Source organism: Coturnix japonica, chromosome 1, assembly GCF_054131305.1.
Source record: "Coturnix japonica strain WE chromosome 1, WE-NBRP24, whole genome shotgun sequence".
NCBI classification, from domain to species: Eukaryota; Metazoa; Chordata; class Aves; order Galliformes; family Phasianidae; genus Coturnix; species Coturnix japonica.
Window position 1 is genome coordinate 100767059 of NC_140663.1, and position 287148 is coordinate 101054206.

A 287148-nucleotide genomic window follows, 5' to 3' on the forward strand; every position below is an offset into this window, starting at 1 on the left:
TAAACTGGTTATTCACTGTAATCTCTTAGATGAACTGCTTTCTAGAGGGGAATGAGAACTGATTTGTAGGCTCTGCTTTGCTTGTGGCAACTTCTTTCGTGTATAGATGCATAAATTCACCCATATTCTGAAAAATCGTGGTGCTTGATATTCAGCTGCTGTTGAGTCATCCCCTTGCTTACGTTTGATTGCGCATGCAAGATCCACTGCTTAATCCTCTACATATACATACATTGCTTAGAGCACAAAGGGAGGTTTCAGCTACTCCTCCTGGATAAGCATAAAGACTGTTAGGAGGCTGGAAGACTCCTTTCAGAATATTAAGAAGATTGCAGTAATCCTGCATAGAAAGGGTTTCTCCATTTGCCTGGAGAAACAGAATGTGTTTGTTCCCCTGTAAGAAACACTGTCAGCAGCTGCAGGGGAAAGCAGAGCTCTGCATCTGCAGACTCCCTGCCTTCCTACTGAGGGCTTCAGCACTGCTACCCTCACCATAGTTCCCCTGCTCACGTGTTCAAGCAGTCTGGTGTCAGCTGTGCTCTGCTATTTCAGACATCCCCAGGCATAGGGATATCCCTTGCTTTGCCCACACGGTCAAATAGCTGCCATACAAAACCCACGGTCAGGCTTTAATAAATGCATGAGGATTACTTTACTTCTTGGGGGAGGAACTTGCTCCAGTGTGAATGTCAGAGGCGCTCAGGCTGTTTTTAGAACAAACAGCTGTAAACACCAGAGCACTTCCTGGCACCTTCTGTGGAGAGTATATCACTATCAGGAAGGGAACTATACAGTCAGGGCAGACTCTAAAAGGGTAGAAACAATCCAGAAATGTCAGTGCACAGCTGCCTCCTGAGAAGCCCTGTCTGTTCCAGCAATACAGTGCAACCAATGTTATTCAAGTTGTGCCCCAAAGGAATATACTCTAGTGCTGGGGAAGGGAGAAAAAGCAGAAAAAAAGAACAGCATCTGCCTTCCAACAATTGCCCATAAAGCTGGAAAAAGGCAGAAGACACCTTCCTCTTTTTTTAATTTAAATAAGTTGTCACCTTATGCTTTGAAGTCTTGGGTTGCTTACTTGGGGAAAGATGATGCTTTCATGTCAAGAATGTTTATTTTGTTCCACTTAGGAAAAGCAGCTCAAATTCTAACGCAGTTCTGTAAGCCTTTGAGAGGAAAAAAAAAATCTGATGGTCTATGGTCTGTGACAAGTATTGCCTTAAGCTCTTCAGAGTTCATGAAAGCAGACTTTACTTGACAATCTTGCTCCTCAAGTCTCCTACCTCATATTGGCACAGCAAATGGAAGCTGGAACCTCTCTTTATCCTCGTTTTCGCCTTAGGGTAACACAGACACCAGTCAGCGACCTGGTTTGAGCACAGAGGGAACAGGGTCTGATATGTTGTTGTTGAGAGTACAGGTGGGAATGGGACAAGGAGGAGAAGCAGGAGAGAAAATAGAGGGGGAAAAAAAAGATGGTAGTTTAAGAGTGATTGCTGGAAACAGAGACTACATAGTTGATGACAGAGAAAGGAATGGAGTGGCCCTTCATTTACCACTAGATAACATGAGGAAATATAATGTAATATTTCTGAGAAATGATATTTCAATTCAGACTCAATTTAAAGCTGTCCACTAAGAAGAACAAGAGACATCAGGTATGATTTCTCCTTGTGACATGATCTTTGACTGTGCCCGCGTTGGTCAGTAATGACAAATGGCCAGAAGAAGATGAAGCTCCCAGGCATTTTATCAAGTCCTATCTCAGCAGAGTCCTGATGTATTGCAGCACTTGCCAGCCAAAACATCTTTTACTCTTTGACAGCACTCTGAAGGGATCCTGTGTGTGTGTCAATAACATACAATTGCATTCACCTCAAAATCTGTTGGCAAGCCGTGTGGCCTGAGAGTGCAGCAAGCTGGTGGGCCATTGCAGAGCCGTTTGTGTGGCTGTGGATGGTGTTGGTGGCTTCACAGCATCTTCTGGGTGCCTGAGGAGCTGTGGGACAGGTGGGACATGCTATGTTCGAATTGTTCACTACAAGAAACACGTTGAGGCTCTGGATTGTGTCCAGAGAAGGAGAATGAAGCTGTGAGGGATCTGGAGTGCCTGAGGGAACTGGGATTGTTCAGTCAGGAGAAGAGGAGGCTCAAGGGAGACATTATCACTCTGTACAATCACCTGAAAGGAGGCTGTGACAAGGTAGGGGTTGGCCTCTTCTCCCAGATAACAGATCGGATAAAAGGGAATGGCTTCAAGTTTTGCCAGGGGAGGTTCAGGTTGGACATTAGGAACCATTTCTCCTCAGGAGTGGTGAGACAGTGTCACAGGCTGCCCAGAGAGGTGGTGGAGTCGCTGCCCCTAGAGGTGTTCAAGAGCAGCGTGGATGTGGCACCAAGACACATGGGCAGTGGGCATGGTGGGGGTGGGCTGGCGGTTGGACTGGGTGATCACGGCCGAGGCGTGTCACAACGCCGCAGGAGGAGGAGGAGGCGGCCGGCTGACACTGGGCGGGCAGCCGGAGCTGACAGCCGCGCACAGCGGACCACCGCCGGCGCCGCCATCTCGGCCCTTAGGCGGCCGCACCTACCAGCTGACAGCCGCGCTCCCCGCCTCCTTCCCCCGCGGAAGGTGACAGGAGGGGCGGGCGAACGCGTGACGCCCGCGCCCCGCCTCCCGCTGCCGCTTCTGCTGCTCCCGGCGCCGCCGCCGCGTCGGCCCAGCGCGGGCTGGCGGCGGAGCTGTAAGCATGGAGCCGGAGCGAGAGTGCCGGGTGCTGTCCATCCAGAGCCACGTCGTGCGAGGCTACGTGGGCAACAAGGCGGCCACCTTTCCCCTGCAGGTGGGTGAGCGCTGCGCGGGGCGGGAGGCTGCGGGGCGGCCTCGTCCTGCCCAGGGCGGTGGGTAAGGTCAGGGGACGGTCGAGCTCCTCGCTGCGGGTGCCGCTGGTGGGCGGCTGCGGGAGCACATGTGGGGTCTCGCGTTGAGACCTGTGCTGGCCGGGGGGTGAGCCCCGCAGTGGCCGAGTTTGGCTGAGCTTCGCCCCTCCGTGGCCATTCACTAAATGGCTTGTGTGGGTTCAGGTGAATTTTGTCCTTTATGATGGTCATATGCCCGGCTTCTTGCTAAGGTCTGGTGGCAGTTAGTGTGCTCTGGGGTGAGCTTTGGTACGTGGCTTGTGAAATGCCTTCGTGATACAATCTGACTGCTTACCATAAAGAGACCCTTGCACTGATGGGGTTGCACGAAGCTTGCTGTTGAAAAATCTCATTGCTATAATACAGTCTTGTGACACGGGTTATCTGTGCTTAGTAAACGGTGCTGTAATCTCACTTGACTAGGCACCAGCGATGGTCTGTGCTGATATATGATGTGTTTGAGACCAGGCCTGCAACAAGCCATGCATCATAGAGTCACAGAATGGTTTTGGTTGGAAAGGAGCTCAAAGCCCACCTGCCCCAAACCCAGCCATGGGCAGGGCTGCCCCCCACCAGCTCAGGCTGCCCAGGGCCCCATCCAACCTGGCCTTGAACCTCCAGGGATGGGGCACCACAGCTTCTATGGGCAGCTGTGCCAGCGCCTCACTGCCCTCTGGGGAAGAATTTCCCTCTGACGTCTAACTTCTAGTTTAAAGTAATTCCTGTCTACCCATGTAAAAAGTTGATTTCCCTCTGGTTTGTAATCTCCCTTCAAGGACTGGAAGCTCACAATGAGGTCTCCAGTGAGCCCTTTCTTCTCCAAGGCTGAATAAGCCCACTTTTCTCCGCCTGTCTTTATAGAAGAGGTGCTCCAGACCTTGGATTATCTTCATAGCCTCATCTGAACTCATTCCTTCTTGTGCTGGGGGCCCCAGGCCTGGATGCAGTACTCCGGGTGGAGTCTCACAAGATCAGAGCAGAGTGGGACAATAGCCCCCCTTGTCTACCAGCCAGCCCTCTACAGCCCCTTAGCAGCAGCAGCCAGCTATGATAAACATGTCTTCTGAAAATTAATACATGCTCGGGTTGATGTACACGGGAAATCAACATATAGTAGGGAAATCTTTGTATGTGGAGACTCATGCTTGCAACCCTTATTCCAGAAATCATGAGGCTTTTCAACTGTTGTCTTCTTTTCAGTTTTGGCTTAGAGGATCTCCTTACTGCTCTGTTACTCAGACTTATTCTGGCGTATGAGCCTCTGTATGACTTAAGTCATATAAGTTGGTCCTTGAAAGTGTCTTTAGCTCCTGGACTATGGCACAATTAGTTACGATGGTAGTTAAAAAGTGACTTAGAGCTGGTTCTGCATGGGAGATTGTCAGAATTACGCTGTGTGTTGTTCCTTGGTGTGTAGCACTAAAGTTGCTGGGGTGGAGGAAAAAACAACTCTCCTCTCTTTTCCTTTGGTCTTCTGAGAAAAATTAGGTTTTCTTCTGAGCTTATCAGGAAGCTATCAGTTTGCCAGTAAAGTGTATGCAGATATATATATATATACATGTGCATGCATGTGGATGCATGCTGTCTGCTGGGCTGAAATCATGACAAGGACAATTCAGGAATTTGCATTTGGACAGCAGCATCCAAGAAGAAACCCAGCCTTGGATTTGCCTGCTGTTTGCAGTGTGTTGCAGAAACTTTCTGTCTGAAGGAGAGCTACAAAGATGGGGAAGGGTCTGGAGGACAAGATGTACCAGGAGTGGCTGAGGCCCCTTGGTTTACTCAGTCCAGAGCAGAGGAGCTGAGCTGAGGCCTCATGGTGGCTGCAGCTCCTCATAGGGACAGTGATGGAGCCCAAAGGAACGGCATGGAGCTGTGTCAGGGGAAGGGCAACTGGGGGTCAGGGAAAGGGGCTGCACCACAGGGCAATGGGCATGGAACAGGCTGTCCAGAGTTGTGGGAATGGCCCCTAGTGCCAGAGTTCAAGGAGTGTCTGGACAGTGCTCTCAGACATTGAGCTGTGTGGAGTCTGGAGTTGCGCTCCATGATCCCTGTAGTTCTCTTACAACTCAGAGTATTCTATAACTTCCCAGAGAGGTGAATTGTCCTCAGCTATGATTTGAATTATTGTATCAAAAGATTCGGGAGCTTTTGCTTGCATGATTTTATTTACCTTTGAAATTTGTGAAGGTGATTCTGTGTTGCTCTTAAAGTAGTCCTAAGTTACCTGAGTGGCTTTAGTATCAGGAAAAGCTTTAGGTTTTCCAGTATTTAGGAGGTGAAAAGTGGTAAAATGAGTGTTAGGGAGTTGCTATTGTTAGTGACGTAACTTGTTTTAATCCAAGAATATGTCTCCTACTTAATTTGTCATAATTTTTCTGATAGGAAATAAAAATATACATATTCACCACAAGACACAACATTCTGTGTTATTTTACTGTAGGTATTTTCTTCCCCAGACTGATCTCTTGTTTGATAATCTCAAATATAATTTGACTCCCCTTTCCTACTTGACCTTCCAGGTAGGAAGGAATGTGGGTAAATATGACAATAAGCAGAGGCTGTGGTGCTGGCAAGCAGAGAGTGAGAGGCCTCCTCAAACCACAGAGTAAATACACAAGTATGAATGTGTTTCTGTTCTGCAGATGTACCTCATCATGGTCACCAGGAACATCTCTGTCAGTAGGTAGATATGAGATTTATATGGGACACCCATCAGAAAATCAGCTCTTGTGAATGAGTATTTCAGGCTGTATGTTCGGTCTTTTGGGCTCCTGTAAGTTTCCAAAGAAGTTTGAAAGGACAAGGAAAACACAAGAGAAGATCTCAGCTGATTTGATGTGGGCAGTGGGCATTCACATTTGGTCCATTGGGCTCAATAATACTGTCTGCAAGCCAGAGCCTGTGGATTTTTGTTGATGTGTAAGTAGCAATCACAGCCAAATCTCATAGTTTGTTTTCTTACTGTGTGTTTGATAATGCAAATGGAACATGATGACGATCTTTTTTGTTTGTTTGCTTGCTTTTGATCTGCCCTAATGCTCACAGAATTTGACATAATGTTGTCTCTGTTATGATTTGGTTCTTGACTTCCTTTTCCATATCTGTTTACATTGGAGATGGAACTAAAAGCATGGAGAAATACCACGCTTTGTTTGGGTCTGGCATCTGAAATTGTTTTCCCTGCCCTGTATGACGCCACCATAACAGCTCCTCTAGTACAGAATGAGAGCCTTTGGAAATTTGGTCAGTGGTTTTGTTGTTTCTTTTTGTTCTATTTATGAAGAATGGAAATAGCTGCCTCTTAAGGTTTTAATAAAGACAGGTGATTCTCATGCTTCTTGGACCAGTCCTCAGTGATTCTCTTCCACAGATAGTAGGCCTGTGGTTTTAGTTCCTTCTTTATCATAAGAAGAAATGGTAAAACAACTCTGGCCAGCATAGCCAGTGATTTCTGTGGTGTTTAAGGATAGTCTCCAACTGTGTTGTTCGGACACAGATAGAATTTGCTTGCATGTGCTGAGATCAAAACCATTGTAAATGTGTTTCTAATGATTATCTGATGCCATGGCAAAGAAAAGTTTCAGGCTTTTTTATAATCTTTTGTTTTGAATGATGTAGTCAAATGTACCAAGTATTGTACAGGGAAAGAGTAGGAATAGGAGTATCTCTTATTTAAGATGCCTGCTCATTCTGCTTTTCAAAACCTACTTCTATAGCATCAATTATATGAGTCAGAAGAAGGATGAATCAATCAAAGGCCTTTACAGAATAACAATAGGAAATGTATTTACTGGCCAACCCTTGTTTTTGTTAGAGATCAGAGGCTGAGAAAATCAACTCTTAAAAGAACATTTTCTGTTTATAGTGTCCAAAGATTGTCCTGAATTGTGCATCTGAAGCAAGAACTGGGGCTTTACATTCATGTTATGGCCCTTCACTACAAGAAAGACATGGAGGCCCTGAAGTGTGCTGGGAGAAGGGCAGTGAAGCTCTGAAGGATCAGGAGCACAAGTCTGATGGGGTGCAGCTGCGGGAACTGGGATTATTGACTCCAGAGAAATGGGAGACCTTGTTGCTCTCTCTAATCACCCAGAAAGAGGTGGGCATGGTGTGACAGGCTGATCCTAGAGGTCTTTTTCAGTGTTAGTGATTCTGTGTTACTAATACAATAGAACGATACAGCCTAGAGAAACAAACGGCATACAAAGTTACTCATGATTCTCTAAAATCATCCAGGACTCTGAGCTCCAGTTCTCTTAATATCTGTACCAATTAAAAATAGAGCAGGAGAAACTATTTTGTGACAACAACCTCTTACACGATTCATTTAAAAAACAACTTTCTTCACCTTATGTCAACCTATGTAAATTTGAGCATATTAGCTGGTTTGGGCTTTCATTACTGGCAGTAGAAATCCTTCCACAGTTGATTGAACCTCACTCTGGCACTTCTTGCGTTGGCTTCAGTTAGCATTGGAGCACTTGCTGAAAAATGGTAGAACCTGCCCCGTGGCACAATGAAAGCTGGAGGTGAAACATATATATATGTTTCTAAAATAGTGTTTCCATGTATTTTACAGCAACCTTCCTTCCCAACCCCAGCTGGTTCTTCCATCTGTGCTATTTCTCTGTCCGTGTCAATTCTTCAAGGAAGGTTGTTTTGTGAGGCCATGTGGCTAACTGCTCTGGAAAGCCATCCAGGTTATAAATAATCTTTTTTTCCCCCTTCTTTGTCAAGTTACTTATCTCATGAGTCATTTTTCTGACCCAGTTCATGGCACAGCCCCACAGACAGTTCTTTTTGGCGTAACTGTGGCTCAGGGAGAGAACAAGCCCCAGGCTCCTGCACCTGGTATCGAGTCCAAAGGAAACATTCCTCAAAGCACCCTGTGATCTAAGACATCTGCTTGTTCTGGAGGAACTGGTGAGGATGTTTAACTGTTCTTACAGAAGCTTTGTACTTTCCCCATAGTGGTCTGGCTGTGATGTTTACAAATGTGATGCCTCTTTTGGAAGTTGACCTGTTCTGTTCTTACAGGCATTTGTTATCTTGCAGTTTAACATCTGAAGCGCTGGTAGGAGAGTAGGATCCATTCAGTCTACCTAAGAAGGCCAAGTGTAGCGTACGTGCTGGATAAAACAAATCTCTTCTTTGCAGTATAGCTCCACCTTGGAAGTACATAATGTACTTGTCAGGCATTGTTAATGGAGTGGCAGCTAAAGAACTAGATATCCAAAGTATAAGCAGTAGGATTAAAAATAAAACAAAAATCGGGGGGAAATAATATGTTGTTACTTTTTCTGCCCTTCTCTATGATCTGATTCACTAAAATAAAGCTGAAATTAAGTGCATGCCTCAGTACTGTTGCTGTCCTGTGTGTCTGCCTCTCCTAATTAGTTTTTATAAACTTATTTGTGTAGCACACTGTGCATGATTCCAGTTGGCAAGAGTTTGCAGTAACAAGTATGATGTTTTAATCAAACTGTGTCCGGGTGTAGCACCTGTGTAGAAGGAAGTAGCACGAAAAGGATGAAACTGAAATGTGCAGAGATCCTGCAGGTTTTAGTATTCTTCAGAAGCATGGATCCGTAGAATCACAGAATGATTAGGTTTGGAAAAGACCTTGAAGATCACCTTCTGCTAGACCAGGTTCCCTAAATCCCCATCCAACCTGGCCTTGAAGACCTCCAGGTGTGGGGCATCCAAAGCTTCACTGGGCAACCTCACCACCGTCACTGTGAATTTCTACCTAATACCTAATCTAAATCTACTCTAAGTTTAAAACTATTTCTTCTTGTGTTGTGACTTACGGATGAGCTGCACCTTCTGCATCTGAAGTCAGTATCAAGGTTAACTGTTACTTAGTAAGCAGAGAGAGGCTCAGGATGTGGTCAGGTATTGAAAATACCTCCTCGTTCTTCATTCATATGTTTGTTCTTTACTGGAAAGAATGAAGGGGGGAGACAGACTGATATTTCATTGTCTTTCATTACATTAGCCCTTATAAATCACTGTCTTGCTGATCCATCACTTGACCCCATTGGATGGGGAGTGTGACCTGCTGCACATAGAAAGGTTAATTGAACATCTACGCTACGAAACTTTTGACTCTGAGCTGGGCTGATCCCAAGCTAAATCGGTGTAATGCACGGAGTAATATTGATGGGCTATCCAAACACCATTTCTTGTATCTGTTACAGCCTTTCCTGTGTCTCTGATGCCTGCCTTCATGAAATAACTTTTTCTCAAAGTCATCTGCTGTACATTTTTTTAATAAATTGTCTGTTATTTAATGATCTTTTTCTAACTCTAGAATCTAAAGTGGCCTGTTTGGTACCTGACTGCATTAATGAATCATCAGCAATTACCTCCAGCACCTCTGTTTCTAAGCCATTTATGTGCTTTTGTATTTTTCTCATGGCAAAATACCTCTAGCATCTTAATGATTTTCTTTGCAGTGCCTTGTCAAATGCTATACTAAAATACAGCTCTGTTATACCTACAGAGTTCTTGTTATCTACATGGTAAGCTCAAAGAGAGAAAAGAAGATTGGGTTAGTCAACAGTAATTTTAGTTCAGTTTATCAGCCCACGCCAGCCATTGTGCCTGCTTCACTAGTTGCCTTTTCTTTTCCCCAGGTTCCTTTTCCCAAACTGAACTTGTGTTCTGATTTTCTCTATCTGGTACAATGTATGGTTTATGATCCTGTAGCAAATGTAAGGAGAGCAATTAAATGAAAGAGCTGGTGCGCAGCCAGCGAGAGATGCAAGCCACAACTGGAAAAACCTTCTTCTTTCTCCAGCTCTGAGTTAATGACTTTAAGTTAAACTCAATTTTAATATATCTGAAAAAAGAAATGGGTATGATATGGCCCTGTACTGACATTGCAGTACACAGATGGATGATGTATAGTGCAGTGTGGTTGAGTCTGAACATTTGCAGGCTGCTCTTTGGTGGCACGGAAGGGACCAGGGCCTTGTTCCAAGCTATATTCTTAGTGTGGGAGGACAAGGGTCTTGGCTTATCACATCTGAGTGTGATAAGACACATCAAGTGATGCTGTCTTAAGCAGACAGGTTTGTAAAGTGATGGTGCCATTTTCTATTCACTGTTGGCAGATAATATTGTCTCATATGAGTGGGATGAGTATTATGCTCATCCCCTAGTGCCTTAAGGAGGGAAATGTTCAGTGTTTGGAGCAGCATTTATTTTTCGCAACTTCTGTCACTGAAATCTGTAGTACTGCTGTGTTTAAGATAGCATGATGATAGATCGAGTCCTCCATATGTCTTCCACGTCTCTAGAAGGCAGCACAGTGGTTAGAATGGGTTTGGAAATATAAAATGATTTAGAGATTAGTTTGTGATGATCTTGTTTTGCTTTACAACTCGCCTGTCTGGATGAGAGGCCCAGCTAGCTGAGAAACCCTCCAATAGTACGAGCAGTTTGTTTGGACCAGGAGGAAGAGCGCATACATAAAAATGTCTGAACACACCGTACTCTTTTAGAACTGGTTTAAAACCACATCTCAGCTTCTGTCATGGTTCCTTGCTTTTCAGCCTCTCCGCAAGAATGTTTTATCTGCAGAGCCAATCACTCTAAGTTGAGGCAATGGATTTTTGTGAAGTATGGTGGGTCAGACTGCTTACTAATGTGCAATAAAGTTGCCTCTCCATCACTTCTAAGTGAAGGCAGTGTGATCTGACGGGGTTTCATGACTTGATAAATCATTCCTAGGCATCCCAGTCTTTTAGTCATCAGGTTGGAAAGCAGCTAAAATTAATGACTGTTTCTGATAATGGACCTGCATGTAGAATTAGATGAACTTAAATGTCCCTTCCAACCCAAACCATTTTATAGAATCACCAAGGTTGGAAATGACCTACAAGATCATCCAGTCCAACTGTTCACCAATAGCTCCCACTATGATTCTGTGATCTTGCCCACTACAGGAAGATAAATTAGTAGCATGATCCATTATTAGAATTTCCTCAATTCACCAACTACCCTTTCTAGATGGGTTTGATTCAGTTGTCTAGTCTGTGTTAAACTTCTTAACTGTTCTCAATATTTCTACTAGGGTCTAACTCCATTGCCGTTCATTGGCACAACTGATAGGGTATTTGCTTTGGTCGTTCATCATGTAAATGTTCATTGAAACAGTCACCCTGTTTTTACATGAGGTTCACTTATAAACTGAGTATCTTGTGAAGCAGAAGTGTTGAAGTACAAGGGAATTAAGTATTATATAATAATGCTGCATTTAATATGAGGAGAACTGGATGCATTCAAGTCAAATCCTCCTTTCAAAAATGGAGTCTGAGAGGTTCTCTTTGAGAATCTTGTTGACGTAATCTAGTTAGCAGAATCCATAGAATCACAGAACCATAGAATTCTCCTAATTAGCATAATCTTCTGCTTTCTTCTTAGCCAGTGCCACTTTCTTGTTTTACTGCATTCCCCTGGGAAGTAAACTCATCTTTTAGAGATGTGAGCAAACAGTCTGCATAGTGAGAATTTCACCTGTGGTGCATTTCAAGCTCTGATCTGAATGTGAAACTCTTAATTGTGTGTAAAAGAAATGAGATAATTTACATACCCATTTGTGTGAACGTGAGCTTCATTTGCAGCCCTGATGTAGATATTTTTCTCTAGATTTGTGGTCTATGGGATCACCTAGATTAATTGGTTTTGCTATGTTTTAGTACGATAAAGCTTATTTGTTCCAAAATCAAGAGCTTTGAGGCAACTGGAGACAGTGGATGGAGGTTTCTGTTTTGCTTCGTGAAATACGGGTGACAACCTGTGAACATTTGTCAAGAAGAATCATGTCTACATAATCTTATATAATCTTTTTTTTCCTTCCTTTTCACTACTTTTCTTTCTTATAAGCCTATTGCTTATTCTGGATTTTTCCTTTCAAACGAACTGCAGTACTGCTTTGTGGTTTTAGTTTCAAACCCTAGAATGAGATGCCTCTATTGGCCATGGAGGGCAATATGTACAGATGATATTGCAGAGTAGAAAGATATTTTTAATTGAATTTCAACCTAGCAGAACTAGGTCATTATTCTCTAAAATTGCCTAAATTAAGTACTAATTAAAGCATTCAAGTTTAATTGGTCAGTTGCTCATTCAACAACAAAGGACACAGTGTCTTTACTGACAAAGCCAGCATGGTTAGTAGTATAAACATACAGTGCCACTGGTTTTTAGCCTTATAGCCAAAGTGGTACAATGGGAAAGGCTTTTTGTGTGTTGGTCAGTGCTCGTCCTCTTGGGTCTTGTAGTCCTCCATTTCTCAGAGTAAATAAAATTATTAAATGAGAATTTAAATTAGTCTTTACTCTGTGGCAAAGCTAATTTTGGAAGCTAACAGTTTTCTGTCTCAAGCGGTAGTAACCGCGGTAGTAAGGTAGGGATGGAAAGAGGAAGTGATCGCTGCTGGAGGGCCTGCAAGAAACCAGATTGTCTGGAAAAAAAGGGATAAAGATACGTGTCTCTGGCAACTGCAGCCTGGACACTTGGGAAGTATCTGCTGTCATCTGTGTTAGGACCATGAAGGTAATCGGAGGGCTGGAGAACCTCTCCTACAAAGACAGGTTGAGTGAACTGGGCTTGTCCAGTCTGGGGAGTTGGGAACTCTGGGGAGGCCTCATTGCAGCCTTCCATTAGTTGAAAGGAGCTTATAAGAGGGAGGTCGACTTTTTACATGGACAGATAGTGATAAGACAAGGGGGAATAGCTTTAGTCTAAAAAAGGGAAGATTCCGATTACATGTCAGGGAAAATTTTCACTGAGAGGGTGGTGAGATGCTTACACAGGCTGCCCAGAGAAGCTGTGGTGCCCCATCTCTGGAGGCACTCAAGGCCAGGTTAGATGGGGCCTGAGCTGGTGGGGGGCAGCCATGCCCACAGCAGGGATTGGATATAGATGATCTTTGAAGTTCCTCCACTCTAAGCCATTCTGTGGTTCTGTGATTTCTAAAACCTGCGGCAGGACCATCACCTCAGTCCCTTATAACAGGGGAAAATGGGAAGCAACAGCATGTGTGGACTACTTACAAGCTAGTACAGAGAAGGAATAAATTAAATATTTTTGTGCATTTCTTAGTAAGTTCATTCATTGCCCTAATTGAATGGTGTCTGAAGTTGTTACTTCGGATGTAGCCTAAATGAACATGGAGGGATTTCCTTCAGTTTATGTATACTGAGGTGAGAAGAACATATGTGTGAATACACACACACACACACACACAGAGAGAGAGAGAGAGAGAGAGAGAGAGACAGAAGAGTGACAGTTTTAAGGCCCAAAAGTTGGGTTGGTTTGCAAATGTAGGATTGATGTGCAAAAAAATAAATCAGGAAGCAGTGGAAACATGATGTGTCACTGGGTATGAGCTGTAACCGTCAGTATCTCAGTAAAGACATTTGTAACTGGTGGAAGTGGCCAAGTGGCACACGAGGCTTCTGCTGTATTTGTCAAGCCAAGCATAGAGACAACTGCACTCTTCGCTGAACCATGATAAATCATTACCAGCTTGAGTTTGTTCTCTGCTGATTGAACACTGACTGAATGCTGACAGAACTACTGTGTGGATCTGCCTTTAAAGTTATTTGCCATCCAACCTGTGGATTAGTGAATTGTGGGCTGGAGGGGACCTTAAAGATCGTCTAGTTTCAGTTCCCCCATAAATCTTAGTAAGTCTGTTGTAAAGTGCAGATGTTAAGTAGTTGGAGATGTGTGATGTAAGTATTGCATGGGAATGGATTAATTTGCAGTTATTGCTAAGATGATGGAAGGCAATTAGAACTTATTAGGCCTGTTCTTTACAGGGAGAATTGAAAATGGGATGACGTTTGTAGAGGCAGTTCCCTCATTCATGTCTTTGAAGAGCATGTGCACATACCAGGGTTAAGGTCCTAACAGTATTGACATGTTCTCATACTGTTTATTTCTCTATACTTAAAAATAAATCCTCTAAGAGGAAACAAGGAACTGGAGCAGAGAAGAAGCAGAGAAGAGTTTATACTTAATCAGGCCTAAGCAACCAACCCACTGCTCTGCCTATCGTTTATGGAAGATTACTTAGTTGTTTAGTTAAGAATGAACAGAAACCTTGATTAAATGTTGGAATAGGGCACTTACTGTGTGAAGACCTGTGTATGCTCTGAGCTGTAGTGTGCCAGAAACGCAGTGCCTGCAGGCAAAATGAACTCTTCATGGCAGCACGTACCTCTATCTCTATATAATGGTGAAGGGTTTGAAAGAAAAGGTTGTTACTTAATGGCTTTACATGAGGAAGAAAATACAAGCACTGAGGAAATCTCCTCTCTGGTACAATCCACCCAGAGATTTTTAATGCATGTGAAGGAGTTGCCTTTGTGATGAAAAAGGGAGAAATGTGCTGCGGAGTGAAAAAAAAACGTGACTGGCAAAAAGCCTCCTCGATTCACTCCCCCTCCTCAGCAAATTGCCTGAAAATGGATCGTAAACAGCACTGCATCATTACTATTATCTCCTGGTATGACTCACCGAGCTGTATATAGCAGCTCTTCTTTTGAGGAGAATTCTTACTCAGAGCAAGTAGGCTGTGCAAGCAAATACGGAATGTCAGACTGTTATGTCACTGCTGCATTAGAATGTCTCTGGCTACAGATAACAGTGTCTAAAAATGGCTTCATAAGGAGTAGTCCCTATCTCCATTAAACAGGTACTGTCAGGTTTATAATCCTCATTAGTTTTCTCCTGATTTGGTACTCTTCTTTTTCATGATTTTTGTCTCTTTTTGAGCAACATTTGTTAATTGCACTAGCAATTACTTCAGAATTTGACTTGCTGGTAATGCAAGGTGGCAGATGGGATTGGTACGTGCCTTATTTTTAGCTTGTCTTTTTGAAAGCTTGTTCCCATTGATTGCCTAATTGTTCCCCAAATTAATTATCCAAGATTTCTTTCTATTCTCCTAGCACTAGCCTGTAAAGAGAATGTTTGTAAAATCCAAGTGTGTCTCATCATGTAGATCTGTTGATTCTTCAGTCCTCTTTTTAGAAAGATTGGCTTTCTGAAATATAAACAGCATCCTCCCTCTGTATTTTGCATTCCATTAGCACCTTGAAATTCAGACTGCTTTTCTTAGCAAGGAAGACTAGCCAAGGCTTTCCTCAGAGCTACTACAACTGCTGCTGATTGGGGAAACTTCTCTGTCCTTATCCCTAGATGAACTCTTGCCTGAGGATTCAGAGCTCTGTTTTGCTGATGTTGGTGCCAGTGTCAGTCTTTTTCCATAACCTCTTGTGTACCAGATTAATGCATTGTTTATTTATGTTTTATGTATGTTGACTCAGCTTTGACTTTGAGACAGCACTAAAAGATTTTTAAGTATGTACTAGGAAACAAGAATGCTGCCCTGTATTTCGTGGTATTGGTAACACTGACAAAGCTGTATGAGTAAAACAAATACTCCTGTTTTTTTGCAGGTTCTGGGATTTGAAGTTGACACAGTGAACTCTGTCCAGTTTTCAAACCACACAGGTAAAAAATTTATGTGCATCTTAAGACACTGCCCCTCAGGGATTGAGCTGTACTCAAATGTGTCTCTCAGCTCAGTGAGTAACTGTGGAAAGGAGTTCTGTTTTATTGTTTCACTCCTGTTTTCAGGATGCTGGACATAATTGTAATTTTTGAGTCTATCAAAAATCCATGGATTTGGGATTGGTGCATGACATGACATGGGGATATTCTGTCCTGCTACTTCAGAATGTGAGTTACTTTTATCAGGCAGTAATCTACTGAGACTGAAATAACTAGAGTATGGCCATCCACACAAGCAGTCCTGTGAATGAGGAAGTCTTCACTGCTGTTTTCTGTATGGTATGGCCCTATGACACTCATAATCACATTACCAACCCCAAATGTGTGAGCTAGACGTTTCTTCTGTGTGTATGCTCACTTAGAAGGCAAGCAGTTATCCTGAAATTGCATTCTGGAGGGAGAATAGAATCATAGAATCATAGAATTACTCAGGTTGGAAAACACCTTGAAGATCAAGTCCAACCGCAGCCTAACCAGTACCCTAACTCTAAAAACACTCCACTAAATCATATGCCTGAGCACCACATCCAAACGGCTCTTAAACACAACCAGGGATGGCGATTCAACCACCTCCCTGGGGAGCCTATTCCAGTACCTAACTACCCTTTCTGTAAAGAAGTTCTTCCTAATATCCAACCTAGACTTGCCCTGGTGCAACTTGAGGCCATTTCCCCTCGTCCTGTCACTTGTCTCTAGTGAGAAGAGACCTGCCCCACTCTCACTGTAAGCCCCATTCAGGTACTGGAAGAGGGCGATAAAGTCTTCCCTCAGCCTCCTTTTCCCCAGACTAAACAGCCCCAGCTCCCTCAGCCTCTCCTCGTAGGGCTGTTTCTCCAAGCTCTTCATGAGCCTCATTGCCCTTCTCTGGACGTGCTCAAGTACCTCCATGTCTTTCCTGTGCTGAGGCACCCAAAATAGAATAGGAGGGAATGAGAATGTTAATACATTTAGGTATATTTTTATTTGGGTTCAAAGCCTCAATATGAACAAAATATCGTATATTCAGATCATACTTTCAGTCTTCCTAACATTCTCATTGCTAGAGGATGCTATTTTTGGAAACATTTTTAGTAATACCTTTCACCCTTAAAAATGCTCCAAGTTGTTGTTTGTGACTCAGTAGAGTTACATCTCCTATAATGGTTGTGGCAAGTTGTTTGAGACATATACTCTGGGAAACATCAAGGGACTAATCTTGACTTCAGTGTTTCAGAAAAGAACAAAAATGGTTTCTGACAGGAGGAAAAAAAAAAGAGAGAGAGGGAGAAAAATACTTAAATAGTTTATTAGTGTTTCAGAGGTACATCTTTGTTAATCACCTGCTTAATTTGTTGAACAGAGAGCAAAACAGCATGTTCAGCTTCAGGCAGCTTTTAGAAGTCTATGAGATGTTCCTATCATTTGAAAGCTTTAGTGGCAGCAGAGAAAAAGCATAAAAGAAGTAATAATTAAACGAGGACTGTAGGATCTTGCTTGGCTCGGGCAAAAAGCTGTTATGCTGCTTGTAACCTTTGGTACAGTACAAAGGTGTGCTTATGTTTTAACAGAGGTTTTGATGTGACTTTAATGTATTTAGTTTGGAAATTAGTGATTTTTTGTTTCCTCGTTTTAGTTTTAATACCTGGGTAAAATGTTACAGTCTTCCAGAAATTAAGTGATTTATTGCATCTCAAATAATGATGAAATGCTCAGAATGGATCAGTGTTTGTCTCATCACTTCTGGGTTTCCAGTGTTAAGAATATATCAGTTTTACATGGTGTTAAAAGAGTTTTAAAGAGCTTTTATTAGACCATAAACTGAATGTATCTGAAGGCAGGCAAATTACATTACCTATAGAACGATCAGATTCTTGAAACAGATTGTTTCTGAGATCACAGTTCTTTAAAATATTTGGAACTCATCACAGAATCACAGGGGTTGGGAGGGGCCTCATGAGATTGAGTCCAACCCCCTGCTAAAGCAGGTACCCTGCTATAGGTCACACAGGTAGGCATACAGACAGATCCTACATAGAAGGAGACCCCACAGCCTCTCTGCACAGTCTGTTCCAGTATTCTCTCTTATTGTAGTCGGGAATCACATTATCCATTTTTGTTTTTCCTTTAGTCTTGATTTTCTGTGTTTAAAGACTCTCCAAAACTGGTGTGCAATCTCCTGACTTTGGCAAACAGCTGTTGGAAAGAAAATCAGAGTATGGTGGATCCTTCAGCACTACTGAAGGGTAAATAAAAGGTGGTTGCATCTTGGTGTGTTGGTCATTTGGCTGAAAAAGAAAGGAGTGGAGAAGAAAGGAAGGGTACACATTCCCTTTTAAGATGGGTCTAGTTTTCTGATACTAGCTCTTCTACTGGAACCTTTCTAACCTTCCTGAAATTGAAGGATAGATTCTAAACCTAGTTTTGCAAAGCCAAGAGGCATAGAACTTCCTCTCCAAGAGAGAATATGGAGCAGTGTACTCATCTGGAGACTTCTGCAGTTCATTTGTGCATGACAGCACACGAGTTAATGTACGTGAGGTCTGTGATACTGCTGGGATTAGTGAACATGAAGTGCAGTATTGGGCTGTGGCTTGTGTCTGGAGCAGTGCCACAGTACACAGGGATCATGTGCTGGGTGAACTGGGAAGGAAACTGTTGATTTTCCTATGAGAACAGTATCTGACTAGAAACCTTGCTGCAGTCAAGATTAAACTTCTGCTTCAAAGGCTAGCTGTGAACACAAAAAGAATGTGACAAGCTGGCCTGGGTACAGGTAGCAATGTGATGTGGCAGTTTAACACAGTGAATTTTCTTCCACACCTCCATCTTTAAACTTAATCTTGTCAGTAAAAGACAAAACCCAGGGAGAATTCATGACTAACAGACCTTCTTTAGTGAACCACTATTCTTTTAATAAATGATTAAGATACCACAGACCTATTTCTGCTGACTCTTGCTCAGAGAATTCAGCTTTCTTTAGACTCTGATAATTCTGAGATTTGGAAAACGTGTTTTAAGTCAGCCCCCCTGGAGAACAGTGTCACGTTGCTCTGTGAGGCAATGTTACGCTATGATTAGAGTGACTCACCCTTGAATGCCATCATGCTTCGTGTGGAAGTAAAAGAATCTGTCATGCAACCTACAATGATTTGGGGCTTTTAGTTCCTTATTACTTTATCGTGTGCAAAAGCATCTACTTGTCTAAGGTGCAAAATTAAAGATCTATGTCACAGGTTAACCGAGAATCTACCTGGGTCCGTGACAGGGGGGGCGAGTCCAGCCCCAAAGTGGGCCCCACAGGGGCCCTAGCCCAAAAGGAAAAGGGAAAAGTTAATTAGGGAAAGAAAACAGTGGCAACGATCTAAGGAGGCACACTTATTTACTAAATACTATATCGAAATACAGAATAACACAATATAATACAATATAATTGAAATTAGGCTAACAAATCAAGCAAAATAGGAGAGAGAATGAGTCCTAAAACCGAGAGGCCTACTGTAACTCTAGGCAAAACGGTTGGAAGGCTCCCACATGCTCTCCTGAACGCCAGGACTCGGAAGACATCAGTCCAGCCTGGGAGTGAGATTATATAGTGTCCTGGTCCCGTGACTTATCTCTGACCATAATGTTCTCTGGGAAATGTAGTCTTCTTCTGTGAGCTGCACATTCGGTAAAATTATTCATGCTTTATATGATGTTATGATATGGAATACTGATAGCAAAATTACAAAATTATAAAACCATGACAATCTAGTCTTGTCTTATTCTGCCTTTGAAGCTGTCCCAGAACAAATAGTCTGGCTTTGGTGTTGCATGTTTTTTTTCCTTTCTAAAACCAAGTGCTTTTGACTTCTACTTAGTGGGTGTGTGTGGGCAGCTGGGTTGACTGGTAGTTCTGATACATGAGTAATTATAATTATTTCTTGTCGATGCAATTCTTCACAGTCTGCCACCCATATAAAGTCATTCACAACTACAGAGTGTGGGACAAAAAGAAATAATCCCCACTTGTGCCTAACAGTGGCAATATTTTACTCCCACACTGAGCAGCTGTAAATAATCATCCAGTTCTTTCCAGTGGAGAATTTAGAACTGCATTTCTGATTGAAGCATTCCTTATAGCTGAAGATTAAGTAATGCTTTTAGGTCAGATTGTCTGCAGTGTTTGTGTATGAGTTTTTTTGCACAGCTGAGCCCAGACTGCTCAGAGATCCCCTCTAAGTCATCTTCTCCCCAGGCTGAACAGACCAAGGTCACTCAGCTTTCCCTCATACAGGAGGTGATCTAGGCCCTTTATCATCTTTATAGCCCTCCACTGGACTTCTAGATGTCTGTCTTTTTTGAACTTGGGAGCCCAGAACTGGACACTCGGAACATTATTCCAGGGAGCAAACAGAGGAAGCTCAAACCATGGAAGAGAATATTTCTCATTGAAAACAAAGTTAACTTACATGCCTTGCTATGCTTAAATGGTGACTTTTTTGTTTTTTATTCTTTTTCTTTTCATTCTTGGAAGTAATTGAGAAGCTTATAAATGCATTCCAAGGGAAAGAAAAATGTGCCAGCAGAAGAAAGTTAGAAAGAAAAATACATAAATTCTTTTTGGGTGTTTTGGTGAATGAGGAATTTCCCAGGAGACTAGTGAACAGGTTCATCATTTTAGAGAGATGAGAGGCAAGAAGCATCATATCTCACATGGTTTTTATTCCCTTGACTACTTAGAATATATACATATAACATTTAACTGCAATAAAAGGCTATAATACAGATAAGGTGTAGGGCTTGCAGATGTTTTATAGTTTATGTTCAACTATGTGTTTAAAATTTTTTTATTAATCCAGGAGACAAATGCAGTCAGCATGAGCTGAATGCAGCTTTGGGAAGCAGGGTCGTGACTAGCAGCATTCCTCTGCACTCATAGGCAATGAGTGGAATTATTGTATGGTTTTGTAACTGAAAGAAGAAAAATCTTTCTTCTTTTTTGGAAGGCACAGGCCAAATTCTGAAACTAACATCCAAGATGTGGGATACATTTATTAATGTTTTGCACTGTGCCTAGCCACCATTGGAATTTCCAAATGGGACTGAGTCTTTTTTTTTTCCCAAGTACAGGCTTGGAACTCATCAAGTTTTCTTGGCTGTGATTTTTGTACAGTGTGTGCAGATAGCCAGATTCTGTGCGACTGAGCTTTTGTATTGCTAAGTGCCACTCTGATATGATTGCAGAGGGAGAGGCTTTAGTAAGTGGCAGTAAAAAGAGGAGTTAATTATTTTTCTCTTCCTGTTTCCCAGCATCCATATTTAATGGTATAGGTATGGGAGTAACATTTCTAGGATGCTGATTTTCCTTTAGGTCTTGCTGCAAGGCACGCAGTACAACTCTGCATCTACTGCTCCATTGATTGCTTGGCAAGTATTCATGTCCAGCCAAGAAATACAGTAATTCCTCTTTACTGTCCTTAATTCTGGTGGTTTTCCATAAAGCCTTTACATGTTCAGGCTTGCTGCTGTCATTCCTTGCTATTTGCAGCTGCATGCTGTATTTTTGACCTGCTGATATCTACCTGGATTCTTACCAGAGCTTACCCATGCTCTTCCAGTTTCGCTACAGTTCCCTTCATCTTCCTGGGACCCCAAGGTCCTTTTTAAACAACAGTAACTGCCTTTTTCTTCTGTCTCTACAGAAGGAGCTTTTTGGCTGTAGAGTATGAAAAAGGCAGGGTCATGGGATTATGCACTTAATTTCACGTTATGTGAAGATAGCCTGGGGAAAGGGCTCAAGGAGGTTTCTGTGTCACCATCAGCATTGATTTTATTTCTTCTCACTCAAACATAGTTCAGCTCCCAGTGAAATCCTAGTTCTGTGCAGATCCAGAGAAGGCATTGCCTATTTTCTTCTAAGGAGCTGTGGCTTCCCTGAGTTCGTTCCTGGAGGAGGGCATTCTCTTTACACGCCTGGTGAATTACTGTGTTTGGAGGAATGAGCTGAGCTTCTCTGGTGAAGTCTGGACACAGTGGAATACAAATGTCTGCATTGCATTCCTGTCCAAACTGGCTTTGGAGTACCAATACGAATATAGTCTGGGGGAAAAAGGAGAGGGTAGGTTATTTCTCTCTAAAACTGTGATGTGGTAGAACAAGCAGTTGTATAAACGCTGAGTAAGCCTAGTGCTTGAGACAGCTGTAGCCAAGGTTCCTCTTGTACTTGGAGCTAGAGCACCGCCCAGGTGTGAGATGTTGCCACTTTCAATATCTGTTTGCTGGTGTGGAACAACTGTCCTAACATGTGGGAACCTCCTTCCTAGTTCATTTCTTTGCAAAGACTTTTAAAAACCATTTGCTAAGGAGAAAATCCTAGTGCTGGTGCAATCAGTCCCTTTGCCAGCTGGCACAGTGTCATGGTTTAGGGACCAGGCTTTCTTGAGATGAGGAGAACAAAATGATCCATCTGCTCACCCTGCTGTGGGTGTTTTTGCATTTATAAGAGGGAAAACTGAAAAATGTGTTTATCCTAGTCTCTGGGCACACCTTTTGGCAATTACTTTAATAACACAGTTTAGAGTGATAGTCAAAGCCAAGAGTTTTCATCACAGAATTTTCCAAATCCAAGAGCAGGAATTAAGACAAAATACCTTTGTCTCTTCACAGGGGTGGTGTGAAATAAGATACCAGTGTAACATTTCAGTTTTCGTAATCTCACTTAATAAAAACACAAGCTTTTTAACAAACCCTGAGCTTAATGAATATTGGATGCGTTCTCTTTTTCACTTCATGCCCAAAAATGCTTGTTTATAATTCCTAGGGATCATTCAAGGATATGGATGTTATTTGTCTGGTTTTTGGTGTCTTCCTAATACTCTTTTGCCTCCTCCAGCAACTTCAACATTAGAATTGTCCTGTTTTTGGAATGGACATGTTTAAAGAATGTTCCATGACATAATTCTGCTGTGGTCACTGTATTCAGTGTATGTAGGTGCCAATGAAAGCTACACAAGTGTGAAAGTGCTGCATACCTGCAAAGAGGTATTCAGATTGACCTACAAGCCTGTTTTCTTCTGGGAGGAATCTGGGCTCTGCATAATGCAGAGTTCATGGCTTAATTAAAGGTCATCCTGCTGCCTTTAGGTGTTTTTTTTATACTAACATGTAATAACAAAAATAAAATCCACTGATAGCCTCCCCATAACAAGGTCTAAAACCTGTCTATCCCTCTCACAACAGGAAAGGAATAGTTGTACAGGCTCCATGGGAAAACATAGGTGAGCTTGTGTGTACTCTACTCATTTTATTGATGAACAGGCAATCTAAATTTTCACAGTAGTGTTACTAGCTCCTCTGGGAAACAGTGGTGTTTGAGAACGGAACAATGCTGCTGACAGCAGTATTCATTCAGTAGCAGTGCATTAGAGAAAGATAGGCCTTCTGCTGCTGATATCTGGTACTGTCCCTTCAAGTGTTTGAACTCTGTGATCCTGATTAAGAAATCTTGCTTTTGTAAAATTATCTGGCTTTTCTTTTGCAGGTTATGCCCACTGGAAGGGTCAGGTGTTAAATTCTGATGAACTTCATGAACTGTATGAAGGACTTAAACTGAACAAAGTCAACCAGTATGATTATGTACTCACAGGTAAAAATAACTAGTTTTTTCTGGAGTTCATGTGAAATGTAATTGAACACAGAGATAATATCAGGTGTAGCAATTGAACGAACAGATCAGTGTAATGGGAAAAGATTTTTCACCAGAAGTGTAATGACAGAAAGATTGACATGATAGAAAGGTACTATAAGGAAAGAAGTTTGCTTACCCATAACAGAAGATTCCAGGTTCATAAGCAAAAGCTCTACCAAGGAGCAATCTCCAAAAAGAAATACTTCCCTGGTGGCAGTTAGCCCTTAAAAAGGGTCTAGGAGAGATGCAGCCAGACTCCACCCCTTCGGGTCACATAGCTGACTTGCCTTCACCTGTGCTCCCAGGGCTGACCTGGTCCTTTCCCTTGGTGCTCAATCAGTGGTTCAGGCTGTGACTCAACAGTTCCTGTACTTAAGACATATAGCTACTTATTCCTAACCAAGAAATCACACATTTCTCCTCAGACTCCTCCTGCAATTTCAGTTGTATATTGTAGTCATAGCTGCTTATGCTATTTAGTTTGAAGCAGTCTTTTCCAGTCTGAAGGCTGTTGTTGAAAATGGGTTAATTGATCCTCTTGTATAGTTTACAAATTTGTACTGTCCAGTTGTGTACAGACTTAGTCCCTCACAAAATATTAACTACAAAAAAGAAAAAAAAAAAGAGGAGTGTCAGAATATTATTTTAAGTTGATTCTGAAGACACTTTCTACTAAATTCTCATTAGTAGCTCTCTTCTGTACAATAACATAACCTTTATATGTGGTTATCTGTCCATGTTTTATCAACCTGATTTTCAAAAAGTTGTGCTTTCGGTACAGATTTTGTATTCTAGTCTGTCATATTTCTTGATATTTTGTTCTTGTAGGTCCTTTCATTTTCTCCAAGTAGATGCAGCTCTGCGGCATGTAATTTTATGCACCACTATGTGGAAAGTGTTCATAAATATTGCAAAGAGAACTTTGTGTGTAATGCTTTATAAAAAAAGACATTATAAGAGTGTTTTTAATTACAAACTGCTTCTCATCCAATTCCTGTTTCTTTAGAGTACTGACGGGGTTTCACCTCAGTGGGAGGTATGCATCTGGTTTAGATTACAGTATCATTTTTTATTGAAGTGAGAAGCCACTTTTTAAAGGTAAATAGAATTAAATTGCCTGATTTAATTAACTTCACAGCTTCCTCATGTAGGAAGGTGCTTTCTTTGTACACAAAGAAAACTGCAGACTTTAACTGAATGGATTTAACCCCTGAGCTTCCATTCTGGATTGAAGTATATGGTATATCTGAAAAGCTACTTTTCCTTCCATTTCAGTAAATCTTTCCAAATTAAAGGAGACTAAATAGAAAATAGATTGAGTTATAATTAATAAATCAATTTCAGCATAAATGGGTTCATTAAGATTGAAAAATAAAAGAACATCCTTTCTATCATGGAATCATAGACTTGCTCAGATTAGAAAAGACCTTTGAGGTTATCAAGTCCAACCACAACCTAACCAAACTACCCTAACTCATAAAAACACTCTGCTAAACCATGTCCCTGAGCACCACACCCAAACGGATTTTACACACATTCAGGGATGGTGGTTCAACCACCTCCCTGGGGAGCCTATTCCAGAGCTTAGCAACCCTGTCTGTAAAGAAGTATTTCCTGATATCCAGCCTAAATTTACACTGGCACAACTTGAGTCAATTTCCCCTCATCCTATCACCAGTGAGAAGAGACCAATGCCGCTCTTGCTGTAAGCGCCTTTCAGACATTGGAAGAGAGCAATGAGGTCTCTGCTCAGCCTCCTTTTCCCCAGAATAAACAGCTCCAGTTCCTTCAGTCTCTCCTCGTAGGGCATGTTCTCCAAGCCCATCACAAGCCTTGTTGCCCTTCTTTGTGGACTTGCTCCAATGCTTTTATCCTTGAAAGAAGATACACAGAGGACATTTCCCAGAAGAGCCAATTGTATTGCAGGAGTTTTCAGGAAATGTTAGTAGGCAACAAACAGTGTTTGAGTATTCTCTTTGCTGAGGTGTTCCTTTTTTATTTTACTTTCCACTCCAGAAAGCTGCCCCAGCTCCTTTTTTTTTATGTCTTCTAGTGGCAAAAATGGATGCAATAGATCAGAAATCTTTGCTTAACAATAGAAGACATTTTGAAGAAAACCTATTAAAATGCCTTTAAAAATATGACTTGTGGGTATAGGTGCATCGATAGATGGTCTGTCGTTTATAGAAACTTGTTTAAAAGTCTTGTTTGGTGTATTTCAGTACAGACAATGAGAAGTTGGTGAAAATGACACTCCCTATGATCTTAATCTGTTTTAGTGTTGAGTTGATTTGTAGCTGAACATAAAAATCTGGCTTTCTTCATCCAGGGTCAAAAGATTTTTCTCTTCAGAGACAGTAATTCACTGTATTGCACAGTCATAACTTGCTACATCTGACCTGGAAATGATTTATCAAACACTTAAGTTAATTTGTCAGCAGATAGTATTAGACTGTAACTGCATGTCTGATTACTGTAGATATCATAGATGAAATGGAAATGATTCTCTTCAGTCTCGTTCTATAAAATGACACTTCATTAGCTTTTGTGATTGTCACTTACTTGTGGATCTTCATCTATTTGTTTCATTTGCAGGAAAGCATTCAAGGTGCCAGATAAACACAGATTCTCTGTAGTGCTTTTGAAATGCCTCTATGACCAGTGTTAGCTTTGTTTCTTATTATGCTGGTCTACCATGAGAGCCCACTTCAAAATAAAATCTTTCCTTGTCTTTATTTTTTTTTCTGATTATTGTTAATATGGACAAAGCGTTTTCCCCCAAAATCATGGAGGTTTCTTCTGTTTCTCCTCAGTATGTAAAAATTTGAACAATTTTACAACTTAAAAAAAAAATCTCTAAAAATACATTTTAGTGGAATCAGCATTTCCAAGCTGAATATTTTGAAGACACTACCTTGCTAGAATAATGTTATTACATGAACTAAAGTAAGTGAAAATGAAATTACCAATTAATGTATGTTATAAATAAAAGGAATATTTAAAATAAGCACAATCAGCAAATATATAAGTGAAGAAAACAGGTATTATAAATCAATAACTATACGAATGCAGTAGTGCTACCATTGTGATTAGGGCCTTGAGATGTAATAAAATCATTTTACAACTTATTTCAATGCTAAGCCTAAAATTAGGAATTTTACTGGTATATTGGCTGTTGCTCTGAAGTGGTCAAGATTCTTCATTCTCCATTGCATTGATATGATAGAGGAAAAACACCCCATACTGTTTCTAACCAGGATATGAGAAAAGCATATGGAACTTAACCTAAACACTTACCTAAACTTTGTTTAGGTGCCATGTACCAAATAGTGCTGGCTCAGACTGGTGTTTTAAAGAGAAGGACGAGAGGACATTTTTTTTCCTTTAGTCCAAACCTTTTTGTACATACATGTCCAAGCATTTTGAAGTTGTATGAGCACTAAATGTATAACGCATGTAGCAAATGAATTTCAGAAGTTGTATTTCTACATGAGTAGAGATTATGTTGACTTGTCTTCCACATGTTATTTCTAAATAAAATATTTTAAAATGCCTTTTTTTTTTTTTTTTTTTGTGAGTTGACCCAAAGAATCAGAAGTGTTTACAAAAAGAAATAATAAAATAAAATAAAAGACCTTCCTGAAAATCTACTTAAAAGGTATCTTTGTTTGTTTGTTTCTTCCCCAAGGATATACAAGAGACACATCATTTCTTGCAATGGTGGTGGATATCGTCCAAGAGTTGAAGCAACAGAATTCTAACCTAGTATACGGTAAGGATGTGAGTTATAATTCTTTCTGCTTCTTTGATGGGAAACCTGCCCATCATTTCCATATTTTAGGATGAAAATGTCATTCTGATGCTACTCAATATTTTGGTCACCTTGTGCTGTGATCTGGCTGGGAGCAGCTCAGACTCCAATGAAATTTCATTTCAGCATTGCTGAAAGTTGATTTAATCTTTGTGATATTATACCTTTCAGTGTGTTTCATGTGTTATGAAACCTCCAAAGAAAAGTATGTGTTAAGGAGTAATTGTATGAAAGGGATTTTTGTGAAATCCCAGCTGGCTGTTGCTGTTTGTATGCATAAGCATAGGCTGGGAGCATGAATGCCTGAAGCCCCTTCTTGATTTTCAGGTCAGTCAAAAGTAGGATAGACTCTCCGACACTGCCCTGATGTGGTTTCTTGCTGCATCTCACAGGTATATTAATGTGCCTTATAAGCTTAATAATTTAGCTTAAGCTCTGAGGCATGTTTAATTCTGGTCCCCTCTGTTAAGATCACCCGGGAATGCTTGAAGAGCAACAGACCTGTGAGAAAAGATTCCCTGAGTGTTTCCAGACTTATGAACTCAATCAGCATGGGCTTGAATTGAGCAGAGAATTCACAATAACAGAGCAAAGTCAGTGAGGATTTACTGGGGTAAAGAACTGGGTATGACCACTGAACCATCTTCAGGATCAACAAACCATGTCGTCAGGAATTTGCAATGATTAACAGGGTTTGCAGGGCACCATGCTGCATAGTCTGATGGCAGATGTAGAATTAACCAAGTACAGTTCTTGTTCTGAAGGCGTAGTGAAGAAATCTCCATGAACTTGATTTTCAGTTTTTTAGCTTGAAATATATCGCTATTGTGAAAGCTAAAAGCTGTACTGGAGTATGAACAGAAAGAAGCATAGAACGCTGAGGCAGTGGTCAGGTAGAGAGAATGCAGTGGAACTTCTAAGATCCCTTATATTTAATAGTGATATCATATTGTAAGGAAAACACTTTCAAAGTGTAAACAAATGACACTTGTTATTTGTAGAAACTTCCTTAGCTACTAATTGGACGTTGATTTGATACACTGCAATTTGATACATTGCAAATTTTTTTTATCTTGCTGAAAGCTTTCTTAATGTAATTAATACTTTTTTTTCAAGTACAAGGCTGGGCTGTTTCCATTCTTCCTTGGAACCAAGGCACTTAAAATACACTGTTAACGTTGCTGAAGATTCAGGACACATGCCAAACACGCGCTAGTGTTATTACATTAAATTTGAGTTTATGTCCTCTGGCCTGGATTTTCTTTTTATTTCTTTTTAATGCACATAATTTTAATGCATACAATACAGTGCTTTTTTGTGTATGTTGGGCAAGTATGTTTTTGCAATTAAGTAAAAATAGGGCCCCATTTCTAAAACTATATTTATTCTCTGTTACAGTATGTGATCCAGTGATGGGAGACAAATGGAATGGAGAAGGCTCCATGGTTAGTACTTACCTGTTTTCTCTGGATAGCAAGTATTTGCTGTGTAAATATATATGCATAGAAGTTTATTAGTTTTTAAACCAAAGACTCAGGCGTTTTCCTCAAGTGTGGCTCTGAATCCCAGCATCAATTACATTTGTACTACTACTGTATTTGCTTGAGTTTAGTATCAGGGAAGAATAATGGCTGCATAGCCCTGGGACTTATTCTTAATTCTGTGCTGAGAGAACAGGTAGACTACGTACCCTGTCCAAAGGAAAATATCCCCCTGATTCCCCTTCACTTCTCTCTGGAGTTCTCTCATCTTCTGTCAAGACAGCAGTTCTGGCTGGTAGTCTTGCTCACGTTCTGCGATTATATGAATTGGCATACCACCTGCACCTAAATGAAGATGACTTATTTCATGTGAGCTGCAACAGCTGTTAGGCATTGGGCTGTTACAGTGACAGAGACGGAAAGGTTTGTGTGCCAGCAGCAGACCCACCGTGTTGCAACAAAGAAATGTTTCATTTTTAGTCAACACTAGCAGATAGTAAAAGTGGAGTGTGGAAAAAGATCAGCAGTGATTATATTTTCTATTTTCTTCTGCCTTAGCTGGTCACACACTATGATTTTCTTTTTGTCCTTGTGCTTTTTTTTTACAATTTACTGCTCCTGAAAAATCACATGAAGTAGCACTTAGTAATAAATTTGCCATTGATTTTGTGGTCTCATTCTTTCATTTTATATCTATTGCAATATTTATTGTCCTAGACTTTTTCTAACAAGGCAGAAATATAGTAGCTGTAGATCTGCATTAGATGTAGAGTGACTTTGAAAAGCTCTTGGAAGAAGTCGTAAGCATGGAGTTATCCATATCTCTTGGGTAGAAGACAAGGTAGATGGAAGAAGATGAGAAAATTTAGCACACAACCCACCAACTCATTCCTGATGTAAAAGGCAGTGAAATGATTATTTAAGAGGTCTTCATTTGGATGTGACCTAGTCTTGCATTCCTGTCTAAAAGCTGAGTCCAGTAACATCATTACTTCATCAAGACAACATGAGTGAGCTCAGTCTCAAGATGATGTGTGTTCTGATATCACCTAGTGGTCAATAACATAATGAGGTTTTATCTGTCGCTAATGCAGCTGAAATGGGAGGCTAACTCTTGGGTGCATCTATATGTATACCCTGCCCTACGTAGCTGATGTGCCTAATAGAGAAAATAAATTACTAGTGCAACGACACATCATCAGTAGGGTAAAACTAACCTGTCTCACGACAGGGAAAATGGGGTGCTAATGAAGAATAGCTACTAGGAAACAAAGAACTTTAATGTAGATTTTGTTAAATAGAGCTACAACAGGATGCAGAAAGGTGAGCTGAGGCCTGCAACTTAGCTCCTAGCTGAACTCCATTGTGTGCCAAAAGAGCTGATATTTCTCAACATTCTTCCAAGTCTGAAGGGCTTACAGTCTTTTAGGCTCCTGCTTCATCTTCGTGTATGTCACCAGCTACAGAACCAGCCTGCCTTTGCTAATGGGCTGCATATAGCTAAAGAAGATGGGATAGAGGTAGAACAGGAATGCAGAAGGGAGAGTACTGGCCCTCATTACTTGAAGTCACCAAAGTGTGTGAGTGGTTTGCTAGCTATGTGTGCAACACAAGTATTTGTAATTTACGATAAGTAATTTACAGTAAATTAAATTGCACTGATCAATTTATAAATTGGATTCCCATTCATGTATGTACAATGTACAGCACACCCTAGAAATGTTGCACTGAAATGAGGGGGCAGAATAACACAATAACGTGAATGTTGCTTGTTCCCCAAGCCCTGCAGTGCAGTACAACCAGTGTATTGCAGTGATGCAGCAAAGAACCTCCATTCCTTTGATACAACAGCAAAGTAGTTTATTTTAGAGATATGGACAAGGAAAAGGGTTTCCCATTTTTCTTCCTTATACTGCTTTGTCATCTTGGTAAGAGGGAACTCCAAAACTCTTCATCTCGACATGGCTTCCTTTTAATGAAGTTTAGGTGTGCTTAATGATGGTTTCAATCACCTCCCACTGTCACCAGCTGCAGGGTGCACAGCGACTTTAATTCCTGCTACCTAACAGTACATTGGAAGCTTTAAGATTACTAAGTGTCAGCATGAATGGTAGTTCAGTGTAGGAGCATGTCACTCCCATATCTGAAATAGCTGATGACATTTGATGCTATGTTTTCTCCCACAGTACGTGCCTAAGGATCTCCTTCCAGTCTATAGGGACAAAGTTGTACCCGTTGCTGATATAATTACTCCTAACCAGTTTGAGGCTGAGTAAGTACTCCATTTCTTTTTATAGTCAAGAAAACCCAGAGATAAACTCTTTCATTTGTCTCGGTATAGTACTGTTTGCATGTATATGATGGGTTTTGACTTTTAGCTGTTGCTTTAAAGTAGTGCTCTTCTGCAAACATACTGTCCTATATTGAAAGCAGGAAGAAAAAGGGGGATTTATTTGAGGGACACCGTTATTTTATTTTCTCCAGTCTCTCATTTTACGACTGCTTCCAGAGACCTATATATCTAGAACAGGTTGAAAATATACCTCTCTTTACTCTATTGTTCTACCCATTCCTGCAAAAACTTGTATGTCATAATATAAAAACTGAAATAATTTGACTAAAACTTACTAATTTTGATTTAGAAATTCCACCATGGCAACATCTGACAAGAAGTAAGAATTTTGCCTTGTGCCCTCTCTGTCTACATAGTCATAACTCTTTGGTCAAGAGATAATCCATTATGATGCTGCCCCCCTAAAGGGAGGGAGCAGCTATGTGGGTGATGGAGAGAGAAGGCTTGTGAAATAATGTTAGGGTATGGAGTTTGGGTTAGAAGTGGTATAGTCATGCTGCAGAAGCGCTGTGTGTCTGTGTGTGTAACTTCTAAAGACTGCAGTCTGGTACGTCAGACTGTGTGGTGAACAAATTGTTTAAGCCTGTATTCTGTCGTCCAAGCTTTCATCTTTTCAAAGAGTAAACAAAGCTGTTATTGCCTGGGAGATGTGGGCTCCTTCAAGATTTCTGTTTTGTGTGCTCTTTCAAGATTTCTGTTTCATTCTCAGGTTACTCACTGGGAGGAAGATTTACACAGAAAAAGATGCTTTGGAAGTAAGTAGATAAAAGATAGGATGTGCAAGTTCTTATTCTTTAGTTCTACCTGCAATGTTTATCATTTGTTGTTAACCCTGAAATCACTTTAGCTTCTCTTTCTCCCTCAATCATTAAAGCCTTGTACTGTCAGTGTGCAAAATACATTCTGTTCTCATGCCAGACTTAAGAAGAAACTTCCTGAAAGAACTACAGACGAAGACAGTGCAGTGTCAATGAGATGGTCACTGTGAGTTTCTGCAGTGTAGGAAGGGAAGCATCAGCACACATGCATATCCATACTGCTGACAATGTGGTTCCTTGTCATTGGCTGAAGTGAAAACCCCGAGGGATTCTGATCATTAGAAACCTGCCTGAGTCGCTCCCTCTACTGTCTGCGTGCTAGTCGTGCAGCAGCAATGCTGAGTACAGCTATTTCTCATTCTCCCAGTGACACAGTTTGCAAGGGAGAGAAAATGGATTGGAAGTGATGACCCTCAGGTAACTCCTGATTAAAGGTGGGCAGATCTGGAGTGCTGGCAGCTGCCGTCTTCATCCTACATTGACGCAAATATACTGCACTGCTGCAGATATGCTGCACTGAGGTGTAAGGATTTACCCTTTTACACAAGTTGAATGACTTTTAAAAAGCTGCCGGGTATGGTGATGAAGGACAAAATAGGAATGTAGTTTTACGTTGGGTCTTTTTGTTTGTTCGTTTAAGTCTCTGAGCCTTTTATTTTGTTGAAAAGTCAAGTGCTTTCACAATGGACTGATGTTATTTATTCCAGTTTGATTTTGAACTTCAAAGGAACACAAAATCTTTAAACAAACAGCAGCTACAGAGGCACCCTGCAGAGTAGCTGGGCTCTGTCAGCCCTAATGTTTATTGTTTCTTTCCTCCTGCAACGTCATACAGCATCGGTTTATTGCCATCTCTTCACAGCAAAAAGCAGTTCCAAAGATCTGAGTTCTTTTAATTTTTCCTTTCTACACTAGTTTTATATTACTGCGCTGTTGTGGGTGAGGGTGCTGAACACTACCAGCTGCTGTTACTCATTTCTTCTATTCTCATCCTCCCAAGTGAAACCATAGTTTCAACAATTCTATTGGCTGAGCACCTGTTGGTTTTTGGTTTACATGTTACAGAAGCAAATGTTAGTTTCATGTGCTAAAGAATTACAAGTTGTCTGCTGGTCTTTCCAACTCATGAATGCTAGTTCTTCTTTAAGATGGGTTTTAAAAATCTCCTCTGAAGATGGAGTTAGACATAAGAATGGAAACATGTTTTAAAAGTTGCTTGCAGGTTATTACATGTCTTTCTCATTGAGCTGCATATACTCATCTCTCCTTCATGATGAAATTTGTCCTCTTTGAAGGTGGTAGGAATTCTGCCATCTATTCCCAAGGTGACATGCTTCCATTGATTTCTTCAGCACGACCAGTGGTGACAATGGAGTTTTTTTTAAACAAAAAATTAAATGTAGTCTAATTTTAATGTAGAGGAGGCTGAGTGCCACAACCAGAAATAGATTAGATGCTTATTATAAATCGTGGATGAGAAGAGAAATCAAGTTTAATGTTATTCACAAGCTGATCATGTCAGCATATGCTGGTGAACTTGCTGCTTCTTTTAAACCCAACTGATGTCTGTGCAAAGAGTTGTGACAGCTGAAGAAAGTTGGAGGCTTATTAAACAAGCGATAGAGAGTTTTCAAAAAGCACATCTAAATCCTTATCATTCAACTGTTCATGAGTCATAGGTAGCCTGGGAGGATTTTTAGTTAAACGCTTCTGGGAGAACTAATATTTTATGTATTTTATGCTGAACTCATTACTTAAAGTTGTTCGTTCTTCTGAAATCAAAATCAGTCTTGTAAAAACCAGCTGTGATGTCAGAAGTAGAGCGTTAATGATTTTAAGTGAGGAATACTTTGAAAGGAAATACATATAGAAAGGTACATAATTTACTGGTGAACATTTTGGATTTGTAACATAATGGGAAAGGAAGATGGGGATAGGCACAGCTGTGCCTCCAACTCAGTTCTTTAAGTTGTTGTTTTTGCTAACTCCTAAAGATGTGACGAAACAGTACTTCCCAGCCTGGATTTCTTACCTTTGTATCATGATACTGGCTCAGATTCATGTCTCTCTGTACTTGTCCTCTTCTTTTTTGAAAGTCTGTTTTGAAAACATGATGCAGAGAAAAGTTTTGATAATAGCTGAAACAGAATGTTGTTTTCAAAGGAGCATCCAAAGATAACAGAGAGATACTTGGATATTTGAACAAATGTGTGCGTTAAATATGAATGATTCCCCTATTTCAAATTAATCCTACTAATTCAAGTGAATTATTTGAGTGAAAACCATTCATTCTGTATGAAAGATTGCAAAATAAGGTGCTTGGATGATGCAAGGTTTAATGAATACACATTGCAGTCACTGATTCCTGCCTTTTTGCACATGGGAAGGTAATGGATATGCTCCATTCCATGGGACCAGAGACCGTGGTGATAACCAGCTCAGATCTACAGGCACCGCTAGGAAACGACTACCTGATTGCTCTGGGAAGCTACAGGAAAAGTAAGTTACAAACTGCTTCATTAGTACATTTGCTCTCTGTGTTGTTGTTTTTTTTAAACTAGTTCTATGCTTTTGTATTCTATCTGATTTCATCAGATCCACTTGTAGTTTAAGGAGATAATTCCATAAGTGAACACCTCCTTCTGTACAGTAATAGCAGGGAGCAGTAAGAATGGGCAGAAGGTAAATGAGTGGGTGTTCTATGTGAGGGTGATCGATGCTATTGAAACCCATTATAGTGGTTCTGACTAGCAGTAATGTTATGAAAGAGGACTTTTGGATGGCTTAGTGGTGTTAATGAAAAGTGTAACTATTTGGTTGCAAAACATCCTTCTGCTTCTTCTTTCTGTCCTCTCTGTACCATCCCAAAGATTCACTGTATATTTGGACTGTTGCAGGATGTTTCTACATGAGGACAGAGTTACTGAGGTGGTAGATAATTGTTTGTCTGTGTGGTCTCAGTCTAGATGCCGTATTCTGGACTGAGAAACAAACAAAAAAATGCACTGCCATTTCATCTAGACTCCACTAAGAACCTCTTGATGTTTGTTAGTGCTTAGTACATGCCAATCTTGAGTAAGTCATGTAATTCCAGTGGCAATAACAGTATGGTGCATGGATCAGAAATTTTCTGCTGATGTCTATAGCTGTTCCTACTCTAGAGGTTGTCTAGATTCGGGTTGGGTATGGTTCACCTAGGATTCAGCAGGTTCCGTTGCTCAGCATCTGAGCAAACTGCTGCTGCAGCCTAAATGAAACATTTTAGGCTCCCATTTCTTCATGAAAGTGATAGTGCTAGTTCCCTTTGCCCACTGAAGTGAAGTACATAACTTGTAAATGCTTTCCTACTCAGCAGAGTTTTGGGACTGAACTCAGAGAACTGATACAAAGTTTTCAGTACTCCATGGCATCTTTACATTCCGAACAATGGAAGAATTCAAATCTGATGATCATTTTTAAATTATAGAAAATGCTGTTGTATTAATTGTTTAGTTCTGTTATTTAACTGTGTCTCTGTTGCAGCTAATGCAGATGGTACCAAGATAACACAGAGAATTCGAGTGGAATCCCCTAAAGTGGATGCTGTCTTTGTTGGAACAGGAGACTTGTTTGCTGCTATGCTTTTGGCATGGACACATAAACATCCAAACAATTTGAAGGTATGGGAGAGGGTTTTCACCTGTCTGCAAGTTCAGACTTCGTTTCTGTTTTATTTAGTTTTAATCTACTATATTATTTAAGGACTCTCATCTGATTAGAATTTTTTTTTTCTCGCTTCTGAGCAAAGAAAGCAGAACGTCCCTTTTCCTACAAGATTTTAGCTTGTAAAACTTTGCATGGTCAAATTCAGTATTTTGTAATTTTGTCAGCTAAGGTGCTCTGTCTCTAGAGGTTCCACGTACACTTATAAATACACTTTATCCTCACTTCATAGTGAGCATTGAAAACCGTTCATCGTTTCTTTCTCTTCTGTCTGTAGAGTCATTGATACAGATGTATGGTTTCTAATACTTGTCTGGCTAGAGCTAAGAGAATCTAAAAAACTTATTTTTCCAAACTACCTCGTTGTCACCCTGTTTGTGTCTTGCCAGTTGTATTTGCCTAAGTAGTAGTATTACTAATATTAAACTGAGCTGCTGAAGTTTTACTACAAACTAAATATGTTTATGGTAATGTGCAGGTGGCATGTGAAAAGACTGTGTCAGCCATGCAACATGTTCTGCAGAGGACCATTAAGAGTGCAAAAGGTAATTCAATCAAACCTTGTTCTGCCCTCTCTTTGTCTGGATTTGCATCTGAGGAAACATTTAGGGAGCTTTCTGGGTTTCCTGATGCAGAAAGACAGCTTTCAGTGCAGAAGCTCCCAGAGAATTTGGAGAATTTATAGACTGAGAGTGAGGTAGTCTTGTCAGTGTATGTTCTTTATTGTGTGCTCCAGCCCTATTTTTGACAACACCAGACTGAAGGTGTCACTGTTCAGCTTATACTGGGACTACAGTATGCTGACGGTGCTTGTCTGCTTTGCAAAGCAGTAGTGGAAGAACTTGAGGAAATACTGAGTTTGACATGCAGAGGAAATTCTGCTTTAAATATGGCCCACTCATTTTACCTTTTAGTGCATGCTCTTGGTATTTAGAAGGGCTTGTCAACCAGTAAAAACCAGTCTGTTTGCCATATTGGCCATGTGAAGAAAATTATTTTTTCAGCTTCTTTTACCTTTGAGTTCCCACGTCTATGAACATTTAAGGAAATCCAGATGGTAACAGTGGGGTTCCCAAAGCATGTCTTTGTGGCATTTCTAATTGACAGCAGAGATGTGCTCTTTTCTGGAGAGAGCTGCTGCAGAGCTGAGGTACTGAAAATACAGTTCTGATCTGCATCTCTTACTTCAGAAGCCTTTAGCAAAGGTAGTAAGAGGAGTGGGAGGAGAGAGAAAAAATAGAATGGGGTATCAGGCATTGTAACTTGTTTGCTTTTAAACTGCTGTTTTTATTGATCTTCTGATGTCATCTTTTTAGCACAAGCTGGAGAAGGAAACAAACCAAACTCAGCCAATCTGGAATTGAGAATGGTCCAAAGCAAAAAGGACATAGAAAACCCAGAGATCATAGTGAAAGCTACTGTGTTATAAAGGCTGTATGTCTCCAATAACGCACAATGTATTGATGTCCTCATTTCTTTCCTGTAAATTGTAATATTTGCCTTAGATCTGTGACAGAAACCTGACTTTCATGAAATAGTGCCCAGCATAGGCAGATATCCACTCTCAAACATATGTGCTGGCCTTGCTCGGTTTTAAAAACAAAACAGAGTCAGTATGCATTAAAGCATATTACCAGGTATCAAAATGGCTGTCAAATTCACTTTGTGTGTGTAATTTCCCAGGGCAAGAGAGTACAATGTTCCTGCCTTGCCAAAGACTTCAGATGTGAATTTGCTAATGGAATGCTTGACTGACTGGAGAATATATTTCAAGATGGCATCTAGTGCCAATGGAGCTTGCTACAAGCTCCCTTTTCCTGGAGAGATATGTTTACCTCTTCTGGTATTCATTATCTCAGCTGCTACGAAACTAAGCAGGGTTAAAACTACACACAAAGCTCTGGATGTGTGTAGAGGTTCTTTGAAGATGTTTGGCATTTAAGTACTCTGAAGTGACCTTGAGGTGTCTGTCATTAATGTTACTGAGAACTGGTCCCCTTTCCTGTCTTATGAACTGCTGCACATTTTGAGTTTTTTTGCAGGTACTGGCTGCTAATTTCTAATGTCCACAGGTGCCCGGGTGCCCTCATGTTTTTCTTCCAAAACTCTGCTCCAGAAACACATTCATTAATAAGAGAATATATTAATTTAGTAGCACTGACTACAAGTTTGTAGATTTACCTCTGAGGCCAGGCTTGACACTTTCTTTGTTTTTTTTTTTAACCAAGGACAAATGTTATTTAAGAACAAAAGAGAAAGCAGCTCTTATTCTGAAGCCTGACGGCAATCGTTCTTTCTTCATCGATGTATTTACACTGTGTAGAGCACTTCCACTTAGCAATAGTGAGCGCTGTTGGCAGCTTATCAATGAAGCAATGTGGTAACAGTAATACACGTGGCTTAGGAAACTGCATACGTTTACCAAATTCAGGACAACATACCAAATTTGTTCATATTATAATTCTCTGCAACTTACTCTGAGTAGAGATCACAGCAACGTGTTATTATTTATCTCTCAAACATTTTTTAATTTCAAAATTCAACTTCATTAGCCTTCAGAATGGAATTTTTACTCATTTCAGTGTCCTGTATATCACAGCCACATATTATGCCAGTAGGGAGATTGGCTGACAGGTACTGAGCACTCACAGTTCCTGTTGATTTCTGTATGGGACTGAAGTTCTTGCTTCTCCCAAGGGGAGAGCAAGTGTGTTTTTAGATCCAAATTCAGTTGATGTTTTTTCCTTGGATGTCATAGGCAGATAAAAATTTCACCTCTGCTTGAAGCAGATTTCTTCATGAAGTAAATTTGCATTAGAGGAAGGGGCAGCTCTGGGCTTTTCTTGATGATATGAATATGCCTGGGAAAATCACTGTTGGATGTCTGCCAGATACTATTCCTGCCCATTCATCACACCTGCTAAATTGAGTGTCACATAAAGTGGGAGTCCCCAGCTGAGCTGGTCAGGTGATTGCTATTGCCACTGCAGACTTCATTTATCCCACCATTTTGTGGATTTTCTGCCATTGTAAAAGTTGATTGGTTTCACTTAGTAGAAGAGTAATTTATTCTTAAAGTTACTTTTAACTGAAGATATATATATATATATTATTTTTGGTAGAGTAAGATTTCATAATTAACGTACTTCTGAAATCCCTCATTTTCAGTATCTCTAAACCAAATGGAATTTAAGAGATGAACACACTTTGCAGTATATGTAAGAGGCAAAATCCAGGTTTTTACTCTCCACAACTATTACTTCTGTTTTCTCTCATACGTTTGACATTAGAAATTAAAAAAGAAAAGCGATGAGAATTTTAAGAAAAAAAAGAAACACACAGAAGTGAACTATAAAATGTGATTCTGCTGTCGCGGTTTTTAGTAACCACTGCCATGAAATAACCTTTTAGCAATAATAGTTTTGGTGATGTGAGCTGTCACTAAAATTAGCAGTCAGTAACAGAGATGAATTCGTGGCAGATGTCAACCATGAACTGTCTTACCACTGTACTGAAACAAGTTTCCCAGTGAGGTTGTGGAGTCACCGGCCTCCACAACCTCTCTGAACATCCGATAGATATTCAAGTATTGAGATTCTGAAGCTCTTCACATCAGGGGATCAGCGGTAGAGAAAAGCTCCAAATTGACCTCTTTTTTTTTCTTTCTTTTTTTAAAGCAGTGTTAACTATGAGCTGACAAAATTTGCTGTCAAAGAAACCTTACCTGTTCTAAGTCTGTGCTACAGAAAAGCCCTTTAAGAAAGGATGAGACAGCACCATTGTTTTTGGCACTGAAAAAGTAGGCTTTCAGAGGGGAATTGAGAGTAAGGCAGATCTTTATTTCACTGAATTAAGCTTAGAATTTAGGAAGTACAAAAGTTCCTTACAAAGAGGGTTTTATCTGTTAACCACAATCAACCTTGATCTCACCATAAAAGAGATAGTGAGGTGTTTGCTGGAGCAGTTTATACCCTTCAGATGTGATCTCTCCCTATTGCTCCAAAGAAAGGAGAGTCGCTGCAGTAATCCACACCTTTCTTGAAATCTGTGGCATAGCTGTACAGGGGATGGACACAGTAAGGGTAGCTTCATGGGGAAAGAAATAAAAAGGAGGTCGTGTTACTAATGAGCTCAATTTGCAGCAGTTTGTATTTTGTCCTAGGTGGGCTCTGTAACAGTCGGCTGCTTGCTGCTTCTGCTTGAGTCCTTGGAAGCTGCTCATGTAGTATCTCTGTCAAACTCCCAATGCCCTGATCTAAATTAGTTCAGGCTTATATATTCTGGGAATAATTGTGCTTAACGTCTCTTGCCTGGAACAAACATCAGCAATCATCTGTAAATATATTCTGTAGCTGATATTTTGAAGTCACAGTGAGCAAACAGGTATTTTTGAATGTCAGGGTATACATATGTAATACTTAGATGCATTTCTATTGATTCAGAGTTATAGAGCACTTTTTCATGATGTCTGCAGACAAAAGTTCAAAGTCTCAGTGCATTCATGTCCATTATTCCTGCCCCTCCTCCCATGGATAATATCTATATTAAAACAACAACACTTACACCACATACTTCTTGAAAGTATCTCAGTATTACACAGCTGCCCACTACTTGTGGACTTGGAGAAAACTCATCCGAGTTGTCTGATGCACATAAGGTTGCCTAGGTAAAGGAAAATGGTTAACCTAAACCAGGTTAGATCAGGTATCTAATGACTACAGAAGCAAAAGCACTTTAGCTCAGAAAGTGGAGTCTGTAACTAATGAGAAGGCTTTCATGACTGCCCTAACAGCACAAAAGGTTGCTGTAGCCCACTAGTCCATGGCCCCTGCTCATCCTTGAGGCTGGTTGGAGAATGCCAGCTTCACTGCCGTACATACTCCCCAGTGGAGGGCACGTGAATATGTAAAGTTAGCTGTGAGGTATGCATCTAATACTGAGGGGCAGTCCCATGAGGACATCGTGGGAATGGTGAGCAATTTGTGTTTGAGTTCAGTTGACTTCCCTACCATTCTTCACTTACTTGGATGTGATTTGTGTTGGGTCCTTTTTTCTGGGGTGATTTGTTCAATGTATGTGCTCAGCCATTTTGATTACTGCACTCATTTATGGAGCCATTGTGCAGGAAAGACCAAAACTTGTTTACAGATATTCTTCTCATTTCCAGGCCTGGATATAGTTACTGCATACTTAAAGTTCCCTTTTACCTCTTTGAGAGACACATGCATAAAGACATTGTGCTAGAATCCATACTGTTCGCACTCAGTATAAACATCTAAGGAATCTACAGTATGAAATTGTTAACTTTTAATGTTTGTTTGCTAATTTATATTGGAAAATCTCTGATCAATGTGTTATACAAAATAATCGGAGGACCAAGGTTTCCAGCTACTCATACTGCCTTTTTGAGTATCTTACTGTATCTTGATTGGATGGTATTCTTTCGTTGTCTGAGATTGTTCTGGTGATTGTATTGATATATTTTATTTTAAACTATGTGGCAAGGAAGATTGTAATAAAAGCATCTACATTTAATATACTGTACACACAAATTGTTAGATCCTATTTTTGAATATGTTAATCATTTCAGAATTAAACAAATCAAGAACAGTTTGATAGTCTTGCTGAATAAGTGGATGTATTTAAAGGTTTAATTGGATATATCCTGGTATAGAGAATGCATAGTTAATGAAAGAAGGTACCTTTGTGCTTCGCAGTCATCTTGTTGTAAATAAGATGAAATAAGTCTCTAGAGTAGAATAACATCCTTGTCTTCTTAGATTTTCTCCTGAGAAGTTTTCATGGGAAGACAACTGCTGACACCTACAGCACTGCCCTTGTATGCCTTGTACTTGCATGTGCAGGACCCTCCCCCTCTTCCCCCCCATGATGTGCTCCTTATCTCTGCAAAGAAGGTGAGAAAAGAGGTTTGAAGTAAGGATCACAATTCATGTTCAGGTCTGTTTCTTGTGCAGCACTTAGCTGAACACCCCTTCACACACAGTAATTTTTATCTTACTGCAGAGCATACAAGACTCTACAGTTGGAAACAACTGTTTGTGCATGTCAGAACAAGTGCTTCTGTCAGCACTCTACATTGTGTATGCTGTACCAGTTTGCAGGGGGAGAGCAGGTATCCAATTTAAGGAGAGCACTGGCTATTGGAGAAGATTCTTATGCTGACTGGAGAAGTTAGGCTTATATCACAGACAGTCACTTCTCCTGACTAACTGTTTTTGACCACTAGAAGTTGAGACAGACTTTGGTCACTGAAAATCCAAAGTATTTTTCCATATACTGAAAAAAACAATCCATTCTTTTATGTCACAATCCATCCTTGATTAGGCATTCAACCATTAGAGTCCCAAGAGAAATTAGTTGGAGAATAGCTGTCCTTTTTGAAAGATGTGCTTTTGATGATTGAAAGCCTGCTGCTGAGCAGTTTGGTAGCCTGCTGGCATTCTAAACATATCAATTGAATATGTGTAAACCATGGGAAGTAAGCTTTTTGACATGTTCCATCACAAGCCTGAAAACAGCTCTGCTCTTTTAAGTAAGTGGGTAGAATGGAATTTATGTCTGTATTCAGGAGAAGACTGAAGGTAAATCTACAAAGTTTGATCAGAAACTTGGAGTGATCCCTAAACTGCCAAGAAGGGCACTGAGTACAGGATGCTGGGTAGCTGCTGTGTCCATACACATCTTTTTAGGAGAGCCCAAGCCAGTTTTCTCATTTTCCAGGAAGGAAAAGGACGTGGCTTAGTTTTCAGCAGCCTAGGAATGCTCCTGTAGGCTTTACTGAGGCCAGTACCAGGTAACAGTCCCAAAACCACCAGCCAACTGCATGGTGCTTGCTGCTCCAGCAGCAGCAGTTCTCAAGGCAAATGGGATGCTCCCAAGTATGTCCCTAAATTAGCATTCCCTAGTTAGTGCCTCGATGGTGCAAATAAGTCATAAATATACCTTTTGCAGTGTAGTGAATAAGGCAGCACATTATTAAGGCAGAGAATACCAGCAATATGAGAAGGCTGAGCCATATGTTACCACTGAAATCATGTGTATTCCTTACCTATTGCCCTTGCGGTTGCATTGCTATTTAGAAAATTCAGTGTGTAGATGAGTAATACATGTATTGTGTGTGTCTGTATGCGTGTGTGTATGTTGAGGCTTTATTTGCAGTGTGGTGGGGGTGGGAAACAATATTTGGGGGCTGGCTGTGCAGGCCTTCAGGATGTACGTAGAAAGTCTTAAAGAATTATATTTTTATAGATTGTGATGAAGCTGTGGGTCCCAGCCACACCTAGGCTTTTCATCTTGAAAAGTAAGATGGGATGGAAATAGTGTCAGGTGGCTGTAATAAAGTAGGGACAGTACAACCCCACCAGCCCTGGACAAACTGAAATAACTTAAATAAAAGATGCCTTTTTAAGTAATATTTTTTTAGTGCTGAATTGTTAAAGAAATATTTATGAGCAAACTTTCTATGTACTTCAAGTCTGTGTGGTGCTTTGTACTGACTAGGTGGACCTGTTCTGTGTTTACACATCTCAATGATTGCCTCGGAGATGTATGTAGTAACTCAATGAATTTTATGCCAGAGAAACAGCAACCGTCTGTGTCGTAGCAAATGATTTAATTTCTAATGAAATTGTAGGCTTTTGTAGTGTTTGTGTGTTTTCTGGATGTCAGTTATGAGTTGTATTCTTTCTGCAGTAAGGCTTGTACGCTTGATTGTAGAGAGAGGCAGTAGGGTGGTAGACACCATTGTATAAAAAAAGAAAACCCTAAATATTGCTACCTTATCCATGACAAAATCAGGTAAGTGGTGACATAAGCCTAGATTTTGCAGAGGAATAAAATACCAAATACATCTGGGGCAGAGTAAAGATGGGTGAGGGATTTGTTTATTTAATGTGATAGGATGGGGTGGATCTCATTGGTCCTTAGTAGCACCATGTAGGCAAAAAAGCCTAGAGACTGGATCGGCACTCGCTGGCCAAACTAACTTCATTGTTTGCACTGAGTGAGTGCGACAGAGAGATGAGTGGGCTAAGTGGGAGAAAACGTTTTTTTTTTCCTCCAGTCTGTCAGTTGTGGCACTGTGAAAAATTTAAAAGAGAGTGATCTGAATTTAAATTCAATACATACATTGGCTTTCAGAAGAGTTGGGTTACCAGCACAATCCCATTCAGTCACAATGCAAGCTGTTGGCATGTTTGAAAACAAGAACATGATGATGATTATTACTTTTTTTAATCTCACCATAGTCTTTTATCTTTTCCTGTGGCAGGGAGAAGGGCTTAAGCCTTCGATCTTGTTTTCTTTTATGTTTTTGTCATTTGGGATTTTATAGGAAATCTGAAAGGGTGTGTGGCATAAATCAGTCTGCAGGGCAAGGCCCTGTGCTGCATGCTGTGCTCCTACCACAATAGCGGGTGATCTGGAGCATTATTCATTATGTCTCTTTTTGAGAAACAAAGCAGTCTCCTTGCTGTATTCCTCAATAAATCGCTCTTGTGATAAAGTAGGAGAAAAGAATTTTTCCGTCATGATTTTCCAAGTTCTGGATGTTTTAGAAGTGCCACTTCTGCTTTGCTTTATTAATTTGTATTAGCAAAAAACATATCACTTAGGTGAGTAATGTATTGCTGGGAAGGGGAATGTGCTGTGATTTCCTCCTGTGGGGAGACACAGGGGGGCGGCCCTGAGTTGAGTGAGTGATGAGGGCACTGTGAGGTTGTCCCTTCCTAAATGCAGTACCAAAACTTTGAGTTAGCACAGCTCTACTGGCTTTGAAGTCAAAGCATATGATAAGCAGCATGCTGCTATCCTAGCTCTGGTGTATGGCGGCAGGATGCTTATTCTTTCCCTCCTAAGAACCTTGTTTTGCCATGAGGTTTCCGTAGTCTTCCTCTGCAGTTCATGTAGAGAAAGAGACACTTCAGGTGGGTTGTTTGGATGATTTAGGCAAGTTTCTTATGCTCTGGAAAAGTACAGAATTATCAACTGCTGTAGTAGATTTCTTTATCCAGCTCAACTACACCATAAAAACGCATCCTAATCTTCTTTGTCCATCACTTGTGCTGACCCTGGTCCTTACTTGACCCTGTAGTGAGTGCAGTGGGGGAACTAAACCGGCAGGGAACTCATCCGTCTAAAAACCCTGAAGTTTCCAGCCCTTTTAGCTCCCTAAACATTCTCAACCAAGGAATGGATGAGTGTGCTGCTACAAGGAAGGGGCTGGGAAGATGTGGCTGGACAAGAGATTGGGAAATTGGGATTGCTGCTTTTCCTGGCAGTGAGAGGCTGGACAAGCAGAGTCTAAATACAGAGCTGCACTGGTAGTGGTAATGAAAATAATCCTGGTCAGCTAAGCACCTGAAAGAAGAGCTGGGTATGTAGGAATCCAAGTTCTATCTAGCTGCAAATCCAGCAAAAATATTACAGTACTAACAAGAGTTATTGTGACTGTTTGTGCAGTTGATATGATGCTTGTGCTTAGCAAAGTAGAAAACAACATATAATAAGGTAGTTATCTACCTAGGAAATGTAGAAGTAATGTCCAGGTGGAGGACATTTAAAGTCTGCTTTCACAGCACTTGCGTGATGTTAGGTTTGGTCACGTCTGGCTCTTTTCCATCCCTTCCCCTCTAAGTAAGAAGTCAAATCAATAAGTAAGACAAGTTACCCGGGAATATGTAGCATTGCTGTTTACTTTTGCTTTCAGGTTTTTAAATCTTATAATGCCAGAGGTCTCTGGTTCATAAGGAGTTTTCAGAAGATGCCTTCCCAAGCGATGCAATACAGCCCATCACAGGTGACTGAGAGCACAGCATGGTGCTTGCCATGTGCCTGTAGTTAATGGCACTGGGATACACAGGCACTTCTATTCAGTGCCCTGCATTGAGCAAAGCACATGTATTCCTGTGCTGACAGCCACTGAATACATGCCTTGGTAGGGAAGGAAGCTGTAAGGTTTGTTGCTGGAGATGTAGAGACATAGGGAAGTCCTGGAAAGTTGAGTCTCTTATGTTTATTCTATAATTCATTGCTAGTGATTGGGATTATTAGTGTCACGTAGCCCTTTCAGTCTTGTTTTCTTACCAGAAGATTGGGTGTGATGTCGTCTATGCCACTTAAACCAGCTTTTAGCTGGCTGAATGGGAAATAAGAATCAAGATTGTTAAAAGTGGGGGAGAAGGATAGCTGTGAATTTCTGTTGTGTCTAACTCAGAAACCATGAAATGTTGGCCAACTAAGTGTCATATCTTCAAGAAGCATCTGGAAGAGGGCAATATTTAGGGTTTTTGCCCAAAGCACATCTAGTCCTGCGCTACTGTTTAGTGAAAAATGCCCAGTGCAGACACCACCAGAGCCTCATCTCGTAGAGTAATGCTGTAATAAAGAATGTGGTTTTCTTGTGGAAGTCTTAACCTCTTCTTTTGAAAATAATTAAATACTTTCATGGTGTACAAGTGAAATGTAATTTTTTTTTTTCAATAAAATAAATTTCCTTTCCTAAATGTTTTCTTCTTTTTCCTTGGTGATGTTTCTCTTTCTCCATTTAACTGGGAGCACCCAGCTTTACAGGAGTTCCTTTCATGGGCGGCAACCTTTTCATATTTATCGTGTCCTTTGCAATTTGCCTAATAGAAGCATAAATGAGGGGCTTTGTAGGAGTGATGTCTTCCACAGGAGATGAGGGATGTCTTGGGCCGTGTCCATGGCTGTGAAGTCCCACCATCCCACCGCCGTCCTGCCTTTGGAAGCACCATAACTGCAGGGAAGTCAGGAAGGATGACAACGGTCCCTTCACCAGCACCAGATGTCTGGCCTGTCATGACGGGTAGGCCATGAGGGCAGCATGTACTAAGCTTGAGTGTGGTGAGGCTGAGCTGGCCCCATGGCTGGCTTATGAACTTTCTGCTGATCCAGCAAGGCAGGCCGAGGGCAGCAACAACTAAAGCTGGCAACATTAAGAGTTGTGATTAATGTTTAAACTGCATTTGGCTAAATTGCTGCTGCAGAAGAACTGTTGACCTTGTCATGAGAGCAAACACAGCACAATAATCCACAGCCTACTTTTGGAGGTCACAAACATTGTTCTCTAGGGTTGAGTAATTCTGGAGACCTGGGCTGATTGGGAGTGGAAAATGACTTATGAGGAGCAGCTGGGGGAGCTACAGTGGTGGGGAGGCCTCATTACCTTTACAACCACCTGAGTAGGGGCTGCAGCCAGGGGAGTTAGCTTGTTTCCTTAGGTAGTGGTGATAGGACAAGTGGTAATGGCTTGAAGTTGTAACAGGAGAGGTTTACGCTGGATATCAGGAAGAAATTTTGTATAGATTGGATGGTCAAGTCTTGGAGTGGTTTGTTGAAGAAAGTGAAGAAGAGTCCATCCCTGGAGGTTTGGCTGTGGGCTCAGCCCTCAGCAGAAAGGTTCTCTGCAGAAGTCCTGGCGTTCCATAGAAGCACTGACAGTGAGACCCTCCCTGCTCTGCTTCATACAGGCAAGTCAACGAGGGTACTGGGAATGGAAAAGAAAATGGAAAATAAAAATCACAGCAGTAATAAACAGATAAAAAACACAACTGAAAGAGAAGCTAATTAAAAACCTTAACATAATTTTTTTTAAAATCCTGAGTTTTGTTTGCATGTGTTCCAAAGGAAATGACTTTTATTGTGGTGTATCCAATGGAATAATTTGAAAGCACTATGGGTGACTGGTTTGAGTTCTCCTGCCCTGTCATGGCATTGCTGCTTTCACACGAGGGCTGAAAACTTATTGGTCTGAGCAGAGCTGATGGTGTGGTCAGGCTCAGCACTTGGTGGCAGTGCTGCTGTTCTGGATGAATATCCCTCCCAGAGTTTCATAAAATCAGTGTGCATGAGCTGAAGCTGATGATATGTTCCCTGAGAAGTTAATGGTTCTTCTCTGCTGGGAAGTTAAGCACTTGTGAGCTTATATGATCTGAGCTATCTACACAGCATCCCAGATGCAATGAGAGGACTTTTGGCATCTCCATGTTCCTTCCCAAACAGAGGCAGGTATTTTAGTGCAGGGAAGGCAGCATTTTTGTGATCTTCCATGGTCACTGCCATCTCTATCCCATATTTTTGCCCCCTTAAACAGGCAATAGCATTTCCATGTTGTAAAGAGCCACAGGGATTTGCAAGCATGTGGCAGTCAACAGGATGAATATGGAGTTGTCAGGGTATGGTTGGGGTGCTGTCCTCCACGTCATTTGTTTTGGAGACCATGAGCGAGTGGTTGCCTACCTGCTGCAGGCCTTAGTTATCTATGAGATGGATAAACATCTAGAAATACCTACAAAATTCATGTGTAAAGCATGTGTTTAGTTGCCTGAAACTTCACTCTCTATGGGATACCCTGATGCTCATGTGGGATCCACCATGACAGTTTAGGAGCACAAACCTGTGTTTAGCATTTCATGAGCCTCATCCTGAGGTGCTGGCTTTGGAATAACCACATGACCCCATATGCTCTACCTAATGCACAAGATATAGCACCACTGATAAAGGAGACAGAGCTTGACTTTTAGTGTGTCCTTCCACCCTTTTTGCCCCTCAAAGTGCTGTTTTAATCAGGTGCCACACTGTGTGGGCTTACAAAGGGCTGAGGCAAGACTGAGAGAGAAGAGCTGTAAATTGATTTCAGGTTGGATATTAGGAAACATTTCCTCTCGGAATGGTGATGCAGTGGCACAGGCTGCCCAGGGAGGTGGTGGAGTCACTGTCCCTGAAGGTGTTCAAGAGCAGCGTGGATGTGGCACTGAGGGACGTGGTTTCTGGAGACCACGCTGGACTGGTGTGCTGCTTCAGAGCCTTGTTTGTGGAAACTTTTGAAGATGTGCAACTGGTTGAGGTGCAGTTTCACCCTGAGCTTAGGCCTGCAGCTCTCACCTCACTGACCTCTCATAGTGTGCAGTGAGGTGGACCCTGAGCCAAGTACAGGACAGGGGCAGGTTAAACAATAACTTGGGAAATGGAAATGGAGGACTGCATTTTAATGGAACTGCAGGGTTTGAGGCCTCACCTCAAGTACTGTATTAGTTTTGGGCCTCTCACTATGAAGACATCAAGACAGTGATGCATGTCCAGAGAACATTTTAACAGTGGTGGTATCCTATCTACAGTCTTTCCTGGGTCAGGCTTTTTGCTTATCTGCTGACACCCCCTCCAGGTAAATTGTCTTTTGGTTTGCAAATATTGGTGGGTGCCTGTGTGGCTCCATGCTGCTCGGTACAGGTCAAAAGCTGTAGCATCACTAAATTAGAATTGCAAAATTAGTCTTGTATTCTTTTTTATGTAGCTTAGAGTCAAATCTCACCCCACTTTGGACAACCAGCTGGTGCTGGCCATACAGCCCCAGCGTGCAGTTACAGCATACTTGGTGATGGTTGCAATAACCTTGTTTTGCAGTAGGGAAGAGTGTGTTTAGAGCAATGACTTTAGAAAGCAGTAGGAGGTGGGAGACACCATGCCAGGTTCTGTTGCTTGCTTCAGTGATCGCTGTTATCTACTGCTATTTTTTTTCCCAAATGTGACATTGAGTTAAAAAAAAAAACAACAGAGAGAAACACTGGAATTTTCTGATTTATTAACAGCTTGTTAAAGTGGTAAATCAGTAATTGATGCTTTTAAATGTTAATCTTGTGTTTTCTGTTTAATGACTGTTAGCTGGGTTTCTCGAAGGCCTCATTAGCCAAGCATCTGGTACATAGATGCAGTTCTGAAGGTCTTAAATATCAAGTCCTGCAATCTCAAGTCATGGCTGGGAATGCGTTAACATATCCAGATAATTAGTGCAAGGCAAGTAAATTCCTGCTGTTCTGCAGAACTGGAAGAACTGATTGGTTACCTGAGTAAAGGACTGCAGGATAGAGGTACCTCTTTTGAGGCAAGGGGACTCACACATTACTGTTTTCTCATTCTTCGGTACGACGTTCTGCTGACCATTTATGCAGGCTATTAGACTCCCCCACTGTAACCCAGGGGTTATCTCAGCACATACAATTATCTGCCTCCTTCAGATGTGTCAGAATCTGCTTTTAATTACACTTTTCTCAGATCTCAGACATACATGGTGCTTAAGGAGCTTTTCTGGAGCCTGTACCAACTCATCACACGCCGCCCACATGGTAAAGGTGGGACTGCATTGGCCAGACTGAGGAGCGTAAAATCAGTCTTAGTCCCTGCTCTTTGAATGTCTCCTATGCAGCTCATTAGCTGCTTCTGTTGCCTCACTCTTTTTTGTCAATAGAAGGGGCTGCTGGGCAATCCAAGCCCCTGGGAGGCACCCAGCACCCAAAATGGCACTCCTGCCCCGAACCATCAGGTCTGTGGGACCCTGCACAGAGGCAGACTGTGGGCTGTTTGTGTGCCATCTACATGCTCACATTCACAGTGCTCTCTGCCAGCTCTTCCTTGGCAGTTGAGCAGCTGATTACCTCCTGCCATTCGTTATCTAATCAGACCTGACGTCCCTCTTGCCCTTTTCTTCGATGTATAATTTGGGGGGGATAGCAACAGATCACTTGCACATCCCAAGGACTATATGACCCAAAGTTAATTAAGAGAACTTTCTACTCTAGCCCCATTATAGCAGTTTTCAGACAGGTTTTAACAATCTGCACGCACTAATGATCATTTCACTGATGATCTCATTTACTACAGGATCTTCCTTCAGAACACCACTATGGACAGACAAGAACAGCTTTTAATCAGGGTGGTTCATTTAGCAACAGCAATCAGTTGGGCAGTTAGCATGGCCACCACTCTCCCTGATGCTTGTGCTCATTAGCAGGGATGTACAGAGCAGAGCAGTGCCCTTTTTTTCTTCAAAGTATTGTTACAGATCGAATTCAGTCAGAAAGGTGTTCAACACTATTCTTCAGAGTTTACCATACAGAATTGTTTTGGGTCAGCATTGTAAACGCACTAAAGATAAATACTTGGGAATCATAGAATCACAGTGGTTGGAAGGAGCCTATCAAGGAGATATCAAGTCCAACCCCCTGCCAAAGCAAGTTCCCTACAATAGGTCACACAGGTAGGCATCCAGGTGGGTCCTGAATATCTCCAAGGAAGGAGACTTTACAACCTCTTGGACAGCCTGTTCCAGTGCTCTGTCAACCTTACTGTAAAGAAATTCTACATTAAAGAAACAATACAGAAACTGGACTTGTTGAGATGAGGATCTGGGCTGCCGTTAATTGACTGTAGGTTCGTAGAATCATTAAGGCTGGAAAAGACCTACCTCTGAGGTCATTAAGTCCAACCATCAGCCCATCTCCACCATGCCCACAGCCCACATCCCTCAGTGCCACATCCACACAATTCTTAAACACCTCCAGGGACAGTGACTGTACCACCTCCCTGGGCAGCCTGTTCCAGTAATGGCTAGCATTAAAAAAAAAAAAAAAACCAAAAAAAACTAAAACACCATTTTATTGGTTTATTTTATCAAACCAAAAATTGTCCCTGCAGGTGATATTTCAACCTGCTTTGAACTTTCATGGTGAGAGCACAGGCTGAGTGTGCCTCAAGGAGGAAAAAGGGAATCCAGATGTCACTAGAAATGTTCACGTGTTATAAGGAATTAACTGGACCTAAATACTCAATGGAGCTGCCATACAGTCTGTTTAAACTGAAGCTTTACTCAGTTGAGACTTTTTTTTTTTTACCCCAGGCACTATGAAATGAGAAGATTAAAGTAAAAGCTTCTGTTGCTGAGCTGTATATAAAACAAAAAGCACTTTCCTAATGAGCCTCACATCACATCAACTACTTCGGAAGATTCATGTAGGCCTTCTGTTCTCCTTGTGGCAGCCCTTGATTGCCTTCTTCTGTCTCCACAGAAGCAGCGGATGTGGTGAATGAGGGAGCTCAGCCCGCTCATTCCTGCACTGCGTGGTGACCGGCCAGTGCAGCCCATCTCTCTGGTTAATCCAAAAACAGTGTTCTTTTTATATCCTTTCCTTCCATGGTCCTGTGAGAGGCCTGCCAAACACGAGCATTTTGACCAGCTGCCAGAAGCCACACGGCACTGCCAAGCTGCTCACAATGAGCTCCACAGACCCCACTCTCCAGTGATATCTTGGTCAGTGCTATGAAAACCTGAAAGCGTTTGCAACAGGGCAGTCTGGTTAGCTTAGAAACTGCTTTTTCTGTGACCTCCAGTGCTATTTTAGTAATGTTTTTTCTACTCAATGCACTCAAAAGTTTTTTCTCTCTGAATGCCTGGCCTGCACATTGATGCTCAGAGCGATCTGTGACAAGGCAGAATGCTGCAGAGGGCTGCTAACTTACAGGCATGCCCAAACCTCTGCCCATGGACCGCATTTGAGAGCAGGATTCAAGGTGGCCGAAAAAGATAATCAGTTTTTTGGTATTTTTGCGATTCTATTTTCAGTGGTGAATTTTTAAATGGAATGTATCGAGTTGCAATCAGACATTCAACTCAAAGAAATATGTGATTGTATCTCTTTACCAGACTTCCATAAGCCCTCTCTTGCCAAAGAGGAATGTCCCTCACTTCACAGTCACACCTTATACACATCACCTCTTTTTGGCAGTACATACATTGTGAACAACCGTTTTCAAGGATAAAGCACATTAACTATGTTATATACTTTATGGAGACTGCTCCAAAAGCAATGCTTCCAGTGTTCTGGAGCGTCTTTGGCATTGGCTGGCAAAAATACAGAGCTAACAGTAGTGACTATAATGAAAAACAGCATTTTGTAGCTGAGAATTTGCTCTATCAAGTAGTGTTATTTTTGTCATCATATCTGTTGTAGATTCCATGGAGATAAATAGGTGGCATTACTTTCAAAGCAGTCTACATGTATATATGTCCCAAGAAGATTCTTCACTTAGTGCAGTCCAGACAAACCAAGAGGTTGTACACCCATGGCTTTCACTAGGAAATGAGATCTGATTCACTCTTATCCTTCTCAGGTTTTTATCTTCTAGTTCCGTGAAAATGTCAGACACAAAAGAGGAGCTTTTCAGCTTGCTAAAGGCTGAGACGATTTTATTTTCCATCTGTAAATGTTATATTTGTCCTGTTATAATCCAGTTTGGGAATCTGCCATTGGACTCAGCGAGGCCAGAATTCTGGTCTATATTTAAATATTGTTGAAATATTTCAACATACAAAGTGATTTCTCTTTAGCAGGGGAGCTAATTAAATGAAATAAGTCAATGCAATAAAACAATATCTACCATACGAAACGGAGTTCCCTGCAACCTGAAGAGCTTTATGACATACTGATTGCTAACTACGCCCTTGCTCCTTTAGGCTGGTTGAGATCTGCAAAAATTGGATTATTCTCTATAACATTGTGTCAGTTTTAAAGTCCCTTCTGTAACTTCTTCCTGTGTTTCCTAGAAGACCACAGTGATGCCTGTGTGCAGCTCTCAGGGTGCTTCCTGATTCTTGCTGTATTATTCTTAATAGCTACATTCATTTCAATGCACTTCTTTTCTGTATGTGCACATTTCTATGAAATGAAGCTTGTAAATCAAAACGTTCTACAGAAATCATTATTTTCATAAGGAAGCAAATGTTCTCAATACATAACAGAGAATTGGTCAGAATGCTTACTGGAAAATGCTGTCTAGATAAAGTTAACATTGAACGAGTCACCTTTTATCAAGTCAGGCATAGCCATTATTCAAGTACTGCTGAAATAATGCAAAGCATGTGACAGTTCTATGCAATCTGCAAAGTAATAATGAAAAATAGGCACTACCTTTCTCTGAACTGAAGGGTGTGAACCGATCAAATCAAGTGTGCATATCTGGGGAAGACCACTGATGTTGATCTAAAGGCTACTCAGAAACTGCTCTCTAGACATATTGAGGATGTCATTCCCTAGTGTTCTTCCAACTCCTTCCCTCAGAATTAACATCAGTGGAGTGGCTGCAGGTAGGGATGCTTGGGTAAATTAAAAAGGCAGGAATAAACAGGAGGGTTACATAATGGTTTTAGAGTTGCTGCTTTTGAACATGAAATGCTGAACTGAAGGAAACAATTACTTGGTCTCAAAGGTTCCCCTGCTGTGCTTCTTGGTGGGCAGAAATCAGCTGGTGTAAGGTCATTCTCATCAGTGTGCTACTCAGGCAGTGGAGAAACAACTGCTAAGCTTAAAATAGCCACAGGTTATTTTCTACACATCCTTTCCCCAGCTTGGACCCACATTGGTTTTCTACAAATGAATGAATTATTCCTTCTGTTCTAAGCCGGCATGCCACGGCTGTGTGCAGGGAGCTGGATAATGCACCCCTTTCATTCACAGCACCTCTGATTAACGGGCCTTGGCTGCCTCTCTGAATATGCTTCCTTGCTCAATATTTTCTTGTAATAAGCATATGCCACCTGTACGTTTCCTGTGATTCCATAACTACTGAGCTCCGTGCTGTGCAGTCTCACCTCAAGTCCTGGGTGCACCAATATAAGAAGAGTGTAAAGCTATTAGAGAGCGTCCAAAGGAGGGCTACAAAAATGTTAGAGGAGGACAAGACTTCTCTTTAAATTATAGGCTACCAAGTACAACATTTGTAAACAGAGAGGAAAACTTGTGGGTATTTTTTTCTCTCCTCGTAGTGCATAGTGATTGCTTATAGTATCCTCCTTCCAGGCTTCCTCTCTTTAATCAGCTTTTGTGGGCATTTAAGCCATGCACATAGTCTAGTATACTTAAGAAGTATGCTTCTGAAGAGTAGACTTCTCTGTATTTCCCCATGCTCTCTCAGGAGATGGTCATTGATAACCTCTGAATCACTGCTTCTTTTTTACTTCTGTTCTGTCATCCTGCCTAGTGTGTATGGGAAATTGGTAATCACAGCCTGAACCTCTGATTAATCAGCTGAGGCAAGTGTCGGGTCAGCTGTGGGAGCACAGGTGAGGGTAATTCAGCTGTGTTCCCAGAAGGGGTGGAGCCCAACTCCGCCTCCTTTAGACCTCATTTAAGGGCTGACCACCACTCAAAGCAGCTTCTCTTTGAGATTGCTCGTTAGTGGAGGTTGCCTCAGCATTTTCCAGCAGACTGAAGGCCTCTATTGGGTGAGCCTTTCCTTTAATAACCTTTTGGATACTTATCATAATCTCTCTTGTACCATATTTGTGTTATTGTCATTATACATCACTGTATGCTGGTCTGACTCCAGAAAGTTATGGATGGTATTGTGATATGCAGTAGCTTTTCTTTGCTGCTTGTTCTGGGTTTTGTTTTTGTTACAATGTGTTCATAACTGATGAAATATGTGGGAAAAGGAAAGAAATCTAATTGGTTAGGGAGAACCAAGGTGTAAGGGAAAGAGCGAAAAACAGAGGCTGGAGTCTTGGTTACCCTTGGTTTGTAGGACAACTGTTAACGTCCTTTGACAAAAAGCACTTTTCTGAAGGAGAAAACTGTGTGAGTATGTGGGAGTATCTACTTGAAAAGAATGTTACAGTACTCATTGCATTTTATGCACCTTTTGTTTTTTGGGTTTTTTTGGGAGCTATGGGATATAAGAGAAGGTGGTTGGTGATAATCAGGAAGCCCCTGCAGAGTGTATTGTGTGTGCTGGTATGGTTGTTTTCAATATCTGCACAGCATGATTTTAATAGCTAAAAACAATGTTATGATCATGTCATGCAAGCCAGATGGTCAAAAGTCAGCCTGTAGTCAGATTTGATCAACCACTATGGGAGGTAATTGATGGCCACTGAAATAATGTCTAGAAGGCTTCTGGGGTTCAGTTTGATGCATGTGGCCAGCCTGTGGGACTTCTTTGCGAGAGGCTGGAGAAATAAGTGACATTCAAGATGTGGAGAAGAGGCAGCAGGGGAGCACTACATGGACACTGACCGGATGGTCAGGCTGCCTGGATGAAAGATGATTGGCCATGAAAGATTCCCAGTGCAGACAACGAACTTGCACTCATTGGAAAGTCAAAGAATTTCATGGTGTAATCCCTCAGTGATGGAACTCCATTTAAAGCTTCCTATCAGCTGTAACATGTTACTATGTATTTCCTGTGCTCAAGTAAGAAGTATTTTCTTGGCTCCTTGTCCTGACATCCCCTCCCTTCCCCTCACTTACTTGGTTTTGTTTCAGTAGATGGACTTATTTCTCATGGTTTTCCTCTGTAACAAAGGGTGAACACAAAAGCTAAAGCTGCTAGTTTCAGAGTCATTTAACTGGAGAAAAAAATTACTTGTTCCCCGTAACTCTTAAGGAAGCTTGAAGAGAATATTTACCTCAGTGAACTGAATGAATGAGGCATTAAATGAAGTATGTTGAGTTGATGAAAAAATGGCTTCTTGTCTTTTTATTATTATTATTTTTAATTGTAAAATGTACACAAAAATCACACATTAGCAGTGATGTCTGGGGAAATGAGCCTGTGAAACCTGAGGTGAGTACTGTTATTATGATTATTATTTAATAATATGGATGTGTAAGAACCCTGTTCTAAAAATATGAGAAAATGTTTGGCATAAGGAAATGCATAGAAATAAAAGGGGATGAGGGGAATATGTGAGGAAAATGCTATTTCTCTGATCTATAAAATGCAGGAGTAGAAGCTTAGCTGGGACAGCTCAGGTTCCTTCCGTTGAATCCTTTAGAGACTTGTACCTTTGCAAGAGTTATGAAGCTGGATTCAAATGCAAAAGGTGTTGAAGGGAAAAGTTATAGTAATTGTCATCACAACAAGAATAAAATTCTGGCTGTTGTATTTAGCTCACTATTCCATTTATCTGTAGTATGTGCTACACTTACATGAATTAACACCAATCTAGAAACCAAAGTCTGGAAAATCAAACTCAACTCCAGGCCCATATGTAGTCTTGTTAGCCATTAGAGGAGTGAAAGTAAGAGACAAGGAAACAACAGGGCATCTCAGGAAAAGCAGAAGAGGAAATAACTGCCAACTTATTTATTTACTTTTGTTCTTCCTTTGGAGTTGTCATAAGAACGTATCTGTAGGGATAATTGGAATACAGACACAACTGGTAACTTCTCTTGAATTAAAATCTGAAGAGAAGTGATAACTGGCAGACTCCAAACGGGCTGTACTTATGAATGGCCAAGCTATCCTGTCGATAAGAAGGTACAAAAAGATATTTTAGAAAAGGAAGTTACATACTTTCCTAACACTAAAAGACTCCTCATCTCTGGAGCAAGCATTGCTTCTCCTGGGCAATAAGAAATCTCTGACTGTATTCCTTCTGTGCTGATGGAAAGTCTATTCTGTGTCTTCCTACCTCAAACCATGACTATCTAAACTGATGGCAAAACATCTACGGGAATGCTGTGCAAGAAGCCCTCCAGGGAAGTGTTTTCATTTCCCTCATCATGGATTGGGTTGGATGAAAAGAACTCAGATCAATTACACTATTTATTCCTCCTCAGCCTGATCCCATTGTTTAAAAGACAGTAGCTTCACAGGCTGTGGAGCTAATTCACATGTCTGAGTTTGAAGGAGGAACTGCTTCATTACTCCATCTCATTCCTACATATATGTCCATCAAGTGTGCCTGGACTGTAGAGCATGCATGCACTTCAGCTGGCTACAGTGCACCACACCAAGGCTTGCAGCTGGCTGCCTTAGTTTCTCTGGTGCTGAAAAACCTCAGCAGTGTTTGTGGTCTAACCACTCCCAGCACTCACTGAATTTCTCAGGGCTTTTTGCATCCTGTGCTGCATATGGTAAAGGTCAGTTAGCAAGCTGGGTAATTTAGTGTGTATTATGTAGGTCACTCCAAAAGTAGTGCCATCTATTTCCGTGAAAAGTACAACAGATACAAAGAGCACAATAACATTATTTGATAGAGCAAATTGTTAGCTACAAAACAGTATTTGATAACGCAGTCACCACCACTGGCTGCTCATCATCTGTGGGCCATTCCAAGGATTCGCTGTGGGCATTTTCAAAGCTATCCTGCTTTATTTGCTTCCTGACAGGACTGATTTTTGCACAACTCTGTCCTGTTAATTAATAGACAATAGCCCCAAATGGTGACAGGTCATGCTGCAAGAGCCAAACACTGGCAGAGGACTCCCTGGCTTTGCTTTGAGATGTCAGTGAGCAAACATCCTGTACCTCTTTCAATTTACTTGAAGATCTTTCCTGACCATATATAGAGCTGAGCTACACCCCATTGGTGAGAATTAACAAAAGCAACAAGAAAAACATTAGGGCTGAAGCTGATTAATTTTCTGAGGCGGACAGCAAAGAGCAGTTATGAACAAAAACTCCTGAACCTTTATCATCAAGGCCAGGATCAGAAGATACATAAGGGCTTTTCTGTAAACCTCAAAGTCCTAAAGTTAAGTGGATTAAGGTCAAAAATTAAAATGGGAGGGCTTTTATGCGATGATATTGATGTAATGATCTTGGAACTTTCCAAGCAGCATTGTGGAAAATAAGCAGAGCCATGGGGCAGCACAGCTCTCAGCTTCAGCTGTGGAAGGAATTGCAGGTGGTGTTATGTTGTTCCATGCTGGAAAGAGCTTGGAGCCAGACCAGGTTAATCAGTCATCGTGGCACGCCATAGAATCGTAAAATCATTTCAGTTGGAAGGTAACCTTAAAGGCCACCTTGTCCATCTCATTTGCAATGAACAGGGACACCTACAGCTACATCAGGTTGCTCAGAGCCCCCTCCAGCCAGGCCTTGAATGCCTCTAGGGATGGGTCTTCTCTTCTGCCTTCTCTCTGGGTAACCTCTGCCAGTGCTTCACTAAAGCAGAGTCTCTGCCATCTGAGTCTGTGCCTAAAGGAGAAGAACAACAAACAATGTGACTCGGCTGCTGGCCTTGGCTGAGGAGTGGGAAGAAGAATTAGAAAGCACAAAAGGGCAGAAAACAAAGGGAACCTGAGGCCTCAGTGATGTCCTTCAGCCTGGTGAATGTTATGAGAAAATATGACCAGAGATTATATTTGTAGATGCTGTAAATAACTTTCTGCAGCACTAAAGCAGAAAGCACAGCTGAGAAAAAGCAGCTCCTGATGTCATCCTGGGCTATGAACGGGGGATCGCTGCAGACATAAATATCACCAGGGCCTTTCAGCACAGAAGGCTGAGGGCACCCAGATGCAGCAGGTCCATGGGAAGAAAAAATCCTGCAAAGATCTCCATGTAGAGCTTTGAAAAACGGGCCAAAAAGCACAAATGAGGAAATGCTTTTAAAAATAAACTTTGAATACCTCATTTTTGTTTGAATTTGAAGGAACCTAAATTTCTTTAGGTAAAAAATATGTTGAAATTCAGAGTAGAAAAATATTATGTGTTGAAAAAAGGATTTCAAAGTTGTCACAGATAAGCAGGAAAGGTAAGTAGAGGACAAAAGAGTTGTTTCAGAATAGACAGGAATGTCCAAATGAGAAAATGATTAGAAATTAGAAAACAATACAGGTTCTGGTAAAAGTATAAGAAAGCAATAGGCAATAAGACATTTATTGGGAGCAGCACACCAAAGGCGTGGAGCTAATAATGAGAACGTTTTCAAACTTGTCAGGAACAGGAGGTCTCTGGCAGGAGCTGATAAATGATCAAAATGTAAGAGGAAGACGGGGTGATGGAAAGCCAAATGTATTGCTCCCTGGTGTTTGCTCCAGCACTGGGGCTCAGCAAAATTGCCATCCTGGAAACTTTAATTGGGGAAAGGTCTCAAACTGAGGTGACATTAAAAGCCTTTTTAAAACAAACCTATGAAACAGTTCGTAACAGATCAACAGGACCAGATGGTACTTGTGCAGGAGCTCCTGAGAAGCTCTGATATGAAACTACCAAACTATTAACTGTGATGAAGAACTTAGTGCTTGGATTGGCTCTGCTTAAATTAGCCTTAAGGTCACAGGGACTGGGGCATGTGATGCCCACTTCTAAACAGCTCCCTAAGAGGACCGAGGGAACTGCGGACTCACACATAGAATTTTCATCTGAGGGGCATGTGTGAAGCATTATACAAAAGAGAATTAGTAGTCATTCTGAAAAACACAAAATAAAGGAGAGGACTTGATGCCACTTGGGAACCACAATTCAGAAGCCTACTTTTTTTTCAGTGTGCATGTAGATAAAGCTAATCCAGTAGACACTGCGTACTTGGAGTCCTCAAAGCTTTAGATGGAGTTTCTGAGTTGTCGCAAAGGTGAAGGTTTGTTTTATGGATTAAAGACTGATTTAAAGACAAAAAGTGTCAGTTTTTACAACCAGGCAAGGTCACCACTCCAGGTTATAAATGGATGCGTTACTTTGGGTAATCAAAGTCACAGCCAGTTGTGAAGAGTTGAAGGAAGATTTTATGGTACTGATTGGCTTGAGAATTAAGTAGTGGATGACATTCCATGTGACCATATGCAGAGCAAGACACTTTAGCACATGGGACTTCATGTGCACGCTGGCAGATCCTGAAGAACTAGCTGTGAGGAAGACCACCTTCTTGTTCAAGGCAACTCCTCCTAAACCCACAGCAGCTGTCAACAAATGTGAAGGGGTTCTTCAAAACCAGCAGGAAATAAACAAGGCTGTGCTTTGTTAGTAGGATGTTTTGCTATGCTGTGAATCTATGATGCGCTGTCTGCTGGGTAGGTTTGTGTTGCTCTGCTTGTGTCATCGTTGGAAAGATAGAAAAGAAACCAGAATATAGAAGAAGATAGAAAAGATGGTCAGAAAAGAGAACATTAACTTTAAAGTGGTAGGGGTAGCTAAGTCTGGCAGAGGCACGTGGAGAGATAAGATATGACAGGGGTATGTGACCTCAAGCACACTATGGAGGAAGCAAACAAGAAGCCCACTTGTTCCTATATTACAAGGACTAAGAGGCAGCTGCTGGATCAGCTGGATGCAGTCTCCTACTGCCAGTCCTTCAGAGTCATGAATTCATTAGTTAGCATTTTGCTCCCACCAGGTACCAGCAGCAAAACATGGTCCAACGGCATTCCTGCCAGATGGACTTCTCCCACTCAGTCCTGATGTGATCACAAGAAAATGCATTTTTTTTTTCTTTTCCTGTGGCACAGTACAGTGTCTGATGGCATTTGTGGTCATTAGATACTATTTTCCATGCTAATTAAATTGATGTGTTGCTTTTTTTCATGCGGTTTTATTGCCTCTCGGTACCATTTTATCTGTGCTGCTTCAGAGTCCTGAAGTCAGGGGAAGATTTCCAGAGGTGAAAAGGAAGGTTAGAAGAGGCCGAGACACTGCCCAGTTCAGCTCTTCTAGCAAGGCTGATCTTAGACATGTAACATGCCTGTGTCAATAAAGAGGAATAAAGAGCAGTCAGAAACAGCTGCGTTCCCAAGCCTCACTGCAGCATATCATTTAAATAATGTTTGATTCTTATTCTTGAATGTTGATGCTGCATCTCATGAAGAGTCCTGTGAATCCAGGTGTACCCAGGGTGACCAGGTTTTAAAAAAAAATCACTGTATGTGATGCAAGAATTACAGTTGCTTGGAAAACAAACTATTGGGATGATGCTCTCATGTGTAGGTATGTTACCACTTTCAAGATGAGTGTAAGGGAAAAATCTGCATTGTGCAACAGGACATAAAGTACAGAAGCAAAAAAATAATGCTGTGTGTGAAGCCAAATCACCCTAAGTACAAATGAAAGCATTAGAATAACTTTGCATGGCTTCGGTATGGAGGACCCTATGGAAAGGACACTGTAGCAAGGGTCAGCCTCTCCTTCCAGGTAACAAAGACTGAATGTAAGAGAATGGCCTCAAGTTGCACCAGAGGAGGTTCAGGTCAGATATTAGGGAACACTTCTTAGAAAAAGTGGTGATGCAGTGGCACAGGCTGCCCAGGGAGGTGGTGCAGTCACCGTCCCTGGAAGTGTTCAAGAGCTGTGTGGATGTGGCACTGAGGGACATGGGCAGTGGGCATGGCGTGATGGGCTGTTGGTTGGAGCTGATGGTCTTAGCAGTCTTTTCCAATCTCTGTGATTCTATGATCGCTATGCCCACATAATGCAGTTTCTCTAACGTTTCCTGGGTTAATCCTAAAGAGAACACACTGGTTATTACAGTAGAATCCAGGTATATGAGAAAGTGTATATCCACCTCTTCATTTCCACTTGGTCACTGAGCAAATTAAATGTGTTGATACCCTGAAGCTTTGATTTGGTAAAAAATAAGAAAACTGCAGTACAGTGGTTTAAGAAATTTACTTTGGGTCAAGCAATCAGGGGATTAAAAAGAAAGGCAGGTAAACAGTATTTTAAGGGGCCAATCTTTGTAAAGCTGGCAGTTGTGCTGCACTTTAAAACTTAATTGCAGTATTTGTGCCTTTGTTTTTATGACAGTGAGGGGTTTGGATGCAAGTGTGCAGGCTAAGGCCATAAGAGGAGATAAGAGAGTGGGGTAGACACTAAGAATAATCAGCACACCAATGGCAAGGCTGATGTCTCAAGACAAAGAAAATTCAAGAAGAAAGTAAGAATTGTCACAAATCAAAATGAAATGGATTTCAAAAAGGGTATTAATAGAAGTAGTATTAAAAAAAATAACAGCAAAAACAATATTAAAAACCATCAGCCATCAGGAAAATGAAGCAGTGGGGTTGTCATGTAGTGAGGGTAGAGTGGAAATAAATAGTCAGTTTGTCACCAAAATGAAATGAATATTTTAGTTTTGTTTTCAGCAGAAGCATGGTGAGGAATACAATTAGGGGAAAAGCAGAGTAGGAATGAGAAAACTATTGTTTTTCAGGTGATCACAAGTTAGAAGTTGCTCGGCATGGTTTAGGATGTGTTGGGAAAGCATCAGGTGGAAAACTGTGACTTTGGAGCTGCATAGGAGCTGCCAGGGCTGTTCTCTAGCTGGGAGGAGGCAATGGATTGGGCTGAGAGGGAACTGGAATGTTGTCCTGATTCTTAGAAGTCTGCCCTAAGAATCCTACAGGTCAGAGCCAAACAAAGCTTGGCTGGTGCACAGTCAAGAAAGAGAGAGAAGCCATATTCTACAGCTGGCAAAAAACAAGGTGGTATTGAGGAAGGCCAGGTCTGTGCTCACAGGTGATTCCCACACTTAGACACCTGAGCCTCATTAATATCTTATAAATAGGGTTCAGCTCTTGGGCTTAAAGTGAGGGTTGGCAGAATTTTCATTACTGAATATTTTAGAGCTGGCTTTTCTCCTATGTAAGTGATTCTAAAAAGTTAGAGGGGATTTCTTCTGAGAACCACAAGTTTTGAGGGCAGTATGCTTCAGAAATCCTTTATGGAAGTCTTAACATCTTGCTGAAAGGTAACACCATTGCTCCATTTGACTTCTTTTCAACAGTTTTGAAACAGCTCTGGAGAGTCATTTAGCTGTCAGAAGAGCTAGATGCTAAAGGAGCCATCATCAGCCTGTAAAACTACTTCAGATGTGGAGTTCAAGTGTTGTCAAATGTGATCACAGGTTTATTTTCCTTTTCCAGAAAGGAATGAAGGAGTCATTAGTTTTGCCCACCTGGCTAATAGGGCAGCAGAACAGCTGGGCCTGCTGAGTCTGGAGATTCCTTCCTGATGTCTCTCCTGCTCAGTGTTACACAACTCAGCAGAATATTGAGGTATGTGTTAATGGCTTTGTTTTGTTGGTGGTTGTTTCGGTTGTGGTTTGGTTGGTTGTTGTAATAGGCAGCAATGCCTTGTGTATTTTCTCTCTCTTTTATTGTTTGTTCTTGTCTAAATGTCAAAACTACTTATCCCCATCCCTATCCTTCATAGGCTTTAGTGAAATTCTGATAGATTTAAAAGCAGATAAAATTGTATTTAAAGGAGAGAATGCTCTCAAAGATACTATCATTCTCTCTTAATGTATCTTACTCCTATCCCCTCTGCAGAGGACATAATTGCACATGCAGTAATAATTTTTGTATAGTAAGACAAGACTAAAGTATCAGTTGCATTGATCACAGATACACCCCTCCCTGCTTATTTAAGCAAAAGTTTCCTGTGACACTGGTGATACAGATATCAGCCTTGTGCTCATTATCTTCTGAGAAGTGTGGGAAGCTTACAGTGGTTCTTCCCAAACAGCATTCTTGTAATCTCAATGTCTGAACTGTGAAATGGCTGGATAGTGTAAATCAGTAGTTCCAGGCAGCTGATACACAGGCAGTGCTAACAGCAACCCAGCTGTAGAAAACATTCTGTCCGGACCTCTGCTATGTGAAGTCCAAATGTTACTTGGCACATGTAGCAAAACAAAAGACTTGTAGGCTCTCTAATACTGGGCAAGGTGTGTTTTCTACATCATGTCTCCAATATTTGGAATAAGCAAGTTCTTTTTGTGTGGGTTAGCCAACACAAGTGCAAGAAGCAGTATATTCACCCTATTATTCCAGATATGTGCGTGCTGGAAAGATGGTTCTCTCTCTTGTGGCTTAGAAATCTGGTCTTCTGAAAACTATTGAAGTGTAAATTTGTTGTTTGACTCTCTGAGCTGCAGGGTTAATATGGGTTTATGAGAACTCAGTAACTCTACCGTACAGTGGAACTATTCCATAATTTATACAGGTTGAGATAAAAACACATAGAACTGCCTTCAGTTTGCGGAGGCGTTAGTTTTAATGCCTTGGCCAAGCTGTGTCTGTACCCTTACTTAACGATACATATCAGCGTTTCCTACTGATGTGCTATCATACACGCAAATATTTAAGATGAAATGTGACAGTTGCATTTCCTCTCTGAAAGGTTTATCATTGTTTATCATAGAAATATTCCATTTAAGTGAGTAGAGACAACAACTGGCAAGTGTAGCAGAAATGCTAAGTCACAGCCTGAAGCAGTGACTGAGCACCTGGTGGGAAGGCAGGGCCAACCTGGGGAGCTCAGGAGCTTGCAACGCATCTGAGTGACTGGAAGGGATGCAGCCAGGCTGCATCCCTTTTCCAACCTCACTTAGGGGTTGGCAGTGGAAGGCAGGGCACCTCTTAATGGAGATCCCTGCATAGATGAGGTCTTCTAAAGGTGAGAAGCTCTTTTCTTTCATTTCTGTGACTGCTGCATTTGGGTGAGCTCACACTTGCTGTAGACAAAGACTTTGCCACCCTGCTACTACTGTGCTACTCTTCATCTCGTTATAGTGTTACACAAGTAATGACATAAACCATTCTTGTGGGCTACTTTGAATCGTAAGTTTGCATTTAGACAGCCTTTTTGTTAAACAGAATATTCACATTACTGTGAGTTCCTGCTGTTTGCAAACCAAATTTTGCATGTATTATTTGTGCCTTCTTACTAGTAGGTACAGTGAGGCATTGTTGGCTTTAGCTGTGTGTAGTCCTAGAACAAGCTTGTGAAAAGGCTGTGATCAGATGGGGAGGCTCTTTCCCTGTTCCTACTGTTTTTATTTACAAGAAGTTGTGGCACAGATATCAAGCTGAAAACCTTCAGTGGGCATGAAAATAAGAATTCAAAGGAAATACTTTCTGCCTAGATGTTTTCTCAGATCCTTGCTATTGTACTCCTCTGGGCAGCAAGGAAAACCCTTAGCTTAGGTTTAGTTAAGTGTTTCCAAAGGGGACCTCAGACTGTATGAGGTCTGAGGTTGGTCATAGAGGTCTTGGAGATCATAGAATTACTAAGGTTGGAAAAAATCACTAAGATCATTTAGTCCTGCCATCAACACATCGCAAGTGGACAGGAAGGAGTAAGAAAATAGAACAAGGCGATTTGTCTTGGATCACTCTAGGGTATGAGTGGAGAGGGGAAGAGCAGTGAGAAACTTGGGGAGCTGTGGTCACCCTTGGGCACAGCAATGGGGATCTGAGGAGTGAGATATCCCACTGTTTCTCAGCCAGCATGACATCTGCTAAGTGCCTTCGTGCTGCTCCACCTATACCATGCATCTGCTTTATCTGCTTTGCAGTAAAAGCCCTCTGACAAGTTGCGTTAATAGACTGAGATGCCCAACAAGATGGTCTTTGTTCTCTACTCAGCCCCAAGAGAGCATCACAACTTTCTGAAGAATAGGGAAGAAACACTAAATTCAAGATAACTCTGCACCTACTAAGTGGAGGAAAATGACTGATAACCCAAGAAATAGGGTTAGCATTGTATGTATAACTATGATGTTTGAGGTTATGTTAAGTGTCAGGGAGGGTGAAGGCAAAACAGAGTAGGCATTGAATACAAGGAAAAAGACTCTGTAAGAAGTCCTTGTTTTGAAAAGCAATTAAAAGTAGGTTTCATGGGGATCTGACAGGTCAAATCCTGTTGCTTCAGTCATCTTGATGGAAATCTGGCTTTTGCAGATCTATTTTCTGCTCTTGACTAGTTGAAGGCAGAAATTGGAAATGCTTAGGAGGAAAGGATCATCTATCTCATTGCTGTGACAGTTACTAGGTACAGAGGTCTGTAGCTGAAATTAGGGAGAAGAGTCAGGAACATGGAAAACAGCCCACTCCTTTCAGTAAAGCTGCAGAAGAAACTGGGAGGAAAGACCCTGAAGATGAGAGAACCTTGGAAAGCTGCCAGCTTTTAAACCTTTTTCACTCTTAAAATCTTTCTATCTGTTCAGATACCCTCAGATAAAAACATATGTGACAGTACTAAAAATTAACTTGTGTGACCATTTAGGTGAACATACAATGAGTGAAGGGGACACCTAGTCGATAGACTGTTTCTATTCAGCATCAGAAATAGGAAGCCTTGCAACTATTTGCTTTTATGTTTTCAGGTGCAGAAAATCAGTGCAGGAGGGCTTGAAGGGAGATCATAAGGATATTTAGGGTGTTTTGTTTTTAACACTGAAGACAATAGATTTTACCTACCAACAATCATTCTCCATTCCAGCCATTCACAGTGTGATGCATATGTGTAACAAAGCGAGTAAGAGATGCAGCCCAGAAGTACCTCTGTGTTGGTGACAGCAGATTGGTTGTGAGCAATTAGAGGCCAACAGTTATGGTAGATGTGAGGGCCTTTCAATACCTGAAGGGAATTCATTGCAGCCTTTCAATACCTGAAGGGAACTTACTCCCAGGAGGGGAGTAAACTCTTCGAAAGGGCTGACAATAGCAGGACTAGGGGAAATGGTTTTAAGTTAAAAGAGGGAAGATTTAGGTTGGATGTTAGGAGGAAGTTCTTCACTAGGAGAGTGGTTAGGCCCTGGAACAGGCTGCCCAGGGAGGTTGTGGATGCCCCGTCCTTGGAGGTGTTCAAGACCAGGTTGGACGGGGCCCTGGGCAACCTGATCTAGTAAAGGTGTATGTTTGGTGGCCCTGCCAGGCAGGGGGGTTGGAACTACATGATCCTTGAGGTCCCTTCCAACCCGGGTCATTCTGTGATTCTGTGGGACTGGAGAAGTAAGAGGGAAAGCATGAACCACAGGGAATATGCAGAAGGAAGCAGCGGATACTGTGTGTAGAGAAAGAGTACAGCTGTAGGCTGACAGTCAATAGAAAATAAGGCTTCCTCAGCACTGCTTCTCATACAGCACTGTTTATTTTCCTTAATGTCAGCTCAGGGATCTGTAGCTTGTACCTCATTAAATGTTATGACTCAGGGGCCCAGCAAAATTGAGGTGGTTGATATCTAACATTGCAGGTTTTCATCTCTGTGGGCAGAAGCATCCTTCTAGCACTTGTACGGTAGTGTGTGCTTGCAGTAGGAGAGCAGGTTTTGGAGATAGAGGGAAATGCAGTAATACATACATTTCTTGGCATACCTGGTATGATAGGAAAAAAAAGAGACTCATCTTCAGGGGGCTTTCCAGGACATCTTGCCTATAAATCTACCACTAACATCTAACACAGAAAAGAAGGGTGAAGAGACTCTAGACTTTTATTTGAGTAAACATGCCTAAATTCCTGTTTGCATACGTTTTAGTGATATAAGCTACATGCTGTCCGGCAAAATACTCTTGCTCAGTGGAAGGCCAAGACAAGTGTGGGTTCTTCAATTCCCTGTGCTTGTGCAAGCTTTCTGGATTAATCTGTCTGACTTTTGGTTTGTCTTGACTCTCACCAGACTTTAAAACATCCTGCTTACTGACTTATGGCCTCGTCTGTGTTTCCCCTTGTAGTTTTGGATCGACTATGCGCTCCTGGTTTGATTGTCTCCTTCCAGCTTGGAAAGACCTGAAAATCATAGCAGCTAACTATTCTGTCAAAGGTACATGTCTTAGGTGAGTGAGTGTTAGATCTTACAAGAGGACTGCAAACAGGGTGGGGAGGAGCAAGTGATATGCTAATTGGACGCAGAGATAAACACTGGGGTATACAAATCATGTATACATGCAAGCATGCATACATGAATCAGACCAAAGCATGCCTAGATTATTATCCTGTCCCTAGCTTTGGGCAATAGGAGATAATTAGGAAAAGAGTGTAAGAAATGAGATATTCAGATATTTTCAATATATGGAGCAGGCACATTCCTTGCAAGGAATGCGAGTGTTGCTGTGGGTTTTTGCCTGGTGTTCACTGAAACAGATTTCTGCTGTTAATAATAAACAACTTGTAGAAAACAGTTATTAGCAGTACAAGTTAATACTTTGCCTTTGGAGAGGAGTAAACTGGGAACTGGTGCCAAGATTTCAACAATTTTTTCTGCAGTCAGTTGTGTCATATAGAAATATTACAGATGCAGTGCTTGCGCAGACTAGCTGGACTCAGCTATTGATAAATATTTACATTTCTTATTGCTACTGTTGTGTTTTTATGGCACCTTACTTGATCTTGAAAGCCTTTCAGCAATCCCTACCACAGCTGAGACTTGTGACCTTCAAGGGTAAGGCCAAAAGCCAAGCAAATATTTTCTTGTTTCTATACAATGTGGACTGTGTTGAAAGAGCATCTCTGGAAAAGAGGTTACACCAACAATATTGCATCATCAAATTACTTACACTGTGCTCTTCCACATGCCTTTCTTTTGTTTCTTTATTACTCAGCCCACAGATGACCAAAGAAATCCCAAACCTAATTCCCACTAGAACAGACAGAACATGGGATCCAGCATCAACCCCACCGTGCAAACACAGATGCAGGTTGCTAAGCTAACATTGTCTGTAAAACTCTGAAAGCAGAGTCTCAACCTCCTAAAGTCAGTTATGACTGACTGTTGTGAGATCAGGGTCCCAGATGGGAGATTTATCCTGATTATAAGCTCTCCACAGTCACTAGCAATGGATAGTACAATGCATGCTTTGTGTCCACTTACATATTTTAGAACTGCTTTACCTAGGAGGAATCAAAGAAGGATTTGGATTGGAAGGGGCCTCAAAGCTCACCCTCCCCACCCCCTGCCATGGGCAGGGCTGCCCCCCACCAGCTCAGGCTGCCCAGGGCCCCATCCAACCTGGCCTTGAGCGCCTCCAGGGATGGGGCACCACAGCTTCTATGGGCAGATGTGCCAGCGCCTCACTGCCCTCTCAGTGAAAAATTTCCCTGACCTCTGATCTAAATCTCCCCTCCTTTAGTTTAAAGCCACTCCTCCTCATCCTATTGCTATTTGCCCATGTGAAAAACCCCTTCTGCTTATAAATTTCCTTTAAGCATTGGAAGGCTGCACAAGGAATTTAATGGGAAAATACTGTGCAACTACAGCAAAAAGAAAGAAAAACTGCTGTGTGTGAAGACAGTGAAATTTTTCAGATGAAGTTTTTCCTCTCTTGTGTTTGTATTTAAGAAGCAAAGCAAGAAGAATCTCTGAAAAGCTATTAATTATATTCAGTTTTAGTGCTGAATCTTCCACACAAAACTATTGGGTTGCAGACAGTGCAAGCCATGTTATTCTCACAGGAAATTGTTGCAGTAATCCCTCTGTAGCTACCTAGCTCTCCTAGTTAAACCTTCTGCAAGACTGCATGAGCAGCCTTGTTCCAGGAGTATTAACAGCAGTGTGTGACTCTGCAATCTAACAACTTCCATGAATATTATGAAATTACTGTTTACATTGCAGTAATTCCCAGTTAATTCAGTCAAGAGCAGAGCCACTATAGTGCTGTTTTATTGTAGATTGAAGCTCGATTTATGCCCTAGGGAGCATGATTTCTAAAGAGAAAAAGAGAGTCCCTGCTGGTATACAGAAGGAAGTTTAATTGACTCCTGCCTGAGTGTGCTGCATTGCCCCAGCTGGGGATACAGCCCAAAGGAGCTGTGACAGAAGGGGGATGAAGCAGAGTGCTTGTGCTGATGGTGTGCACCAGCCACTTTCATGTCTCCTTCTCTATGTCATGGCTATGGCACATCACCTCTTCTGCCCATTCCTTCGTGCTTACTTCTAATATCTCCCCAGCTGCCACACAGATGTTCATTGGTTAACCTGTCCTTCTCATATGCACATACATATGCTGAGTTCACAAGGCCATGCTTCCCTACTGAAACCTCCTGCAAAGAGGCTGTTCCCTCTAAGGATGCCTTTCTCTCTATCCCCCCTACACCAGAGCTCCTTCAGCTCCCTCACATCTGTGTATAGCTGTGAATCATATTTTAATTGCACTCTGAATGAAAAGTGAACACCATGATAGATGGCATTGCTCAGCGGTATCTCACCCTGGGAGTTACAGCTTTCCTAATTGAGGAAAAGAATAAAGGAAATAAAAGAGGAGTTTGACTTTACATCTTTGTTTTCCCAAATGAAGTTCAAATGACAGGTTAAAGCTCCAGGGCTCAACACACATGGCTGCTTAAGAGTAACTGCAGTGCTTGATTTTGATTTATGAGAGTTTTGCAGATGGAACTGGTAGACATGTCTTACTCCCTCATCTGTCCTTGTATGCTGATGTGTAATGCTGTAAGCTGGATAGATTGTTATATTCCTAGGAGTGGAATGTATCCCAAAATACACCGTGTTGTGCTGGGGTAGAAAATGAGCATCAGCTTGATCCAAAAGTAGAAAAGTTCCTTTTCAGAGTTTGACTGCTATCATGTTTTTGTCTGATGTTTTATTTTTAAGTGCAGACTTTTAATCTTGCTACCATCTCTGCACCCTACCAAAACGCTAGCTATGTTTTTAGTATTGCTGCTTATCTGTTGTGACTCACAAGAGCTTTTCCACAAGTACTGTACGTAACCGAAGCTAAACATAATTTTCTGTAGAGGGACAAAAACTCCATTTGATAGGAAGTGTTTCTTATTGAGCTTTGCTTTGTTTTTAAATTTAGGAGTTGCAGTCATAGAAACAGCTGCTTCTTTCATGTGAGACTTACCCAGGAGCAAATCAATGCATTTAATTTGATTTAATTTAATTTTTTGAAACTCATTGCATAGTCAATAATGCCTCAAGACTGGAAGCAGATCCCTAAATCTGTAAATCTCAAATTCAGATGTGAAATCCCTTTCCCCACCTAAAATAAAATTGCACTTAATCAAATCCATATTAAGAAGGTTATGCTAGTTAGTTATAAGAGAACAGACTGAACTCTGGTACTGTCCCAAGAAGCTGCAAAAATAAGGTTTATAAGTACCCCAAAGACTACACTGTATGTCTTTATAGCCCTACAAGGGAGCCTACTCTTAAATGTGGGAATCTAAGTATGCTATTTCACATATGCTGGTGATGGTCATGTCCAAACCTCTGGGCTCTTGACCCTGTAGTGAAACACTCCTACATGCTTTGAAAGGGGAGGAAGATTAAGGGCACAAAGCTTCTCCTTGTTGATTCTGCCCTGATTTTTTGGAAATGATGGTGCATCCCTGATGTGCTCATGCTTTGCATGATGAGGTGGTCCATTGCACTGTGTATCATCTGTGTTACAGTCTACAGGAGGTAGAGATGTGGGCATTTATACTGGGACTCAGTTAAGCCACTGGTTGGTCTCTGCTGAAATGTGTTTTCCTTTTTCTAGAACATCTGTTATTTAGCTTTCAGGCCTTCCCTTCACACTTGCACAGTTTCATCAGCTCTCCTAGTATTCGCATTATGGTCTGTTTAGTCTAGACCCCATTAGTCTTATCTGAGAAAAAACTGCATATCTAGAGGAAAAAAAAATTCATCTCTTCAGTACTTCATGGCACATACATATGTAAAGAAGCCTGACAGCAAATGGTGTGTATTTTGGGAGTGAAAGCAAAAGGCGATGTAACAATAACAGTTATCTATTGGTTATGGATGCGAATTATGAAGCAATTCTTTATCAGTGTTAATTATCATCACATTTATGTCCAAAGATTTGAGGGGTGTGACAATTAATTTGTACTGCAGAGCTTCTCCTTTGTCTTTTGAATGATCTCAGTATCTTTTTGTTCATATATGCCTTTAAAGAGCACTGCGTGTAATAAGATGTGTGAGAAAGTAGACCATCACTTATTTCTCACGCATCTGTGATTTCAGAAGGAGCTTTATTTACTAAGGATGCTTCACTGAGAAGCTGCAAATATTTTGACAAGCAGCTCCCACTGAAATTTACCCCTTTAGCCTGTGATAGACCCTGCTAAGCACCCTTAATGAATGGGTTTGCATAGAAGAAGGATTTGCAGACTATAAATCACATATTTATATATGGAGTTATTATATAACATGCGCACCTCTACAACACAATCCACCTTTCCCAAATTCTTGTTAGACCCGTGTCTTCTATGGGAAAATCCTCACAAAAACAAAAACCCACGACTTTCTTGTAGCTGTTTTCAATTTTAGGATTGAGAGAAGTAGGAAATCCATCAAAACCATTGGTACAGATTTCTAATGGGTTGCCGGAAAGGGGAAATCTAATGTTAGTATAGCTCGGTAATGGTTACCTAGAGTTGCATTTTGGATTTTGCATGTTATTTTTAGTTTGATTTTATAGATTCAGCAAGTCAGATGGACTTTCTTTTTCTTTTGGTAGATGGAAGAGCCCTCAGTCATCAGGTTTTGGTTCCCACATATGTATCTACAGTGTGTGATCTGATTATCACACTCTCCTTGTTAAGCTAAACAATCTGAGCTGCCTGAGAAATCCCAAATCTAATTTATTACCCCATTATCAAGAACTGTTGTGTAGGAAACTGATGGTCTTGTCGTGTCTTTGGTGTATTGATTAAATTTGTCTACAAGCTTGATTTTGTGCTGAACCATTGCAATTATTCCGTGGTCTCCCTTCTTGTCACAGGCAGGATGTTGGTTTCCTTTGTCTTAGAGTGAACTTCCCAGTATGTATTTCCTTTCTTTCTTGGGTAGCTGGGCTGCCATTTTGAGAGCATGCTTGTCTGTTTTGTGGCTTCTGTTGAGCAGTCAACCACAGCTTTATCCCACACAGCTCTCTGCTCGTCTTTGATCAAGTGTCTCATAGGATATTATTTGTTTCTTAATAACAACTGGCTGTGCAGAATTCCCCAGTTGGTCTTCCCACAGCTTGTGGGCTCTTCTCACACTCTCCCACTCGAGATGCTGCTTGGTCTCCCCAGCTGCCAACAACTCATCCCTGCCTTCCCCTCTGTGAGATGTGTTACTTTCTGCCTTGAATCTCAGAAGACAAAAGCATTAAGAGGATTTTTTTCCCTTCTGTCTGATATGGGCTTTATCTTAATGTTAACTTCTGAATGAGTTCAGGCAAATGACAAACAAAACTGCCATGTGCCATTTGCCATAAATCTTCATACATATTTTTTGGTGCATTACAGAATACAATCGTCACATTAAAACCCTCAGAAAGACAGTAGTTATGATTTTTAGAGAAAATGTTTGAGGAAATCATATGAAACTTCTCTTCTGTTTCTTGCTGGAGTTGTGGTGAAGGATTCCTTGAACTCCTTCCAGCATTGTCTGCACTGTGACATGACCATATGAATGGTGGAGATTACAGCTTCATTGCTCAGCCTAGGCAAAGGATTATGTCCTTATCAGAGACATGATTACATCAGGTTCACTTAATTGTTTCTTGATTTAGAGAAAATGACATGAGCACAACCATCTATTCCTCTTTCCAACAAGGCATTTACACTGAATTAATCTCTCTTAAGACCAATTTAATTGTTTCTGGCTTTCTATTGTACATTTTCTGTGTTGCTGTGTTTCTTTGTATTTTTTTGTTTTGTTGGTTTTTTTTTTTTTTTGGCTGAGAGAATCTACCCTTGAATTCTTAACTTCATAACTTCAGACTATTCTGAATGGCAGGATTTGTGAAACAACAGCTATAAAATTTAATGCTGCTAAGGGAATAGTTTTGAATAAGTGTATATTGGGGCCATAAGTGTATATTACCTGCAGGCAGTGAGCCTAGAAAATCTTGAATTAAAGACTGCAGATATTTTCTCTTATCTCAGTGACATTTCAAAGTGCAGCTAAATCAAAACTCCTGTTCTATGCCAACCTATTCTATATGAGAAGAATCTCCTTATGCAGGTGTAAGACCTGATAGTCCAGCATTGCTGCAGAACTCTGCTGAGTTGTTAGCAAACCCAAATGGCCCAAACCCACTTTACTTCCTGATTACAGTCAATGCAAAGGTTTCTATTATTTTTCTCTAGCTTTTACTCAGGCTTGCAAGGAGCAAGACTGGGTAAAAACCTCTGTGCAGCTAGTCTCTGGGAAGTCAAAAAAGCTTACTCTGCTCCATATTCCTCCCCAGCTCTTTGAAGATGCCTGTATCCCCCACCTCCTATACAGAAGGGCTGTCTTCATGGACTGGTGACAGGGCCAAGGCTGTGGAACACTGCTTGGGGAGACAAGTGTGATGCCAACAACTAGTGACACAGTAGTGTAGAGTGAGTTCACTCCATTTCACATCCTTGAATGAGCTTAACTGTTATCTAGTGAGTTTGCTTCACTAGGGAGACTAGGGAGGATGTACTTAAAAGACAATCAGATGTCACAGGAGGCATGTCTTGGGCACAGGTCCTTCTGCACTTAGAGCCAAACAATCAATGCCCTCTAAGAACTAGGAAGATCATCCCAAGTTTCGATGTAGGTTAATCAACATGGAGACATCCACTGTTTTAATGATAGCTATTGCAGCAGAACCCAGGAGTCCTTGGTAGTTAAACCTGTGGAAAAAAATATAGAAGGCGAGGAGCAGATTTCTTTTTAAATTCTCCAAAGAGTAACAGAAAACATTCTCTTTGTTAAGTATATCTTAAATTTCAAGCAAGGCAAATAAACCATGCCAGTAACAGACTACCCTGGGATCTTTTTGCCTTCTTGATTCTCCCTCCTGGCAGAATTTGAGCTGATTTAATGCCTTTTAATGAGCTACCTCCCAGCTGGAAATCGCAACTTTTACTGTTTTTCCCAAACATCCATGTTCAGACCACTTTATCAAACACGCTAATCAACATCATTTGCTCTGTAAGCTGCTTAGTGGAATATATTGTAAGGAAGTAACATCTTGTTCAATGAAAAAACTAAAAGAAAGAAAAAAGAAACTATCTTTCAGAGACTCTGTCTGCCTTCCCAGTACTTTCACCTGGTAGTGCTAAGACTGGAAAGCTGGTTTGCATGCACATGACATGACTGCAAGCTACTATGTGACATCAAGACAATGAATTTTGTTTCAGGATCCAAACCAGAAGGATTTTCTCCTTGTTTGTGTTTTATTACCATTTCAGTATAAGTTGGGAAAAGCTGAAGGCATTACAACCACAGACCTCTCAGATGTCCTTCCTGAGTGGCAGGAACAGTGGCACATTGCTCAGTTTTCAGCCATCATTTGAAATTCCTCAGCTGGGTTGAAAACACTGCTGGTTGTAGTTGATGGCTCCTTATGACTAGTTTCTTCTTTGCTTTGTTGCACCTACTTTCCTTTCTATTTAGAAAAGCAACTGGGAAGCCAACAGCCAGGCAAAGTGTACCTCTGCAGATATTTATGTGCATCTGTGTTGTGTCTTATCTTTAGTATTTCAAGGATTGGAAATTGTAGCACCCAACAGCCATTTCAGTTGTGATTTAAGGCGTAGGTGATATTTGCTCTTTTATGTCATCAGTCTTTCTTGGCCTTCGTTGTTCATCTCTTTTCATTGGAAAAGTTCACAATCATTGCATTTAAATAGGGTGCTTTGCAATTCTATGTAGTTTTATGCTACTTCATTCTTCTTTTTCACAAACCAAACCTATATATATGCTTACTAAAATAATTACCTAATTTAATATATGTTTATTCCAATGCTTAATTTTTGCATCCATGTATTGAGTGATATAATGTCAGTAATGAAAATAAAGAAAATTAATTTGATACTAATGTGTGCTGAGCATGACCGATGAAGAATGGGACTCATTTTTAAATGTGAGAAGTCAATATTTCATGTCAGAGATTTATTTGCAGTAGTACATTCACTGGTCTGCATTTAAATTATTAAACAGAGGAAAGACTACTTGCCTCTAAGAAGGTTTTCTCAGATGTTCTAATTGCTTGGGTAATTGGACTTCTTTATATTTTATGACTTTGACAAGATTTGATTCAGTCACTGAGGAAGAAAATCTTTCATCACTTCCTTCCAGCACTGAACTGCTTCTGATTTTAACATCTTGACACATATTTCCCTTCTGTGATGAAATTCTTTGAAGATGGCAACATAACAACAGCTAAACCAGAGCATACTGCTTTGTTTACTCTTTAAGGGTCACATAGTTAAATATGGAACCATCAGCTGTTGGTACAGCTAGTTTTACAGATGCATTTAGGAGATGCATTTTAGGGAAACACCTATGTTTATGACAATCTTCTCTTGGTAGTAGTTTATCAGTAATTAATATTTTCTCTGGTGAAATCCCCCTGTCAGTGACAAATGTATTTTTCTCCTCCAAATTCAGTAGGGCACACGCTATACCATGGCCTTTGCAAAGATCTTTGGGTTAGTTTGGACTGGCATCTGGCACAGCTCTGTGCATTTCAGTCTTTTTGTGAAAGTGTCCATTAGTTTTTTTTGTCCCACCTTGGAAAACTGAGTGTTGCTCTAGCTCATGATAAGACTGTTCATGTTGCCTGTGTGCCCTTCGATGATCCACAACTGACTGGGCCTAGTGCAGCTGGGATCATCTCCAATTTCATACCTACAAGCGACCGCCCAAGGCATGTTGAGCACTGCTGGATGTTTCATGGTAACAAAAGACTGGAGTTAATTCCTATCTCCTGACTTTCTTTGCACTCACGTTTTGCACAGGGGAGATCGTGATATATGAATATCATAAGTCACATTTCATGTGACAACTTGATGAATCCTGATTTACAGAGAGGGCTACACATAAAAAAACAACCTGTCTGCTCTTAGACCTTGCACCTTGTGGGTAAACTATGGAAGAGCAGTCTCCTACACACTGCCTTTATTGTTCTCTCCTGGAAATGTCAAGTGTTATATTGAATATACAACTTCACTATTGGAGTCTTAACGAACAGACATCTTCCAAAAAGATTTTCAAATATGTAGGCATCCTTTTGATGAGAATCATAGAATCATTAAGGTTAGAAAAGACAACTGTAATTGTCTAGTCCAACCATAGTTTCACTCTGTTACATCAAGATATTTCCTGGGATAGATACTGCAGGCCTATCATTTCTGCCTATCCCTTTTTCTTCATTATGGTTCACATGGTGCTATGAGTAAACTCAACTTTTGGCTGTAATGCTGCTCTACTGAACACCTCTATATGTTGCTTTTGATTTAATTGGTTTTAACTCAGAAGCTTTCACCATATAATTACCACTAGCTTGTCTGTAGTAAGCAAACTGGAAGCAGTTTCTTGAGATGTATTGTTTTTCTTTTCTCATGAAATATATTACCCAAACTCATTCTGGTTTACAATGGGAAATGCTTCTGCTACCAATACTTTACTAACTCATGTAGAGCTATAAATCTTATTACAGTCAATCATAGCTCTTGCACTTGGATTAATTACACTATTTCCAACCAGAAGATGTTTGCATGTAAGAGGCTTTCAAATGTAAACTCAAGATTATAAATCTCACACTTATTTTGCAATATTGATCTCTTTATTCTTGGAGTAGACATAGAAACAAGCACAATGTTTATAGACTTTTCCAGCTTTAACCTCACTAGTGAAATTTGTGAAGAACCTACTGTCTCTTTTCTTTGCAGCAGATTTTCTTATTTGGACATTCGATTACTGTTCGTTACACTTAGCAGTTCAGAGTTTCTAAACTTGTATGAATTACCAATGCCTTTCATGCTCACTTGTGAGGGTATGAGCCGATTGCCTCCTTTCTCTCATCTACATAACTCAAGAAATGTGGCAGTTACATCGACATCTGCAATAAAAAGTGGTATGTGCTTCAAACTGTGAACAGTTTACCAGCAGTATATAAACTAGGTCATTGGTAAAAGATGCACAGACCAAACAGATACTGGGATTTTCAATTTTCATATTTATTTCTTGGGGGAAACTGCTTATGTGGAAAGCTTAACATCTATGGAAGGACTACAAAACTATACCCGTCTCACTGAAATGTTGCCACAGCCATGCACAATAATTCCACCTGGGTTCGAGGGCTTATGTTAGCCTGCTGCATCAGCTGGTGGCAGAAGTAGGAATTGGTTTTTCTCCTGAGTATATTGTTGTAGCACCAGCCTGATTCTACTAGTGTCACTAAAGCCATACCTGAGAAACTAAGGAGTGAAGTTCATAGACCAGGAGTTGTATATGATGTCAGTGGATAATATTGGACAATCTCTCTGGTTTTCTTCATACATTGATAAATCAATAGTGATTTATTTTATGATGTGTTCAGCAATGTCACTCAAACTTTGACATTTTGAACAATATTTATTGAGTTTCAGGCTGGCAAAGCCATAGTTTACTGAAGAAAAGCAGTTTGATATGCATCAAAGCCTACAATACAGTACAAGCGTATTCCCTTCTGTGTAACAGCACTCTACTGCTATATGCACATCATGCTTCCCAAGCTATGAGATAATAATTTCTTCCACATGGGGAGTTGGGGGAGGGGGCAGGAACAATTTATCATCTGTTTCAGGAATCTGGCACATTACAGTCTTATCTTTTCATGTTTTACATGTTTATACATAGTAGGGCAGCCTGCCAGTAGCTCAGGCCAATACCAGCAGCAATGGCTTAACTTTGAGTGGGTAGGTTTTTGCTGGAGCAGTGCACAGAGTAGGTATGGTAGTATGTCAACACTGAATTCGAAGTAGTGGTGCACTTCCTGTAGGGCTGATGGCCATTAGGAACGCAGTAAAACTGAACTGTAAGCTACTGCCTTTCAAGTTAGAAAGCAAGGTACTGCAGTTGACAGAAAAACTCTTCTGTCGCAATACAGAAGCTGGAGAATCCAATTTACATTCACATTTTGGCTTCCATCCACTATTCTGGAGAGGCAAAGGAAAATCATTTGAATAAACTTCCAAAATTGCTTTCAAGACTAAAATAATGCCAAATCTGCTTCCTTTGTCTATGGCAAATACCAGAAATTTCTGAATTAAGAATCACCTGTAAATTCAGCTCTCTTTCCTTGTCCTGGGGTGTTAAGTAGTTTTCATTAGCTCATCCTACTTCTTTGTACAGATGTTTTCTCTAGATGGACTGGGTCCTTTTTTCCCCCCTCCATTGTGGTCTGAGACTATGTCAAAATGTGGCTGACAGAAAAGACTACCAAAACTCATTCTTAAATATAAATGCCTCTTTCCCTGCAAGTGAGGAAGAAACAGGTTCACAAGAGGAAACCCAACAAAGAGATAGGCAAAGAGGAACCCAGGACTTCCTCCAGACTACTACATAGCCCGTGAACTAGAGAAATGAGCAAGTGATCTCCATGTTACCTTTTAGATCTGCACTTCTGCGGCCACACAACACGTAAGGTATTCCTCCTATTTTAGATCACATGGAAGAATATGTATTTTCATTACAAGTCAAGAGTGGTTTAGCTCAGAGTGCCTTGTAAGACGAACAAAGCTAAAACTCACCTCGGGGTATCTGAAAATAAAGAATGGAATCTGAGGAAAAAGTGTGGGGATTTGTAGTTAAGAAAAACCTGTATTGTGTGTTTGTACTGCGTGAGATTTTGTTGTTTGCTTAGCAGCATGGTCCATTTCTCAGCATCAGGTTGGGTATTGTTTTTAATGAAAGACTTCTGTGCAGGAGTAGAATGAATTTTCCAGTGGGAAAGAAACAAAACTGATTTTCCTTAATTATGCCCAATAAAACATTACAATGTTTTTCCTCTTTGTATTTGAACTTGATAACCTTTCTGATAGCTACATGTGTATGAAATATATGTATCTACATTTCAGAGAAAACCCAAACCACATTGCACTTGCACTCAATGTGATTTCAAGACCATCTCTCATGGTGGTCAAGCACGTACGTAAAATGCATGACTGCAATTTAAGCCACCTTCCAAGCCAGTTGACTCACACTGGCACAGAAGTTTTCTGCTTATATTTTGCTCGGCTGCTTGAGGTTTTATCACTACACATGCAGAGCTGAAAATCAGTGTACGTCACGTCTGGCTGAAATGATTTGGCATTCATAAAACAGGCATTCTGGTGTCCCAGCTCAAAAACAAAACAGTCTATCCGACTTTCTTAGTCCAGTCCTAATGCAGACCAACATCGGAACTGAGAGAAGAGGGAGAAATAACACACTGTAACTGAGATACCTGGATAGAAACTAGTTGTACAAACTCAAGGGCTTTTGAAAAGCAGCCCCCTTAAAGTATGTGCCCTAGGATACACAAAATCAGGTCCCTTCTGTAACAGTTGATACATATGTACTTCTAGCTTGCAACTTTCTTCATTAGTTACATTTCTTCTAACCTGATGGATGTATTTGTAGTTAAACCACAGGAATTGTTTTCTTAATGCTTCTGTAATTAAAAACTGCCCATCTGAAAGCTGATTTCACTTTCCCAACAGAAAAAAGAGTTGTCTTATGCACTGTGAAATTTCAGTTGTAGCAGTAATTACTTTTCAGGTAATTGTCAGAAAATTTCTGTTCTGAACGTTTGTCAGAATCATCAGCGCCAACAAAACTGAGAACACAACAAAGCAGAGGATACTGTAGAAATTATTATAAAGGCAATGTCGAACATTTGGTAAGCTCAGAGGATATTCAGGTTGTGGTGAAGACAATTACCTCTTCTAGCTTTCATTCATATTGCGTATATCACATGCACATTTATGTGTTGTACCTGCACTTTTTGTTGTTCTTCTGTTGGTAGAGCTCTCTTTTGCCAAGACCTCAAATTTATTAGGAAGTGGCACTTGGATTTAGGATAGGATGTGGGGGCAGTAGCAAGTAACAGTGTTGTTGCTCAGTTGTGCATTCACCTACGTAAGAAATGCTGTGTACCTGCATTTGTTGGAGTGTCCCTGGATTTTCAAGTATAGATGAGAATGAATTCAGTATCCAGTTTGAGTCTCTTTGACCTTTCGGCAGCTGATGCATCATGGCTCACATGGTATCTACTGTAGAGAACTACAAATGGTTGCCTGGTGTCTGCTCACTCCAGGAATTAATCAGCATGTCATTGCAGTTGATGGGAAGTAATGAGCAGCTGTCTTCAGAATGAGGTGTTGAACATGACTCAGGCACGGCACAGTATTGAGAACTAGCATGGAAATGTCCACTAGTCATTTCTAAAGGTCTGAGAAAGCAGCATGAAGCATCCGGGGTGTGATGGGTACAAAAAGGACACATCTCAAAGGCAAAGAGAACTAAACTGCCAGTAGCATTGAAGAGAATCAGAATCATTAAGAAGTGAAAAGGCTATGATATGAGTACTATGGTTAGGCTTGATGATTTTGAGTTCTTTTCCAACTTGAGTAATTCTATGATTCCATGACTACTAAGAGCATCTAGTACATGGTTGTCCAAACTTTTGGCTTGTATTGTGTGAAGGGGAATTGTCTATGGCTGCTCTGAATGTAACACCTGTTTCTGCAGGAAATACAACAGATACAATGAGCACAGTAACACAGGCTGTATTGTGAATTGTGCTGGGCCACAGGTTGGACATGACTGATATAGTCCAAACACCAGCACACCCCCACCCTGCCCACTGCCCCTGTCTCTCAATGCCACATCCACATGGCTCTGGCTTCTATCCCCAGAGTTGTAATTTTCTTTCTCCTGTTTCTCCGTATCTCTCAGGCTAATCTACCTCCTTCTTTCAGATTTTAGTTCTGATAATTTGATTGTTCCGTACACAATGCTTAGGCAGACTTCAGCAGACGTTGCATTGCATTACGTTACATTACAAGCAGGTAAGCACTGTACAGGAGGACTGCTACTATGTAACAGAAGGAGGGTATTTGTTCTATTCTGTAGTTAAAATCTGAATGGACAAGAAACAGGTTAGTCAAGCTGAACAGACTTCCTGTTAGCAATACAATCTGGAAACGATTCTGACTGGAGGAATTGTGTCCCACTCTGTTTTTACAATAGACTGTGGTGAGCTGCTTCTATCAGGTCATTTCCTCGCATGGTCATTTCTTGTTTGGAAACAAGGCTTGTGAGGTATAGTAAAGCTCCTTTAGGGACAAATGCAAGCTGCATAATGTGCAACACCCCCATTATTTTTTGCCTTGTGCCAAACCAGAAGCACAAAACAAGCTGTTTGCTGGTGACATGAAGGCAAATTGAGGTTCAGCACTGGGACCCTCAGAGGAATGGTAAGCACAGGGGTCTGAAATCACCTGCAGTTGTTCTTTAGGAAGCTGCCAGGGCTGCTTGAGTTCATGCCAACCTGCTCTAAAGATACAGCAGGACAGGAGAGCAGCCAAAGGTGTTGTGATTGGACAAGCCGGTGTGGGCTGAGCAGCATTACACAGGGCTGGCAGAGAGAGGCTGAACTGGGGGAGGCTTCGAGAGGGGAGGATGGAAAGAACCACACACACCTGACCTCGAGCAGAGCCTCTGCCTCGTACGGGAATTCACACACGCCTGGAGTGAATCCTGCAACAGTAAAACAGCCAATAAAGGATTTAATAGCACCTTAAGTAAACACAGAACGTCACTATTTGGACAAGCTCAGCGAGCGGTATCTAAAGTAGGTCGAGTTAGCGTGGTCTGAATGCCACGGACCACAAGGGAAAGAGAGAAGTATTCAGAGCCTCAGTAGCCGATAAAAACGCTGTTTTTCCCCCCGAGGTCTCTCCATAACCGCAGAGAGGAGCAGCTGCTTTATTCCCATGACCCCGACTGCACTCTGACTGCTGCTCTCCAGCATCGCTGCCTAATGCAAAACCTGCATCGTGGATCCACACAGGGTGAGCTGATTTTCAGAGGCGATGACCACACACGATTTCGATGACAAGGCTTCGGGAGCCGTAAGCTCTCCCCACCTTCAGAAGTAAAAATACACAAAGAGGGGTAACTTCAGATCCTGGTATTCTAGTCTGGAAAGCTTCATAGGCTTATCCCAGGCACTCAAGAGAGGTGCATCCTTTAGCTCTTCTCCGTCCATCTCCAGCCCCGTACCCTCACTTCTTCCCAGCATTACGCAGCGGTTTCCTGCGCTGAGGAGCACCTCCTTTATCGATCCCTCCCGCTGCCTCCTTCTCTCTCCCATCAGCTCCATCGGCCTCCACGGGGTGGGAGCAGCGGCTCCCTCTTGCGGCCGAGTCCGGGGGGCTCTGGCTGCGTGGGGAGGAGGGGGGGGGCTGGGTCTCCGGCTCCAGGGCTCAGCGTGGGGAGCTGCCGCACCGCCAGCCCCTCGCTCTGCCCCGACCTTCCTCCTCCTCTCCCCGCCGCCCGGCTCTCCTGCCCCCAGCGGCCCGGGAGGAACTGAACCATCTCCGCACAGGAAGTAGCGGCTGCGGGGAGCAGCGGCGGCGACAGCTGGGGTTGCCGCACTCCATGAGAGAGGCTGCCGGAGCCGCCGCCGCCGCCTCCCGCCCCGCTCGCCCCTTCCCCGCCTCCCGAGGGCCGCGGCGCGCACAGGCAACCCGCCGCCACCGTGGGGACAGCAGCAGGAGGAGGCGGGCGAGGCCGGGCTTGGAGGCTGAGCCGGGAGAGAGCGGCTCTTCCCGAGGAGGCGGCGGGGACCGCAGGTTGGTGCCGCTCGGCGAGCAGGGAGAGGGGAGGGATGGCCGTGCCCGCTCCGCCGGACGCCCCTCTCGCCAGGCCCCGGCTCTGCGGCAGCGCTTTGTGCGGCGGGGCTGGGGGGGGGGGGGGGGGACGAGCGGGGCCCGGGGAGGATCGTGGTGCCCGGTGCTGGAGATGGGGGGAAGGGTGGTGGTAAACGAGAGGCCGGTTGTAAGGAATAATAAGGCTGAGAATCGGAGAGAAGCGTGCTGCCGGGGAGCTGGGCTGCACCTGGGTGTACCGCATGTGTAAAATGGAGAAGAGCAAAGCCTATCGATCTGGGAGCATATGGGGTGTTGTTGTGCCTGGATGATGCCGATGGGTCTGACGAGCTGCTAACCTAACGTGCAGGCGTCTAAAGCAAGGCGTGCATTGATTATCTATGACCTTATAGCTTTTAATACGCTGCGTTCGGAGGAAACTTTAGCATTGAGATAGTGCTGCCTGCTCTGTGCCTCACCTGTGTGTTTTCTGCTGCTCCATCCGCTTGGCATCTTTCTCTCCCCTCCTCACTGAGGCAGAGTCAAGGGGCAGAGTTTGCAGTCGTCTCGGTGCTCCTTCAAAGCAGCAATCATTCCCGCTGCCCACACCATTCGTCATGTTATCGAACTCATTAATTTCAAGCCCAATATAAACTTGATGGCCTTTGCCCGCTCTAAGGGAAGTAGGCAGGGGTCCAAGATCATGAGCTGGCCATAGCTGGATTGCCTGTAGGTACAAGCCTGTTTGGGAGTGAAGTGGAGAGCGTTCTGCTGGTCCTGGCAGCGTTCCCTGTGCAGTGGCACTCTTGACTTAGGTCTTTGTTTGAACTGTGGGTCACTGGGAGAAGTTCGGCAGAATCATATTGAGCCATTGATGTGTATTTGTAAAGTCTGATTCCATCGGCAGTCAAAGCCATGAAGTCTTTGTTGATTTTCTTTTGGGGCTGCAGCTGTTTTCCAGGTGATGGAGCATAATGGAGGTGTAGTCTGCCCTGAACTTGCTTTGCTGCTGTTCACAAAGCTCCTTGCAATATGAACAGTTTGAGGCCCCTGGCTCTGAAACATCAATATTTTGGTCTTTCCTTCCCATAAGAACCTTGACTTCTGGTTGCCTTCTTTGTGCTCTGATCCTCTTCCCCTTTGTTTCTGTTATTACTGAACCTTCAGAATAAAAATTACATGCATTAAATTCGGTCTTTTTGTAAAGGCAGCCTTGAGGACTCTAAGAAAGTTTTATCATCTCCATTTGTCTTTATTTCCTATCTCCACCTCTCCACCCCTTTACACCTGCTTAAACAGTGTGTGTAGAGCAGTGGATTTCCCAGTGTAGCTTGGATTCAGCCAGTAATGGGAGCACACCTTGAATCTCAGAATATCCTGAGCTGGAGGAGACCCACAAGAATCATTAAGTCAGACTCTGGGCTCCACACAGGACCACCTAAAATCAAACTGTGTTTGAGAGCGCTGTCCAAACATGCCCTGAACTCCAGCTCTGAGGGCTATGCCCACCGCCCTGTGGTGCAGCCCCTTTCCCTGACCCCCAGCTGCCCCTCCCCTGGCACAGCTCCATGCCGTTCCCTCGGGCCCTGTCGCTGTCACACAGAGCAGAGCTCAGCGCTGCCCCTCCGCTCCCTGTGAGGAGCTGCAGCCGCCATCAGGCCTCCATCAGCTCCTCTGCTCTGCGCTGGGCACACCGAGGGGCCTCAGCCATTCCTCACACACCTTGCCCTCAGATCCTTCTCATCTATGTAACACTAATAGTTTTTTGACCTTTTTGTACTGTGGCACCCAAACCTGCACCCAGTGCTGAAGGTGAGGCCACACCAATGCAGCATGGGGTGGGACAATCATTTCCTCTAATACTATTACAATGGCAACAACGCTTAACTACAGCTTGGCACTGTGGTGCAGTAGTGCCTTGCAGGCAGCTCAGGCATGACCTCACTCAAGGGTGCACATGTTGTGCCTCATACATGCTGAAATCAGAGCCTGCTTTCTTAGGAGCTGAGCAGAAATAACAGTGCTGTTTCTTCTTCCTAGTGCAGTTCCTTCCAAATCCAAGGAAGATGCATTAACAAATGGCGTAGAAGTCTGCCTGAGATGATAGGGAGCTCAACTAGCATAAAGTGTGCCTTCTTTTTCCAGGGAATGTTTTCTGCCTGGCATTAATATTATGAAATGAAGCTATTGCACAGTCCCATGCAACAATAGTTTTCTTCTTTCTTTTCTACCTCTGTTTGCAGATGGACGCATTGTTTTCAAATCCCGAGTGATGTTTTGCATACTTACAAAACTCTTAATGAATAATTGGACGCAAAGCTTATTTTTTATGGGGAAATGGGATGAATAAAGCATTGCTGTTAACGGAAATGAGTTCAAGTAGGTTAAATCTATGATAGCTGTAAGTTACCATGGGCAATGTAAATTACCTTCCAGAAAGGCAAAAACCCCAACAGAGGCTGTGTTCTTTCGCCTCTGGCTTAGAAGAACATAATTCTTGTTAGGAATGGCCAAGGTACTGACAAACATAATTGGCATTCATTATGGTGAGGAATGTCTTGTTCTTTCAGTGCTCTTAAGTGGTAATGTTGATTATTGGTGGGTGTATGTTAGTCCATTTATAGTCAGTGCTCGAACAAAGAGCAGGTAATTGGTACAAGAGATGACAAAAAGCAAAGGGAACCAAATATGTCATTATATCTCAGGCTGTACCACTGCCTTGTGGTGCCGAACCTCTAGTAAGGCTCTTCTGTGTACACTTGTGTTAAGCCTAATATCAGGAAACTTGCTTGTGGTTAGTTTCTGATAAGTAATCAATACCATCTTTTTGAAGTAAGACTAAAAGGGAGGGAAAGTGGAGGCATTAGAAGGTGTTATCTAAATTTCTTGTTTAACTGTGAACAAAAGAAACATGCTCCAAGGCCTCTGCAGTGTACTTGATGAAGATATCCTTAAAAGTGTTAGTTAAGATCAATTTGCCATCTAGTACGTGATCATATCAGGATTCTAGAAGTGAGTCAGCACCCAGGCTAGGGACTGAGTAGTGCAAGGATGCAGGCAGGCAGCAATAGATAAAATCTGGATGAGCTAAGAAGGGGGTTGATACGCCAGCAAGGTAATCTCTGCTTCCTGCTCTGGTGTATTAATTGCAAAAGTTGAAATTAGAAATGGTTAAAAAGGTTACAAACTCTTGCTTATGCATTTTTTATTTTTTTTTTTTATTCTCCTGCAATGAGAGCCTGTAAAATGTTCTTCTTCTCAGTCTAGATATGCTGAAGAGTTTCTAAGATGTGATAGTGATGCAAAGCTGGGCATTGCAGCTGCTATACTGAAGTCATAGCAGAAGTGAAAGAAATACCTGTCTTGTTTGTGAAGATCAATCTACAAGCACTATGTTTCGATCCAGTCATTTACATCAGCGCCTTCTGCTTCTGTATCTTTATCTGTAGCTGTCCAAACTTGTTCAGGGCAGGTAGCATGATTGTGTGGTTCAGTAGATGGGACAGGAGGCAGGACTTTTGGGTTCTTGTCTGTGTTCCAGTGAGTATTCAGTATGGTAAGAAGGAACTGAAAGCCACAGTGACTTCTTTTGTATTCCAGGCCTGTAAAGCCATGTGAAAACAACAGTTTCAGTAGGAGAGGGCAGTGACCAGCAGTGCTGGGATACCTTAGTATGCAACCAGGGAAGTGCTGGGTGACATTTATGATGCAGTTTTCCTTCCTTCTTCTTCACAAGGTAGCGAAACTGTGTACAGCTCAAACCACATAAGGATGGGCAAAAGAGATGACTGTTCTGACCCTTCTGTTTCATACCTGTGTTTTATGAGGAAGTTGGTATAATCCCTGAGCTTTCCCTAAAGATGTTGGTCTTTACCTGAAATAAACCTTGGGGAAGACGGAACAGATGTTGTATCTTGTTGTGTTGCTCTGGGTACAATATTACCATTCTGCTTTTTGTGTGTGTGTGCCTGTAGGTGTTGGTTCCTGAATGGACAGCTGGGATGACATAGTTACAGATAAGAAAAAACATTGTTGCATCCTGGATGGGGAATGGAAGCTGGAGTAGAGGCGGGCCCCAAGCGGTGTTATTTGTCTTGTAGTAGTATCAATAATGTGCTGTTTGCTTTCCAAACAAAAGATGTGGTCTGTGTCCCAAAGAGCTTAAAGATCCTTTGAAACTTTTTCTAATGGAAAGGTTAGTTCTCTTGGCCAGCCTCTGTCTCAGTACAGCCTTGTTGTCTGGTTGTGGCTGTTGCTTTAGTGTGAGTCTGCCTGGAAAAATGCTTGTCCTTGAAGCAGGCATTGAGCTATGTTTTACAAGAATGAAGGGACATACGGGTTTCCTGTACCTTAGGAATGAAATGGTAAATGCTTTACAAAGGGAAGAGGTGAATCAGAGTGTGTATTAGAACACAGTGAATCCAGCGCCTCCTATGTATTTGGGCATCATATTAATCACAATTGATGTCTACTTAGAATATATTAATGAGCAAAACAGAGTGTATTTCTGACTAAAACATGGTAAGTAAATGAGCTTCTGTGAGACTTGGGTTTTGTTGTTGTTTGTTTAGTGGAGAAAATAATCTATTGGTGCTGAGTCTGTCACAGATGCACTCTTGTGCAAAACTCGTGTGCAATCTTTCCAAATTCTGTGCCACACAAAACAACAGCCACTATTTCTTCTTCAAAGCTCTTCAGAACTGTTAAATAATCCTTGTGACAACCCCGAGAAGTGGGTATTGTAGTAATTTTTTTATGGATGGTGGAACAATTAACCGGCATTGTCTCCATCTGTACTGTGACAGTGGGATATTCAAAGGGCCCAGAGCTTGGCCTGCTGCTGAATCTTGCCATTGTGTACAATCTCACTGTAGTGCTACTGATGAAAGCTTGTTACAGATGCAGGAGCTGTTGATATGCAGGGTCAGCTGGATCATAACTTCCCATTTGGGATGTAGCAGTGTTGAGCCAGGTCAGACCAGCACCTTTGATGTTCTTTGCAGCCTGACTTTGGTTGCTGAGATCTCTCTTCTCTTCCACCATCACTGCCTGTTGCCCTTCCAGGAGTTGTAAATGCCACAGCAGATGGTTTGGGGGGAGGCACTCACTGTAATTACTGCTGCATGATTTGACTAAGCTTGACTCCACACAAAAAACACTTCCCCTCCCCCCCGCCCCCCCAGACATTCCAAGTTGTTGGTACTTGAAATGCAGATTTGGTCTTTTCAGTGGAGCACGATAGTTGAAATACGTGTTCTATCTGCTGATTCAAAAATGTTCTGTCTTCCCTTTTAACATCACTCATATGGTGGTTTAGTGTTATCAATTTTCAGCCTTCTCTTGATGGCTCAGGTTTCAGGTTCCTGGTAGTGTTGTAAGCTAGGCTGCTTATGGACTCAATTGTTGATCATGATTGACACCCCATTAGATAATGCAGCTGAAATTGGTTTATTTTATAAGGATAAATTTTTAAACCTACTAGCTTGACTGATAGCATTCCAGAAGATTGCAGTGGTAGCATCCTTCCTTCTCCCTGCTGTCCAGAGGTCATAGAATCATTAAGGTTGGAAAAGACCGCTAAGATCACCTATTCCAACCGTTGTCACATCACCACCATGTCCACTGTCCGTGGCCCTCAGTACCACATCTTTGTATGGCTGTGCAGTTGAACCATATATCTTTAATGCTTGATGCAAGCCTTTTTGGTTCCCGGTTGCAGCTCTGATGGATCCAGTGCCGTGCTGCATGTGGTGTACTTTTCCAGTGTATTCTCTCTTAAGAACTGAGATCGCTTAAGCTGAAATGTAATGTACCTTGAGTAATTCAATTTGCTTTTTGCTTTCTTGAGTTCAGTCGTCTTTGACGGTGGAACCTAAACAGGCTAGCTTAGCTCTCCAGTTGCATTTTCCCCAGTGTCTATGTGTGATGGTTCAAGACTTATTACTCCCAAATGCTGCTGGATTCCTTCCAAGCGTTCCTATCCAAATACTCACCAGAAGCCAACCAATGAACTCCCCCTCTGTGCACACCCAGAGTGTACTGAGCTTGTATTTTTAAAAAACCACGCAGCAGTGTATCTTAAAGCATTTCTCCAACTTCTCACAGCTGTAGCTGTGAGGTGAGGACCATGACTTCACTCATGTGAAATGTTTTGGAGCGTAGTCTAAGAATGAAGATGTCAGCTAACCATGTACATTTTCATGTTAACTGTATATGTGATAGCACAAGCAAGCTGCCCTGGATGAAGCTGTGCCTATATAGTAGCCCTCTTGACAGTGCTTTTCTGTTTTTAATCTGTAAACTTGTGATGGTAGCTGATCAATAAGAAAGCAAACTTTACTGGTTGAAGAGTTTGTTAGTCCAGCTGCGTATTACAGGGTTTTTAGGGCATACTCCAGTGTACTGCTGGAGTGGTATGTTGGTTTCTCAGTAGCAATGTCACACTGGCCGAGGAGAACTGACCTTGGTGGTGCTGATAGTAAAGTATTTCTTTTGTAGCAACTTGGATAGCAGGCTTTGTAGGTTTTATGTACTTAATGAACTGACATTTACTGCATCATTGTTATATCTCACACTGAAAACCAGATAAATAGTGCTCACCATCATAGAAATAACAGGACCTGCTGTATGTAACCTGTTATGAGCCTTAACTCTTTAAATTTACGTGTTCATACTTTTCCCTACAGCAAAAGTAGTATAATCCTTTGCTTTCTTTTCCTCTTATAGTATCCTTTATTTTTTTTCTTTCTTCATTTTAATTAATTAATTAATTAAAATATAAATCCTAAACCTTAGCACTTTCTGTAGGTTCTGTGATCCTGGTTTCTTCAAGTTCCCGTGTTCTCAGCACCCATATGGCAGGTTGATGTTTGAAGGCTGAACCTTTGCTTTTCTTCAAAGGCATAATAAGTGGGAAGGCAGTGCTTTATGTTCATCTGCACTGGTCCTCCAGACACAATGTAAAGGCTGTCTTGATAAGTCCCAAAAGATGCCATGAATTACCAGGAAGGGTTATCTATGGATTACTTGGCTTGCTATGCCAAGGAAAGGAAAATGTGGTTTTGCTCAAATGAAGTTGTCAAAAGCTTTACAGCTCCTGGTGCTGCATTTGGAATTAGCACTGGATGCTCCTTGAACAACTGCTGCAAACAAAGGAGCATCCATCAAGATGTGATTAGGTTTATAATGTCAGAGTGAAGACATCTTTATTCAGTGAAGAAACATACAAAGAGAATGTGAGTTTAGGATTAGTTTAATACTCATTTCCTGGATTGATTTATTTTGATTAATAACTATTTTTTGATTGAATATTTAAGCAAGCTGAAAACAGGCTTGAATATTACTGTCTGTCTTAGAATTGTGCTGATACTTCTGTTATCATCATTACTTTTTATATGTCTTTATTGAAATGATGGTGCCTTCATCCTTTGAGAAAAAGAGGATCTAATATTTTTGGTGAGAAGAATCTCCTGTATGGTTACTCTGGTACAAGGAGGTGTGTGAGGCAGGTGGGTTAGGTAAAGATATGGCCGTCTTTTGAAGGGCTGAGTTCAGGCCAAAAAGCTCCAAGAGTGATCTAAAGCATATTGTTCAGTTTGTAAGCTCCACTTACAACCATAGAAATTCAGTAATAAATGTGATCCTAGCAGTGTTTTGTAGATGCTTTGGTTTCACTGAGTGACCTAAAATAAGTGAATTAAGCTTTATTTCACAGCCCCATCCCCCCCTTTTCAGCAGGATGTTCCTTTTCTTGTTGGTTAGTATTACCTTTCCTGAGACCTGGCTACACAAGGAGGGAACAGAGCCATATGCTTGTGCATTCAGGTTTCTACCTGATCTGGCATGTGGAGCAGTGGAATAATAGAGCACTCCTGGGAGCTTTTTGTCACTGTGCGGGTAGATCTGGCTGTTCTACTCCTGGTGTGGTTGGCTCCTCCCCAGTGCTCTGGGAATATCAAAACTGAAAAGATGCTGGCAGCATCTTTTCCAGTGAGACTGCAATTTAGTTGGTCAGGGGTGGAGCCCATTTGCTGGGGCTGGTAATCCTTCTGTCTGAGTAAGAACAACCGCAACAGTTTCACTTTTTGGTGATATCACTGCCTGCATTACTTTGTGCCTCTGTGCCTACGCTGGAGTCTCTATGCTGTTCATTAATTCTGCTAGGCTGGCAAAACATCTAAGAGAAAATAGAGCCTCAAGCTTGCCTTTATTTTTACCAGTATCTGGCTTGATAATAACCAAAAATGTAGTGCTTCCACTTAGCAGTTCACCAACTTGAATGTGAGTCAGTCTTGTATGGTTGCAAAACAACCCACTAAGCCTCCTACCTCAAAAGAAAGAAACCAGACATAGTAGGGTGCATGCACACTGTTGTGCTGTGATTCTTCATGGCACGAGCAATAGCGTGGACTGCAGCTGTAGGCATTACCTCTAAAGAAACCCTTTTTTGCTGAGGGCAAAGCTGTAAGTGAAACAGAAGAAGTCACAGGCAAGTCTAGAAAACATCACCAAAGGGAAGATTTGCAGAATAATGGGCTTACTATGTAGACAGCACTTGAAAGTCTACTGCAGAGGAGGAGGGATTAGTTTGCTCTCCTTGCCTGCTGTAGAGAGGACAAGAAGTTACAGGTTTAAGATGCAGAAGGGAGAACTGGAAAGCTTTGGACAAAGCTTTCTATTGCCAAATGGGAGTTATGAAATCTCTGATGCTGGAGAGAACTCAGAAAGAGCAGATCTTGGCAGATAACTCTGGAAAGTGTTGGGGCTTGGGGCTCTTGCTCTGGGGGCTAGAGTGCTGTGTCTTTGGTAGGAAGGGCCCCAGTTTTAGATATAGACAAGGAGAAGCCAAAGAACGTAAGTTCTGGTAGCTTTTCCATGCCCCTAATGTTGTTGTGAAAAAATGGGTTGGAGGATGTTGAGAGCAAGAAATCGGTGTTCTTAATGAAGTGAAAGGTAATGGCAAAGCTTATCTGTGAAGGACTGGGGACAGATGGATGAGGTGACCTCTTGAAATCCTCTTCAGCTGTGCACATTGCCCTTTAATTTTGATTGAGACTCATGTTCCAAGCCACCTCTGCTCTGGAATCCTCACATGCTGTAAATTCCAGCACAGGGAAGCAATCTGTGCATCAGACTGAATGACTCTGGGAAGGGAATCAGTGTTTTCACTCTTCTGGCAAGGGGTCCTTTCACATAGTGGCTACTTCATGCCTTTCTTTATAAGTGTATGGAAACAATTCACTTGCAGTCCATGTGTCCTGGGCAGAGGAGAACGTGTTGACCTCATGGATCAGCCTCAAGACTGGAGCTCAAATTCAGTTACTGCAAAGAATTTTGTGTTCATTTCCTTTGTTTTGCCATTTCTCATCCCTTCAGTTCTCAGTAAATTTCTGTGGCACCAGATTAATTCCCAACAACCAGCCAGAGTAGCTTAGAGTTGCCCTGGCCAGAAGCTGTAACTACCAGCAATGTGTGGAGGGCACTAAAGAGAAGCTGGAAGGCTGAGTAACCCTCATTCACAAGCTAGCCTGCTTGTGCCCTCAGAATTTCAATGCAAGCACCGATTCTTGTTCTGCTCGCCTTTTTGGCATTACAGCCACTGCACAGAGCTGGTAGGTGCTGGAGTAGTTGTGCAAAATGGTAAGCGATGAATTAAAATCTGAGTCAAGTTTCTGGCTCCCTGTGCTGACGAGTGTTAGAGATGAAGTATCAGAAAATTATGGGCTGTGATGGTCTGTCACTCCGTGTGAACAGAAAAGAAATATTAACCAGCTTCCTGAAATGCTTTCTTTTACATTTGGTATGCCCAAATTGTTTGGCAGGATATATGGTCTTTTCTTGTTGGTAAAACACATGTGATCTAGGATGCTCCATGCAAGGAACTTCTTGTTCTTCGTGTTCTTTTCCCAGCAATGGCCAGTGCCTAACCTTGGCATCACTGAACTGTCATCAGCTGCATTTGAGGAACTCACTGAAAGTGTGGATATCTCTGATGTAAATGAGAGACAGCTTGCTTCCTTAGGACTGTGAGAAATTTCAGTCTTCCCGTCACTGACTGCAGAGCAAGTGCCTAGGTAGGAGAGAGAAGAGATAAATTAAGCCTCTATTGGGTGACTCAATAGCTTTTGTGCGAGTTCGTAACATGCTGCTTTTTAAAATGCCATATGTTCTTATGAGAGGGGAGCCCCACTGGGTTCCTGCCTTAATTCCAGAGTGCACTTAAAATGTGATTCTGGAAGCACTGTGGGTAGTACATAGTGTCTGGTATGTGGAACCTGTGTCTTGGAAAACCATGTTTGTTTGGTTTTTTTTACAGATAACATAATAATTGAAATTCACAAATACAATGTAATTCACTGAAATTATACCTGAGAGAAAAGATGTAAATAACAGAAAGCTGGTGCTTGGTCTGGCAGAGCGGTGAGTCCTCACGAGCTTTGTGCTTCTATACATGAAAGTAATTGTTTCACAAATTAAAAGCCTGCTGCACTGATATAGATCCTGTCTACAGCTGTGTCTGTCCTAGGGCAGCTTTGTTTAACAGGTCCTAACAGTATCAGACACACACCATTGGCTGTATTTCCTCCCCCTGCAGCTGAATTCTTGCAAGAAACCTTATCAAGGAGAAGGCAGATCTGCTGAGACAGGTGGATTACTGGATATCCACCTTATCCTGATTGCTCGATGTAATTTTCTCTTGCTCACCTCTTCCTCCTCTTCCTTGTTTCATTCCACTTACTGTGGGTTTCATCAGAGCTCTTTCTTAATCATTTAGTTCAGTTGCCAAATTGCAGTAATGAACAGGTAAGTTTAATGCTGTGCTGCATGGCAGATGAAGTCATTGTGCTAGCAGTGCTTAATCTTGGTCTGTGCATTTGATTTTTGTACTTGTGGTGTAATTGGATCAGATTTTTTTAATTCTACCTGTAATTGGTTTGTACTGACAATAGGAGAGGAAGGAGGAGCATGGAGGGAATGAGCAAGACTGAAATACTCCCACGTTTTCTTGCATTTGTGTCTGTATGTGTGTTGGCTGATGATGAGCGATGCTGTCAGGAGGCTTATCGCCCAGAAGTCTGCTCTGTCAGGTTTTCTGTGGCAGACAGGACTTGAGCTTCGTGGCTGAAGAGTAAATGAAGGCCCTCTCAGCTCCATGTGGTACTGGTAACCCTGGGGGCTTCTCTAGGCCTGACAGTACTTTGTGTTGTTACTATTTCAGCTGTGAACTAAGTCATCAGGGTTTGGGGAAGGGTCTTGCTGAAGAAGAGGAGATTATGAAGGAGATGCTGAAAGGGGAAGGCTGTACAGGGTCATTTGCTTTCCCTTTTGCTTTCTTGGACTGCTTCGCTCTAGATTCCTGAAGCAGATCTCTCATGGCCTCTCTTTACATCTTCTCTTATCTCCTTGGTGGAAGTGAGCTTAGATCTTGAATCCATTTATCACATACCCATCCTCATCCCTGGAGGCGCTCAAGGCCAGGTTGGATGGGGCCCTGGGCAACCCGAGCTGGTGGGAGGCAGCCCTGCCCGCGGCAGGGAGTTGGAACTAAGTGGGCTTTAAGGTCCCTTCCAAAACCAAACCATTCTGTGATTCCATGATTTCCTCTTTTCTCTGCAGTATGCTCATTGCATTGTCTCTGCTTCTTCCTCCCTTCCATACCCAGCTGAGAAGCTTCCCAGCTCCCAGAGGATGGGAAGAAGCCTCCCAGTAGAGCTCTTCTTTAGAGGGCTTCTACAAGTGCCTGAGGGCTACTTCCCCTTTTCTGAGGGGGGGGGGGGGGGGGGGGGGGGGTGGCAGTATCATTGCTTTTTCTAGAGAGTCCTAGTTTGCTTCAGTTCTGGATGCAATTCTAAATTATGAAGAGATCCTATCTTAAGACTTGTTCAGATGTTAACTGTTCTCACAGTTCCTGTGATGGAAGTGATAGCTTCTGCACTCACTGAGGGAGCTGCGTAAGCTTGCTAAAGACACTGGTTATGTTGGCCAGTTCTCCGCTGCAGCTTTTTTGGTTATATGATGGAAGGTTATTTTAGCAACGAGAATGTAAATTGGGTCAAAAATCAAACTTCAGCAGAGGCTGATTAGTTGTGCATAGGTATGTTTTGGTTGCTGGGCATTGCTCACAATAGAATTTGGAAGAATCGTTCAATTTCATTTCTCCTAGTGGTCTTTCCTGTCTGCAAACTGTGGCTTTCCTGATATGATTTCACTTCAGACTGCTGAACACTGGTTTCTGTTCTGTACTAAATGTACATTTGTCTGTCACAAACGTTTTGGCGAAAATAATAAAACCCAAAGAGGAACAAATGTATTTCCTTTTGCCTTTGTGCTTTTTTTCCCCCCTAGAGATTAACTGTGGTTATGTTTTGTTATGACCTCTGCCTTTCCTAATCTGAGTTTGAAATTCACACTTCTGCCAGTGAGCAGAGCAAATTTAATAAAACACTCAGATAAGATGAGGAGAAGATGTTGGAGTCTTAAGCCATGCTTCTGTCATGTTTGTGGTGTCACGGTGCTTCCCATCTGTAATCACAATGGCCTTGGAATGTCTGAGTAGAAAATGCCTTAGGAAGGTGTTCAGATCAGGTAATTAATGCTTTTAATACCTAGAAAACGTGCTTTTGAGTTTGCGATGTATGCTCTTACATATTGGAGCCTTATCTTGTTCTAAACTAAAAGAGAAACTGCTCTGATATCTCACAAAGTGATAATGGGAAATAATGCACTTGAACCATTGGACTGCACAGGAGTAGAATTACAGCACATCTCTTTGCATGTTGTGAAAACAAAGTCCTTCTGTGCTGCTGTCCTCTGCCTTCTGCACAGCTCAGTCTGTAGTGTGCGGTCTTTCCCTCATGATCACTATTCTCAAAGTTTCAGACCTACACCGTGCAAAGCTTTTCAAATATTTGCTTTGAGGAAGCAACTCTCATTTCTGTGTACTGAAATCATGTGGCCTTGCACTAAAGGGACATGCTGAAAGGAAGTAGTGAAATGGGCTGGGCTGGGACTAATCACAGAATCATAGAATGGTCTGGGCTGGAAGAGGTCTCAAGGATCATGTGGTTCTTCTGGGTTGCCACCCATCAGCTCAGTCTGCCCATGGCCCAAACCAACCTGGTCTGAAATACCTTCAGGGACGGGGTATCCACAGCTTCTCTGATCAATCCAGTTCTCACCTGTCCTGGTGGGTTGAATCAGGTGTCTGAGCATCTGATGTCATTTTAGGCACTTGATATTTCAGAAAGGAGGTTGTGGCGAGGTGGGGATCAGCCTCTTTTTCTGTGTAATTTGTGATAGGACTAAAGGGAATGGACTCAGGTTGTACTATGGGAGTTTCAGATTGGATAATAAGAATTCCTTCTCACAAAGAGTGGTCAGGCACTGGAACAGGTTGCCCAGGGAGGTGGCTGAGTTACCATCCCTGCATCCACAGAGGTGGTCAGTAAATGTTTAGATGTTGTATTAAGGGACATGATTTAGTGGAGAAATGGTGGTGGTAGGTGGATGGGTGGACTGGGTGATCTTTGAGGCCTTTTCCAGCCTTGGTGATTGTACAATTCTTTTGGCGTGAAATCACCACTCTCCATGAGTGCAGGTTTTCCAGCTGTCTGTTGTCACATTAGCTCATCCCTCAAAGATGTCATAGGTATACCTTGGAGATGTTTAAAAATGGCATTGTTGCCTATGTTTAAAAACAGAACTCTCCTGTAAGTGTTAGTAAAAATCTCAAAGCTGCAGCTTTTTATCTGCCTGGCAACCTGGAAGAGTTCATCATCAATAGGTCTTTCCTCAGACTTCAGTTTTATTCATCTCCCTGCCTCAGCATTTGTGTTTAAAGCCTGAACTGGAAGAGCCAATGTGCAAATCTGACCATGGGGCAGCGTGTGGATTCTGTTACTTTAAGTTACTTGACACTCACAGAAATGTAATCTAATTGTTATAAGATTACTTACTGAAGGTTGAATAGATGGATTGAAAAGTTGAATCCATGGATTCAACACTGGAAAAATCCAGATGTCTGAGAGCTTAAACAATGCGGTTTCTATGGTGGATGGGTTTATGGGATTGTGAGTGCTGCAAACTTCAATATTTTTATTGTTGACAGGATCAAGATTTTTACTATATATTAAATAGTTTCCAGAAAGCTGTGCAGAGTCTGATTGTTTGCTTTCTTCCCTATTCCTGGCTGGCAGTATCATAGCTGTCTTAATGAAATAGCCTTTGTCCTAACAGAGGCGTGCAGTCAGACGAATTGAACAAGGTAGGGAATGGATTGTGGTGGTGGGCTTTGTTCACTGTTTCAAGTTTTGTGTCCAAACTGCTGCCACCTTTTTTTGCAATTGTCATAATCACCATCCTAGTCTGAAATACCATTTATGAGTGAAGGAGCTATTATGGCCAGAACATCTTATAATAGGAAGTGCAACCCCCATCTTGAGCTGTGGAAGGATTGGTGTTGATATTAAGAGAAAGCACAGCCTCTGAACAGTGGTCTTATCAATGATGCAGACTCAGGGTAAGACTTGTGGAGTCTCTGAATGTTGCTGATCTTGGTGTCTAAATGTCTATCAGAAATTTAGGTGATGCATTTTGTCACTAAGCACTCAGTTCTAAAGAAGAAAAAGCAACCAAGCAACCTCCCCCTAACTTAAAACCTCATCCAACAACAAAACCAAACAACATGAGTGTATGCAGGTGCTCATAATGTGTCTACACAGATTTAGTTGTTCAGTATTTTGAGTAAGCATTTCATGTTTTTAATACGTTTCCAGGAGGAAAGAATGCATTCAGTGCAAGGAGAAAAGGCACATATCTGTGTTGTTGTTGTTTTTAACAAGCACATATTCCTTTTCTTTCTCTCTCTTCTTTTTAAATGATATTTAATATACCTTATTGTACTGCTGAGAAGCAAGTATTCTTTCCTTTGGGGTGCTTGAGGTGTTGCTTATAGTTGGTATGTCTGACTTCAGAATGATATGTTAACTGTGTGCTTCTCTTTACTGTTCCTTTATCTAAAAATCACCCAGCACTCTTATATGGCTCAAAATGTGTCCCATTCACTAGTGTGTATGAGGGTTGCTCCAAAAGTAGTGCCTCCTATTTTATTATAATGGCCCACAGTGTCAGAGGTGGTTGTTAGTGGTGAGGCAGTAGAGGTTGAATCTTCTCACCAATATTCTGCATGCAGGCTCTTGTTTATTGCTGACAAAAATGCATAGCCAATGGTGGGAACTGTATTGACAAATAGTGTTTTGTAGCTGAGAATTTGCTCTTTCTGACAGTGCTGTTGGGCATTTTGTATCTGTTGTAGTTTCCGTGGAAATAAATAGGAAGCATCACTTTTGGAACAACTTACATACATTGTAAAGCCATGTCATTCATACAACAGCATATTACGTTATAATGAAATGGATAAAGACTACTGTAATTTTGTGCTCTGTAAATAGTTCAGCATGCGTCTGAGGACTGTAATCAAATGCTGCTTTGTGGTATAACAAACTGCTGGCTGTGGCTGAGTGTGTTTGCACAGGGTGAGCAGAACTTGGGCCAGAGGCAGCAGGGGAGCCTGGGGCACTTTGGTAGAGGCTGAATGGATGGACAAGGTAATACTGCATTAACAGCCAAGCGTGGCGCTTGGAGGAACATGCTGCTAAGAACTCGGCTATTTCTTGTGGCTGCCAGATGAAATGTGCTCAGAGATAAATCTGCTCAGGTTGACTTTTGCCCACCAGTAAAACTTGTTGAAGGTTATGACAATATTTCTCAAAATCATCTGTCAGTCTGTATGTGGAACACCGGCGATGACCTAGGAGATGCGGAGGGTGTTCTGTGTTTGCTTTGCTTGTGCACTTTCCCCCAGTTACGTAACTTTTCCAAAAGGCATTTATATTTCAAGCAAGGTGAGATTGCAGCCGGATCTTTGAAGGATGTTGTGTGTTGAATACTGATGTGAGTGGTGTTATATAAGCAAGCATTGGTAAATAATTGCTGTTCTGCTCCGGATATGATTAGAACCAATGCAGGCTGGGTCCAGCTGTTTTAGCTATGTCTTCCTAATCGCTTGGCTTAACAGCTGTGTGTGCAGTTGGACACATCTGGCAGTAGCAAACATGCAAGCATCTCAGCAGCTGCTTCTTGAGGCCTCATCTGGAATACTGTGTCCAGTTCTGGGCTCCCCAGTACAAAAAAGACAGGGATCTCTTGGAAACAGTCCAGCAGAGGTCCACTAAGATGGTGAAGGGCCTAGAGCATCTCCCCTATGAGGAGAGACTAAGTGAACTGTGTCTGTTTAGCCTTGAGAAAAGAAGGCTGAGAGGGGACTTGATCCAGGTTTATAAATACCTGAGGTGTGGGAGCCATAGTGGTGAGTCTGGTCTCTTTTCAGTAGTGTGTGGGGACAGGACTAGGGGTAATGGGATGAAAGTACAGCATAGGAAGTTCCGCACGAATGTGCACAAGAACTTCTTTACAGTGAGGGTGACGGAGCACTGGAACAGGCTGCCCAGGGAGGTGGTGGAGTCTCCTTCTCTGGAGATATTCAAGACCCGCCTGGACACCTACCTGTGTGATGTGGTGTAGGGAACCTGATTTGGCAGGGGGGTTGGACTTGATGATCTCTAGAGGTCCCTTCCAACCCCTACAGTTCTGTGATTCTGTGATTCTTGTAGTGATGAAGAGCATAGCTTTATCTGGGGTGTCTCCTGCTGATTTGTACAACCATTTGAGTTGGAAGGAACCCTTCAAGTCCATCTGGTCCAACTCCCCTGCAGTGAATGGGGACATCTACAGTTACACCAGGTTGCTCAAAGCCCTGCCTGACCTTGAGAGTCTCCAGGGACAGAGCATCCATCACTTCTCTGGGCAACCTGTGCCACTGCCCCAGCATCCCTTATTGTAACAAACTTCTTCCTTTTGTCCGATCTAAATCTCCCTTCATTTTCCCTTGTCCTGTCATAACAGACCCTGCTAAAGAGTCTGTCCCTTTCATTCTCATAGCCCTCTTTTAGATATTGAAAGCCAAACTTGGAGTCAGCAGTCCATTTGGGCCAGGGTAAGTTGGGGCCACATGAGTTCAAGCATACGTAAGACCCCGAGGCTGCTCCTGGGGTACACATATGACCACATCACCTGGTGGCTGTGACCCTGTCTTTAAGGTGAGCTCCAGGTCACTGGCATCTTAGAGGAGTGAATTTCAGTGTCTGCAGCTTATTGGGCACTATGCAGTGCTTCATGTGGATGTCACTAAAGGCCTGCTGCTATCTGCTAAGCAGATCTTCAGTTACGTATGGTAAAAAACAACAACAACAAAAAAAAACCCCAAAACTTCTTAGTTTGTTAAAAGGGGATTATGACTTGTTATTTAAAGGCTTGGGGGCAAGGAAAAGATGGAAACTCACAGAAAGCAGAAGGCAAATAGCTTAATGACTCAAACTATCTTCTGCAAGTCCACTTGTACATCTGTCTGGGAGCTTAATCCATTTACTGCTGAATGTGCTGTACTTACAGTGCTTTATCAGTTTGAAATTTTATTTTCCACGTGCCAGTAAGTATTTAATCTTTAATTATTTATACTAGTTCATCATTTTATGGGTCCTGCACTTCTGAAACAAAGATCTTTTAATCTCACAAAGATGTAGGAGTTGTCTTCATCTGTGGATTTTTGTTTCCTGCAAGGATAACAGGGAGACATTTCTACATATCATGGGAAGTGAAAATTATGTGAGTGCTATGGATGTAGATAAGTGTGAAGCATCTTGCCCAGAGAAGCTGTGGTGCCCCATCCCTGGAGGTGCTCAAGGCCAGGTTGGATGGGGCCCTGGGCAGCCTGAGCTGGTGGGGGGCTGTCCTGCCCACAGCTGGGGTTGGGGTGGGTGGGCTTTGAGGTCCCTTCCAACCTAAGTTATTTTGTGATCTTCTCACTCCTCTTAATGAAAAAAGGTAAAAATAAAAAAATCAGTTTCTTAGTAGGATATGCAGTGACTCTACTGTTCCATTTTAGCTGCTTGTGGCATTGGTGATTTGAGAATGAGAAAAAATTTCACCCTGTACTTAGACTGACAACACTGGCAATTAGTTGTAAAAACAGTCTGCTGACATGTAGATGCCAGGACTGCTTTTTAATGGGCATGAGATGGCCTTTAAATCTGTCAAGTTTTATTAAAAGTAAAACAACAACAAAAAGCCTTATTCCTCAAGATCCCACTGTTCGCTTTCCTTATCTTATTCTTTCTGTTTAAAAATTTCATACGGTGAAAGATTTTATTTTCCAAATGACATATTTGGGCAGTTATTACCTTCACAGTGAGACGCTGTTGTCTTTTTTGCTTTGGTTTTATTTATTTCTTTTGAAATAAAAGCATGCTGTGAAATTAATCTGAAAAGCAACAGGTAGATTAAAAGGACTGTTCCTTTTAACAAGAATAATGGGGCTCCAAGAAGCAGAGTGACTGGAAGCAGGGGAAAACACACACATGAGAAGGAATACATTTTATTTTCTATGAATATGAGATTTTAACACTTAAAAGTGTGTGGGGTGTGAGTAAACTGCCTCAGTGTTCAGTAAGGACTGTACCCCGCTGATGACCCCACTCAGTTTCACTGAGTAATTCTATTGTCATTTGAGTATATCTCTATGTTAAGAGCATTTTTGTCTCTCTTCCTGATAATCTCTACTGTGAATGCTGCTTGGCGCAGCTCAGAGCAGTGCAGGTCACTGAGCTGATCCAGGGTAGTATTGCACCAGCTGCAGAGAGACTGTTTGGGACTGAAGGAGGAAAAGGTTGGGGGGGGGTATGAGGGTGGAGGCAAAGAGGCTGTCAGATGTTTGTTTCTTTTTTTGTCTTGGAATGAAGAAGCTGAGTGCGTGAAACATGAATGTAGGTGAAAGCACAAGGAGAGCTGCAGGAAAAAAAACTCCTGTTTTTGATTTCCTAAGACTTTTGTGTGTCATATTTATCCTCAGATGTTGAGCTTTAGCCTATGACTTTTTGTATACGTGGAATGATGGCGTGCGTGTATTCTGCCTTTGTTGTTGTTAATGGTAGTGCTCAGCTGCAGAAAGTGTAAGCTTTTACCTTATATTTACACACTGAGAGCTTCCTGTTACGTGTGTTTTTCTGCTCGTGGATTTTAGAGCAAAGACAGGTGTAAGCTGGGATCTGCTGAAATAACTGATCTCTCTCACTGACCAGCAAAGGCAACAGCAGCTCACTCTGCTGCAGTAAACCAACCTCCTTGCTGTGTTCATTGATGGAACTATAACCGAGACAAAACAACTTGTTCTAAAGCTTCTGTGGCTAATAAATTGATCAGTACTTTTAGATTTGCTTCATACAGTTTACTTCCTTAGCTTCTCCTGACTACAATGTTCAGGTCTTTGTGCCAATATGCAGAGAATCCAATTTGATGTGGTTGTATCACATCACCCCAGAGCTGTTGCTGAAGGGAAGCCATGAGAGACATTTCACACTGGTAGTCTTGTGCTTCCTGTGCTTTCATACATTGATACCTCACATCCTGGTGTCTCCTTTCTTTTTTGCATACATCACCATGCCTGCACACATCCAATTCCCCCTCAGAACTGAAATCCAGGTAGAGTTTCACTGTTGTACCTTGTCACGTAGCTCGGAGCAGTGGAGTAAACAATGGCTGTATTGATAGAGGCAGCATGTGGAGGAATATAGCGGCTTTAAAAGAGCACCTGTTTATACATTTCATTTGTAGATGAGGTCACTGGCTGTAAGGATTCTTGGCATCTGCAAGAATTATGCAGTGTAAACGTGGCTTGGGGGCATGTTGAGCATTTATCTGCCTTACTGTTATGAGGCATCGTGCATCACCTGGTGGTAAATGTGCCATAGGGTGAGCTGGACCTGGGATCTCTGGTGCTAAGAACTGCACAATTGAAAAAAATCACCCTTGAATAAATATTCTGAAACAAAGGAAAAAACCCAAAACTTCCTCCTCTATCTCTAGCCCCGTTCTCCTGTACAGAGTTGGTTTCTCTTGTCCGGTTTATTTCCCACATGTTCAGTGAGAAGAAAGAAAATGATTATGTACACTGTGCTTTCTCTTGGACTGCCCAGGGAGGTGGTGGAGTCACCGACCCTAAGGGTGTTCAAGGAGCAATTGGATGTTGTGTTGAGGGACATGGTTTAGTGGGAGCTATTGGTAATAGGTGAACGGTTGGGCTGGATGATCTTTTAGGTCTTTTCCAACCTTGGTGATTCTATGATTCTATGAAAATACTACATTCTTTTTAGGCTGTTTTTCCTCATTCTAGTTCATTATGGTTTTAAACTGAAACAGGGGAGGTTTAGGTTAGATATTAGGAAGAACTTTTTCACACAGAATATGGCAATGCACTGGTACAGGTTGCCCAAGGAGGCTGTGGATGCCCCATCCCTGGAGGCATTCAAGGCCAGGCTGGATGTGGCTCTGGGCAGCCTGGTCTTGTGGTTGGCGACCCTGCACATAGCAGGGGGGTTGAAACTGGATGATCATCGTGGTCCTTTTCAACCCAGGCAAATCTGTGATTATCAACATACTTTCTTTGTTTCTCTCTACCTCTACTTTCTTTCCCTGCCCCCACCTCTTTCACCCACCTCTTTGGGTCTTGATTAAGTGCCCAAAGCCAGAGGAGGCTGAAAGAATTGTCTCCAGTCTAATCCCACATTTCATAACTCTGTACTTGAACTACAACTTGCCTCCAAGAGAAGTGTCCAGACACAGTTTAGAAATGATTAGCCATGAATACTAACCTGGCCCTTGTAGGTTGGCCCAGGGGTTGGTTGTCTTTGCTGATGTACCTGACATTTGACCAGAATTTTTGCTTTCATCCAGAAGCCAGTGGATTTCTTTTTCCTTCCTCTCCTTGAAACAGGAGTTCTTGTTGGGTTTTCAGCTAAACGTTTATTCTTTGATGGCTGATATTGTGTGCATAGCTCCTCCGTGCACGCTCTTCAACCTGTGAGCATTATCCCTGAGCTCCTGCAGGCAGACCTGTGTATGGCAAGGCAGTTGCATGACTGTCCCCTCTCCTGTTTATATGAGCTTCTCTTTACAGCCAGGCCATTTCCTTTTCCCTTTCCTCCTCATGTTTCCTGACCATCATCTTGCATCTTCTTCAGCTTTTGTTTGCCCTCATTTCTTCTTCCACCTCTCTTACAAATTTTCCTTTTACTGCTCCTCTTCTCTGCTTGAGGACTGTCCTGACTTCTGCTGATGTGGTTATTTTTGCCCCAGGACTTAATCTTTGTACTCCTTCTGGGTGGTGAGATGGACCAGTTTGAAAACCATTGAGTAAATTCTGAGACGCTATTAATACGGTTCTCCATTTACAGCTTCCTTTCAAGGAAGTAAAGCCAAGTCGTGAGGCTCACTTGCCTAGGGAATTAAGTATGTACATAGAGTTCTTTCTTTGTTTTTAGTGCCTTGATATTTAGAATAAGATAGCTGCCTTTTTGCTCTTCCAGATGCCTCTCAAAACAAGGCATTCTGGGGGAAGAGTGATCCTTTTGGTCACCTGGAAGGAAGATGGTGGAAAAAATCAGCAGTGTCTATTCACAGGACTTGGTATTCATAAAAAAACTTGATAGACAGTCTGAATTCATTAGATTTATTCAGACTACAACTATATAGCTCCACTTGTTTTAAGTCTTAGAATTTACGGGGCTTGAAATAAATCTTGGAAGCTATTGATCTTTCAATGCACAAAGGCAGCGCTGAAAGATGTGTGAGGAAATGGGAGTATTTTTCTGCCCTTCTCTTTGACAGTGTGCCTGAGTGTGTTCTGGGGAAAACTGCCGCTTGTCTTTGGGAGGTCGTTCACATATTCAAATGACAGTGGACAGAAACAGAAAACTCTTTCAGAGCAGGTGTCCAGAAACGCAATAAAAGGTATCTGCTTGCATGTTATTGTACCTGTCATCACAGAAATCTAGTGAGCCAGTCTCTGGTTGCTGGTAGGAGAGAGAAGTTACAGTGAACAATAAATAAGGGGCCTGCTGGCAGTGTCTGAGGCATCGTCTTTCATGCAGACTGGAAGCTCTCTTCGGCTATGTGGAAAAAAGAAGAAATAACTAAAACTGTAGTATGCCCTGATGGGACACATGTGAAGCATTAAGAAAAATTAAAAGGTTAAGCTACGTGCAGTTCATACGTGAACAAGCAGCCCGGCTTCTCAGCTCATCTGAATGGAGAAAAAATGTGACTGTTGCTTTTGTATGCCCTTATCTTCAACAGCCTCTCCTGGAGGTCTATTTGGATATGGAAATGAGTGTGGCCTGATAGGAAGAGATAAGCATGAAGGGCAAAGCTGGCTGCTGGTGTGAGCACAGCCCCCATGCTGCTGTCCATCTTAGCAGCTCTGGTGCTGGGTCCAGGGGAGCTCTATGTGGGAACATATGGATGCAATATTTCCTCTCTGTCTTTCTTGCTCTGTAGCCATCGCTGCCCAGGAGATTGCTGTGTCTTGCTGCTCCTGTTCCACATCTTCCAGTACTGTGCCTGCTCCTGGTGTGAAGAGCCATATGGTGGTATGCTGAGGGGCAGCAGTGGCTCTCAGTGGGTCTTGGGTTTACTGATGGAGTTTTGAGCTATCCCTCTCCCAGCCTAGCCTATTAGTCTGTTAAGTGGAGAACTGGCAACTTAAACTTTTTGGGAATCTTCTAACTAGAAGAGGCTGGTGATGTCCCTAAACTCAGTCTATCAGCTACATCAATGAGAAAATAATTTGTTTTGTAGAAGGATGTTTTTTCCTATAGTTACGGGTAGTTATGAGTAATGGCTTGCTTGTCATTCCCTTAACTTTGATGCTTCATAAGCAGTGTTTAAAGTGAATTAATGGTAGCCTTGGAGTCCATAGGAATGTTGTCTCACAATAAGGCTTGACTGTGCAGTTTTTGACTGCTGCTTTTCAGGTATTGGAGCTTGGCTTTGAAAAGGAGAAGAAAGGAAAAGGGCCTATGCCTCAATTAGCGGAAGAGGTGTGCAACACCTAAAGTTACTTCTACAAGTTGCAGCAAATCTATTGGGCTGTGTATGGTCCTACCTGGAGATTTGATCTCTTGTTTTAGTGTGGTTTAAGGTTTTTGTAAAATAACTTAATAAAAACCACAAAGTTTATTTTCGCATATAATCTCACTAAAGGTTACAATGTGAAGCTAACAGTGCTGACTTCAGGCCAATTGACCACAAGTTGCTACAAAATATGGTCCTCAAACCAGTGAAGGTTTGATGAAATAGAGCTGTCGATGTGTTATAAGCTCATTGCTTTTTGTTGTGCACAGCTGATACTACTATCCTGGAGAGAATTTCATCAACATTGATTTTGCTTGATCTTTGCTGTGTTTTCTGTCGCACTGCTACTTGAATATACGGTACCAAAAGCCTTGGGTTTTGCTGTTCCAGCATTTGGATTTGGAAAGAAAATGGCTGTGACTGGATATCCTAAAGAAATGTATTTGCTTTTTACAGGCTGTGGGATATGCTTCACTGGGAATGATGATTTTCACCAAGAATACTGCACCAAAGTGTTTTTTATACAGTGTTCTGCTTCTGCATCAAATTCAGCAGCTGTTTCTTAATATTGCTGTCTTCTGCAGCACTGTCCTCTGCCAATTCTCTCTTCTCTCCCTAAGGAGGATGTACATTGGAGAGCTGATTCATCAGCCCAGTGATTAGCTGTGCTCATATTAGTTCTCTCTCCAGACTTCAGAATATTGTCCAAACATAAACAGGAGTGTGTGGCACAAAGTCTTTAAGTCTACAGCAAAGGATTTTCCCTCATCATATTTGAAGGTCTGTCTCATATCTCTTTAGAGATGGAGCCACTTCCATCCTCTCTTATAGGCATCTTACCAGGTCTACCCAGTCCTGAATTTACATTTTGATTCCCTTTTCATCCCATCACACAGTTTGGCTATTCCCTGTTGGCTGGGAACCCCTAAAAGAGGAGTGAACTGCCTAATTTATTTTTCCTTCTGTTCTGTAGCTGTTTCTCTCGTCTTTGGAGCATCAGCACCAAGTTCAGAGAGCATCTAGTACAAGGATTGGGAAAGTATAGAAATACAACAAATAATTACTGTAAAATAGCATTGCCTCAAGTAGCAGTGGCAACATTGCTTGACAGGGTATGTGATAAAACAGAGTTGTGCCCTTGCATTAAACTCTATAACTTCAGAATCAGTACAAAGTCCACCCAAGAACAAAAAGGCTTCTACAGAAGTTTGCCCTTGAGCCCACGGGTTCAGATCCCAAGAGGCTGATTTGTACTAGTTCAGTGTTTGATAACACTGGGGTTTTTGAATGTTGTGTTTGGAAGAAGAAGGGGAAAATATACCCTTGTGAAATGTTCAGACTCAGGGTATTGCTCAAACTGGAAGTCAAAGGACTATGTCGTTTGCTTTTCTGTCCTTATCAGTTGCTTAAATATACATGCCAGCCTCTGTCTTTTCTAGTAGTTACAGTGATTGTAACTATAAAAACAAAAGCATGTACTGTAGGAAAGAGAGGGCTAAAATGGCACCTTTCTACCAGGCATCTGAAACAAAAGCGTATTAAGACAAACAAGTACTGCAGTACAGCACATAGTACTCATAATGCTTTTAAGGAGAAAATAAGTCTCTTCCCAGAAGTGTGGTGCTGGATGTTGGCCTGGAGCTTGGAGCTGGTCTCTGTGGATTCTTGTGCATAGAAGAGGGAAGCACATTACTAGGAGTCATGGCTGGTTGTGCTTGCCCTGACCAAATGTACAGTTTAGCAGGAGCAGGTCATTGGATCAGGCTTCAGCTTTACGTTTACTTACTGTTCTTTAAACTCAAGCTAGCTTTCTAGTCACATTGCCCTCTCTGTGCACGTGTTGCAGAGGTGTCTGAAGGAAAACTGTCTCACTAACCTTTACTCTTTGGACTGTTCCTCCAGGAAATGTCCGATGGTTCTTCCCTGTTTCACAGGGACAGATGCCAGCATATAATTGCCCTGTCACTAATTGGTGTCTGTGCAGGCCTCTTGTGGGAACAAAATTAATTTATCTTCCCTCTTACTTGAGTGACCCATTTAACCTGTTGCCTGAATCTCTTCCAGAGTCTTGAGATTGGTATTTTTCACCATCACCTGCTCCACGAGCGCATCCAAATGACCAAAATCTCTCCCTCTTGGACATCTTACTCAGGGATCAAGTCAGAAGTAACAGCTTTGTTGAAAGTTTTGCTGCTGCTTTGTCTCTGGTCCTAGTGGACAAGCTTGGGCATGGAGTGAGTTTTTTGTATGAAGATTCAAGACATGCCACCAAACATAATACATCTCTGCTGTCACCAGGTGAAATTTTTAGCAACCCGGGCCTTGCACAAGAAAGTGACTGGCATCTGTAAAATAGCAGTACCTTCAGTTCTTACTACCAGTGATGAGCCGATGTGAGGTGGGTGGGTTGGGTGTGAGTGCAGGTTTCCAAAGCTGTCTTCCAAGCTTCTTACATTAATATAGTACATTGTGCATCAGGCTTTAGATCAAGCTGCCAGGGCCCAATCCAACCTGGCCTTGAACACTTTCAGCAATGGGGCATCCACAGCTTCTCTGGGCAGCTTGTGCCAGGACCTCACTGCCCTTGCTTTGAAAAGCTGCCTCCAGACATCTAATCTAAATCTCTCTTTTAGTTTTAAACCATTCCCCCTTGTTCCAAAGAAACTGAAACAGCTCAAATTATGATCAGGTAGATATAGCTGTGATCAAAAGTGTTGCTGCATGTAGTGCCTTTACCATATTATCACTATTTACCTTACTATGCTAGGAAGGTAGAGGGATATGTCAGGTTCTTTGTGGGGAAGCCCTAGAAGTGCTGTATTAGCAGAACATGCTGTGTGCAGATGTTCTTGGTCACAGGACTTTTGTACAGAGCAAGGACTGGAGGATTTAGCAGTTTAGCAGCTTGCTATGCTATGAGCAATAACAATCTTCTGCCCTTGTGGAACTGCTTTTAAAAGCATGACAGCCTTTCCAGTCAGACTGATGACTTGATGATGTTTGTTTGGCTCTCAGCAGACCCAAGCTGTGTAAGTCTGCTTTAACTGGTGTGTATGCATCCCTCTTTCCTAGCAGTAGTCATAGAAAGGCAATACACTTAACCTGGGGTGGAATCAGAGGTAATAATGTTGGAGGTTGCTGGCGCTGGCCATGGAGCAGAAAGAACAAAGGGAAGTGTCTATTCTGTGCATGTTCCCCCACAGGAGTTACCTGCAGAGTCTGGGAATGGGAAGCATGGAGTTATGCCAGAGACTGATGTTTCTTTCAGAATGTCCTATGTGATGACCCCAGCTCCAGTGTGTGCATATCCCATTGTTGGGAGCAGGGTTGATGATGTGCTTAGTGATCTGTTTATCTGTCTGCCATGTTACCCCTGCCTTTAAGAAGGCAGTCTTCATCTCTGTGACACCAATTGCCAGTCCTCTTGTACTCACAAGTCAGCAGCCCTGCTCCTTGCTTAGTTAGCCCCCCCCATGGGGCCTTGGTTTGGAGTGATGTTCAGGGTGGAACTTCTGATTTAGTTTCATCCAAAGGAAGTCTAGTATGTGCATAGATCAGGCTGCCCTGGGCACCATCCAACCTGGCCTTGAATACCACCAGGAATGGGGCATTCACAGCTTTTTTGGGCAACCTGTGCCAGCACCTCACCACTCTCCCTGTGGAAAAACTGCCTGTGCTGGAGGTCATGTTGCAGTCTTCATTCCTCTGAAAGAAGCTATTTTTGTAGCTCATGCGTTGGATATGAATCTTTGGATTGCATCACTGCTGTCCTGGTAGTGATCCCCTCTGTAGATTGGAGGTGTCCTTGCTAGTCAGTATTCATGGCTCTGGTTAATGAATCAGTCATACCTTTAGGATGTCTTTAGGGGTCTGCTCAGAGAAGCACACTGGAGGGCTCTAATACTGAGAAGGGTGCATGAGTGACTGTAATTACAAATGGATTATACCTAGATACCTGTTGACCTTTCAGTGCTCGGGTTATCTGTGGTCAGTTTGACACCAGAACATTAACAAAAGCAGCAAAACTAATTTGGATAACAAATAATATAGCAGAAGGGAACACTGACAGAGGTAATATAAATAAATAAACCACCATCAATGTAAACCCCTTCTCATTTGGAATGCATTTTCCTGGACAAACTTTTCTTGCTGTGCTTATTCATGACTTCAGTCCATTTTGAAAGAAAGGATTATCCAGTTCACAAAAGGTGGATAAATTATCTAAGAAAGAATTTTCATGTGAGCTTAAGTGCTTCTAATCCCAGAAATAAGAATAAATTTATTATTCAGTTCATTTTCCCACAGCTGTACTTGTCTTAAGCAAGTGAGTAATCAGTAATAACCTGCCACAGTCCAAACTTACTCATGTTATATGTGTGTGCCCTGAGCTACTGCCAGTTTAGTTTCATGCTGTGGAGTCCCTTGCTGTGTATTGCTATATTCTGGGATGAGAGAACTCTCTATATGTAGGTAATGCCTGCTGGAAAAACACTTGGAGAGTACGGCTGAGTGATGTGATACTCCTGTCTTACAGGTAGGGAATATCTGAAAGGAAGATTGAGTCCTCTGAGTTCAGAGTAGAGGGAAATTTCCAGTTTATAGATAGGGGTAGGTATACAATCAGTTTCTTTCCTCCACTACTCTCAAGTTTTCCTGTTACAATATGTTAAAAGCTCTGCCATAACTCAAATGTCTACCATAACCGTGGGTGGATAACTGATATATTTCTAGAGCAGGAAACTGAAATACTGCAAGTTTCAAAACACAATTGATTTTCCCATTTTTCACAATATAAGATCCTGTCTTAATTTATTTTCTTTCTCTTTAAGTGAAAATGTACTACAGTTGGGTGTAGCTTCTATAACTCGGTCTGCTTTTCCTGTCTATCAGAAGTATCTCTTCCCACACAAATAAACCATGCCTTTGATGATCAGGGGCATGAGGGTACTGGAGCAAAAGCATTGGAGGTGATGGGACAGGAGTCTTTGAGCCAAGAAGGTGACAGCTATAAGGATACAGAATAAGGAAGAGAGAAGTAATCTTTTATTGCCTGAATATTGCTCGAGATGCTGCTGTTGCTGCCGATTTGAGGCTGAGGTGGTGGTTTGTCTTTGCTTTTAACAGTTAACCCAGAAAGTTTCTTGAGGTTATCATAGAACTACCCAGGTTGGAAAAGACCTTGAAGATCATCAAGTCCAACCACAGCCTAACCAGTACCCTAACCCTAACAACCCTCCACTAAATCATATCCGTAAGTACCACATCCAAACAGCTCTTAAACACAAGAGTTAAGAGTTATGTTTCACAGGGACTGGCAATTTAGGCCTTTATAAATACTACAGGCTCCCATTTTTAAACCATAAATCTAAGGGGTTACATCGAAATAGAATGGCAAAAAGATTATGCTTGTGTATGTTACGTGCACTCCTAACCCTGAGATTAAGGGGTAGTGTGACAAGCATGTTGCAGTGTTCATCAAGCTCAGGTTTGTAAAGCAGCCTTGCCAGTAGACTCTATTTTCTGGTAATGCTTCATCAGAAATCATGCTTCTTTTTTTTTTTTTTTTTTTTTTTTTTTTACCAGAGAGACATAAAGGAATAAATATAGAACAACTCAGGTGCTAAAAATATCCACATGCATTGACGTCTACATTTTTTTTTCTTTTCCCTTTACAAGAGACCTTTTGGATATTTAGCAAGATGCTTGATACCAGAATCATTTTGGCTGCAGTGATTTTGAGGGAGAAACAAGTCAGCTGACCTTAGGAAATAGCTTATCTTGGTTTGATTTGAGGATGCAGTGTGGGAATAGAGCAAATGCTGAGCAAGAGACTTGAGGTGGGTAATGGCATGAGAAGTTGGTTGAATTACTGCAGATGTAGAAGGTGGGCATTTGCAATCTCAGAGACTGGGAGAATGCACAGCTCTTGTGTTTCTGGAAAAAAAGACAATCAGCGCCTCCTTCATACTCCAAGGTCTATAAAAGGTCTCACTGCAAAGAGGGTCCCTTGATAGGAAGGCTGCTTGCACTGAATGGCTTCAGTTACAGTTTGGAATAGAGTAATTCTGGCCTCTTTTTTAGTGTGAGATGAGGGGATGAATAATCATCCAAAAGATCTCTAATCTTAGAAACTGAGATATTCAGAGCAGGAGAGTGACACACTTGAGATGGATTTTGAAGTAATTCTCAATTTGCAGATGATCTTCCATACGCTGGATTCCTTGCACATAGCTAGCCATTACATTCTGAATAGCCTTTTGAGATCTGTGTTGTGAGCACAAGCTGGTGTATCACTTAATACATTAGTTTTAATCTCAGATTAGTTTGAGATTAGAGTATGGCTTCCATGGCCTACCAGATAGGACACATTTTTTTGTGTACAAAAAGTGCATACCTTTCAGTATGTGGAAATGCTGAGACTTAGCCAAAGCAGGTGTGTGCTGCTCTCAATCTGCTGCTGCCAAGAAGGGCTGTGCACTGGGTGATGTGCAGGGAGGAGGGCAGTGGGCCTTTCTGGCAGCTCGCAGGTGCACAGCAGCTGCTGGCTTACATCAGGTGGAGCTGGAGGGGGGCCCAGGAGGTGTTACCTTCCTTGTTCTCATTCCTGACAGATGTAAGCCCAACCTGCCTGTGAATGCTTCTCACAATTGCTCCCCACCCACATCCTTATTCACGGTGTGACTGAACACTACCATCTTTCCTGTATGAAAATGCCTGTTACTTATTTATTTTTAAAATGTCTCTCTGGGTTCACTTCAATTCTCTTTAAAGCCAGCCTGCTACAGCCATGAGGAGCAGGTCACCCCGTTACAGCCTGCTGAGCATTCCAAGGCTGTGGCTGCATCCTGGCCATCAGTATCCCTTCTCTACTATGGGGCTGTCACCTCATCGCTGCTGCTGCAGCCGCTTCTCCTCTCCAACTGAGCAGCAGGTCAAGTGTGGATCTACGTAGGTGTAAAAATAGCTGGCACCTGCTCCAGTCACTCTCTTGGCTGGGTTGAGCTGTGGCCCTGCTACCTTTGCTGCCAGATTTTGGGCTGGCGAGAGCAGAGAGGGATCTGGGCAGGCTTCCTCCACCTGCTGCAGGTGGGCCAGCCGCAGCCCCTGGGAGGGCTCTCGAGTACAGGTGTATTTAGCTTTGCCTGTATGTACTACTGAATGAGATGTGACAGCATCGTGGTGAGTTCCGTCACTGCCTGTTCAAATCTTATCTGTGGAAGTTCAGAAGTTTAAAGCTTTCTTTAAAAGCCTTTTAAAGAGAGTAAGTATCCAATTAGGCCTGCAAATGCTTTATAATAGATTTTATTTCTAAAATGCTGTTTGCATTCATTAAAATTCTTAACTAGACTGCTGTTCTACATCCTTTTAATTTCACTTGTGTTTGAATCGTGAATAGTGAATAAACAGCAGTACAGGTAGTTTTGCCTACTCAGGAGGAGTGGAACAACAGCTAAGGATGATCCATCAGCTGCCACTCAGGACTGTGCCTGTCTCCTGCTAGCAGGTTGCTCGTGCTGATACTATGGGTGCTTTTCAAATACTTCGAAGCTTGAAGGGTCTGCAGAGTGTGGAGGCAGAAGGTCATGTGGGAAGCAGTAAGGCGGATGAGGAATGGTATTTAGGAGTATTTATAGCCAAGCCAGCTTGACTCATGACCCTAGTTGCAGTCCTTTGTAAAATGGGACTTAGTGTGGAGACAGAAGAGGCATCTGTAGGGCTGAGCTCAGGGAGATGTTTTGTGCCTCTAAGGGGCCTGGAAGGATCTGTGTCTGGTCTCTGAATTGCTTAGCCTGGCTGTGACTCATTTTCCTGCTTCACAGATGGGGAAAATAGACTTCCATGCACTGCAGAGGGATAGTGGGACTTTGTGTGTTGGCAGTGGGGAGAGGGATCTTCAAGGGACATGCAGCTTTGTGTGGGACTAACTGGCATCCCATATGGCCTGTTGGTCCCCAGAGCCCACTGACCCATCTCTTGCAAAGAGGGCAGCTCTAGCTTCCCAGTGGAAGGCATCCCAGTATGGATGTGGGTCTGGGATGGAAGCTAGCAGTGAAACAGAAGTTTTTCAGCTAAGCACTGCAGTATCACATAGACATCTGATTTAACTTGCTGAGGACTTGCCCTGTTTCTGTTGCTAGGAAGTCTCAGGTATTGGAAGTCTTATAGCCTCTTTAATCGAGAATAATTCAACCTCTTCAGCTTAGACCTTAATTATCTAGCAAATCTTGCTGCTTTGATGTCAGCCATCACTTGCTTCTCCAGATATTATCAGCTGTTGGTGCTGCAGAAGGGATCGTGTGCATATCCTTCAATCCCAGCAGTTCACAGGAAACTCCACCAGAATTTTCCAGCTACCCTAAAAGAAGCCAAACACCCAAACATAAAGAAGGCATTACAAGAATGCACATCTGTCAGAGGTTTTAAAGTAAGGCACTGAGTTGTCAACTGGGGCAACTAAGGTTCAGATGTATGTTCCCATTCAGAAGCAGTAATCCCCAGCAGAATGGTAAAACATACAAGAGAGGGCAGTCATGTTTTATCTGCCATATTTGGATCTGCTGGAGGATGTTTAACTATCAGAGCTCTGTCTCCACAGGAAGATACAGACAAGATTAGATATAACTGCTGCCCAATTTTGCTCAGAATGAACATAGAAACTGAATGAGCCAGGAGGACACAGATAAAGATACCTGCTTTGTTCTTGTTTATCTGTTCCCCATCTTACAAAGTACCTTAAAGCTGTAAGGTTTGGTTGCAAGTTGTACTGGTGTCAATGGTTTAAGGACTGGTTTGGCCCAGTAACGTGATGAGCAGGGTGGGGGGGACCCATGGACCCATGCTCTGGGAAAGGGAAAAGGGAAGATGGGCCTAAAAACAAAACAGCAGCAACGATCTGAGGAGAAACAAACTAACTTACTAAATAAAACATCAGAATGCAAAATACAACATAACACAACGTAATTAAAATTGAAGCTAACAAATCCAAAAGAAATGAGAGAGAGCGTACAAAAACCAAAGGCCTTACTCTAATGCTGAGGTGAGATGTCTAGCCAGGCCGAGCGGAAGGGAAAAGAGGAAACATCTCATGATATAGGAACAATTTTATCCTTCCCTCTGAACAGCAAATGGAAACAGAGTAACACAAAGTCCTCTGGGTATGTAGTATGTAGTTCTTCTATTTTGAGAACTGGGTACCCAGTGGATGCATTTAACTCTGTGTCTTGTATACCTTGAATGTTGGAGTGCTGAGAATATTTTCAAAGCCTGAGATACCAAAGTAGCTGATGGAGACATGGTTTGGGGAGTTATCATATTGCATTCAATGCAAGGCATGATGCAGGAGAAACTGTATAAGCATTTAAGTGCGCGCACATGTATATTTAATTGAAAGAGGTTCTTTTTGAAATGGAGAAATATATATATCAAATGTAACTTTTTTTGTGTTCAGTATACTGTATAAATGTTTTTGATGAATCTTGGCAGACGTACAAGCAGTAATTTGATATATTTCCAGTTCATGGTTACGCTTAAATAAATAAGTGGGAGAAGATAAGGATCCTAAATGGAAAGATTCTCTTTTCATTTCTCTTAGCTTTTTTCTTACTTGGGGTCTCAAGTATTCATGCAGTCCAGTGCAGCAGAGTGTCAGACCAAACTTGTTTTCAAATCCCGCTCTCTTGCATAACACTGCCTAGTCTCAATATTGAACCAGATATTTTTCTCCTACCGATTGCAGTGTCTCCTTATGGGAACTTTGACCTCAGTATTATCAGTTCTAGTAAAATGTCTGCATGAGAGGAGCTGTACACAGAGAAAAGGTAGATATCCCTCTGAAATGCCATGAAGGCAGTGCTCAACAATTACTCCGAAAGCAGAACATTTACTTGTTCCAAGGAGCAGCTTTGTTCGAGCAACGCAATTTGTTGAACTGTAGCATGCTTTGTTGCATTGGTTCTGCTGGCTGATAGCTGTATTTGGGGATGCTGGGAAGCAGGATTTGAATATTTTTATGCAGTCCTTTATTATGCACACTTTATGTTACTGTGCTTGGCATGTGAAGGCTTTAATGTAAATTATTTTGCTAAATTTACTATTTTAAATCAGAAGATATTTGTTTGCCTCCTTGGCTTGCAAGGAAGATGAGTTGAGCTATTTACAGTCTCCCCAGTAAATGAGCTTTATTTATTTATCTTCTGTAAGCCACATTCTGTACCACTTACCCCACCAGCACTGTGAGCCAGCTGCTTTTGGTGTTTGTTTCATAGACCCTTCAATGAATGTTTAGATAAAGTAGCCCCAAAATAGCATGAACTGTAAAGAGCAAATGTTGTATCATAGTGCCCTTCTGACAAATATCACGAGGAACTCCTTAAGCCCATGGGTTTTTTGCTCTGAAAGCTTCATCAAGAGCATTGCTATTCTGGTTTGGTTCCTTCTGAAACTTACTTCTGGTCAGCTGATTCCTTTCTGTTCTTTTATCAGTAGCCTTTTTGGCTCAGACAGCTTATTCCCATTCCTGATGTTTATCTTTATTGTCTTACAGGGGCAAATGCATCCACTCTGAACCATTTTGTTCAGGTTGTGCATGCAGGTCACCGTGCATACTCCCAGTGTGGAAGCCCTCTGATAGACTCTCTTATTTCTAGACCTTCCTTTTTGAACACAGGTGGTCTGTCTTGTGCACTATTCCAAATGGCATTTTATCAGGGCTTCCTATGTATTTACTTCCTGTCTCTGTTGGAAATGGTTCTCTGGATATATCCCAGGATTGCAAGTGCATTTTGCTCACCTGCATCTAAGTAGTGACTTGCAGCCTTTTTGTGTTAGGCTCATCTAGCGCATCCAGGCCTATCTGCTCCTGGCACTCACCAGCTTCCAGCATCTGGCAGGGCTTGCTTGTTTTACATGTGGAGCTGTGCATGTATACTAGCAACTTTCTATCTTGCTTGTGTGGCTCCAACCTTTAAGATTGCAGTACCTGTTGTATGACAACTCAATTCATATTTCTGTTGAATTTGCTTTCCAACTTTGTCATCATCTGCTGTTATTTTTTACGTAAGCCATCATTTGGTGAAAATGAACCAGCAAACTGATATTGCTTTTTGTTTAATGTGTTTGTTAGTGACTCACAGAAAGTCTGCAGTTTTTTATCTCCACACTGTTCTGTCACCGTCTCTCTTGGGCTGGATCCTTACTGGTGTCACAGCTCCAAGTGACAGGTCTCCAACTTGTTTACTTCATGCAACGCCACATAGAAAAATATTACTTAATGTTTTCTGGAAGTCCAGATAGCTGAGAATCAATCACAGAATGGTTTGGGTTGGAAGGGAGCTCAAAGCCCACCCACCCCAACCCCTGCCATGGGCAGGGCTGTCCACCCCACCAGCTCAGGCTGCCCAGGGCCCCATCTAACCTGGCCTTCAGCGCCTGCAGGGATGGGGCACCACAGCTTCTATGGGCAGCTGTGCCAGCGCCTTACTGGCCTCTGAGGAAAGAATTTCTGCCTAACATCTAACCTAAATTTACTTTACTTAACTTTATTTTCAGTAATCTCCCTTCAATACATCCATCATGTCCTGGTGTCTTTCTAGATTCATGTTTTGTCAGTCTTTATGAAAACCTTGTGTGCAATTGATGCCACATTCATGTGGCCCTTTCTATTCAGAAAGCCAAATTACATCCTAACAGTAGTGATTTTAAAATCTTGAAATGAATCTGAAGTTTCAATATTTGGAGAGAATGTGATTTTTCTTGATTTGAAAATAGTCAAATTTGAACACTGAGCAGTTGTGTTTTGTTGGACGGCTTTCAAGAGAGTGCTGTAGAAAGTGATGTAATCCTTTAAAATGCTTGCTTGGTCATCTGTTTGCCTTGCCTCTAACAGAAGTGGTGGAAGATGCCACCCTTTGCTCCAAAAAGCCAGCAAACATGTTTTGACATAAAATTGGCCTTGGGAAGTATGCCAGCCCAGCTGGACTGGCAGTGATGCCATTAACTGTGCACAAACCTAAATATGAGGCAGAGCATTACCAGCTTGCTGAATGGCTGACTAACAGTTGTTGGTGTGATTCGATGTCAGCAGTGTGGTTGCACAAAGTTCTCTGAAGTAGGTCAGAGTTAAGCAGTTTTCGAATGGTGTAGGGTGCAGGGTAAATATTCACATTGGATATTAGGAAATATTTATTCTCAGAAAGAAGGGTATGGCATTGGAACTGAATGCCCAGAGAGGTGATGGAGTCAGGATCCCTTTAGATGTTCAAGCACTGAGGAACACGGTTAGTGGGCATGGTGGGGATGGACTGGTCACTGGATCTAATGATTAGAGAGAAGTCTTTTCCAACTTTAATGATTTTACATTCACAGTATGAGCCTATATGCCTGGTTGTCATTTCCACTTCTCTCATACGGCTGTCGCAGAATTCTGCGGGTGTCCAAACAACGGAGTACTGGTTACTTCCAGTATCAGATGTCTGCTGGGCATCCTCTTAGACACATTCATTTTCATTCAGGCCCTACATCCTGATTAAAATATTGCCTGATTTTTGGGTGGTCCTATATGGAGCTGGGAGTTGGACTCGATGATTGCTATGGGTCCCTTCCAACTCAGGATAGACTATGATTCAACATCTTTAAACTCTGGTAGAAACAGTGGTGGGTTTGGGAAATGTTTTGTGATTACCTGAATTGCAGGATAGGTGTCTAGATGGCTTTATTGTTATCACTTATTTTTGAGAAGAGCTGGTTTGCGATCTGTTAAATCTGGTTTTATTGAGGGATGTTCTTGGTTTGCAGTTTTGATCCGTAGATTTCTACATGAACGTTGCATATAGTTTGCAGGGCTTGTGAAATCAGACAGTACACTTTAAACAAGCCACCTCTGGGTAAAGTGCATCTCTAATTACTAAGACTAAATTATGTGGAAAGTGAGCTTGCGTCTGAAGTAAATCTTCAGTTCCGTAAATCTAAAATTAAATAATGATTAACTTAATTGCTTCAAGATCATTAAAAAAACCCCACTCTTAATAAAATATAGGGATTAAGTGTGTGTTTTGAGAATAGATAATTGCTTCTGCTTCATTTTCAAATAACTTCTCTGAAGATGGGATTTTTTGTAGGTAGAAGAAGTGCCCTTTGTTATGCTTATTAGTAAAGCTAGTAAAAATAGGTTAGTTCTTCAGTATGCAAACCCCTTCTCATTTCTGAATAGAAGCTGCGATTTCACTACTAAATATAAATTGAACGCATTTGCTTTTAACTTCATAGTTATGTGCCAGCCAGACCTTCTGCAAGTAAAGGTAGTTGTTGCATGTGGAGCAGAGTGCAACATTAGTACATGGGAAGAGGGACAAAGTCGCCTTTTGGTTTTGTTTTCTCTTTTTCTTTGCCTAAAGAAAAACGAAAGACAGTTAACTTTAATAGGGAAAGTTTGAGCTAACGAATGGGTGAGCGGGGTTAGCAGCTCTCTGTTATTTGCATCATGTTTTGCTTTTAAACAAAATATTTTTACCCTCATTCATTGAAGAATATCTTTTTTGCTTATAGGCAAATGAGAAAGCAAATCTCTTGAAACATAAGCAGTGGTACTTTCCTGGAGGGAGGAGATGGGAATTCTCCTGTTGCTCTGAGTGTTGCCAGGTGCCAGAAGTGGTCCACAGTGGTGGTGGTAAGAAAGAAATCTTCCCCACGTTTCTGTATTTGTGTTTTGTCTGTAGCAATTAGATGCTTTTAGGGAAAAAAGGGGGAGTGAACATCCTGTTTTTCTCATAGATCCCTATGGATTGCCAGGAGAGGCATCAAACATCTCCCACTCTTTGAATTTAGTTTAGGGAAACCTGTGCTTCAGCTTGGTGTGTGCTGTAGAGTTGACTCGTGTGCTTTCATGCGTGATGTTCCTGCTGGTATTAATGGCAGCAAAGACTCAATAACAGATAAACCCTTATGGGGGCTACTCCTTAAATGCTAAATAATTTCCTCCCTCCTGAACTGTACTTGGAACTGTGGCCTTAATATGCTTTGAAGTGCTTCTTACAGAGTTCCTAGAAGTCTCTTGACAGCTGAGTCTGAAGTTCATCTTAGATTGGGCTGCCTTTAAGCCAAGCAGCCTTTAAATTTTGTCTGGTAACCAGATACGAAAATGGTTTTTTTCTGGTCTCTCAACCATAGAAGGTGGCAGCAAAAGTAAAAAGCTGACGGGATCCCATTGACACAGCAATAGGATGGAGAATTCCAGGGCAAGATTTTAAAAATGGAGTGGCTAGCATCAGCTGTTGACATTTTAATGATGATCTCTGTGATACTCTGCCCCCTTTATGGCTTTTTTAATATAGGAAAGTAATTTAACTCTGGTGATTTTGCAAACACACAGTGTTGCTTTGGTATTTTATAACCTTTCAAGGTCTGATATAGGACAGGTCATCTCCTACAAAACTTCCATTTCTGTGAGAGTCGCTTCAAAGCTCAGTCTCACAAAGCAATGCATACTGTATCAGCCACAGCCTGTATTCACTCCATGCAACGGTATACCCCGTTTAAAGTTGCTTTTTTATCCTGCTTTAAAGAGAGCAGTTGTCCCAGATCATATTGGATCACTCCTGCAAGCCCCACATATTCTTGGATTAAAATTTTGCACAAACCCTCACAATTAGCCATTTTACCTGAATCTGGTTAATGCTGACCATCTGCAGCTTTAGTGGGTGAGGGTCACTGATGAAACAGCCTTGCTATGCTGTGATGGTGACCAGCTGCTTTCAAAGCTGATTCTGCAGAGACTTTTTTCTTGGGCTTGTTGCTGTGTAAAAGCGATGTCACAGAAACGCACCAAAGCCTGTTTTATGTGTTTGCTGCTTTGTAACTTATTTTTCAGTTTTTATGGCTTCAATTTTTGCCTTTCCCCCCCCCCCCCTCTTTTTGTGTAAGGCTTGAAAAGGCCATCAATGTTGAGTGTTAATGAGAAGCTAAGATGTGTTGGGGGGACAGGGTTGTATGAACTGTGCATAGCTGGTGAATTTTTAAGCTCTGTTTCTGTTTGGAGAAGAGAGAATCTGGGCTTCTCTTACCCAGCCCTGCAGACTGCAAAGCCTGGCGTCTGTGCCTTCCATAGTGCGTGCCTGACTCTTTTATCTCAGGTCAATAGAGCATGGAAGGTTCTACTGAAAATGAAATGTCCCAAGTGAGGTGGATGGCCATGCTGGAAGCTGCACAGGTTGAATAATCCCCTGAATAATTCCTTCAGCCTTCGCCTTCTTGATTGTTCAGATAAACCCTGAGTGAGTCGATAGATATTAATATGGATTAGAGAAATTTCTCTGAGAGCTTTTCAGTGTCCCAGTGGACGCTTCTGACGCAGAACAAATCTCCATTTCATGAACAAGAGCACAACTGGTACCAACGGGCACACAGCTGATGAAGTGAGGGAATGAAGTGCAGGGAGACTGAATTATTGCAGCGCTTCTTCTAATGGCTGCCCTTTCTTCCTGGGGCTTCTGCATAAGCAGAGGCCTTGTAGGTATCACCTGCTGGTTTTATCCTTATCATCCTCTGGGATATATTTTCCTCAGTAATGACAGTCCCAATTAGAAGAGTTTCCTTTAGTTCAAGCAAGGAAAGATGGAGAATACATTGGAAACTGTTTACATTCTCTGTTTTCATATTTATTTTATCAGCATTAAGAGGCAGCTTCAAAGCCTGTAAATCAGAGGCCTCTACTCTGGCAGGCTCTGAAAAGCTGCTACCAGGGACATGTTCCCTACTGTTAGTCTGGTGTAGGATGATATTTAAGCCAAGAGTCTATTTTGCACAACATGAAAAGTAATGTTCTTTCCCATCTGTTTTTAATAGATAGCACACTGAGCTGGGACACTGTAAAAATAAGGAAGGAATAGTTTTCCTTGGTAGTTCAGAAACACTTTGAGTAGGTTGGGCTGATTTTTCAGTGTTGGATTTTTTTTTGTTTGTTTATTGTATGAGTTATTGAATGCAGCATTCTTATGCCAAGTGAGAAGTGTTGTTCTGAGCTATTTCAGTATGGAGAGAATATTGTTATCACATCTTTCACTTGAGTATGTCTCCTCTAACTATTGAGCCTGCATATAGGAGAGAGGCAACAGAAGGTCAACTCTCTTCATTTTTATTTGAAAGAAACAAGTGTACCAGCTGTATTTTGTGAAGCACTTGGTCCTCTTGATATTTGAAAATAGTGGGACTACACCACACTGTTTTGTTCCATTGGAGGCAGAGTGAAAGGAACAGCACTGTCAGAAGGTTTTGGCTACTTTGGGAACAGGACCCTACACTGGTCAGTCCTACTAGAGTTGTCAAGAACCCATTTGAGCACAAGAAAATTCAGGGGAAATCAAAGATCCATAGGTTGCCTTTGGTAATTGCTGCTCCTAGGAGCAGGTGTCTAAATGCAACTTGAGTCCTAATTAAGGTTCTTAAAATTTTGGTTTATATGCTCTTTAGCCCATAGACTCTCTTGCAAAAGGCTTATTTAGTGCTAAGTTTACTTTAATGCCCAATTCATTTAAAATACACGCAGCATGGACCTGGATTATATACAGGCAACTTCCTTTGTTCAGCCATCCTCTGACTACTGAATGCCTCGTCAGGCTATTTATTTTGAGAGAGAAAAATAATCCAAACTAAAAATGCTTTGTAGGAAGTTATAAAGGCACGTATTTTTTTAGTAATTGCTCTGATAATATAAACGTTGCATTGGGAGCAATTGTTTTCATGTGTTCAGTAAGTTGTGAAGGCCACACATTTAGAACTTCTTGGTAGTATTTTCTAAAGCAGCAGAGAGTACAGGTGGGAATGTGAATGCAGTTGCAGCAGGCATTATTACTTTCCATGTAAGCAAGGCCAAATTTGTCTCAAGGCTCTGCACCTTCGTTGTCTCCTTAAGAGAGTCTCTGTTTCTGCCATGATTTTAGTGTTCATGTTCATTTGGACCAGTAGCCTGATGCACAAGTGTGGTTTGGCGCAAGACTGAGAGGCTGAAGTTTGTGCAACTATATATATCTGTGATGGAAAATGGCTGGTAAATCATAGAATCACAGGGATTGGAAGGGACCTCTGGAGATCACAGAATCCAACCTCTGGCTAAAGCAGGCTCTCTGCAGTAGGTTGAGCAGGAAGGCATCCAGGTGGGTCTGGAATATGTCCAGGGTAGGAGATTCTACTACCTCTCTGGGCAGCCTGTTCCTGTGTTCTATGATTCTGACAGCAAGGAATTTCTTTTGTATGTTTGTATGGAAATGGAACTTCTCGTGTTCCAGTTTTGGCCATTGCCCCATGTCTGAAAAGAGCCTGGCCCCATCCGTATGACTCCCACGCTTGAGGTATTCAGAAACGCTGACAAGATCCCTTTGCAGTCTTATGTTCCCCAGGCTGGATGGTCCCAAATCTCTCAGCCTTTTCTCATACAAGAGATACTCTGGGTGCTTCATTAACTTTGTGACCGTCCACTGTGCTGTAAATGATGCCTTTTGTGGCTGGGCTGCTTTAGCAATCATTCCAACATGGTGGAAAACCAGTGTGTGTGTAGAACAGCAGCTCAGGCTGCTCATCTGCACTGCTGGGCCTGACTGGCAGTGGTTTAGCAAGTCATTTCTTGATGACTCTCAAAGAAGATACTCCTTCCCCTTCCTCAGCTTCTGCCATACTTGGTAAGGAATCATCTAGATGCTTTAGATCTGTATCTGAAGAAGGCAGCAAAAGGGCTCATACAGAGAATCATTTTATCCTGCATTTCCTTTTCTTTTGTATAGCAGGTATAGCAATGCTGCTTAGTCTTGTGATGTGTATGCCTCAGAGGAGTCTGTATTTTTAATATCTGTGAGCCGGCGTAGTGCTGGGATTACAGCTTAGCTTAAGATAATTCTTGTTTTTACAGATCAGGAATGAGTGGTTGCTGTAAAATTTATTCTGTCATTAGAAAGTCCAGAAGAACTGTGTTAAAAAGTAGGCATTCCTTTATTCATGATACCTACCAGGTGACTTGACAAATCAAGAGTGCACTCTCAGATTCTACATACACATAGTTAAGACAGGTATGTGATATATTTCCTGGAAATGGCTTACATATTCATTCTTCTCCAAGAACTCATTAATATATGCTAATATCCTTTGAACATGTGCAATACAGGCCTTCAGTTGTCAGAAGATTGCCAACTTCATCCCTTTTATTTCATCTTCAGCTTAATCACAGCGACCTTTGGCTGATCTTCAGCTGTTTTTCCCCAACCTGAAAAATTCCCATTGCTTGTTATTCCATGATTAGCAACTTTTTATCTTGGTATTCTACGGCTTAAAACAATGTATATGAAATCCAAGAAAAAGTCCTTGCACCTGGTGGATACAGAGAAGCTCCCAGTATATAGTATATAGATAAAAGCAGTCTGTTGTGGCTTCAGTGAGGCAGACTGGAAAACAAAACCATCCACATACCAAGCAAAGCTAAAGCTGAACTGGAATATTTTAGAACTAATTCACATCAATTCCTTTTGCTAAGCTAAAAGCAAAGGGTAAGTTTAGTATATATATCAGGAAAAACTTCTTTATAGAAAGGGTTGTTAAGCACTGGAATAGGCTCTCCAGGGAAGTGGTTGAGTCACCGTCTCTGGATGTGTTTAAAAACAGTTTGGATGTGGTGCTCAGGGACATGATTTAGCAAAGGGCTATGTTTAGCTGTTGGTTAGGCTGTGGCTGGACTTGATGATCCTTAAGGTCTTTTCCAACCCGAGCAATTAATATATTGGTCCTTAAACTAATACACATTGATCCCAAATACTCAGACAGCCTATATCAATACAAGCAAACAACAGGACATGCTGACCCTAAGTATAAATTGAGTATGCCTCTAGGAGTGCCTGGAGCAGGGACTCCTGAGAAATCAGTCAAACCATGCATCTAAATAAGCTTCCAGTTGCCTGAAAGTAATGGTGAATGTGGTTACAGAAAAAATACTTTTCTTATTAATCCAGAGAAGTTTCAATTATTACAAATATTTCCAAAATTTGACTTCTTATAGTGGAGGTAATAGGAATATAAATAGAATGAAACAAAATAACTATCTCACATTTAATGGGCTTGAAAGTGAACAGTGTAGTCTGTGGACTTAAGAAGCAATTATACATTACTGAGTAAATAGCATGAAGGTTCTTGTAATATATCTTGATTGGAGAAATATTGATTCTTTTAGATTAGTTTGGTAATTAGAGCAGTTTGTTTATTTAAAATGAATCTAGCTTGGTTTGCTAGACTCATTGTCTGTAAATGTGTTCTATATGAACACAAAACATTGAACTGCAGGCAGTTTTTAATGTCCTTGAATATCTGATTTTTTTGCATATAATTGCAGGTGAGCTAAGGATTATTCTAGCAAATAAAAATGAATCATAAGTGCATAAATGCTGCTTCTCAAACTGTTATGTTTTCTGGCTGAGGAGCTTTAGAAAAGCAGTGCCAAGCTAGAACGATGGCATTCCAAAATCAAACATGGCATGCAGGCTCTTTTAAATGTAAGGCTTTGGTACAGTAAACACCTCTGTTTACTAATTAGCTTCTGTTCTTTTGAATGTTGGAGAGAAACTTTTGGCTTGGCAGCCAATCTATTCTGAAATGCTGCAAGCTCCAAGAGAAACGGGTGCCTACTTTTATACTGCTAATTTCACCTGACACTTCTTTTGAGCTTTGTAACTCTGCCAGGTAACAGAAAACAATGCCTGCTCCAATGATGCTGTATATCTCTAACAGGAGTTGTGGTGATGGTGTGGTTGTAATGTAGGAATTTCCATGCATGTGATTGCCCACCTTACTTGGGTTAGGCTAGTGAGAAACCTCACACAGTGAAATGAGAGTCAGTGCTGTAGCACCTACAGGGCTGAGAAGGAACTCACAGCCATCATTAAACATTGTTTTGTAAAGATCCAGTCTGAGCTATTGTGCATGACATGATGATAACAAGAGCAGAGAGCATCTGTGAAAACTTTGGTGCTTTTACTGTCACTTGTGGAGTAGACCTTGAGCATAGTAGCCCTCTGGAACAACAGAAGCATGCATTTCTAGTGGGCTACTCATTTCAAGTATCCTAGTCTTTGGTAGAAAGATAATTAAGTTACCTCCCTCTCCAACACTGTATTAAAAGACCACTGTTGGGAGAAGGATAAGCAGAGAAAACTAAATCATGAAAACACTAACAGGTTCTTGATTTCAGATCTTTGCTGGTGTTCAAAACCTGTGTGTGTTACCGTGGAAGGAGACAGAAGAATTTAAGACATGGGGAGATCTATAAACATTCCTTTCCAGGTCTTTCTCTCACATAGGTTTTAAAACAGATCAGCTATTATGTAGAACAGCTTCTATTGGGTGTCCCAGCTGAATAGCCAACAACAGTCCAACCTTTTAATAGCATACAAGCCTTCCACTTCCAAGTTAATGTTTTGAATGAGCAGAATACTGTATTTATAAAGTATGCTGGTTCTAATTCGGAAAGATTTCACCATGTGAAATGTTTATTTATTAGAGTATTATTATTTCATGTTTATGGAGTTCAAATTCACAATCAAAATGAGGTGTCCAAGTGTTTTGTTTGTTTGTTTCTTCTTTTGGTGGGTGGGTTGTTCTTTGGTTGTGGTTTTGGTTTGCTTTCCTTTTCTTTGTTTGATTTCATTTACACCAAGAAGGTTGTGTGCTGTGTGGCTGCTGACAGTATTGGTATTCAAACCAGAATGGGCTGGTGTGATCTTCTCTGAGAACACAGAACAAAAAACTTTGCCCAGCATGTATTTGCTTTTGCTATCAGTCTGCTTGATAGTGTGCTCTATCTTTTTTGAAAGATATCTGTCTTATATGACATGTATATATGTATATGCAAAAAGAGAACTGACCAGAGGGATAACTATGAATTCAGGCTGATAACAACATTGTTAAATATTTGTCAATAAAATCACCTGACAGAGGCCCAGCTGTTGTGTTGGGTTGGAATATACTCCTGATGACAGCTGAGGTGGCAGGAAAGAGAACAAAAGTTGGATCCTGTACAAGGAAGAGGGGAGTGATTTGACTTATCTATTATACAACTTTTCTTGCATTCTTCCCTTTGGGTTGTAAATGGCATCTGTACAAAGTAACACTGCACTGAACAAACTCCTCCATGGAATCAGTACAATTCTGTGCGCCAACTCAGCTTGCATGGGCTGACAGAGAAGCTGTTTGGGTTCTCAGCCTGTTGTTATTCCATGCCACATTTTTCACCTATTATTATTTCACCTATTATTCCTTCAAGGCTCTAAACAACAGAGTTTTACGTGAAGCCCTGTGAGTGACAGTTGCTCAGCAGAACACCTACAGTTTCTGTGTTTGGTATTTTTATTCCTTGTCTCTCTTGCTACTGAGATCTTCCAAAGCCAAATACCTCAGAACAACAGCTTCCATTTTCCCTCCTTCCCCTACATACCCCACACCTCCTTCCCATGTTGAACCCCTTAGAAGTTGTGAGGAAGTATTACTGTGGCTACAATCATAAAATAAATCACATTGCTCCTGTCTTGCAGAAAACAGTGTTCCCTACCTAAAATTTAGAGCAAATGAGAATTTCTTGAAAAACAAACTTACAGTTTCTTCTCAGTTAGTTTGCATTACATCAAAGAAAAGCTTTGAACTTGAGTAGGGGCACATACAGTGTTTGCTGATAGTAATAGTAAGTCTCGTGCGGGTTGGATACTTTAGCCACAGTCAGAAGCTTCTCCTTGTTCAGCGAAAGAATATTCGCATGTTGACAGCTATCTCCTGGTTGACTCTGATTCTTTTGCTTGAGGGTTGATTTATGTGTAATTTACCATCCAGAAAACAAAGTGTATCCTCCTTCTTACAGTATTTAAATATTGGATGGTGGTAGATGGGACTATTTTTGTTTGTCCTTGGTTTTGACAGGTAAGAAAACTGTAAGAAAAAAGCATTTTCCAGTTTCACACAAGTTTCTGTAGAAGAAGACTCAGATTTATAAATGCCTGCCTCTATGCCTGTGTTCCTCCTCCTACTTCCATAGAATCATAGAACTACCCAGGTTGGAAAAGACCTTGAAGATCATCAAGTCCAACCGCAGCCTAACCATAGTACCCTAACTTTGTTTACTTACTCTTATATTTAAAGCCACCAGCTTTTGTGGCTGGAAGTGGACTTCTGGATGGGCCTCTAGGTTTTACAGTTTTCCCTGTAGTTGCACAAATGCTTTTGAATTTCTTCTGTACTTTATCTGAATGCAAAGAATGAATTCCCACCCGCTTTGCAAACTCAACCACTTGGAGCAGAGGGGAGCATTTTGTGTAGTCTTAAAGATGAGTAGACGCTGTTGAGGTTTTTCTTAATCATCAGAGACTAAGATTGGCAACATTGTTTAATTATATAACATTGATCATTTCACACAGTTCAAGAGGCTTATTACTCAGAAATCATTTTGTACTAATAGTGCTTCTGTTAGATAACTCCTTTCTGTTTGTTATGTAAGGTTGGTATTATAGAATCCCTTTTTGAATACAAGCACTATAATTTTAGAATTGTTTTTATAATAGAAATAACAAGTAAGATTTGTTCCAGATATAGACAATTATTCAAATTCCTAATTATTTTATTAAATGAAGCCACTAGATAATTGCTACTTCGGTTTTGTTGTTTCATTTACAAAATTGTAAGGCTGTCCTTTGCTCAGTCATATTCCATTATATGTATTTTCTGCAGTGGATATTGTGGCCTGGAAAAGTATTGGTCAGCAGTCCTGGAAACTGGTGATTCAGCTTCACCTTCGGCAACATTGCTAGCACCAGCTTGCAGATTGTGAATGTCTGAAAATCTCCTGCCATCTCTGAACTATGTGTGTTTGTCTCCGAGGTTTTTGTTTCGATACATAACTTTGTATGTGACCAGTCTCCAAATGAGACTGGGGAATACAACCCATAGAAATCCCTTTGTGTCCCACAAGAGCTTATTATTCCCAAGCAGTTAGTTTGGGTGCAAACTGCCTCTTCAACTGACAGAGTAGATAGCAATGAGACTTTGTGCCTGTGTTATCATGTCAGAAACAGGGCTGAGTTACAGGTGAGATTGAAAAAGTGTTTGAAATAGCCTTGGAGTTTGCTCAAGATACAACAGGATAGGAGGACCTATTGAACTGGCACTGAGAGGGCACTTGAAATTTTCCTTAAAGTCATGAATACTGGATTGCTTCTGTCCTGACTGAGAAGCTGGTTTCACGCACAACTTGATAAACTGAACCCTTCTCAGTGTACTTTTTACAATGTGGCATGCTTATCTTGTGCATGCTTTTAAACTGGGAGGTGGCTTCTTATACTCTTTGCTTTTTTTTTTATCCAGCTCTGCTGAACTTCCTACCCGGTGAAATCTCCTATTGGTTGGTGATTTTCAAATCCAATCCTTCATTTCCTTTTTGGCCGTGTTTCTAAATAGTTGCAAGCATTGTGAGTTCCTTTGATTGTATTATTTCCTGTTTCTTTTTGCTTAAGTGCTTCTGCCCTCTCCTCCTATTTCACTAAAACCTCTGTGGCCACGTGTGCAGGGCAACCAGGGATCCATAAGAGCCAGAAGCATCCTACAGCTTACTGCAGCATTAGTGCCGGAGTTGGGTCAGAAAGCAGAAGTGCTGGATGCACAACAACCTCTTCACTTTTAATTCAGTGTTTAAGGATTGTGTTTGGATTTCATTTCTTTATGTTCTTCCTGGTGGTCTAACCCTTCCCTCATGGGAATCAGTTACACCAGTTGAAACAACCATCACAGCACTGAGGACATTGGTGTAGTTGTAGGCGCGTAGTTCCCATGCTCTCCCACCATCCCATCACTGTGTGGCTGCTGCCTCTGGTCTCCATTGTGACTGTTGAGACCACGGCTCAAAATGGCCTAAATGGCTCACAGCATGTGACTACAGACTTCTTGCCTCTCATCTCTGGCCTCCTCTAGTGCCTTCCTCTAAACAAAGCTGCTGGAGCAAGTGTGTAGTGGCTCAAGCCTCCTCAGAGCCCTGAATAAGAAGAGAGAAAATGTCATCTGTAGAATGGTTAAGCTCTCCTCCAAGAGCTGCAGGGTAAGGGTAAAGAAAGTGCAGTCTACCAAATTCCCCTCTGCAAAAAAAACCACCCAGCTGGCTGCAAAGCCCCTTTATTTGTGTTAAGACCTCCCTTCTTTGCAGCGCTGGGGCAAATAGTCCTTCAACCCTGGAAAGCCTATACTTGGGTGCAGACCAAACCATTTCTCTGCAGCCCTGGTCTCACAAACCTTGTGTTGACTCCTTGCGTGGGAAAGAGACAGGCTGAGGTGGGATGAGAGCCTCCTCATGCTTACTGTCTAGAGTGTCTAGAGTTTGTCTTTTCTCAGCTCTTAAAAAAACCTAGCCCAACACAAAATGTGTCAAACAGCAGTGCTGGGCATACGTACCTCACCACATGAGCGAATCCAGTTGATCGTAGCCTGGTAATTTGCTGTAAGAAGATTATTGGATTAGAACAAAAGCCTGGTTTGTGAGCAACACCACCTGACAGTAATATTTATTGAGAAGTATTACCTATTTCAAATAGGAGTCCACTTATGCCCCCATCATGTGCTCATTCTTGGAGGTAAGAGGGGCTCATTTAATGCTGTGTTTTAGGAAGCCAAGTGAAGAAGAGGACGCCCAGATTTTTTTCCTGTTGCTGAGCCAGCAGTTTTAGCAGCTGCAGTGCTTCCAGATTTACCTCGATGTGCTTTTGTCATCATAATCCCTCCTCCATGTCAAGACTGATTTGCTTTTCCAGCAAGGACTCGCATCTCCCATTTTTGCCCCTGCATTTTTTTCTACTCCTTTTTTTGTTTTATTAATCAATAACAGATTGGGAAGATGTTGGTAGGCCAGTCGGGTGCATGCTTGCTAGCGGGAGTCTGTGCCACACTCATTGCGCTGGCTTTAGCCTATTACTTGTACTGGTAAGTTGAATTTTTGTGCTGTGTCTATGGTGATAGCTTCTTTAAAATGCTTCCTTGAGTGAGCTGAAAGGTGGTGGTCCTTTTGAAATGCTCTTGTAGGCTGATCCACTTTAATAACTTGTTGCTAGTTGTAGATAGCATCCCTCATTCTTTGCCCACCTGTGACAATGCCCATTAAGGTGCAGTGGGACTCAGTTTTGTTCATTGTGAGAGCTTTAAAATTTCTATAATTTTCATGCTCTTGGTTCATGTAGTTGTGTCTCTTGGTATGGAACTTGGAAATCAGGCTGTTACAGGCTCATAGGCAGGGTGTGTGTTTCTTCCACATTATTTGTGCCACCCATGTCTGCAGCACCTCAAAAGAAATCTCAGGCAGGTGGGTTGCTGCAAGCTGAGGGCAAGCAGCCCTACCTGAGGCAGGACAGGTGGGGCGTGGGGATGGAGGCTGAGTTTCCTGGCTTTTCCTGCACATTAAAGCCCTCAGCAAGGTGTCTGTTCAGGCTTTGGGAAAGGAAGAAAAGTAACACAGAGCTGCCCTAGATTTCTGGGCTGGCTTCGTTTCTGGATGTTTCTACATATGCCTAAGACTTCCAGCCAAAAGAAATCTTGGAAGTTTGTCGAGCTATGTCTGGAGTAAATAACAACTTTTTGAATCCTGAGTGCAATCTGTTGACTAGTTTTAGTGGAAAAATTACATGCCACTTCAGCTGTAAAATAAAGCCTGCTGGAGTTGTAATTAATATGGCTACAATTGGAAGGCTTTCTGAGGGATGTGAATTTGCAGAAGACGGTTCTCCAGAGCATTGTGTGGGTTCTTTTGTTTGTTTGTTTCATTAAGCAACGAAGAGACAAATACATTAAAATCTGTGGGGGTGATCTTCTTGTCTTTGTTTTTGCCAAGTATTTCCTCCAGGCAGTTACGCCTGTGCTGTTTACAAGCCTACAGTCCTCAGTGTGTGTACGCACGCACTTCTAATATTGATGAGTTTATTTATATTTCAGCTTTACAGTGAATTTCTGCAGCTATGTAAGCTTGCAGCCGTACAGCATAGCAGCACAAATTAAGACGAGCATGGTTACTGGCCTCTTCAGTCTTCAAAATCTTCAAGAAAACAGGTCCTACATAAGTGCCATTACAGTTCTAATGTTAAAAAATAGTGAATGAAAAGAATAACAGTGTTAACAGCCATAGTTTTTTGGGTTTGCTTTTGGTTTGTTTTTTTAACCCAAGAATGTTTCTATCGTAGGTGTGTATGTGAAAAATTGTAGTTTTTATTAATTCTCCATGTCTTGAATTAATACCGGAGTGTATTGTATCAGTTATGCTTTTGTAGCAATAGAAGCATAAAACCGTGTGCACGGCATACACACTAGCATAGCATATGTGTCTGTCATGTAATATTTTTTTTCCTCTTTTGTTAATTCACAAATTCTTGACTCGAATCCAGGTCAGATCTGGTTTGCAGGACAGATTACAATTTTGTACAGAGTGGGAATTAACTGGTATTAGATCAGATCCTCTTCCTCAACAACCTTAAGGTTCAAGAGAAATTAATGACATCATCTGTTTGTTTGGGAAAAGGTTTGATGAGAGCTGCTTTCTTGTTAGTTATGGACGAGACCTTAACAAGAATACTTCAGCGCTTCCTTGGCTTTCTTGGATTTAGTTTGTTTAGCTCTTTATTTCGTTGCTGCTTCATTTAGTGTTTCTTACCATTAACTGACTTGGGTAAACATTTTTTATTTCTAATTTTTAACACATATGCTCTGTAGAAAATACCTAGAAAGACTTTTTGTTTGTTTGTTGTTTACTATGGCTGCCGCAATTCTCTTACAATGTCCTCAGGCAGAGCTGGAGTGATTAGGATCAGAGATCACCAGTTCAGCGGGGAATCGACTTTGCATATTGAGAGATTAACCTGGTTTTTCTGTAATTCCATCTGTGATCTCTTGCTTCTCCCAGATTGGAACACCCTTATTAGCTTCCTGGATAGGAGCCATTTTGTTCACCTTCTGGGCTGAATGTAGTTCAGACTCTCAAGGAATTCATCTGAGGATGCAGAGGGGATCTGTTTTTTTATCTGTATCTGGCTCCCTTGCTCTGATACTGGTGTGAACACCTCACAAAATATATTGCAGCAATCCAAGTTGTATGACTTGCTGTCCAAAATTAAATTTTGCAGTTATTGTAAGTACACAAGGCATCAGCTTATCATCTTTGCTCAGTCATTACTTCCTCAGGAAATGTATTATGTTTCTGGTCCTGCCTTGTAACTTCAGTAGTGTCAAAACACCTGGACTTATTTTGCTGCTTAATGTTTTGATTTCCTTAATGCATTTTTTTTTTTTTTTCTGAGTAAAGAGCAAAATAATTCAGATCACAACGTTTTGGTTAATGTTGGGTTCTGCATTTCAATAGCTGTTATTTTTTTTAAGAAAAGTTGAAAGAGATGAGGCCTGTACTATAATTGCATGTACAAGGGCTGCTCCAAAAGCAGTGCCTGCTATTTTATGATTTTGGCCCACAGCATCAGAGGCAGATGGTGGTGGTGTGCTAGTATCCCATTTCATTTTGTTGCCATGTGACTGATGGCAGCAGAGGGGCAGTCTGACACCATGGGATCTGACATGGAAGTGTGTATGAGGCAAAGGTGTGTCACTGAATTCCTCCTTGTGGAAAAAATGGCACCAACTGACATTCATTGATGCTTGCTGAATGTTGATGGAGACCAAACAGTGGATGTGAGTGCAGTGAGGTGTTGGGTGGTGCGTCTTAGTAGTGGCATCAGTGACATGAAAGACTAGTTGTGTTTGTTACCACTGTGCACAGCTGTCACACCATGAAATGAAGAGCATCTCGATCAGCAGATTATGACCACAGAGCGGTGTATGGAGGTGAATGTCAGTTTCATTGTGTTGGAAATGATGGTAGCAATGCTAGAATATTGTCAAGTGTGCTCCACGTGTGTCCCATGAATGCTCATGCAGGAACAGAAATGACACCATATCTAAGTTTATCAGGACCTATAGAACCTATTTGAGTCTGAAGATGACATTTCCTAGATCACATCATTAGCAGTAGCGAGGTGTAGTGCCACTGCTATGAGCTAGAGCTAAAATGGTAGTCCATGGAGTGGCAACATGTGAATTCCCCATTGAAGGAAATGTCCAAGACAGCCTTCAGTGTGTAAAGTGATTTGCGCTGTCTTTTGGGTGCAGAAAGGCGTGATCCTTCTGTATTTCCGGGAACCCAGACAAACCATGAACTTTGACTGCTACATGGCAACACTGGCTGAGATGAAGGCTGGAACTACTGCAGTCAGCCAGAGAAGGGGACAAGCTTATTCTTGCAGCATGATAACATCAGACCTCACACCAGATTGAAGCCCATGGAGCACATTGCCAGTCTTGGCTGGACTGTCCTGCCACACCCACACCCTAGTCTAGATTTTGCATCTTCTGCCTTCCATCTGTTCAGGCCAATAAAAGATGGACTGCATAGGCAACCTTTTCCTAGCAAGGACACTGCCATAGCCACTGTGAAACTGTGGGTCACCTTTGCTTGTGCAGATTTTTACAAGTGTGGCATGAGGGCTCTTGTTCATTGCTGGTGAAAATGCATTGCCAGTGGTGATGGCCATGTTGAATAACAGTGTTGTGAAGCTGAGAATTTGCTCTTTCAAATAGTATTATTGTGTACTTTGTATCTGTCGTCGTTTCCTTGGAAATAAATAGGAGGCATTACTTTTGGAGGAACCTACACATATTTGAGGTGTTTTAATGAGCTATCTAATTTCATTGGCCACTTGTTTTATTTGCTTTATTGATCAGAGTTGTGGTTTGCTCTCTTGGTCTCAGGTATTTGAAACAGTAGGTCAGCATGTGATCTCTCATACTGTCTTCAGTTTCACTCAGGTTTTATTAGTATTTGCCATTATTGTATGTTTGGATTGAATCAGAACACGCTGGTGTTTTAGGAGGAATAACCTGGAGATTTCTACTTTTACTTGTTAGAGCAATGATTTACACACCATGAGGAGAGGCAGTTCCTGTGTCAGTGCAGAGCCTGGTGCAACCGGACCTCAGGATGGTAAACACTGGGAATTACTGCAATGTAAATGTTACACTAATCGAATATGAACTCAAAGTTCTGCTTCTGTCAAGTTGGTATTTGATTTGTGTTTTTCTGAAGAGAATAACTCAGTGGAGGACTGTATAGTGACTGCCTATTAAAATATTTTTTTAAAGAAATGTTGACTTCTAGGGGAATTAGATAGCCAAAATGGAATAGACAGATTTACTGTTTGTGCACTGGTTGGCAGGCTGTTAGGGGAACAGCACAGCAGAAAAAGCCCTGCTTCTCTTCTAAGCCCTGATCTTTCCTGCCTGGTTGAAAAGGAGGAAGTGCCATTTTCAGGGTGGTGAACTTTTAGGATGGAGATTTTAATAACAGAAGTCTCATCTCTACAAAGTATATTATTCACATATGTAAACATTAGTCTACCTCATCTGCTCTTATAAGGACTTAAAATTGGATTGGTTCCATGGACATTGAGAACTTCAGCGCTTAGGCCTGCACTGCACTACCAATAGATTCTTGTGAAGGTAGTGACATTGCTGAGAACTTGGCATTTTTCTCAAAACAGAATAGTGGGGAGAAGAATTAAGGTTTGCCTGGCAAGTTCTCTGTCATACTTCTAGCATAAAGTGATGAGAAATAATTGAATAGTTTAGTCGGAAGGGACTGGGAAGCAGTAGCCTAGCCCTTACCTCTTCCCTTCCATAGGAAGTTGCAGAGAGGAATGAGGGCATCTCTTGGTCACTTCTCCAGTCTAGACAACCGAAATGTTTTCAGCCATTTTCAGCCTCTCCTCCCAGGACATGCCTTCTATCATTAAAAGAGGCAGAGGAAGAATGCATCTAAGCATGGTATGGAAACTCACTTTTCTGGGTGCATCTGTAGACTATCATGTCACACAAAGCGCAACATTACATATTTCTATAACTTCTGTTATTTGTGGATAAGGTGCTCATGATCTATATGCTGCTGTGCTTTAAATATCACCACATTTGTATAAAAACACTGTATGTTCTGCTGCTATAATTAGGCAGCTTAAACTATACTGAGAAGATAGGTGTCCTCCATTGACTCGGTAATTGTCTATGAGATGAGTACCTGGAGATTAAACTGCTGGTGTCTTCCTGACACACACATAGCACCAAGGCACTCTATTTTAAGAATGTAGACTATTCAAATAAATCATGAGTTTACAGAGAAGTTTAAGCTTTTTGTGGGATTTGGGTCAGTGATGAGACTCAGTACTTTGGGTTGACAGTTGGACTCGATCATCTGGAGGATCCTTGGCAACCTAGGTGATTTTATGATTCTATGACAATTAGTGTAGATTTCAGGGGGTTGTTTCTGGTTGCTGTTCATGGATCTGCAAACATGGAAATCTCGAATATCTAAAATCTCACAATCCAGAGAATTTTGCGATTCCTCCCATGTGCACTGAAAAGTTCATCCAGTCTAACATAACTTTGCTGTGCATTTAAATTTAATGACTTGAGGGGGCTGAACTTGGCAGATTTTCAGCCAGCTTTGCTGTGGAAGTAACCCAGCCTAACAGTGTAAGTTTTAATACATTTACCTCTGTCCATCTTTTTTGAAGCCAGTGGGAGCTCTCCAGACATGCTTGGCTGGAAAGTGGAAGCAGAGCAAGACATCTCCAGAATATGGATTCCTATGGGTGACCAGGGACATGAGGAAGGTGCTAAGAGTCTTGCCCTAGAGAAATGTTGTCGCATAAATTTGTATGTTCTTTGGTATCCATGTATCTATACATATACGAGATTGTAAAAGTGACAGTCAACATTAAAATACAAATTTGTAGGGAACTATGCTTTTGGAACTACTTGTTAAACTCCTTTGGCAAGTTGCTTTCTAAAGATTAATGGCCAGTTACTTTAGCTCTTTTCTGCAGTGATAGCAATCATTATGCCTGAACAAAATGATGACCCTGACATATTTGTTGGAGCTAAGGAAAAATATGAGATATTAAAGGCTGGAGGAAAGAGTTCAAAAGCAGTTGACTACAGTGCACAGCCTGTTCTTAATCTTGAACACAAACCAAGTTGACCTCAGGGACTTTACTGGTCACGCCCATTGCATTGGCTGCTCTGCAACAGATCTCTATTATGGAGAGGCTGGATCTGTTTCCATTTCACTTGGGATATGCAGCAGTACAGGTCCACAGCCATGTGGTCCCCAGCAGTAGATTTGGGTGCCCTTTGCAAACAAAGCACGTCAAATTGTGACATGTGACTTAATGCTGAAGTTTGGAAGATACAGTGAGAGAGATCCATCTTCTTAATGCTACTGAAGAGATTGAGAGTAACGAAAGAAATGCGGTAGATGATAATTAACTTACATCTGCCTCAGGAAAGAAAATGGATGAGCATGCTTTAAATCAAATGTTAGATTTCAGAGCTGGTAGAGTTAAAAATGAATCTGTGGCTGATTGGGTATGCGTGTACTGAAACTGTGAAATGATTAGTTTTAAAGGAGGGGTGAAATACTTCTAAGAGTAGCCATGGCAACATAAAGCTCACTGCAGGCTGTGAAAACCACCTGGGAAGTGATGAAAACTCAGGCAGCTTGGACTTAATTATTATTGCTCCAAGTGTGTTGCCGGCCTTCCTGTAGAATGCACTGGATGACATTTCAAGGAGGGATGGAATCTAAGAATGGTTTTATGTGATCAAATACGAGGTCTTAGCATCCTTTTTTATTTATTTATTTTGAGTACTCCCATGTGGAGCCAGGAGTTGGACTCTGTGGTTCTTATGGGTTGCTTCCAACTCAGGGTGTAATCTATGCTCTATGATGTGTAGTGCTGAAGCACTGTTTGCATATTGTTAAAGCTGTTAGTAGTAGTTCGAATCAGTGTTGTCAGTCACGCCTGAAAAATGAGAAGGGAATCATAGCAAGGAATGCACTTGTCTGTTTGAATCTTTCAGATACATTTCTGGGAAAGCAAAGGGCTGTCAGTGGTGGGAAGTTTTTGATCCCCTGCTTTTGTGTTTGGCTCTTGAAGTTAAACACTAGTAAGATATCACTGGGGAACATGTGACCTGGCAAAGCTCGGACCCCTGATATAGCAGTACATGTGTTAGGGATAGCCTGCATGCACTCAGTGTGGTGGAGCAGTTTGTTGCTCTCTGTTCTGCTACTGCCCGGGTGTGCAGTCAGACAGAGGGTGATCAGGCAAGAGAAGCTGTGTTAGTGGTTGTACATTGTACCATTAAATCCCAAGATGACTCAGTACTAAGACCAATAACTGTTTCCAAAATTTTGTGAACTGATACGCTTTCTTATCAGCATCCAAAAGTGAGCAATAGGCAGATATTTTGGAGGCTTCTTCTCAGGAGAGATATGCTCAAAATGTAAAACAAACATCTGAAACTTGGCGTTCTTAAAACTGAAGAATACCTGGAAGCAACACATGGGTTTTTGTTGCTGGCAGTCTTTTTGTCTGGAAAGGAAAGAACCAAGTTTTGGGTGGGTGTCCACAGTTTGGCCTAATCTATATGAAGACCTGCTCTCATCCTGCGTTAGGAATCCATCAGGGAAAAGATGCTGTCAGCAGCTGGAGTCTTTCTCCTTCTCCCACTCATCCCATGGTCTGTTGTACGCGTTCATCTATAGCTGTTCTAGGATAATTTCCCCTGTGTCACTGTCATGTGTGTATTCTGCTCATCTTCATACAGTCCAGTTAATGTATAAAGCTAGAAAATGAAAATAATTCTGGAGCTGTGTGGCAGAGATCATCAGGTGCTCACAGGAGCTGTCACACAGGGCAAGACTGAGGAGGCTGATTAGCTGTATATATGGGAGTAAGAAAGAAGACAAAAATGCTGTCGGTGTACATATCAAGAATGTATTAACACAGGGGAAAGGAAGATTCTTTACAGAGAGAACTAAATAGAAATGGCAGTATGAAAAGAAATGTCAGAGAAAAAAAAAGAATATGTTGTTCTCAAAATATAATAACCCATGTTCAAAAAATTTCTAGCTGGAAAAACAGCTAAGAAAATGACTTGTAGTGACAGAAAATTGATGGGAACTTCAGTTCTTGGGAACTTTAAAAATAAGACTCACAAAGCATTAAGGTACTATTTTGTATCTTGCGTGCAGGAATAGCAGCAAATGTGCTTCACTAAATTGACTGTGTTTCTGCTTAGTACACGTATTGCTATGACGAGGGGAGAATTAAAAACAAAACCTTTGTTTTTCTCGGGAGGCCAGTATTAGAAGCTGCACTCCTGAAAATAAAAGTTTTCATGGTGAGAAGATGAGAAAAGAGAGATATTTTAGGTTTGCTACTCTCTTGATGTGTCTGAGGAATTTTTGGATTGACCAATGATTGCTTTGCTGGTCTATGGGGAGTAAGTGTAGCAGGAAGAAGCTGATGCATGGACAGAGCTGAAGAGAGTTGCCACAGTGTGAAGAGTGTAACTGAGTGGATGCGGCTTCCTTCCTGTTCCTGCAGATAGGAAATGAGTAGAGAGAGACTTTTTCCCCGCTGCCAATTATTAAGTAACTCCTGCCTGATTAAATCAAAGTGTTGTGGTTGGTGACATTAATGATGCCTCTGTGACATGACAGTAACAATCAGACTGATGTCAGAATGCCAGATTGTCATTTTACTCCACAGATTCGGCAAATAGGGAGAAAAAAAATAAAGTGATGAGGATTCCTTCTGACATGTAAATAACCAAATGTAGTGAGAGGAGGGAAATAAAGTGCTGAATATATTGGCTTGGCGGTGAAAACTGATGAACAGAAGAAATGTTCATATTGCAAATGCACTAAGGGGAGTATGGTCTGATGGATGGGGGTTCTGCTCCTCTGTCCTGCTCTGTGCCTTTATTCCTCTTCAGTCTTCCCCGTTCTCAGCTCTAGGCTTCTCTGCATTTCAAGGCTGCTCTTTTCCCATCCTTAATAACCTGAGCTGCACTTGTGACAGAAGGCTCAAGAATTAATGCTTGGGCATCTTCCCTGCCTTGGTTCTGGAGGAATCCAGGGAAGCTGTGGTTTTGTTCTCTCAGTTTGCAGTTCTCAGACCGAACTGAATGCTGACCTCAGCAATAGCACGCATCAGGTTTTCTGTTTTGCAGTTGCATGGCTCACACTGGAAAACATCCGCTCATGTTGGGAGTGATTCCAGAGGGCAGCTGGGAGCCATGTATTTTTGACGTGGAGGAGTCAATGTGCAGATGTAAAAACAGGCTATTTATCCAAATGCTGCATTTTTATACAGTATTTCACTTGTCGTTCCATAAATCCTTGGTCTGTGAGGGGTCCTAACTTACTGGCATTATAGTTCTTTTGTTTCGTTTTGTTTTGTTTTTAATTCTATGGGGGGAAAAAAGGGATCTCAACCAACTAGCAGATCATTGGTGTTCCAGCTGCATGCTGGAGGTTCAACAATTATGTGGAAAATCCACTCTGGACTGTATTTTTTATAGTAAGAAAAAGAATAGCCGCGGCTAGAACTTATTCACTTGAAGAGCAGAAATCTATTGAAACAACAAAAATGAAGACTTAGGTACCATGGAAAGTCTCTCCTCATTTAAAACTGAGACCTCATTTTCTTCCAACTGGTTTTTATCCAGATTGTGGGAGGCTCTTTGTGTTTTCAACTCCCAGTTGGCTTTTTGACTTTGAATGAATGAGTCAAAATGGAGAAAATAGTCTCTCTACACCTGCTAGCTCTATCAAAACCAGAAGTAATTAAGGCAAAAAGTCGTCTTATTTTTTCACAAAAGGAATTGAAAGTGTTTGCGTTTGAGGGCAAAATGGAGGTATCAGCATTTTTTCTTTCCATAGGAAAGTGTGAAAATAATAGAGCTGCTGAAAGCAGAACATGATTTCCTGGTGCTTAAATCTTGACTTGACCTCCAGTTACATTGGGCAAAAGTCCTGAGCTCTTCAAAATAATAGAAATGCTGGTTTTCAGCTGTATTGAGAAGAGCTTACAGAGGCAACTTGCAGCCTGAGTTATTTCTGCGGTTGATTAGATGTTTGTAATATGTATACATGGTAAGTTTTTGTCTCAGTCCTCTTTCATCATTTTCAGTAACTGGAGTGTGCTTAATTATTTTAGAAATCAGGCTAAAAGCCCTGGTTTTATTTCTGTCTCATAATATGTTGTATGTATGTGGTGCAGCTTTTGCCCACCTTCTCATGAAGCAAAGCTGGAGTCTCAGGGAGGATGGAGATGACAAAGGTACAAGTGTTGTGCTTCGGCACCATTGCTGCTGGTCAGCCCAACAGTGCTCCTCAGTATCTGAGACATTTATGGCACAATAGCAGTGAGTGAAGAGAACAAAAATCCATTACATATGTGTTTCCTTTAACGTTTGTGAAGTGTTAAACAAGGATCAGTTCCAAGCCACTTAGGAGCTGGAAAGAGCTGCTACTTTTTGTCAGTCCTATTGGAACAGAGTATATGTAAGATGAATTCTAACTTTCATATCGCTTTGTTTGATCATCCGTGACTTGACTGTGCAGGAAAAATTCAAATGGAATCAATTACTTTTGTGGAGAGGGAAGAGATTTGATATTCTGGCCACATTGCCTGGAAAAAAGAAAGATTCCTGCTTCTGTCAAAATACGAGTTTTATCACGGATACTCTGTAGCATTCACATAGACATATAAACTGCACTGTGACAGAAGAAATCATGTGCTGACTTAATAAGAACATTTGTTATGGCCAGTGTTGCCTTGCAACACTACTTGTTAATTGTCGAGTCTGTACTCTCCTGAGTTCCCACTCTGTCCCTGATTACAATGCTAATTACATATGGACCATTTCCTTCCAAATACAAACATAACTCCAGGGCTGAGATGAAATTCTATGAGGCCTACAATTGCTCTCCTGGAAGTTGCTGAAACAACCTCTGCATGTTAAATGTATGTCACAGCCAAGTGATTTTTAAAACCCTGCTCCTCACACACCTTGCCCTCAGACCCTTCCCCATCTCTGTAGCTCTCCTTTGGACGCTCTCTAGTAGCTTGATGGCCTTTTTGCACCAGGGTACTTCAAACTGCACCCAGTGTTTGAGATGATGCCACAGCAGTGCCTGAGGAAGAGGTTCTAAGCGGCTGTTAGAGCAGGTTTAAATGGATAGTTGTTGTCCCATGTCATCCAAGTCCCACTTTGACCAGCTGACACCCGGAAACCTTGAAGCCCCATTGCTGTGGCTCTATGCACAAACTAGGAAGCTACAGCTTCGTCGGGTTCACCTGGCAGAAGCAGGAAATGTGGGCAATGCAAGCAAGTGGGCAATCCAAGGTGCCTGTGGGGACATGCTCTACATCTACAGCATCCTACAGCTGTAGGTTAGCATAAAGTAAAGGATTTCCTATGGTGTAACTGGGAGAAGGTCAGAAGCATGCAGATACAGTGGGTATTAGAGGCCTGCTGGCTTGTTTTTCATGGCAAGCATTCAGAACTGCTGGAATGTTTTGTGTTGTTGGTGGCAGTTTTGCTTATCATGAGAGCAGTGGTTCGATGTGCGAGCTGCTGCTGTGCTATGCAGTAAGCTCCATCTAGCTGTTGGCTCTCACAAGTATCTGCTGCCTGGTGTAGAGAGAGTAAAGAGATGAGAAGTGTTTCAGAAGATGCCACAGAAGCCCCTTCTGGGATCTCACTGAGGAGTGAACTTGGCTGGGAGGAGGAGGTGAGTGTTCAGCTCCAAGACTGAGGGAGAAAGCTTGGCAGGTATTGCATCATGGTGCTGCAATTTTAACCATCTACAGTGTTATCTTTAACACCCCTGTGTTGCATGTCATGTGCTGAACTTGAAGCTGGGCAGAGCACCTTGCTGCTGCATTGGGAATGAAACTGCAGAGAGCCGTTAGCAGGATGGAAAATATTTGGCTGTCTGTCAGGGACCTGAAATGGAACTGTGAGACCTGCTGGAGTGTATTAAGTTGTCCAAGAGCTTCTCCCTGCCTGCTTTTACTCCCAGAGCCAATGCAAGCTGGAAACTTGACGGCATTGTTCAGCATTTGAGGTTGATGTACCAGCTGAATACCAGATGGGCAGGCAGTGCCTGTAGTGCTGGGCACTATGTTTGGATAGCATAAATCCGCTGTGGCACGCAGCAGGACTCTTTCACAGACCCAGGAAGCTGCTGGGACGTGCAACAAAAAGGAGAAGAAGAAAGAGAAAAGCATAAGAGAAGAAAGAGAAAAGCAGGGAACAAGCAAGAATTAGCACCTCACATCTCCCTTATTGGGAACAGGAATTGCTGGGCTTTTGCTGAAGTGGCAAACAAGAGGAGTAGTTGCCCACAAACAGGGAGGCCTACAACTTGCTAAGAGGAGTAAGTCTGGCAGAAGGTGTTTTGCAGCCATTTCTGACAGAGTCATGCACGACTGCCTGTCCAGAGCCATGTGGAATATAGAACACTGCTTATAGTTCCTATTTATGTCTTACAGTGCACAGAATGCCGACAGTGCTCTAGCTCAGGCATTTCAGCATCAAATGTCATGCTGTGTGCTGGTGTTTTGACCTGCTTCTTTACCATATATATATTTTTTTCTTTTCAATTGCAGCATTGCTTTTCTTCTTCTCCCTGTGTAAGAGCCAGAAACATCCCTTCCTGCTGTGCCCTGCCATGCCAAAGGCTGCTGAGAACACGAGCCCCCCTTGCCTTGGGCTGATTTTTACATCTCTGTAGCAGAGCCTGCCTGCTCATTTCTTCTAGAGAGGCACTATTTGAGAGACTGACTTCTTAGTGCTGCAAAAAAGACGGACCTCATGTAGCCCACACTAATAGTTGTCAGCAAGGAGGGGAGATGTGGGACTTCTGGCACCCTTTAATGGGGAAGCTGGTGCCTTAAAGCAGTTTCGCTTCGTGCTGCTGCAGTAAGGCTTACTCAAATAAAATTCCTTTTTGATTCAGGCAACTGGAATTGAACAGCTTTTATTATGTATCCCTAACTGTTAATTTTTCCCCTTCCATTAAAGATAGAACTAGGAGGAGTGTCTGTATGGTTTTCAAAATCAGACTGGTTGTAGGAGACAGTTATGGCTTTGGCTTTTTTGGTGTGTTTTATTTTTCTCCTGATAGCCAGCATGTCACAGAAAGAACTGGAGCTCAAATGCTTGCAGTCCAGTCAATCTCTGTAATTAATGATATTCAAGTTTAGGGTACGGTTTAAGGCTGAGTCTTACAAGAGCTCTTGCAAGTATCTCTAAATAAGAATATACTCACAAAAAACACGTGCATCAGTGAGAAATAAAGCAAACTTGCAGAATTTGCAATGTAGAGTATCTAATCTAAATTTAGTATTCAATTAAGGCTTTTATAATAGTATAGTTTTAGGGAAGAATGTGAACACTGTGGCACTGAGGGACTGGAGGGAATGGTCTCAAGTTGTGCTAGCAGAGATTCAGGTTGGACATTAGGAAATACTTGTCTGAAAGGGTGGTCAGGCAGTGGGATAGGAGGTGGTGGAGTCACCGACCTTGGAGGTGTTCAAGGAACGTTTGGACGTTGTGTTGGGGGACATGGGTCACATGGCTTAGTGAGAGCTATTGGTGGTGGGTAGATGGTTGGACTGGGTGATCCTGTGGGTCTTTTCCGACCTCAGTGATTCTATGATTCTGTGGTTAGTGGACATGGTGGTGATAGGTCAGTGGCTGGACTAGATGATCTTACTTTTCCAGTCTTAATGGTTCTATAATTCTGTGAACAAAACTTTCAGAACTGTTCGTACAGAAGTCAAAGCACCAAACTGCAGACTGAAAGGGGACAAATGGTGTTGCGCATACAGCACTAACACTTACAAGCTGTTCTGAATGATACGTTGTAGCTGAAACCATCCTAAGCTGGCTACACCTTAAGACTGTTGGTCTTCCTGAAATAAAAGTAAGGTTGTTACATGCACAGCCAGCCTTTGAGTTGGTGGGGAACAAGAATCCTGTAGTATCTCATAATTGCTGTAAATCTATGTTATAGAAATAATGATGTTATATTTTCCATGTTATGGAAATAATAACGGTTCAGTGATATTCAACCCAAATAGTGAAGTTGCCTGGGCTTATTTCACCCACTGAACATAAAACAGCATTTTCCATTTTCATGTCAGAAATTGCTTGTAAAAATACCCACTTTCTTTGTAGGTAGAGATGCCTGCAAGGAGAGGTTCCTCAAGCAGTTCTTCCTTGTGGTGGCTGTCCTTCAGTTGGTGAATTTCTAAGCAAGCCAGGATTCATTTCAGTTATCTGATCCATTTGTTTAAATAGAGACTGGGCTAACTGAGTGCACATTAGTAGAAATTACATTTGGGCATACTTGCTCTCTTTATTTTTTTGTATGTGAAGAGTACAATAAAAGGAAGTGGTTGAAATTAAATTTGGAAAATAGCCATTTTAATCCTGCTCATCTTTTCAGCTGCAACAAGTTAGAAGAATACAATTGTACCTCTAGTAGAGGCAGAGACGGCACTCTCTGCAGCTAGGGAGGAGGTCGAATCATGTCAGCTCCACTTCATTTAGGGCAGTCAAAGCAGGGCAGTCTGCCCCTCCATTGCAGTGATAAGTACTATCAAGAGCTGTTTTATCCCCTCCTGGTTCCATCAAGTCATTGGAATGTTTTTCTTTGCTTTGCTCACATGTTCTGCGCTCTTCTATCTCATAAACACAAGTTAAACAACTGGTAATCTTGGTGGGTTTTTTATTTATTTGTTTTTCCTGAGCAACTTGATGGGAAGCTTCTCCACTTTCAAAAGCAGGCTCTCCTAAAGCCTTACCAGTAAATTCAGTCTAGCAGTAACATTGGAATGGTGGAGAATGTCAGGAGCAGGGACTGGTGTTTCTGCTTCTCACATGGCTTGCTTTCTGTTTCATATGTTTACAGTCAGTTGCCGTGATTGTCATTGTTCTGACTGACCATCCCACTAGGTGCTACATTTTACTTTGTGTTCTTCTGCTGTGCCTAATTTCTCCAGGTAATTTGTTCAGTCTGTGTACCTATTAAGTGATGATGAATGTCAGAGCAATGTGCACAGCTTATTATTACTATTATTTTAACCTCGAAGTACCATCATCTCATTAGGTTGATGAGTCAAGCAAAAATGTTCCTATTTGGGGGAAATAGACTCATCAAAAGTCTTTGAAGATACTGAGCCAAACCTACGGACAATAGTGGAAGTTTCTATGATTTAATGGGCTGGAGAAACAGACCAGCGTAGCAAAGGTATTTATCACCAGATGATGGTGATGATCTTTCTCTCCTGACCTTTTCTAGAAACTGGCTGTGCTGCTGTCAGGATTGAAAATAATTCAAGGAATACATTCTAATGATGGTAACTCCGCATTTCTTCCCCCTTATTTGAGATCGTGTTTTTAATTCCAACAACTAGGAAACAAATTTTCCTCTTTGTGACTTGAATTTGGCTTCACGTCCTCTTCCATACGCCTTAATTTTGGAAATTCATGACATGTGGGATTTTTTTTTAATGAACTCTGAATCAGACTTGCATTTGGCTGAGGAATGTACAGAGAAATTAGGTCTCTATTGTATTAGAAAGTAAGATGATTTTTCCTGTCATGCTCAGGTTTAAAAGGCTTGGTCTGTAGTAGACAGTCTGTAATGCTGTGTGGGATGTGATTGAGCAGTTGACTATTGTTTTACAGCATATCTGGAGAATCCTTGGTACAGACTGTTCAAATGGATACCAGAACTCTTCTTTACACCTTATTTCCTTTCATATGCATTTATCTGACTCATTGCTGTTGATCTAAGCTGTGTTTTCTAACTACTTATATAGTTCTTGTTGCCAGTGGTTCTTTTACACCTGTGCTTCTGAAATAAATGAGTCCTGGGGGCACATTGCTTTCCCTCACAACCCAGCCTGGACTGTTGGATAGATGATTAGTGCTCTTGGGCTTTCTAATACCGTAAAGAGAGATGAGGGCAAAGATGCTTACAGTACTCATTTGCTTAGGTGGTTTTAAAAGCAAAGTGTGTCGGTTCATTAGAGGAAACACCAGTACAAGAAAGACAGAGAGCTGTTGGAGGGGGTCTTGAGATCATCTACAAAATGATCTGAGGGCTGGAGCACCTCCGCTATGAAGACAGGCTGAGGGAGTTGGGCTTGTTCAGCCTGGAGAAGAGAAGGCTGCAGAGTGACCTCCTTGCAGCCTTTCAGTACCTAAAGGGAGCCTGTAAACAGGAGGGGAGTAAACTCTTTACAAGAGTAGATAATGGCAGGACAAAGGGAAATGGTTTTAAGTTGAAAGAGGGAAGATTTAGGTTGAATCCTGTGATTCTGTGAAACTGGAAGGCTGAAAGAGTACTGAGAGACATTTTCATTAGCTCCAGGTGCTGCTCTTCATGCCTGTCCCACTCACACTCCCCGAGCAGCTCACGGAACAAGCAGTTCTCACTTTGAAAATATGGGTTGTGACATTTCCTTTATGTGTTTCTGATAAGAGAGTTTATAGAGCTATGAAAAACGGTGGGGAAACTCTTGATGAGACATGACCACCAAAAGAAAGAGCTTTTTTGTACTGCTTTTGACTTACAGCATTAGTGGCCTTTTTTCATAGGACTGCCAAGTTTGTACAGACAGCAAGGAGTCACACAAAGCTCAGTCTGAAAAGTACAGTGTTTTAAAATACAAAAGCAAGTAGTGGAATTCAGTCTCATAAGGGTTTTGCTTAATTTTTCAACTAGGAAAAATGTGTGGTAGGCAAAATACTAGAAATCAGGGTTGGGGCAACATGTTCAGAGCAAAAGCTGTCAGTAATCAGCTCCATAAGTGGAGATAAATGTGGTACAGTGGAGCAGAAACAACTGGAAAACAGAAACAGGGCATGCTCAGAAAACCTGGAGACAAAAGGCTGACGATGTCAGGACTGCTGCAGCAGATTTGGTTGTTGTTAAGCACATGAATTCTCACGGGGCTGGAATATTAGAACCAGAGGACCAGTTTCTAACTGTGCTCTTAGTCATGCGTGCATTATGAACGTCAGAGGATTGTATGTATGTGGCAGCAGCAATGAATTAAAACCAGGAGTTAGAACTGGAAATACTGTGTGCGTAGAATGATTAGTGGCTTCATTTTATTATGGAGTTCACAAATAAATATATATTTCACAAACTGCCTCACTGTTTGTGCTGCATCTGTTTTGTTTTTAAGTTGATTTCCTAATGAAATGAAAGAGATGCAATATTGCTCCCTGCCATTCTACTTTTTATTGGCTCTTGAGCTTGTTAGCATGTTTGAGCCACATTTAGCAGAGATCTAGGTGTCTTAAAGCAGGTTAATCATTATGGCTGTGATGAATGCAGAAAGATGGCTAACGGAGAAAGATGGTGTAACTGAGAGGCACATGGTATCTTTTAGATACAGGAAAATCTGTGTGAATGTGGAGCCTCAGTTCTTGCCCTTCAGCTGAGAATGATGTAAATGTGGGTGGGAGCTCAGAAGGGTGTGAAGTATTTCAGAACTTTCTTGTTGGAGAAGATTAATGTTATGGGGAGTCGTCTCTGATAGTGAGTTGACCCTGTGAGGTAAGGCGCTTAATGGCAGTGGAAGTTTTACGTTAGTGCTGCCCTGTGGCATGAATTGAGAAGTAGGACCTTTCTCGGCTGTGAAAGAGTTACCTGTGGTTCTCAGTGTGGCTATACAGTAAGAAATAGAGGTTTTGTGGTTATGGGTCGGTGTCGTGGAGATACAAATTGCTTTGGGAAAGGAAGGGGGGGAAAAAGAGAGATTTTACTAGCATGTCATTGAACATGCTTATGTGTTCAAAAGAAATGAACCATACTGAGACTTGCTGTCTAAGCTGAAGCAGATGTTCAGTTCCTAAGCACTTCCCTTAGCTGGTCTTCATATATGTAAGTGAGATGTAGAAGTTCTGCTTTTCCTCATTCCATCCAAATTTCTCTGTCTTCTTCCCAGCCTGTCTCTGTGATTCAGTAAAGCATCTGCTGACCATCCTATGCCTGTTGGTCTGTCCTGAATTGCATGGCTGTCCTACATGGGCAGGAAGGCAGGAAAATAAAGAATTCCTGTGTTAAGGGGAACTTAATAAATACCTTAAAAAATCAAGAGAAATTAAGTGAGGGACTGGCAGAAGGGATGCCAGGCGTTCTTTGGTTGCAGTTCTCTCTACCCTTCTCATGATCCACAAAGAGATTATGCCAGAGTGCAGAGTAGGGCACTGGAGCAAGGGTGATAGATGCTATTTCCACACACGACAAAGCTGGAGAGGCAACATGCCACGTTGTCTCCAGCTTTCCATTGGGTAACATGACACGTTCTTTGGTGTCTAATATGGAAATGTCCTTAGTTTAAAGGACAAATACCAGAGTGCTCCAGAGACTTCTCAAAGCAAAGAAACTATAGAAGTGCTGCCAAAACATTTTATTTGAGGATAATACTTGGAATTTCATTTTAATTCATGCTTTTTGTGTGTGCTTTATTAATAATCCTTGTCTGCAAAGGGCTAAACTGTGACTTGGGAGGTAGTAAGCACTAGTCTGATACTTGTGAAGGATACAGTGATCAGGGAAGCTGCTTGCATGTGTCTGTATAGAAGGCAAGTCACAGCCTGAGAGATAATTCCTGGGAATCAGAGGAGGCTTAGTATGGATGTTAGGAAGAATGTCTTCACACAGAGGTCATCAACCATTGGAGCAGGAGGAATCCCCATCCCTGGAGGTATTTAAGAGATGAGTGGACCTGGCACTAAGGGACTTGGTTTAGGGATGAAACTTGGTAGGTCAGATTGCTGGTTGAACCTGGTGATCTTGAAGGTCTTTTCCAACCCAGATGATTCTATGAGAAGCACATGTCAGCTGAAAAAATAAGCGAACCCATTGCTGTTTTAGGGCACTGAACAATGAGTACCATGGTGGTACTCCTGAATGGAATGGTATCTGTCAACAGTGGTGCAGGGTTTAGACTTCTAGGAGATAACTACACCCTGCAGCTCTTCAGTGAGGGAGGGGCGATGAAGGAGAGGCATTGCTTGCTTCTTTTTAAACATGATTTTCTGCTTCTGAACAGCTGTTCCTGAAAGAATTTATTATTGGAAGAAATATTTCTTTCATTCTTATGGGAAAACACTGGGAAAATGTAGATTACTCATCAGAAGCTTCAATGTCAGCTTATTCAACTCACTCTGCATTCTGTGGTAGGCACAATAGTGCCTTTCCCCTCTGTGATGTACCCCTGAAGTGACTAGATTACTAATGATGTCGATAGATTTTAATTGTGAAAATGCTGAACACTTTGTGGCTTGAAAGGCAGTAAACAAAGGTGTAGAAGAGACAGTAAGAGAAGAAGCTTTGCCAAGTAAAACTGCTGTTGAGTTCTGTAAGTAGCACCGTAACGTAAGCAGGTGGCATTTGGTTCCTCGCAGCTAAAAGGTGGGTTGCTTTCAAGCATTGGAAGCTTCAGCATCACCTTGACATCTTGTCAAATGTACTTGTTACCATCTGCTGGTAGCTCTGGTCATTTGCAACACTTGCAGAGAGAAAACATAAATACTTACAGCAAACTTTGGCAGAAATTTAGGAGTGTGCTTTTATTTTTCAGGTGAGACGCTGAATCTGTGGTTTGATAACCTGGTTGGCTTCATTGGAGGTCTAGTACACAACCAGTCAGAAAGACCAGTGTGAGATAACACAGTTCTGGAATAAACTCAGTCAGGTTTCTTGTTTAAAACATTCTGTTGAGCTACATTTGTACTGGTTGGATTAGACTTGTCTAAGCTCCTATGACTTTATTCTGGTTCACACATAACCCAGCTTCCTGCACCAGAGATAAACATGGCCCATGCCCAGGTTAAGTGTTCTGGCTATTTCAGAAGTGATCATGTTCTGTGCCAAAACCTTTCCCAGATCAAGTTTGTACTGCTACATAGCCTAAGGATTTTTTTATTATTTCACTTTTTTTCCCTACTAATTGGTTGATTTGATCATGGATCTGTGGCTTGACAAAGTGAGAAGTTATTAAACTTGCTCCAGTGTGGTTTTTGAATGTGAAAATGCCTAATTTCCATGCCTTAGTTTGCCAGGCTGATGCTCTTTCTATCATGATATCTGCTTCAGGGTGAAGAACTTGCTCTGCAGATGGATTGCTGTACTGTTGTAGTCATAGCAAAAATATAGCAAAGCCTGTGAAACCCCTGGCTGTCTGTGCTTGTTCAGAACTGTGCACCAACCTTTGAGGGAAGGCTAGGATGGCATCAGTTCCTTAACACAGTCTTGGAGGATCAGCGTGCTGTTTCTTGGTGCAGGGAAGATGAGGCTCCTCTTGCAAGTCGGGGACAGCAAACCAAGAAGGCACAGCAATTGCATCCCAGCTTGTTTACTAGTGAGGGCTTGACTGGTTCACTGTGAGTGCATGGGTCTGTGTTCCTCCTAGTGCTGTCTGACTGTATGATCTTTCTCTGAAGAGAGAAGTGTGAGGTTCATCTTCAGATCTTCTTGGTGGTCTGTAAATTGCAAATAAATGTTCCTTTCTGTTTTTGGAAGTGAGTTGTACCATCAGTGATTTACTGTATGAAAACCTGAATGAGGCAGACTGGGAAAGCAAAGAGTTTATGAGATTGGATTCCAGTTGCTGAAGTTGCATGAACTGTTTCAGCACTCCTATTTTGCCCTTTCTCAGGACTTGTGAATCAGAAATCAATTAGATGCTTTTCTTTCTCTTGCAGGACAGTTATTCTGAGTGACGGCCCTTGCACACGCTTCTGAGTGGTTATCATGGGCTTCATTGCCTTTCTGAAGACCCAGTTCATTGTTCACCTCCTCATTGGGTTCGTCTTTGTTGTGAGTGGACTGATCATTAACTTCATTCAACTATGCACACTAGTCCTCTGGCCCATAAACAAGCAGTTTTATCGCCGAGTAAACTGTCGTCTTGCCTATTCACTTTGGAGCCGTGAGTATGCTTGAAGGAGGCACGAGGTCTGGGGGTGGGGAGGGGAGTGTTTTTTGTTTCTTTTTGTTAACTGAAGAAAAAAATACCTACCTATATGCACACACTCACAAGAGAGCTGCTATATTGGAAGTAGACTCTTTGAGAGTAGTTCAGAGCCACTGTATTTTCTGAAATGTTGGGCAAATGTACAGAAGTCAAGTCACTGAGACATACTGTCCCTCTGTTTTATAAAAGGAGTAGGAAGTAAAGCTCCTTACCACCCCATACCCTACCTTGCTGGGTAGGAAACTGCTGATCAGTAACATCTTCACCCTGCTTTGGAGCCTCTGCTAAGCAGTGTGAGTAAGTGGAATTCACAGAGACTGCTTCAGGTGTTTAGTATAGGCACCATGCTGACCTCTTGTTCAGGAGCTCAAATTGGCTGTGTAGTCTGCAAAGACAGATGTCATCTAGAATAAATGCCTTTATAGCTGGACTGTGTGACAGCTTCAGAATTCTCTCACACCCCACAGTATGTGTCAATGACACTTGTGTCTCTTGTGAACAGTTTTCTTCCTCTGCCTCTGGGAGAGCTTTACACAGTGAGTTCAGCTGCTTTACTTTCCTCTTTCAAGACTCTGCAAAACTTCCCCCCTTCAGATGGTTTCATTTGCCATCATACGGTTTAACAGGAAATTAGATTTCTGAAGTGAACATTCTGAAGGCTCCTTAGTTCAAATGTCACCTCCTATTTCAGTAGTGAATCATCTAATTTATTTCTGTTCTCCATCTCCTCCCAATCTGTGCGACCACTCACCTTAGTGCTCAGCATCCAGCTCCTGCTTTGGGTAAATGAATCACCTGAACAAGTACTCAAATTGCCACTGATCAGTCCACTGACAGGCACCCACATTGCTTAAGTCATCAGTGTGAAGTACTACCAACAAAAACTATCCAAAATATCAAGTTTGGATGTGTTTTAGGATGATTGTCCTTATCCTGTGTTTTTTGTCCCACCTACTCAGAATATTGTCTTAGAGGCACACGAGAAAGGAAATTATTGTCCAAAATGATTTGGAGAAGATAGATAAATGCATTGCATCTAAGATAACCGCTCACGTATAGCCTGTTGTAAATTAAATGAGTGAGAAATTAAGCTGTGAAAATGAATGTAAATATTACATGGGATTGTACAGTGCTGATGGCCTGTAGTGGAAGAGCCAGAGAAATAGGCACTGTGGTTGTGATTTATAATGTAAACATAGACGTGGTGCAGAGATGGGGGGCAGCAAGAGTCAGCTGACCTAAAGCATTGCTTTCCCACATCTGTATGTAATTGTATGCTGGGGTGGATTGCCAGCGTTCAGAGCTGCTGTTCGCAATCAGGGATGGCTCAGAAATGCATTCATTTATGGTACAGTTCAGATAACTCCTTCATTAACGAGGTGGCATTCCCTCCTCCCTGTCCTTCCTGCCAGCACCTTCCTGGAATAACTTGGTGCTGGAGATTTCTGTCAGACTCTGGGCTGAAAGTAAACACGTCACTGCATATTTAATTCATGAAGGGTAGTCTGTATCCCAAGTTTTCCCATGTCAGCTCTCTTCTGATGACTTATGCTCTTGGATAGCAGTGTGTTTAGTTTAGTCCAATGCCAAAGCCAGACTCAAATTTTAGTACTTTAAGCTGCCTCTTGTTTATTTTTTTATTTATCAAATGGTTTGTGAGGTCATAAACCCACTTGCTTTGGTGTTTTGGATTCCACACCGCAGGAAGGATTTTTGTTGTAATAAAATATTAGTTCTCAGTGGCAGCTACATGGAGTATCCCAAACATTGCAAGTTGTACATTCTCTTGGTTTAGAAATACAGGCCTGCTGTAGCACTGACAGGATCAGTACACACAAAATAGCTGTAACCCACACACCAAAAGAAAAAGGAAATGAACCCACTCCTTGTTATAATTGCTTCATTTATCAGTACACTTGTAAAGGACAATCTGTTTCCTCATATGAATTCTCTGGCTCATCAACCCTCCTCTTTCAGTATGAAATCTGGCAAATCTAAGCAAAGCTTCCTCCACTATTTTGGAATCCATAGTACAAGGAACACTTCTGCAGACTCTGCAGACTTTTTACTTGATGTTGAGAAAGAAATGGACCCATTTTATTTCTGTTAAGAAGATGTAGTGAATGTAGCAGTTACTAGAGCTGTTCACAAGGAAATATCGCTTGGAGCATTACACTACATTTGGTACCACTACTCCAGTCTCCCAAACACCAACATGAAAGAACATAGTTCTAAGCTGACGACATTCTGCTTGCATGTAGCAGGCAGGGAAATGATTTTAAACTGGCAGAGGATAGATTTAGAATACATATTAGGAAGAAATTCTTTACTATAAGGGTGGTGAGACACTGGAACAGGTTGCCCAGTGTGGCTGTATATTTCCCCTCCCTGGAAGCACTCAAGGCCAGGCTGGATGGGGCTTTGAGTAACCTGGTCTAGAGGGAGATGTCCTTGCCTATAGCAAGGGGTTGGAACTGGGTGATCTTAAATATCCCTTCCAATCCAAACCATTCTATGATTCTTACACTGAGCCAGAATAATCAGAACAAGAAAGAAAAGCGATAACATCTTTCCCAAAGGAGACAAAGCTGTAAAAAAATGATGAAAAACTCTAGTTTTTATGAAGTTTTCTTTTCTCTGCTGCAATTCCAATCAGCCAGGGTCGAACTTTCTCAGTGAACAAATTGCATACATTTGTCAGGCCTCCAAATGAGGGAGTCTTGAAAATTATACTGGAGAACAGCCTGGCAGATAAGCTACAGGAGCTATGTGTCTTCAGCAGATTAGGGTGGTTTTCCCTTACTATTCACCCAAGTACTGCGTTTGCTTTCTCTGTGATGTGATGCAAAATTGGATTTACTCCTATTTGGCAGCAAAGACAGAACAGTGTGAATTGTGATCCCACTGACCAGAAGCCTTCATGCAGAAAGGCACTGCTCCATTTTGCAGAACCAAGGCTTCCTGGCAGAAGATTGAAATGTGGTGTGGCAGAATCTGATGCAGAGAACTGAAAGGACTCCTCCTAGTTTCGACCTTGCATATTTCTAATGGTAGCATCAGAAGAGCTGGAGTTTTTAACTGCCATAGTTGCGCAAACAAAGTTTGATTGCATCTATAACTTATTGGAATGAGAAAATACCAATAACTACAGTTTGCATGAAAGCAAATCTTCCTGCTGGGAAAATGAACTATTCTCATACTTTTTATAGTTGTCCCATGATGCCAGCAATGCTTTCCATCTGCCTTGTTGTACTGAAAAGAGATTAATAGTCAAACCATAGTAACTACGCTAAATGTGTGCTGAATTTAAATGGAATAGAATCATAGAATCACTCAGGTTGGAAAAAACCTTAAAGATCATTGAGTCCAACAACAACCTAACCATAGTACCCTAACTAACAACCCTCCACTAAATCATGTCCCTGAGCACCACATCCAAATGGTTTTTAAACACATCCAGGAAGGTCTTTTAAGATGAAAAGGAAGGAAGCTGAATATAAGAAGAGTGGATAATGAAGGAAATGTACAGAGTGGAGGAAGAGATACACTGGAATACTGACAGTTGGGAGAAGATGGAGGGGAAAGGGCTTGATCATTCTTTTGCTGTACACAAAATCAGCAGTTTACCATTCCTGGCTTTGTGCAAGCATTTTGATAAACTAGCTTGAATCTCTGTTGCTTCTGACTCTGTCGGTGACCATAATATTGAATGTTAAGAATCCTGTGTTCTAATATTAAAAATCTCTTGCAGAAGATCTATGTACCATATCCCTTTAAAAGCTCTTCATAGGTCTGTTTATCTCCATAAACTTTGTTTCATATTGAGTAAAAGCATTAGGCTGCATCTATGCATAATTTGTGTTCCACCTGGGAGAATGTGTACTCATTTAGTGGAGCAATCAGCAGCTCAGCTGTCTGTTTTCAGGTATAAAGTTTCTGATATTTTTTCTAGTGATCAGAAAATTTCACACTCGTACTACAATGTCTAAACTTGCCACTGTTAAAAAGATGTTAAAGTATCTATATTGCATATATCCAGTTCTCTAAATACTGCTTAAGGATAGTGTTTTAATTAGGTCTATAGACTTGCAATCTCTCATTTAATCTCGTCTGGGTTGAACTGAGAAGATGACAAGTCTTGTCAGGAGTCAGAAAAGACCAGGCACCGCATGGGGCTGCTGTTGAAACACTGAATGTTTTCTGTAAGCAAGCATCAGCCTTAACTCATCTCTCTCTTCTTCATGTTCCTCAGAGTTAGTAATGCTGCTGGAATGGTGGTCGGGCACAGAGTGCACCTTGTTCTCCGACGAGGCTACAGTGAATACCTTTGGGAAAGAGCATGTCATCATCATCTTGAATCACAACTTTGAAATTGACTTCTTGTGTGGCTGGACTATGACGGAGCGCTTTGGAGTGCTGGGGGTATGTGCCATAAGCTTTCTCTTCATCTGGAGGACTAAGAGGTCTGTCTTAAACCCATGCAGATTCTCAGATAAAACCCCATCAGCTTTTATCACCTTTTTATAACCTTAATGCTTTCGCTTCACACACATCAGCCAATGACATTTTTGGCTTGTTGTTTTTGTCTTTCTCCAAGAGTTCCAAAGTTCTTGCTAAGAAAGAGCTATTGTATGTGCCCCTAATTGGCTGGACGTGGTACTTCCTTGAGATTGTTTTCTGCAAAAGGAAATGGGAAGAAGACAGAGATACAGTAATTGAGGGATTAAAACGTTTGGCTGACTATCCTGAATACATGTGGGTAAGTGTCAGTTTCCTCCTCTGGTACTGACTGCTGGAAGTGAAACAGTGAAATTGTGCTCTTGCAGTGCAATACCTTATATATCAGGAGAAGGTTTGCTCCCTACTTTATTTACATGCTATCATGGCAAACATGCTCTGTTTCAGGGCATCTTTTGGTATGTGCATGTAAAGTGTTGCTCTGTTTGCCTGTTCTTAATGATAGGCATTTGGAAAGCACTTCAGAAGCTTGCGTAGATGATTTACGGGCTTGAAGATAATTTATAAAATCAAACTTGTGCAATGCTTAGGATAATTTCATTTATACTTTCTCATCCTTTTAATTAACAGCCAGTATTTGACAGGTAAATCTGCATAACATTAGGTTACATTTTCTGTGGTAGGATAAAAGAACACAAACAAAGTCTCTTCTGGAAAAGGGGATGCGTGTGGGTGGATGGGTGCACACACCATAGGTTTTAATAGGAAGTTCATGCGTTGGTATGTCCTTTGGTCTATAAAATCATGCTCCCTTAAAGTCTATATGAGAACTCACATAACTGCAAAAGCAATTGTAAACTTACTGTATTTCCTTCTTATTTTGACATTATTTGGAGCCAAGGGTAAACGCGTACATTTCATTATGTGCAATGTTGTTAGACTTTGCTATGGAATAGTCAACCTATTAAATTTCTTTTATCTTTGAATGAAAATATTGAAGTAAATGTAGTGTTTTGATTTTCTAGCAGTACATTAAAAGTGTGGTTATTTGGCTCATAAAACATTTTAAGAGGTTTTATACACAGTTTAACTGAATTTTGATGCCATTCAACACAGCTTGTTAAAATGAATGTTGAAATAGTAGTGCTTACCTTGTTCATAGTGAGTGCATCGTTCAGGATTTTCTATCATTACAAAACTACAAGATTCAGAAAAAGAGGATTCTGGCCAATGTATTTTCAAGCACTGAATAACTAGAATACATCAGTATGAACAAGATTGAATACATCCTTCTGATTACTGTTTAAAAATAAAAGAAGGAAAAACATACCCTTTAAAAATCATCAAGTCTGTATGATAGTTGCAAATCCATATATTGTAATGATTCTGTATTGAGATCCAAGTACTGGTCTCTGGAGAAAACAACTTAAAAAATATAAATGCAAAATATAGATAGCATTGATTACTTAAATCAAGACTTCCTGCGTGGTAATTTAAATCATGATTAAAATTGACTTGAACAAATCAATTCCCTATTTATTTATTTATTTATTTGCATTCCAAGTGTTGTAATTAGCACTGTCTGTACAGCCTTCCTTCATTAGGTCTTTTTCACAGTGCAGTCTGTGCCTTGCTCATGTACTTGGTTCAAAAGGGTCGCTTCTCCATTGAGTTACAAGAAGATGAGAGTTTGGTATAGGGGAAAGAGAACTTGAATTCAAGACCCGAAGCTCAGTGTGCAGTATTAGCCTCTATACCTTCAGCTGTCCTCAGCACCTGCCTGTGGTTGATCTTGTTTTCATAATGGGTCCTCAAGGGCCCAATAAAGGTGGCAGGACCAGCTCCAATGCTGTCACACACTCAGGCACTTCCAACTACTTTGTGCATGGCTTTGTAGTTTTAACACTCGTTTAACTTACCTTTTATGATGGACATTATTTGCGTATACTACAGAGGAAGAGTGGAGCAGCTGCAGCTCTAACAAACTGCAGGTATATAGTGACTCATTCAACAAGTCTTTCTTTTGAACTGTGGTGTTACAGCATTACATGGAACTGCTGTGAGAAAGAGTAGTAGCAACTTTTGCTTTCCCCCTGTGCCTGTTGTACCTGTGGTGCAAAGATTTGTGTGTTTCAGTTTTGCACCATTTCAAAGGTAAAATCGAAGTGTGATGGGAATTATGTCCACCTTTCAGAATGACCAGGGCTAAAAAGATCTTCACCCCAAGGTGCTCAGACGGGCTTTGTTTGTTGGTTCTTGGCTTGGCTTTGCTCTATTTCTGGTTTCTCTCTTAAGTAGAGCAGTCGTAACGTAGAGGCTGGAAAAGGACAGATAGATAGTTTTGTGCTGCCTGAAGTCAGTATGGGAGGATCTTACAGTCAGATTAATGCTTTACATGATGAACAAGGTAAAGGTTTTAGGAAAACACATCAATTTTATGAACACAACTGGTACGAGTAATAAAAAATAATAATTGGAAAAGCTTTCAGACAAACAAACAGGTCTGTCCTCAGATGAGTAGTTTTGCTCATACAGTACAAATTGTAAATGAGCAAGGTAATGATTAATATGCTTTTTCTTGAAGTGTTTATGTACACACGCACAGATATATGCTTATGTTACAAAAAATGCTGGTGTTCTGCTTGGTTTCTTGTGATCACAAGACATCCTTGTTCTCACCTTTTGTCTTGATATACTAGTTTCTCCTGTATTGTGAAGGAACTCGTTTTACAGAGACAAAGCATCGTATCAGTATGGAGGTAGCTGAATCCAAGGGGCTGCCCAAACTGAAGTACCACCTGTTGCCCAGAACCAAAGGTTTCACCACTGCTGTCCAGTGTCTCAGGGGAACAGGTACTGGCAAGCTGTTTTTTCTTCATGTTAACTGTAATGCGTAGCACAGCGTATTCCATTCATTGTGTTAAATACAGTTAGCGAGTTGGCAGTAATAAACATTCACTGTGTCAATTATTCTTTTTAATATTTATTTATTTATTTATTTATTTATTTAATGGCCTGGGTTGATAAGGACCACAATGATCATCCAGTTTCAACCCGCCTGCTATCTATGTACAGGGTATACCAGACCAGGCTGCCCAGGGCCACATCCAGCCTAGCCTTGAATGCCTCCAGGGATGAGGCATCCACAACCTCCTTAGGCAACCTGTTTCAGTGTGACATCACTCTCTGTGTGAAAAATTTCCTCCTAATATCTAAGCCAAACCTCCCCGTCTCAGTTTAAAACCATTCACCCTTGTCCTGTCATTATCCACCCTTGTAAACAGCCGTTCCCCTTCCTGTTTAAATGTTCCCTTCTAGTACTGGAAGGTCACAATGAGGTCTCCCCAGAGCCTTCTCTTTTCCAAGCTAAACAAGCCCAGTTCCCTCAACCTTTCCTCACAGGAGAGGTGCTCCAGCCCTCTGATCATCTTAGTGACCCTCCTCTGGACCTGCTCCAAGAGCTCCACATTATTTCTGTACTGGGGGGCCCAGTATTAAAAAAACAGTCTTCTTATGTATGCCATTGTTGCTTAGTTCACCAAGTCAGGTTGTGTTTTGGTAGCACATGTGAAACATAGTTTATAACATCAGGTGGCTGAAATAGATAAATACAACATGTAAGCACAAAGTGGTGAAGGACTCTGCCATATGGCATCATTAATGCAGGGGCCCTGGTGCTGTTTAATGCAAGGGCGCTGGTAACGTGTTTGCTAGAATCGCTGATGTAACAGCTATTTCTTTCTTCTTTACAACAGTTTCAGCAGTATATGATGTAACACTAAATTTCAGAGGAAACAAGAACCCATCTTTATTAGGAATTCTCTATGGAAAGAAATATGAAGCAGATATGTGTGTAAGGTGAGTATCTCATGATGGAGGTGATCTTAAGATGCGTGCTTTGTGTATTTCCAAAGTGTATGCAGATGTTGGAGGGAAATGTCCTTTGCTGCAGTTCTCTTTTCTCTGTAAGCCACTCCTGCTTCTGTTTGCTTTCATATTTGAGAATTGTGCCCTGATTTTTGCCCAGCAAGTCACAGCACATTGGATGGGCTTTTTAAGGCTGGATATGACAGCACTGTCAGTACAGCTGGGATTTCCCCAAGGCTTTTGCAGTGAGGGTGCATACATACCGCCTTCGTTTTTCTGCTGGGAGCAGAAAGGCAACTAATTCCTCTGTTCCCTTTCCAGTCTACTGTAAGTGTGCACATAGTATGAATAGCCTGTCCAAAGCTAGTAGTTTCTTATAGTAAGTGGTGTAAAGCTCCTTACTGTGCCAGTTTCTCTCCTTCTGTCACATGGTTTGACTAGCAGATTAGAAGTTAAATAATGCTGAATTTCAAACATCGTATGAATTGAGGTTATACATTCCTCACATTCTTCATTACTTTTTTGCCTGAAAGATTGACTGTTAACACCTAACACCACAGCATATACTTCACACATGCACACATACATGTCCTTTCTCTTTCTTGCTTTCTTCTGTCTCCTTCTTCTTTCAAGGCCTCCTTGTGATCATAGAAGCTACCAACACTTTCCTGTTGTTTTTCTTCCTTTCCCTTTTATGTCTGCAGCAGACATGGCTTAGATAGAGAAAGGAAGCATGTAAATTCTTGTTCTTCACATATACATATGCAGATACCTGTGCAAAGGTAAGGAGCTTAGTTCTGTAGGTGATCCAGTCTTTGTCCTGATGGACTTCAGAGCTAAACAGGTAAATGTTATTGCTGTGAGTACCCTCTAGTGGCAGCATCAACACAGCAACAATTGTAGCAAAGAGCTTTCAGCAAATGACTTTTCACCGAGCTTTTATTGAGCGTTACTTATATTAATTGAGCATCTCCTCCTGTTAGAGCTATTAAAAGGAAATCTTCAAACCCTAGTTTTCAGTTTGTTTATGGGATACGGAAATTATCAGAAATGTGTTAGCGTATCTTCCCTCTGTTACTGCAGGCTCAAAGGCTTTACATCGAGCTGTGGAAACACATTCCCCTGGTTGAACAGCAGCAAATAAATTTTATGTGCTATCACTGAGTCTGGAGCTCTCCCAGAAATAACACTTGTGTTCTTACTGCCCTGCTGTAAGATGTTTTCTTATAAAATCCAAGTTTTTAGGTGGCAAATCAGCAGTAATTTAGGTCTCAAATCATCTGCACTAAAGAAAGAACTGTGCCATCAGTTACACTGTTACATCTAGGCTGTCTTTTATTGAATGGGAGATCTTCTCTAATAGAGGTCTGAAGTCAAACACCTGTATTTTCTCTTAATTCTTTTGTTGTTGTTGTTTATTCCTTCATTGCTCTACTAAACCAGGAGATTTCCTCTGGAAGATATCCCTCAAGATGAAAAGGAAGCTGCAAACTGGCTTCATAAGCTTTACCAAGAAAAGGTAAATAGCTTTCCTTTCTTTTCTTTTGCTTTCAGAATTTTCAGGGGTAGAATATTAAAGAACTGAGAAATTCTACCAGACAGAGAGAAGAGATGGAAATATGTTTAATTTGGTAGCTATTCCTCAGAATATTGAATGGAGCAGTGTAGGTGTGCTGTTAATAGAGCCCTTTAGCCACCCCTCTGCAGCCACTGAGTAGGTCTCAAATTGTTGGGAAGCACAATGGGCTTCATAGATGCTGAGTTGCAGAAGACTAATAGCAGTCAACCATCCTTTTACGTTCTTCAGCTCTTGGGTCTCTGTCACACATTTCTAAAAGCTCCATATTCCCTGTGGATGCTCTTATGAACTCAAGAAGAGTGGTAACTGTGCCACAGGCAGCCAGTCCAGGCTCTCAGAAACACTTTGCTTTTATATTTCTTCCACACTTTTATTCTCTGTCTCCTTGCAATACCTCTGAAGTGGTGTGTGGCACTGTACAGATAGTCCCTGGGATCTCTTTCCAGGGACAGACGTCACAAATGGCTGGAGTGCCATCAGAGGGCTCAAAGCTTTTTCTCATTTCTTATCTTTTTTCCCCATTAGATAGTTTATTTCATGACCACAGATCGAACAGGAGATAGGAAAGAACTGTAATCTACATTGCCCAGCCCTAATTGGTGGGTTGTTGAACCTGATACATATATTTTGATTGTGGTATTACTCCTCTCTCGGGGGCTGTGGGGAATGGGAAGCACAGAAATAATAACTGTCTTTGCTTTTCTTCCACTGTGTTAGCCTACACTGCAGCATTTCCAAGCTTACACTTAGCCTGTAGGTCTGTAGGAAGGCAGCAAATTCTAAGGGTCTGGAATACTCTTAGGTATGAGAATTCCTGCTGAAATTGCCTGGTTTGGGGAGAACTTCATGAGGTATTTTACAGGGCCTTTCTTTCTCTGTGTCTTCGTTAAACAACCAGTAGCAGGGCAAAGAGATGCAGCACAGAGCATCCATTCTGCTTGGCTCCGTTCTTCGGACAGAATGCTCTGCTTTGCTTGCAAATTGAGGGCTTGGTGTTCCTTGCTGATGTTTGCTGTTCCTCCATTAAACTTGAGAGATGTGAGAGATGTTGTCAGGGGAGGTATAATTTATATATGTGGGTATTTCATATATTGATCTTATGCTTGTAGCAGTATGTTGTAACTGGAATCCTTAAAATGCTCTTCCTGTACAATAGATAAGGCCTCAAAAGGCTGTGCTATTGGCAAAGAACAGCTTGAACATCTCAGCCCTTCATAAGAGAAGCTAAAAGGAAAACAGCTTAAGCAGGGGAAAAAGTAAGAAATAGCCTAACTTGAACCATCCTTGGTAGTGACTTGGATGTCTTAGAAAGCATTCTTACAAACCCAGAGAAGAATAACTCTTGCATTTATGTTTAGTACAGTGCAGTCTTTGCTGGTCAGTTTGTGATCTTTTTCGCTGTATACACAGCATTGCTGGGCTGTGATTTGCTCAAATCACTCTGACCTTTCTGGAATTAAAAACAGGAAGAAAAAGCATCCAGCTAAGAGGCCAGTACTGTTTGAACCGTTGTCTCATACTGCCCTAAACTTCTATCAGATTAAGAGAGCAGATGAAGTTATTTGGTGATGGAAAGGCCAATGCCGTTTCACTTTCTGATCATGACCAACATAGCCTTCAAAGGGCTTATGTAGTAGTAGCTCTGGCAGTCAACTGAAATGCCCAAACAGCAAAAATGCCGCAACAGCAGATGGAAATGGATGCCATGTACACTCTTGACAAGTATGTACTGCAGAGGATGTCCTTGATGTTGTCCAAGACTTGTCTTGGATTGCTTAATGTAAACATATGGTTATGTTTTCAACCACCTTCTCTTTCTTGCAGGATGCTCTGCAAGAAATGTACAACCAAGAAGGCACGTTTCCTGGCCAGCAGTTCAAACCACCTAGGAGACCATGGACTCTCCTAAACTTCCTCTTCTGGGCCACAGTTCTTCTCTCCCCTCTCTTCACATTTGGCTTTGGAGTTTTTGCAAGTGGATCACCTCTCCTTATCCTTGCGTTCCTGGGATTTGTCGGAGCAGGTAATAAAAGCAGAGAAGGTGCTAAGCCCAGTGACGTGTAATAGGAGCCATTAGTTCTGTGCATTATGATTATGAATGGGACTCACAGAAGAGCAAATTATGTAGTCTTTTATCTTGTATAGTATTTTTATTATTTGAAAATCATGAATCCAGGCAGACTTGCCTTCATATCTTAAGCACTATCTATAACAATCGATAGCAAGGGAGTCTTATACTCCATGCTTGAAGGAGAAAATAGTCAGACTGCACATATTGTTTATCATTTTGGAGGAAAAAAAGGAAAACTCAGACAAAAACAGGTGGTCTACATGCAACTTCATACAGTGCACAGTTGAAAAGCAGCGTTTTGTAGTATCTACTGACTTTAGGCTTGGAATAACTCATGTTTGTATGTTTGTTCTGCTTCTGTGCTTAATGTAATCTCCAGAATCCTTGAGCTGGCTTTAATATACATCCCATTTCTCTGTTATGTTTTAAAGCTTCCTTTGGAGTTCGTAGACTGATAGGAGTAACTGAAATAGAAAAAGGCTCCAGCTATGGCAACCAAGAATTCAAGAAAAAGGAATAACTGACAGCTGCAGTTGGGCACGTATAACCAGACTATGGTATCCGATTAACTTCAGTTAAAAAAAAAAAACAACAAAAAACACCACAAAAACAATAAACATTTAGAAACTATCTTTTTCTTAATAACTGATGACTAATATTAATGAATAAAACTTGAGCCAAGAATGAAGAATCTGGAGGAATCACCTGAAGAGAATGCATCGACTTTCTGCCTGTTTAAGGATTACTGTAGTCAAACTGTGGGAGAAAATCAGGGTGGGGGGAGGAAGAACCTAAATTTTCTTGCTTTGTTGGGGTTTTGGGGGTAGGGGGAGAAAAAGATGTCATTGAATATGGGCTGTGTGCATCTTCAGATGACTGAATACACTGGTTTCTGTCAAGAGCACTACATTCACTTTTACAAGAGGAGCTGCAGAACGTTTCCTCTTGCTAAAGCCAACAGCATTTGTTGATTTTCAACTTTTTTAATTAACGATCCAGGAAAAAAAAACAATCATCCTTGAGTTAATTGACATGTTCACCGGGTTAGTCATTTTGGAAAGGTTGTGTTGTCATGGCTACAGATTAAATCCTATTTGTACGTTACACTGATACTTCTTATTTTTCAGGCAACTTCTTAAAACTTCTGTAATGTTAGAGAATTGGTAGCGGAGTTTGGAAGTGTTGCATTACTGATCGGTACATACCATAGAACAGATCCACTGGTATTTAACTGGTATAGATTTCCCATCATAGCTCCTGCCAACTGCTCAAGGCTGTTTAATCACCAGATATTACTTCAGTCTTGAGTGTGATTTGCCCTGTTTCACAACGTACACACATGTAATTTTGAACTTGCTCGAGTTCGGTTTGTTTTCTGAATTTGGACGATGGGATTTGGAGTTGTGCAAAGAAGAAAACTTGTCCAGTTGTCCTGATGTTTTCTCCCTCTGTTTCTGTTGATGTATGTCATCACTTAAGTCCAGTTCAATCAATGTCTCTTAGTAAAAAGGGAGATAACAGCAGAAATGAGCACCATAGTTTTCATAGTGCTGTCCTTTACAAGAATTCTCAAAGGAAAAGTCTGTAGCAGTCAGATTGCAAATACTGGCATCTCTTGAACTTCTAATGGGAGTTGATACAGATGAAAGCGAGATCCTACTCATGTGTAGAGCATGCTGCACTTTCTACTTGGTTGTGCTATAGATATTAATGTGAAGAATATTACAAGGTGACTTGTTGCTGTTAAGCATTAGAATGACTATGGGGTCTCTTCAGGGATATTCAATGCCTTTAGTTTTGCTCATTGACCTTTAGATTTTTCCACAGAAAATAGAGATCAGAATCATGGCTGTTCCTGTCTTCTCCCCTTCTCCCTTCCCCCCCTAAATGCACAGTCTAAGATTACTGCAGTTTATTGCTGTCTGCAAAACTACAGAACAATTTACAGATAGATGGGAGTTACCTATACATGTAAATCTGATGGCCAAAATGTGCATTTAGCTACAGTGGGAAATGGGTTGCAGATCCATAGCTGAGGGCAGAAGCTGACCCTTGAGGTCTGTCAGTTTAACCCAGCTGCCACTAGAATATTTATCTCACTTCTGTAAACAGAGGATCTTATCAGAGCACTGATAGTTATTTTTCATCTTTGCCCTAGTAACAAAGATAAAAGAGTAATAATTTACCTTCTTTTCATATTTGTTCTGTTGGATTGTAGCCTTTTCTCCTACATGTTTCTCTGTTTTCAAAAACTACAAGAGAAATTTTGTAACTTGGAAGAATATTTTACTGTAGGTCATCAATCACTGTTGTCGTGCACTTGATTTTTACGAGTGATTTTTCCAACAAAAGGATTTGAAGGATGACCTGTGTTGTCTGTCTCTGCTTAGACTTATCCTCACTGAATCAATGTACCCGCAGCCTCAGCATTAGTACATTATCTTCCAACCCCAAAAAATCTTCCCTAAGATAAAGGATAAGCAACTGTTGTTAGTGAAATTTGGAATACTCTTTAGGAATTGAGAACAGATCCTAGCCATGACTCTGTTCTCCTTACTGAATGCTTTTGTACTTAAAGATGGTTAGGATTGCAAATGCTGATAAAGATAACACTCTGATTTTTCACTTTTTTAAGCAGAAGACTAAAACCAGCGGGCTTTTCTTTCTTTTCTTTCCCCTTCCCTTTTCTTTTCCCATAAGTAATTCATTAATGGATATTTTGGGTATAATTCTTGTTTCTTAGAGAGGTGTTACAAATGCTGTATACTTGCTTCCTGAAGATGATAGTGAGTGTAAGTAGACTGTACTGGCAAAGCGAGGCTTGCAAAGCAGGCTGATCACTGTTTTATACTTACATTTTAAGCAGTATATTAATGGGGCATGACAAGATTTTCACAAAATAAATCCCTTCTTAATGTTGAGAAGAGGGGAAGTGTTTAAAGGAGAAAGGAATTAATAGCCTTTCTCTTTATGGGATACTCTTCTCCTCTCAGTGCATGCAACTTCCTACTAGGAATCATGGGACTAATGCATGTACATCAAGGGGAGAATAACCCATATTTCTTATTTCCTTTTAACTTATTGGTCATGCTTTCTTTTTGAAAATATGGTACATGCATCATCATTTAATTAATTTGCTCTTCTAAGGAAACATATCAGTAACCATTTGGAAAACTGAAATATACAGCAGTGCACAAAACAGTACAAAACCAACACAAAGCTCTTCATTTTGAATTTTGCCTCTTAAAATAGGGGTTTTTATATACACGCACGCACACATACGCAGTATGTATAAATTAAAATAACTTGAAATAGCTAAAGTTAATGTCACTGACAAAGATTAGCAAGTGGCTTGGGTTGGAAAAGTGAGCGTAGATTTTATATCTTACACAATTTTCTTCTGGTTTAATAGAACGTAGCTTGTATATTTGACTACCAAGCCCTCTAAGAGCAATAATAAACAAAAATATATCATGTTTTTTGTCTTTTGCTTTCCAACATGCTGTATAAGTTTAATAAACATAAAGCTATAGGAGCATTTTCTCTCTCCACCTTTCAAAACATTCATTTATTGTTTGATTAGATTAGATACCATGTCTTTCAGTATGGACTTGCAAGCTGACTCATGGAGTTCAGCATTGCCTCTGAAGATGACTGAAATGGGCCATGGCAGCACTGAGCGTTGTAACGAAGAACAACAATATCGCTCTCAAAGTGGGATTTGCAGTTCCAAGATGGCATCATGTTGACCTATGTCTGAGAAGCTGGGGGGAGAGCTCTGAGAATGCTGGCGTGGTAACGTCTTTCAGTGAGGAAGGCACAAACAGCTGATGCTGAAGAAGGACCGGTTGTGATATGTTCGGATAACTGGTATCCAGACATCTTGGCTCTACAGGGATTACAGTTCTCTGTTGCTCATTGTGGGCTGAATGTGCTCTTGCAATTGACTTAGTGTTACTGAGCAAAATATTTGTCTCTGGTACGAACAGCACTGGCAACGTTCCTTTGTTCTGCTTTAACATATCTTGAAGGGCTCTATACTTAATTGCTGACCAATGAATATGACACTACCTTGTCCTAATTGCCTAGTATTCACAGAAAAAAAAAAAAAAGTGAATGTGTCTGCTCACTTCCATGTGATACCTACCACTTGTCACCACCTACTGATGTCTGCATATTTGCTTGTCTGTATTTTCCACAGATGATTCCTTTACAACCTGGCTGCAACTTGGAGAGTTTTCCAGTTTGAACAGTCCTACTGTAATCACCTCGCATAGCTGGGTCTTTGTCTTCCTGCATTTTGTCACTGGTTGATGTGCCCAGTAGGTCTGAAAGTTGTGTTTAAGTCTACTGAAAATGCAACTTTGCTGGTTCTGAGCAAAACATTGTTAGGGACTGTAAATCCTTCCCAGGCCTGCCTCATGTAGGCACTCATTAGCTCTACAGATCTCTATTGGCATTGATGAAACCAGTAAAAGGGAAGCTGGCACAAGCTCTTCAATAATAGTTGGAGTAACAAGCAAATGGGGATCAATGTACAGCTGACAATTGCTAAAGGAAATACTTGTTCTTAGGACTACCCCCAGAATCTGTATTTGCTTTGTGTGCATTTTGATTACAGAAATGTAAGGATGGAAGCTTTTTGAAATGCTGGGTTCACACTGTAGAGAGTGTTTCAGATTGAAGATGGTCAACAGCTCTGTTTTGGAATCCTGGAGAAGTATATTAGGTGACCGTAAGGCCAACATTGGACAGACTTTGCCCTACTGCGTTTCATTGGGATGCCACAGATGCAAGTGAAAAATCCATTTCCAGTTTCTTTGAACATTGGATGCATGGGAATAGTTCATATCATCTCCTGGATGTCCACACACTTACGTCACTCGGTATGAAGTTTGTTGTGTACAGCAGTCCCAGCTGCACAATCCTGGCTTAAGTCTGTGAAGCGAAGTCCATCCTCTTCATGGTAATGCTGGATTTGAACTTTAACACAGTTTATCACAGCTGCTCATTTCCCTATTTCTGAACATTTTGATCCGTGATGGGCTGCTCCAGAGCTGTCAGTTCTGAATGAGTGTGATGCAGGGATTGGAAGCAGCTAACAGTAGTGCTGAGCTGCAGTATGCACAGCTGAACAGAGGGGCATGCACAGATGCAGCTAAATTCCTGCCCCCAAGAAATAGAAAGGTTGCCAGGAGTTCTGTAAGGCAGAGATAAGCACATATGTGGGCAGCAAATTCTGATCCATAACATGAAAGTGAAACCTCTCTGTGACAACTTACACGGTAACCCTCACTTATTCCCACATGACTGAAGTCAGAACTGGTCTTCGCAAGACCATCTCCTCATTACAGATGGCAACTTTTGTTTTGTCATGCTTCCCCCCATTTATTCTGAAGGCTAGTTTATCTGTTCGTCTCAGATAATCTCTGCACCAAGATACTTGCTGATGTTTTTAACTGCTATGATTTTGAGGGAAAACTCTGGAAGCTTGTTTTACCAGTTCTGCCTCAAATTGCTAGCCACCAGAAAATGACATGGAAATAATTGGAGTCGCCATCCCTGGCAGTGTGCAAGAGTCATCTGGATGAGGAGCTACGAGAGATGGTTTAGTGGTTTGTGGTAGCAATGGTAATGGGAGAATGGTTGGACTACATGATCTTGTAGATCCTTTCCAACCTTGTAATTCTATGATTCTGTGATTCTATGATTCTACTTCACACTTTGGGGTTGGGAAGACATTGGGTTGGCATCCATAAGCCTAATGTGTCACGTTTCCTTTTACCCTTGGCCTCTCTAGGTTTTCAGAGAACTACCTGGATTTCTTTAAATGTACCCCCATGGCTAGAAGCTACTCTGCAGTTTTTGACACTCAGAAGAAGGTTCATTTGTTTGTTTTCAGTTTTGAGAGTACCTGATTGTAGCTGATTATCTATTTCTTCAATGCTTTACAAACTCCATTAGCAAGAGAAGCATTCTATCTTTTTTAAAGAGGAAATGTATTTTAAAAATAGAAGCTTTAACAGAAACTGGAACGTAATGATAGTTTTCAAATCTAAATTGAAAGTATTCTTTAGTATGGGAGCTGCTAGAACCGATTTTCAGTCTTACACGAGGTTTTGGGTCGTATTTTTGTTCTTAACCAAGGTATAAAACATATTTAGATTCATCACCATCTAATTTGGGAAGGGCGGCAGAGTGGGCAGCACAAGCTAATGAGGAATGCAAATTCTCCCCAAGGCATCGGATAGACCTCCTTTATTATGTGCATTTGCATCTGTGCACAGAGCCAAGCTGTACCCGTTTGCATTATTTTGCTTCAGCTTTGTCAGAAATATACGCTGTGACAATGGAATGCTGCTTGCCTGAAAGCCAGCAAGCTGTGTAAATTGGCATGTTACTCTTCTAAAGATCACCAGCAAGTACTCAAGCTTTAAGGAAAATCTCTTAGAGGGAACTAACCCTCCTTAACCTTGATTGATTGTTACAAACTCATAACTGGGAGGGAAGCGTAAGTACTGGACGATCATTATCAAAATCTAATGAGTAATAAAACTGTCTACAGGGTCCACATTTACTGTGCATGTGTATATATTTTTGTACATTTCTACAGTTATTTCCTACACTTGATTTTTCTTTTTTTTTTCTTTTTTTTTTTTTTTTTTGGTGTTTGGAAGCATCAGAATCTGCTTAAAAAACAACCAACCAACCCTCACTCTGTCACCTGCTGTAGTTTGGAAAAAGAGCTGTGCCCAAAAAAATACACAGACTTACAGTGCTATGCAAATTCCATTTTGTAAGTTGTCTCTGAAATCTTGTTTAAGGGGGTTCATTTTACTGTTTTTACTGAGCTTTCAGGATTAAAAAAAAACAACCAAACAAGGATTGATGCAAAAGATTCATCTTGTAAAATAAAGTAGCTTTGGCTGTGTGAAAGTAATGTATAGTAGAATGTCATTCATGCTTGCAGTTGCTCAACACTTTGTTTGCAATTTTGTACATAATATGCTGGCACCCTTTTGTCTTGTTTTCTTTTTTACTGTATACAAGTGAAAAAGGTTGGCTGCCAACACGTGCTGTTCTTCAGTGTTACTGGATAAGTAGCCGATATATAAATTGAAGACCTGTATTCTTTCCCTGTTTACCACACTGATTTTCCTAACTGATTATGCACTAAGGGCTATTTTCCTTCTATTTTGTTTGGGTTTATTTCCATTTCATGCTTTGTTTTGTTTTAATCTCTGTCCTGCAAACCAGTCCGTGTGAGGGCCACGTGTCTGCAGCAATAATCTGGGTGGATTGTTTTGGACAGAGCTGGGACCCTGGGAGTAAGTAACAAGCTTAACACAACTTCCACTGCCTCACTAAGCCTGTCATTAACAACTGTGAAGGGACTGTGCATTACTGCAGCATTCATGTATGTGGTATACTGGAGTTTCACGTGGTTCCTTCCCTTTACCAGGATGGGAAAGGATGGGATGTGTCTTCCCAAGTAAGCGCAAAGCTGTGTGATGTTAGGAGTGAATCCAGCAGGTTAAGCTGGCTATACAGACAGACACTGTAGATTAAACCAATTTTTCAATTGAAAACTTGAAATCCTTCAAGTTTTGATTTTTCACCAGAAGATAAAGACCATCCCCATTCCTCAACTGTACATCACCTTCTACACTTCCACCTGAAGGCAGCTGAAGACCCAGTGGAGGATGACTTAGCTTCCCCCTTATTTCTCTCAGGGGGCTGCCCAGCAGAAGCAGATCTCTGCAGTTTCTACCTCAGACATATTCCTGGCCTGCTTCTGTACCTGCAAGGTGTTAATATTGTCGCCTAAGGCATCAGCTCTTCTGACATCTGTGCCTGTAACAGACCATCACGTGATAATAACCCTTTCCTCTTGTCATCTTTTAGCCGAACTGCCACCTCTGAGTTCTTGGCTTCTATTGTAAGTTTTCCCTGATCCCTTGCTCTCTGCAATTACCAGGTTACACTGAGCTGCCTTAAGATGTCAGCTCAGTTGCACCGTGTTTCACTGTATAAAGGCAGACTTCTAAAGCAGAGGATGGGTTCCAATTCTACAAACATGCAAGCAGAAACTTGTTTTTGTTGCTTCACTAGCTTGCACAGAAGTAGCTTTTCATATTTCCTTGCCAATGCTGAATCTCCTCATATCCATAATTCATTTTTAAAAGCCAGTTATTTTGATGTGGAATCTTGAATGCTCTTTTAGGTCTGGCTTTTTTTTTTTTTTTTTTTTTTTTCTTCCAGCTTAAAAATGAAAAATCTGGGTTGAGGTTTGTAATGAAGAATTCATTTGACTAAGATGCCGTGATCTTTAATGCATGCAAAAGCCAAGCCATGAAAATCAAAGCTTCAGTTGAGAGCAGAGCTTGGTTCTTCCATGTATGCTGTCTTATGGTGAACTACAGAAGAGACACGACTCTGCTGATTCTTGTCCTTGGTGGTGCCTGTCTTACCTCATTGCCTCTTAACCCGCTTTTCTGCAAATCCTTTTTACTCAGCTGCTTGCTTTCTTTTCAGCCAGTGTCAGGAACACAACTATGTGCACTACAGAAGCAGAAACAAGGAGTGATGGGGTGTGTGGACAAGGGTAGGCCAACACCACTGTGCTTGTCGGGCACATCTCTATAGGACAGCTGCAGAAACAGAAGAAATTATTTGCTACACGGATGACAGTGCAGGAGATGTTAGGTGGCTTCTTTCTGTATTAAGCAGCCCAGTTATATCACAGAGACATGAGATTCCCAGCCACAGTGCAGGACCTGACATCTCTTCTGGAAGGCAGTAATTGCCCAGACAAAAAAAGCAGCATGGAAAAGAGATCTAACAAACAAGCTGAGCAAGCTGTGTTGGAATCCTTTTCAGCCAGCAATGTAATGCTACTCAGGTACATGAGGCTGTCAGGTACTCTGCTCAGCTGAAGAGCTTATCCCAAGTTGTAGGTCACATGTTAATAATATGGTCCTGATACATAATACGGCACGTAGTTGCACCTTCATGCAAAGCAATAGTGGTAAACTGAGTACATGCAATGTCTGTATATCTCTGTTCTAACCACTGTTTGAGAGAAAAACTGATATCTCAGTTGTTAGTTGGCAACAAGGGCAGCTGAATTCCTATTATAAAATAAACTAACTTTAAATGTATTTTCATTCCAGCATCTTTAAACAGAGAGGAAATCAGTAATGTCCTGAAGCAGTTCACAGCTGGTGACTGATTGATGGTATGTGCACGTTGCATATAGCTCTGGTTCCAGGTGTCAGAGTATCCACAAGGGTCACCCACATCTCCTCCTGCACTCCCAGGTTAATATCATGGTTGCTGCAGGAAGGTCAGACACACAGAGGACAGACTGTGAGCTCTGGGACCAGCTGGCCAGAGGGACCATAGAGCTGTCTTTTCTGTAAAGAACCTATTTCTATAAATTAAACCTTCTGGGAAGTTACAGGGCACATCTTGCTGGGTGTCTGTATGGAGAGTGATCTTCTTGCCCCAGGCTGTCCAACTGACACCATGAATGTCAAAGGTAGTTCAGATGGCCACAGAGGAGACACATTTTTGGTTTACTGCTACATTCGGTATCCTGCATTGGATCTAGTCCAGGTACCACTTACCCCAGCCTGCCTTTTGCATACAGACACCATCATGCGTGCAGGTGAGGCTGGAGCAGGAGGCACTTCTGCTCAGCACTGGAAAGGCAAAGCATGTGGTTTCCCAATGTATTTGCTAGAAAGCAGACCACCAAAAGCACACCTCTGCTTTTCACTGTCACCATCTGTGTTGAACATCTCGCATAGATGCAAACCTGTAATGAATAGGATATAAGAGCAGGCTCCCAAAGGACTGACAGCAAAGAATACAGTTCACTCTGAAGACAGGTCGCTTTGCTTTTCCTCACCGTGGCTTGTGATGTGAACTGCCTTTGGTTCTCATCTTGCTGATATAGAGCAACATTTGCATAAGCAGGTTTCAGTTGTGGCCTACTTGTCTTGTGACATCTTTTATTTACTCATCCAATGAAGTTACAGACACCCATGTGTGAGGGCCTGCTCCATTTTTATAAGAATAGGCAGTAGGAGAGCAAAACAAGGCAGGATTTAAGAACATATGTAAACCTCCTCCTCGACTTTGGCTGCAATAAAGTACAAGCTCTACTAATGTGTTCAGGTAAATGCTATTTCTTGTATGCTTCCCATCCTGCTTGGATCACTGCGGTGACTGTAGAGCATGTAATCATCCCATAGGAATCAGCAGCCGGAAAACAGCCCCACGCAGCTGGCAGAGCTGTGGTTACCTCACTGCATAGGAAAGAGAGGACCAAAGGCTGCAAGCCTGGCAGCTGCCCAGTTTACAGATTGCATAAGTGAGGTCCTCTGGGCTGTGTGTGCTGCAGAGCTCAGCTGGCCTTTCAGGAGCTTCCCAGGAGAAAATCTTATCATTGTGGTGACTCCTCTCTTCACGCAACCTCTTCACGTGTAATGTTTGAGCAAAAACCACACCAAGCCATTTGATGCACACGTGGGTAAGGCTGAAAGGCATTACTTTAACAAACTGCAAAAAAAAAATGAAGCATGGGGAAAATGCAACCAATGCTAAAGAGGTGAACTAAATTCTCCTGTTGTCAGGTCCTGTTCCCTGTTTTGCTGCTTTGTTCTTCTGCTATGTCTGGCATGTAATCATGTAACTCCCGTTGTTTACTAAGCTTTATTCCAAATGTCCAATATTGGAAAGGTGTACATTATTTTCCCATTCCTCCTTCTCTTTCTAAAGACACTGAAGATTTTCAGTATGCTCATTGGAATAATAATGGCATGACCTGTTTGTTATGCAGTACAGAAGGTGGGGAAGCGCCGCTGCCTCTGCCAGCTGTTTGGTTCGGAGCCAGACACAATGACCACAGTAAATGACTTTGCCTAGCAATTCCCATATTTCCAATCTGATGAATTTAATATTAATGGCTTACTAAAGGATGGAAAATACTTTCTCAGACCGCTAAGAGATGCTTACATGAAAGGGCTTTTGAATACTCCAAAGCTGTGAGGTGTGGACAAGATAACATTTAAATGCTGGAGAGTATAACCCTGCCATTTGAAGAAAGAAATTTACTCAGACAGGGTAGGCCCATGTCCAACTAGAATAATCACACTACCACCACCATGAGCCCAGCAAGATGGGAAACCTGCAAACTGGTAATTTCCTGAGGCTGTGCACTCTCCTGCTGGCAACTGTACAAGAAGGCAGTTGGCCTATCTAAATTAAGTACGGCACATAATGGAACATAAATTATTCCTGTTAACTTCAAGGAGATAACATAGTTAGGGAGAACAAATTGCACTGAAGCGATGTATTTTTTCTCTTACTCTCTAAGGGATCTCTCAACGAAGCAACCTCTGGAGCTAATATCTGGTCTGGGAATTTCGCAGGCACTAATAGGATTAGGCACATAACTTCCTCCTCATTCTGATGGGAGTCAAGTGCTTAAATCTCTTGGGCTTCTCAGAGATTGATTCAGCTTGGATTCATAAGCTGCACCCACATGTCTGTATGCCCAGATTTGCCCCTCTGGCTGCCCCCCAGACAAGAAGAGGCTAAATCCCCATCAAAAGGTTATATAGCCTTTCCAAGGGAAAGCACCTCATGTATCCTGTGATAAAAAAGTACTCGCTCCCACTCAGGATTTAAAACAAAACCAAATATCATACCTTCAAATAGTATCCTTGCAAAAATTAAATAATAGGATTGTACTCTATCATTAACGAGAGGAAACCTGTTTTCCTTGACCAGCAACTGACTTGTCAAGGGGTTTTAAGCTTTATCTTGCTCAGCATAAACTTCACAGTGCCCATCTGTCTTGAATGTGCTGTTCAACATATCTGAAAAACACTCTGCAACACAGGATGGTAACAGTAGTGAACACTTTGTGGTGCTGTTAGTGGATTCTGGATGTAAACATCAGCCCTTGCAAATATTCACAGCCCTGTTTCTGGGGGGCTGTGGGGTTCAGAGCAAGAATCAAGGACAGACCTTCTTGTCCTTTCTCGCCCATCAATGTTACCATTTGTTTTACAGTCATCTTAGTAGCTAGTCATCTTAGATGCTTAATTCATCTTCTTTGCAAAATCACACACGCTCTAAAATCAAAAGCAGCAACTGCCGGTCTAAGCCCCAAGGGGTGTTGCTGTCATGGCATTTAAGGCATCAGACCTTTTCTTCAAAAGCAAAGACTAGTGACAATAGAGCATCTTACCATTTGATGATGCTGTAAGGAAAAGTTTCCTCTTTATGGAACTGATGCCTATTAATACCTGTAGCAGAAATGCTAAGGCATGGCCTGACCCAGTGATAGAGCAACTGGTGAGAAGTCAGGGCCAACACAGGGAAGCTCAGGTGTATGCAATGAGTGACCAGAAGGAGTGGAGCCAGGATCCATTCCTTCCCAGACCTCATTTAAAGGTTGGCAGTTGAGGTAAAGGGATCTTGTTGGAGATCCCTGTGTAGCTGAGGCCTCCTGAAGGTAATCAGCTCTTTTCCTTTGTTTCTGAGCTCTCAGCTGTTGTATTTGAACAAATTTTCACTTGCTGTAGCCTAGGACCTTGCTGCTCTGCTGTCATTGCTGCACATTACAAATAACAAATCTGGCTTCTTTATTTCATTCTTCCTATCTAGCAAGGAGTTGCATTAAGTGTAATGGGTTGTGGACAGAGACAGAACGTTCATGTTCTCTCTGAGAAGTTATTACTGTGCTAACAGGGGTCAAGACAGGAGCATGCAGCCATCATGAGGAGACAAAGGAACAAAGCGTGATAGTTCTGCACAACTCTCATTTCAGAAATCGGCAACTTACCTATAAGGCCAGAACAGAATTTAATGTAACGTAGCTAAAACAGAGAAGCTGTGGATGCCCCATCCCTGAAGGTGTTGGTCAGGTTGGATGAGGCCCTGGGCAGCCTAGTCTAGTATTAAATGGGGAGGTTGGTGGCCCTGCCTGTGGCAGGGGGGTTGGAGATTCATGATCCTTGAGGTCCCTTCCAACTCAAGCCATTCTATGATTTTTGCCACCCAGGGAGGACCTGTGTAAGGTAAATTTCCAAGGGAATCTGATTTCTAATTAATACTGCATTTTAATTTAATAACTAATAGCTTTTGACACGCTAATTATGAAAAGAGCTATCCCTTGATGGATTCAGAGTATTTAAATAATGGTGCAACCAACTCGCTTTGAGGTTCCTTCCTTCCCTCCTTTTTTCTCATCATTTTATTTAACTGTGCTTGGATCTGTGAGCACTTCACTAGGCTGGTGTGATGGGCTGACAGAAATACTTATTACCTAGAAAATCAAATTATAAATTGTACTGGGTAACTTGTAACATCTTCACCTTTACTCTTTAGAAGCTCATCCTAAGCAGGAGTATAAGCAGAGCACAAACCCAGAACCACTGTTAAATTGGTGCAAAGATGTAATTCCTTGGTAAAGGTTTGTGTTATTAGTGTTTCAGTACCTCTTCTAAAGTGACCATACACCTACTTTAATGACAGTTTTCTAAATGAAAAAGTGTAGCCATACATGTACACTAGAGAAAGGGCTGTCTTTTGTCCTGCTTGTTCAGGCTGGGGAGTTTGGGCATGTGGACCACAGTGTACAGCTGCTAACACAGCTACAGTAACAGTGATTTACCTTGAGTTACAAACTGGTAATCTTCTGGCTGTGACTCATGTGGTTCATGGGATACAGAGAGAGAGGTACAGCTGTTTCAATCATTGGATGCCTGTCACTATCATCCTGAACATACTTAGAGTTTGTTCTTCTTTACTAAGGTGGATAAAAGGACTTAAAACATCTACACCCCCACCCCCACTCCCCACCCCCCCCTTTAAATCCCACAAGGTAATACTAATATTGACAAGTTGCAATGACTACAGCAGGTAAATAGTATGCTACTGATCCTCCTTTCCAAGTTAGGCAGCATTTCCTTTTCCTTGCTCCAGGTGTTCTGCCCCAGCTTGCTGGTCATTCTATAGAACTCTATATGTACACTTTCTCTTTCTTGTTCTCTTGACTTTTTCATAACTTTTCCTCAACCTTCCTGCAAGTTTGTCATCTCACACTTTGGTTCCGTCTCTGGTTTGTCTTGGAGCTCCACAAGGACACATGCAGCTATTGGCTAGTTGTTATTGCATCGCCATGTGTTTGTTGCTCTCTGGTGAAGTACAGCCAGTTTGCACAACACATTTTCTGCTGCTGAAACTCAGACATCCAATGAATGAAATGAAAATGCTCTCAAATTAAGCTGGTACAGAAATGAAGTCCTCATGCTGTTTTGTTGCTGGTATATTTCAGTCAACAACTCCTTCCCCATAACGTGAAATAAAAAGCTGAAGTTCTGATTGTTGTGTATAGTTACTGTTCTGTGGCTGACACACCAATGGAAAACAATGAGGTGCTTTTGGAACTGCTTATTTTGAAAAAGAATTCACTTGATGATATTACAACAGATTTTTCCAAGCGCCACCATCTTTTTTGTTTTTTGCTCCTGTGGGTGGCAGTGAATTGGTGAAATTAGTTAATTTGAAACAGAATTTTCTATTGCAGATTTGTTCAACAACCTGCTGACTGCATGTGGAATAGCTTTATCAGTTATGGCCCAGAGATGAAAAAAGTTAAGGATGCTTCCAGTGTTAATTCTTAATTGAATTCTTTATATTGAAAGAAAAAGCATTAATATAGAGTGAGTCCAGCATATTTTTTCCCTCTTGTGGTACAGTAATAGGAAAAAAAAGCTGTTGCTAAGCTAATATCAAATGGATATATCAGCAACTTCTGCTTTCAATAAAATCTCAAAGTCTAGGCAAAGAAACTGAACTATATCAAGAGTAGAAGAATGACATCTATTTTATGGGGCAAATTCATTTTGTCTAATTTTTACAGTAGTAACAGTAGGAATTATATAAAACTACATCTAAATATGATGCCTGTCGACAGGGTTTGTGTCTGTTTGCAAGAGAGATGTTCACAGATGGGCTGCAACAGGTGGCACCAGACTAGGTGCTATATTGCCAGTGCTTTGACTGCTGCCCACAAGCTGAAGTGATAGCACAAAACTAGATATTTGCTTTTATGTCCGTCCCTTTGACTAGCTCTTCGAGACTGGGCTTCCTTTAGTATTCATGTAAGACTTCTTTACATATAATAAATAGGTCTTCTAATTCATTCTGCATGATATTTAGGATTAGAAGAGCAAGTGCTCTCACTGGAAATTCCGACCTGATCTTTGGATAAGAAATTCTTCAAACTTTTTTCATATGTAGAAGTAGATGCTCAACTCAAAGGAAGCTTTTTATCAGAACACCTTGTTCTTTTCATTCTAAATGTTATTATTGTTCCACATAATGACAAATTTGGACTTGGGGACATTCTGCCTATGAAGTGTTTCTTCTGTAACCATTTTCAGGCCAGACAGCTTTTGAAATTTGGTGCACACCAGATGGATAAACATCTCTTCCTCCTACTTCATGGAAATTCCAGAACACTGCAATGCCTACAAGCTTTTAAACAACGGTGATGGGTAAAAGCCAAGGTATCCTTGTTATGAAGTTGTGCCAAGGTGGCCAAGCAGGTGAATGGCATCTTGGCTTGTATCAGGAATGGTATGGTGAGCAGGACTAGGGTAGCCATCCTGCCCCTGTACTCAGCATTGGTGAAGCCCCAGCTCAACTACTGTGTTCAGTTTTGGGCACCTCAGCACAGGAAAGACATGGAGATACTGGAGCAGGTCCAGAGAAGGGCAATGAGGCTTGGAGAATCAACCCTACAAGGAGAGGGTAAGGAAGCTGGGGCTGTTTAGTCTGGGGAAAGGGAGGATGAGGGGAGACCTTATCACCCTCTTCCAGTACCTGAAAGGTGCTTACAGTGAGAGTGGGGCAAGTCTTTTCTCACTGGTGACAAGTGACAGGACGAGGGGAAACGGCCTCAAGTTGCGCCAGGGCAAGTTTAGGTTGGATATTAGGAAACACCTCTTTACAGAAAGGGTCGTTAAGCACTGGAATAGGCTCCCCAGGGAGGTGGTTGAATTGCCATCCCTGGATGTGTTTAAGAGACGTTTGGATGTGGTGCTCAGGCATATGATTTAGCAGAGGGTTGTTAGGGTGCTATGGTTAGGCTGCGGTTGGACTTGATGATCTTCAAGGTCTTTTCCAACCTGGGTAATTTTATGATTCTGTGTATATCCCTGCTATAATCTTACACTAAGAAGTCCCAGGAAAACCAGCACAATCTGTTAAATGGCTGGCTGTTGTAAAAACAAGAGAAGGTGGATACAGTTTAACTGGTACAAATTCTTGTGCCTATAGTGAAAAACTCTCAGTAGACACTTTCAACACCTTCTGTGCGATTCAAAGTTGGCATAACAATAATCTGAACTACTCAGATACTATTTTGTCTTGCTGGGATGGAGCTGACTTCATAGCAGCTGTAGGGTTATCATGTTTGGATTTATGACTAAAATGGCGTTGCTAACACGCTAATATTTTGATTACTTCTGTGTTTGTACAGCATAAGACCACTTCTGTTTCTTGCTTATCTCCTGTAGGGAGTAGGCTGGCGATGGGCAAGAGACTGAGGAGGGGGACACAGGTGGGACAACTTAAACTGAACCAAGGGGCTATTTCGCACCTTACAACAATGTGCTCAGCAGTGAAAGCTCGGGCAGAGAAAGAAGATGGGGGAGGGTGGAAGGTGTTTTTGGCTGCCAAGGTGGTTGCTGTTCTGAGACAGGCTCAGCATCGCTTTGCCAGTAGGAGGTGGTGAGTGTTTCCCTTTGCTTTGTTTCTTTTCTCTTTCCTTCATTTACTGAACTGTCTTATTTTTGATCCATGATTTTTCTCAGCTTTATTAACCTTATTTTCTTCTTCCATCCTGCTGTGGGTGGAGCTGTGAGACAGCAGATGAATGGCTGCTTTGCTGCTGGCCAGGCTCAACCCACCACAAGAAATGGAAAGAAGGGTTAGGTTCTGATAGATGCAGAGAATAAAGGTATATTTACTTGGAAGTGATCAAGTAGTAATGATCAAGAGTAATGGGAGCAGTTAGATATGTGGATTAGAAAGAACAAAGAATTTCACATCTGTAGATCACTGCTAGAAAATCCTGGGATCTACCGTGGTACTCCTGGACCTTCATGACCTTAAAGGCAATCAGACAGAACTAGAGAACAGGAATCTAGTTACACTACTGCTTTGTCTCCATCCAAATCCCAGCAAAATTTCACTTCCTCTTGTCACACTCTTGTCAGCTGTGGATCATTTTCCTTCTTCAACACTGTTCTCTTTCTATTTGTCTCCTTTCCTTTCTCTGCTCCCCCCAGACAGGACAACTGGTATAAATCTCCACACACAGCAGGAAGATTATCAAATGCGGATTTCCTCCTGTAATGGATTTTTGTCCTTGTTTCAGGTGAGACTAAGTTGATCTTTTCCCTTCTTACTGTCTGGTATAATGCTGTGTTTTGGCTTCAGGAGAAAAAACAATGTTGATAACACTTTCATGTTTTAGCTGTCGCTCAGCAGTGCTGTATGGAGCCAAGGACCTCTCAGTTTTTCAGTTTTTTGAACTATACTGCCAGCAAGGAGGGCTGAGGGGACAGAGCCAAAACAGCTGACCTAACCTGGCCAAAGAGGTATTTATACCATATGACGTGTGTGTGTGTGTGTGGGGGGGGAACCCAAAACAAACACCCTTGAAAAACAGCAGCGAGTTGGCTGCATGACCTGCTGCTGCCTGGGGACTAGCTGGGCATTGGTCAACAGGTGGTGTGAGGAGCTCCTTACGTACCACTTGTTCTGTATATATAATTATCATTATCTCTTTTTCATCTTCCTTTTCTATCTTAGTAAGTAGTTTTGATCTCGACACGTGAGTTTTAAGTCTTCTTCTTTGCTTTGCTTTTTTTCCTGACTCCTTTTCCCATCCCACCAGGAGAGTGGGGTTTGAGCAAACAACTGTGTGGTGCTTAGCTACCTGCTGGGTTAAACCACAACTACACATTAAAACATAAGGTAATTAGGGATACAAATTAACTGCTTTCCTTCCTTTTTTTTTTTTTTTTTCCCCTTCCCCTCCCCCCCCCTTTTTTTAGTTTTTCCTCTCCTGTGTCTTAAGAATTTGAAGAACCTCCAACAAGAACTGTCTCAGTAGAGACACAAAGATTGACATCATATGTTAGGATTTAGTGTTACAACAATGAGCCAGAGCTTAATTAACCTTCTAGCCCTTTGGGAGACCTGAGACAGAGGATCCAGTTCCTCACAAAACTACTGCTGCTTCTCTTGCAGTTATTGAGCTCATTAATCTCTCTCGTACTGTACTTAGACCTAAAGCTATGTCTTATTTTTGTCAACTTAAAGTGCTAAATATTTTACAGAGATAATGAAATTTTTTGTCCTGCCTTGCAGAGAACATCAAACATCACTTAAACAAACCAGTAAAAGAGCTGAGGGGAGAAAAAGGAAATGGAAATTCAGGAGCAGGAAGAGGGAGGGGGATTAGATATGCAGACTTCCTGTGTTTGACACCTGTGCCATGTGGGGATGCACTTAAAAACATATGGGACAGGACAGGAGGGGACAAGGAAATTTAACTCTTTAATTGCTTACATTAACCACTGTGCAACATACATATACATATATATCTGTGTGTGTGTATATATATATATATATATATACGTGTATATATATATATATATATATATACACAGAAAATATTAAGCTAGCTTCTTTCTCTGATACAGTCCTTACCTCTTAAGTCAGCCTTCATTCCTCCTCCTGGAGGAAGTGTTCCCAAAAGCCATAGAAATGACTCAAAACACACCTAACCAGAAATTAGCCACAAAGCATGACTCATCTTATACTGGTGGGACTGCCTGATGGCTGTGAGTATTGGATGCATAAGTCTTTGAGTCATCAATAAGAGCAAATACTACCAGGACTAACACTAGCAATTACAGCCAGATAAAATTTTTATGAAGATAACTTTAAATTCTTTTTGATGCAACTGCAGAGAGAAGTGACATCAGTGGAAAGCGAGCTGGCTTGAAAGCTCAGTGTAGAGAAATAATGTGAAATTAGGAAGAACAAACATCAGCCATTGCTACTAATAACAGTTAACGCTTGAAGCACAGTTAGAAAGTTAGCAGCAAGAGCACGGCCTATATTTTCAACTGAAAAGTGAGTTTGTGTCCCTTGTTTTCAGAGAGAGTTCATTTTTTCCATTGTTTTTCTTTCTTATTGCTGGTAGATTCACATGTACCCAGAGCCCTGTTTGTGTAAACATCCATCTAAGAGAGTCAGTAGAGCGTGTTGTGGATCCTGTTCACAACACAGCTGCCTACGTAGAGAAACCAGACAGCTTAGTAAGGAGGAAAGGCTTGTGCATGTTCCTGTTTCAGCAGTCTCAGCTTCAGAAGCTGAGATGCACACAGGCTCAGAAACCAGAAGTCTCTTCTTGGTCAGGTAGCATATAGGGCTTTTCATTCGCTCATACAGATGCCTCCTAGGTTAATCTATTCCATTACAGTGCACCTCAAAGTCAATATCCATCACAGGGGTGACCTACTTGGGTACTGAGCTCATTGCTGTAATAAAAATGATAATGCTGATGCTTAGGAGAAGCGCTTGCACAAGCAGCAGCTCGCTACAAGCAGCCCCAAGTTCAGCTCCTAGCATGGTTCTGCTCTGATAAAGTGACTAGGAAAAAGTTTTAGGCCCAAAATCTGGCTAGGGCTGTTGTTTTAGTTTAAGGGAAATACCTACTAAATACAAAGAGACTCAAATACTGTGGTGACTAAAACCTTAATCCTACTGAACTACTGACCTTAGCTCTAATCTCTGAGAAAAGGGGACAAGCACTGTACACTAACAGATTTGCTATAAGAGATTCACACATATTTAACCCACATTTGCCTGCTTTCACACCTGCGTTGGTTAGATCTTTGCAGGATGGCCAATTTGATGAATATATGGAATATATTCATGTTGGATCTGACTGGAAGCAATTTATGATTTTCCACGTGTGTAACTAATTTTTTTTTGTTTCAAGAAATCATGTATTTGCCATACACTTATTAGTGATACTGCAAACAGTGGCTGCAGTAAGATGAGCCAATTTTATGACTACTTTAGTCTAATGCAAAACATTTAGATATAAAAGAAGTGCAATACTGTATTATACCTATGTATTAAAAGACGTTATAAATCATGAAGCTTTGTGGGCTGTATTTGCTGGTATGTTCCGGCTGCTCTTTGTGGCTCTGAAACCAAGATGTACCTGTGTGTAGGCTGGCTTTGCCTCAGCACCTCACTCACCTCCCTGAGCTCACTGGCCCATGTGCTCTGCTGCCTGCAATCCTCATCCTGGCCTCACACTCCACACAATCTACCTTTCTTCGGGCCGAATTATAAACCAGCCATCTGCCAACCTTACTTACTGCGACCTGTAAAGCTCATCTTCCAGATGGCCTGCAACAGTGCTGACCGGCGTGCCTGAGGTCAGTGGAAAGACAATGCAGGTGCACCCGAGCGCCTCGGAGCACTGTGGGAATGTTGTAGGCTCCTCAGCATTATCATTCTGTGCTTCACAGCCCTGTGGTTATTACTGAACCAAGGATGGTTTGGGCTCGAAGGGGCCTTAAAGATTATTCAGCCCCAACCCCAGCCACGGGCAGGGCTGCCCCCCACCAGCTCAGGCTGCCCAGGGCCCCATCCAACCTGGCCTTGAGCGCCTCCAGGGATGGGGCACCACAGCTTCTCTGGGCAGCTGTGCCAGAACCTCAATGCCCTCTGAGGAAAGAATCTTCCCCTGCCGCCTCACCTACATCAGGCCGTGTCCACTAGCGGCTCTGAGCCCTCACGCCGGTTCCCTATATCGTCCTGCCCCGACCCGGCTTCCCTCAATGTCCGGTCCGCCCCGCGCAGGCGCACCGCTCTCCGGCCCCTCCGCTGCCCGGCCCCGCTCCCCTTTCCCTCCGCCCGTCGGTAGCCGCGCCCGGCCCGGACGGCGTCGCCTCTGTCTGGCCGTTCGCCGCGCTCCCCGGAAGCGGTAATGCTCCGCCGGTGATCCAGGAAGCGGATGAGCCCGCACGCCTTCCCCTCCGGAGCGGAGCGGCGCGGCGGGGAAGGGGCGCGGGGGCCGCGATCAGGCCCGGCGGAGGCGCGGCCCGTGGCAGCCCCCCCGGCGGCGGCAGCGGCGTTTCCATGGCGCCGGGCGGGCGGGGGAGCCGGGGCTGAAGACCCCGCCCGCTCATGGACCCCGCCGCGGCGGCGGCCGGCGAGGAGGAGGGCGGGGAGAAGCCGCCGGTGATCTACACCATGGAGAACAAGCCCATCGTCACCTGTGAGTGCGGCCGGGCGGGGAGGGCGGAGGGGCGGCGGCTTCCCGACGGGGGCAGCCCGCAGCTTTGTGTGCGGAATACGGCATTGGGGAGCGGGTCTGTGGCCGCCCCTCCTCGTGGCCCTGCGTTCCTTGGGGTGGCGGTGAATAAGGAACGTGGCTCGAGGGGCTGCAGGTGCTCAGGGTGCAAACGTGGCAATAAAACTTATGTCCCGAACTTCTGGTCGGTGTGGTGCTGCTGAGGGTGAGGAAGGCGTGCCTCTGTGGTGAGGAGGGGTCGCTGAATGTGTGTTCCCGCTGACGTTATAATTTAATCCTTAACTATTGTGCTTTAGCTCTGTCTTTAGAAGGCAGAGTGTGTTTAACGAGCCACGTCCTGCGGTTCCAGTGATGGATTAGTTCCCTCAGGTGTAAGTCATGACGTGTGGACGCTGGCCCTGATGGAAAATAGGAGCTCCTGTGTTCTTGCAGGTGTAGAGTGGGCACACAGAGTTCGCTTAGACACATGAACTATAGCTATAGTGCTGCTTATGGGTGGGGGTCAGCCACAGAATTCTGTGTGCTTTAACACACAGATTCATCTGTGATAACAAAAACCAACAATTAGAGTCACAGAATATCCTGAGTTGGAAGGGACCTATAAGGACCATCAAGTCTAACTCTGGGTTCCACATGGGGCCACCCAAAATCTAAACCCTATGCGCTATAGCACTGTCCAGATGCTCTCTGAACTCCAGCACTGGGGGCCGTGCCCACAGCCCTGTGCATCCCGTTCCATGCCCACCGCCCTGTGGTGCAGCCCCTTTCCCTGACCCCCAGCTGCCCCTCCCCTGGCACAGCTCCATGCCGTTCCCTCGGGCCCTGTCGCTGTCACACAGAGCAGAGCTCAGCGCTGCCCCTCCGCTCCCTGTGAGGAGCTGCAGCCGCCATCAGGCCTCCATCAGCTCCTCTGCTCTGCGCTGAGCACACCGAGGGGCCTCAGCTGCTTTTCATGCAACTGTTTGCTCTTTATCAGTAAAGCCGTAGTAATACTGTGTGCACTTGCAGAATAAAAACTGTTCCACGTTTGTATGTTGTCTTAGTACAGAGTCAGCATCTGTTATATTTCCTGACTAATTATTTATGTCTTAGACTGATATTGATATGCAAGTGTAAACTCCTAACTACATAATTACAGAATAATGTGTGTAAATACATATATAATTATCTTCAGACTCTCTTATAACTATACTCTTTTTCTTAAACTTTTTAATTGATCTTGGATGTAGCTCCTAAACAGAAATCAGTGATACCTTTACTGAATATTCTATCCTTGCCTACTTCAAGATATACATACACCACCAGGTGTATGTGAGGGGGAACAGAACTACAAGGAGATGCAAGGACAGGCGGTGGAGTCTCCTCTGGAGACTATTCAAGGTCTTCCTGGATGCTGTCCCATGTGGCTTACTGTAGGGAACCTACTTTCAGAGAGGAGTGGACTTGATGGTCTCTTCCAACCCGTTTGATTCAGTGATTCTGTGACTAGCTTTTGTTTATGTATATTTTCAAAGGAATGCTTCTGTGGAGAAAAGAACTGGTTGAGTTGTTCTTCCAAAGCTATGAGTTTGTCTCTGTTGTGCAAGTAATCAGTTTCCAGTTTGATCCAATCCTGAATGTAGCACTGTGGTAATGTACACTTCAGCCTATAGAGTAAAAATGGCAGCTCCTATGTGGCTTGTATAACTGCTGCCTATGGCCAATGCAGTTTTTAACACTGCTCTCGTCATATAACTAACCACAACTCTGAAGAGAGTTTCTGTAGGTGAGCAGATAAGCATATTATGTAAGAACGGACAAGGTAGTATCTTCACAGACTGATGCTGGTCCTCTCTTGTTTTGGTTATTCCACCTTTCCTCAAAATGGCAGCATCCCATGTAGTATGAAGCCATTCTCCTCAGTTAGACCCGAGTGCCACGATGATTCCTTTGCGGAGTAGTTCAAAGCATGATTCGTGTGCTGTCAGTCTTAAACCCAGTGGGGGCTTTCACATATCCAGCTGTGGATGTTCTCACTGCGATACGTCACATTGCAGGCTCTCACCAGTCGGCCTCTAGCTTTTCCTCACTGCTGAAATACTATTTTTAGCATTGTCAATTGTTTTTAATTCAAAGAGGCAGGTTGAGCCTCAGACATCGTGGACTTTGTTATCTTCCTCGCAGTGCTGACTTGGCATAATCTTGAAGCAAAGTAGATTGCTTTCTTAGCAAACCTGAACAACGCTGCTTGCGTTTCCTGGGTCGTATTTATATTTAATTTGTGAAAGTCTTTGGAACAGTAATATAACGTTCATTCAAATGCATGCCAACCAAGTGCTCTGATTAAAGAACTTGTCCTTATGTAGCTGGTTTATACTTCAGTTACTTTGTGTTGTTATCCACATAAAGGGCAAGTTGAAGGCTGTAGACCATCTCGCTGAATGAAATAATGTAATAGTTTTCTCAGAGCGTTTCTGCCAAGCTATTCTATTGCAGCTATTGTCAAGTAGTTGTTGAATGCTCCTTATCAATGTGTAGTATCTGTTTATGTATAAACTATGTGTATAATTTGTTCTGGCTGTCACTGCTTGTGGTATAAAGAACTTTCTATCTCTCTTGGGAGAACAGGTTGCATCGCTTCCATTTGATCCATGTTCAGTATGTGCTGTGGTACAGCAAGAGCAAGATCATTGTAGGCCTGAGAATGGGAAATGTCTGCAAATACCTACTGGAACTGCAAAAATAGAAAGGAATAATGAAAGCAAAGGGGATGTATGGAGGGTTGTCAATCTTTTAAGAGTGAGAAGGAGTGTCTGCAGTTAAGGATGCTATTGTGGGATTGGAAGAGCTTGATTCAAACCATCTTGTATCACTAGTAGGTAGAGGGCTTAAAATGTGCCAAACTAGAAGTGGCGTGTAGCCTAATTGAGCAGTGATTTGCTGCTGGTGAGACCCTTTAAACAATTACATCCTGTAGAAGAGTGTTCTGTCTGTTTGCAAACAGGCCTCCTGTCTGCACTGTAAGTCGTTACCATTGAGGAGCTGATGTGATGTTATTCTGTACTTACATCTAATTACTTTAGATTGATACGCTTATAACAGGCTAGTGAACCGTGGGAAAAAAAAATACCATAGCAGGACTTTTTACCAATTTAATAATAAATGAGATCAGAAAGATTAGTGTTGAACAATATTTGAGAATAAAAGCTAAACAAACCCACTAAATCACAGAATCACAGAATGACCCGGGTTGGAAGGAACCTCAAGGATCATGTAGTTCCAACCCCCCTGCCTGGCAGGGCCACCAAACATACACCTTTACTAGATCAGGTTGCCCAGGGCCCCGTCCAACCTGGCCTTGAACACCTCCAAGGACGGGGCATCCACAACCTCCCTGGGCAGCCTGTTCCAGGGCCTAACCACTCTCCTAGTGAAGAACTTCCCCCTAACATCCAACCTAAATCTTCCCTCTTTCAACTTAAAACCATTTCCCCGTGTCTTGCTATTGTCAGCCCTTTCAAAGAGTTTACTCCCCTCCTGGGAGTAAGTTCCCTTCAGGTATTGAAAGGCTTCAATGAGGTAAAAGCGTAGTCCTGACCCTAACAGGATGTTTTAGGTTGGAAGGGACCTTTAAGACCATCCAGTTCCAACCCCCTGCTGTAGGCAGGGACACCTCCCTCTAGATCCAAAGCCCGATTCAGCCTTGAGTGCTTCCAGGGAGGGGGCATCTACAACTCATCTGATATTTGTCCCGTGTCAGTTTTGTGCTGGTGTTGCCTGCTGATAACTTCACTTTCAGTGTTTGATGAAATGGCTCAAACTTGCTGATGACAGTAGATATAGGGTCTAGTTGAGCAGGACCTGAAATGCTGCAATCCTTTGGGTGTTTGTAATACTCAGTGGCTGTGTTTGGTCCGTGTTCAAAAGATAAGCTGATGTAGTTTGCATTGGAGATCTGTTCTCCTTTTTCCTATGATCACCGAGTATAGTCTTGCATGGATCACAAATACGGTCTTTCTTCAGCTGACAATGCAACGTGGTTGTCTGCAATAGGAGGGCACTTAAATACATAATTACCATTTAGTACCTTTTCCACATCATGGAAATGATCATTTTACTCAAGATGTTGCATTCTCAGACATTCTGGGATGCAAACTGGATTTTTAGGTGCAGTGCAGAAAGAGCATTTGATGTGCTCCATAGGCACAGTCTGTACTTCTCCTTTCTTTGTGGCAGGCTCCAAGCTTCCCAGGCTATCGCTTTGATGTGGTCAGCACGCTGTTGTTAAATCACTGAGCCGTATTTCACTTTCTATGGGCAGTAATGAGTTGCAAATCAATAAGCAGTTTTTTATGGCCCTTCTTATGGTGATGTTGTAACTTAGTAGGAGATAGCGTTAAGCAGTATAGCCAACGCTTGTTTCAATATTCATTTCAGAATTTGTTTATAGTATTAAATTAAAGATTTCGCATGCTACGCTTAATTCAAACAGAGCAGGAGGAAGTGCAGAATCAAGAGGGAAGTGCTTGTTCTGTAACTTTCTGGAGACTTGAGGCTAAAGCAGTAATCAACTAATTCCCAACCAAAGGAGGGCCACAAAGATGTTCATAGGGGTGGAGCATTTGCCCTGTCAAGACAGGCTGAGGGAGCTGGGCTTGTTCAGCTTGGAGAAGGCTGCAAGGTGACCTCATTGCAGCCTTCCAGTATTTAAAAGGGTATTAAAATGAAGGGGAATCAACTTTTGACAAGGGTAGACAGCGGTAGGACAAGGGGGAGTGGTTTGAAGCTCAGAGAGCTAAGGTTTAGGTTGGATGCCAGGGAGAAGCTCTTTACTTTGAGAGTGGTGAGATCACAGAATCACAGAATGAACTGGGTTGGAAGGGACCTCAAGAATCATGTAGTTTCAACCCCCCTGCCTGGCAGGGCCACCAAACATACACATTTACTAGATCAGGTTGCCCAGGGCCCCGTCCAACCTGGTCTTGAACACCTCCAAGGACGGGGCATCCACAGCCTCCCTGGGCAGCCTGTTCCAGGGCCTAACCACTCTCCTAGTGAATGCTGGAACAGGCTGCCCAGAGAGACTGTACATGCCCCCATCCTTGGAGGTGTTCAGGGCCAGGTTGAATGGGACCCTAGGCAACCTAGTCTAGTACCAGACCTGAAGGTTGGTGGCCCTGCCCATGGCAGGGGGGTTGGAACTTGATGATCCTTGGGGTCCCCTCCAGCCCAAGCCATTCTTTGATTCTGTGATTCTAATTAAAGTTTAATAAGCTCCTATTAGAAGCAATTCCTTGTTACGTGCTTAATGGGAAGGAAAAGAGGATGTCAGGTTCTTCTCCAGCTTCAGCTCTCTGTTCTGCAGAAAGGCAAGAAAATCCTTTGTTCAGGTTGGGCTGTACAACAGCAAGTGATTATAAAGAGGAAACAAGTGGAAAACTGCCAGGAAAGAGCCAACTTGCTGTTTGCCTGTTTAACATGGTAATTGGAAAGCATAACTCTTCAGCTCCAGGGATCCCGGGTAGGGTGTGGGGGAAGGAGAGTGAGAACATGGAGCTTCTGGAGGAAGGAAAGATTTTAAAAAGAAATTAATTTGCAGTCTCAAAAAGAAGGAGAATGCAGCAATTCAAAGATAAAGCCAAAAGGAGCAGAAGAGAAGAGAAGCCACAGAGAAGAGAGCAATAACTGAGATAACTTAAGGGCGGGATGCACGTGAGATATAGCATAAATGATATCACAGCTAGTATGGGCCAGCTCATTTTCCCAACATCAGAATGCATGTGTGTCATAATAGGTAACTCTTATCAAATGCTATGAAATATACATTTACGGCCTTACTCCTTTTCTCACTGGAATGTGTTTATTTGCCAGAAGTGACGTGTACTATTTTCTCTTTAATCATGATGGACTGTTGAGGAGTTATACCATGTCTAGTAAGGTTGACTGCTCAGTTTGGTTTCAGGCATGTCTGACAAAGTACCTCATTCCAGAGTTCACCATCTCTTTGCTCAAAAGTGCTGATGAGAGTCAGAAACTAAGAGAACTTAACGTTAGACCTGTTTCCTCCTTGTATCATAAAGTGATTCAAACATAACCTCAGGCCTGGGTATCCTTGCAGGCCCAGCTCCAGGGGCCTGGCACCTGATCTTTCTGAAGTGGCAGTAAGTTGCCTTGTACTAGGAGTAGCCCTGTGAAAAACTGTAGAAGGAAGCAAGTTATAATGTGCCTTGTTGGGATGTTGTATTAGGTTGTCGTGCTAGACTCAAGTGTCTACGCAGCAAATAAAAATACAACTTTTTTATTGAAGCAAACTGGAATATAGTTTCTTAATACAACTATTATTTAATTATTTATTGTGATTTGCACATAATGAAGTATTTTATTTCATGTTTAGGTGCTGGAGATCAGAATTTATTTACTTCCCTGTATCCTATACTTTCTCAGCAGCTTCCAAGAGAACCCATGGAATGGAGGAGGTAAATCTGTGTTCGGTTCTGTAGTACGCTTTCGGTATGTTACTAAACTTGCCATAGTGCTGTGGGAAGCTTTTATCAGAAAGTGAGTCAGATATGGCACCTGCCTTAATTAATCAAGGTAAATATTCAGAATGCTCAGTTCTGCACTTCAGCTGTGTTAAACTTTACATGGAGGAAAATAATAGTAGTGTTGTGTTTCTTTTTGTTGCTATTGTTGCTTTGGTACGTGCCTTGATATGCTTTGGCAGTTTTGAAAGGGGTGTGCTGCTCTTTTTCATGAGAATATAGGTAGAATTTCAGATGAAACTTCCTGCAGAATCCTTGGTATGGCTCATTGTGTTCTGGTGGAGGAAAATATTTTGGGAATTTTCTTATTTAGAATTTTCTACTTTCGGAGGTCTTGGAGGTACAGAAAGTCTTTTAACGGAAGCTGAAAAGCTTCAAGCTGCTGTTCTTCCAAAAAGGAGCATCTATAATAAAACTTGAAGTGATACCATATTTTAGCTAACTTTATGTAAACTACTGTAAGCATAGTTCTTGAGTTTCCAGTACCCAGAGCTTTTCAGTTTATTCAACAAAATCCAGTTTGATTTTTGGGTTCAGCTACATGTCTCGGTTGCTAATTTCAGTTTTTTGAATTTTTCAGGTCTTATGGCCGTGCTCCAAAGATGATTCATCTAGAATCAAACTTTGTTCAGTTTAAAGAGGAGCTGCTACCCAAAGAGGGGAATAAGGCTCTTCTGACTTTTCCCTTTCTTCATATTTATTGGACAGAATGTTGTGTAAGTATTAGGAAAAGAAAATTAAATTGCTTTGACATTCAACTTGCTCTCTCTGTTGTTTTTTTTTTTTACTTGCTTTTTGTGTTTGTTTGCTTGAACAGTTAAGTTTGCAATGCATAAACATGTGTACCCAGTAAATCAGAAACTTGTCAACTTAAGTATTCCTTTGTTATAAGTGGTGTTTGTAATGTTGCTTGACACTATGGACAGGCTTTTGAATAGACTTTTTTCAGCATTCTGTCATTAAAAAACCCAAAGTCTAAAAGTGCTATTGCAGTAGCACAGTACGTTTGCTACATGATACAGAAATGTGGCCAGATTATTTTGGCTATGATCCATTCATGAGGTTAAATCTTAAAAAGAATGCATATTTTACTTCATCTTCTGCATATGTCAGCTGTTAGTATTCATCAGGGGTCTGAACTGGTGTATTGGGTTCAGATGGAAGAGTTTTAGTAGCAGTGGGCTGAAGGGGTGACCTGTGAGCACGGAGCCCAGCAGCTGCCCAGTGTCAGAGCAGAGCTAGCTCCAGCTGCTCTAAAAGGGACCATTGCTGGGTAGAGCTGTGAGCATCACTGGGTGTGCTCTGGGAGAGTAGATTTAAGGAAGGGAAGAACTGCCCAACAGCAGCTGGGAGAGAGGGGTGAGAATTGTGAGAGCAGAGCCCTGCAGGCACCAAGTTCGGTGCAGAATGAGGGCAGGACGTGCTCCAGGCATGAAGCAGAAGCTCCCTGCAGCCCATGAGAGGCTCATGGAGGAGCAGGCTGTGAAACCACCGCAACTGGATAATATTTGGAAGGTCTTAATTCTGTTTCTCTGAAGTTCATTGCTTAGAGAACTGCATTACTAATTCTTAATAGAGACCAATTGAAGGACAGAGGTAATGTCTGCTTTGTGATCTAACAGGTATAAGAGTTATCTAATGCATCTGTTTGGAAACAACCAAAAAATGCCAAACAACTGTCAGTGGTTTTGTTTAAGATTTGAGCTGTGTTAGAAGGTGCAAATGCCACGCTTCTGTTATTATGCAAGAATATAACAGTTCAGCTTTTTGGTGTCAAGCATACTAATGTTGTAAAGTTTAAGAATATAATCTAGAGGATTATACTGAAGTCTGATTGGTACAGTGATTAGTACAAGATTGCCAAGAATTATACCAAGTACTCTTAATCAATTACTAGAAATAAATGAAATGCAAAGACCAAAAGTCTTACCATACCTTGGCTCATTTGGATTCTCCCAACAAGTAAATTTATTGTCACTAATTCTTTTCTATAAGCCTTTATTTTTTAGTTCTGTTGGAACAAAAGTACAAAAGTTGCCTTTTGAAATTGTTTAGAATGACTGTTTGCTTTGGTGATTCACCACTTCTCACCTCAGGACACGGAAGTGTACAAAACTACAGTCAAGGATGACATCACCAAGTGGCAGAACGTTCTCAAGGCTCACAACTCAGTGGACTGGCTAATTGTGGTAGTTGAGAGTGATGCCAAGAAAAAGAATAAAACAAATATCCTTCCCCGAACTTCTATAGTAGATAAAATAAGAAATGACTTCTGTAATAAACAAAGCGACAGGTATGGAATCTTTTACTTGCAAACTTCTAAACCTTTGGCTAGTGCGTGCGGACTTAAAACCTTAACTTCCCTATGTAACAGGTTCCTTGCTTTATATAGGATCTTCTCTGATATCCAGCATCCAAAACTATAAAAGGAGTTTATTTTCAGTTCCTCATGGATTAGTGGTGTCTTTGAAATATTTTGAGAGTATTTCAAGTACACTGAAATCTCGATTCCAAGATTAGTATGCTAATCTTGATTGAAGGGGAAAATTGCATGCTAATATCAGTTTTCAGAACTTAGGTGCAGAAATGTTATCATAACTACAAGTGGTGGTAGTGTGGTGTGAGGGGAAGATGAAGCTGGCATTGTTAACTTTTTTTTTTTCCCATTGAACTCTACTTTTCACTTAATAAATCACCTTTCCAGTATGAAATAATTGATGTAAAAACAGCTGAAGAAACTGAAGTTATTCCAAGGAAAATAGCAATGCAAAAAGTTATGAAACTGTTTCTGCCGTCATTAAAGCCAACAAAATACACAGATCTTAATTTGAAAGTAACTTTAAAAAATACCTTCTTCCTTATTCTGCAACATTGCGTAGAATATATTGTATATTTGCATTTTCTTGTAATCTCAAGAGTTAACTTTAAATAGATTTTCCCTCTAATAATGGGTGATGGTTTAAAGGGGTAGATGAAAGCACTCGTACCTTAGTGTGAGCTGCCAGTGACCAACTGACATGTCAGCATGTTGTGACATTGGCAGCAATTTATTTGTACCCACTTGGTGTTAGGGATATTGCAGGACTGCTTGGGCAAATAGTCTGGGCAACTTTTAAACATTTTGCTTTTATTATCTCATGGCAAACTGATTGAACTAGGAAGTTAGGGAACATTACTTTTCTAATAAGAAATGGTGTTCAGTTTAAATAAGATATTTTTCTGCCTTTAAAGGTGTCTGTACTTTTTTGACTCATGTTAGATTATGGTATAAAAACTGAAGATTTAAATGCTCTCAGTAAAGCTTATTTATTTGTGAACTACTGTGATTTGCTAAGTAGTTATTGAAAAACCACCACAACAACAAAACAACAACCCTTCCCCCCCCAAAAAAAATCAACCCAACAGTGACAGTTCTAGCACATGAAGCTTGTAAAACAAATTGACATCGTGCAAGAATATACTTTTATCTCTAACAAATCTTGATTTCTGTCCTGCATAATATTTTTCAGGAGTTACTGTAATTGTTCTTTCGGTCATATTTCTAGGCAGGCTTTTTTCTTGGTTTGCTATAACATTATTACTCATCACAGAATTGTAGGGGTTGGAAGGGACTTTCAGAGATCAAGTCCAACCCCCCTGCCAAAGCAGATTCCCTACACCAGGCCCAGGAGGGTCTTGAATATCTCCAAAGAAGGAGACTCCACCACCTCCCTGGGCAGCCTGTTCCAGTGCTCCGTCACCCTTACTGTGAAGAAGTTCTTGTGCACATTCGTGTGGAACTTCCTATGCTCCAGTTGGATGTTCTAGTTTCTCATGTATAAATATTGGAATAATGTATCCATTATTTGATTTTTATTGAAAAGAAAACAAAAAACTAAAGCTTCAAATACTACTCGTTTTGTAAAAAAACTCTTAAGCGCTTTCTGTAAACTATATAGCAGCCTTAAACATACATGGGAAAGTTTAAGAAAGAAAGAGAAGACCAAAACATACTGCCCCTTTCCTTTCTCTCCCCCCAGACTTTTTTCTTTGATGAGTGTTAAATTAAAAGCTAAAATTTATTCACTGTGAACCTATCAGATGTGCACTCTATTACAGCTGTGCGTGTATATGTGAAATTTTTATATCCCCCCCAAAATAATTTTTATCAATCTTTTTGCAGATGTGTGGTACTTTCAGACCCTTTGAAAGACTCTTCCCGTTCTCAGGAATCTTGGAATGCCTTCCTGACCAAACTCAGGACATTGCTTCTCATGTCATTTACCAAGAACTTAGGCAAGTTTGAAGATGACATGAGAACTTTGAGAGAAAAAAGGACCGAACCAGGATGGAGCTTTTGCGAGTATTTCATGGTCCAGGTAAGAATATTTCTCCTTCTTTCTCTTTTTCTTTAATAGAAAAAAATTGTTTTGAGTTTTAGTTCTAATAATGGCTTGTTTTTCTGGTGTCTTTAATCCTCTGTTTGTTCTTTGAGGCAGGAGGGGGAAGGGTAGATGAAGATTGATATAAAAGCAATATTTTAATATTGGCAGGCCTGAAGTGGCTGTGCACGCAAGCCTACTGCAATATGTATGAATCTCAAGTGTAACAAACACTGAATCCATCTAGAAAATACTGTGAATTTTGAATAAATGTCCTATTACTGTGGTTGTACGAAGACATTCAAGCTTGTAATTGGCATTTAATGCCAATATCACTATGATTTCTTTGCTTTGTTTATTAACAGTATGTGTGGAGAAGCATGTGTTTTGAGTAAGGCCCATTAGAGAATGCTCTTGAATTCCAGTTTTTGTATTTCTAAGTATGTCTGCTTTAGCTGTTATAGAGAAAAACAAAAAAATCTTATTCAGTAGAACTAAAGTTTTTATTCTTTTTAGTTCTCCAGTCACTGTATAATTCCCTTTTCTACGTTAATTTCACATCGTTCTCATGTCTCCTTGAGTTCATCTGCTGCCGCTTTGTTGTGATATATCTACTTCTCCGACTCTTTCTAACTATAGTTTTTGGTCTCTTCTATGTGTACTGAAGAACCATTACTGATACTACAGTGCTGTTTTCATGGTGTAAACACAAGAGACATTATTATTGTTATGGGAGATGACTGTTTAGTATGTTTTCTTTGAAACTTGAGCTTTCAATAGATGGATGAACAGTATGTTGTAGTGAATCAGAATCTGGATGCACAGTAGGATGAACTGGTGTAGCTGTATGTTTGTAGTTTTATTGTTAGCTTCAGTGTGCTATGAGGAAAGGGTGCACTCACTGCAGTGGCAGATTATCCTTTTGTATGTGATTACTGAAAGGAGAAAAATGTTGGAAGTATACTTCCTGGAGCTCTGTGTGCAGGTGGAGGCACCTTATAATACCAAACATAAATAGTACCCATAATGTGCTCATTGTCTTGCTTGTGTGTCAAAAGGAAGAACTGGCCTTCGTCTTTGAGATGCTGCAGCAGTTTGAGGATGCACTAGTGCAGTATGATGAACTGGATGCCTTGTTTTCTCAGTACGTTGTGAACTTTGGGGCTGGTGGTAAGTGTCTTCAAATGGTAAATATTATCCTTATTCATTTATGTGCTATGCTTCACCAAAAGACAATGATGTGTGGGTACTATGCGTGTACTTGGGAGAAAGAGATGGTACGTTGTAGTGGAGGTCTGCTAGGCAGTTGTGCCCTTGTCACAATCTCACTGTATCCTCTTAGTTCTTGCCTTTAAGTCTCAGGAATGAAAAACAATTTTTAATGAAAACCTGCGTTTTGCTTATATTATATTATTTGGGGGTTGGATTCGATGATATCTAGAGGTCCCTTCCAACCCCTACAATTCTGTGATTCTGTGATTCAGTGATTGTTATAAACAGCATTCCGAGCCTCTGTAATTACCTAAGTTTCAGTCTGGCTGGGATGCAGTTGCTGTTTTCACAGCTTGTTTCTGAGTTAGTTATTAAAGAGCTTCTAGAACAAACGCATCCAGTTTTGTTTCAAATTACACAAGATATTTCCATTCACTTTTCTGATGATTACCAAATATGCAGTTAACCTGCACTGCAGAAGATAAAACCTTCTCTTCACAAAAAATTACTGTAAAGGAAGTACCAAATAACTTGAAACTGTTGTATTGTGCTGAAGTATGTGGTGTTACATAAGATCTTTCATTAGGTGCTTGCTATGATCCTAGTGAAAATACAAGACAGTGAAATATATTTATCCTGACTGAACTTGATGCTAAACCTGAAACTATTACAGTCATACCTCTTAATATGGCTTGATGCCAGTGAACACACATATCTGTGGTGGCTGAGTAAGAAATACATACGTGGATAAAACTGGTTTGTCTGGAACTCCATTTAGTTAGAATTACTGAGAAATACATTACAAACTCAGTGGCACTATACTGATAGTTAAGAAATGTGCAATTAAGATTAAATGCATGTGGCGTTTGAAACTGTCTGAAACTGTTGTTGACTTAGTTATGGATTTTCTGTAGTTTAGTTTTTAAAGTTAAGACATTAAGTTTATCAAATAATGTAAAAAGGAATAAGCAAGTTTGCAACCTAGAGGTGGGGAGGGCAGAAAAAGAGGCTTTAAATAACAGTGATTGATTCTTGGATATTTATTTATTTAGATGGTGCAAACTGGCTGACTTTTTTTTGTCAGCCAGTGAGGAGCTGGAATGGTTTAATTCTTCGAAAGCCAATAGACATGGAGAAGAGGGAGCTGATTCAGAATCAAGAAGCTACTCTCCTGGACTTGCGTAGTTATTTATTTTCTCGCCAGTGCACGTTGTTAATCTTCCTGCAGAGGCCGTGGGAGGTTTCCCAGCGAGCATTGGAGCTTCTTCACAACTGTGTGCAAGAACTCAAGCTATTAGAAGTGAGTTTGTGTAATGTATTTGATAATGCAAACGATTTTATCCAATAGTGACCACACAAGAATTCCGAAGTCTAGGTATTGGCCACCAAAATAAAGTAAGCACAGTCTGTGTAGTATTAACATGATGCAGTAATACCTGATGGTAACAGTACTAGAATTGAGTGTTTCATCATGAGATAGTTTTTGGAAAGAAATTGGAGACATCACATCTGAAGAACCTGTGATTAGGTGACCTTCTCAATGAAGACTAGAATATATTAACTGGTTAAGATGGTAGGTATTTTCTCTTATTTCCTGGATTTATTACTGAGCTCTTGAACTACAGCTCCAGTAGACTGAAATCTTTGAACAGTGTTGTGCTGAAGAAAATAGGGTGAGGTGGTTAATATGCTGATATGTTTTGCAACAAAGTACTGTTCTGAACATTAATCTACAGTAGGGTTTCTTATTGCTGTGCAAGTAGATGTTATTCTAATCATGTTTTGTAATTCCTTCTGGTGCCCAGTAATGCTCTTTCTTGTTTTGCACGTCCCTGTCACTATCACATCTAATGACAGAAGGAACAGACAAACATGTGACTTCACTCAGAACTTTTTGTCATGCTGCATGCCTCAGTGTTACCCCCCTGGCATTCACACAGTAGTTTGCACTAGTGTTTTTAATCCTCTAAAGGGACTGGATCAGGGATGTTCTACAACCAATCATAGTCTTGTCTATCACCAAAGGTATTTTTAATTGACATTTATTGTCAAGAATAGTGTAGTGTGCATTAGGAGACTTGTAGACTACACTTTGTGACTCATGCATCAATTTAATCCCATGAGTATTAGGTTCTCTGCAAATTTTGTCTGTGCTTTTATAACAGTAACTGCTAAGTTTTGCCTACGTGACGCTGGTTAGTAAGTTCCTTAAGATACTGTGCTGAATTCAAGAACAGAAAGTCTACTTCAGATGTGTTGCCCTTTAAAATGCCCCTTTCACATATTTAAAACTTGCTTAAAATTCCCATGTGAAGCATATTTTGCTTGTGTGTTTTTTGACATGGTTTGTTGGTTTTTTACTTGGTCTTCCCAAAATAAATACAACCAGCCTTCTAAATCTCTGAAGGTACTTTCTGCAATTCCCCTCTTCCTTCTACTGCCCATGTCTTCCTCTCTAGTGTCTGGGGTTCTTCTCTGCATCTTTTCTATGTGTGATATTTCTGCCTTAATACGTGGAGATCTAAACCAAACAAAGGTATTGAGGCTTTGAGATAGGAGTGTGTATTGGCAAGTGTAGTGCAGCTGTCCTTGTTGTCATACCTCTTACTATTACAGTCCTACCTCTTAATATGGCTTGATGCCAGCGAACAGACAGGTGAAATCTGAGCTACTCTGTCTTTATGGTCTTTCACTTTCTGAAAATTCTTTCAGGATTCAATTTTTCTTTCTAACGTGTTGTGCTTCTATGTTGAACTTTTCCTGTCACAGTCTGGAAATCCATACTAGTCTTTCTGAAAGTGATATTTTTGCATCGGTTATTAATAAGATTCTGAAATACCATTAATGTGACTTTTATTCCACTTGTGCTAATCTTTATCTTGATTGTTCTGTCATTAAACTCTCTTTCCTCATCACGTTATGACTGATAAATCCTTCCTGGTTTTGGTTTTTGGTTCTGTGTTGTGTTTTTTTATTTAATTAGTAGTCCATGACAGATGTCATTTGATTAACAAACTTCCTTTGGTGAAGGAAATGTAGACTCATCTTTTTTTTCCTTCAGATTTCTGGTCTATTTCTTAGTATACTTTTAGTATTAGTTAGGTCTGATGTCTACTACACAACTGCAGAAGTAGTGGCGTATCTACGGAACTTTCCTCCTAACTCTGTTTTCCTTAGACTTAAGTTTTCAAGAAGTTGGAAACTTGTAAGTATTAGTACCTGTTAGGCTTCTTTTGCTTTTCTTTCATCCTGATGACTATATCAAATCTAATTCACATAATCATTATCAATTAATAATTTAGTTAATCATTATGGCTTTGGGATTTGGTTTTGCGTGTGTTATTTAGGAACTAGTAAAGAACTGGCCTCTTTGCATGTTTTATGAGTTAGTTCTTCCAAGAGGTTTTGTTATGTGATATCAAGAAAAGTATCTTTCTAAAGTATTGTGGCTTCTGACTGAAATGTTTATTTCCCAGTTAATTTTTTTCTGTTTATCTTCAGGTCTCTGTTCCTCCTGGAGCTTTGGATTGTTGGGTATTTTTGAGTTGTTTGGAGGTCTTACAAAGAATAGAAGGCTGCTGTGATAGGGCTCAAATAGATGCAAATGTTTCCCACACAGTTGGTTTATGGAGCTATGCTACTGAGAAAGTGAGTAAACAAAGCGTTGCACTTGTGGCATTACAATTTTGGAGTAGGCTATTTGTTTCTATGGGGAAGATTTTTTTACGTTTTCTTGTGAAACTTATGACATTGTTCTGTCTGTCCTGAGTGAGATATGCAGGGTTGTAATCCAGTTGCTCCACAGGTAGTTGAGACCTCGGGATTACTAGAATTATGTTCACTTCTATGGAGGAGGGATGGAAATGAGGAAACACTTCATGTCATAAAACTTTGTCTGTCTAACGCTAATTCTTCCACCAACCTTTCCAGTTGCCGCCTGCCAGTAGTTTGATAATGACTGGCTAATTAAACTCCAAAATGAACTCAATCTTTATAAGAGAAGGAGCATTTATTTCAATTATAGCTGATGTTGACCAGATTTAGATGCCTTTAATATTCTTAATAGAGATTACAGCAATCTGTTTACATAGTTCATTATTTCTGCAGCATGTTAGTATGCTAATAATATACCTTAAACTGTACTGAAGGTATTATCCTTGGAGGCTTGTGCAAAAGGCAAGCAATAACTTGGAACTTTTTGGTTGAGAAGCCCTTCCTACCTTGCTCTTTGGGAGGAAGTCTGAAAGTTATCAAGTGGCCTTTTCAGTGCGGTTAAGCCCATTTCCTAATCACATTAATGATTTCACATTTTCCATTTCAAGTTTCACATTTTCCATTTCTCTATAAGAGTTAGTGTCTAAAGCTGCTGTTGAAAGTTGACAAGAAACTTCAGAAGCAAATGGAATGCCATACTGTGATCTTGGTGGATGTTCTCGAAGATCACTGCAAGCTTATCCTCTTCTTTCTGTAGCCTGTAGAATATTTTCTATTTCTGTGACTGTAGTTTGTGTATATTTCAGTAAAGATAAAAATCTGATGCTGGTTGTAGGTCATCTTTGTCTGAAGTATTACAAAAGCAGAGAGAGACAATTTCACCTTAGAAGACTTAGTGCTTGAAAAAAGAAAGTGGAGGAGAAGTTCAGAATAAAGAAAATAATTATTTAAACTGCTTCTGGTTGCATCAGATTTCATGTGTTGCTTATATATTTCTAAAGAATAAAGCTTTGTACCTGTATTGGAAATGTTCATGCTGTTTGTAGTTCTTCTGACCCAAAGAATAAAAAGGGAGAAAAGATAAGATAATGAGTAGGGGTAAGGTGAAACAAAATGAATGAAACCTACCAACTAGTGAGAAAAGTGGGATTTAATGGTTTTTTTGTAGATTTTTTTCCCTTTTATTGGTTACCCACGTTTTATATGGCTTAGAGCAAACAAGCTAAGACTTGAATTTCTTGGAGGGCAGGAGTTACTGTTGGCTGTTGAATTATGCTAAATGAGATAACATGGCCAACAGTAAACTTGAAGGCAGGATCCTCTAGTGGCTTTTGGATATCGGGCATACCAGCTGCTGCCTAGAAGGAATTTTTATAGTAGTTGTGTAATGCTGTTTTAACACTGATTAGCGATGCTAATAATGGGGAAGAACATCTAATCATTGTGTTCATTTGTGTAGCTTTCAAACTTTTGTGCTGAAATACAGGTGCAGATAGAAACTGTTTTTCAGTTAGTGCCGAAAGACATTTTTAGCTGTTTATTGGGAATAAATAGAAAGGTTTATTTTAGTTTGGCTCTCTGCATGCATGAATTTGTGTGTATGCATGACTGAGTCTTTAACTTACGTTAAATGCGATCTAGAAATTACTTTTATTAAGAACTATGTAAGTTCTTAAAGTAGGAATAATTACATTTTGAAATGTTCTCTATCCTCTTCCCACAAAGCAACTTTGATACAGATTTTATCAGCAGTGTAACATGGCAGCAGTATTTTCCATAGAAATATCTTGCGGTTTTAGAACAGTGTGATAAAATAAAAGCTTTGTTGTTTTTGGAGCCTGTTGAAAACAAGCATCTTTTTCTTACAGTTAAAATCTCTGGGTTACCTGTGTGGGCTTGTGTCAGAGAACGGACCCAATTCAGAAGACCTTAACAGAACTGTTGATCTGTTGGCAGGGCTGGGGGCAGAACGTCCTGAAACAGGTATTACCAGGAATGTACACGTGCTTTGTAATAACTGACTTTGTCTTAAACACATGGCATATAAATACAACAGTAAGAATAATTTCCAGATATCTATATGCATATATAACCATTAATACAACTATTATATCTTAAGAGGATTTTAACTTAGTCTCTGTAGTATTTGAAAAGATCAGTGTATCTCTTTGCTCTCACAAGGATAAGGTTTTACCATTAAAACATTAAAATTATAAATCCAACAGTAGGAAGTTGTGAAATATCTCTAGTGGGTAAATGAAGTGGTATTTAAGTTCAACTTCGGGTTTTGCTAGGTTGAATAAATGTCTTGAAGTGCTGTAGGAAGTAGTTAGTATACTTAACTATATTGCTGCTTGTTTTTATCCTTCTCTGAATATGTCTCAGGCATGGGTGCATGCACACAGTCACATTTGTTAAATAGGCTTTCTTGATTTTATTTTAGAGTTTGGGGAAGAAATGCATGATCTATTTTAAGTGTTTGAGGGGATGTATTAAAATAGGAATTTGTATTTGTAAGTGACGTTTCCTGTTCTTTTTTTCTACAGCCAATGCATTACAGAGCCCATACAAGAAACTTAAAGAGGCCTTATCATCTGTAGAAGCTTTTGAAAAACACTACTTAGTAAGTATAGTCTTCTGTTATTTATATTAGTTTTGGGTGTTTACATTATAGATTGAACAGTGTCAAAATTTTCACACCTGATAAGATGACTAGGAACTTCAATCTGCGTTTCTATATTTTGGTATTGAAAATCATTGCTCTCATACTGGACGCACCAAGACTGATTTGTTTTACAACCAGAGACTCTCTACTGGTCCTGGGTTTCAGGGATGGAGATAAATGTTAACATTTATGGCTTCAATGCTGAAGCTTATCGGTAAGTAAATATACTTAAATATCCACAGAGCCTGTGTCATGGCTATTTACTCAGCTGTCTAAAATGGAATTGTCTTCAGAAGACTGTTATGTGAATGCAGCCTTTTTTCAAGTGACTTAGAATTGCATCTTGCAATGCTTATTGCATGAATTAAGTTTGATTGTATAATTTCTTATATCAAGTGTGGGACGTGTGAATGTTGCAGCTAGAGCAGGCATAGTCTGAAACATTACAGTTCTCACTGCATGTTAATTTATCTGTTTATTTCCTGGTAGCTTCCTTACTTAGGAGCTGGAGTAGTGATATTGTGATTATTTTTATTAGAAATTGTTAAATAAAACCCTTGTCACAAACATGATTTGTTCTATTCTTGCTTGTTTTCCTTGAATCATTTTCTGATAGTTCTTATAGTTCCAGAACTGCCTTTAAACTTTTTGGGGGAAAAGTTAAATGAAAATTGAGCACTCTTTTGAAATGTGAAAACTAAATGTTTCTTGTATTTACAAGATTGTTATTGAAGAAAGTCTCAAAAGATACGTTACGAAGATAGCAGATTTCACTTCCATGCTTTGCTTCTTATGAGAAGAGTTGGATAGCAGTCCAGAACTAAGATTTTTCAGAACTTAAATTTATGCTTATATCTTCAGTTCTAAGTTGGTCCCTGAGATCTCCACAAAATTTAGCAATGTCTTCCTAAACTTAAGAAACTAAGTGGGTTCTGCTGAGGTTGCCTGTGAAAGAATTGTTTATGTTGTTTGTATTGTTGACTGGTTTTATTCTGAAATTCAGATAGAAAACGATCTTATATATAGTTGTTGAATAAATATTTATTATATATGTGTAACTTCTATCCACCATATTCAGTGGAGAAGTACATGGAATTAGTTAAAAATTCTAGGCATGACTAAGATCATTTACTTTCATTTAAAATTTTAATGAGTGTGGAAAGTGAAATGCAGCTCTCTGGAAATACTGAAAGAGAGAAATGGGACTTTTATTACCATAAAAGGCTTCTTAATCTATTTCTTTATCTATAGTTCAATGGCTAGTCTTAACCTGATGACTTCAGAGTCTTTTGTAAGACTTTCAGATCTTCTACAGACACATGGGCTTGTACCTTAATTTTGGGGAGAATATAGCTTTTCATTTGTATGTGTAGCTGGTGTCCCATATGCCTCTGTTTATGCTGATAGGCTAAGGAGTGAACCAGTTTAGTTTATTGTTGAGAACTGTTTTGAGTTGTTTAATAAGGGAGAATGCACAGGTGATTTTCTTTCCCCCCAAGGCTTTGTTTAAGAACCATCAAGAAGTGGCTAAGAAAACCTTTGGAATATTGTTTTAGGTCACTTTCCTGCCTCACAGGAATAGATACTTTCTGACAGATACTCCACAAATAAAATTAGGTGTTTGAAAGTTTTCAGACAGTCTATTTTGTGCTAACAGAAAGACAATAAGCTGCTGAGGAACGGGCTGGTGGTTTGCAAATGTGATTTGTAAATATGATATGAAATGACTTTATGGCCAGAGATGGTCAGGTGTTTGAGAAGTAAGTTTGTCTGAGTACAGTGTGTAGTAGTGACAGATCTTTCTTATTAAATATGCAGTTATTACAAGCTTTGGGTAAGTTTAGTGACCTGTAGACAGTAGAAATTGAGCTTAAAAATGACTGAGAGAACTCAAATCAAGATTGCATAGCTTCAAGCAATTGCATTAAGGCACAATTAGGAAAGTAATTCTTCCCAACTGCATCTTCACACTCTGCATGTGATTGTATGCTTACATACTGTTTTTACTTAAGCATATATTTGATGGTATTATGTGCAGCCTAAGTGAAAGAGTCATGTACTCTATGCTGTTATTATTAATATTATGTTTAAATAGTAGTAGGATCTTCAGGGCAAGCTCTGATCTTTTGATAAATATGTTACACCAAGGTGTATCCTGGAATGACATACAGTACTATCTTGTAATGATAGCATTAAGGATATACTTGCTGAGAAATAAGTGCTTTCAAAAAAGGGCAGGAGGATTCAAACGTGGAGAAGTACTTAAAACTGCATCTAAATATTAGCTTTGCATTTTTTGAATTCTCGTTTTTGATAAGGCTTTTCTTCTGCAATTCATAATGCAGTTATGCTGCAGACTGCTCAAAAGTTTATCCTGAAGACAAGAAGATATCTAAAAAGTGACTTATTTTGTTAGTTTTGTTTTAGTAGCTTAGTTACTGAGTTTGTGTGGAATAGTAAGTAGCACTAGTTACAGTTTGGAATAACTCTTTTCTTTCAAACAGGATCTGTCCCATGCCACCATTGAAATGTACAAGAGTATTGGGAGAATTCGCTCAGCTAACCTTGTTGGAAAAGATTTGGCAGAGTTTTATATGTAAGCATTAAATGTGTTAAATACATTAACTTTGTACAGCTTGAATGTAATGCTTGAGGAAAACCATATTTCAAAAGGAGTTTTTGAAAATATTTTTTATTGTAAACCAGTGCTAAGGTTCTGGCTGTATTTTGGGGGAGAGGGAGACACAAGACAGAAATGGTTGATGCCCCATCCCTGGAGGCATTCAAGACCAGGCTGGATGTGGCTCTGGGCAGCCTGGTCTGGTTGTTGGTGACCCTGCACATAGCAGGGGGGTTGAAACTGTTTACATAAACTAATGTAAGCTATTTATGTAAACTATCTAATAAATTTTCACCTGAGGAAATAACATCAGGTTAAAAGACTATCAACTGTGTGTAGTGTTAAAAATGGAACTTTCATTTAAGTGTTTTTCTGCACCGAAGTTGTTAAGGTAGCATGTTTTTAGTTAACTGTCAGAAGTCTGAGATGACTTCATCATGAAAGTGCATTTGTGGGAGGTAGCTTTGCATCACTTGCTCTGACTTATGATAGATCTGTATAGGAAGTCTCGCTGACATGATATATTCAGACTAATTGCAATTCTGCCAAATTGACTTGCAGAAGGATAGACCAATGCATTGATCTGGCACCAGCACAATGATAGATAATGATAGAATAATGGCTGGTTGCTGCTTGTTCTGCATTCATATAAAATATTCCTCTCTCATGACTGCTTTTTAAAAGCATGTAGAGTTTTCACGGCCGTAAAGACTCTTGTATCACTCTGTTTTCATTTGTTTTTAAAGGAAGAAGAAAGGTCCACAGAAGGCAGAAGCATATCTTCAAGGAGCACTGAAAATTTACCTTGCTGAGGGCTGGGCATTGCTTGTCACGCATACAAGAAAACAGTTAGCAGAATGTCAGAAACAGCTCGGGCAAATAGAAAAGTATCCTCTCATAAGATGGAGCCAGAAAATCCAGACTGGATAAAACAATACTTCTACTTATTCTTCTGACATAGCTCTAATTTTATTTAAGATTAGAGTCAGCCAAATATCCCAGATATCAGGCAGCTATTTCTTATTTCCTTCGTTGCTTTTCATTTCAGGAGGGTTGGGTTATTTATTTATTATTTCTTGTTCACTTAGTACCTTTTGCATATAGTGCTACTCTTAGCTTGAGACTACATCTACGCTCTAGAGATTCATTGTGTATAGCATGAAGTTTGTCATTAGTTCAATGTATGCCATTGTAGGGTTCCTTTATGATTCTGTATGTACTTGATCATTGCGGCAGTTCTTATTCTGCGGTGTTTTTTTCATTTGGTAAATACATCATTAGAACTTTTGCCTATATTAAGGGGCCTCATTTCTTGGTTTTCTTTACAGCTGTGCTGTTGCTGCTTTCAGGGTACCAGATGTGTGTAAAGAAAACAGTCTATTGATGGGCAAATTCATTTTGGCACTGGAGACACTTCAGTTTGAATTCTGCTTTTCATTTTAGCCTCATGCGGTGTTGCCTAAATTTAGTAGTCAGCTTAAGTAACATGATTCTAATTTAAACTGCTGTGCTTTGTGTGCGTTATAGGAAAAACTGGCAACGTTTCGTTATTTCTTGATATTTTGAGGGAAGAGTACCATTTTCATAGCTTTGAATTGAATTTCTTTGGGTATAGACAACTATTGCAATGTCTTTATCTATTGAAAATTCTTAAATGGCTTTTAAGCACTACAGTTTTTTTTCTGCTTCATTGAGTATGTTCTTAAAAAAAAAACACAACAAAACAAGCCAATAGTAATATTGCTGCCTTCACTAAATACTTAGATGAGCATTTGTATCCTTAGCAATCAAAATATAAGGAATGCCTTATAACTTAATTATGGTAAATGGTGCTCTAACAACTGGCATACTATCAGCAGAATAAATCAGAAAGTAATCAAATACTCAAGTTATTTAATTCTAAATGTGCACTGTAACGCAACACACTGGGGCATTAACTTGCATACTGCATTTATCTTGTCAAGTAATGAATTTTCTATCCTCACTAATATTTTTGGATGAGAGTTGGAGGGAAGACTGCCTGAGTTAATAATGGATAATGTTTTAGTAAGTCTGAGAAGTCTCAGACTTGATGTTGAAAGTAGGTCTTATATTAAAAGATTAGAAAGGCAGTACTGAATCTGGGTTATTTTTACTCAAATTTCAGAATGTTTTGAAACGTGCTACCTCATGTTTCCTTAACGTTCTTAGTTATCTTCAAATAAGTAGTCTTTTAGCCGGTGATAATCACTTAAAGGAAGATGAGCGTAAAAGCTTTTGCCAAGAAATACTAGATTTTGCCAATCAGCAAACAGAGAATCAAGGTAAGTCTGGGTTTCAAATGCATAAAGTGGTTGCTGCTGCAATCTTTCCCTAAAGATTCTGTTTTGGTTTCATTACCTTGTGTATGACTTCATGAGCCATCAGTGTGGCTCTTTGTATTCAGAACATTTATAATGCTTCTGAAATAGTTGACTAATCAATGATGAAACAGTAATTAACATTTTCAGCCTGAATACCAGGAGGTTTTTGCTTTACTTTGTCTATCAGTTTCTCTGCTTTTGTAGCTCATAGGTTCTCTTGTATTGTTTTGTTTTTGTTTTTTTTTTTCCATTTCCTAATTCAATTTTGTCTCTCTTTTCAGGTCAAAAAATTATATTGCCTATGCACTCCTTTGCACAGTTGAAAACTCTACACTTTGACCCTCCAAATGCTGTTGTCCATGTAGGTGGGAAGTTATCTATTGAGTTGACTTTGCTGAGCCAAATGCCCATTCCTATCCAAGTGGATCAGATTGCTATTCACGTTCACTTCAGCATTGAGAAGAATAATTACAGAAAAACAGCAGAGTGGCTCACTAAGCACAAAATCTCTAATGGTGTTATCAGCTTTCCAAATGAGGTCGTGGGATTTCCTTGGTCAAGAAACAACTTGCCTGCGCTGGAGCTGTATGAAATGTATGAACGGAGTCCCTCAGATAACTCTTTGAACACAGCAGGAATTATCTGCAAAAACGTGCACATGCTACTACGAAGGCAAGAGAGCAGCAGTTCTCTGGACAAGCCCTCAGGGCTGACTTTAGAAGATGGGGCTCACGTGTTAAAATGTCACAATGTGATACTGGAACCAGGGGTCAATAAAATAACGTTCAGTACTCAGGTATGTTTTTACAGTTGAGTGAACTAATACGTGGGAAAGCACTGAAAGCACTGGCTGAGGAAGAACATAGTTCTGGCAAATGATATCTGGATTGCTTCCTGTTACAGTATGGGTTATGCTGTTCACATTGTGGATTTCTTCTTATTGTTCTAGACCATAATTTCCCTTCAAAGAGGGCTGTTGAGTTTGCTCTGGTTACTCTTTAATTGCCCTCATTATTAATCTTAATCACGCAGAGAATGAGAACGCCATGCCATAAAGAACATAAGGTATCTCTGCTAAAGGATACTGAATTTACATGAGTAAATTACATTTAAAATGTAAATTACAAGTGTAATTTACATTTACACTTGTGGAAGCAGGAGGTCACCATCTAAATGCCACCCTCAGAAAATGCCTGAAGTCCTGCTTCTGCCACATAGTATTCTATATGAAACTCCTCCAAGTCCTTATTTATATATACATTGTAAGTCAGATTCATACTTGGAGCCAGCAATTTTTTCCCTGCTTTCTTTCCTCCAGCAAGTTAGGAATTCACAGTAGTTGCTGAGATGTTTTCTGGCTTGTGGTTAGTTTCTTTGTTATAATTGTTAATGAACTGGTGAAAGGCATTTCCCTCCTAGCTTAATTCCAGTAAGTAAAATGGCAAGCCTTTCCAAAGAGATATGTCACCATCTGTTTGGAGTTTCCAAAGTAGGAGGTTCTGGCCTCAGTGTATCATTCTGTTCTTTGGATATTCTTTAAGTACTGTCTCCCTCCTCTCTTCTGTAACCCTTCCTAGGAAAATACAGCAGAGTTCAGTGCTGCATTAATGAACAACAGTGTAGCGAAAATTTGAGTGAGAAAACACTGATGTCTGAGTCGCTGATGTCTTGATGGCGCAGCTTTTCTGCATAACTTTTATTACTATTCAGATTTAATTCTATCCAGCATCAATATGTTTTATGAATTTCACTTGGTAAGATGGCACATGGAAAAAGGATACCTCTTACATTTTGTAGTACTAGTGGCTAAGTGTAAATAGAATCAAGAATAAATATACTATGATATGATAGTGCATTGGATTTGCTTTTTATAATGTTATCGCAGAATATCTAGAATCTCATTGTACTGGTCAAGGGAAGAGTCTGAGTATGTGAATTGAGTAGTTTGAGCTGAGGGTTGTGCCTGATATGAACATTGTAGGGCTTTATGAATGTTAGCTAAATAAGTACTTTGTTACTTGCTAAATATAATTTCAGTGCTTAATGAAGCTATATTTTAATTTTTGTGCACTTGAGGGAGGGAGGAGGGGGAACAATTTATTTGGGGATTCTTTTTTTGTCTTGTGAGAGTAGCTACTATATTAGTTACTCTGATTGCTGGTACACGTTATATTCTTTCTTGTCTTAGCATGCACTGTAGAGCTCATTATCTTCACGTGGGAAAAGATACATCTTTTGTGAGAATCTTGTCACTTATGGAATGACTCTTGATTTGTTTTTGTTTTGATTTGATTTACAAATACAAAAGGTCTGATAAGTGAGCTGAGAAAATACTCATCCTTAATAGAAGGTTTGTTTTAGAAGTACTTAGTAAATTGAAAACGCCATTCCAATGTTTTCTTCAAAGGCCAAAGAACCTGGTACGTACACCCTCAGGCAACTGTGCACTTCAGTGGGAAAAATACAGTTTGTCCTTCTTCATATTTATCCAATTGTGCAGTACGATGTCTATTCTCAGGAGCCCCAGCTAAAAGTAGAGCCGACGACTGGTAGGTACAACTGTTGCACTGAATTTGATGAATTCTGTTATGCTCTCCTTGGAACTAGATTGTTTTCTGCCTTGGGTTTTACTTGGGATGTTGTCTTACTCTTAATATTGAGCTAAATTTTTCATTTTTTTTCAAATTATTGATCAGGTATGGTGTCAATTACAGCTTGTTTCTCAACAACTAATTTCAGAGCTTGGCTCAAACTTGAACGTGCAGTATCACTTACATATTAGGTGTGATTTGAGTTCCCATGTGCACTAGGAAAACTCAGTAGTTAAATTTGTAATTGAGCTGATGGGTTAGTTCAGTGATGCTGCAGTCTCTTTCATATTGAAGAAATGCATACTACCAACTGAGCTTCTCTGTTGGATGTGATAATATCAAGTTATTAGAATTCTGAATGCATCCATTGGTTTCATGGATGGCTGAGGATTACTTCTTGTAGAGTCTACTGTAGTTGATATACTGAAGTTCATAGTGATTTTGTTTTCAGGCTGGTGCAGATGAGTTAATAAGCATTTGTGCTATCATACCAGTGAGAGGGATTGCAATGCAAACGGTGGACGGGCATACTGAGGAGAGGGAAATTTATCATATTAGCAACCCTAGGAAATTGATGGGTGTGATTCAGACATTTGAGAATCTGTGTGCACACTTGCTTTCTTCTTGTCTTGTTTATGTGAATACACCACGTGGGTATGACAGGCACCATAGGTGCAAAAACGTAAAGGGGTTTACAACATGGAGAATTCAGTAAAAAGCTTAGTAAATTCCTCAGGATTTTATCTTTCACTAAATTCTGTGCTGCCAGAGCTAAGAGCATGGAGAAACAGATTGTTTGAACTTCAGTGACCAAACCCATGATATCTTAACAGGATTTAATACCAAAAGCCCAAACTTTTAAGTTACCCTCAAATGTGTAACAAAGTGCTTGGAGGACTTGGTAACAAACTTTATCAGTGATTTTCAGCCATGTACTAATGAGTACTGGAATAAGTTCACAATTTCTGCTTTCTTTTTCAGATAGCCTTTTGGCTGGCATTCCACAGAAGGTGAAATTCACAGTGACTACAGGTCATTACAGCATGAAGAGTGGAGATACTTTGCAGCTCAGTAGATCTGATGCCATGCCTATTCTGTACAATCCAGAGAGCAAGGCAGTGATCTATTCCAACACGAGGGGTAAGCAATTAAAGTAAAATAATCTCTAGGTAGCAGAAAATTCAGTAATCCTGCAGTAAAATTTGTTAAGACAATTACACTTTTTCAGTAGTTCTTATTGAGAACAATTCTGGGGAACTCTTAACTGTATACTTCAGTGAAGAAGGGTCTTAAACTTCCACCTTCAGAGTAGTACCATGAACTTTTCAATAAGTATAACTGGACAGCTTTTACTTGCATGGATGAAATTCCTGATGGAATTTCAATGGATTTGTGAAATAGGTGCTGGATTTGTGATTTCCAAATGTATGGTGATGAGCTTCTGTTACTATGCAGTGTGTCGTAACTAGGCAATACAGTTTTGTTGTTAAGTAGTCTAAGTACATTTTTACTTAGTGCTCTTTACCCAGTGTTGCATTTAAACATGAGGTCAAAGGGTTTATTTTCCTTTCCTGAGTATGGGTACTTTAGTGTATCTTTAGCTGTTCAAATACACCCAAGTTTCCCAAAGTGAGAACACTTTTAATGGACATAATATAACTGAGATTAAAACAGACTATACAGATATGTACCATACGTATTAAAGTTCTGTGATTCATCACAGAATATCTTGACCTGCGAGGGGTCCCACAGGGACCATCAGTGCTTACTGTCCTGACTTCACGCAGGGCCACCCGAATTCCAAGCTCTATGCCTGATAGCACTGTCCAAACACTTCCAGAACTCCAGCACTGGGGGCCGTGCCCACAGCCCTGTGCATCCCGTTCCATGCCCACCGCCCTGTGGTGCAGCCCCTTTCCCTGACCCCCAGCTGCCCCTCCCCTGGCACAGCTCCATGCCGTTCCCTCGGGCCCTGTCGCTGTCACACAGAGCAGAGCTCAGCGCTGCCCCTCCGCTCCCTGTGAGGAGCTGCAGCCGCCATCAGGCCTCCATCAGCTCCTCTGCTCTGCGCTGGGCACGCTGAGGGGACTCAGCCGCTCCTCACACACCTTGAAAGGAATTGCTATGCTAAATGTGGTAGTTACCTTTGTAGAATTTGAGAGGGATGGAGCATCAATATTGTGAGAAGCTGTATACAGTAACAGTATTTAAGATGTGTGGATTGTAGTTAATATGAGAAGGTTACTAGGGAGCTATGAGACATGAGTTTCTCATTTTTGTTTCTGAAAATACAACAGTCGTGCTAGAAGATGGTTTTGTTACCATATATTTTCTACAACAGGTTCATAGGCTCATTTCTGTATTTAATTACAGGAATAAAAGCTATGAAGGGCTAAATGTTTTCAAATAACTTTTCCCCTTTCTGCACAACCACAGAAAAGATCTCAGAATCATCGCTAAAAATTCAGTCTTCTGAAAAGATTACAAGCATTAATTTGCCAGTGGCTCCTGCATATCATGTGATTGAATTTGAACTAGAAGTCATGTATTTACCATCAGCCACGCAATCTGCAGAGGAGAGAGAAAATACTACAAGTAAAGAAGTTCAGAGAAAAAACAAAGAAAAACTGGACAACTCTATGGCTACTGTTGATCAAAAAGTAAGATGACATTTAATATTTTTGTTACAAAATCTGTTTCATTATGGGAACACAGACTTCAGAAAATATTAAGTGGGGGTAGTGGTGGGAAAAACTGCTAATTTTCCCTTAAAGATGGAAATGCAAAAATCTTAATAAAAAGTATTAATGTAAAGAATACATAAGCAGAGGTCTACACTGTCTTCTATGTTGTCATGTGTTCCTCATGCTCATACTCAAGTATTCATGTTCTGATGCTCAGTTTTTATAGGATGAAGGATACTTGTGTCTTTATGAAAGGTAGCATGGTAGTCTTTAAATCCTCCTTTTTGATTAACAGGAAAGGTATTTCTTCTACTTGCAAAGCATGTATCCTTGTATGTGAATGATAGCGCTAAAAGGAATAGGTATAGATTAGCATTGCTAAAATGGGATGTGACAAATTGTTTTTTATTTATTTATATCAATTTCTCTCCGCACGCATACCAAAAAATAATGTTAAATGTATGTGCAAGAGAAATGTAATAGTTAAATGTGCTGCTTAAAGTTAATGAAAACAGGCAGTATATTTTATGCTTGTATTTAATAAAGTATTGCAAAGATATTTCAGTAATAGTTCTTACAGCAATGTATTTAATATTGACCTTTTATCAGATTATTATTTTAAGCTGCTGTTGACAGTGACACTGTCCATTTATTTCTTTTTTTCCACTATTCACCTTTCTTTATTTCTGGTGTTCAGAACTGGATATGTGAGTTTCCATGGGAAAAGCTTCTTCAGGATTTCATGCTTTGCTCAGAAATAAACAAAACGCCGATATGTTTTCACATTAACTTCTGACATACTGTTTTGTTTTCTTTTTCATTGGATGCATTAGACGTAGACTCTGAGCAAAGGTTCGTTTGGAAATTGTGAGAAAAATAAAGACTTTAAATCAAAGCCTGTTACGATCAAGAACTTTGTTCTCTTTCTCTTTTAGGTAACCATTGATTGTCCATGGTCGATTTATTCCACCATTATTGCATTAACATTCTGCATACCTTTTAATGCCAAGCATTCCTTATTGTCAGCTGGCAAACGGTAAAGTACTTGTTAAGCATTTCTTATTTCTTTCTTCTAGGAAAACAGGGATCTTGAGTTTCAGAAGTATTACCTATAGCTGACTTTTAAATTACTATTATTTTTTTAAATTGGGCTTCTGCTGTCCTGCTCAGTTTCCTGCAGAAAGTTTACATGTTTTCTCTAGTGTACTTTCTTAACAATAAAATAAACACATTTTCAACTTTTCTGGAAACATGATCACAAAATCATAGGATCATGGAATGGCCTGGGTTGTAAAGGACCACAGTGATCATCTATTTCCAACCCCCCTGCTATGTGCAGGGTCACCAACCACCAGACCAGGCTGCTCAGAGCCACATCCAGCCTGGCCTTGAATGTCTCCAGGGATGGGGCATCCACAACCTCCTTGGGCAACCTGTTCCAGTGCGTCATCACCCTCTGAGTGAAAAACTCCCTCCTAATATCTAACCTAAACCTCCCTGTCTCAGTTTAAAACCATTCCCCCTTGTCCTATCACTGTCCACCCTTGTAAACAGCTGTCCCCCCTCCTGGTCATATGTTCCATTCAAGTATTGGAAGGCCACAGTGATGTCTCCCTGGAGCCTTCTCTTTTCCAAGCTAAACAAGCCCATGTAAAATATATAAAACAAGCCAAACTGATCTCTTCTTATGTAGTTATTTGCTTCTGTTTTATATGAAAGAGTGTGTTTTACATCCCTGTTGAGAAAAGATTGAAAGACACCTGCTTTTATATTTTTTGTACAAGCTGTGCACTTTAGAGCAAATTTATGGACCCTGTAATCTGTAAATGTAAAAATGGAACTTTGCTAGGAAATTCAACAAACTTCATGTTTTTCAGGAAGTATGTGCAAGTCTGCATACAGAATTTGTCAGAACTTTGCTTTCAGCTTTCAGACAATAACCTGAAAAATACTGCTGACTGTACAGATTTGCAGCTGGTACCTCTGAACCCTGAATCTCAACAGGTAAAAAGACTCTCTTGGTGTTTTGTGAGCCTGTTGACAATAATACAGTGATACTGTTAGCACTTCTGTATGTAACGTTTGTAGGAGTGCTGATAATTGATGTTGTTGCATCTTTGTGGTCTTCTGAGAAACTTTGACTCTTAAAGATGCTTTAGAAGGCACTGCTGATGTTAGATGAAATTCTAAAAGATGTGGAGAAGATTAGGTGAATTTTCAAACTTGTCCATTCACTTGTACCCTTGTTTTGTTTTTTTTTTAAAGTTATATTGATACCAGAGTGTACAAATATATGTAAGAGGATGTGATGCATTTCCATTTCTCCAGAAGAGGAAGGAAAACTAATGCTATAAACAATTTCTCTTTCAGGTCATATATAGTAAGCAATCAATATTCTTTGTGTGGGAATTGAAGTGGACAAAAGAGCTTCCTCTCTCCTTGCAGTGCCTGTTTTCAGTCAGCTTTTGTCCAGCTACCTCTGAAAAACAGTCTCTTACCCTGAAGCCGTTCACTTATGAGTTCCAGGTGGAAAATTTTTTTGTAAGTATTCTCAAGTATAGTGTGCATTAACTGAATACGATTTCTTATTATACACCACGCTAAGGGGAAGTCAAGAAATATCACAGAATCACAGAATTGTAGGGGTTGGAAGGGACCTCTAGAGATCATCGAGTCCAACCCCCCTGCCAAAGCAGGCTCCCTACACACGTCACACAGGCAGGCGTCCAGGCGGGTCTTGAATATCTCCAGAGGAGACTCCACCACCTCCCTGGGCAGCCTGTTCCAGTGCTCCATCACCCTCATATATTTTAGAAGTTCTCTTCATGTAATGAAACTTAAAATCATTGGAAAGCTGTGTATTCCATGTTGAACTGTAGAACTTAAGAAGAGGTGAATCACGTGCTTACCTCAGAATAGGATAGGAGGAGAAGAACACTTGTGTGAGTTTCCTTGAACTTTACTTCTGTTTCTTGTTTTGGTTTTGCTCTATGTTTTTGCCTCTTTGGGCTCATGCCATGGAGAATGTCTGTAGATTACTCACCGAGCTGCTTTTTTTCTGGTGACTTCAGGCAGCCCTCTCCAAAGCAAACTGTGCCATCTTTGCTATTGCAAGCATCTGAATTGTTTTTGTAGTGCTTTTGTATTGATGAGCTCCTCCAATGAAATATTTAGGATTTGCTAGGCCATTATCTTAAGTGTTTCTTCTTTCCCCTTATGGGCGAACTTCTTTGATCGGCTAGGTATGACTTCCCATTAAAGGAATTTTATCAACATCACAAAATCTCATCTCTAAATTCAGTTATAGCCTTTTTGATGCTTGGATAAAAGTAGCAGCATGAGAAATACTTCATTGGGTTAAATCTTTTTTTGCCCATTTTCAGTGTTGCTGTGTTTTCTCCCTGCTTATATCTTGTTGTTCAGTGCCACTTAGTAATCGTTTTGCCTACTGGCACATAACTAGTATTTTGGACACTTATATCAGCATCTTTACAGATATATTTTTTTAAAGGGAGCTAAATGTTTTCAGCACTGACATTTTCATTCTTTTTCTTTGGGGGGAGTAGAAAGTTTAATTTTGTAGTAATTAAATTTGTTCTTTGATAATATGAATGCCTTTATTCTGCAGTCCGTGATCATAGAATCATAGAATTACCCGGGTTGGAAAAGACCTTGAAGATCATCAAGTCCAACCGCAGCCTAACCAGTACCCTAACTCTAAAAACCCTACACTAAATCATATCATCATGTGGATGAGCACCACATCCAAACGGCTCTTAAACACAACCAGGGATGGCGATTCAACCACCTCCCTGGGGAGCCTATTCCAGTACCTAACTACCCTTTCTGTAAAGAAGTTCTTCCTAATATCCAACCTAAACTTGCCCTGGTGCAACTTGAGGCCATTTCCCCTCATCCTGTCACTTGTCACTAGTGAGAAGAGACCTGCCCCACTCTCACTGTAAGAACCTTTCAGGTACTGGAAGAGGGCGACAAGGTCTCCCCTCAGCCTCCTTTTCCCCAGACTAAAAATGATGGTATGAGTAATAAGTAAGTTCTCAAAATCTTTGTGACGTGTCTGGGAAGAAGAGAGGAGTCAGGAAGCTAATAATTAAAGTTTTTTTCAGTTACGATAAGGCAGATATATATACATATGTATATATATAAAAGTATTGAAAGGGTGACGACTTAAAAGCTTAGAAGTGGAAGGAAGAATTGTGTACTCTCTGCTGGTATGAAAAACAATTTAAATCAAATTTCGTTTAATTTTAGCAATAAAATGAAGAGAACATTACTTAACTGGATGTTGCATTAATAATTATTAAGACGTGAGTGTTAAAAGTAAGTTAATAGTATATCAGTTGTCAGGCGTTGTTTAAACAGAACTAAATGCAGTCCCCCCCACCTTTTTTTTTCCTTTGTAACAATACTCTTTTTCTTCCTTACAGACATTGTACCGTGTGAAAGCTGAAATTTTTCCACCACTGGGGGCAGAGTATTGTAAAACTGGCTCACTGTGCTCCTTAGAGGTGTCCATCACCCGCCTCGTTGACCTCTCAGAGGTTGACAGAGATGAAGCGTTAACAGAATCAGATGGATATTGCACAACAAAACTTATGTATGAAGGTAATAATATTTTTCTTACTCATACTGCTCTGCAGCAGCTAAAACATTAGTGTGTTACCAGTGCATAGCAAATCCACAGCCAGCACCATACGAGCCACAATGAAGAAAATTAACTCTATCCCAGCAAAAAATGGGACATTAAAGAGTATTTTACGACTACTTTTTTTTATTCATTAACTTGTCTTCAGGTGTAAGTGCTACTCAGGCTGGTTGAATGCTTGTTTGAGACTATGGTCCCTTTGGTGTAGGGCTGTTTTCTTACTTGGCACAGCTCTTATAGAGAAGGGACTTTAAAGCCATCCAGTTCCAGCCCACTAGTTCAACCTACTACCTCAGATTTCCCAGGGCCCTGGCCAACTTCACACAGAAAATCCTGTGAGTTTTTAGATACTGCAAAAATACTGATTTTAAAGCGCTCTAAAACTATACTGGAAGATCTTTTTTTCCAAGTAAGATTTTTGCAGTGTCTTCTCTTTGCTTTTGCAGTTGTCGACAACAGCAGTAACTGGGCAGTCTGCGGAAAAAGTTCTGGAGTGATATCTATGCCTGTAGCAGCTCAAGCAACTCACAAAGTCTACATGGAAGTGATGCCACTGTTTGCTGGATATCTACCCTTTCCTGATGTCAGATTATTTAAATACCTCCCTCATCATTCTGCTCACTCCATGCAACTAGATGCTGGTAAAGCTACCTTTAATACGTGGCTTTTTAGAGAAAAGGTTCTGCTCCTTCCATGTTCTTGAGTAAAGGGAAAAGCAAGGCAAGGGAGTGTATTGACCAAGTACCCTTAGATGTTTTTCATACTTATCTTCTTTTACAGTTCTAATTTGAAACATTTAAGGTGCTGCTCTAGCAGGAAGTTTGATTTCAGGTTGCAGTCTTAACATGTGAGGGGAAATAATAAAGACATTCTTCTTTTACTTCTTTCTTTACTTTCTTTAAAGATTCCTGTGCAGATTAATTATCACTTAATTTTAATCAAGTGAGAATTGATTTGAAAATGAAACCTCTGGATTAGAAGATTGTCCCTTGGCTGCGCACCTCTCACATCTGTTAGTTTTGAAAACCCAGATTTTGTAAGGACCAACTGGAAATAGAAGTACTGAGAACTTGTGGCATATAAACCACAGCAAGGCTTAAATTGCCTAATGACTTTGAGTTTCTTATCTGTACTGTCAAGTAGCTCCAGAGCTGTAGTGAGAATTCACTCGTGCAAGCAACTTACCATTTATCAGCAGCACACCAGGAACTGCCAGTGTGCAGTCTTCTAGTTTATGGCAAATGTGAGGTAACGCTACTCAAATTTTCCACATAAACCAATCTAATTTACGCTGTTGAATCTGCTGCTTGCCATACTTGTGCAGACTGCTACCTCAGCAGAGAGATGTTCAGTAACTGTTAACATGTGGTAAGTTGACTGCGTTTCTGAGTTCGGAAGTAATTTTGAATTACTTAATCACTTCATCAGATGAAATTGTGGGTTTTTGTTTTGAACAGATAGCTGGATCGAAAACGATAACCTATCTGTGGACAAGAATGTGGATGATCAAGCTGACAGCAGCAGCATAAGGAGCAGAGGTAGCTTGCATTCTGCAGCTAGTGGGGAACACAAAGGATTGCCAATGCCCCGTCTGCAATCCTTTTCATCTGGTCAGGTCTTCAACTGCAGCACGGGTATGCAAATACTTGTCATTCCCAGCAAGGACGACCATGTTCTCGAAGTCAATATCACGTGACAACTCGGTATAAGAACAAGGAAAAACAAACAAACAAAAAAAAAAACACATTAAAAACTGGATATGAAAGCACTTTAAAGGATTATGACCTGATTAGTCTTTGTTGCAACATTTTAACGCTAAGGAAACCTATGGCACTCAACATTTGCTGGCCATGGAAGCACCAGACAATTGTATCAATTTAAATGTACAGTGAAGCTTGTGTCAGCTGGTTTATATTGCCACTTTAATATGTTTTGTGTGAGCTATTGGGTTTTCTCCCTTCAGTCACATTCGGTATCTCAACACAGAGCAACAAAAACAAAAAGAAATCCAAATAATTGGACCACTTTTTTTTATGTTTGTCTGGCAGCTGATAGCTTAGTTTAATGCTTCCTACATATTTTAGAGTTAAGATTTGGATGGCACAATTATCCAAATCTTTGTTTTTTATGTAATTTACAGGCTTTTCCACACGTGCCACAAGTACAGCAAAGCATACAACAACTCGTTCATTGACTTAATAGTTGCTTTCCTGGTTTTTGTTGGTTTTCTTCTTTTTCTTTTAGCACTGTTAATTCCTGTCATTGCGATCTTATATTAAACTTCCAGCGTTTGCATACTTCAATGCATGGAAGCACTACTGCTACAAACAATCTTAACTGAACAAAATTCCTTAATTTTTTTGAGGCTTTCTCCTTCACAGAGTATACACTGTGATGTCACATATTATGTGGTTTTATTTTTTTTGGGGGGGTGGGATGCGGGTGGGACATCCTCTTGCATAGTTCTTACCAAAGAAAGATACTGATAGAATTTAATAATAAATTATTTGGCATATTGAGTTCCCAGATTCATTTCTTTTTATTAGCATTTCTAAGTGGCTTGTTTTTCTGCTCCAGTTTGGAAATTGGGGCAAAAATTTCAGTATGAGATAATACTTGAACAGTCAACCTTTCATCACGAAGGCTTAGTGTAATTATTACTGATTAAAGGCCAGACTTCCGCATTCACGGGGGAAGAAAGGGGTTGGTTTGATATAGGAAAGCTTGCAGATGTAGTATAATTGTGAAGCAAAGTTAAGACATGTAACTTAAAAGAATTTCATTATTTATATCTTGAAATGTAAATACAAAAAAAAAAAAAGTGTTTAAAAGAGAAAGTGTAATTTTTGTGAATGTTGCAAACTCACCTGTGACTGGAAAAATTACAACTCCTGGTGTCCTGCTTCTGGTATTGAAACTTGTGCGTTTAATGTGAGAATGACCTTTTTCTACTTGCAGTTCTATAATGGTGCATTGTGAACAGACTCCACAGAGGAAAACTCGCCCATATCAGATATTTGTCAGTAAAGCTAAACGGATTAGGCAAAAAAAGAGGAGAAAAAAAAGGCTCATTAGGCAAATCATTTGTTTTGTTTGTTTTCCTTTTTCTAAACTCAGGTTTTGCTGAATTACAAAGGAGAAGGGGAAAAAATAAAACTCTCTTTCCAAACTGAATTGCGGTTAAAGAGTGGAAAAATACCTTATGTTGTTTTTGTTTTTTAATTTTTTTACTTTATTTTTTTAAGCAATGTCTAAACAGATGTAGACCTGCTAGCTGAAAACGTTACTGTTAACGCATCTTCTTTCTGTGAAGGAATGCCCTTTCTCTGTGGAAATCATACAATTTTGTTCTGGATAAAACCCAAAGCATCATTTAGTGTGAGTGAATGGCTGCTGGGATTCTTTGACTGGAAAAGGTAACGAGTTTGTGACTTTAACACTGCAGGTATTCGAATCGATTCCATTTTCATGGTTTGCTATTAAATCATTTTTCACATCGTTCTGTAATATACTGTTAGATTCAACACATTGTACTAAGATTGTTTAATGAAATTGTAAGCGTTACAGTTCTAAATATACATGTTTTAAAAAGAAACACAAGTTCTCTACTGCTGCGTGACTTTTTGTTTTAAGATGCAACGATTTCCATCTCCCTTATGGCCCAAGCTGCTTTCCTTCAGAAAGGCAGCCTGGTGTTTAGGTGATGTGAGGCTGTAGGGAGAGGCAGCGGCGTTGTGTCCTGCTGCAGGTCCGCTGTGACAGGCCGGACTCCCGACCCACACAGCTCCAATAGATCCCCTGAGCCCAGCTCGGATTATGTCCGCTGGACTCTTAAGGTGAAGCCATATATATGAAGGAATAGAGGCGGGGCGGAGGCTCCTCTGTCAGTCCGCCATTCCCTCCCTCAGCACGGAGCTGTCTCCTCCCCGGTGCATGCGCTGTGCTGTCCCGCTGCGTAGCCGGGCGCGCCGGTGGCGTAAGCTCCACGTTTTCTGCATGCCGCCATGAAGTTCGCCTACCGGGTGAGTGAGTGACTTAGTGGCGGCCCCTGCCTCTCCCCTTCCCGTCTAACCATCCCCCTCCTCTCCTCGCAGTTCTCCGGCCTGCTGGGCACCGTGTACCGCCGCGGGAACCTCAACTTCACCCGCGATGGCAGCTGCCTCATTAGCCCCGTCGGGAACAGGATCTCTCTCTTCGATCTGAAGAAGTGAGCGAGACCCGGTGAACCTCCCCTCTCCCTCCGGGGGCAGCGTGCGGGGCTGCGGCCCGACCCTAGAAGAGGTTTATGATGTCAGGGGGAAATTTTTCACTGAGAGGGTAGTGATGTGCTGGCACAGCTGCCCATAGAAGCTGTGGTGCCCCATCCCTGGAGGCGCTCAAGGCCAGGTTGGATGGGGCCCTGGGCAGCCTGAGCTGGTAGGGGGCAGCCCTGGGGTTAAGGCTGGATAATCTTTAAGGGCCCTTCCTATCCAAACCATCCTATGATTCCAGGCATCAGGCCGTATTTTGTTGATGCCAGACATAGCACTCATTTCTGTGTTCTTGTACTCATTTTTTAATTTTTTTTCTCGTCATCTTCTTGCAGTAATAAATGTGAAACGTTCCCACTGGCCACACGGCTCAACATTGTGTGTGTGGCGCTCTCTCCAGATGGAAGCCTTGCCATCCTTGTTGATGAAGGTACTTACCCAAATACCGTATTTGCTTTATAAAGGAATGAAGCATAGGTACTGCATGAAAGCAGGTGTTTAACCTTACAACAGTTCAGAAGTGCTCTGCTTTAACAATTAGTTTGGATTTTCTGGGGAAGGTTTTAAAAAGCAACTGATAACTTTGTTTCTTTTATTTACATTGTTAAGTAGTTTCCGAGGGGGTACTTCATTATTATTATTTTAATAAGGGAAAGCTAAGCTTTGTAGGGTTATGCTTTTGGTGGACACTGAATAATATCTGTATTCTCCAATGCAGAGGGAGCTGCCTTGCTCATCAGTTTGATCGGTAAATCTGTGATACATCAATTTCATTTCCACAAGCCAGTGCACAGTGTCTCCTTTTCCCCTGATGGCAAGTAAGTGAAACGTGTGTGCTTTAGAGCAAAAGAAGTGAAATTACCTCATAAACTGGTTGTAATTATTAAAAACATTCTGACCAATCAATCAGGGAATTTTATTTACAAATTTGGGGCTGGACCAGGGCTTCTTCATCAGGAAAGTTGAGAGGAGAAAAGAAAAGGAAGAGTAAAGCTTGGCAACAGTCTGGGAAGGTGGCTGTTGTGTGTGTTGTCTATGGTAGAACTTCTAGAATCGTAGAACACTTGCTATGAATCTTAACTGTTCTCTTCATATTATAAGAGAGGTGGAAAAATGTGGGGGACTATCAGTTCATTGTGGAGCAATTTTGCTGCTGGCTTGGTTTAGTTTAGACAACTGTATTACTGAAAGGAACAGTTTTCTGAATTGAGTGCTTCTTTTCATGGCCCTTATGCTTTAAGTGTCTGGTCACCAAGCCAAAGTGTAGTGATATGAGATAGCGGGGAGCATTAAAGAGTAAGAAGAAAAGGTGTAGACTTCCCTTTTGGCAATATTTCTCAGTTAAAGTGACTTGAGATAATTGTAAATGAATTTTTCGCTTGGAAGTTGGAATCGCAGTTCTCTATTAAGGAATTACACTGGCTGTGGGGCAACTATAAAGGATGTATGTTATGTTGTTCTGTTTTATTGCAGGCAGTAGTGGAAAAATAGCTTACTTTAACAGCTTTGCCTGCAATTCTGCTTTTTTCCCTTTATGACAGGAAGTTTGTGATTACGAAAGACAATGTTGCTCTTATGTACCATGCTCCTGGGAAGAAACGAGAATTCAATGCATTTGTTCTGGACAAAACTTACTTTGGTCCATACGATGAAACAACTTGTATTGACTGGACTGATGATTCCAAGTGAGTTGTTAAACAGAAACACCGTCTACCTGCTCACTTTGTTAGTGCTATTTGCATGTATGCATGTATTTTCTTTGCTGTAAAGTGATTCTAGCTTTAATATTTGGATTATACTTTAATGAAATACTGTGTTATATGTCTCGCATACACTCTATATATATGGTGTATGAAGTATGTAAATACTGTAGCTAGGCAGACTAGAAGGTATGAACTAAGTATGTGTTAAGGACCAGTAGTGCATTCTTGCTTGACATTGTCCAGTCATTCATGAAAGAAACTTATTTCAGGTATGAACATGGCTGACCCTTTGAGTGTATTTAATCCTATGTATCTTTGCAAGAGTAAATTAGTACTCAGTTTACAAACCTCATGTGTAAAATGACTTGTAAAGTGCTGACTCGTCTTCCTATGTAGAATGTTCTGCAGCCAGTGATAGTCTTAAAAGAGAGCATTCTAACTCAAATAGCTTTTTTTTTTTAAGGTGTTTTGCAGTTGGAAGCAAGGACATGTCTACATGGGTGTTTGGAGCAGAGCGATGGGCAAACTTGATATATTACTCACTTGGTGGGCATAAGGATGTAATAGTAGCCTGCTTTTTTGAAGAGGACAGTCTCGATGTATGTATACAATGATTCCATGTTTCTAAATTTTTATATGAAAGTATCTGAAGTACAGTCTTACCTTTAGGAAAGGATGTGGCTGTGTTGCTGTCTCAGAATCTCATCTTCAGTGATCATGAGTTTAAAATTTCTTCAGTGTTACAAGAAGTAAATGTTAAAGTGAGAGTAATTTAAAGGACCTCCCCCTCAAAAAAAAACAAAACCCAAAAGTTACAGCTTTAATTATGAAAGGATTAATTAGTTGTAATTCCAGCTGGTAATAAAATTGCCTAAGTAAAATATAATCCCAGTGTTAGATTGTAGGCTCCCTATCCCTTCTGTAGTATCCCCTTGTGTAGTAATTAAAACAGGGCAAGAGCTTTCAAAGAAGTCTGTTACACGATAATCACAGGTTTTTGTTTCTGTTGTAGCTATACACAGTTAGCCGGGATGGAGCTCTCTGTGTGTGGCAGTGTGACACAGAGCTTGATGGTCTGAAGCCCATGCCCCCTAAAGAAGTTAGACAAAAGAACAGTGTAAAAGATGATGATGGATTTCTTGAAGAACCCAAGGGTGAAGAAATTCGTGGAAAAACCAATCCAAATGAGCAGGAGATGAGAGAGAAGGTTAAATATACACGTGTGGCAAAGTAAGTGATTTTCTTTTATCCAAAGGCAGAGCTTTTGTGGAAGTTTGCTATGTTGAGCAGGTACCAGGTAATCTGGTCTTAAGATAGTTGTTATGTTTAGCTTTGCTGAAAGGAGCACAGTGTTTATAAGGAAACTAGGGGGGGAGAAATGGGATTTCAGAAGGGGTAACCAGGAGTGCCAGACATCAGGCTTCTCTTCCCGGTTTCTCTGATTGTAAAGGAAGTGTATGGAAAGTGCCCTACCCCAGACTGTTGAATGCTCTGTGGAGCATTGCTTCCAGGCAACAAAGAAATCTGGAATATATAACTGTTGAATAATGTTCAGCACTATCATGGAGTGCTTATGTTTTTATTTCCAGTAGGAGTTATACCTGCAAAGAAATGGAGAGAAACTTCTTCACTAGACGTATGGTGCTCACAACTATTGTCTCTGTAGGAGGCTCGCATATATTAGGATAACCAGTGAATCCATGAAAACCACCTGTGATGAACAGAGGTGAATGCATAGTGCAATTCCTCTGAGCTTAATTTTAGACCCTTATGTTGCTTATGGTCAGGTTTCACTTCTGATAGATAACTACATTTGCAGCTATAAACACTCTGGAAGAGAAAAGGGAAGAGAGTTAGTTCTTCAAGAACTATATGGGAATATACATATAATTAATTTCCACCACTTTTTTTTCCAGTGCTTTTGAGATCTGCCATAGGATACTGTTGAAATACTCAACCTGTATGGAATTGGAGCTATGAGAGCATTCTTCTCTTTTACACTGTTTCTCTTATTTCTTTGATGCTCAGGTATTTTTTCAATAAAGAAGGAGATTTTAATAACCTGACATCCGCAGCTTATCACAAGAAAACACACCTGCTGGTCACTGGTTTTGCTTCTGGAATCTTTCACCTCCACGAGCTTCCGGATTTCAATCTGATACATTCCTTGAGGTGAGATAGGGGTTAGTGGTTGTTTGACTTGGGAGTGGGGGCTGTTTGTTTTTTGTCTTTGTTTGTTTCTTTGCTTGAGGAGACACCATATTTACTAGTGATGGATTAGTATTGGGAGCACAAAAATCTTACACGGGAGCATTGATTTAGTGTTGTAATTTCTGGAAAGGCAGAATCATTGGTAAACTTGTGTTCAGTTTTGGACCCCTCACTAGAAGAACAGTACTGAATTGCTGAAAAATGCTCAAAGAAAAGCAGCAGAACTGGTAAGGGGATTAGAAGATGGTATTTGAGGAGTGGCTGGAGGAACTGGGAGTGTTTAGTCTAGAGAAATAGAGGCTGAAAGAAACCTTATTAGTTTCTCCAACCACCTGAAAGGTGGCTGCAGTGAGGAAGAAGTTGGTCTCTTTGGTGACAAGTGATAGGATGTGAGGAGGTGGCCTCAATTGTTCCGTGGGAGATTTAGTTTGGATATCAGGAGGAATTTCTGTTGTCAGTTTCTTTGTAGCAGATAAAGCTAATAGAAAAAGAGAAGTAAAAAAAAAATCAGTGTATTGAAGATAGCTTATAAGTTGTACCTAGGTTGGAGAAGATAACATTTTTTTTCTATTGCTGTATGAGCCTAGCTAAAGAATGCATAATTTCTTTGTACAACCCAGAAGAATCCACAGTATTTTGTTTTCTTGAATTTGGGAAGTTCTGCTCTGTTACTGACGAGTGTGTCTTCATTTGGGATATGGATGTTCTTGTCTTCATTGTGAATAAAGCAGCATCTGTTTGATGTTTCTGGCTATAGTAAAGGAAGGTTTTAATGCTGCTTTTGATGTTACAGTAATCTTGTTCTTGCTTGAAGATAGGAAACAAACTTTGCTTTCTCAGAAGTTTCCAGTTTTATCACACAAGGCTTGAAAATGCAAGTTTATTTATTGGGTAATTTTCTTTCTTTAGTATTTCAGACCAACGGATTGCTTCTATTTCTATCAACTCTACCGGTGACTGGATCGCTTTTGGATGTTCAGGTTTGTGAACTGTTTGATCTGTATTCATGGAAAAATGAGGAATGCTATGGCGAACAAATCCAAATTCCTCCTGCCCTTCCTGATTCCAGATGTTGAAATGTTAATAATCTACAGACTCATCTCCATAGTGTCTGTATGTGTCCCTAACCAGTTTGTCCTCAGAGTTCCTGTGATTCATGGAGCTAGAATAAAAACAAATGAAGCTTCTATTCTTTGAATTACAACTCTTCATTAGTAATGTACTTCATAGTACGCTCTTTTTTGGGGCTTTCATCTTTTATCCATAGCCACTTCTTCTGACACATGGCATTATACAAAGTAAGATGAATGTTCATACGTCTGCTTCTGCCCAGTCCATAATGGTTAGCACGGTTACTAAGTTTATATCTTCAGACAGCCCTGCTTTTCTTTCCAGTTCATCTAGTCAAAAAATTAAAAGGTAAAAAGTTGCCATCTCCTTCATTGCCCTTGATGTTGAGGCGTGGAGGACTGGAAAGCCGCAAGCTACCTTGGTTATTCATTGCAGTGACCACTTAATAAGGTCAGTTGCCAGTCAGATGACAACAGCATCTTGAAGGTGAAATTGCAAAATGAACAAATGAATTGACATAAACAGAAAAATAAAAGTTCTTTCCATGCATATTTTTGATTTTTGGCTGTTTATCAACATCCATCCATTTGTTACAAAAACTGTTAAAAACTGTTGTAGAACTGAGGATATTAGGCCAAGTAGCAGACCCTGGTTGTTCAGGAAATTAATCTTGAACTTGTGAAATGAAAATTACTTGTATTAAAATTAATATAGAGAATCATAGAATCACCAAGGTTGAAAAAGACCTAAAAGATTGTCCAGTCCAACCGTTCACCTATTACCAATAGCTCCCAAGAGACATAATACAGCCTGTTTGCATCAACTTTTTTTATTCTTTGATTGTTAGGTGCAAGTATGTGTTTTTTGGTGTGCATTACTAGGTTCTATCATTGGATTCATAATTCCTATCAGTCCTTGTGTGTTCGCAGGTTTGGGTCAGCTCCTGGTATGGGAATGGCAGAGCGAGTCCTACGTGCTGAAACAGCAGGGCCACTTCAACAGCATGGTTTCATTGGCTTATTCTCCAGATGGGCAATACATAGTAACTGGAGGAGAGGATGGGAAAGTGAGTGACAGTATTACTGAATTACAGACTTAAATTGTAAAAAGATAGTAAACACCTTTGAATTTCCATTGTATGTAGAAAGCTGTGTTACTGTAATTGATACCTGTATTTTTTTGTCCTTGGTTTTCTTAGATGTTTTAATTTGTCTGCACAATGTATGCTTTGATTTGCTGTTGGTATGCTCTGCAAATTATAATCTCTTGATTCTCAAATGTGCTGAAGATAGCATCTGTCCATCAGAAGTTTTGATGGGGTAAAAGAAAAGACCTGCCACTTCATAGTTTCTACCATTCATATTTAAAATCAACCAAGACCCCTAAATCTCAAACTGCAGATAACTGAACTTCTAACCTTTTTTGTTTGGGGGAAATTTGAAATAACATTTCAGTTGTAGCTTTTTGAAAGGGCTCACAGTTGGTTTTGAATTTGGTGCTTGAAGTTGGCAGGTCAGAGTTGAAGAGTCTGAAATGTTTGAGTTTTCCTTGAAATTTTAGCTTTATTTCAAAAGTGTTTTGTCTCCACTTAATTTATATGTTTATTTGCCTGTAGAGGTCTAATGACAAGTTTGAGCTCTGCCTCTTTCACACAGTCTTCTCCAACTGTATTGAAAGTTCCTTATGCTGTAAAGAGTTTTAGACCTAGTTTTTCTTTACTTTTCTGCTTGCTTATATGTTCGTTCTGAACTGCTGGTGGAGATTCCAGGAAGGCTTTTCTGATCTCTCTTGCAGGTGAAAGTGTGGAACACTTCAAGCAGTTTTTGTTTTGTCACTTTTACTGAACACAGCAGTGGCGTAACTGCTGTAACTTTTACTTCTAGTGGTTATGTAATTTTGAGTGCTTCCTTGGATGGAACAGTGCGAGCCTTTGATCTGCACAGGTAACTTTTCCTAAAGCTTTTATGTATCATTTAGTTGTCTTTTTTCCCCACCCAAAATGCAACAAACTGTCGATTGATGGTACTTTTACAGCTCTTTGTAATGGTTTTTTTTTTCACATTTACTATAGGTACCGCAATTTCCGTACCTTTACTTCTCCACGACCAAGTCAGTTCTCTTGTTTGGCTGTGGACTCCAGTGGTGAGATTGTGTCAGCTGGTTCCCAGGATTCCTTTGAAATATTCATCTGGTCAATGCAGAGTGGGAGGCTGTTGGATGTAAGGACCCACAATGAATTTTTGAGTAATGAGCTCTTTCTAGCTGCTGAAGTAACACAAATATTGCTGGAAGTATTACTGTGCTACCACGCTGGGAAAGAGAGTTTTCAGTCAACTAGTTGTTCAGAATTGTTCTTTTCTACATATTTTCTTAAGGAACTAAAGAAAGTGTAGGTGCTGTTGTAAGATCAGTACAGATTGCGTGAATAGTTTTGTTGATGCAGAGTAGGGGCATGATTTTTTTTTGTATGGTTATTTAATATGGAGGGTGGTAAAACTATCAGTTTCAATCTCCAGTGTCTTGCTGCTAGTTTGGATTTACTCTCTGTGGGGTACAGTTAATTATGGAGAGTCATTGTCATTTGTTGTTTTCAGTTCTTTAACATTGTACATCTGATGGTGAATCAGATAAATTGAACAATTCATATATTTAATTTGGTGTGGATGTTGAATACAGAGCATTAGTAATATCTCAACATGTACTTGAGTGGATTTTCAGAGTTTTGGGTTTAGTTCCTCTCCATTATTTCTGTTGAGGGGAGTGGGAGCTCCATGCTTGAAAAATACTTACTACTCTTTGTTACCAGTTCTTCAGTGTTGCTCTCCTGATAAGTCAGGGAAAGAGGACTATTCCTAAGTCTTCATCTCTGTAAGGACTGTATGCATATATGCATGCATGAGAGTGGTTATAGGTACCTGTACAGTGGTAGCACTTCAGCAATTTTCTTTTCAGTTTATTTAAATAAAAAGTTGAGAATCAGTGTTATGTCATCCCTCATATCCAAAAGCTACCACTAGTGTTCATGGACAAATCAGGTATAGTCTTATTGCTGTATTGAAAGTTTATTGAACACATACCATATGAACTTCAGTTTCTCTTACCTATTTCCATGTGATCCTTTTATTAGGTCTTATCAGGACACGAGGGCCCCATCAGCAGTTTGTCTTTTAACCCAATGAAGTGTGTTCTTGCTAGTGGCTCTTGGGATAAAACTGTCAAGTTATGGGATATGTTAGACAGCTGGAGAACTAAGGAGACGCTGATGTTGAACTCTGATGGTAAAATCTATTTCATATCATACAACTGTCTAATACAAATGTATTTTTTTCTTAATACTGGAAACAAAAGGTTGAGTAGTTCTCTGTAGTACTTAATTAGCAGTGCAAGAAATCCTTTTTATATACTACCAGCTCTAGCTATATAATTAGCTGAACATATATGTTGTCTGGAGAAAAAATACTGTGACACTTGTTAATCATAAGCTTCTTGTGGTAGTTGAGATGACATACTTGAAAAATGTGGGTATTTTTTCTTAGATAAACATACGATCTTTTCCTAGGAAAAGTTAAGGCTGTATTTTAACTGTTAATTAAATTCTTTGCAGTACTTGTTGTCGCTTTCCGCCCTGATGGCAAGGAGCTTGCAGTTGCGTCTCTGAATGGACAGATAACATTTTGGGATCATGAAAATGCAGTCCAAGTTGGCTCAATTGAGGGAAGGCATGACCTTCAAATGGGAAGGAAGGAGCTTGATAAAATAACAGCCAAGCAATCAGCCAAAGGAAAGTAAGTGAACAAGAGAGCCATTGAAAAGAGGGTGCCATGCTGGCATTTGCTTTAGAATTGGGTTTTTCTGCTTGTTTTTTACATGAAGATTTCAGAGCGCATCTGCTGTTCAACTGTTTTGATTCAGACTCTGGATTTTAAAAGATTTCTGGTGTTGACATCTGGATGTATCTACTGTGTTGACCACCTGATCAGCGTCACGCTGATCGTCTGTTCTCTTTCACAAGCTTGTGTTTCCAGCGTAATACTAGATTGTTATGAGGTTTTCATTTAACAAAAGTGATGGCTCTTTCAAGTGGATATGTTGTTATGTAAACATTATGTATCTATGACTGTGTAGGAAGTTTTTTTTTTTAAATCAATGTGAATATGCTGTGGGATTCTTACACATTACTATGTATGTGAAATAATTTTTAAAGCCAACTCGAATTTATTTGCTTTCAAATAGTCTAATACAGACATCTTGTGTTCCATTCCTCTCTTTTTTCATTGCTGCACAAACCTCCCTTTTCCTTCCTATTGCTTCCCCTCAAAATTAAATAATGTTTCTTAAAAATGTATTTTTTGGTGTTGAAATCAACCACCTTCTTTCTTTACACACCTTGGTGTTTTTTTCCTCTCTTCTCACCATTCTTAGTGTTTCACAGAGTACAATTGAAAGCTCATTTGCAGGGTTGCAGCAGGGCGTCAGAAGTACTGATGTACTTGAAAAAGCTTTGAAGTTTTAATTTGCTCGTGATTCTTCCATAGTAAAGCACCGAAAGCATTTGATTGTAGTAAAATATGTTAACATGTGAATGAAGGCCTCTATTACTTTTACAACTGAATGATTTCTCTTATGTATCTTCACATTGCACGTGAGTCTTTTGGCTTGAAGTGGCAGTGAAATTAACCATTTTTTTTCTTTTTATTTACCAGATCTTTTACCACTCTGTGCTACTCAGCAGATGGGCAATCCATTTTGGCAGGTGGATTGTCAAAATTTGTTTGCATTTATAATGTCAAAGAACAGATTCTTATGAAAAAATTTGAGATCTCCTGCAACTTTTCTTTAGATGCAATGGAGGTATGTGGCTGTAGTGGTCGGTTTCACCCCTTACTGCACCAAAGCTTTGACTTTGGATGTAACTACTAATTTAAACAGGATCCCTGGATATTTTGATGCATGGATTTGTTTTCTAAGTTTTGTGCAGGAGAGAATCACAGAATCACAGAATTATCAAGGTTGAAAAAGACCTAGAAGATCATCTAGTCCAACCATTGCCAATACTTTCCAGCTAAATCATATTCATCAACACAACATCCAAACGTTTCTTGAACAGTCCCATGGTCGGTAACTCCACCACCTCCCTGGGCAGTGCATTCCAATGCCTGACTACTCTTTCCGAGAAGTAATACTTCATAATGTCCAGCCTGAATCTCCCCTGGTGCAGCTTAAAACCATTCCCTCTAGTTCTATCACTGATTACATGAGAGAAGAGGCCAACCCCCAGCTCACTACAACCTCCCTTCAGGAAGTTATAGAGAGCTACAAGGTCCCCCCTGAGCCGCCTCTTCTCCAGAGATATAAAAGGAAGTTATTTCTTAGAAAACAAAATTGTTACCTGAAATGTAACTCACTAGAATCTTTCTAGCTTACAATGTGTCTGTGTTAACGAGCAAAATCCTTTTAAGCGTAGTCAGCCAGTTAACTTAAAATTAATGGAAGTCTTGAAGACTGATGTTTTGTACTGAGCTGATTTTCTTGTGTCAGTTTCTTGTCTTGAATGTTCTTGAGTGTTATGGGATATTTTCAGTTAATAGAGGTGTTGGAGAGGAGACTGCGCAGTGAATGGAACTTCTGTGTTTTTATAGGAATACTTAGATCGGAGAAAAATGACTGAATTTGGCAGCATGGCTCTGATCGATGAAGGTGCTGGAGATGAAGATGGTGTTGCTATTCCTCTTCCGGGAGTAAAAACAGGTGTGGCTTTTGACTTTACTGTCTTGTCTTCCTGAGGATCAAAGTCTTTGTTCTAAAGTAGATGCCAGATATGAAGGCTTTGAATTTGAAATCCAGCTCAGTTTTTGTAGTAGACTTGAGTCGTCTGTGGTTTTAAGGGTTTATTATACATGTACCACATTCAGCGCTATATGGATATACTTGTGAGACCCACATTTGTTTCCCAATTCTGTGCTTTGCCTCTGATCTTTCAAATGACACCACAAAATTCAGTCCTGACATTTTGTTTAGCTTATTTTATGATCTCCTGTGCATGTCTTTTAACTGCCAAGTTTTGTTTCACACTGTTCAGCATGACTCTAACTACTCTGTTATCACTGATATGTAGACCACAAACTTTTGGAGGCTGTATTAAATCCCTTTTCAACTTCTCTTTTAGGTGACATGAGTTCTCGACACTTCAAACCAGAAATAAGAGTAACTTGCCTGCGATTCTCTCCTACAGGCAAGTGTTGATTGAGACTGTGATTTTTTTTTTCTTTCCTTCCATGTGAAACAAATAGACAAGTAGAAGAGCAAAGGGGTCTATCAGTGATGCACTGTTCCCTGTCATGCATGTTGTAGGCAGCGGGGCATCATCTGTTTGTTATTACTGTTGTGCTTGCATCCTAGAAAACTTTAGCTTTGTACCTAAACAGTCTTGTTTCCTTTTCTAGGACGAAGCTGGGCAGCTACCACCACCGAGGGTCTTCTTATCTATTCATTGGATGCTGGGCTAATTTTTGATCCTTTTGAGCTGGATATTGATGTTACACCGAGCAATATACGCAAAAAGCTGCATCAGAAAGAATACACTGTGGCTATTGTCATGGCCCTTAAGTTGAATGAAAAGAAGTTAATTCAGGAGGTTATAGAAGCCATACCTGGTAATGAAGGTAAGTGGATCTTCTGTGTAATTTGACTGAGCTAATTTTAAGCAGAGACGTTTTAGCCAAATAAAGTGAAGCATAAAGGGTAACGTTTCTCTCTATGGAAAGGAGAGGGGAAAAAAAAAAAGAGAGCATTCAAATGCTTCAGTCTTTTTACAGTTGCTAAAAACTGGGGAAGAAAGGATGATCTGCTTAACAAAAAAACAATCAAACAAGCTGTCCTCCTTGGGTTAGACTGGTAAAATTATAACATGTTGCTGTATTGTTATCTAGTGACTTTACAACACGGACTTTGCTCAGGTCCGGATTTATGCCAAGTTTTGCATTCGTGAAGATAAAGCAACTGATGTTAGAAGGACTTATTAAATTTAACATGACTTAGCAATGCACCTGCGTGGTGAAGAGAATCAGCTGATGTCTGGGCTGTACTGTCGAGAATGTAGTCAGCAGCTTGAGAGAAGTGATGCATCTCTTCTGTTCAGTACTTGTGAGATTGTATTAGGAGCATGGTGTCCAGTTTTATACTATCTCATACAAGAGATACTGTTGTTCTGGAGCCTCCAGGAGAAGGAATTGGAAAACTATTAGATGGCCAGAGTACACAACAGCTGAGGAGGTACTGAGAGGATGAAGCATGAAAATTTAGGTTGTTGAAATCCACTGTTAACAGAAGGAATATGGGACTGTTTCTTTAACATAGAAAGGTAGATTGACTTGAATATTATGTAAAACTGTTGGAGTGGCTGCAGAGAGTAAGAATTTGTTAATTTGAATTTAATTGCATATATAGTAATAAAATAGTAATATAAGTAGTAATTGTATATAATGGGGTCGTCGATGTTCTGAACAATTATAAATTGTTTTTCATAGTAACCAATTGCTAACAGCATTCAGGTAATTCCTCTGTGAGCAGGCAGCTCTGGATCTTTGCAAGCGTCCTTTATTGCCTATTGCTATTATACTTTCCTAGTTCTACTTAATAGTTCTACAAGAACTATAAAATCAGGAGCAACAAGACTGTGGTTAGGATCACTTAAGGAGGGAAGGAGACAGGTAAAAGTTCTGGAGGTGAGATGGTTGGAGAGTATCCTGTTAGAGGGGGGAAAATACTATTGCACATCTTGGGTAAGAGGAGAGTTTTTTTTCTTGCTTTTAAATCCAGTAGTGATTGGGAGACTCAAAAGGAAAGGCTTGTTGAGAAGTTTTGGTACCGTGCCCTAAAGTAGAATATTGAACACTGAATAGTTGCCAAAGATCATGTTATGCTTCTCCACATCCCTTCCTCTGGTCTCATTCTTGCTATTCCAAACAGTTATTTAACACTAATGTCTGTGTTTTTTTGTTCTGTTTGTTTCCTCTGTACACAGTTGATGTTGTCTGCTCATCGCTCCCAGATCTGTATGTGGAAAAGGTGTTGGAGTTTCTGGCCTCTGCCTTTGAGATATCTTGTCATTTAGAGTTCTACCTTATTTGGGCTCATAAGCTGCTCATGCTGCATGGACAGAAATTAAAAACCAGGTGAGCTGCTGTGAAAATGAAAAAAACAATAAGCATTTTAAAGCTCATTTTAAAGCAGTTTAGGACAGAACTGGTAGATGCATACGTAGGAATTGAAACAACATGCTTTTTACAGCTTCTTTACTATCAAGTTTACCATCTCTTTTCAGTAGTGCGTGGGGACAGGATTAGGAGTAATGGGATGAAACTACAGCATAGGAAGTTCCGCACGAATGTGTGCAAGAACTTCTTTACAGTGAGGGTGACGGAGCACTGGAACAGGCTGCCCAGGGAGGTGGTGGAGTCTCCTTCTCTGGAGATATTCAAGACCTGACTGGACACCTACCTGTGTGACGTGGTGTAGGGAGCCTGCTTTGGCAGGGGGGTTGGACTACATGATCTCTACAGGTCCCTTCCAACCCCTACAATTCTGTGATTTTGTGATTTGGGGGTTTTTTGTTTTTAATGGTAGTGTACTTTGAGTACAGATGAAGGATAACAAGCTTGTATTGGCTGCACTTCATAGAGTTACCTTGTGATTACAGCATGCACTGTTGGCTTCTTAGTAAGTGCATTGACGTCTTACCAAGCTCTTCACAGGGCAAGCCTGCATAGTTTTGAATTGTCTCCTCCTAGTATAAGTGAAATATATAGTGAAAAGTCTTCTCTTAGTATTTGTTGTTTGGGAAGTAAGTTAGTACTTGAAAGAAATTGTCGTTACAGCAAGAAGAATTTAATTGTTCATGCCACAGCGTGACGTTAATAAAATGTTTGGCAGTAGATAATTTGTATCAAATATAATCATTTTCAGCACAATCAAAAGCAAAATGCTTTTGTTTGTCTAATGTTAAGTTAGACAACGATGTGTATGTTTGTTAAACTTTTGAGAACATAGGAAAGTACTTTATTTTTACATATAAATACAAATTACAATGCAAATTTTATATTTTCTCCATTTAAGGTCACAGAAGCTGCTCCCCATGATTCAGTTTCTTCAGAAAAGCATCCAGCGTCACTTTGAAGATGTTTCCAAGCTGTACGTATTGCTATATTTTAAAGTTTAAATCAAACCCCTTCACTGTAGTGTAGAGTAATTTGAAGGACAATAGTGTAGCATTAGATGTTTCAAGACCTTCTGCTTTTAGAGGTGTTTATACTTTAGGAGAAAAGATGTGATCTTGTTTCTAACATGTTCTTATTTTTACAGCTGTGAATGGAATATCTACAATATCAAATACGCATTGGCCATTTCACAGCAGCGGGGCATGAAGCGTGTGGCAGAAGCATCAGTAGATGAAGAAGACATGGAGTCTGACAGTGATTATCTTATGCAAGAAGTTCATAATGACAATTTCAGTTCCTAGTTATTCTTCATGGGAGGAAACCTAAGACAATGTAAATTTATGCAGTGGTATTCACTGGGACTGAGTGGCCCTCATAGTGGCATAATTTAGCTCTTTTTAACAGCATGGAGGGGTTACAAAAGTGGGAGAGATTTAGGATAGACAGTGCCATCTGTGCTTTGTGTAGCCTCTGTCCATAACACCACTGACTTGCTGCTTGACAGCGTTGATTTCTTAGCTTTTTTTTTTTTATTGTTCTCAATTTCAGCTAAGATAAGAACATGTTTTTATCTGTGAAGTTAGAAGTATGACTGGAAGAAATGCATTCTTTATTAAAAACACATTGTGTATAGATTAAATACTAAGAATTAATTTTAATGTGGTTTTGTCATACTTTGTGATGGACTCTTTTACCTCTGTTTTTATGTCATTCTTAGTGGGAGGGCTGCTTATTGCTCTCAGTTTGTTTGTTTGTTGTTATAACACATGCATATTATTGGAGCACAGTTAGGAGTAAGAGGACCTGGTTTTCTTGTCTATATAACTTCCAGTCATTGTTTATTAATGTGAAAATTGGAAACTTCGGTTTCCTTGCTTATGGGAATTGGCTAATAATGACACTGAGGTTCTGAATGCAAAGAACTATATCCATGTTTCTGTTGTTTTCAAGGCATATGTTGAAAGGGCTTTGATTTAAGGTGCTGCAAATAATAACAGTAAGCCAGGATTGATTTTTGTTTTCAGTCTATTCTGTTCTTCTGGATTAATTTTCTGGTCTCTTTCTACTCTTGGAAAAGAGGCGTGAATATAGAAAATGGTTGCAGGGAAAAATAAGTCCAAAATATGCATCAGTAGTCAGTTCTAATACATCAGGCATGTGTAGTAGTCAGTTCTAAGATTTCAATATGTAACATTAATGTGCACTTCCTACTTAAATGAAGCTTACCAAATCCCTGCAGTGTTTAAGCTAACCCAGAGAACATATTATGTGTCAGATAACATGATTATGACTGTTAACTATGTGACCCATAGCTCTAATTACTTTGGGACTGTCATGATAGTAGCTTTGTGTAGTGTAGAAGAGGAGTTTGCTGTTCATTGCTGGCCAAGTTTATCCCTAAATTTTTAATAGTCTGTTGGGTTGGCGTTGTTATGTTTGTAATACACAAAACTGGGGGAGAATTTGATCTGATCCTGTGTAGATGTCTACTTCAACAGAAATATTGTGAGAAGCTCTTTATGGCATCAAAACCGATTGTAGTGTACCGTGGGAAGAAACTGGGGCAAAGGATACAGCAATGCTCATTGAATCATTACATATGTATCCATCTCTGCAATGGAACTTTGCGTTCTAGCAAATGGTCCTTAGCGATGGTCTTTACTAGGAGAGTGGTTAGGCCCTGGAACAGGCTGCCCAGGGAGGTGGTGGATGCCCCGTCCTTGGAGGTGTTCAAGGCCAGGTTGGACGGGGCCCTGGGCAACCTGATCTAGTAAATGTGTATGTTTGGTGGCCCTGCCAGGCAGGGGGGTTGGAACTACATGATCCTTGAGGTCCCGTCCAACCCGGGTCATTCTGTGATTCTGTGATGGTCCTCCTCGCCTCCAGAGGGAGCCCCAACACCCCAGCCAAGGGCGCAGCGGCCTCCGGGCTTGGCCCACCCCCTGCGGCCTGCCCGTCTCCTGCTCCGCGCTCCGCCAGTTGTCCGGCCTCGCTCCGAGCTCCCCCCGCCATGTTGCCCGCCCGCGGGCCGGCGCTGTGCTCCGCGCTGCGGCGGGCTGCGCCCTGCGGCTTCGCTTCCTTCCACTGCACCGCCCGCCGCCCCCGCGGAGCCCGCGTCGCTGTGGTGAGTGAGTTATGTGGGGGAACGGCACAGCGCAGCACGGGGAGGAAGTTGGGTTCTGTGCTTACCAAAAGATGAAATAAAAACATAACAAGTAAAGATCAGTTGTAAATATCAGGGCAGTGAAACCGAGACAACAAAATATTGCTGGTCTGATGTAGTGAAGTGGTGGTGGAACATCCAGTTCACTGCTATCAGACTTGAAGTGGTGAGCTGAAAGCCCCTCCAAATCCCACGTTTCTAAGGCAGTTACACTTCAGTTTCTGTTCATGTATCTGCGATAAAAAAACTTATATGTTTCAAAAAAAACAGGGTAAAGCCAGGAGGGAAAGGGGGAAATGGACACTCTTCAACTGGATTTTTTCCTTGGAGAAAACAGAATCAAAACTCAGAAGTGTTCATTTATATACTTTCAAGAGCCCTTTGGATTTTTGTTTGTTCTTACAACCTTTTTTATATTCCTTTTTTTTTTTTTTTTTCCTCCTTCCTTCTACTTTGTGAAAGATTCCCTTCAGCCATACAAGAACAGCTTATTGCTTTGTGCTTTTTCATCTCCTTTGTGTATGAGCAAACTGAAGGTAGCATTACCATGGTAATAAAATGTAGTTAATGTTTCATAATTGGTTTGAAAGTGATTTAACTATTAATCTGTGATTTGGATCCTCAGACAAAATGCAGTGGCAGGTGACATAGCTGGTTCTAAGTGCCATAAGTGCGCTTCTGACCCACTTGGGTTTGATGTACATCTAGGTAAGAAAGTGTTTTGCACCTCAATGACACTTGATATATCGGATAAATGGCACTCAACTCACTGCATTCATGATATTGTGCCAGTTTATAAACTCCAAGGAACAAGTACAGGAGCAAATAAATAGACTCTGGTTCTCTTCGAGTCCTGGCTGCCTGGGGTGGGTAGCTAAAAATAGAGAATGCCAGTTCTGCTGTATGTCAAATGGCAGTGCTGGGATTAATAGTGTGATGCTGGCTGCCTTGGCAAAGAGTTTGTCCTGAAGTTATTTCAATCCTCCTATTTATTTCATTTAAAATCTAAGAAGGACCTTAGAAACTTTTGTATCACTTGAAGTGCTTAATTTTCCTACTGCAGGTCTTGTCTGGCTGTGGTGTCTACGATGGCACAGAAATCCATGAGGCTTCTGCGTAAGTTACCTTGTGAAACTGTGGGCTCAAAAGAAGTCTGCTTTACATTAGTGCACCCCACTGAATTCATTTCTGCAATCCGTGGTGTTGAACTTTCTCTGAGTCATTCAGTGTCTTGTCATGGTTTGTGAAGCTTTTGTCAAAGCATAGCTGGGAGCTTGCGTTGCATTCTTGCTTCATGATCCCTGTCCAAAGATGCAGAGCACTGCAGGTGGTGCCAGAGCAGCAAATTAAGAGACTGTTTTTCCTTCAGAAACAGAAATTCAGATTTCCAGAATCAATTTCAGCAGAGATAAGTAGGGACTTAGTTTTGTAATTGTCTGGAGTTTTCATTCCTGGGGCTAAATTCAACACTGTTAAATGTTAATTCACAAGTTGAATTGTTAACTCTTACTATTTGTTGGTAAGAGATCTTTCACCTAGATTGAATGTGCTCCCAGTGTTGTCTGGAGGGGAGCACTGAGCAAAGAAACTTTTCTCCAGCTTTCCTGACCCATCTGACTTTCTGTTCTACTCTGAACCTTGGTGTTACGTGGAGGGATTTGCTCCCTCTTTTGCTCCTACTTTGGTAGGATGTGTTCCTCTTTCTTCAGAGTCAGGTGGGATGTTTGTAGGAAGACATACAGGTAGATAAAAACTCTCTCCTAAGGTTTTCAGCATATTTTGTTTCTGCTTTCCTAGCGTACTGGTACACCTTAGTCGTGGGGGAGCTGAGGTTCAGATGTATGCTCCTGATGTTCCTCAGATGCATGTTGTTGACCACAGTAAAGGACAACCAGCTGAAGCTGAGTCAAGGTAAAGCCGTGCTAATGTGATTTCTATGACTTCTGGGTATCCACCTTAGGTGTTTTTCAGAGGCAGCAGCCTTTAACTGAACTGGGAGCACTTTGTTGGCTGGCTTTAACAGCTTGATGCTAGCTGGTGCTTCGTTGGATATTAAAAAGTAATAATTCTGGAGGTGATTATACATGGCCTCTTAATACCAGTGTTTCCTGGTGGTGATATTTTAAAAGGATCTGTAACTTTGGTTATTGAATGCCACATTTCTCACTTCCTCCCTTCCTCTGCCCAGACTTTCCTTATGTTCTTTTGTGTGCAAATGCTTAATTTGTGTCAATGCGTGTCATTCTTCAAGGAATGTTTTAGTGGAATCTGCAAGGATCGCTCGTGGCAAAATCAGTAACCTGGCTAAACTTACAACAGTGGACCATGATGCTGTGATATTCCCTGGTGGATTTGGGGCTGCTAAAAACTTGTGAGTGACAATTAAATACTAGATTCCTTCTTTGTAATTCACACGGTAAAATCATAGAGTAATAAATGGCCTTATTTAACACACGTGTAACTGCTACTTAATAAGGAAAACTCCATTCATATTGTTGAAGTGCTGTTTGTGATGGTTTCCAGTTAGAATTCTTATTGGCATTACCAATATTGGTGAGAATTGTAGGATGATGCACATAAAGTACTTTTCCCCTGCCTTTGTGATGATTCTTTTTGAGGCTGACTGAGGCAAGTGAAGGTAAAGCTTCATTAGCTTCAGGTGCTGCTGGTGTCATCCTCCTTTTCCTTCATGGCAAAAAGTATTCTCTTGCATTGGTAACTATAAAACAATAACTAGTTAAAAAATAAATTAAAAAATAAATTAATTATGGATGAGCCACATGGAATTCTAATTGTTTTTTTCTTGGCTTTGAGAAATTTGACTATTATTTTCTCTATGGATTTTTCTGTGTCAACATTGCTGTTCTTCTCAGTAATCCTAGAAAGCTAATTTAATCCTCCTTTTATCTAGGTGCTTACTTTAAATAAGTAGCTGTGTAACATACTAAAACCTTAGAAGTGAATCATTTGGACTAACCCATTACTGGTCAACTGCAGCATCAATCTACTTTTTCAGGAAGTATGATGTTTGTACCGTCCTCAAGAGCCAGGAGTCAGGGCAGATAGATATCCTTATTTGTACATTTATGGTATGGTGTGCATAAAGTTTCTTACCGTGGCAGATCTACGTTTGCTGTTGATGGGAAGGATTGCAAGGTGAACAGAGAAGTTGAACGTGTCTTGAAAGACTTCCATAAAGCGGGCAAACCTATTGGGTATGTATGTTAATCAGATAGAAAGAAAAAAAACCCAACTTCTTTTATTTTATCAGTTGTATCTTGTTTTTAAGATGTTTTTTTTTTTCAAGGTATGTGTGTGTGGGGGGGGCTTGTTTGTGAAAGAAGAGACTTAGAAAATGTTGAGTGGATGTTGCTTTGCTATGCCTTTCAGATGTGTAAGACTGCATCCATTTGAATATTTCCAGTCGTGACCAAGTTTTGAAAGACTGCCATCACAAAATTGTTTCTGTAATCCCCTTTGTTGTAGTCTTTGCTGCATTTCACCTGTGTTGGCAGCCAAAGTTCTTTCTGGTGCTGAAGTAACTGTGGGCCATGAAGAGGAGGAAGGTGGCAAGTGGCCTTATGCTGGAACGGCGGGTGCCATTAAAGAGCTGGGAGCAAAGCATTGTGTGAAGGAAGTAACTATATCCTTTCCTGATAATTGCTACACAAAGAGTTTAGTAATGTGTCACTATGGTAATGAATATGTGCAGGATCTGTGCTTTTCTGCTAGCACTGTAGTTTAGAGGGTATATATAGTTTGTTGTTAGTTACCTTTGAGATACGTATTTTTTCTTTTCCTGAAGGCTAAAGCTCTGTTCAAACTGTACTCAGAGAGAGGCATTTTATTGCAATCAGTAAGTTCCATGCACTTTCTTATGTTTCTTGGTGATGCCATTCTTACAGATCGCTCTTGCGGTGTTTGCGTTTCTGACAATATAGTTTCTACTCAGGTTATAGGTTGCAGCTGCCTTTACAGCTGAACAGTATCAAGTACTTGGAGGTGTCCATTTATGGGATAGTAGAGCTCTAAGGTTATGTCAGTGATGATTTACTTTGCAGGTACCATCTGCAAGTGAGTTGCAGGCTGTGTTTTCCTTAACTTCTTTTTACGAAGCTCATGTGGATACAAAAAACAAAGTGGTGACTACCCCAGCATTTATGTGTGAAACAGAATTACATAACGTCTTTGATGGCATTGGGGCCATGGTGAAGAACGTGCTAAAATTAACTGGCAAATAAAACGTCTACTTCTGATGTAAAAACCAGAAATGTTTAAGTTTAGGGGGTAGAACTAACAGCAGTATGGACCAATGGAAGTATTTTTATATGCTTTTCCTGTTCACAGTCTGACAATCTCTTTTATGAAGCTGATTGACTCCCAGCTGTGCTGTAGGGTTTTTGTGAAAGCTGCCTGTGGAAAGGCTTACACTGTGCAAACAATCCGGCCTGAGACACTGAGCATTTTCTTGAGCTTTTTCAGCTGGAGGGAGCTGTGCAGATGTGTTCGGCAGCAGTCACCACAGTGCACCAGTATCGAGTCATTTCCTTGAGGACAAAAAGCAATTGAAGTTGCTTTCAGAAATGGAATTAGGATGTGTTATAGAGACACAGCAGATGCAGTGCCACTGTATCCATCCAGTGGATGAAGAATGGTAGTAGAGGGGAGTTAGAGCATAATTCATTGTTAATGTGCTCAGATCTCTGTCTATGAACTATAAGCCAGGGCCGTCTGTCAAGGTAATAGATATCTTCCACATCCTACTGCTGGCTTAAAGTTAATTAAGAGATTTCCTCTTCCATATTGAAAAATCCTGTTTTCACCAAGGAGCCATTCTGGATATCAGCACCTTAGCTGTCACAGTATTAGCAGTTGGAGAAATTCATCCATTGGCCCATTATAGCTAAAAAAGGTCTTGAAAAGAAGGGAAAAAATATCTGCAGATGCGGCGCACAATTTTTTTAAGGATAATATCCTGATTAAAGTAGTTGCATGACTAACAAACGGATAGAAGAAAAAATCTGAAAATAAGCTCACTTTCCCTGCTTCAGGGTGATAAAGCTTTCTCCAAAGGAACACTGAATGTCTAAAATAATGATGTATAAATAAATTAATATCTGCCTTTATCTCATCCTCGTCCTTCATTTTTGTTTCATAGCTGCCTCTGATAATTTGTTTATATATTCTAGCTATTTTTCTGCTTTTCGGTTCCCTTTACGTATCTGTGATGTTTTTAATGTGCAGAATCCAGCATCTCCTTCCTCACCTCCCGAGCTACTTGCCACCTATCTATTCATCATGAAACAACGTTTCTCAAATGGATATTATCACTTTGCTTGGTCAGTGTTCATGAAAAATGTGGTTTTGCTTCTCAAGCTTTGTAGCACATGATCTATTCGTTGTCATTAAAAATCACGTTAGGATTTAGAAGATCTGAAGTTGCCCTCCAAAGGCTTTGTTTCGTGGGGGACTGCATAGACATCCTTTGTGCAGATCACAGACTCCAGTGCAGTTACTAAGAAATCATGCACTGTCGTCATGGTAGCAGACCTGCTTCTCAGAATGGATTTTGGACATATTCTGAAACAGTGATTGGAGTTTGGCTTCTGCTTCACATTCCATCAGAAACTGTCACAAATCAGAGATGGTATTCAAATCTCCAGAGTACAGGGAGACCAGCTGACTGTTCGCTGTCATCTTATACAAAGTGATCTCAACTCAGCTCAACTTTTCCTGTTGGGAACTACGAGTTAAGTCTTCATATGAGCAGCACTTGGCATAGCAGGGCTGCATGTGCGAAGTTGGGGTTTCTCATATCAGTAGTACCTAGTAAGTGTATCTTTAGTGGCACAAACCCTTTTTTTCCTCTTGCTTAGATTCAGATGTGCTGAGAAAGAAGATATTCTGAAGAGATTACTACTATCTTATGTGGTTGTTGTAAGTTAGTTACAAGATCATTCAGATGGTGCCTCCTTTTGCCTCTTAAAGTTGCAGAATCACTGACCTCAAACTGGAAGGGACTCACAAAGATCATGGAGTCTAACCCCTGGCTCCACACAGCACCACCCAGAATCAAACCCTGTGGCCAGGAGTGTTGTCCAAATGCTTCTTGACTGTTGCCCTGCGGAGCCTTCACCCTCTGGTGAAGAACCTAACCCCCAACCTGGCCACCCCCTGACACAGCTCCATGCCTTTCCTTTGGGTCATGTCACTGTCACCAGAGAGCACAGATGGGCAAGATCTCTCCTGGCCTCTGAGATTCTTTCTTGAATAGAGTTACTCAAATAACGAAAGCTACTAATAATCCACTGTATGCCGTTCTAAGCAGATACAGTGTTGGCCATGTTAACCGCTAAGTTACTGACTTCCAAGTTGGAATATCACAGAAAGTTACGCTTAGAATCAAGGTTGCAAATCACATTTTGGAATATCTTTCTACCTTTATTTTACTAGGGAAAGTATTATTAAGGATGAAAGAATTGCCTGCCTCATTTGCAAGAGGCTGTGATCCTACAATGCTGTATGGAATACTGACTTTCAATACAAGTTTTTTTTAAGGTATTTTTAGCACGTTGTTTGACTTTGGTGGAAGATGTATGTTTATCTTCTTGGCCTTCAGCCAGTGTAAATTTGGTGGGGAATTCCGTTTGGAGGTTCATAAAGACATTTGCCAAGCTGGGTTTTTCCTTTCATTCTCTAGGGATGTTTGGAGCTGCTTAGAGGGTTGCTAATTTCAACTGAGCGGATAGATATTTTGGATCAATACGTTTAGTTAAGCACTACCAGAAAATGAAAGTGAAAAGGTTTGCATTCTCTGAGCCCCCACAAGGAGGCATGTGGTATCTGGCTTATGGATCTTGTGATTTTTTTATCTGCAAAAAAATGTTTTTACTGCAGCGGAGTGGCAGGGTTTGAGAGACACCCTTCGTTTTTCCCCTGTGGTTTGTGGTGACAAGAGAACGTTTGTCAAGCGAATGCCCAGCAGAGGGCACTTGGGGAACAGCGGTAAGTGCAGGTTTTCACCGAGCTGTTGGGCACGATGTTCCAGCTGTAGTTTTCTAATGGCATTTTTATATTAATATTTTGGATGCGTGGAGGGAGTCAAACAAGTACTGATCCCTGCTTGTCTAATGAAAAGAAATAGAAGTCCCATTCTGTCATAGTGAATGCACTTGTCCAGCTCTCTTCTTAAGACCCATTCCTTTTATGTCGTGACTTCATATTTATCCCCATGAAAAGATACTATCAAAGGTGTTTGTATTAAGCTGAGGAACCTTCCCCATGATATGTTTAGCATTGAAAAATGAGATAAAAGTCAGTAAAGTTGTAAAAGTATATGATGCTGCAGTTTAGGTTTTTTAAATAATGGCACTTTTATAGAAGAGATGACTTAAAAACAAGATTTGTAGGGAGGGATTTTTGTCATGCCAAGTAATGCTCTTGGGAGGAAACAAACTGTTTCTTCAAGGGTTTGTGGGTTTGCATGCTAGCATTATCTTACAGGAGGCTGTGGCAAGATGGGGGTCAGTTCTTCACCCACATAACAGGAGGGACTGGCCACAAGTTGCGAAAGGGGAGGTTCAGATTTGACATAAGGAAAAGTTTCTTCTCCAAAAGAATGGTGATGCAGTGGCACAGGCTGCCCAGGGAGCTGGTGAAGTCACTGTTCCTGGAGGTGTCAAAGAACTGTGTAGGTGTACTGAGGGATGTGGGCAGCGGGGAAATATCACAGATAGGTGGATAGCTGGACTGGATAATCCTGTAGGCCTTTTCCAACCTCTATAATTCTATTAACTGTGTGTATACAATTGTAAATAAATAAATGTCAGCTTGGATAATCACACATCTGCAAATAATTGGAAGTTGTCTGCATTCCAAGCTTGCAGTTGTTGGTTCCAGCTGTCTTTTTTCCTCCTTGCCATGGTTTGCAGTGGCTGAGGGAAGGCTTTTCTTTGTTGTTGCATAGGTCAGCCTTCACCCTCAGAAGAATGAAAAAGCTGATAGACAAGATGATTTCAGTGGTGCTCAGAGCCTCTGGGAGAAGAGGCAGTGTGAGAGAGGAAGAGAAGGGACTAGGCTTGGGCAATTCCAGAAACTGAAACAGCATTTGCAGCAAGGATTGCAGTATCCATAGTGATGTAATTTCCTGCTGTGTATTTAGGAAATGCCTATTTTCAGTATTGTTTTATTCAACTGCTGAGTAGTGTGCTATGTGAATGGTGCTTTCAGACTTAGCTGAAATAAGAGTGAGAATTCTACACCAGTGTATCTTATTGGTGCCCTGATGATGATCTGTATGGGCCATTTGTCTTGTGACATACAGAACTGAAATGATGTCAAGTGACAAGTATTAAAGAATAACCTCTCTGTAAAATTAGTCTACATGATACATGTTGTTTTTGTCTTATCAGTGTCACTGTCACACATGAAAAACTTGCTTCAACAGTCATTCTTTTACTAGAATAATTCACAAAGATCACTGAAGGATTTCTGTAAGGTAGTAGATGGCCATCTTGTGTTGTCTGCTTTTGTGGCCTCCAAAGTACTGCAAGTGAGAGAAACAGGCAGGGCTGCCCCCACCAGCTCAGGCTGCCCAGGGCCCCATCCAACCTGGCCTTGAGCACCTCCAGGGATGGGGCTCCACAGCTTCTCTGGGCAGCTGTGCCAGCACATCACCACCCTCTCAATGAAAAATTTCCCCCTGACATTAAATCTCCCCTTTTTTAGTTTAAAACTGTTCCCCTTGTCCTATCAAAGTTGTGGCTCTGCCTTCTTAATGTATGAATTGTTCTCCTCCTTTGTTTTTGAAGCTATCCCTCTAGTTCATAGTGAAACTCTGGAAAACAGAAGCAGTACATGCTGTAAGATATTTGCTTGTCACATCATTGTGTGGGCGAAGAAGGACAAATCAAGGTTTGGCAGTAATTCAGATGTTCCCTTGCAGTCTCTTGGGAAAGCTGAACGCTGGTAGCGCATTACTATTGACAATGGCATTAACTACAGCTATGGGAAAATACAATAAACAGGGATCTTTAAGCACCCCAAGTGCGAGTGCAAATCTGAGTAATAAAAAGTATGGCTGCATCATCCAGGCTCCTTCCCCCACCATGCGTTCCTCCAGCCATCATCTGCCCCAGTGCTTACTGTGATTTATGCCAGCTTGCAAGGGGCAGGGAGAATCACTTTCAAGGTTGAAGGATGGCTTGAGGAACTTCCTCATAAGCGTCAGCCAGCCCAGTGCCAGCACTTGAGCATATAGCTGGGCTGTCTGCCCCCACAGCAGTGAGGCACTGTTCTAGCCCTGCATGTCTATGTTTATGTAAGTAAGTATTTGTCCAATAAACTTCTTTGCACCTGTATGGTCACACAGTGTGATTGGTGGGTCTCGTATTGCCTCAGCACCTTTAGGACAGTAGATAGCTGCTTAAAGGGGCTGCTGGATTTCAGAAGTCACACAGCCCTAGAGATGGGAGCAAGGAACTCAGAATTCTGGGACCTATGGGCTCTCACAGATCCCACCTTTCTGATAGAACGGGAAGATTAGCAAACCGTAGGTGCAACTGGAATACAAATAAAGAATTTCAGTATGACACCAAGCCATTGCTTTTAGCAGCTGGGGTGGTTTTTTTAGCACTTTTGTTTTTATTTTTAATAAGTTTTCGTTTTGAAAAATACACAGAATCTGAGGCAAACCTCTGGAGGGGAGGACACCAAAGGGAAGATCACAGTATGTACAATTCTCACATTCAGATCTTTTCCTGAAGTGGGACCAGAGGTGACAGACGAAGCTGCTCTGTACTCAGGACAGCTGAAATGCCAACTGAGCTTTCCTGCAGCTGTGAGCAGGATTTTGTCTCGCTTCCCCACCGTAGATAACCCTTTGCTAAAGAAGGTTGAAGCTAACAGTCTCCTTTACCTCAATGGATACCATTTAAAGCCCTATTTCATTCTGTTTCTTTTCTAGCAAAAACAATCCTATCTTTCCTTTGGAAAGAGGTTGAGCCGTTCCAAATCCAGATGACTCAGTGTGCATTCTTCTCAGTCACTTTCCTCTGTCTGCCACGATGACTGCATTGCTCTCTCTGCAGGACAGGGTGAGTGGTTCACCAGATTCATCTCAGTTCTTCAGTAGAGCTGTTGCTGCAGTTCTGGCCTGAAACAAAGCTTAGCCATTTCCTGATAATATTCCTATACAGGACCCTTTCAACCTTATTTTACTCAAGATATCTTATACTACCTGGATTGAACATTTTAATAACTCATTTCATTTGCACAGGTAACTGTTAGAATCATTTTGACCGGATTCTAAATCTTCTTCCAAAAGGTACCATTTTTAAGGTAGGAACATTGTCACAGTAGGAATTTCTTTTTGCACAGTTCCGGGTTACAAATAGAGCTTTTATACAATGACCACATTTCTGCGCTTCATGGCAAAAAGAAATTGCTGAATTCGGCCTTCTAGAGCCTTTGGTTTATCAGGAAGTGATTTGTTATACTGCATCACTTCCTTCTTCTGCACTAATAGCCTCTGAACTTTCACCATCGTCTCTGTCAGCTTCACCCATCTGATGAAGAAACTGTCCATTTCGTTTGGAAAAAAAATACTTCTGATGACAGACTGTGACGCTTGGCAATGAAACAGAAACTCAAGTTCCACAGGCTCAAGTTTCACAAGATTTCCATCCTTATGTTTCACAATGTGAGCCTCTTCCTACTTCCACTTTTTAACTGACAGAGAGCAGTTGTCTCTTCTCCTGCTTTCAGTTCTCCTGAAGGACAGCGGGTGAGTTCTTAGGTGAAAGATCTCACAAGGGTCTGTTAATGTGTGACCTTGTAGCTTCACAAGCCTTTTATCGTATCATTAAATCAGTCACACCATTCAGAATAAAAACTTTGTACTAGCAACACTAACTCTGGGCTCCAGGAACAAATGAAAAGCAAGCTATGAGTTCAGCTGCATTTCGTTTTCTGGAACACTGAAATAGAAGACAGGGGCACCTAGTGCTGGGTCGATGTTCAGATGATGGTGTTTACTTCATGTGGCTCTGGAGAAATTGTCATGCTGACCTTACAGAGCTGGTCTCCCTGGCAAGGCTCTGTTATTGAGAACAGCTTCCAAGGAGAAGAAGGTCAGTTTCCCCAGGTACAGGTGCCAAACCCCTACTGCCAGCAGGAGATGAAAAGAGAGGGGAAGCACATCCAGATGTGGTGCATCACCAGCACTTCTCACGGAAATCTGTGCATGTCCTGGAAAGTTAAAAAAGAGAAGGTCTGCATGTAATCAGTGACTTGACAAGGAATACTATTGGAATTTGTGTGATATATTTTATATAAATGCCCTCCTGGAACACTATCGAGAAATAAAATCATGAGGATTTTGGCTTGTTCTCCAAGATCATCCAGTTCAACCATCTGCCTACCACTGTTATTTCCCCACTGCTCACGTCCCTCATTACAACGGCTCTGGAACACCTCCAGGGACGGTGACTGCACCACCTCCCTGGGCAGCCTGTGCCACTGCATCACTGCTCTTCTGAGAAGAAATCTTTCCTAGCATCCAACCTGAACCTCCTCTGGCACAACTTGAGGCCATATGTGTGAGTGTTTGTATCATCTAGAAAAGCCTGCTTCAAGATACTGTGACAAATAATGTTTTGTCTTTCCTAAAAGTGCTACAGACACTCAGCATCAATCAATATAACTTTCATTTCTGGAAATACTTGTTTAGAATCCTAACTGAACAGCAACAAAAAGGTTATTAAATAAATTATAATTCTTCAAAGTGAGAGCTGGAGATACGCATTTTGATTGAGAGTCCATGCATCAAGGCAGTCAATAATAAAAAGCCCAGGCCATGGGTGCGCAGACAGCAGTAGCACTGTCACACAATGGGTGCATAAGCAATGATGTGGTTTGGCATATGATTCAGAGCAGCCCTGCCACAGCTGGTACCTGCAGCCCATGCTCAAGGTAGTCCACAAGCAAAGACAATGGATTTTGAACCCCTGACTAAAGTAGTACATATCACAGCTCTTAGCTTGGATGTGATTTTCTTCCCTCCATTCTCTAGGAATATGGCGTATATAAAACAAGTTGATGTCTGGAGCTGTCAGTAACGCCTCAATGTAGATATAAGGTTATAGCAAGTCTCATGGGTCTTGTGACCTCTGCCAGGCTTTTTCACTCTCATTTATTTCTGAAACAAACTTTAAATAAGTTTTTTATTGAGCCAAGAAGGACTCTCCCAAGGAATGGTGGCAGTGAAGTGATAGTAAAATCAGGCTCCTTAAAATAATTAGGGAAAAAAAAAAACAACCCAGCAAACAGATGAAGGGAAATGAAGCAGTGGTGAAACAGATCGACAATATTTCTGCTTTATTAAAAAAAATAATAATAAAAAACTCTGCTCATCTGGCTATAATGACTGCACAATGTGAAGGCTATTTCCGCATGCAGACTCACTGCTCTCAGCAGCTCATTTAACATTACTAAGTCCCTTCCAAAATACAACTGATACAAAACAGAACATTTCCCCCATTTCTTAAGAAATAGCTGATGATAATAGTAATAATAATACTAAAGTGAAAACTGTGCCTGATAGTTTTCTCTAAAAAATCGTTGCCTAAAGGAAATATTTTCTCTTTTTCAAAATGCTACATTTCAAAAGTTAGGCCTTTATCCTTTCTGCAAACCCCTACAGCCTATCAATATAGAAGTCTTCAGGTGGTTAAGGTGTGTGATTTGCTTTGCCCTGTAGCAAAGCTGAAACACTCTCCCTTCTCCCAGTCTTTTTTTTTTTTTACCCGCAACTGAAAATACCTTTTCATGGTAATGATTGTTTCTGTTGAGGAAAACTTGTCAGTTTTCAGCCAAACAAAAAAAAAAAAAACCACCACACCACAATTATCTCATTTAAATGCAGCCATTTTTACATCCCCACTATTTACCTTTTGTTTCCAGAAAGTTCCCTTGCTGCAACATTAAACAATTTGACCCTTGGTGATACCATATTTCCTGGGGAAGGTGACAGCCAGAGATATTCAAGCTCCTGTTCTAGTTGCCTTTACAATGTTCTTCTGTAGTGCTGTGCCAATGAAGGTGTATGATGCCGTGTTAAATGTAACTTCATACTCTTTAAAGACCTCTAAGCACACAAGATGAGTTATCTTAGGTCTAAAATCTCTGCCCAGAGAGGTTGTGGATGCCCCATCCCTTGGAGGCATTCAGAGCCAGGCTGGATGTGGCTCTGGGCAGCCTGGTCTGGTGGTTGGTGACCCTGCATATGGCAGGGGGGCTGAAATTGGATATCATTGTGATCCTTTTCAACCCAGGCCATTCTATGATTCTATGATAAAAAGAACACTGCCTTTAATTTTTAAAGGTTTTTTTGCTGCCTAGGAAGTATAAACCTGAAGGTATCTACATGCTGGACAACCCTTCTCTATTGAATTTACAGAAATATACAGAGCTTTAGCAGGGTCTGTGGTGACAGGACAAGGGAAAATGGTTTCAAACCAAACAGGGGAATATATATAAGGAAGGTCAGGTTGAACAGAGTTCTGAGCAACCTGATGTAGTTGTAGGTGTCACTGTTGATTGCAGGGCAGTTGGGTTAAGTAGCCTTTAAGGGTACCTTCCAACTCAGTGTTATGACTTTATGGACTTGAGATCACTGGCACTTCACTATGCTCCTTCTGTGGTCTCTGTCTGTTAGCGGTGAAGATGTTTTTCCCTGTTCAAACAACTGTGCCTCAGTTTGTATTTTGCTAGATGTGTGTTGGACTTTCTCTATTCAGCACAGCTTATCTATCTCAAATTCAAATCAAAATAATTTAATTCAATTAGTTTGATTAAAGCTAATTGCTTATGCACCCAGAAGGTAAAGGATTATTGCCTTACCAGGATACTGATGTTTCTCCTCAGTTCTAGGTAAATCTGGGAAAACAACGCACAATAGACAAAGTTATTTGTTTTAGCTTAGGAAACAGGTACAATAATCAACATAAGGGTTAGTATTTCTTCTGAGAAGGAACATTTGTCAAAACAAAAGCTTAAATTTGGTCACAAAATTAAATCAGAGGAAAAGATGCTTTATAGCTCCCAGAAATGAGCTGAAGAAAATAGTTTGGTTCTTCATTTTCAAATAAAATAAAATAAAATAAAATAAAATAAAATAAAATAAAATAAAATAAAGTAGATTATTAATTTTGAAAGCGGCAGCACATTTAAGTTTGCTGAACATAGGCATTTCACTTTACATTTCTAAAATGTTTGTCTCTTGAGAATTACGTGCTTGCAAACAAGGATATTCAAGGGCTCATATTGCTCTAAACAAACTCTTTATTTTAAGCTGGATGAAATGTGTGGTTGACCACAATGAAAATTTCCAGCTGATCTCTGAACCTTAACAAACAAGGATTTGTTTTAATTTTTATCCCTTTTCTTAATTTGCTTTTTTAGTCAGTCGGCTGGTCAAACCAAATACTTCTCCATTCCACTGGCCACACTTGTAGGCAATGTAAGCATGTTAGCTCAGTTGCTTATGTTGCTTGGCATTGTTTAAGCATGTGTTATGATTTGTTGCTTTCCTAGGAAAGAGAAATAATATTCTCATGGTATGAGTCCAGCCTTGCGATCAGATCCAGGCCTTCCACACCAGGGAAAAGGTAATTAGCAACCGTCTTGTCATCTGGAACCTGGACTTTGGATTGCCAGCGATCTGTTTCACAGATGCAAGAACAAATAATGAAATAAACTTTGCATTCCTCTGGGGACAAAATGGATCCTGGACAGTGCCTTCAGCAACCAAATGCTTTAAAAGTCTGGGAGGGATCATTAATGATTAAAGAATCTAGGGAAGGGGAGGAGCCAGGCAGTGTGACATTGGGAGTCCTGCTACTTCTGCAGACTTACTGTGCCAGTGCATATCAAAGGTGCTTTATTTAATTCCCTTTACACTTTTTTTTCCCCCAATAAGAGCAAGGAATAGAGAGAAACTGAGTGAAGATTTGCTTTAAAAATTGAGCTCGGCCAGATGAATTGTTGTATGTGGTTTGTCAGCAAGAGCTGCTGCCCGCAGCTCCTTCCCTCTGAACTAAGAAAAAATTCTCACCTGATACACTGAGCTTAATTTTAGATTTCTGTGTTTGATGCCCAGACTGGCTGTAGATGCAACTGTACACAGCTTCGTCCTGTAGCTGGACATTGGAGAGCTTTAAGGAAAAGTTGCCGTGCTTCACCTTGTTTAAAAAGAGGCTGGTTCTGCCATGATATTGCTCATCCTGTAACTTCAGATCATCATGCCCTTCTTGAAAGAAATGCACTACGTCATCCTCTTTCTGCCAGTAGAGCCTTGACTGGGAAATGTCCAGCTCTTCAGGAGAGGTGCTGGTGCAAGGCAGCACAACAGTGTCTCCCACAGATGCGTGGCATGTCATGTCTGGGTGACCTGGAATACAAACAGACAAGATCACAGACCACTGCTAGATACACTGGGATTCCTATAACTTGGCTTCTTTGTGTTGTTACTGCCTCTCTTTCCCCTTTCTGATAGTGTCCTGCTCCCAGCCAGACAGGAGGGAACATGGTCTGTGTCAGGACTGAGAGCTCTGCATGCTCAGCGCTCAGCTGGAGAGAGGTGCAGAGGAGAAGATGCTATTGCAAACAACTTGCATCTAGTCTGTCAATGTGGCTGCTGCCTCAGTCTGGTTAGCTGGTGATTTTTCTCTTGGCTGCTGGGAACAGTAATCTTTGAGTTTAAGTGTAAGACAGTTTAAATCAATCAGCTCAAAAGGGCAGAAAGCGGTGCGGGGAAGTGGAGAAAGGGTGAAGTGATTAAACAGCTTTTGGGTAGGGAGGAAGTCTGGCTGAACAAAAAAGGAGAAGTGTGAAAAGGATGTTGCATTGTGAGTAGGAAAGTTCTGAAAGAGTCTGATCCTCCCCACTTTCCTCACTGCATCTGATCGTGGCTCTGGATTAATAAATAATGTGCAGACTCTGCCTTGGAGGACCTGACGTACTGGAGACAGCCTGACAGAACAAGGCTGTTTTCTGTAAGTCTATGTGCAAGCACCCAAGGCTGCTACTAACACTTGTGTCCTGGCTTCTCCTACACTTTGGCATAGTTATTTTCCCAGCAGCCCTAAGAGATTCCCTCCATAACTAAATGAATTTTGCAAGGACTCAGGGAGATGCAGCCCCATAGGGCTTCTCTCAGCGAGTTCTCCCATAGCATACACATTGTGTCCTGACAATCTTAAAACAAAACATCTTAAAATAAAATCAAGATTTTCAAGGCATGGACAAAAAAGCTATTTACAGCACAGAGTTAAATTAATGCTTTGATCAAACCTATTTCATAAAATGATGTTGTGAATTAAAATATAAATGAATGAATTTGAATGGGAAACTTCCATCCCCAGCAGGGAGCTAAAACAAAAACAGCATGAGTTTGGGATTGTGGCTGGAATATAAGTTACATTTCACTGTGAAACAGCTCAATTTGCTTTCATGGCCAAAATCCTGTGAAGCATAAAGGGTAATTAATCAGACTAAAAACAGAAATAAATGTTCTTTGTGGCACTGGTGCCATTCCTGTGTTCTAGACTGTAAACACACCAGACTGGATCACATATTTGAGCTCAAGACTAAAATGAGTCCTGGTTCCCTCTTCAAGTTGCTGATACCAGCCAAGGCTCTTCTGGTTACATGCTTAGGCCTCTGTTTTTATGTTTATCTGTGTCTGTTTTGAGGCTTGCTTGTTTTTAGAGTACGTACATCGAGGCAGATATAAAAGCAGCAGGAAAACTATCATTCAGATTGCTAAATGGCAAGGATAAGACTCTTCTGTTAAACCTTTTCACTCAACATGTGCTTTCCTTAGGTTTGCAGATTTTTCAGCTGAAAATCCCAGTCCTCTTTCACCCAGCAATTTAAACCTCTAGCTGGTAAAAACTCATATCCCCAAAGCTACTTCTCTTTGTTATTGCAAAGAGATTCCCCTTGTTGTGTGGAAAGCTCAATTGTTTTCTGATTGCACCAATTCATTGATGAGGTTCTTGATTGGGACCCAAATTACAGTAATATAATATCATCACAGAATGGCTCAGGTTGAAGGGACCTTAAAGGTCATCTAGTCCCAACCCCAGCCATGGGCAGGGCTGCCCCCCACCAGCTCAGGCTGCTCAGGGCCCCATCCCACCTGGCCTTGAGCACTTCAGGGGATGGGGCACCACAGCTTCTCTGGGCAGCTGTGCCAGCATCTCACTGCCCTCTAAATGTAAATTTTCCTCCTAACATCCAATCTAAATCTTCCTTTTTTCAGTTTAAATACATCTCCCCTCATCCTATCACTATCTACCTGGGTAAAAAGTTAGTCCTCCAAATAATGGCCATAACGTTTTATTTTTAATAAAGTCCAGCACCCACTACATACTTTCTGCTAGAGCAAACCTTACCCTGTATGCCCCAAGGAGGTTGCCTCAGCCCTGTGATTAGCAGCTTCCCCCAGTGTGTACCCAGCACACCTGTAAGCGCTGAGGAGGGAAGGGGTGAGAAAGAGAGCAGCCCCAGCTCTAGTAGAGCCTCTCCTACCTATCTCCAGACTATGAGCACTTCTAAATTTGATACCAGCTTTGGAAAGTCTTTCCTTCTGTCTCTTTGGCTTCTTTTTGAATGCTGGGAACAGTGGTCAGCATACATAAGCCTAGCATAATTCTTCCTTTCCTGTGTGATGCAGAGTGAACACCTCATAATGCTTCCAGAGAACGTATGAACACATAAAGGCTCCAACCCACCGTGTCCTGCTCTTCCAGCTGGTGTAATCAGGGCAGCAAGAAGCTGTAAAAGGTGGCTGCTGGAATTGCTTGTGGGCAAGAACAGGTGGCTGAAATTTGGCTGATTAACTGATTAACAGAGCCTAGAGGTCTGGGAGATCTTTGGTAGATGGGAAGAGCAGACCAAGATGTAAACTGAACATGAAAGCCAGTCTTGTGAAGGAGGTAGATCTTGGTTAGATGGTGTTAAGCTTCTTGTCAAGGCCCTTGTTACAGCAGAAGATGTGGACGCAGGGAATTCACCAGTCCAGAGGCTGAAGCTCTTCTGAGGTGAGTGTCAGGGCTGCTGGAAGCCTGTTGCTGGGGTATGTGGAGTATGGTGAGCAGTGCTCGGCTGATCTACCTGTGAAGCTTTGTGTGGGGTTTTGGGCAAGATTGCTTTCTGGCACGGAGCTTGTACCTGTAGGTTGAAGGCTCAAACATAATTTGTAGCTTGGACTTGTTTTATGTCTTTGTTCTTTTAAAAAACACTTGTTTTAAATGCTGGCAAAAACAAACAAAAAACCATGACCAAAATGCTGAGATGATCAAAGTGAGTTAGAGTGATAATCTAACCAGTTCCTGTGATTTCTGTAATGAATAACTACTGTTGCTTTCACAACAATGTGGTGAAGAGATGCTCATAAGGGCTGGGCTTTCTTCTTGTTCTCTCCCTCAACTCCTGGAGATGATATGAGGTAGTTGTTCCCTCCTCACACTGATAATACTACTGTGTTTCTGATATTAAATGAAGGAAGCTTCAGAAGTAACTGGTTAAGCAGAGAAATGTTCTGATGTTAGACATGTGGCCATGCGAAAGTTTTTGTGTTTCAGAGTGTCTATGTGTTCAAACTGAAATATTACCCCAGCAAGGTAACATTGCATGGTTTCTTATAGATGTTATCTCACCTGCGTGCTAAAACAATTGGAGGGGGCAGGAGGTTATATGCAATCCCAGTTGCTCATTTGGAAATCTTGAACTTCCTTATTTACAGGGGCAAAAATGAGTCAAAGCTTAAAATACTTGCAGGTGTGTTCATCTTTAGTTGCAACAGGCTTTTCATGAAATATGTGTTTTGCATGTAAGAATAGAGGTCCCTTCCAACCCCTACAATTCTGTGATTCTGTGAATGAGGCATCTTCAGATAAACGGGTAAATCTTGACTCCACATAAAGCTCTTAATATTGCTGAACTTCATCTTCAAAAGAAGAAATTATAGGAAGTTGCCCCTGTAGCTTATGGAAAACTCTTTTATCAGTACATACTTCTTTCATAGGGAAGACTGTGATTTCTAGTCTATGTAATTCCAGAAGCCAAGCTGTGCTAGTACTTGGCAGCAAATATGTAAAGGCCCAGGGAAAGAGAGGGATTCTGTGGTCTGTTTGCTTACCTGGTTTCTCCTGTAAGCTCGTTATATTCCTGAATTTCTAAGTTAATTTAAAAAGGGATCCAAGGTGGTCACGATTGCAAAGAATGAGATTCCAACCCATCCTTAATTTTATGGAAATGGCAGAGTGTTTTAAGGATATGGCCGGGATTATCTTTACAAGTGGAGATTTGTGGGCCGGAAACACCTAAACCTCAAAAACCCTTATATCAGATATGGTTTATCTCAAAGTTATTGCCTGTACTTGTAGGCCTTGGACTGTGATGAAATAAATTCAAAGCAAAACACAGCACACACTTGTTTGTTTTGCTCGAAGATTCTTAGTGAATCATTATCATAAGTGTTTGTGTATTCATGTGTAAATATTTCCACGACTCTTAGGCACGTATTATGGCATATTTACCTCTGGGTAGAGATGCAATCAGCAAGCAAGCAAACATCCAGGCAGTCTCCCTAGTAAAGTGAGAGAAATAGAAATTCTGAGTACTTTGTCAGAATGCTAGAGCAGAGATCACAGATGTGAACTGGGGAGTAAGTTATGACAGAGAAAATAACTTCCTCATATTTGAAGAGAATTTAGATACGCAATCGGATGGTTTATCATTCCTGGCTCGATTTGTCACCTTGTCTTGGTGTGGGGTGTAAGTCCTGCCTGTAGATTTAAGTTTTCTTGTTGGTCATGATGGGGTGACTTTCAGTCACAAGTGCAAGACCCATTCCTACCTCTTGTGGGCAAAGTTAATGGTATATATGTGACCATAATTTGCTCCTGGGATTATTTTCTTTCTGCAATTAAAAGAAACTCCCTCTACCTACAGGATTCAGCTGTTCTGCAACACAAGAAAAAAAATGTAGCTTACCGTTTCATTTTTTAGGTTTGCTGGCCCTTAGGAATCCTTCCACCTCATTGACTTCATCAGATGCTCCTTTTGTCTCTACAAAAGCAAAAGAGTGGAAGGCATTCTATTGATTGTTGCCATAAGCATGTCTCCAGAGGGGAATTAGGTATTTTCTACTGTTTAGTTTTTGGTGGCTCAATCTTTCTTCTTACGCTCTGTGTTATGGTAGCAGGAATTTATTTTCCATGGGTGGGATCGGTGTGAGTCATTACCCATGCTGTTACAGTTCCTGAGCTTTCAGATTGCTGTCTTTCGGCCGCACCTTGAGTACTGTGTCCAGTTTTGGGCCCCTCACTGCATGAAAGACATTGAGGCCCTGGAACGTGTTCAGAGGAGGGCTATGAAGCTGGTGAGGGGTCTGGAGCACAGGCCTTATGAGGAGCGGCTGAGGGAGCTGGGATTGTTCAGCCTGGAGAAGACGAGGCTCAGGGGAGACCTTATTGCTCTCTATAACTTCCTGAAGGGGGGTTGTAGTGATCTGGGGGTTGGCCTCTTCTCTCGTGTAATCAGTGATAGAACTAGAGGGAATGGTTTTAAGCTGCATCAGGGGAGATTCAGGCTGGACATAGGAAGTATTACTTCTCGGAAAGGGTGGTCAGGCATTGGAATGCACTGCCCAGGGTGGAGTCACCGACCATGGGAGTGTTCAAGAAACGCTTGGATGTGGTGCTGAGGAATATGATTTAGCCTGGAAGTATTGGTAATGGTTGGACTAGATGATTTTCTAGGTCTTTTCCAACCTTGATAATTCTGTGATTCTGTAATTCTTGCTCTGTAGCCAGTGGAGATCAGAGAAGGTGATGAAACCTAGAGGGTGTTGTATTGATGAAGTGGTGTAAGCACTGTATCTCAGACACTACCAAACAGAATCCCACTAGCATATATACTAGCAAAATGCAGTTTTAAATAATAAGCTGTAGGAGAAATGTTGGTTAAGAGAGCTTCTTTGAGGAGGCTGTTAAATCAGATACTTTCTCAGAGAGGTTAAAAATAAATAAATGGAGTAAGGATAAAACAATTGGGTTTTTTTTTGGGCTTCCTCTCCCTATCCTCTCAGCACCTCGTAGCTTAGGGAATACAACTGTGTGAGCAGTGGCTTCTCCCCATTGTGCTTCAGAGATGATGCTAGCGGTAAAAGTAGTGGTTTAGCCAAGGTAGTCATCTTTTCAGAGTCAGCTCTGTGTGGGAAAGGAGAAAGTGCTGCCTATTATTTTTGGTGAAATGGTGCTGCTTGGGGTGAGGCCGCAAGTGTGAGGAACCCACTAGTCCCACAAGGGCTGAATCTCATGTGTTTGTTCTCTAAATCTAGCAACAGAGCTGAATTTCTGTGCTTTTCCCTTGTGACCAAGCCCTGCTTAATTTAATAGCCCCTTCCTGATGCTTAGTGCAAGTCTTTGGTTTCTTGCAGAGAGCAGGAAGTGAATGCCAGTTGGGATTCCTATCCTGCTCCTAGATCCTCCTCCTTGCTGCTATGGTGCTGTGGCTGGACTGTGGAAGGTTGGATTTGAGCTATAACATTGCGATGGATGTCTTCTGTGTTGGAAAGCTCAATCATCTCCCAGGCTGGTCACTTATAAGCCATGTGTAGTGCAAGAGATAAACTCAGCATGTGTGACCAGTGTTTGAGAGCTGGTGGAAGGCTGTTCTGTGGTGGCTTGAGATGAGCAAGCAGGGGATATGGTTTGTTTGATGTAACTGATGTAGGGGAGGATTTTGTTCAGAAGTGAAACTATCATGAAATACTTGCCTGTTTGAGTTTTCTCATGGATCTTAACCAGAGTTGTCTGTGCGTTTCTGATGAACTTCCACTGTGGCTGCCTTCACCTCCTTTCTAATGATTATTATTTCAAACAAGGAAATGAACTTATGCAAAGCAAGCTTATTCTATATTTTCCTTCCTTTAGATGATACTGATACGCTGACTCTATTCTCCCTCTCAGCTTTGCATGAATGTTCTACTCTGCAGAAAATTGCTCTGCAAAAGTATCAGCTATCTTATCCTGTGCCCTGGCCTGGAGGACAGGATGAATCTAGAGGGACCAGGGCACTGCACCTTTATGCTGCTAGGTAGCAGCAGGTCTCTTGCAGGGCTGAAAGAGGGCACCATGCTGGCTGGTGCTCTGAGGTGTGCAGGGGTGTTCCTTGTGATATGTCCTTGTTCAAAAAAGGACTCAAAATTCACTATGTGAGACCAGTTTATGGGGGCTGAGAAAGGTGCAATAGCAGCAAACAGGAGTGACTCTGAGGCCAGATATCCAAGAAGTGTTTTTGTTTTGTTTTTTTTCCCCCCAAAATCAGTTATTTTCTGCCAGTTTTGCTTCTGGCACAAGAGCCAATTGAAGGTGGTTGTTCCTGCCAAGGCAGCTTGCTTGAATCTCTGGCTTTGTACAGTTTACTCCCATGGAGTCCCTGTGGGGTTTCTGATTCTGACAAATATCTGTACAAAAGTCAAGGCTAGGGGAGAAGTCCTGAAATCAGACCCGAAATACCAAATTGCATCTGAATTGCATGAGAACGTTGATATTTCTTGCCACCCACATGATTTTACTAGTTCCCCATTGAAGTTTAAACTTGTGAGTAAAGAATTAACAAGGAAGGTATTGTTTGATTTAAATAATAAGACACAAAACTACAGGACAGTTCTAGCTGAACTACCTGGCCCTTAATTTATCTTAACAGGATGAGATTCTGCTGAAGTAAAGTTTCTTTATAAATTAAGCTGACACCGCTTGCAATGTCAGTGTCTATGCAGAACCTCCACCATGGTTGTTCTTGGTACTGTAAAGGAGATCTGTTTCAGTTTGTGCAGTGCAGCCCAGATGTTTCAGTCAGCACACAGAAAAGCATTCAAAGCAATTACTTTGTCCAGTCTTTCACATCTTTATTCTATTTTAACCTTTTTTTTTTTTTTTTTTTTTTTAAGTGCTGGCTTAAATGAAATGGAAGCCAGGGATACTAATGTGTTTCAAACTTAAAAATCAATCCACTGTTCATTTTTCTGATGAAGTAATTACTTAGGCCTTGCTTTGAGATGCTAGAACTTTTTGATGGAGAATCATTTCCAGAAGAATTACAGCACTAAGTATCACTTCTTTTTAACAGACTAACTTACTTGAAGTAGTCAAGGCATGCAGAGTGATTAAAGCATATGATTCAATTGCAAAATTTGGACTTCTTGGCAGAATCTTTGTCATGATGCAGACGTCAGATGGGTGTGAAGCCACTTACTGAACATGTTCATTCAGCCTGCAACATAATGAAATCAACCACGAAGGAAAATAACCCAATGTTCCAGGCACATGCAGAGTAGGGGGCTTTGTCATGGAGAAAACTGATGAAGTTCTTTCTTCCCATGGAATGAGGGTGGCGCTGTTAATTTTGAAGGCTTTTACCCTCTGCAGCACTGAAATGCTTCCTGTAAAATGAGTTAGGAGGATAGTTGGAGGTGTCCCTACCTGCATAGCGGGGCTGGAAGTAGGTGGTCTTTAAGGTCCCTTCCAATGCAAACTATGATTCTATGAAGTGGTCAGTCTATTAGGCAGCTCTTTCATTTGGCTCGCCTTTCATTTGGCTCGCTAGCCTCCAGTGCTGGCTGATTGATGCGTAATGGGAATGGAATGAATGGTAGCACAGACTGGAGAAGTCACCTGCAGTTCAAACAGGGCTGTCCCAATGCATTCGGCAGACGCATGAAGACCGCTGTCAAAAAGGAAACCACCTGTTATGCACCTGGGAAAACTTTGCAACTTAGTCCCTGATTGCTTCTTCAAGTGTGTATCCTATGTGCCTTTTCTTTGCCTTATATGAACAAATTTGTGCTAACCAGCTCTTGTTAGTGAGAGGAGGGGTGGGGGAAGAACTTTCTCCCCAGTTCAGTGAAATCCTGACAGCATGTTCAGCAGAGAAATGTCACCTTTACTATTCCTTCTTCACACTATGTCAAACTTCTGTCATGTCTTTAGGTGTCCTCTGCTCATGTAACTTCACGGTCCTTTTACCTTTGCTAGTAGAAGGCTGATGAGTTTGCAAGTGGAAATCACTTCCAGCCTACCTGGAAAAAATTTTTATGGTGCAACAATCTGTATCAAAACTAGGTAATTAACTCCAATCCAAAAGAAAGCTGTGATCAAAGTGAGGTGTCACTTGGACAGCTGTCCCATTGTTAGTTTAAGAATTTTAATGACATCAAGTGAGGGGCAAGGCTGTCATACACCCAGAAACGACCATGGCTTTTTCCTTTAAGGGTTTAGCTGTTGAAGTAAGTTAACCTTATTTAGAAGTAGTGTTCTGGGGATTTGTGAGCAATGACAATTAGTATTTACGTACATGAACTGTTGGGTAATTTACTCACTCTGATCAAGATGGAAGGGGGGTGGAGGGGGGGAAGCTGGGGAGTGCCCTTTGCTACCTGGGGGAGTGTCCTGATCCTCAAGGTACTAAGTGTGTTACATTGACAGCCAAGTTCTGAGTGAGGCATCTGTTTAGAGATGGTTAGGAGTTCTGGAGGCTGGTCTGGTTTTCAAGGATGTTTGATTTAGTCATTTATAGCTGCTTGGAACTCCCTTACCTTGTCCTTGTCTCGCTATGTACACTGTTTGTACTTGTTCTCTTCCTTCCCACACTTTGGTCACACCACCTATGTTGTGGAGGCCACGTGTGGGTAGAGTGCTGGATTTGGGCTTGCTCATGTTTTCCTATGCTGCTGGAATTTCCTGCTGCCTATATGAAGCATATCAAGTTCTGGGGGCTGAATCTTTGTTATTGACTGCATTATCTGCTCTGCCAAGTCATTTCTTCTTGAGGTTAAAGAATAAAGGAGTGGTGTGTGATCTGTTCCCAGAGGAAAGCTGTACCCAAAGCAGAATCCTACAGCAGAAAACTGCATCCATGCCCTTGATTTTGTATAAGCAGTGCTGGTAAGAAGAAATTTATCTATATGCATGGAAATAAAGCATGCATGGGAAACAGGAATTAAGGTTTATATCTAATCATAGTATGTGGGATTCAAACTCTCATGCACCTTCCCAAAGACTTGGAGGAAAATAGCTGAACTCTGGATGTGTCTGGCCAAAAAGGGAACATATCCAAGTTAGCACTTTGCCTGAATGTTCCAGTTTCTAGACTTATTTCTTGATTTCAGAATAACCTAATAACTCTCAGACTGAAGTTGTTCTTGGCTTTGCAAAATGGGAACAGTTTGGTTGGCCCAGTGGGACTGATGCTAAATGTGGCAGATTTCATTTCAAGTTTCAGAAGGAAGGAAGCACGCTCTCAGTATGCGAGTCAGTAGATCTCAACACTGATCATATATTGCTCCTATCTTGTGGTTATTGGGCAGTTTCACTTTATGTTGGTTCTGAGTTAATTCTCAGGCAACAAAGATCCATATGATCCATGTTTCCAGCCCTCACTTGAGAGGAATTTCAAGGTTTCCCTAAGCTGAAGGGCTAATGCAGAGACTGGAAGGACCAGTACAAGGACCTGGAGGGTGTCTGGAGATCTTTGAGGTATTTTAGGCTGCTGCCTGTGGAGTCTGTCAGACAGATGAGTCAACTTATCAGTAATGTTTAATAGCGTGAATGTATTCGATTCTCTTGAAGCACATTTTGTCCTTTAAGTATCTTAACTTTTGTGCTAGATTTAGCAATGAAGTTTGCAAGACAATGCAGCTGCCCTACAGAATGTCAGGGCAGGGCCTGTCTTTTGTTTTGTTTCTGAGGGTAAAGGTTTGCTTTAGGGATCCACTTCTATGCTCTTAATCCTGAAGAAATCTTCACAGCCCCACCTATTCCCACCTTGCACATCCGAAGTTATGTTGGGTTTTTGAGTGGTGTGGATTCAAATCTCTTTGGGTGGAAGCTCAGAAAGCGTTGCCGAAACAGCACTTGGAGTGTCCTGATCTTTGCCTGCCTTGTGCTCACTGGGTGAGGCTTATTCCCTGTGACTGGTGGTGTGTGGTGGTCTTGTGCCCTTTTATGAAACTTATTAAGGAGAACCAAGAAGTCGTTGTTCCTTTTTGTGAAGGAGCTGCCAGAGAGACACCACAAGTTCCTCTTTCTCCCAATTCTGTTGTGCTCTTCTGAGAGTTTCCGCTGCTCTTTGATGGTTCCAACAAAATGTTTCTCTTTTGATGAATACATTCTTCTTGAGAAGGATAAAGAACTGCTCTTCCAAGAGATTGCAGTTCCGTGAGACAGGCTGATGTATGTGCTTCGATGTTTTGTTCTAGGAAACCTAAGCTTTAAAGAACTGGATCACAAGTGATGATGCAGGAAGAAGGGAAAGGATTCAGTGTTGTGTATTTTTTTTCTTCACTTTTTTCTGTCTCCAAGATAGTTACTGTGTGAATAAATGGTTCCAGTGCTCTCTGCCTGACAGCTTGTTTTACTGTTGTATAAACTTAGAAGATAGAGGTATTCTGAAGTAAAATAACGTGGAATAAGGGCATTCATTTTTGATTCTTCACTTGATTTTATTATTATTCTCTTCTGACATCTGCTCAGACTGATGGTGGAATCAGTGTCATTGTCTGATTATAGAGCACTCTGTTCAATGGCAAACAGCTCAGCTGATGCTGAGGCACATCTGTGTGAGGAGTCCTGAAGGCATGAAGCTCACTTAAGTCATTAAAACTATTTGTTGGACTCGCGTGGACCGACAATAACAGTACTACACTGGATGAAGTTTTTTAGGAAAATGAGACTTGGTTTTGAAGAGAGATGATCTGATCTGCGTTATTTCTACCACTTAGGAGAAAAGAGCTCAACTTCTATGAAGATGATTCTTACTAAGTGCCTAGTTATTGCCACTATCTTTTTTTTAATTATATCTTACAGTTTAGTCAACTTTCTTAGTGCCTGAGAGTGTGTATGAGTTCTCTGCTTATGACCAGCAAAAATGTAGGGGAAACATCTGTAGGCTGTGTAGTGGGTGTGAAAGAAAAGGGAAATGAAGTTTTCTCACTGCCTTTCCTCATATTTAAGTTTTTTTCCTTTAGGCTGTATGTCAAACGGTATGAATTCCAATTCGTAGCTTCTCATTAGATGGATGTAATCAAGGAGAAGTGAGATGGACTCTAATACGGGATGGTTCTTGCACGTTATGGGTGTGGCAGCCAGGTATTTCTCCTTGCTCTTTGATGTCACTCCTGTGTGGCCTTTTCCTCCCACTGTTGGTATAATTTATTTTACAGGAGCGAGCTGACGCAGGTATGTGGTCTGACCTCAGATTTGTCCTACCAGGCTGTGGTTTCACCACCTGCTTACAGCTGATAAGCCTCTTAAGAAGATCTGTGTTTATGAGCATTATCTTTATTCTTCATCTCACCTGTGTGATGTCTTGACAGAGTGCAACTGAAGCGCCACAGATCTTAAAGGGATATAGCAAGAACTGAATTACTGGACCTGAATTAAGAACCAAACTGAGCTTTTCATACTGTAGGGCACCTAAGCAGGAAGTTACAATTTTGTACAAGTTTGAGGTGATAGCCATGTCTTGTTCAGAATATTATCTATTAACAAGGGTTTTTATTCCTCTTCAGTCAGCAGTTCTTTCTCACACTAAGGTGGGATTATAAAAAACCCCCTTAGGAAATGTCATCTGTCTGAAGAAGAGGAAAAATCCCTCTCTTTTGAACTTTAAGATTTGTAGAGTGAATAAAGCCCGGTCTCAAGAGGTAGGGAGAAAGGGAAATTCTGAGGGACTTTCTTAGGAAGCAGAAGGGAAACTATTTCAGGCTTGGGAGTCTGCTTTGAGAGGATGGTTTGCTCAATAAACTGTCCTTATTTTTGTTTGATGTCTTGGGTAGGAGGAAGTGCAACACAGTATCTCCAGAGAATTTCCATTCTCCAAAGCTGCCCTGCTTTTGGCGCTGAGACAGCTTTGGAAAATCCTGCCCTTTAGATCTGTTGCTAGCAACTGGCTCATGGGGTTGTAGAGGCTGCCCATTGCTTTTCTTGGCATCAGTCCTCTGTATTTAATTCATGTATCATAGAAACAACCTTTCTTCAAGACGTGCTGATGTTATTAGTGATATGAATACACAATTTCACATAGGTATACCAGTTAGTCAGACCTGTTCCTTAAGTACATGTTTCCCTCCCAAACTGTGACGCTGCAGTCTATTGAACTATTGAGTCTATTCCCAATAGGTGAGATCAGGAGGGAAGCCATAAAGCAGGTGAAGTGTAGTAGATATTTACAGCAAAGCTGCAAGCTTTAGAGGAAAAAGAGACCAATTGGTAGCTATTGTGTTTGCTATGTTGGGCATGTAGATGCTGAGAATAGTGAGTCTGAAAATGAAAGCTCACAATACCAGGATAAGGGGAGAAAAAGAAACTGAGGTTAACCTAGGTTGGCATAGCATGTTATGGCTCTTCCCAAGAGCATAGCACTGGTTTGACTGAACTGACCAGGCTCAGTGCTGGGCACCTCTCGGAGGCTTTGAATGCCCAGAGAATGAACTCTGTGGTAATAGCTCTTCCAAATGAGAAGAACCACTGAATGACATCCTGGGTTATTTTCAAGCTATAAAATGCAACTCACTGAACGTGTTTAGAAGCAACTGTTGATTGTAAAGTTTTTATAGTGCCAGAACAAATCTGGAGGTATTAACTCACTGATGTCTGTCACTAATCCCAGAGGAGTTAGTGTCTGCCTGAGCTGCTGCCTTGTCTGCTAAGGAAACTGAAGTTTTGTGGGTTTCATTTGATGATTCTTCAGCTTATTTATTTATTTTTAATTGCTTGTGAGAACTCTTCTGGGGAGAGAGAAGTTGTTTACAGAACAAATTCCCTCAGAGTAATTCACATCATGTACGCCTTTATCCCACCAAAGGGTATTCCTACAGGCTCTAGAGGCAATTTTTCTTGCCCCAAAAGAAAATTAAGTGCAGTGAATGTGAATTACTAACAAAGGGAAAACCTTTTTACCTTTTGCAGGTGTCACTCCTGATCTTCTTCATAGTTACCCAATAAAATGTGCAGAGTACTTGTAAAGTGTAAACTTCATTCTAGTAAAATCATGAAGACCTAGTGGTTCAAGGGCTCTTGAACTGGTGACAAAAATAAAGCTGGTGGTTGCCAGATACTGCAGGTGTAGAAAATAAAGCAGTTGCCTACCCAGTGCCTGGGTAGTATTTACAAGGGTGAAGTCTACAGCCTTCTACACTTTCTTTGGTATGGAAGCTGAATGTTTCTCTTTCAATATCTCTCAGTTACAAATGTAAGAATTCTGATATCTGATTAAATTCAGTCCATCATCCTTAAAGATCATCTAATCTAGATTAGATGATCTTTAAGGGTCTCTTCCAACTCAAGTCTATACAACATAAGCATCTTTTTCCCATTCGTATAGTGGAATCATAAACACTTCCTGCAGGCCCTCTACTCTGGATTGTTTCTCAGCTTTCTTAAAACCTTAAGATTTAGATGTTAATGGTTAGTTCAGATCCAGTTCAACTGAATAATTTTACAACTGTCTTTCAAGTACTGTGAACGTGATCAGAAAGTGCCTCTTTCCTGTCCCCAAGTACCTGTGTCTGCTATCAGTAATATTTCTCTTTTTCCTAACTCTGGTCACAATGATGTTGTGGGTTGCTGGGATTCTTTTCAAAGAAGCAAGTCTGGGGTTTGAAAGGAAAGAAAAGAGCTCCTTTCTCTCAAAGCACTGTGAAAGACTGCTTAGGTTTATTTCCTGTAGAAGATTCTATCCAGATCTATGACATAGGAAAGAAGTGGCATCCTCCTCCTTGCCTTTTTCTAATAACGGAACCTTCTTCTTCCCATGACTGTGTGGAAGTACCATTAATTTTCACGTATTGCCTGGCCTCTTCTATATATAGACATGGAAAATCTACTCCAAGTTTGTGTGTCTTGATGTGTGGAGGGCTTTGTTTTCCTTTTTCTGTGGTCATTTAGTGTCTTGACATTCCTGCTGGGGACTGTGTTGTATTTCAGCAGTGTTTCTTGTGAATTATTTTTAGGTGAGGACTGTTACCTGCCTGGAGTGCCACTTTTCCAGAATTGGGAGAGATAACCCACTTATTGGATAGAAATTATATTTTTAAAAGTAAAGAAAACAGTTCCAAACCATGAAAACAAACAACTCTTCCCCCTCTCCACCCTTCCACAGTGGTTCCTTTGCAGTAGAAGAGCCTCTTCATTTAGAGAAAGGGAAGGAATGGGGAAAGACTGAAACTACGATTACGCTACTGTGTCTTCTTTTGCAATGCCTTTCTATGACTTCATTTTCACATTACAGATCCACCCTGACAACCATTCGTGCACTGATCTTCATAGGGCACAATTGGTCATCTTGAGTTTTTGGTTGTTGTTGTTGTTTTTTTTTTCTCATTTAATTGTCTACTCCATGAGTCATCTGGTTGTTGTGTACCAATCAATATTAGATTAGTTTTTTATGCATTCCTCTCTGCTACAGCAAAGGAGGTGAGATAGCATAGTTTTTTGGGGGGACCCAAATTCTCTGCCAGATCCATTTTTTTATTTTATTTTATTTTTTCTGGTGTGCCTTGGGGCATTAGTGATGCCTCAGATGAGCTTGGAGTTGTTAAAAGCCAGCAGGAACCACCCCAAGAGACTATGAGGCTCTGTAGAAGCAGTTGCTCAACAGTTGAACCTCATAGTTTCTCTTCTCCCTGGTATCATGGAGTTGACTGAACAGACACAGGTGATGGTGTAATTTAGCAACGTGATGTGTTGCTGGGGAGATACAGCAGGACAAAGAACTCAAGAAGCACCCAAGGTGTCTCTGATGATCTGGGCATGTCTGAAATGGCAACCAAGTGGTAGAAAAGATCTGAAGTGATAGGAAGTGATTCTGAAACACAGACTTATTTACATTTTCTGCTCTTCATGCTAATGATCCTAAAGGTTAGCAAACGCTGTTTCCTGTCTTGGGTGGCATTTACCATGGTTCTTGCTCTGGCTTTGCTATTGATTAGAACACGTAAGCAGTAAAAGTTGACTTCGTTTTGTGGTGGAGCACAAGCACAATGTAAACCTGGCTGATATCTGAGATATGTGCTATCACTCTATAACATTTCCTATTGCTGAGCTGAAGCACTAGGCTAGACTTGTCTGATCCAGCAAAGCTTGTCTTACTTTGCAAGAGCTGTGAAATGCAATTCACATTCATATTATACTTAAGGAAATATAACTAGGACAGACAGGCTAGGGAACTAAAGCTGGAGTTACTACAACATCACAGTACAGGTTACGTTACAGAAGTTGCCCAAGAAGTTACCAGCAGTCAAGTTAGGAATACAACATCCAATGCAAATCATTTCTGAATGGCTATGTTTAGAGGAGGTGATCTTAAGTTTGCTCTTCTGAGATGATATGACTATGTGGGAGGTAGATAGTGTTTCTGCAGTGAAGCAAGTGCTTCAGGTATGTAGAGTAGGCCTTTGTTGTGGGACCAACATTTTCTGTATGTAGCATAGGCCTTTACTGAACCTTTTCGTGAAGCAATGAGGTGAGCTGTTTTTCTTTCATTAGTCCACTGAGTACTGACAGGGGTAGATTGTTTTTCTTCCACTAGTGGGGCATTTTGACATGGGCATGACTGAGTACAGGAAGAAGATAAGGCAGGTGTGCAGGGAGAATGGAGATCCTAGTACAGAACAAAGTGAACGTGCCTCAAGAAAAATTGCCCACATGTTTCACGGTACAGTACATCAGAAACAACAGGTTGGTAACCACTGTGTATGGAAATGTAGCATAGGCACAGTGTCAGGGGGATTGTGAACCTGAGATGCTCTAGGAGATCATTACCTGCATCAGATTTAGGGTATATAATGGGATGGATTTCACTGATCAGTGTGGAATTTCTCCCTTACCAACAGGGGGGTGTGCTCCTGTTATTACAATAACAAATAAACTTGGCTGCTATCACCAAAATCCTTGCCTTACCTGAAGATTTTGACTTTGAGTGTTTCTCACAATTATGATACACCTCAGTGATAATGGAGCTCTGTTAGTAAGTTGTTTCATTTCCTCAAGAGAGGCTTGCTCCATTTGTGGTGACAAAACCCTTTCACCAATTACTGTGTTTAATACAACGGAGCACGACATTTGTCATCTGAAAGTAGGTCACAGGTGAAAGCAACCCGTTATTGTCGAGTGTGTGAATGCTACCCAGACATCTTGTGTTGCAATGGCGTCTGATGATCTAGTAGCAGACCAGGGGGTCATCCTGATTATTAGTGGAGACTACTTAAGATGTGGCTCTGGGCCTAAAATGCCTTAGCAATGAATCATTGGATCAACACTGTACAATTCTGCAGCTTGCTGGTGAAGTAGGCAGATGTGACATATGCTAGTAGAGAAATTCACAGGTAGGTGCTGCAATCTCTCGTTCATCAGACTTAGCCCTTCTTGATGGCAGAGATGCAGCACAAAAGTTTAATAAGTTTATGCTGTTTTAAGCATGAAGGTAAATAGTGATTTGAAAAGAAAGAGGAGCACTTTGCACCAAGCCACAAGCTTTCATTCTGTGAAAGGCCAACCTGACCTCTCTGTGGTTCTACACTTTCATTATAGGAAATCCCCCATGAAAGTTAGGTAAACTTAATTTTACAGTGTATTTCCAACCAGCCATAAACTGAAATTTGAGGATGTGAAAAACAAGTCCTAAATAAAGCTTGCAAATTTAACAGTGTGTAACATGACCTACTGTTTGCTCTCTAGGCCTCACCTTTCTCCGTTAGGTAAATTCTGTGGTTAAATTAGGTTACCATCCTCAGCAGATGGGAATTACAGGTACTGTCGAATATATTTGTAATCAGTGAGTTGATTTAAAGCAAAATCATCTCAAATGTCAAAGGGATATAGTTTGTATGCTTCTACAGTTCTGCCAACAGCAGCTTCCTTCCTGCACAGGAGTTATGCACCCAGAGCACTGCACTTTGAGAAGCAGCTGGAGTCCACGGAAGGAGCTACCATGTTCTAATGATTGGCAATTGCTGTTCTGGGAGCTGGAGGCAGCTTCTCCATGCTTTCTTTACCCCTTCTTAACCCTTCCCAGCCCTTTTTCCTCTGCTTCATGTCAGCAGGAGTGACTGAGCCCCTCTCATCTCAGATTACGTCACCTTGTAACTGCATCCTTGAGTATCTTCTCTGTTATTGTCAGCCAATATATATCAGTCAAGAGGCTAACTCAAACCCAGGCTGATTTTGTAGTTCTAGGGCCAGCCATCTCTAGTGTTTCTGTCTACATATCCTAAAGCCGTGACTTAAAAAGATGTTGGGCATCCCAGCTGTGGTATTTCTTAAAATCTCTTTGCACTCAGATCCTCTGACTGTGTCTACTTTAGTGAATCCTCTTAAAACAATTCAATGTACAGCTGTTACTGCTAAAGTAAACGTTTTCTGTTTTGTCAACAGATTTTAGGAAGGTAGACCCTTCTAGAGAGATGACTAACAAAGCTGTATCCAGGAGTGCTTTTGTTGTTTTAATAGACCACTCAATTTGGTGCTGACAGATGTAGCAGCTGAGCCTTCCTCCTGCTGTTGGCAAGAGATGTGTGCCCTGGGTGTCCCCTGGACTACTGCCTGCCACAGCTGGGCTGTTTGAATCCAATTCCTCTCTAACCAGTGATGATTTGTGAATACCCATCTTCTGCAGGTGGCCAAACCTAAGTTCTCAGTATTTGTTGTAATGTAAGACACAACTTGAAGATTTACAGAAGTGACTGAACTTGCAGTCAGAACTTCACAGAAACTGATTTGGAAAGGCAGGATTCCTTCTTATATTTGTGTTTGTATCCTAGTAAAAAGAGACAATGTATTCAGTGAGAACTTGAGGTCAGGTATCAGGACACATTTCTTCTCAGCCTGTTCCAGTGCTTCACCACTCTCTCCTGGGACATGGTGGAGTTACTGTGCTTGGAGGTGTTTAAGGAAAGGGCATAGATGCAGTACATAGGGATATGGTTTAGTGGGCAACACTGATGGCAGATGAATGGGTGGACTAGATGATCCTAGAGATCATTTCCGACCTCAGTGATTCTATGAACTTGAGTTGATCAGTTTGTGATGATGAGGATATGGAGATTGCCTACTCCTTAACCAAGATGTCTTGTTATTTTGGGTGAGAAAGTGAGAAGTATTTAATGGAACTGACAGATGCAACCTACTGCATGACTACCTCTTACAGGAAAAGGTTGTGATGGCCTTAGATGTGAAAGTACTAAGTTTTAAATTGTTATGGCATTGTACTCAATTCACTGGCAGCTGCCATCCCTCTCTGAAGATCCAAATTAAATATTTCATCCTTGAGCACCTTTAAATATCATTAAACATAATTACTTCCCATTTTGTAGACACAAGTGTCTGTTGCCTCTGAGAGTGTTATGGAACAAGTTCTTTTCCCCTGCCCTTACTGACATGTTAGCAGAGAGCAAGCTAGAAATGACTGGTACTGTGCCCTCTATTTCAACTGAGTGCATGTTTATGAATTTAAACAGGAAAAATCACTCATAGAAAGCAGTAAAACTATGTAAACTTCAGATGACTTAGTTCTGAAGACTTCCTCCAAGCACTTATGAAAATCTTAAGAAGTTCAATGCTGGTCTCATGCCTCCGTATCAAAGCCCCTGAATCCCTGTCTTCCCTCTGGTTAGGATTTGAAAAATCTCACCTTGTTGCTCATGAATCTTACAGTCTCCAGATTTCTGGGGTCCTCACAGCTGATCTTGGCACATCTGTGACTGTTTATTTAGAGGACTGGACTAAGAATGCTATTTGTTGGTCTTTCATAACCCTTAAATTGAGCTGTAAACAGTCATTTAGGAGATTAAATTGAAATGGCAGCTGGAGAAGGATTGTGGGCTCTTTAAAGCCACTCTAAAAGTGGAAGCCAGAGCTTCCAGGAACTGAAGAAACCTTATTTGTAAACAGTAGTTCAGGGCAGGCAAAATATCTGAGTACACCATTTGCAATCTCTGACACCAGAACCATCTGACTCTGGTCTGAATGGGGTAAATGAGCTGATGGTGGGCTTGGCTATGGCTTGTACTACTTCAGCCCATACAGTTGGTCCTCTTAAACCCTCCTGTACTTCAGGCTGCAAATGCAAGGGGGGCTGGAGCTGAAGTAGTATGGTAGCATCCACCAGAGATGACCCTTGACAGAAAGAACTGGTGGATAGACTCTGCTTCATGCCTCTCAACATAGGAAAGAAGTAAGGGTGAGGGGAAATTATGATAAAACTAAAAACTTGATCAAGGCTATCCTAACTTGAACCCTTCTCTGCCATCTGTCATGAAACAGATGTGTAGCTGGGTGAAGTAGAGCCATTTCAAGCCAATAGCTGTATGTCACTTCTGAATCTGAAGCAAGATGTTCAACTATAGCTGTGAAACCATTCAGAAGATGCACATAAACTAATGTGATTTCATACTGTGACTACCATGAAACATGCAGCTGTACCGAAGTCCTCAGAGGGTGAAATGAATTATATGGAGGCTGGGCAGAAGGTAATCTTTGAGGGCAGAAGTATTTTTCCTCTTTGAGGAAATTGGAATCCCCCAGGCCAAATGTGCCATGAAACCCTGTTAGCTCTTTAATTAGGTGGTTTTACTTTTACTTTGAGAAGATTAGGCTTTCATCCAGGGTGTGGTTTAGCCAGATTCTGGTACCGTGAATTGACTGTGTTTACCAAGGTACTGCTGCACTTCTTGGTCTTAATGTGTCTGCACCATGGGCCAAAGAGGTTTTTATGGAGTGAAGTTTCCCTGGATTATACTTACTGGGTGGATGATGATGTTCCACCGAAAATCAGTGTACTCTTCTTTGCCTTCTTCCTCAGTGAGGAGGAAGGAAATAAGGAATATAGTAATAAACTGGGCATTACAGTAAGAGGTTTTAATCATTTGAAGAAATGTTTATCTCCCGCTCTCTAGTTTGACACAGCTATTGGACAGACTGGCTTATAGATGAGACTTTCTCAGAGAGACTTTTTGCCTTCAAAATTATTATTATTTTTCTCTCCCAGCAGGTGACTGGGAGAATAAGAGATGTGCATAATATGGGTACCTCAAAGAGCTTTAATTCCAGTCCTCTCAACTGGATGTAGTGCTCTTTTGTTAAGCAAGAGTCTTTACTTGCCTCGTTGGGGTGGGGGTAAGAAACTAACAGTGAAACAAAACAAACTCTGTGAAAGAATATTCTGCTATAGGTGCCAGTAGAAGCTGTTAAAGAATATTCTAAATCCTGCTGGGTTATGTATTCATGACACTGTCTTCAAAAACCTATCAGAAACGTAAGTTCATTGCAGTTCCTACAGGATGTACAGATGTCTGAGCCAGTGCTCTTGTCAGTGCTGTGTGTTCTGCTAATGGGCCGGTACTATGTGGCTGCGTGCCATGTGTGTGCTTATCCTGTGCCCAGTGCTGAGCTGCCCCAGGCAGCAGCACCGCTAACTAGCTGTAACTGTGCCATCTGCAAGGAAAACATAGCTTGCAGCTCAGGCAGACAGGAAGCATTAATCTGAGTGTGAGGAGTGCATGGGAATGAATTAGGGTGACATCCTGGCTCTTGTTGGGCGTGTGGTAGAGTTGGAAAAGCAGAGATGCTCTCTGTTGCAATTTTTTCTCATCTCTGGGCACAATCATCTCATCACAAATGTTTCTGGGCATCTTTACCCCTCCCTTCACTTCCATCCTGTGTTTGAACCCTTAAATGGGTATTTCTGGTGGAGGATGTGGAGGTGAGAACAGTGAAGGTTAGGCACTTTTCTAGGCCCTTCCTTGAACAGTGAAGTACATTTAGGTTATAGGAAAATGTAATATTCCAGGAAGCAGGAGTTCATGTCAACCACAAAATCCATGTGCTTTAGGTACAGATCAGTGCTGTTTGTCTGCTACAATGCAGAAGACACTCAGCTTGACCAGAGATGACGTTCTAAAACACACCTGTTCTGCTGATGTATACAATAGTCAGTTTGTATGTACACAAAGATACCGAAAGGAAAACACAGTAATTCCCTGCAGGCCCTGAAAATCTTCTTAAATGAATAAAGGAAGCAACCTTAGTTCAAGCCTGGCTGCTTCAGTGAGGGAAATCTAGAGAGTTTTGGATGCTCTTCCCTTTCCTGAGATCAAGGTAAAATAATCCTTTCTTCTCAAATATGCTGGCAAGGGTCAATTTGGCTCTGGCTCCAATTGCTTTCTAACATCAGTGACAACTGACATTGCCCTGGCAAGGGCGCTTGGATGGGAGCTTGAAAGCAAGCTTGCTGTTAATAACAGCTGTTGGCTTTGAGCCGAAGCACGTGGCAATTCATAAAATTGGGAAATAATATCTGGGAAGCCAGAGGTGGAGAGATTGTACTCTGCCTTCAAACACACTAAGCTGAGAAATAGTAAGCTGCAAAGTCCAACTCTAACTTGATTCATAAACTTGAGAAAGAAAGCAAAGAGCTGTGTCCTTGAACTCATTGTGCTTGGCACTTCTGGCAAGCTTGCAGGAAAATGGAATGTGGGGCAGGGGAAAACAAAGAAAGCTGTAGCTTAGTGTATGCACAAGGAGGCATTGGAAGGCAAAGGGTAGGGTGGTGAGGTGGGGGGTAGAAATATCTGCATGCAAAATGAAGTTGTAGAAATAATTTAAAATGACTCAAAAACTAGTATCTTATGGGTGAAATGATTGCTGGTGTTAGCTCTATAGCTGTAGGGATGGCTTCTCCCTACCATCTGCAAAGGAGATGTACATCGTGGCAGTGGCTGAACTAAAGCGGCATCTATTGCTAGAGATGCTGTTATGCTTCAACTATGGTGGGTTGAGCTTTTCTGATTTGTATGTGGGGAATTTTTTTCTGTGACCGCTTCAAAAGCAAAAACAAGTGGTAACCCACAGATGGGAATGAAAACCCGCTGGCTTGAAGGTTAGCTCTGGGATACTGGGACTTCTTAGGAAGCCCTAATTGAACTTTGAGTGCAGTCACATCCTAGTAAGAGCTTGTGTAATTCAACATTCGTGAAGCCAAAACTTCCATGCCTGGAGCTGGTGTAACTCAGAGTTCTTGAGCTCTCTATGATTATTGTTCTTAAACTGTTAGTGCTGGAGAAAGGCAGGATTTTTCTGAGTAACCTGTATTCTTATGGATCAATAAGTATGCTGACTTTTGCACTTCATGGCCTGTATTCTAGTCCTTCTAGAACAGGCAGATAATGACTGAGGGATACATGTTTCTTTCAGCCTTACTAGGGCACACAGCCAGAGACCCTTGTCTCTTAAGCAGCAATTTATTATATTTGACTTCAGCAACTAATGTGGGGACAGAGTATATGTATAAGGACAAATCCGTGCTGATCTCTGCCTTCAGGCTGCTTATGCCTCTGTTATCAAGTTAAACTGAAAACAGTAGCAAGCTTTGACCACACTAGATGATCTTAGAGCTCTTTTCTAATCTTAATTATTCTATAATTCTTTTTGTTTTGATGAAGACCAAAATGTATAGTTGTATGGTTTGTGACTTCAGGATTCAGTTTCAGTCAGTTGGTGAAATACTTCTGTCATTTTAGTCTTCACAAGTGCAAAACTGTCTGGCTCAGTCTTGCTCTTAGTTTTCCCTAGTTCCATGTTCACACAGACTTGGGAGAAATTTGACTTCATGGCATCAGTTGCTTTGTATTTTTTCAGTATTTCTCTTCTACCTTATTCCCTCCCTGCGGTACCTCTGGGGAGTACTGTCCCTTCTGGAGAAAGGATAAGCTACCAAGAATGAAAGTAGATTTTAGAGGGAAAAGGTAGTTCTAAATGCCCCCCTCTGTAGAATTCTGTATGTGTCTGTGGTTCCAGTTCTTTATATTAACTGAATTTTAAAAACTTTCCATCAAAATGAAATGTCAACAAGTTCTTCTGACTCCTGTATGTGGTGCAGTATCTTATCTTACCTTCCAAAGTTCATAAATGCTCACCATAAAAACCATGGCCACATGGTTTTGCCTGCTATTTGTTTGCCCTGGTTCTTGTACTTCTATTCTTGCACATGATTTCTTTGGCAGCTGCAAACTGAGATGTCATAGTGCAGGTGCTGTGCTTGTGTACGTGCAGCTCAGTGCAATGGGACTTGTTTCACTCCTTGAGTAATAGTACATTAATAGCTCCATATGCTGCCAGCTTGTAAACAGAGTCTGTTCAGAACCTGAAAAGTTACAATGAATTTCAGTTTTGGTGTGACTAATATACTGAAAGTCTTATTTAAGTCCTTTCTCTCTCGGCTGATGCCTTGAGGTATTGTGTGATTAGTTGCAGCCTAGCTTTCATTTTCCAGACTTCAATAGACTAGAACTGCTCCGTCACTCCTGCTGGTACGTTGCTTTTTTGACTGAAGATAACAAAAGACAAAGAGCAGTAACAAGAGCAAAACTATGCTGGTTGACTAAATTAGTTTGAGATGCCTTTTGGGGTGTTAGGTGACAGCTATGAAAGCTGCCGTTTGTTTTACCCATAGCGTTAGGCGTGCTTTTCAACTTAGTGTAATGCATAAGAGCACTCCAGCCACCAGCAGCTGAAGGGAATGAAGCTGTACAGCAGGAAAGCTTTAACCAGAAACCATTCAAACAGTATTCTGTCTCTAGCAAGCTGATATTTTACAACAAGGAAAAGGGTGTTTTCTCCCTGCGTCCGCATTATCTGAGGCAATTACAAAAGACATGACCCAAAAAGGCATAGCTAGTGCAATTCTAATACAAGTCAGAAAACCTGGTATCTTACTTACATGGCATTTCTTGCTGTCCTGTTTGAAGTGGATGGAAGTTCAGTCTGCTGCTCTGAGGAGTCTCTGCTTTATATAAGGAAGTGCTGAAGCAAGGCAGGATGTGAAGCAGTGACTCAGATATGTAGGCTGAGTCTCTTGGCTGCTGAGGAAGGAAGGGAATTACTGAGGGTGCTCACTATGGCAGCTCAGCTGATGTCTGGTTTGTTAGCTACCATTGCACCGAAACAACCAAAGCTGTGGAATGTTGTTCCACCTTTCCTCTTTTCATTGCTTACCACAAGCCCTACCCTGCCAGGGTAAGAAAGCATTCCTGAAGATCACAAGTCTTGAGATGCAGCATACAAAGAGAGAGGATCCATAAAATATGACATAGGTCTCAAATGTAGTGGTATGACTGCTGAAGATCATTCTGCACCCTTTTGGTGGTGTGGAGTTGTCCTGAGCCTTAATTCATTTAAAATACAGGATGAGGGAGTACATGTTAGGAAAACACTGTGTGAGGTTTTTCTTAGTGAATTTAGAACATTTCATGATTTCACGTAGTGGACCCAAGCATCGGCTGCCTGTGTTGGTGCAACTTTGTGGTATTGCAGCATTTTCTAGAAGGACTGTCCACCTCTTGTTCTCTGAAACATGCATCTCTACCAAGAAGCATTTATTTTCATGAACGTGTCACTAGAACATGCTTAGATAAGGATTTTGGTTATGCTTCTGAAAACAGCCCTTGCTACTTATAGCTCAGGTACTTGGGACTTTGGTTCTTTACATAAGGATAAGAAAATATGTTGTTTACTTGTTCTGGTCTTGAAAATAAATGAACAAAGCAGTTATCTGGCAATTGGTTTTAAGTGATGTTGAACATATTTCATGTCCAGTACACTTGAACACAGAAACTCAGTTTCCAGGCATGCCTTTCAATCATAGTTTAAAATAAACAAGATACACAACTAAAATAGTTCATCTCTTATTCTGAATATGAGCCCTGTTTCAGTGGCTCTCAATTATCAATGTACAAGCACCAAGCAATGGGTAGTTCTTGTTTTTTAAGCCAATCTTGGTTTTAAGAAATAAAAGTAAAAAGCCTGTCTCCTTGGGAGATCTCCTGATCATCTTGATGGGCTACCATCCTGCATGGGGGCACTTTGCTGTGTTATTTCATGATAGGTTTTAATTTTTCCTTTGCTAATGCTAACACAGCTTTCACTTCACTGAGGTTTCTGTTGCATGTAGCTACATTATTGCATGATTCAGCACTTCGAAATGGAAAAAATGGGTTAGAGTCTGTTTAGTTATCCTCTCTGCAGATCTTTGGATAGTCCTACCATTGAGTTTAGTCCTTCTGACATCTCCATTTGTCTATTTTGAAGTGTTTGTATGCTAATATAGGTGTTTGCACATGCACTCAATCATGTACTGCTAGTGTTGAACTTAACATTGTGTAAATGTTCTCTAACAGGCATACAAGCTGATTTGAAATGACTAGCATTCCAGTCAATGTTCCTTCATTTTAGATCCTTCTCCACTTGGGCTAAGCAAACAGTTTACTGATGCTGGATGAAATTAAATATCCACATGCATCTCCCAGACACTAAACTTTAAGCAGTCGTTTTGTATATGCCTGACTTATTTTAGTACCGAGCCAGAAGTTAAATAACTGAAGAAACTATAGGAGGTCATGTTTTCTTATGTAAGAAAGCCAAAATAAAATTTAAAAAAATAATAATAAAAAAATAAAAAAACCAACAACCCAAACCATGCCCTACTTAATGCTTTGGGAAGTAGTAGTTGATAAATAAGTCAACTTCATGATAGTATTTCAGCAATATCATGTTTCTCACACAAATTATGCTGTAGTGGAATAACTTATTCTCTCCTATGTTGCTGATGATTGTGAGTATTTCACTTTTGGAAAGGTCTGAATGGCTGATACATCTTGCATTAGCAGAGTGCTAAGACACTCTGGAAAGTTCTGTGTACATACAAGTTTGGCGGTGAAGCACAGCACTAGAATACTTCTGAGAATAAAATCCTGATAAGTCATGGAAACATCTATGATTGTGTTTATGTAAAGAGAATAATACTATTTATTTTCTTGCTCTTATTTTGTTATGGAAAAATACTTTGAGAGCTCTTATGTGAAACAAAGCTGAAGCATTGTCCATCTTAACAAAACTGCTGAGAAATCAGTCTCTCAGGCAAGACAAGCTCCAAGTAAATCATTCCATAACTAAATTCAAGACTTTGCAGTGTTTCATATATTAATTCCTTCCTTACGTGTTTGGAACGTTGCTGAGATATTATGCAATTGAAAATAACCTTATAACATCAGATGGACTAAGTCTCTATGTATTCATTGACTTCAGTAGCCATTTTTCAGTACATACCAAGTCAAGTCCTATTTCAGTAAATACTCTGTTTTTCTTGAATTTGCTCTATGATGAAATGCACTAACATTGTGATGTTAAATACAAAAGTTTTCCAGCACAAAAATCGTGAGAACTGAAATGCTGCTGTTCTAGCACTGTGTCTCAATATCCTGTCTCTTTTATTCAATTGCTTGCTCACTTAATTGATGCACTCCTATCTCATGTAAATAGGTAGCAGATCATAGAATAGGAATGGCTTGGGTTGGAAGGTACCTTAAGGATCACCTAGTTCCAGTCCCTCTGTCATGAGCAGAGTTGCCAACTACTAAATCTGGTGGTAGGTCAGGCTGCTCAGATCTGGATTATCAATACATTCTCTCTCAAAACTGTTCAATATATGAAAGCACAGGTGTCCTAGATATGTGTCTACCAATGATCTGAAATGAAGGCTACATGGCTGGAGGGCATGGACACATGCCTATTACTTGTTTTTTTTTTCAGTGGTTAAGTTGAAGAAGTGCTTACAAGGATAAGCCACACTGGAACTCACGTTTTTTGAAGCTCATTAATTCCTGTTAAAAAAAGGTGTATTGCAATTGTTCAGTGTTGCACAGTGCTACAGTGCGCGTAGTTAAGTATGAAATAAAAAGATTAGCTGCCAAGAATGTAGTATTGACTTAAAATGATTTATTACAGAGTCCTCAGATAGAGGACTGAATTACTGAGCGAGGATGATTTTTCTTAATATGTTTTTAACTTTTGATTCTCTTTCTTCAATACAGTCCTGTTAGACTTAGCATGAATCGTGTTTCTTGAAGGAGATTGATGTTATGGTTAAATAATTTACTGAAGTTCTCTAAAAAATTCAGCTATTACTCTTCCAGAATCATGGGGTAGTTGATATTGAAAATCTCAGATGTAACCTCTGTTCTGGAAAGAGCACCCAGAACTGGTTGTTCAGGTGGCTTTTGAGTACTCCCAAGGAGGAAGACTCCACAGCCTCTCTGGGAAACTTGTGCCAGTGTTTGATTATTTGCACAGGAAATAAGTGTTCCTTTGTATTCACATGGAACATCTTGTGTTCCCATTTGTCATGTTTTTGAGCACCCATGAAAAAAGCTTGACTCTAGCCTCTTTGCTACCTTTCTTCAGGTATTTATAGGCTTTGATATAATTCTCCTTTAAACTCTTCTACAGCCTGAACAGCTCCCTTCTTTTTCTCATAGAAGAGGTGCTCCAGTTCATTAATCACTCTACTGGCTAGTCACTGGGCTTTCCAGTATGTCTGTGTCTGTCTTGCTCTGGGAAGCGCAGAACTGGACCCAGTATTCAGAGTGTGGCCTCACCAGTGCTGAGTAGAAGGGAAGGATTGGCTCCCTTAACATGTTGGTGACGTGTGTACAGATATCTGGGATTGTTCTTCCCCAGATGCAAGAATTTCCACTCTTTGAACTTTGAGATTCTTGTCAGCCCATTCCTCCAGCATGTCATGTTCTTTATAGATGTAAGCATGCCCCTCTAAATGTGTATCAACTGTTCCTGTTGGTTTTTTTCCTTCAACCAATATGCTGAAGACATACTCTTCCCCATTATCCAGATCATTAATGTAGATGTTGAAAAGGACTGGGCCTACTATTGACCCTGGGGGTACTCCACTTTTTACTGACCAACTTGTTCCTTAATCCTCCAGCCCCGACCTCAACAGCCTGTCTATGAGATGATGGGCAATTATGTTTAGTCTCACTCTAGTTATGGCAGACACTATCCACCTGTCTCCTTTTGTTTACCGGACCACTCACTACATTTTAGAAGGCTGACACGTTAGTCAAGTATGAGTTCCCTTTGGTGAATCCACACTGACTACTGCTAATGACTCTTGTCCTTCATGCGCCTGGAAATGGTTACCAGAACTGACTGCTCCATTATATTCCCAGTGATGGAGGTGAAACTGGATGGCCTATAGTTCCCTGTGGCCTTTTTTCTTGCCCTTCTTGAAGACAGTAATACCACTTTTTTTTTTTTTCCATTCAGTCGCCATATACTTTTCTCAATAACTATGACTGTTTAAGGCTGACCTCAAAGAGACATCATCCAGCTCTCTCAGTGCTTGTAAGTGAATCCAATCAGATCCTATGGATCTTGAGCTAGTAGGTATTTCTTGAGCTGATACTCTTCTACCAAGGACACTTCTTCCTGAGTTTTGATTTTTCTTCTGATCTCTGGGGCCTAGAATTCCTGAAAGCTGGCCTTGCTTGTACAAGCTGAAGCAAAGAAGGCATATTTAGTACCTCAGCCTTTTCCATGTCCCTTATAACCAGATCTTTTGTCTCCTTTGGCAGGAGGCCCACATTTTTCTTTCCCTTGCTTTTTTTTTTTTTAAATTTTTTGCACCAGTGTACTTAAAGAAGTCATCGTTGTCTTTGTTATCTGTGGCTATATTTAATTCCATATGGCATTTGGCTTTTCTAATTTAATCCTTACATGCTTGAACAATGTCTCCTATCTTCCTCACAGGTGATTCATCTTTCTTTCTGCCCTCTGTAAGGTTTCCTTTTTAGTTTTGAGTTTTGATGTAAGCTTCTTGTTCATGCATGCAGGTCTATTTTTGTCTGACTTTGTGCTTGTTGAGGTAGACAGAACATGGAACACAAATATGATAAGCTGTGAGTCTGACATCAAATACTTAAGCATATTAATGCACTGAAGATCATTGCACCTAGTGTCTTGGTTTTTAGTCTCTGGGAATACTCAGTTCGCTGTTTGGAGGCATTCAACTGGACAGTAGCTTTTTTGTGTGTTGCTTTTAAATTGTATAAACTTCTTAAATTTCTCTTCTTCTGTCTCTGCCCTAGTTGAGGTATTTTTCGTATTTACTACAAGTCTCCCAGTGGAAGAAAAACATGGTCTCATTTTTCTTGCCCCACTCTCACTGTAAGCACCTTTCAGGTACTGGAAGAGGGTGATAAGGTCTCCCCTCAGCCTCCTTTTCCCCATACTAAACAGCCCCAGTTTCCTCAGCCTCTCCTCGTAGGGCACATTCTCCAAGCCCTTCACGAGCCTCGTTGCCCTTCTCTGGACCTGCTCCAGTACCTCCATGTCTTTCCTGTGCTGAGGTGCCCAAAACTGAACACAGTACTTGAGGTGAAGCCTCACCAATGCTGAGTAGACCAGGCAAGGAACAGGCAATGTTTCTTTGAGCGCTATGTTAGCATGTTGTAACTTTGCAATTTTCCTCTTTTATTTTTCTCTTCCCCTTGTGTCATACAAACCTGTGGTCCTACTGGTAGACTGCTCCCCAGAAAAGTGAGTCACACGTCTTTGGCCGTTATGCATAACTAATCATTAACACTTGTAACATTACCTGATGTTATCAACGAAATGGAATTTTTTCCCCTTTCCTCCCTTTTGTTATCAGATAAACTAAGTGACACAAATTCACATCAGAAGGAAAGTGTGAACTCCAAGCAAAAGACAGGAAAATTAGTTTTTTGAATGAGGCAGCAATTCTCATAATCTCTGATTTCATTTTGCTAAACTTATTCCTTCTTCAGTCCAGGTGGAAATTAAGGCTACTCTGATTGGGTTGGTGAGCATTCAGGTCTTTATAATTTATCTGGTGTTTTGGGTTCAGCTGTAGAGCAAAGCTTTCCAGCCTGTGAAAAGCATTCCCAGTTGTGATTTATTTCAGCAGTTTCCACTAGTTAGAGGTGATGTTTTCCATTTGTGTCATATGGCCAGGACTCTTAACTAAGGGTGATGGAAGATGCAGGTATGAAGAAAGAAGAGCTTGTGTTGGCTTTTGAATCATTTGATCAACTTTGTAGCCCTTTCATGGTGCAGTTAGAGCAGTGAAAATGAAGTGTGATCATTTGCAGATGAGGATGACAATAACAAACCCTTAGCAAGAACGCATCTGTGGCTGAGGCCTAATGACATGAATATTCAAGCAAAAATGGGAACAAAAATTGAACCCGACTGTGAGAAAAGAACCAGAGCACAGTTGATCTCTTGCTACTTTTGTCAGTCTGATCTCCTAAGGGACAACGTTTCCAGGCTGACGAGCTGCTTGTATTTCTGAGGTCACTTCTGGTCTTGTATCAGAAGATGTGGACTGGATGGCTGCCCATGTGTTTAGGATGCCAAATGCTCAGCAGTTCTTGCTATTTCTACAAGTGTGTTCATGGTTTCGTTTGCTTCTGGGGTTTACTAGGGAAGAGTAGGGAGCACTGGGAAGTTGAATGTGCATAGTGCTGCAGGCATCTCTGTTTTCCTCCCTGCTGAAGAGGGATGTTGCTTGGTTAGCTAGGCAGGGGCTGAGTAGGCAGAGGGTTACAACCCACCTGCTGTCATGTGAGTTACCTTCCAACTTTATTTATGTCTGTAATGAAATATTTGGGAATGTAACTGGATTCTTCTCTGGCTTGATAACTGCACGAGCTCTGAGTGCCTGCCCTGTGCTCCCTATCAGGGGGAAAGAAGTATGCTGGAATTTCATTGCAGCCATTGTACTGCTATCAGCAGTCCTTAAGGGCAGTCAGAATAATTGGAAAAACATGTCTCTCATTCTGACATGGCAGAAAAGCAGTGAAATCTGACAGCAACCTGCTTAAAACTTGGTCTATGCAACACTAAGTAAGCTGTGTTGTGCCTTGTGTGACTGTTACCAAATTTGACACATGTGCTTCTAAGCGCAAGCAATGAAATGGTTGCATACAAAAGAACAACTCTCTATGCATGGTGCTCTTCCTATAGACTTCTGGGTTTGCAATGTGCATGTGTTCAGCATGCCACTGAGCAGACTATGTAATGAAAGAATTCTGAAGAAATACTTCTCCATAGCACAACTGGCCTCTGCCTATGAGAAGCATCAATTTTATCTACATTTGACAAGAGGAATCACAGTTTTTTGTTAGCGTGAATGTTCAAGTAGGCTCTGATATCTTCGTGTTTAACTTGCTGCTGTTGTGCCAACCCACAGGGAGTGTCATCCCAAGAGACACAAGGAGAACATGTTTTGACGGTGATAGCAGTGCTGGCTTTGACTTGTCTTGGGGAAGGTGTGTGGAATGGGAATATTGTTCAGCTCTGTCCTCCCTTGAAACTAAAGTGTCTGAACAAAGCAGTGGCACTGGGGTAGTGTTTGTGCTTGGTCTGTGCCAGTTCTGTTGCTCAGATGAAGGCAGATGTTTGTTGCAGGAGCCGTATCATTCATCTTTCAAAATCTGACCTTCATTTGGTATGTTGCTCCATTGCACTTACCTTTCCCAGTCTCCT

General features: G+C 41.2%; 7 protein-coding genes and 1 long non-coding RNA gene across 23 annotated transcripts; 5 read left to right on the forward strand and 3 right to left on the reverse strand.

Annotated features, from left to right (window-relative positions):
• The first annotated feature begins 2685 nt into the window (after window positions 1–2685).
• Window positions 2686–45852, forward strand: PDXK (pyridoxal kinase). Its single transcript, XM_015883765.3, has 11 exons — window positions 2686–2843; window positions 15402–15456; window positions 23018–23122; window positions 26853–26936; window positions 28374–28420; window positions 30643–30728; window positions 31519–31564; window positions 34015–34126; window positions 35150–35286; window positions 35808–35874; window positions 36646–45852. Exons 1-11 carry the CDS (start codon window positions 2751–2753, stop codon window positions 36756–36758), a joined length of 945 nt encoding a protein of 314 aa, XP_015739251.1. The 5' UTR covers window positions 2686–2750; the 3' UTR covers window positions 36759–45852.
• A 4932-nt stretch (window positions 45853–50784) lies between these two features.
• On the reverse strand, window positions 50785–84132 carry LOC146762611 (uncharacterized). Of its 5 annotated transcripts, none has more exons than XR_014939798.1 (3): window positions 83727–84132; window positions 82078–82135; window positions 50785–51469 (listed from the first exon to the last, which is right to left on the reverse strand). It is a non-coding gene; the product is annotated as an uncharacterized LOC146762611 (long non-coding RNA). The 5 variants fall into 5 exon arrangements; XR_014939794.1 differs by lacking the exon at window positions 50785–51469 and adding an exon at window positions 55358–58123; XR_014939793.1 differs by lacking the exon at window positions 50785–51469 and adding an exon at window positions 66772–67016 and having other exon boundaries at window positions 83727–84128.
• Window positions 82147–83696, reverse strand: LOC107324101 (uncharacterized). Its single transcript, XM_085510508.1, has 3 exons — window positions 83676–83696; window positions 82661–83606; window positions 82147–82524 (listed from the first exon to the last, which is right to left on the reverse strand). Exons 1-3 carry the CDS (start codon window positions 83694–83696, stop codon window positions 82364–82366), a joined length of 1128 nt encoding a protein of 375 aa, XP_085366634.1. The 3' UTR covers window positions 82147–82363.
• AGPAT3 (1-acylglycerol-3-phosphate O-acyltransferase 3) lies at window positions 82314–167780 on the forward strand. Of its 6 annotated transcripts, none has more exons than XM_085530073.1 (10): window positions 82314–82449; window positions 119812–119932; window positions 151996–152222; window positions 156520–156689; window positions 156865–157026; window positions 159425–159578; window positions 160481–160583; window positions 162036–162111; window positions 163996–164194; window positions 164674–167780. In XM_085530073.1, exons 3-10 carry the CDS (start codon window positions 152045–152047, stop codon window positions 164760–164762), a joined length of 1131 nt encoding a protein of 376 aa, XP_085386199.1. In that variant the 5' UTR covers window positions 82314–82449; window positions 119812–119932; window positions 151996–152044; the 3' UTR covers window positions 164763–167780. The 6 variants fall into 6 exon arrangements, with proteins under 6 accessions (XP_085386199.1, XP_015739273.1, XP_015739263.1 ...); XM_015883777.3 differs by lacking the exon at window positions 82314–82449 and adding an exon at window positions 82969–83232; XM_015883787.3 differs by lacking the exon at window positions 119812–119932 and having other exon boundaries at window positions 82321–82449.
• Window positions 167781–185219: 17439 nt separating this feature from the next.
• On the forward strand, window positions 185220–222646 carry TRAPPC10 (trafficking protein particle complex subunit 10). The gene is made up of 23 exons (XM_015883831.3): window positions 185220–185639; window positions 192049–192130; window positions 192777–192912; window positions 194293–194489; window positions 196359–196554; window positions 197616–197727; window positions 198822–199069; window positions 201271–201417; window positions 203352–203466; window positions 204030–204106; window positions 206653–206744; window positions 207515–207655; window positions 208959–209071; window positions 209392–209906; window positions 211518–211659; window positions 212683–212841; window positions 214138–214361; window positions 215321–215421; window positions 216263–216389; window positions 216756–216926; window positions 218834–219011; window positions 219498–219692; window positions 220509–222646. The coding sequence occupies exons 1-23, from the start codon at window positions 185549–185551 to the stop codon at window positions 220745–220747; spliced, it is 3798 nt and encodes a 1265-aa protein (XP_015739317.2). The 5' UTR covers window positions 185220–185548; the 3' UTR covers window positions 220748–222646.
• Window positions 222647–223021: 375 nt separating this feature from the next.
• Window positions 223022–238160, forward strand: PWP2 (PWP2 small subunit processome component). The gene is made up of 21 exons (XM_015883844.3): window positions 223022–223073; window positions 223146–223258; window positions 223637–223731; window positions 224020–224119; window positions 224843–224986; window positions 225468–225603; window positions 226017–226234; window positions 227033–227176; window positions 228125–228195; window positions 229216–229352; window positions 230081–230229; window positions 230358–230505; window positions 231414–231564; window positions 231891–232071; window positions 232990–233137; window positions 233926–234034; window positions 234453–234518; window positions 234730–234948; window positions 236310–236460; window positions 237401–237475; window positions 237647–238160. Exons 1-21 carry the CDS (start codon window positions 223056–223058, stop codon window positions 237801–237803), a joined length of 2730 nt encoding a protein of 909 aa, XP_015739330.2. The 5' UTR covers window positions 223022–223055; the 3' UTR covers window positions 237804–238160.
• Window positions 238161–239448: 1288 nt separating this feature from the next.
• On the forward strand, window positions 239449–244790 carry GATD3 (glutamine amidotransferase class 1 domain containing 3). Its single transcript, XM_015883857.2, has 7 exons — window positions 239449–239626; window positions 240729–240781; window positions 241463–241576; window positions 241917–242036; window positions 242788–242880; window positions 243152–243308; window positions 243778–244790. Exons 1-7 carry the CDS (start codon window positions 239513–239515, stop codon window positions 243904–243906), a joined length of 780 nt encoding a protein of 259 aa, XP_015739343.2. The 5' UTR covers window positions 239449–239512; the 3' UTR covers window positions 243907–244790.
• A 4497-nt stretch (window positions 244791–249287) lies between these two features.
• LOC146762612 (programmed cell death 1 ligand 1-like) lies at window positions 249288–279655 on the reverse strand. Of its 7 annotated transcripts, XM_085530132.1 has the most exons (7): window positions 279509–279607; window positions 263221–263464; window positions 259727–259801; window positions 259270–259319; window positions 254778–255113; window positions 253565–253600; window positions 249288–250912 (listed from the first exon to the last, which is right to left on the reverse strand). In XM_085530132.1, the coding sequence occupies exons 3-7, from the start codon at window positions 259732–259734 to the stop codon at window positions 250734–250736; spliced, it is 609 nt and encodes a 202-aa protein (XP_085386258.1). In that variant the 5' UTR covers window positions 259735–259801; window positions 263221–263464; window positions 279509–279607; the 3' UTR covers window positions 249288–250733. The 7 variants fall into 7 exon arrangements, with proteins under 7 accessions (XP_085386258.1, XP_085386252.1, XP_085386281.1 ...); XM_085530126.1 differs by lacking the exon at window positions 263221–263464 and having other exon boundaries at window positions 279509–279655; XM_085530155.1 differs by lacking the exon at window positions 263221–263464 and having other exon boundaries at window positions 254905–255113; window positions 279509–279639.
• Between the last annotated feature and the right edge of the window lie 7493 nt (window positions 279656–287148).

Bases quoted from the DNA above. Each gene is read 5' to 3' on its own strand.
- PDXK (XM_015883765.3), top strand. From the start codon at position 2,751: ATGGAGCCGGAGCGAGAGTGCCGGGTGCTGTCCATCCAGAGCCACGTC. The intron at 2,844-15,401 runs GTGGGTGAGCGC...GTTTTTTTGCAG, and splicing joins CGGCCACCTTTCCCCTGCAG to GTTCTGGGATTTGAAGTTGA. The intron at 23,123-26,852 runs GTAAAAATAACT...TTCTTCCCCAAG, and splicing joins GTATGATTATGTACTCACAG to GATATACAAGAGACACATCA.
- LOC107324101 (XM_085510508.1), bottom strand. From the start codon at position 83,696: ATGCTAAAGTTTCCTCCGAAC. The intron at 83,607-83,675 runs GCAGCGTATTAA...CCTGCACGTTAG, and splicing joins TGCTAAAGTTTCCTCCGAAC to GTTAGCAGCTCGTCAGACCC. The intron at 82,525-82,660 runs GTACGGGGCTGG...TTACTTCTGAAG, and splicing joins AATGCTGGGAAGAAGTGAGG to GTGGGGAGAGCTTACGGCTC.
- AGPAT3 (XM_085530073.1), top strand. From the start codon at position 152,045: ATGGGCTTCATTGCCTTTCTGAAGACCCAGTTCATTGTTCACCTCCTC. The intron at 152,223-156,519 runs GTGAGTATGCTT...CATGTTCCTCAG, and splicing joins TGCCTATTCACTTTGGAGCC to AGTTAGTAATGCTGCTGGAA. The intron at 164,195-164,673 runs GTAATAAAAGCA...TATGTTTTAAAG, and splicing joins CCTGGGATTTGTCGGAGCAG to CTTCCTTTGGAGTTCGTAGA.
- TRAPPC10 (XM_015883831.3), top strand. From the start codon at position 185,549: ATGGACCCCGCCGCGGCGGCGGCCGGCGAGGAGGAGGGCGGGGAGAAG. The intron at 197,728-198,821 runs GTAAGTGTCTTC...TTATTTATTTAG, and splicing joins TGTGAACTTTGGGGCTGGTG to ATGGTGCAAACTGGCTGACT. The intron at 219,693-220,508 runs GTAAAGCTACCT...TGTTTTGAACAG, and splicing joins CTCCATGCAACTAGATGCTG to ATAGCTGGATCGAAAACGAT.
- PWP2 (XM_015883844.3), top strand. The intron at 224,987-225,467 runs GTGAGTTGTTAA...TTTTTTTTTAAG, and splicing joins GACTGGACTGATGATTCCAA to GTGTTTTGCAGTTGGAAGCA. The intron at 231,565-231,890 runs GTAAAATCTATT...AATTCTTTGCAG, and splicing joins GCTGATGTTGAACTCTGATG to TACTTGTTGTCGCTTTCCGC.
- GATD3 (XM_015883857.2), top strand. From the start codon at position 239,513: ATGTTGCCCGCCCGCGGGCCGGCGCTGTGCTCCGCGCTGCGGCGGGCT. The intron at 241,577-241,916 runs GTAAAGCCGTGC...TCATTCTTCAAG, and splicing joins CCAGCTGAAGCTGAGTCAAG to GAATGTTTTAGTGGAATCTG. The intron at 243,309-243,777 runs ATATCCTTTCCT...ACTTCTTTTTAC, and splicing joins ATTGTGTGAAGGAAGTAACT to GAAGCTCATGTGGATACAAA.
- LOC146762612 (XM_085530126.1), bottom strand. The intron at 255,114-259,269 runs GTAAATATGCCA...TTTGTATTCCAG, and splicing joins GATTGCATCTCTACCCAGAG to GTCACCCAGACATGACATGC. The intron at 253,601-254,777 runs GTGAGAATTTTT...TTGTTTTCCCAG, and splicing joins AATTAAGCTCAGTGTATCAG to ATTTACCTAGAACTGAGGAG.